This window comes from Hippocampus guttulatus, chromosome 19 (assembly GCF_054856545.1).
Source record: "Hippocampus guttulatus isolate MCC_2025c chromosome 19, RoL_Hgut_1.0, whole genome shotgun sequence".
In the NCBI taxonomy this organism is placed as follows: domain Eukaryota; kingdom Metazoa; phylum Chordata; class Actinopteri; order Syngnathiformes; family Syngnathidae; genus Hippocampus; species Hippocampus guttulatus.
In genome coordinates this window covers 9604286-9868843 of record NC_141279.1, presented here as the reverse complement: position 1 = coordinate 9868843, position 264558 = coordinate 9604286, and the positions used below count along the sequence as shown (strand labels likewise).

Sequence of the window (264558 nt, the reverse complement as noted above, 5' to 3'; positions counted from 1 at the left end):
TCGTTTGCCTCTAATCCTATCTACCATGTCAGTGAAATCGATAACGACTTCCTCACCTGGACCCCGGGGTAGCGGATACACCCCAGGTACCGTCCTGAGACTTTTCCTTACATTATGTCGATTACAGACCTCACACCCCAAAACTACCTCATTTACCATATCCAGAAGGCGAGGATGATACCAGGATCTTAATTTATCTGCCACATTCCTTTTTGCCAAATGAGCTGGACCGTGTGCCTCGTGAATTAGAGTCTTCAATTTATCTGCTGACGGAACTGGGCGTCCGTCTGTTTTGTGCCGATACAAACCAGTCTCATCCCTGGCCACCCTGTTTGTGGATAGCCAGTAGTTCTTCTCCTCGGGGGATGCCCTCTCTTGATCTGCAAGAAGGTGGTTAATGTCCAGATCATACATCTTCCCCGTTGTTGGTTCTACTACCATCACTGGCTGGCTCACCTTGTAGCCCGCTGTCTCTTTCGCTACCTTATCTGCCCTGTCATTTCCCACTTCTACATAGGAAGTCCCTCCAGTATGTGCCCTGCATTTAACAATGGCTACTTCTTTTGGTTTTAACAGAGCCTCTCCGAGTCTTTGGATTTCCACACTATGTTTAATTGATGTTCCGGCTGCTGTTCTGTACCCATTCCTTCGCCAGAGGGGCATCTCTGTAAAAATCGCCCCGACTACATATGCTGAATCCGTGTAGATGTTAACCCTTAACCCTTGCGCCCTCTCTAGTGCCCTTATAACTGCTACCAGCTCGGCTCTCTGGGCCGACTGTTTCCCTTCTATTCTGTCAGTTTCTTGTATCTTAAATTGTCTTGTTTGTTGGCCATCATCGATTATTACCGAATAGGCCGAGATCAGCCCTTCTGTTGGATGTCTAAAGCAACAGCCATCTGTGAACACGCTATAATCTGGTTCCGATATTGGTGCGGCATACAAACCTTCTCTGAGCTTTTCTTCATTCAGGGAAAGGTCGGCACAACAATGGGGTGCGCCTTCAACCATTCCATCTGCCGCATTGATTCCTTCTGATTTGTATGTCAGATTGGGTCTGTGTAAAATTCTGTCCAATTTGTCACTTCGTTTTGCTGACATCGTAAAATCTTTAGAACAGACAAATGCCGCCACTGCGTGAGAAGTAAGGACCGTAAGGGGATTGTTCAACACAATGTGATCCACTTTTTGCAAAAATTTGCCTAATGCTGCCGCATATCTGAAGCATGCTGTATGTTTTTGTTCAATTGGGTCCGATTGCATGCGGACGTATGTCAAAATTCATCAAAATTAGTCTTTTACTTCCCTGTTGTTCATGTTCCTGTCATCCACATTTCCCTCTCTTTTCTGAAAAAGAACTACAGAAACAAAGCCTTCTTTTTCGGAAATATCCAAGTAAATCAGCTAAATCAGGCCGCACAAGAGAAACCGGCATCGCTGTACCTTCTGATGTGTTCAATCTCCCCTAAAATTTAAAGGCAGAGCGAATTGTAATTTTTTCCATGCGATAGTTTGAAACTGCAAAAAGCCAAACGTCAAAGGAACCACCTTGCGGCATCCAAACAGCAAATCTTAGATGATGCATCGAGAAGAACATTACCATACCGAACAAGTACAACGCCATCCGTAGGTCGAAAAGCGTAGAGTAGCTGCTTAAGCACTTGAATAAAAATTCCAGAAGACAAAAGTGAATACGTGGGGCAAACGAGTGTAGCGTAATTTAACTCCAAGGTGAGAGAATGAGAAAAGTCCCTATACGATCCTGAAAGTGGTATATCGAACAACCTTATCTAAATCGATTACAGAAGAATGTGTACAAACGAGAATTATTGTATATTTGAGTAGACGGCAAAAACAGTACGTGCAGCGCGGCCATAGATACCAGTCAATGAGATGAGATCCTCTGACAGGTCCACTCTGGCTGCCACACCCTTCAGGACCTACAATAATTGAGGAGGAGGGAACATTAAATAAATTGCCTTGTGTTTCATCCAACCAGGCCATGCGATATATTTCATTCTCTAGTTTGTCAAAAGCATTGTGCAGTGGGAAGGACCGATCAGTGGATGGTAAGGTCATATGGAGGAAGTCTAAGGAGACCAAAGCCGATACTGTTGGAAGACAGAGTTCAGTGGTGGGTCATCGGCTGACTTTAGCAACAGTCAGCCTTGTATCAGCAGGCATTGGGAGCAAGTGTGGTCCAGCATGTTCAAGTTCATGACAGTCTTTCAGTGAGGCCAGCAGCGATCCCTATTGTTGGGGATTCGGTTACCCATGGAGCAGATGGGTATTGTCCATGTGGGGGTGCCGTATCCTGTCATTGTTGTTGGTTTTGTGGAGGAGGAGTCGGGGCTTGTTGATCATAGCCTGATTGATGAACAGGTGGGTGCCGGCGGTGCGGGCATTTCCTTGTCCAATGATTCACATCACCACAAATGAAACAGCCAGCTTGGCTCCCGTGACTTCCTCGTCCACGCCCACCTTCCCGTCTCGGACCTCCCCCCAGCCATGCGTCTCGGCCCTGCCTTGTGGGCAGGTCGTAATGTTGAGGTGGGGCTTGGAGCTGCGGTGGGGGTGTGATCAGCCGTGGTGGAGCCTGCTGAGAGACACTGATTGACATTTGATTAGATCTCCCAAGTTTCTCTTTTTTGCATGCATTACTGGTGGCTCTCTTAGCCTCTTCTACTCGTGGGTTCAAAGAGTTGTTCTGTAGCTTGGATGTTTTCTCAGTCTCTTCCTCGGCTCTCATTCGAGATTGTTGCACATAATATAGGAAATGAGTTTGCCAGTTCACGTCATCTGAAGTGGGGAGAGTGGGAGAGTTAGTCATCATTTTCTGCACATCAGACGGACAACCCCCCAGCACTGCTTGCCTGAACAAAGCTTGATTCAATGGATGACTATTGGGGTCCTTCCCAGTTGCAGTCACCCAAGCATCTATACAATTAACCAAATAAGTCATTGGGTGTACCTCAGATAACAATTCAAACGCCAATTGTTGTAGAGGACCCAATGTTGTTGGATAAAGGGAACTCAGCGCGTCTGATTTTCTATTATTCAACCTAGTCAATTTGCAAGAGGCTATTCCCTCTAAAAGGTCCATAATCTCTTTGGGTAAATACTTACTCTTAAGCCAGTCTGTTGCCCACGACTGTACGTCATAGTCAATTTTAGGCAAATCCAGCAACATTTGCCTCATCAATTCAGTCTCCCTGGTTATAAAAGTGGTTGCATCCCAAACACTCATGCTCTCATTATCCTGTTTAATTTGCATACATTTTTCTAATTTTACCAATTGTTTATGAACCACCCTGGGCAGATCAGGGGGAAGCTTGGCACACAATGGGGTCCAGTAAAATGGCTAGTATGTGTTATCCCCCTTTCCTCGCCTATGTTCATATGGCCGCTCGGCACTTGTAGTGGGGTCATAAATTTAGCGCTCCTCACCCCATGCGGTGGAGGAGGCATCATCGCTGCCTTGTTTATCATAACTTTGTCGGAGTTACTTTGTTTGTTCATTTTTTTCTTTTTCCGATGTCGAAGGCAGTGGTCAAACCGCCCATGAAATGCAATATATATAAAAACCTCTACTTGTCAACTTGACTCTCTCTTTTCCCCTCACATATCAACCACATCACTCGTTCTGCACATTATCATCATAGAAACATCCGCCGGCTCCGCTCTTCTCTCACTCCTCACATTCAAAGCCATCCATAACCTAGCCCCTCCATACCTATCTGACCTCAAAACACATCTGTTTGGACAAGCCTATTCACTCGGACCATAAAGCCATTATTCTTTTTGTTGTATTTTTCCTTATTTTATTTGATGTTGTTTTCACATCGTATTCGTGATTTTAACTGCTTGTTGTAAGGTGTCCTTGAGTTCCTCGAAAGGCGTCCACGAATAAAATGTATTATTAGTAATATTATTATTATTATTAGTATAGCTCGAATTGAATTTCACTTAGCTTTTTCTTTTTATATTTCAAACTATTGTCTTATTCTTACAATTTATTCTTAAAACCTTGTTTTCTCGCTTTACTTACCCCTCTGTGCAGTGCATTCGCCCTTTTCTCTCTCTGCGCAATGCATTCACCTTCCTTTCTTTCCTACTTACCACCAGACGGTATTTCAACCGTTTTCTTGCCATCAGGCCTTCCGTCCATCTTACAGTTCACCATGTTTTTATCATACTCACCGTCCAATATACTCCCTTATGGACCGTGTGACGTCACGTAATTCTCCAATTGTAACAATGGAGCTGTCCCTAACTTGCCCTAAAAATACAGCTGTTTACTCAGGCCCCGATCTCCAGTCGGCAGTCCTGCATTTTGACAGCATCCAGAATAATAAAAATTACCTGGACCTGCTCCAGCAATTAACCACTAATTTTTTAATTGCCTACTAACTCAGTTTGGTCTTTGCTCGTCAGCTACTAGCCAAACCTACGTCTCAACGGTTCTACCTAATTTAAACCGCCTACGTGGTGACTCAATAACTGTGCCAATTCAGTTATCTACTACTCAGTGGCAAAGTTTGGACGGTATATTGTTTTGAATATACCTCACACCTATCCTTTAATTCCTTTTTCCTGTACAGTACTTCATTTTTCCATAGTCACATATCTCTTAAAACTCATTATCAATTCACATATCTCTTAAAACTCATTATCAATTTGTTATTTGCCACCTACAAGATCCAATCACTATACTTGGTTCAACACGTTCAGGATCAGAGCAGTTTGATTTGATCGGTCCTGATTGGACATAAGCCGAATCTTGACACTTCGCCCGTAATAACAGGAACAGGTGTGTCTTACCTTATTTAGCGGGGCCCCTGGTTACTGCCTGATCTTGGAGGTCTTGGAACCGGTGTCTGTCTTTTTCCAGAGGGATCCTGTTCGTGACGCCATTTGTTGAGGAGAGTCAGCTTTTCGTTTGCTTCTTGCTCTCCTTGGACACAAGTCCTTTTATACCTCTGTAAGGTGGAATAAAGACCAAACACCACGTCGTACTTTTTCAGTTTATCACAGCACAGCACAAATCGATTTGGGCTCCGAGAGTTTCAGATTTCTTTCGGAAGCCCCAAAGAAACACATTCATGAGATTATATAGAGACAATATGATAATGAGAGGCGGGGAGGTACGCCTCTCATGCAAATCCCTGAAACAAAGAAAGTAACATGTCATCTAACCCGGCGTGGCTGGAAGAAGTTGGGAGCGGTGGGGTTCGAGGGCACTAAAGGTGATTGTAAACACAGCGAGCAGAAAATACCTTTAACAGCATTCTACATTGTTTCTCTCAAGTGCCTGAACAAACACAACTAGCAGAGAGGAACAACACCATAACCATTAAACCTACCTAAGCAAAAAACTAGAGACAAAGAAGGTCAAGCAAAGTTCGACCTTGAAATGATGACGAAGTATAGACCACTGCTGTTGGTCACAGATCTTGAGATTAGGGTTCCTCTTTGAGGGCACTTGACAGCCTTCAGGGATTTATATGAGGTGGTGGAGGCAGGAAAACCCTCGGGGGGCTGTTAATTAACCAAGTGAAAATAGGACCTAAACTTCACACTACATTCTTTGTTTTAAGTACTTCAGCAGATGTTCAGGACAGAGACTAGTGTCAATAGTTCTCATAGCAAGATGAAATTCCTTAACAATGTTCTACTACTACTTCTAGCGGAATATTTCCTTAACAACAGCAAAGGACAAAAAAGGTGTTTACAAGGCAGGAGGAAGTGAATGTTAATTTCTGTGATGAGAAAACAAATAACACTTATTCAAGATGAACACCCTCATGACGGATAGCTCAGTGAGTTAAAAAAGAACAATGCAGTGAGGGTAACAAATGACTGTCTGATGTGGTGGTGTTTAATGAGCGCATGCGGGGAGAGACGGCAAACAGCAAGAATCCTCGCAGGCCATGAATCATCCCTCTCTATTCTTTGGCTGAAATTGCTGAGCATGATGGAGCACATGAGCTTTGTGACATGAATGCGAAAGTCCGCTGCTTGGAAGTGGTCTATACATACTTACTAAACACCCAACAAGTCGCACATTTATAAAGCTAAATATTTTAGATCAATTTCAACAAGTGAATTTGTCACCCGAAGCCCGCAAAAAACGGTTGTGAATACATTATGCTGTACGATTTTAAACAGTGCATACCTACACGTAGTGACTGCTCTGGCAAGATTCTGCACAAATTGAAGATTAATGCTATACTGTGTTTCAATAATAGGAAAATAAAAAAAGTTTATATCACTGTACCAGTATGCGGAGTTTTAACATTTATTTCATTCAGGTAGCACTAGAGGGAGTCTACGGAGCCCCTAAGGAGTCTGTGTACCAGTAATATTATTATTTAAGCAATGAGACGCTAATACGAATAATGTTATGAAATATAGTCATTTTAAAAAGTTTTTTCAGTTTTTAGGAATGTCTTTTTTTCAAAAAAAAAATTCAAAGATACAGCAAACAAAATTATTCCGAAAAAGAGTTTTTTAAATTAAAATAAGCAAACGAAAAATTGAAACGGAAAATTTATCATTTTAATACAATATGCTTCCCTAAATATATAACTTTTTTCGTGGGGGGGTTGTTTCAAAATGGGGGGATTAATTTCAGGATTATTAGCATAGGTATGATTAGTATAAAGTTCTTTGGTAGAAGTTGTTCTCTGTAAGAGCTCTTTGCACACCAAACGTTTTAACCGAGGTTTTCAAAGTGGTCATGTATTTCCAGGGGTAAAAAAAAAACTCCCCTCCATCCCAACAGTAACGTCTTACGTTCCAGATTCCCACGTGCTCTCTGATTCGTGGTGTTGTGGTGTGTTCACCGGTGTGTTATGCTAACATGTTCCAGGTAAGTCAATTATTTGAAATAAAACAGAACAAAACAAAGTAAACAAACAAGATAACTGCTTGTATAAACGTATTGTTATGGGTTTTAACAACATTGCTGGTAACACAATAGGTTTATGCTAAAATGCCTAATGCTACTTTACCTGCCAGATAACAGTAGGTTTTAGCCTAGGCTAGCCTAGCTGAGCGCATGTGCTTCTGCCAGCCATTTTCAAATCAACCACTTCATAAAAATGTTATGTTACTCTTCCTCAAAACTACGCACCCACATTCATTGTCCTTATTTTGCCTTTTTTTTCTTATAACAGGAGAGGGATCGGTACATGAAGGAAACCAAGGCAGGAGAAGGTGAGAACAAAATGTGTGTGTAATAGACCCACAGAATAAGTAGAACCATTAAAAGAGAAAAGCCACTCATGCTCTTCTGGAGGGTCACTACGTAGATGTTCTGCTGCCCTTTAGAGGTTGCATATTGCAGGTTTCATGCACGCACAAGTGTACTTTGGGGCCAGTTAATGTATTTTCTGCAGCTTCCCCTTCCCTCTCTCCTCGTCCTTCTCACTTTGATAAGCTCTAAAAGCAAGCGTTAAGTAATCATAAGGGTGGCTTTCATACGGCTTCTGAAAACTATGGCTGGCTGATAATGGCCTTGAAACAAAATCAGGACACCCCCCTAGACACACAATGATTTTAATCTGTTTTTCCACTTCACAGAGGGAAAAAAAGCAAATGATGGCAACATTTTTCAAAACAGGTTTACTCATTTTCCTCCCTATATGAAATTACGCTGACTTAATGCTCTAACCTTTTTTTTTATTATTATATGACCAAGCAAATGGTTCTCAAACGTTTTGCCACCATCGTGACTAACATTAAAATACAGCAATGTAGTAGGCCTAAGTGCTCACAAAAAACAAGACTTACTGTAGGTTTTATTTCTCAGAAAAAAAGGAAAATCAATATTGCAAGCTGCTATAACATAATGCAGTTTGAATATTAACACTGCATATTCATTAAATGTGTGAGCCTTGCCTGTGATTTTTCACATACAACTGCCATTGCGGTTAGGCCCAGATGAAGTTTGCTGGCTCCCTTGAAGAGCAACATCACATCTGCTAACTGTAATTTGAATATGCTCCTGAAAAAAATTATAAAAAACAACAAAAATGGCATGCGGTTTTCCTAAAATCATATCTATGTGTTGACGGTACCATAATAAAAAATAAATAAATCATAGAAAATCACACCGTATGATGGTGTGTGTGTGAGACGGAGATAATGAGCAAAATAATGGGAGTTAGATGGTGGTGCATCAGTACAGAGAGAAAGAGAACGCCAGCCAGCACTATACTGGGCCACTGAAGAGGTGAAAGTGTGTGTGTGCGCGCGTGAATGTGAGTGTGCGTGTGTGAGAGAGAGTGAAAGCGAGACAGACCGCACACTACAGTTGCTCAGGCTGCTTCACGTTGATGCACATTTACGAACCGGAAGGCTTGGAATGGGGGGGGGGGGGTGCTGTCTAAAATGAGCATGCTTTCCCTAAACTAATCAAGTGGATATTTTATTTTTTTAAACAAAATGATTAATTAATCAATTTTTTGCTGTCTTTGTGGTTTGCAAGGCAATGTTTGCGGATGCGACCTGAACTACAACACAGGCAAAGTAAAAGGTATGTATTTTCTTCTCACTTACAGTATGTTCTAAAGTGATTTGAAATGTGTTGAATTGTGACTTTCCGATAATGCGTGAAAAGATGCCTCCTTGTGTGTTTAAACCGCAAATATAAAAATAAAAAATAGCAGAAGCACTTTTTTTCTTTTCTTTTTTTTTTGGGTGGGGGGCTGCAAGGTGTTCTGAGAGTCTAACTCTATTGTCAGAATATGTGACTGAGCAGGAGGGAGAATGAGTCCTCTGGGGGCTGTTTCACATGTTTTATGTAGGTGGGCACCGGGACTAAAGTGGGACAGAGACTTTAAATTTCCACAAAGAAAAGTCGTTATTTGCACGCTGCTCGCACCAAGACAGATGCATGCAGTCTTCGTTGCTTGTTGTTTTTCATTCACAGTATTCCCTGACCTGCAGTCGAGGGAAGTCGTAGTGAACAGGTTCATCCATCTAAATGACATTCAGTTTTTTGGGGCCATAATTATACCCTGTGGGACTAATTTACATGTAACTCATCACTCTTTTTAAAAAAAAAAAGAATTACAATTGCATACATTTGATTGTTTAACACAAAGCAGGTTAAACAATGATTAGAATACGTCGTGTATTAGTTTTTTTTGGACATTTGAATCAATCTTTGTTCCGCAACAAAGACTGACTCAAATGTAGGGGTTGAACCACATAAGACTACAATCGATGACATCATTGACACGACAGCGGTTCCCAATATTTTTTGCACCGCTTTGTCCACATATCTCAACTTTTTTTTCCCCTGAAAACTCAACATCAAGTGGAACTTGGAAAGTCCCTCAACAGTCATCGCAACGCAGGTACTCGTGCCGCTTCTGTAAAACCACCAGGTTTTTCTCGTACGATTCTGACTTTGCGTTTGGTAGCAGTTGCTCGGCTCAATGAACAGGTGAGACCCTTTCCTGACGTGTGCGTCGCGTTATGTGCTCCTCGACATCATCAGACGCCGTGAAATCAAAGTCCAAATGTTTCAAGATCATGACAGCATAGAGTAAGAAGTGAGCTAATCTGAGATTCAAGACCTCACTCGGTCGGTCATATGATGTCAACCTTTCTACGACGTGCCTGCTCATTAACGTTGCGATTGTACAACTTTATACTTTGGTTTTCCCAGCGTGGGCCCACTCCTGAACAGATAGAAAAAACATGCACACACAGGCAGAAAAGTGCGTAACATCTTTGCATTGTGCAACTAATTGACTTTGCAAAGCCTCCTAAGACCACACGCTGTAATGCACAGCAAGCAAAATTGGCTTCAAAAGCATTCTTATTTTTCTTTTTGCAGAAGCGCTTCTCTGGGGATTTATTTGGAGAGAAAAGAAAAATAAACAAGCGGGGGAATTTAGTGTGCATTGTGCCCACCAAGATTAATGGCCTCTTCAAACGCGCACAACAATTGACCAAAATAGAAGGGGACTACTTTATCAATGGCTGAGAAAGGAAGCTGAGTGATTATGTGCAACATTTGTGCGACAAAAGACAATGAGATTGGGACACAATTGTGTGAAGGTTAAAAAGGTGGAGTTAAAAAAAAAAGATGCAGAAGAGGGATGTCTTACTGAGCACCTTGGAGCATTTATTCAATATCCTCGATTGCCAACTGGATGTTCATGTACTAGTATAGGAAAGCGTTTTTTGAAAACCATTTCAACGCTCCAGTTTGACAGTTTCCGGTTTGGTTCGAATGCATTCGCATCTCTGTTTTTCCTCATTTAGAATGAATATCAAGGGTATCTAGCACACGTTCAAGCGTCTGTCCATCAGCCGGGGTCAATAAACTGTTCTGACAGCGCAGCATATGTGGAATGGCGATGGTGCGGATGGACACGGCCAGAAAATATTTCCAGTGACAGCTAACTGCCGTGGAAGAGTCCAACTCTGCTCTTATTAGCAGCAACCTGCAGCCCTGTCAAGCAGAAATGCAAAAAAAAAAAAATCACACCAAGATGCTCCCACACTCGCTCGCTCTCACGGGGGGATTAAAGTGGGCTTCAGCTACTAAGAAGCGCGATCAAAGCAAAACACCCATTCATGCACTTTGTGACTAGGTTCACAATTTAAGGCAAGGATTATCCTCCAATATGATTTTTAATGAACTTATGAGCGCCTCGTTGTTGCGCTCATTAACACCAAAGGAGAGGCTTGCTGTTTCTGCCTCTTCCATCACATACGGGTTGAGTCCCCCTGGGGAGAGCTGTCAGCCATTTGAAAACGGCAAACTGCACATCCACCATTAAATTGAGGCAAACAAGCTTCAGATTTAGTTTTTACTGACACTATTTGGACTGTAAAAAAAAAAAAAAAAAAGCCTGCTAGTACATTTCTCAAGGGGTTCTTATTTCAGGTGCAAACACCAGAAAAGGAAATCATTTTTCAAGATTAAAATGAATTAAAATGCCATTATTCTGTTCTAGCCTACTCAGGAGCTGGAATCGGGTCGCTTGCTGTTTCTGCTCCCTGAATGTCTTTATGCGAGTTGTGGTTTATAGCAGGTTGATATAAAATAACCATATCATACATTCCAAATATTTTTTTCAATTGCATTTCTTTAATGCTTTACAATGAAGAAGGCGACCCTGGGTTGCCGTGGCAATAAGAGAGACACTATACGCTTCACGCTGCAAGTAGCATTAAAGCTTTTCTATATATTTGGTGAAACGATAATACATTCAAACTCTATGGTAGCATGATTTTGATGAATGTGAGCGTAATGAACAAGCTGTCCACATAACAGTTCGCTATCTGCCTTGCTTTCATGTTAGCTTCACCCTGTGTTACCATGGCGACGTGCCTCCACAACGTGTAGAGGAGCTGTAAGTCGTAGCGTAGCGACCGCCCCCCTTCTCTCGATTCACTTGAACAGAAACTTTGAGGTGCGGAAAATGCAAGTGTTTGTTTGCCGAATGCTGCTGTGTATATAACACCACTCGGTCAATGCTTTGCGCCCGGCAGATGTGCAGGCACCGTGGCGCCGTTTCGGTCTGGCGGCCGTGTCTAACAGCTTTTATGAGCATCGTGCTGACTCTTGTCACTTGTTGTTACTGTTTTGTGAGTGGGCATGCCAGGTAAGTGAATCTGTCACTGCAACACTTTATATGTGGCCATTTAGAAAGACTGCTCCCATGTATCTTATCAGCTTGTCTGTGACCGCTATTGAGGCTTTAAGTGATATTCATGGCTACGGGTCACTGTTAAGCGTCTTTGTGGTTCGTTGTTGGCGGAACCCATCCTCTTTCAAGTTTTGTGCTCAGACCAAAGCCTGGTCTAATATCACAATATTGCTTTGGCGCCATCTTGTGGCATCATGATGTGGTGGGCAGTCGCTCTCCGCGTTCAAATTTGGATGACACACACAAAAAAGAAATCAAGCGGTGGAAGATTGGCAGTAGTTAGCAAGTAAAGCGTAAACAGGCTCGTGCGGTAACCCTCCATTGTGGTCTACATTGAGGTCTCTCCAGCCCTTTCAGCCAAGTTTAGCCCAAATGAGGCCCTCGGCACCCCATCCAACTGACCCAATTATATCCAGTCTGAAGGGAAAGATAGCCCACTTTTATCAACACGAGACGTCCACCCAAGCTCGGGCTGACTGTCCTGCCGTAGGGCTTCCATAATACCCCCCGGCCCCCATTTTTATTTTTTATTTTTATTTTTCTGACAAGACAGATGTGTATGAGGTTCTGTCTCTTGTGTGTGTGTGTGTGTGTGTGTGTGTGTGTGTGTGTGTGTGTGTGTGTGTGTGTGTGTGTGTGTGTGTGTGTGTGTGTGTGGCTAGCTGAGTATCACTTGGCAGGTGAGCCTTTTTACTAAAAATAACCGTCCTTGGTGAGGTGAGGATGTGGAAGACTGACTGAGCCGGAAGTCAGCTCAGAGATGCAGCATGCTTATTTTGATCAGGACATCCAGGGGTAACAAATGCAATCATCCATGTAATTACTGAGAAGCAAGATTAGCGTGGTTTTGTTAGATATTAAATAGATAAAACACAAATATGTCTGTTGGTGCGGCGTATAAAGAGGCGCTGCCTTGCTGAGAGCTATTCCATCTTTGGGTGGAGAGAATTAAAAACTGCCTTCTAGGATGCTAGTCATCTTATGATTCTTCCTGATGTTTAAATCTTTTTTTTAATAGCAATATTGTGTTTACCTGGCTATAGCATGGGAAACGATGCAGTATATTGCATATTTTTTTACCCATCATGGCTGTTTATTTCCATTCCTAGTTGAAGTTCACTAGAAACCTAAACATAAAACTCAGAATTGCGCATTATATTTTTGACCAAACACCACCTAACTTTGCTCCTAGCTTAATGCTAACACACAATGCGGAACACCATAGCCTATCACCCTTCAAGCAATGAACAATATTAATAGGCATATTCCTTATCCTCTGTGAAGATCAACTCATACTACTGCATCTTTACTGAGCAGGTGTGACCGTTTTTCTTTGCCTATAAATGCATTATAGTGCCCTCTACTGGCCAAGGCGCATACCCCAGAAGTAGCCACACATTGACGGCATGAAAGTCTTTTTCTTACGTATGTCTCTCTTCACCTCCTAATTGTTTGACAAGCTTTGAATGAATGACGAAGGGTCCGTTTACTCGCGGTGTCACCGGAAATCACTCGAGCACCTGTGACATCACCGTCTGTCAAACAAACAATGGGCCCGCTCCCGGCACTTGAGTGACTCACCGCGTCCGAGCGGTGATTGAGCCCGGCCGGAGTGGTCTTGATTGCTCCTCATCACTGACGGCGCGAGGGGAAGCTGAAGGCTAAGGAGCCTGAGAAAGAGAGCAATATAGAGGACACAACTTGGCCGCTCTACTTTTGCGACTCAGAGAAGTGGGACAATCTGTTCCTTGGTTGATCTCCAATTCTACTTTCCGGGGACTGACACACCGAAAATATATCTATACACTTGCGATGGCCTACATAAGCAAGAAGAAAATTGGCAAAACAAGGAAATATGAGCTGGATTCCCTATCGATTGATCCTTTTTGCGGCGTCTTGTGCCGCACTGAATATTCTCTTTAGAGCAGGTGCAGGAGCAGAAAACTCCCCACACATACTTCATTCTTGTCATGCCCTCGCACGTGTTAGTAGTAACCAGTGCATGATGTCATCGCTTCTGCTTCTAAACTTAAATCATCCCTCTCATCTTTTCTCTCTTTTAGAATGCGACAATCACAAGCTGGTTGAGATCGCTCATGCTCACGAGTGTCCCGATGTTTCGATACATGGTGATCTCATCTGAAAGAGACCCAACGCTGCCATCTGCTGCCCGTAGGTTTTTATTTGATTAAAAAAAAAATAGAAATCTTTTCCCAGCTTAAACCAGAATTGGCCAAGACGGGAGTTGATGTCAGCGGCGTTCAAAGAGTTAAGAGAGGCATCAAATTTTTCAAAACGTGCAATTTGCTTTCATTGATTGAAATGGAATGATTTTCACTCCATTTCCTACTTGTGTATCATAACTCCAAACCTAAATTGACTCCCAAACCTTACGAGCAAGTGCCTAATATTAAATCATAGAAGTCTTTATACAATCTTAATGCAAATGCAATATATATTTTTTCTACTTTTAAATTAATTTTCCAGGCCCAATGCAACCCCTTAGTGAGTCCAGTTCGGCCCACAACCCTTACGTTTGAGCTATAGGCTGAAACCAAGAAAAAAAATGACGAATGATCAACAAAGTCCTTATGGCCTTTTTTGGGTGTGGGGGCAGGGGCATCCTTGCAGAATTCATAAAGTGCATGGCAAAGATTGATTCGGAGGCCAAATGTCAGCGCACCTTCCCTGCACAGTTGTCACCCATCCATCCATCTTTGCTTGCAATGTTCTGAGCAAGCGCATCCGTCTCTGTCGTCGTTCTCGTGATGAATCGCTTCCTGATCTCAATTTTCTTTTAACGTGGATCTTCTGGTTCTGTGCTCTCCACATCCTGGCAAACCAAAGTCCTCCGTAGTGAGGTGTCTAAATCTTGTTTTTGCTCCTCATTCATCTTGCATCTCCGTTGTTCTCTCGCTTGTCTTTCTGTACCCAAATCGGATTCGTCAGCTTTCTGCAAATTACAGCTCTCTGTCTCTCCTTTCACTTTTACATGCCAATTTGTTCTCTCCTGCCTATTTTCTCAGCGCTCCCCCCGTCTTTATATCTTGCCGAGTGCAAGTCTCTGTCCATGTAGCTCAATATTGGATGAGATTTTATTCATAAATCAAATCCCGCCGCACCCCCCCCCCCAACCCTGAGCGCGCTGACAAGCGTCTTAATGGCACCTTGTGATTAAAGAGTCATTCAGCTTGAGATAAAATAGAGATTGAAAAATGAGCCAACACTTGAGATTTGATTTCTTTGAAGCACACACTTTGTTTGGGGTTCGTTTCTTCACACTTCCTTGAATGTTTTTGTCTTTGTTTACATGGTGATTACATTTCAGATTTTTGCAAGTGTCCTGTTGTGTGTTTATTTTTTTTTTACAGGGTCTCCCGAAAAGTCACTGCACTCTTTTAATTTTTTTTTTTTTTAACGGTATTAATTCAGACGGATGGGAGGGCCATTATTGTTTTAGGCATTCCAGTTTTGTAAGCACATCATTCCCTTGCCCATGGCTCACCAACTCACATTAGAGCTGCATTGCAAAAATAGGTTTTTCTGTTCAGCACCTGTTTGAGAAGCTTTCAGGTCGTCACACTGAGCGTAGTACAATATACGCTGTCTGGTGAGTTTCTTAAAACGAGATCCGTTTTTTGACAAAACGCAACCCCCTCCTCGTGTTCTACAATAGGATTGCAAATTTGGCACAAGAGTGCTTTTCTTGGCATTGATGACATCACAACACGATTGTGGGCCTGTGCCCCATTTGGAGTTGTGTCTCCCAAACCCCATTGTGTCATGAGATATTTTATCGAGCTCCATCTGTCCGATGTCACACTCCTCACTCAGTCAATGAGTGTTGCCCTGCTCCGAATGGCCGCCTTCGAGCATCTGTTGGCTGCGATTGCAAAGCGCCTAAAGCCATGCGGGAAAACCCGCATGTGGCATATGGAGGAGGCGCTGTGAAATCCCTTCAAGGAAACACTTGCAAGGAGAAAGAAAAGGGCACGCAGGATTCTCTTCCCCCTGTTTGACTGCACTATTGCACACTTTATATTTACGTGTAGATGTAAACGCAACCGTCTGATCTAAAGTCACACGTTTGATCCACTGGGCCACTCCTTCAATAAACAAAGGTCATCAATGTAACCCGCAGGTTATTGTATGGAGCATGGGGTTAGAAGAACATTTCACGATCCTGCGTACGTTCAGGCAGCCTCACTTATTTGAAAACAAGACCATTAAAAAGAGCGATGCAGCCGGCGTGGCTATTTCCCTCATTACCATTTGAGCTGTTGGCACTGAGTGGTGCTTCAAACATGACTCGGCTTCATTATCTCCACCGACTCTGAAGAACTTGACCTCATGTGAAGCTACATTGCATATCAAATTACGTACGGAACTCATTCTCGCCTGCGAAAGATCATCCTGCGATGCCAGTTCACCGTTTATGTTTAGCGAGCCTGCCTTTCATCAGCCTGCCGTTTCGCAAGCTTCCCCACCGGCTAAATGGAATATGCGCACCACCAGCTCGGTGCTCATTGAGGGCGGCAGTTTGTTGTTGCGTTGACTTGTTGTTGTGATCTAACGTGGCACGCGTTGTTAAGCTGCATCGTCAAATGAGTATCGGGGCCACACCGCAAAGAAGTCGCGCTGTCATTTTACGCAATTATGCTTATGTGGGGAATTTCTCTTCAGTGTGGGTCTGAATACTTGTTCGTTGCATTCCGGCGTTTCCCAACCTTTACTGAGCCGAGGCACGGACGCTAACATTTCCGGATGAACCGAAATAACCTTCGCAGATGAACCTAATTTGACATTCTCTAAATTCTTGGCAGACGTGAACGAACAAATGCCCATTACATCATTACTTAGTGATCCCTCAGATCGCATCCGTGTGCCGTGGCGCCGTGGTTGGGAACCGCTTCTGTTCCATACCGTTCGCTTTGCCGGGTTCACATTATCATTAACTTGGCACGACTAAAATCTGACTCACTTCTTTGCCTTTCTCCCACAGCATGTTTCGAAGGAATGACCCCCGTCTCTCGGGATAGCCGTGTTTTATCTTCACGACAGCTATGTCACTCAGCCTTCTCCGCAGTGACCCCTGCGCCACCAACCATGCTGGGAAATAACGAGCACTTTTATCCCGGTCAGGATGACAAAGACGACGGGGAGGATGAGGAGGAGGATGAGGATCAGGGCAGAGAAACCCGCAAAAGGGAAAGTGGACGCCACATCGAGAACGGAGGGTTAGACGTTCCGGGTGAGAAGGAGATGATGACGGGAGGAAGACAATCCTGGGAAGGCAAAGTCGGCGACGGGGCCAAACCGGCAGCCATCGTTGTCGGTAGGCAGACAGCAGACCGGGCCGGCAGGTCAGGCAACCCGGGAAACCGGGGGATCACTTATACGTCCAGTCAAGCCACCCTCCATCACCAAACAGCCAATAAGACGCAGCATCGCGGCGTGGGGGCCAATCAGCATCGCGCAGGCTTGAATGCGGCTCACAAGAGAAGAGCTCTGATGGAGCGCAGCATGACCACCATGGCGCCGACGGAGGATACCTTCCTGACAATGATGGTGTTCCGCATCGGGATTCCGGACATCAAGCAAACAGTAGGTGCCGAGTGTCGCCACCAACACAATGGCAGGCCATGACAGCAAGTTGCATGCTACAAACTACACAGGTCAAAGAGCCAATGGCCGAATACAAGGGCGCCGTACTTTGGCACTAATTCTATGGTATACCACTCGAGGGACCCCACAATTTACGAATCAAACTTGAGTTGCGGACCCGGTGAGGTCTATGAGGTACCCGGACTTGGTAAGCGGACCATTTTTCCACACTTTGTTGAAACCGCATCTCGTTTGACAGTGTTGTCAGTCTGGCGAGTGATGACTCCCAGAAGCAAGTGAGAGAAAATAATGAGCTTGACTTCACCCGCCTGTGACGGCAGACATTGTAAGCATGTGCCCAAGGGTCAATAACTAAACAACCCAACATGGCTGGCTCCAATTCACACTCAAAGCAGTTCTCGCTTGTGCAGAGGCGTCAGGTGAGAATTGACAAGCCCACACATCGCACAACTCGGTGAAAAACGGTGCCCCTGTGTAAATTCCCCCCTCCTCCCCGCTAGCTCCTTTACATGCTGGCTGTTCTACATGTCAGCTAATCTGCCCTCAATGTAGCAGTAATTGCTAATCATCTAATTGGATTTTAATGAGTTTGGGGAGGGATGGGACGCAAGGATACGGATATGGAATACGCTGTACAGTACCCACCTAAACCTCTGGAACATTGCTGAAGTGATGAGAGAAAGATGGCGAACACAACGCAAATAACTTGCCTGCCTTGGGAATACAAACTTCCATATTGCAATATATGGCAGAGGTGACAAAAGTATGCGCAAGCTGTAATTAGGTCGAAGGTACAGATAATACCAAAAAAAAAAAAAGTAAAGGTAGAAGTCACCGATTCATTTAAAGAATGCAAAGAGACGTCTTAAGTACATGAAACAGGGTTGAAGACGATCACCAAAAACGTCCAAAGCCCGAGAGCTAAGTCACGCTGAATTCTGGAAGCACAGCATTTTCAACAATTCAAACACGTTTTTTTTTGTTTGTTTTTTTACTGATCAAACTGGACAGAATAAATTGCAATCATCCCCCCTCAGTCGGGTAACTGCGTACTTTGCTGCTTCCGACCACTGCTTCTCTCTGCGATATAACCTTCCCTTTCTCATCAACATCAACATCAATGTTCTACTCCCCCAGCCTTCGTGGACGATCCTTCCTTCCCACCTGTGACATGATGATGATGATCAGCACTCGGTCTTATCTCCAGTCTGTTGCATAACGCGCACCACACGACAAACCGATAAGAGCACACATATGCCTTTATAATGTCATCTTATACGTCCTGTGCTGTGGCTGGCCCCTTGCGGCGGCAGAGATATCGCTACGGCAACGGGGGCCTGCCTCCTGTAATGAAGTGGTTGCCATGCCAATAGAGTTGGTTGGGCCCTATGAGTAGCGGACAGTGCAATGTATAAGGGGTGGATGCTCACAGGTGAGTGTGGGGGGGAGTCGAACTGTGCTGAGCTGTGGCAGTTTTTACTCACTGTTCCCCGAAATGGAACACGATGCATGGATGAATCTGGCTTAGACCTCTATGACCTCTGTTGTTAGAACCTGCTCATCCCCACCGTGCGACTCAAGACTTGATAAAATGCTGTCAGGATGTACTGTGATGCAATGGTGTTAGGAAAAAGCCCACGCGCCAGTGACCGTAAACTCCAAAAATGCATTCATGCGCATATTTCCAAGATTTTTTTGGGGGGGGGGGCAATGAGTCTCAGGTGGGTGTCAAACGCTCATGCGGTAATTTGTTCTTCCTCTGCTGGATTCTTGCACAAATTCACCACATGGGAGATACTTTGCCCCTTATCCGTCTATGGTCTTATTTCTCTGAGTTTACTCAAGCAGAGGATGAATTATTGAAAGTTGAGCAATTCGTATGACTTATAGCCCTCATTTGGCTCGACGGCATAGTGTCGGTTCATAATCATAAACTGCTGTTTGCGCCAAAAGAACCGTTTGCGAGTGAATTAATATGATGCAGCGCTGTGTTTTATTTGATGTTGCAGCAGAACCAGTATAGGAGACACTTTGTCTTGCGTGTCTTCAGAGGTGTGTCCAGTTTGACCAGGACTGCACGGTGTGGAACGCAAAGCAGCAGATCATCGGCTCCCTCACCGAGACCTTGTGGGACGTCTACAACTATGGCCTCTTCCAGCCGGCGGGGGAAGGCCGGGATGCCAAATTCTTGGAGGAGGAAAGGACCTTGCAGGAATACTCGCAGTCCTTTGAGAAAGGGGTGCCTTATCTGGAGGTAGGAAACAAATGTCTCCGCCCTGGAATAAATTGTCCAATGAGTTCCTTTGGAGCATTTCTATTTACGGCACACTTCTAGTTGACAATCTTCCAAACTCTCCCTCGTGTAAATTGCAGACTTCGTTTCCAAGATGCATTTTACTTTTGAGTTAACAGTAAACGCAATATTCAAATATTAAATGTGAAAGGAATAAAAAGCCAAAAAATAAATAAAAAGAATCTCACTGTGATCTTGGTGCGATATGGTGATCTTCCAACGCCCTCTGCTGGTGAAATCTTCAAATCAACATTCAACATTATTGGCTGGTTTTATTTATTGTGCTTCCAACCCTTTATTTATTGTGCTCAATGTATTTCTCATAGCATTTTGATCGAGGCTGTATTTGATTTTCGATTTTTTTGGGGGGGGAGGATTATGCAGCGGGCCAGTAACATGTGACTGATTAAAACACCTTTTTGCCTGCTCCTCAGTTTCGATACAAAACCAGAGTATATAAGCAGACAAATCTGGACGAAAAGGCACTTTCCAAGCTTTGCGCAAAGGTAAGTCAATTATTGAGTGACTGAAAACATTGTTGTTCACCACCGCATTCTCGTGAATCTCTCCTTCAATCACCATTTGCACGCTATCCTCTAATTGATCTATTAATGCCATCATTTTATGATGATGTTTGCAATATCTTCATATTTTCTTTCTCTTTGTGTAATGCTTTTCCCATTTTACGTAAAGCACTTTGACTTGTCTTGTACAGGCCAGTCTGAAGAAGTTCATGGATTACGTTCAGACTGGAGCACTAGAGAAAATGCTTAAAGTCCTCGAGAAGGGTCTCGATCCAAATTTTCACGACCCAGAGAGCGGAGGTGAGTTTTCAAATCGGCGGCTGCCCATTGTTCAGGTGGCGTTTCCCCACACTCCTTCATTTTCTCTCCACCTGCGAGCTAGAGACCCCCCTGACTGTGGCGGCGCAGTCGGGACTGGCGGTGGAGGGCATCAGGGCTCTGGTTCAGGGTGGAGCTCATTTGGACTTTAGAAGCAGAGATGGCCTGACTGCGATGCACAAAGCAGTCAGGGTCCACAACCATACTGGGCTGCTGGTAAGGACTCCAAGGTGACATCAATATGTATGGAAAGCCACTTCGGCACTCATTCTATGTCCTTGACATCCAACTTCAGTTCTTTGTACGAGTAAGCACCTTCTCCTCACTAGTAGGATTTTTCAATTTAGCGTACCAAACTACAATGCGAAGTGCCAGAGTTGTCTTATGAAAGAGGACAAAGTGTCTTCTAGTACAGGGACCTTAAGATGGCTGTCAAGGATATTGAAATAAATGCTCAAGTGGCTTTCTACATATTTTGTTAACAAGTGACTACCGGTTCTCTGGTTGTTTTTGCTTGCTCGCCAGGCCCTCTTGTCGTTGGGAAGCTCACCGAACTACAAAGACCGCTGTGGGCTGACCCCGCTGTACCACGCCGTCCTCACAGGGGGCGACACCTCCTGCTGTGAGACTCTGCTTTATTACCGGGCCAAGTTGGGGACCAGAGATGAGAACGGTTGGGAGGAGTCCCATCAGGTACTCTTAGACAGCTTCCCCCGAATGCTTTAACAACGGGAATAAGTTGTCTCTTGATATTTAGCCTGCATGTTCATGTGGTTTCCGGTCATATTTTGACATTCTTGAGCCACTGTCTTTTCTCACACTATGTATGTCCATTCATTTCAACGGGGAAAGAAAACCTGCAATACAAGTATTTTGAGCGTGGCCACGGAACGGACCATACTCGTATCTCAAGGCGCAACTGCATATTGTACTCCGTTACTCCCCACCACTGCTTCTCTCTGTGTTCGAGCCTCACCTTTGCGCCGCCTCGACATCAACATTCTACCCTGCTGGCCTTTGTGCACTCATCTTTCCACTATCTCTCCTTCCTCTCAATAGCACAGGGATGAAGAGGAGTTTGGAATGGAAGAAACACACAAGGTACCTTTCACGGCATCTGATCATCACTCACAGGAGCCAATCAAGCAAGGCTCACAGTGTACCTAATATGTGGACATTTTCGCACTTGTTTGCTGTTGAAAACATGACTCATCCCGTGCTAATTGCCGCTAATGCGTAGCAGTGATCTGTGTGTGCGTGTACGAGTGCGCGCGGACGCTCAGACGCAGGGCCAGTGCTGCCTTCCATCATGCCTCCGTGTTACTCTGATGAATGTGTGCTGCAAGCTCGTTGTCATGGTATTTTATTTTGGTTTGCTCTGCTTCGTGCTTTTTTTTTTCTTTTTTTTCCCCCTTTTACTCTGCACGTCACATAATTATTTTAGCCTTTGCAGGAAAATATGAGGAAACCTCTCTGGCTGCTGTCATCTGATTTCTATCTCATGATATTTTGCCTGTGTCAATTCAAAAACACGTTTGAGGTTCTTCTCTTTTTGAATTTCTACCCTGCTGTTTTTCCACTCTTATTTCCTTCTCACGTACACCGTTTGCCTACTTTAACACTGTCCCCCTGTTTTGACTTTGAAAGGCTTGCCAGAACGGCTTTGCCCAACACTTGGAGCATCTGCTGTTTTATGGGGCTGACGCCTCCTCTCAGAATGCCTCAGGGAATACCCCACTTCACATTTCGGCCCTGTACAACAAAGCAAGTAGAACTAATCCCCCTCGTATAAAAGCCACTGCCAATAGAGCGCATTATTAATGCTGATGGTGATTCCCTCTACCAGGAGAGCTGCGTCCGGGTTCTTTTGTACAGGGGAGCAAATAGGGAGGCAAGGAACAAACATGGTCAGACCCCTTTTCAGGTAAGCTGCCAATTTCAGCGGCACCTCAAACAGATTGCATTCGACTTTAGAGGTGTCACTGGGTTGGTTATTTAACTTGGTCGCTTTGAAATGGGCTGTCCACATTGTTTTCTGTTTCCAGCTGGCTGTCATGTCTGGTCACTTTGAACTCGGGGAAATCATCAAAAACCACAAAGATTCAGACATCGGTGGGTTTTCTTGCCCAGTCTTTCTTCCTTGCTCTTGTCCTCACTTCACACACTTCTCCTTATTCTTTCCAGTTCCCTTTTTGGAGTCACCAAAATATGTCCCCAAGCGAAAAGAAAGTGCCCATACATTGCCTCTGCCCTCACTCCAGCCCCACCCCTTACTGCGAGCTAACAGCGACAACACCATGACGCATTCTGATCCCGTGGTTATTCCCAACAAGGCCGCAACCGCTCCCAACCCATCTCAGGTAAATGAAGTTGTACTGCTATGCGGAGGTAACAGCACTTTAATTCATTTAAATAGGGAAACTTGATTTAACATGGCCAGACCAAACAAATCTGCTCCACCAAGATGCCACCAGATGGGGCCAATGCAGTATTTTTATATTAGACATGGCTCGAGCCTGAGCACCAAGTGCTGCAAATGACAGATGATCGGTTCTCCCTAAAAATCTGCAAATAGACAAATTCGCAAACTCCGGAGTTCTTGAGTTACAATCTTTGTAACCGACCGAATCAGACATAAGTCAAGGTACCCCCGCACTGTCTTGTTTTACACAATCTGCATCGACGTGTTTCTGCAGGGCCACCGCAGGGCTTCCATCGGCTTGCGAAGTACGAGCAGCCCCAGAAATCGCGCCCGCTCGCCATCACGAGGAAGAGGAGGCCAGAGTGACACAGAGGAGAGGCACCGGCAGCCGCGAGGCAGGCAGGGGTAAGGCGCCCGTGGAGACCGATGGCTTCTCCATCTAATCAGGTCCTTTTGGTTCCATTTATAAACTGTGCTGATCTTGAGTTGTCCCACTTACATTTTCCGACTAATTATTGCCACAAGAGTGTCACATTGTCGCATTGAGAGTGAGCAGCGAGTGAAGTTTTATTAATAGAAATGGAGCGACCAATTGCCGTTGCTTTGACCTCTGTCCACAGAGTGACCCCTGCAGCCGGTGGAGGAGGTCAAATGAAGCGACTGTACAGCGCAGTGCCAGGGCGAATCTACGTAGCTACTCGAGCGCACTCTGCTAGTGGAGAGAGACAGCTGTCGCTCAAAAAAGGGGACAAAGTTAAAGGTGGGATGAGCTCAACTCTAAAAAGTGGAAGACGCTTCATCTTAAAACTATCATCGCAAACTCTCTGAGCTTCGTTAACGTGTTCCTTGGCAGTGATAAGTGTCGGCGAGGGGGGATACTGGGAAGGAACGGCCAAGGGCCGCACTGGGTGGTTCCCCTCAGACTGTGTGGAGGAAGTGGCACCTGTCAACAAGGACAATCGACCAGGTCAGATGTAAAAACTGAAAGAACTTTGTACTGGCACAGAGCTGCTCGGAAACCGAGAAAAAAAATTTGATCGGATAATTTCGCCCAAAGGCAGTTAGGCACCGCGAAGGCACAGCAGGGGGACTGTAAGTGACAGATTTTCTTCAGCAATTGACCGCAGTACAACATTTGATTGGAACACAGGGCTGCTAACGTGATTACCACTACAAATGTGAGTAATTGATGCCCCCCAGCCCTGGAAAAAAAAATTGCACGAAAGCTTCATGCATTGTCAATGTATTTGTCATTCTGGTGAATTGCATCAGCCGCCTTCTGCGGGTGCTAGATCACATTGGCATGCTTAGATTCTATGCTTTGCTGATATCGGTGATACGGTGGAATTATCCTTGAAGTAATGATGGCCAGATGTTAGATTCACATGTACAGGGCCTACGCATTCAGGAAAGGAGCCATGAAAAAGTGTCGGACACAAAGCGATGAAATCAAAAAGGTGGCATACTTGTTTCTGAATGTGGTTGCCTTGCAGAGACGCGGAGCGGGAAAGCCAAGAGGAAGCTTTTCCGTAACGTGACGGTCGGCGCCTACGACGGCACCGACGGGCCCAGGTAAGATTCCACCCGACTAGAAAGCCCATCATGTCAACCGACCCTAATTCCTGGCCTCGCTCCGTCGCCCGTGCTCACATCCGACACACGATTACTACAGTACATACAGTCATGACGCCACTTTACACTCTCTTTTATGATACCCTTGAAAAAAAAAGTTTGAGAAGCGCTGATGTCAAGATTTGTTTCTGCCGGCATCACGTGACAACCTTGAAGTGATTGTCAGTGAAGATTCTGCAGAACATGGTGTCTGTGGATGTGGGAAGCAAGTGATCTGTCAGTTCGGTGGAATTTGCAGCGAGGAAGGAAACGCAATGTGTTTGTGGAAGCCCACTTGTTTCACCCGCTGTGCTGTTATGTCTGCCCTTGTGCTACATCCCGAATCGGCGCGTTCTCTTAATTCTTTTTTTTCCCTTTTTTCGGAGGGTGTTGTTGCAGTGAACTCAGCCATGTATGTCATTTTCAGCTCCTTCCAGCTACTTTTTTTTTTTGGACATAAGGCTGTACATGTTTTGCTTGGGCGTCGCTGTGCGTCCGACCGAATATGTCTTTGTGAGTAAATACATCATGTTACTGATGATGAGTCATGAGCAGGATGAGCGTTGGTTGCATCCCTGGGCTAGTGAAGGGAGCTTACCCTGAGCTTTTACAGCCGCTTGCACACTGGGACTGACGTGGCCCTTTTCAAATCGTTTTTGTCTGTATTAGGGCTGGAGATTTAATGAAATTCAAAATTGCAACGGCTGGCCATTTCTAGGAAGGGGGTGGGCATGCTCCATTTCATTTGTTCGGTAGGCTTAGTTTTATTTGTATCGTGTCTTGGTAAGTTCCTTGCTTCAGAAGTGCAGTCCACATATTCGTGGAAGAGGACCTTGGAAAAAAAAGAATTGCATATTAAATCGCAATATTAAGATTATTCATCCCTAACTTGTGTATATATATATATATATATATATTTTTTTTTTGTATTGTGTCTCTGTTAATGTCGCGGAGTGCTGCTTTGTACCGTGTCACCTTGTTCCCTCTCTGAGAGAATGTCAAATATGATTCCACATAGCAACTAAGAGAAGTGTTTGTGATAAAAAGCCCCACGATGCTGAAGTCGGCAAGTGTGCGCGTGCCTGTGTCTCAGTCTAGGGTGGGAATCAGCTGTTAGCCAATCTGTGATTCACCAACGCTGAGAGAGCGTACATTTGCACATCCTTATCTCGTTATCGTCACCCATCCCCTTCGATCCCCTGCTCTCACACTCGCTCACAAATATAATCCTCGAAATCTCATGTTGTCAAACTCCTCCATTGTCTCCACTATGCGGGGTTTTTGAGCATTGCTTCGAGATGCTCCATGTACTAGTATGCTCTTTGTTCAATTCAGGGCACCGACGAGCGGCACAAGGTGGCACAGTGCAACTTTTTGCCACATCGGTGACATGCAATTGCCCTTCCTGCTACGGAGCTCAGCACTTTAGACTACGAGCAAAGCGCGAGATAAAAACAGGTTGTAATTTTGTCTTTTTGTTTTGCCCGTGACACAGTCATCGAGTGCACTGTTTTGCCTCGCAAGCAACACGTAGCTTTGGCATTCTACTCGTCATTTGTCATTCTATCGTAAGGCATATCTGTTATTAGTGCGCAGGTATGTCATCCAGTGGTGGATAAAAAAATGTCACGAGTAAGACATTGTCATTCTACTCCTGCACGGAATTGTCTCACTAGTAGTGACAAAGAGCATACATGGGCAATTGTAATCAAAGCTCAAACGGCGTCTCATACAAGGTTCAGACCTGCGCACTCCTCCTCTTCATCCTCTCTCTCTCTCTCTCTCTCCCCTCCACTCTGGTTGCATGAGCTCCCGTTGGATGGATGGATGGAGGGGGGAGGAGGAGGAAGAAGAGGAGGAGGAGGAGTGCGACGCGCAAGGGAGGGGAGGAGGAGTGGGGGTGACATGGCAATGGGGGGAAGCGGTGAGAGAGATTGCTCTCTCTCCCTCTCTTCTCCGTGGCCATCAGTGGGGCCCAGAAACAGGAGCGTGTGGTTCATTTACAGGTAGCGGCTGTTTCCTCGTTCATTGGCTGGCTATGGATGTGAGGAGAGGACAATGGAGAGAGGGGAGAGGTAGACCAATGCCACTGACAGACCGTGTCCTTTATTTTTTATTTTTTTTACCAAACGGCGAATTCATGCGCCCCGCGTGCGCGTTTCCGTGTGTGTCATCGTTCCGTTTTGTGTCGGAGCGTGCGTAGCTCTGACGTTTCCCACGAAATGTGAAGTGGCGTTAGATCGTAGACGCTGCAGCATGCCAATTTGTGCGTCTCTAAACTCTGTGCTCGTGTGTGTGCGGCGAGAACACACATTAATGCATTTTAGTCGGACAATGTGGGTGTATCGCATTCTCTTTGGCTCACAATTACCTTGAAGCAGATTCTCATTCATAGGGGCCTGGCTATTTATGCCTGTCTCTTTAAAGACACATTGTATAATTAATGATGTGTGTTCCTGTGCAAAAGGATTACTTTCATGCCTATATGTGTGTGTTAATGTGCATGCGCCTTTTAGCATTGAGGGAAAACGTGGTTCTGCCGTAGCACATCGGATCCTGTGGGTATGCCGCTGATGTGCCTCCACTGACTATTTGATACGTCTCCATCCTGTGCGTGTGCGTGCCACGGACATCCATCAAGTCACACTTGTGTGTGTGTATTGTGCCCACACGTCCACTCCATACTCAGCAGTTGGTCAGAAACTAATTTTAAAAAAAAACTCAGGAAGGTTTGCTTTTCTGGTAGACCGACGTCACGAGGCCGTGTTACCCCCTCATACAAGTGGATGCGCAAAGAGCTCAATGTTATCGGTCCACCCACTCCGTGTTACTTTGATCTTCAGAGAGGGAACGCGTGATGGAGGACAGGGTGGGAGAAAAAGGAATGAGGTGTGAGGAGCAGATGGCTGGAAGGCGGCAAAGCGTTGGCGAATGCGCGCAAGGGATGGACCTCCGCGAGGGAAAGTGGCGATCGTCTTCAGTTCGACGCTCAAGTTATGTCTCACTGTGTGGATCTTTGGTCATCTCCTTTCTTTGGGGCTCATGAGAAAGCTTTTTTTTTTCCTTCTGATTTTGGACCTCATCACCCTGCAGTAACACTTAAACCCTTTTGTCGACCTTTTTACCATGATATCACACGTACAGACGTACGGTGGCAGTGTCTCCTGTGGCGCCACTGTTGAACTCCATTCAATTTTATTGAATTGTGCACTTAGAAAGAACGAAGCAATAACAAAGTTGAGAACAAATGAGAGACACTGAGACCATGGCAGAGTCTCAAGATGTGTTGAAAGTAAGACAGAAAAGGTGGGGTGGGACCCTTTAGAGTTTTAAAGACAAAGAGCAGAATCTTAAGTGCACAGGCAGCGCACTGCAGGGAGGGCTGGATTAGAATTTTCAGCTATGTGCTCCCTCTTACGTGTTCCAGTTAAGGGATGAGCGGCATCTGGGAACCTTTGATGCAGGACTGGCCCACTCGATCACACACAGATCGTTTCCTGTCAATTGGCCAAGGCAGAGCAATGGAGAAAACGGGCTTGAATGATGGTTTTTAGCCACCTTCCGTTACGTGCGGTTAATTGCTTATGAGGGACATTGATTTGAAACTAGTCATTCAATGAAATACAGCCAGAAAACTGAAGCTGGTGGTCAGACAAAGAACAAATGGAAACTAGCTGGATTTCTTTCGTGAATCCTGCAGTGGTGAAAACTCTTTGGCTTAAAGTCCCAGCCAGACATGCTAATAGAATCAAAAAGACGCTTGCTGGGCCGCAGTTTCCCAAGCGCCAACAATAATACGGCGATTACGTCAGCGTAACCTCTTTGGCCAATCTTGCTTGTAGCCTTCGAGCAGGAAGAATTGCTTGTGGAGGACGATTAGAGGCCTGTCCAAGCTCCACTTGGACATAATCTAAAGTGTCATGTATGTATGACTGATCGCGGTGCTGTGCAGCCGCCGAGGCCGCATCCTTGCAAAAGCTGCCAGGGGCTGTGAAAGCTCATGCGGCCGTTTAGCTGCATTTGCAAGTCAGCGCTAGCACTGAAGTGTATGCACACCTTTATTTCATTGTCATCTTTAACGCGAGTCAACTGAGGCTGGATCAGTATGGAATGCCATCCCAAAGTGCTTTCCTCCCATGATTTCGCTTGCTCTCCTCGTGGACCACTGCTGTTTATTTTGACGCTGACGTGTTTTGTTTTGCCGCAGCGTGGTTTCAAAATGGTGATGCATTTCAACTTTTTTTTTCCTCTCAAATTGACAAAAGTCAAATGACTCCACTATGTTGTTGTTTTTTCTCCATTTCTTCTCATAGTGACTACATCATTAAGGAGAAGACAGCTGTCCTACAGAAGAAAGACAATGAGGGATTCGGTTTCGTCCTTAGGGGAGCTAAAGGTGAGTGTCTCATCACTCGTTAATTTCATGTCCATTCATCTTTTCTGCATAATCCACAACAGCTCAGACTCCTATAGAGGAATTCACTCCGACGCCAGCGTTCCCAGCGCTGCAGTACCTGGAATCCGTCGATGAGGGAGGCGTGGCGTGGAGGGCCGGCCTTAGGATGGGGGATTTCCTCATCGAGGTGTGTATGACTTGGAATTTGTCATTTTTATCAGTCACGCGAGCAATACATGGATAGTGAATTGACCCTTGCAGAGCTGGCAAAAATACTCACACTCTATTCAGAAACCCCTGGTTGCAGATTTGGGTTCTTCCTGGGTAAAAAAAAAACAATAAAATAAAATGACAGACTAAAATGTATTTCAAAGTACAACATTAAAAAATATGTATATATTAGCATTAGATTAGTTGCCATCTGCAAATGATCCCAAATGTTGATCTTTTTAGGTGAATGGCCAGAATGTGGTGAAGGTAGGACACCGGCAGGTTGTCAACATGATCCGACAGGGCGGCAACATTCTAATGGTGAAAGTTGTCATGGTTGCTAGAAACCCCGAGCTGGAGGATACTGCTCGAAAGAAAGGTTAGCACCACTTTTCCATTGCGTGTTCATGATGCGACGATAACACAGATTGCACGTTTAGCTCGGCGCATGATCACAGTGGTTGCTTGTGATGACTCGGTGCGTGTGTGTACTGTACAAGAAAAGTAAACATCCAGCCTGCATTTGGCCGGCTTCCCTATGCAGCCCCGCAGCAGACGAAAAGGCTGACCCCTCCCGCCATTGCCCTGCGCTCCAAGTCAATGACATCGGAGCTGGAAGACATGGGTGAGATGACCAACACGAGGCGCAAAAAAAAAAAAAAAAAAAAACAATTCCAGGGTACGAGCTATTGTTTGGCTCGTGACGGGCTGATGAATAGCATTGGTGTCGCGGTGTTATGTCCCTTTTCATATTACTGTCGGTTACTGAGGAGTTGTGACCATCTCTCTGCACAGCATATCTGCATCATAGTGCCGCTTTCATTTTTACAGCGATGTAGTTCATGAATTACGTGTGAGGACGAACAGTGACAAGAAATATGAACACAGTTCATGATTGTTTGTTTGTTTGTTTGACGCCAGTTACCAAATCTGTTTGTCCCCTTTCCCCCCCGCCCCCCTGCCAAATGTGCCGCTCCGAAGTGGAGAAAGGTGGGAGAATCACAAAATCGTGTGCTCTCATTGTCATTTGCGCTCCTATCACCATCCCTCCTGTGCATTCACACCATCTTGTGTCTGAGTATGTACTCCATTCCTTCATCTGCCATATGAACCCAACGACACGGCACTTGGATTCACGCCTAATTTATATTTCCCAATTATGTATGCTTCAGCCGCCTCTCCGTGGAAAAAGAAAGCAGGTGAACATCAGGCTTTATCATTTGCTCAATCAGCCCCTAGTCCTTAATTAAGAGCTGTTTGATGCGAGCTTTTCCGCTCTCGTTTTTTTTTTCTCCCCCCTTCCTCTCACAGACTACGATTCCTCTCAGGGTCCTGATAAGAAGAGGACAGTCTATCAGATGGCACTGAGTAAGAAAAAGACTTTGGTCACAGTGTTTTTACACCTTCGGGGATCAAGAAACACTCCTTTTCATGTGTCTTTTTTGTTTGTTGTTGTTTTGGAAGATAAACTGGATGAAATCTTGGCTGCTGCCCAGCACACGATTGCATCAGACAACCAAGGCCAGAGAGGTCACGGAGGCAAGAGGGACCGGAGCAAGAGTATCGTTCCCAATGTTTCCAATGAGGTATTTTCCTCCAGTTCTCTCATGATGCTAAAATTTTGCATGATTTATTTTGGACGTACTCCTATTCCTTCCAAGGTGTCAGCTGTAGACTTCATTCTCACTCCTGCAGAGCGAGTTTCTGCTCTGCTCCGGGCAACCGCACAGATTTAATCATGCGGCCTTTCTTTGTCTTGTATCTGTGGGGATGCTCTGCTGCCCTCGCAGCACTTGAAAATGATTGGCAATGAGCTACCCACACATTTGCTTAAGTCTGAGTCAGGTTGTGTCCATTCATCTACTCTGTTGTTTGGTGCACCACCAATACTGAAGGTGGATTTTTTAAAAATATTGTAATGTGTTAAAATAAGCCAGTCAGAGTTTTTATTTGATGATGTGTTCATAAATGTCTGACCTTCCAGCATTCCAATTATGTTAAAATGTTCTTTTCCTCTTTTAATGATCTTTGAAACCTGAAGCCAACGTTCGAGCTGCAGTCCACGGCAAATCCCAGACCAGGTTTTACTTACAACCATGCCCACTTTCAACCAGCGCAGCATGCAGTCATGATGCGTCAGAAATCCATTGGTAAGACGACATATCAAATAAAGATTGATATTTTTCCCTGGCAGCCAATACCTGCGTAACGCGATTAGCAGGCTCTTTCATTCAACCTTGTTTGTAACGGCCTTTGTTGTTGTACTCAGGTATAACTGAAGAGGAGAGGCAGTACCTTCATCCACCGGCGATGAAGTTGGCTCGTAGCTTGTCAGTGCCAGGACCGGAAGAAATCCCCCCTCCCCCGAATACATCGGCACCTGAGCCGCCATTATCTGCCGGCCCTCACCCTGGGAGGGGTCCTGCCATGCCCATCCCTCCTGTCTCTGAAGCCCACTTCCAGCCGCAGTCCCAACCAGGCCATCCTAATCAGTCAGGCTGGGAAAGAGGAGGCGGGCTGAACCAGCAGGTTATGGTCACCACGCTCCGCAGACAATCAGAAGGGCTGTGCGCCAGGGAGCAAGAGGCACCCAGGCGAGGTGGCGGCAAGATGGGGGGCTTGAGAAGAGGCTACAGTAGCGCGACACCACCAACAAGCGCGAAACCTAAAACCCAACAAAATGTTCCACATCATTCACACGGAGCCGCTAAGGAGCAAAGCGGCGGGACCGGCAGGGGTGCGGCACGCAGGGGGGGTCGGGGCGCTCTGACGAAACAGTCGAAAGTTGAGGAGGGACCACGACAGCACCGTGGGAAAGGCGGCGCAGCCAAAGAGAAGACGTCCATCCCCATCCCAACCATCATTATCAAAGCGCCCTCCACCAGCAGCAGCGGTCGAAGCAGCCAGGGTAGCAGCATGGAAGCCGAAGTCTCGCAGGATGCAGAGGAGCACGCCTCCCCTCAACCGTCTCTGGATAGCCCCAATTGCACTCTGCCGTCACCTCTCACCTCTACGCCACCTCAGCCGCCGACGTCCACCTCCTTGCCTCAATCGACCGTCACTGCTCCCCTTTCTTTGAAGCAAAACCCGGAGAACATAGACTACTCGTCAGCGTCCGGTACGACTTATGGAGGCGGAGGCGCGCGCAGGGAGAGGGAACGTTTCCGTGACATGAGAAGAAAAAGTGCTTCTTTCTTCCTCTCGTCTGAGGAGGACATGCAGGGGGAGGTGGGAGGCGGTGTTGGCGAAGGCGGGGAACCACTAAATGCAAGGATTCAGCCATTACAGAGCTCACACATGGAAGTACCAACTCCTCGCCTGCGGCCCTCCAAGTCCATTGATGAGGGCGTGTTTTCTGGAGACAATTATGTCCACTACTCCAGCAGCATGCCTCCAGCCTTTGGCCTGCCTGAGTATTCTTCTCCCGTCCTCAATCAGGATGGACAACCAAGGTCAGCGCCGTCCACGTATGGCAGCCAGTCAGCCACCACTTTCATCCACCCGCTCACCGGCAAGGTTCTGGATCCTTCATCGCCACTCGGACTCGCGCTCGCCGCGAGGGAAAGGGCCCTCAAGGATGACCGCAGGACTCGCCGAGAGGAGAGACACTTTGGTCGACAGCTGTCCACAGTGGGAGCGTTTACCGCCCCCGCTCAGACTCCAACACCCTCCCTTTTTGCAACCCCCACGCAGTCGACTTACACGTCCCCCGTTTCCCTTCACTTGACCTCCCCCACCAATACCGCCAGCACCTCGCCCGCTTCCCAAAGTCGGCCTCAGTCGCCCAGGATCTTACGCGTAGGGGGAGGAGGAGAGAAGATGGAGCGAGAAAAGGACCCGGGCCATCGAGAGGGCCTGAGAGTTCGCTTCTCAGAGGACAGAAACAGCCAATACTCCGGCCAGTATTACTCCCCAAACAGCAGGGAGAGAGAAAAAGAGGCCCCCGATAGCAGACCCGCTCCACCCGTGCAGCCTCCGCCACCCCCGTCTCAGCCCGCCCCGCGCAGGCCATCCTTCCTGCAGATGGAAAACAGTCCGAACACCAACTACATCCCTCAGTACGCGGTCCCTACAGCACCCCATGCGATGGCAGAGACCAAAGGGGAACATCTGGGAATGATGCATCTGCCCCCCCCGGCTCCCTCAATAGATGTCGATGAGGAGTTTGTCTTTGCAGACCCTTTGCCACCTCCGTTACAGTTCGCCAATGGCAAGAACGGAAGAGTGAAGGACTACTACCCGAACGTGAGTCAACGAGCCGCCGCTCCGCCGCCGCCTCCTCTCCCGCCTCCCAAGACCCCGAGCGTTCCTCAAACCTCTTCGCAGGGCGGGGACTCCGCCACCTCCAGCCTTACCTCCTACGACAGTGAGGTGGCCACCCTGACGCAGGCCGCTCTCTCGCCGTCTTTACCTTCCCCCGCTCTGCCTGCCACCAACCTACACCGACCCCACCCCGTGTCCCTTTCTCATTCGTATTACAGTGGCTCCAACGAGCCGTCGGCGGGGCGTGACGCCACAGCTCACGACAGAGGCGCGGCCGCCCTCACCACGACCATGACGTACGCCACTACGACCATGACGGCCAGCGCGGCCGCCACGACCTCGACGGTCTCCGACTACGGCGTGCCTGCGGGAGGAACCAAGGCCGGCTTCGGCCCAGGGGGCAGGGCTGCGAACCATATTCACCACCATGCTAGTGTCCCCGACGGTGGAGGATGGCAGGATGCGGTGGTGGATTCTGGGATCGAAGAGCTGGACAGCCACAGCAGCAGTGACCACCATATCGAAATGTTGGGATTGACTGGGCTCAGAGGAGACAGGGGTGGCATCGGAGGAGATGTCGCAGGCGGCGAGGGTCGAAAAAGGGCCGTGCTGCAGGACCCTTCTCCAGCTTACCCTGGCGGACAAACCTTTGAGGTACAGAACAGCAAATTGGCGAACACGACTCATTATAGGGAGGGAACGGGGAAGGTCCTGCCTGTTGCACTACGCCGGCAAAACAGCACCAACCCCGCTCCTCTGCAACTGCAGAGACAAAACATCCCAGGCAATATCCGACTCGATGGGGCCCTACCCGACCAAAGAAAACTTTTGCAGTCTCGGCCCAAAACGGAGGATGACTTCAGCGCGACGTTGGCGGCCTGCTTGGACAGGCCTATTGACGCTCGCTCGGCTGGCTGGGGCGAGGTCGGAGAACACGAGCAGCTCCGGAGATCCGGCGTGGCGTTGGACGCGCGCAGGCTCCATTCGCCTCTCTCGGGTGTCAAGGCCAGCATCATCAATGAGCTCAGCTCCAAACTTCACCAAATGAGTAGCATGAGGAGCATGGACGACTGGAGCCAAACCCCCAAATCTCCCACCATGCACAGGTTGGTTCTTTTTCATGTTGGAGATTCATTATCATTCATTCTTTACGTTCCATGTAATCACATTATTCCTCTTTTTACGAAGTACAATGTTGCAGAGGGCAATTTTTTTTTTGTTGGACAAAACGGAACGCCACCGGTTTCTACTGAAGGTGGCACTCAAGGACCCGACGGTTATGAATCACCGGTTCATAACTTGATGCTTGGTTTTTGTCCTTCAGGTATTCAGCAGATTTCAGCGATGCGTTTCACAGCCCGCCTATCGGCCGCTCCACCTCCCCCTTGCCCGCTTGCTCGCCTCAACACCATCCGGTACTCCCGCCCAATCTGTCAGCCACCCCCTCCGTATCCCCTTCCCCGCAGGTAACGGGGCAACGCACCTGGACCCGTTCCCCTTCTCCGCAGATGCCCACCTCCCCGGTTCACTCGCACGCTCCCCATTCGCCGACCTACTGCCCGTACCCGACGTCGCCCAAGCATCGGTCCAAAATGCGGCGGCAGACTTTCGATTTCCAGTGCAGTCCCACGAAGGAGATGCGATCTGCCGTTTCTCGACGCCGCGCCCCGAGTCCTCTGATCTATAACGCCGAACAGGCCAACTCCGCCCCTCCTCGGCCGTCCTCCCTGCCCATCCTTCCCAGTACTCCCGTCTACAGCAACCCCTTTGAATTCCCGGGCCCCCTCACCCCTCCTTCCCCCGGCCTCCCTCTCGGTGACACCTACGCGGCCTCAACACCGCCGCTTTTCTCCCCATCAGGCGCGCCGAGTCCGAACCCATTGCTGGTCTCCCACTCTCTCTCCCCTACGCATTACCTCTCCGGAGCCTCCTCCCCGTTGCACTTGCCCCCGAGCCCGTCCTGCCTCAACTTCCCCCACCTCACCCCGCCCCCGCCGACCAAACCCTTTGCTCTCAAACCGCTGCCCTACTGGACCAAGTACGACGTGGCCGACTGGTTGGCTTACCTAAACCTGGGCGAACACATAGAGCGGTTTATTGATAACGAGATCGACGGATCTCATTTGCCTTCGCTTACCAAGGATGATTTCTTGGACTTGGGCGTGACACGCGTGGGCCATCGAATGAACATCGAGAGGGCGCTGAAGAAACTCGCTGACAGGTGAGGGAGGACTGAAACGCAGCAGGGTCGTAGATCACAAAGGAAGGTGAGCGTCCTTCCGGAAAAAGCCGCGTCCTCATTTTTCTTGATCAAATGCATCTGGTTTGTCATTTAAAGTGATCCTTCCTCAACCCTTCGCCCATCGCAGATGACTTGAGTTTCCCTTTGCCGTTGATTTGCCCTCCTTCTCTCCCCAGGCCTTTGCATGTCGCTATTTCCCCCAGAGACACAGACTGAGAGTGGTGGGGTGATTGTGAGGTGACAAAAAAAATGTGTGACAAGCGTATGACTTGGCAAGGGAACGTTAACAGAAGATGTGGAAGAGGAGAACAGTGGACTTGGACACGCTTTGTCAGGCTGGTTCTGGTTGCACTGTATCGGATTGGCACGTGAGCGCAATGATTGCTGGTTCAAAACACGGTGCTGAAATGAAGTATAGAGTGAACCCCCGTTTATCGTAGCACTTAAGCATCCGCACCTAGTGCACTGCTTTTCGTTTGACGGTCGTGGCTTTTGACGGGATGCGTTATGCCGCATTTCCCACATCGCTCTGTCTCCCCTTCTTGCCGTGAATTGCGCTGCGTTTCTTCCAGTAGAGCTCAGCTCTGCCATGCACGTGGCACAATCTGATTCTACACTGGAGGTGCCCCACGCTTAAATTCGGACTTGGCTGTGTGCTGTATAAACAAAACAAAAATTTAAAAAATATATATGATTAAAAATCAGCAAGGTAGCGGGGGATCACTGTATACCACATTATGCTCACGTTAATTGGCAGGAGACCGCGCGCGCACACATGCAAGGATTGCCAAACCATCTGCTGAGTAAATGCCAGTCTGACTTTATAAAGATGCCTAAAGGGTAAACACCAACCAAACGTTGCCAGAAACGCATCGTGACGCCACTTTGTTGCATGACAAGGCCAAAGTCTGAAGACAAGAGAGGAGGATTTTTTTTTTTATAGATGATGAAGAAAGCCTTAAGAATAATAGTTTTCATTTATAGCCACGTTCCCCCAAAATTCTTTCCAACAATAAGTTTATATATGTGTCACTTGCGAGCACTAAATAATATATATGACATGTTTTACAGGAGTAGCCGTTATAAGGTTTGTACTAGCAGCAAACTCATTCGCGATCGCTCACTTTGAGTAGTTGTGCTGAGAGAGCACACTTGGGGGAGACGCTTTGATTTTAGTAGCAGCAGCGAGTTTAGAGGGCCATGCCGTGGAGGCAAAACAAAAAAAAATTGGCTTGTTCACGAGAAAAATGTCAGACTTGTGGCAAGTAGATGTGAAAATGACCATACGAGCGTAAACACAACAGAAGTTTGCCAATTTTCTGCCATATTTTTAATGGCTAATGTCATTTATGTTCATAGCAGTGCGACTTTTGTCCTGTAATATTTCGACTGCTTTATTGCAATGTTAGTTTTTTTGGGGGGGTCTCATTTCTACTTTATTATTGAGACATTTCAATATTTTTCTGGTAATAATTTGGCCTTTTCTCTTAAAATTTAGATTATTTTTTTCCCCTCAGTATTATGACTCTTCTCCAATGAATGCCAATTTTGTAATATTTTGGCTTATTATATGAAGTAATATAGCGTGAAAAGGAAATATTACAAATATTTGTAATATTCAGTCTTTTCATCCTCACACGATTCAAATGGCAGTATTTTTATTTCTTTTTTTTTTTTACAGTGCAGTCCAAATACTTCATAAATTTGAGCCATGATTCTGTTATTTTCATTTGAAATCTATTCTATTTGTTTACTTCTTTTCATGAGCGCCGTAGCAGAAGTGGAGGAGGAGAGGGCACACACTCTCACTGTCGGCGCCATGTTCACACAGGGCTTTTTACTGCTTCACCTCTTGAAACTTCAGCCCCTTTTCAGCCGGCACGTTTGCTTCTGTACGCGTCGGCGGCCGCGTTTGAATTCCTGTTCAAAAATGCGGGGCTTTTGCTCTTGCTGCTACACGTTGACCATCCCGTTTCACGCAATCTGGCCCTGACATCACTCCAGGTCACGAGAGAAACCTGAAAAATGACGTACGTCAAGCCGCTCTTAAGCTGGCTATGACTTTTTATCCTGACAAAATTCATCTTTGTTACTGTAGAGATGACCACTTTAAATACAACTTTATTCTGGATTTAGACCGATATGTTTTGTTTTTTTTCCCGCCGATACCGCTACGCAATTTTAGTAGTCAGATAACCGATACTTGTCATAAATATTGGCATGCAAATTTTGAATAGGACAAACTCCTAACAATTCATCGAAATGCCTTTGAAGCCCTTGTTTGTTGCAAAGCCAAAAAAGCCAATCGCTCTTTTGGCTTTGCAACATTTTCAAAGTCTGACAACTCCTGACACGTTACTTGCTCAACCTGATATTTCAAGTCTGTGTCAGCATTTTGAAAATATGTCTTCCAAATCGCGTGCTCGTGTGTTGTTTTGTTTGGAGCTCTGTGTCAATGCTTTCTATTCTACCGCTCGACCCCGGGGAAGCCGACACCTGTTATTGAACGCATATTCTTGCCATGTGAGGAACAAAAACACGGCTCGAGTATTCTTTCACGCCGAGTCGCCTCGATGTGAAAAAGGACTTGAGCTGTAGTGTAGGAAGCACTACATACCACAAAATAATTTATACAACTATTTTAGGTCTAGTGAAATGTATCATGAATATGACCACATACAGTATGAGTGTCCGTATGCAGAGTTTAACAAAGTATATATGAATATAAAGTTACGTTTTAAATGCGATAGAAGTACAACTGTGTCGAAATAAATGCTTAAAATGATCATGTTTTTATTCTGTTGTTCCTTGAAATGTACCCTCCTTTTAATAGTAATCCTATTGAAAGGCCTGGGTTGAGTTAGACTCATTTGGCAACCCTGAAGACAAACAAATGTTTTTCACGTCCAGGATTATTTTCCCATCAGGCCTTCCCAGCTAATAGCAACAAAAGGATGCCGCTCGCTAGGAGGCATTAAACCCATTGGCTTAATTCAAAGCAAGCAGGGGCCGCAGTCACGCAGCAAACCAAAAAAGGCGCCCATGAGCTATTCATAAGAGCTTGGAAAAGGATGAAGGCTTTTTTTTTTTAATGTAATTTTTTGGGAGATGTTTTTCCAGTCCAGTGGTTAGGTTCACATTTACTGTGAACTTTGTGGGTTTGATATGTGAGGTCTCGCAGAATAAATTCACAACGTTAAGAAGGTTAGTCTTGAGAGAACCACTTCCTTTTCGAGAGGATGTATTAAGAAAAACACATTGGAGTTTCTTTACTGTACCGCTACTGCCTGTGATCTTTTGTTTTCGGAACTCAGTCTTGCATTAATATTTTCTATTTATCCAAAAGAACCCATGGGGGGACGGTGACCACTTTTGTATCTGATCTATGTTTCCCCATGTGTTTCCATTTAAAATGAGGCGTGTCAACCACACAGCTAAAGCCTTTAAGGCTACTAACACCTTATTGTGTCTACTAGTGCCGTACTGATGAGCTGAGAGGACTTGCAACGTTCCAGAGAATAGCATATTTGTAATATGCTGGCCCCAAGTGGCCAGCGTGAGCACACACAATTGGTGCTGTGCGACATTTTATTTTATTCTGTTTAATGATGTACACATCAGTACTTTTACTTTTACCAGAGTGTTTTTTTTAATATATATAAGTATCAGTTCTTCTACGTATGCACAGTGTTGAGTACCTCTGAACGGGACGAAATGTCACCCACTGTCTAATAAGCTCACATGACATCCCACCAGTTGACGCAAGTCAAAATGACAGCGGAGCATCCCATTTGCACCATATAGAGAGTGACAGAAGGAGGGGCAAGTGTGGCTCTGGAGGGGGCTTGGCGTTGTAGGGGGGCTATCCCTTGAGACTGGAGAAGTGATACTCAGAGGAGTGAGGGGATGCCAGGGATGGACTTCAAGTGAGGGGGAACGAGAGGAAAAGAAATCAAGCTTAAAGGTAAGACTGCTTTGACTCTTCACAAGATGTGTGCGTGTCTAACTTGAAGTGAGGCAAAATGGGGTCAGGGTGGGTGGGGGGGGGGCATGCTGAAAAGGCGAGCCTCCAGTAACAAGTGCTGCTCACTTGAGTAATCGCTGGTGATTCACAAACAACATGTAGGTGCCCACGGCTGTGACTGAGTGCGCTGCTGCCACCTTGGCTTTGTTTTTGGCTTTGTTTTTGGCTTGGGTTGGATAACGCGGACTGTTTGTATCACGGCATTTGTGTGTCCTGTTTCTCTCCTTTTTTTTTTTCTTTTTGGGAAGCCTCCGCCGATGACGACTTGACATAAAAATAGATGTGAACAGGTCTCTTTGTGATGTTCGCACACTCAGGGCCAACAACGGGGCACTCTTAAGTGGCCATGCCACCCCGAAGCGCCTGTCCGCATGCTGCCAGTCTAGACAGAGTTAAAATAAAATAAAAATCCCCCTCCTCACTCTTCAGTCTTTCTCAGCATGACATGCGTGAACTAGTGGCTGACGATGCGACGCTCTAAAGCGGCCATGCCGGTGCACTGTAAGCACTGCAATGTGCAAGGTGCGTTTTTAAGGTGTACTTGAGGTACTTAAGTCTTGTGAATGCTTTGGCTCCCTCTGTTCTTGTCTGCCTCTGCTTTGTCGCAAACGAAAAGGATCAGGATGTTGTCAGAAAAACAAGTTTGCCAGAAAAACCCGCAGTCTGGAACTAAATACGAGGACGAGCTCGCTGCATGACAGATAAGTAGGTGCAGTCATGTCTCGTGCTGGTGGTGGTGAGGCGTGGCTAGTCTTTTTCACATTACTCACACACACACGACAAACACACACGACAGAATGCGCTGGTGTCTTTCTCAACAGACCCACTTTTGCCACAGTTTCCTTTGATTTGCTGCAGTAGCCGCTTCAAAGCAGCAAGGGTGGCTCTGGACGTTGTTGGCTTTATGCATTCTTCGGAGCAAAAGGGAAAGATGACCTTTTCACTGCTGTTTATTTTTGGGGAAGAATGCAAGAGCAGCTGTTCTATTCCTGCGACTGCAGTCCTCAACCCCCACCGCCCCGCACCCTCCTTGTGAATTCCCGTCTGCCACTGGGAGAGCTACGCATGTATCCGACCTGGGAATGCTATAAATAACAAGTTGTTCAAGTTTTTGGCAGGAAGAGCAGCGGCATTGTTGTTTTTACGTGATTATATTTTCTAAGGTAGTCATTCAAAATGTTTCATGAGACCGTCAGGTGTGCCGAGAGGTATGAGGTATCTTTCACCCCCTCCGAAAATTTACCGCCAATTTGTGTTTGTTCATCTCTCTACACTCACGACGAATAGTGTCGAACATTGAAATGCTCTCCCACTAGATGGCAGAAGGTACATTGAACCGGCACGCACGCTCACCATCTCCCTTTCCTGCAACTGAATAACAGCTTTGTGCTCAACTCAAAAGTTTCTCAGTTTTGTTCTGCCTCTCCAGTCTGCAGAACGGCTCTGTTCACAACAGACTCGTCTCTAATGACAGTCGAGGCGTCCAACCAGTTGCATGATAATCGCTGGCGTGGCTCAGCCAACAAAAACTGCCTTCCCTTGATTGAAATGTGCGTTAAACGGCCTAGCAACTCGCTCTTGCCTAACAGCAACAGCTCGACAAGCCACCGCCATGGCGAGCCTCCCCCAAGAACCGACTCAAGACCTCGCCAAACGCAGCTTCTGGATGGTAAGCGTTGCGCCCGGCATGAAAACTCCCATCCGGAGGCTTCGACACGCGCGTGTTGGCTAGCATACAACTCACGATTGCTGTGTGCTGTTCTTCCAGCCTGGGAATTATGTACCCACGGTGCACAGAACCCAGCAGTCCTACCGGGCGTGCAACGACCTCGTGGCCTGCTTCACGGAGAGGGCCGGTGTCGAAAGGCAGTACGCCCAGCAGCTCAGCCAATGGAGCAGCAAGTGGAAGGCCATCATGGATTCTCGTGAGTAAGCCAGGCTCCCAATGGGAAATTCATTTTGGATATCTAGCCTAATGTCCTTGCACTCGTACAAGTGGACATTGTGCTGCTCCTACCTGATCACGTGGGAGCCATTCTAATACAGACAAAGATGAAGGAAGGGATCGCAGTTCCTCAGTAAGCTACAGTAATAATTTGTTGTTCTCTGCAGAGGATAAAGAATACGTTGAGCTTTTCATCGTCTTACTAGCGAGAACAAAGAGAATTGTAGTCCATGGCCCTTTGTAGCTGGATGACAAGGATTTTCACTCAATGCCCGACCAGTGTTTCCTACTCACGGTTATGTCAAAACATTGCGAACATGCAGAGCCTGAGTAATTTCGAAACAATCTCTTAATGGATTTTAAATGAGCCCATGTGCTTTAGAGTGGAAAGATGGAGATCATTGCTTCTTTATTGGTTCCGTGACTCACCTCCGAGGCGGGCGATGTTTCTTCCCTCCATTTGTCATGTTCCCCAGGGCCGCTCTACGGCTCGCTGATGACGGCCTGGCAAAGCTTCTTCACCTCCACCGAGCGCCTGTCCTCCCTCCACTCGTCCATCTCGCAGTCTCTCGTGGCAGAGGAAGGCCTCCGGGTCAAGACCTGGCAGAGGGAGACCTTTCCCAAGAAACTCTTCTGCGGCTTCCGGGAAAGCTACGACAACAACGCCAGTTTTTCACGTGTGCAGAAACCATGGAACAAGAAGCTGACCAAGGTCTCTAACATAATTTTTTTTTTTTTTTTTAGGAATGTCTGTTTGAGTTTGAGCTTGTCTCAAGAGTGGTTAGCCTGTTAACAGCTGACCAAAAGAAAACTCTGCTAGTTTCCTTTGCACTCGAAAATAAATGACAGTATGTGTTTTTTTTTTTTGTTTGTGTCAAACATGCAGTGAAAACAGAGCACTTATTTTGCACGCATGGATGTATTTTGTCCAGATTTAAAATAGTATTTTGTGAGGCCTTGTGCCAGTGTTGTTGCACTGATAAATCAAAAATCAAGTACTGAGTCCACTGTTGGCCCACTGTAATCCTCAGTGACTCAACTCAACCAGGTGTTGTCTTGCGAGAGGCCGCTTCCTTTGTTTTTTCCGTGACTTGCTCTTGTCGCAAGAGGGCTCTCGCGAGACCACTTGCCCAGTGCGGACTATCTTGCATGTGGATCTGATAAGTGTCGACTTAGCTCAGGATTTCCAATACAAAGCAGATGTTTCTCCTCCGTGCAGAAGTCATGTCTCGACAATGATTGACATCAATGCCAGTGGCTGCATGCAACTCCCGCCGTTCAGATGTTTACACGAGGACTCAATTTCCCGTTCTGGCGCTCGAGTCACATCGACGTATTGCGGAAAAAGTGGTACAAATCGCTTGGGCTGGCGAGCGAGCAAGTACGATCAAAGCGCTTTTGGAACCGCAGCGAAAACTCTCGTTTATACTGTACAATGGATTATTTGGACCGGCAAATTGTTGTGCGCGTTTGCACTGCCAAAGATGACAACAAAAACTTGCAGACCACTCCCATTTCCAGTCGTCTTGACTGGTTCACTTGGATTATTTCGTTTCATTTGTGTGTTTATAAGCACGTGTGTGTTTGTGTTCAACAGCTGGAGAAGGCCCGGGCCACGTACAACAAGTGCTGCCAGAAGGAGCAGAGTGCCATGGACAAAGAGAAACAAGCTAATGACGCTGAAAATTGGAGTCCAGAGAAAAAGCAGAAGGTGACGGAGGCCAGAGAATTGGCCACAGATGCTAAAGAAAAGGTGATCGTCTCAAAAAAGCCTTCAAGTCCTTCAAGAAATGCCAATGACTATTTTAACATCATCTACCCAAATGATTTTTTGGAAGGTTTTAGAGCCGCGAGCTATGCAATAAATACAAAGATGAGCTGACTAAGCCGTTCAGCAGGCGCAAATGATTCTGCGCTGACCTTCGTGACTGACTTTTCTATATCCAATCCATTTTTCACTCAGTTTTCTTTCAAAAAAACAAAAACATCTGGTATTGTCTTATTTACACTTAATTCGTTATTTAATAATATTAATGACGGAAAAATCAATAGCTACATTGAATTAATCAATTTTAATGCCTGTGTTATTTGCTCACAAATCCTGAGTGAGATTTGTTGTACTCCAAGGAAGTTTTGCTGTCCCGGTGCACGTGCTTGTGTTTATTCAGTCTTGCTGCTTTCTTATCCAAACAGTGTCCTTTTAACCTTGAATCTTTCCTCCGTGCGCTGCCCATATTCGGACATGCCTTGTCGTTGGACTGCTGTGTGTTTATGAAGCCCAGGATGGGAGCAGTGACAAGCACCACATCGTGTTGAGCAAAAAGGGAGCATTTTTAATGTTTGTCATACCACCAAAGATGACAAAGTAGTCGCACTCTGGACCTAACTGGAAATGCAGATACTTATATGGGGCAGTATAATCCAGACATATTGAGATACATATTCATGATTCAACTCACGTACTTAACAGAGAAGAGTATGTGCGGCGGTTCTTTGTGAGTCACTGCAAAAACGCATCTCCGCAGGCTCGGGAGCGATACGAGAAACTCCTGGAGGACGTCACGAGCTACACGCCGCGCTACATGGAGGAGATGGAGGTCATTTTTGAGCAGTCGCAGGAGGAGGAGAGGAAACGCATCAGCTTCTTGAAGCAGGCCTTCCTGTCCATCCACAGACACCTCGATGTCACCAACAACGACAGGTGCCGAGACGACCATCTTCCGGACTTTTATTTGTTGCGTTTTACAAACGTGTATGTGTGTGTGTTTTTTTTACATCAGTGTAAAGGAAGTTTACAATGAACTCCATCAAACTCTGATGGCCATCAACGAGGAGGAGGACCTCAAATGGTGGAAGAACAATCATGGGCCCGGCATGCTCACCAACTGGCCGAAGATCCAGGTACAGAATCCATACAATATCGAGCCCTGATAGGATCGAGGAAAATCCGCAAATCCGAAAGCGGTTTGTCATTTTATACGGATGCCGCAAGATGGAGGCGAAGCACTTAAAACGGAGATGATCGTAAAGCATCAACGCCGTGCGACTTTGTGAGTCAAGTCTTACAATTGGGCACTAAAATGCCTGTCGAACGTCTTTGTTCAGGAGTGGGTCCCACCGGTAAAAAAGCTGAAAAGAAAGAAGAGAGAGCAGAAAGGCAAAGAAGGCCGACCGTAAGTCAACTCGGTCCCCAAAGTGGAATTTTGATGCCTTCTGTTTCTTACGACTCTTTCTAATTAGAGTGATGATCGGAGGCGTGAAGGTTCGAGCTCTGTATGACTACACGGGGGAGGAGGGCGATGAGCTCTCCTTTAAAGCAGGTGAAACACTGACCAATATTGTGTGTCATACTGTATCTTTGTATATAAAAGGGACTTTTCATGGCATGCAATTATTTCTCTCATCATGCGACCGTGTTATTTTTTTCAATCACGACCTGAGCGAGATCAACAGTCACCTCAATTATCTTTCAACATCGAAACAAATGGAAATGCCTTCTTGTGTCGACGCATTTTGGCCAAGTAATACAATTACGGACGCACGCGAAGAAAGAGTTCAGGAAGCTGCATGAATGTTTGTCGTTCTTTGCGGTGGATGAAGAATATATGCCCGCGAGTGGCTATTGATGCGATGCTCGTTGTGATGCCAGGTGAGGAGTTCCTGAAGGTCGAGGAAGAGGACGACCAGGGCTGGTGCCGGGGGGTCCTGAGCGGAGGGAAGGAGGGCTTCTACCCGGCCAATTATGTCGAACTCGTCCAGTGACGTCACTCTTCCTGAACTATTGTGTCCTGAAAGTCTTGTCGCGCGCGCACACGCTCAAATAGCTTCGGTTTCAAATGAACAGAGAGAACTTGGAACCCTTTCGGCGAATAAATTAATCAAAAACGCAGCGCATGCGTGTGTCCGTGGCGGGACTTAGGATCACGTGGTAAAAACTTGTCCCTGGCACAGCCTGTGTTCACGAGGTTGATGTTTACAGCAGAACAGGGTTTCCAAAAAACTGGCGTAAAACAAGCCAAACTGATCATCGGGCAGGCTGGCCATTTTCTTGGCAACCTGACTTTGGATGCAGGTTTTTATTTTTTTCTGATTAGGAAATGTACAGTTCACATCAATCCTATGATACTTCCAGATGCATATGTTCGGGTCCCGCGAGGGAAGGGAAGTTTGGCTGTTGAGGTGATCGCGTTTGGGGACCCATGACCTTTTCCCAAATAAAAACGTGTCTTTCCATCAACTCCTGCTTCTTGATGCAAGGCAATTGAATGCATGGAAAAATGTGACTGGGGGAGGCGGAACATCTTGTTATCTTCTAATGAGCCACATCGTGTGGTTGAAGTCTGCGTGTGTGTGTGTGTGTGTGTGTGTGTGTGTGTGTGTGTGTGTGTGTGTGTGCGTGTGTGTGTGTGTGCGTGTGTGTGTGTATAAAGGAGAGGAGAGCGAGATCACAAATGCACAATTAGACAAAATGAAATATAATGATCGGACAGAGAAATGTGTGTGCTTTGGCCTAACTGGCAGAGTTCCTGGTTGAATTGTTCTGGACAGAATGTGGTAATATTGTATCATAGTTATCTTTCGAATGGTTATTTTATTATTGCTTGTTCTACTTTTCAGATTTTTGACTCATGCCGCAACTTTTCAGATCTTGACTTCTCCGTTGCACGTTTGCATTTCGATTCCCCAAATCATTTGAATTGGTTGGGCCTCGCGCGATCGATCACGTGCGATCGCGAGGCCCCCCCGCGCGCAGTGTTGCAGAAACCTCCGAGCGCTGACGTTGACGACTCCGCCAGCCGCCCAACCGGTCCGATGAGATGTCTGAAAATTACGTGACGGATAAACCGATGCCACCCGCCGCTACAACACTTGGAAGGCTTTTGTAAGCGCCCATGTCTGCCATCGCTTGCCATTGCTTGCTTCTCCCTCCATGAGTAAGTACACGGCACAGTCAGCTTTGATTGCAGATTCTACTGAGCCGTTGTCATTTCACCGCCCAGGCCTGCACGATCGCGATGGAATTTGCCTGCGGTTTTGTCTACGTGCCTCCGCCAAAGGACAGCCAGCAAGCCTTCAAACGCTCAGGTGGGATGTGAAATTGGTGATTCTTATGCTCAGGGACGTACAAGCGGGGGATCGGCGGGGGTGACGAGACACCTGTACCCGAGGTTGCATTCAGTGTATCGTTCATTAAGAGAGAGTGTCCTATAGTGGTGCAGCGTTCAGGCGTTTATCTTTTTTTTTGATCTTTCAAAATTGTCCTTGGAATATGAGCACAATTTATTCACACGCATGTGAAGATTCTCGTTGAATTGATTTCAAGATGATGCACTGAACCCTACGCGGCCCTCAAAGTTTCATGCTTTTGTGTACATTTTCCTGCGTGCGCTTCCCAGTGCGTCAAATGATGTCATTCCAGTTCTTGAAATGAGCCCTGTAATTGGCCGGGGTCTGCCCCGCCTCTCGGCAAAAGTCGACTGGGATAGGCTCCAGCTCTCCCGTGACGCCAAATGAGCAAAACGGATGAGTCATTTCATTTCTATTGATTACTTGCCAGTTTCATAAACGGCTTCAATCATTTTCTTGTTCATGGAAATGATCGTCACACTTTGACGCCACGCGCACATTACGGCATAGGCAAGAATACATCTTGGTCATCCTAAGAATGTATTTCCGTGATACCAGCACGAAATCTTTGGATATTTTCCCAGCCAAGTATTTATTCAAATATTGACCCACCACATCCTTGGTTTAAGATACATGCATACAAGAACAACATCTGAGGTTTCCGTGCATTCTTGGTGTATTCGTATGTTGAATTGAAACAGTAGTTGATGATTTTGCATCATCCATTTCATGGTCATCCAGTCACACCCCCCCCCCCCCCCCCGCTCCAAAAAAAAAAAATAACAGCAGAAGATTTGTTGAATACTTGAGATTTTCGATATGCAATTTACTCCCACCTGTGCGAAGGCCACATTTCTTTGTCCGTGAAGTATTATGAAACAGCCCTGCGAAACAACCTTTTCTGTCATCCTTTCATAACAAATGTTTTCTTGGAGATAAGCTCGCTAAAAGCCTTCCATGTGAGTCATGCGGGCTTGACGGCTTGAAAGGAACACAAAGGCGCAATCTCTGGTATTTGCATTCCTCGCAGCGCTTCTACCTCCCGTCAGCTGGGTCCGTCCTGTCAGAGCGCCCCCTCCTCCGCCCCTCGACATCAAAGAGGTCGGCCAGCAGCCGCACAAGAGCAAGCGGCAGGGGCGGCCGGCTTCGACGTCCACCTTCTACGACAATGTCGACCTTGAGAGCAATTCTCCCAAGCAGCTGACGCCCACCCGAAAGACGGGTACAGTGATTTTGAATCGGACTAGCGAGTTGGTGCCGTTGTTCAATCCGGCTTCTTTCATCTCAAGCAGCCGGCTAAAGTAAAGGCTCTCCTCTCTCAAGAGCACTTTGAAACGGTCCTTCATGCCTTCGTCACATCCCGGCTGGATGACTATAATGCACTTTACTGTGGTGTCATCCAATCCTCCATTCGGTGTCTCCAGTTGGTCCAGATTGCTGCTGCTCCCCTCTTGACTAGTCCTCGGAAGAGGGAGCAGTCTTGTATCACTGGAAAACAAACACGTTCAGGTTTTGGCTATTTGGGGAGAAATGTGTCTGTGTACGGCTTCCCCACAGCTTTGCTTCCTCCCCACCTGAGACCGGCGGCAAGCAGCCACTCGCCTTCTTCCGGCCAGCCGATCTCTTATGACAACAGCGTAGAGTCGCCGTCGTCGTGGTCCGCAAACAGTGCGGCAGTTTTACCGGAAGGCGCCAGGCCCAGTGGAAATGCACCTGGCCAGGTGACACGTAAGCAAACTAAGCTGAATATGCCAGATATTTAGTTTGGGTTTTGTTTTCATTTTTCTGATCCTTTTCGAAATGAATCAGAGTTATCATGTTATCATGAATCATGTTAGAGTTGGTCAAACGACAGAAGGTTTTGTTTCCCGGCGGTACAAATCGAAGATGGAGAAGGACGTAAGGTCTCCAGACACTATGACGAGGCCTAATTTGAGACTTCTGATATCCGGCAGCCTCAGCCCCTCCCCTTCCTCCTCCTCGTCCTTCCTTAATGAAGTACATGCCGGAGTATGTGGTGATTCTGCCCACATCTTCCACCACAGAAAAAACGCTCCTGACCCCGCCTCCAGCCATGCCACCTCCAGGTATACACATCGCTATCGCTTTATCACCTGTTGTCACAAGGCTGCAAATGTCACATATCGTAAGTTGATTTTTTTAGGTACCCAGACTGAAAGTGAGTATTCATCTTTCTGATGATGATCTACTCTTATCGCGTATATTTAAAAAAATATATATATAGTTGTACTTTCTAGTCCTTCCTCTGTCAAAATATGACACGACAACATATCCGCACTTCTACTCAAGCCCAGCCGGTGAGTACTTTTCCCATCTGTGCTCCTCCGCAGCCACAGAAGATAAAAGGCCGCTGCCGGGAAACCCCAACGTGATCCTTGTCAGTTTGGGAAAGCTGCTCTCGGAGAAAGGTCAGTCAACTGTTCTGCTCGTTGTTTTCAGTCTTCCGTTGTCTTGGCTGATAATGACGACGCTTGTGGTTTTTCCAGTGCAGCACACGCAGGGAAAACCTCCTTCCTGCTCCCAGTGTGGCTCCGTGCTGGACTACACCTACGACAACCTGGTAGGAAAAGCTTCTGTCGTCGTTGCCCTGCACGTAATGGCATCGCTGCACGAGCAATGATAGAGTAGCAAAGTGGACTGTCGAGTACACCACAGCAGATCAATCCATCAGGAGTGCTCCAACGCTTTACACAAGCGTCGTTTGAACATCAACATGACCTCAAAATCCAGTCTTCCGCATCAAATGGATGTCACGTGACCGCCGGGGTCATCTTCTTTAGCTGCAGGCTGAGGGCTGTTACTTCTGTGAGCCACCTGAGCGGAGCAGCGCCCCAAGTGCCGGTTTGCAGCACGGCCTGTTCGTGCTCAGCCCGTCCGAAAACCTCACGAGGGCCTCGCAGCCCCTGCTCATCTTTTGCATCGACATCTCGGCCTCCATGAGCATCACCTCTCAGGTGCACGGCACACTCGGAGGACGAACTGTTACCTGTTAGCCCACGGCACAGATTATGATCGCGTTGTTGTCTTGCGAAGGTGTTGACGGGGCAGGAGTCTATCCACAGATCGCGGCTGGAGGTAAGAGGCTGTGCAAATTTGCAACGACTAATCCATCAAGCAATTTAAAATATTTTGATCTTCTGAAAAAAATGCTCTATCAAAGCTTTCTGCAAAAGCTTGACAAAGCAAATTTCCTTTTTTTTTCCCCCTGTAATGGCTTGTACAAATGTTATTTTTACTTCATGCCGCGGGCCACTAAAAAATGGCCGCAAAAGGCCCGTGCGCCAAGTTGAGACTCCGGTGTTGTAGAATCTGTCCAGTGCAATACCATTTCAACAGCACATTGGTTTGTGGAATATTAACCGATTGTGTTCATTCCAGTTTGTCCAGGAAGCGGTCTTACTATGTGTTGAAAAGCTGAGCAAACAACAGCCTGACACACCCGTTGGGCTCATCACCTTCAACTATGAGGTACAACCAAATACAATTTTCTCACACGTGGACAGAAAAAAAATCTCGAAATACCCATTTTGGTGATTCTCAGTCTGGTATGTGGGCTCCCTCTTGTGGAACGTGAAAGAATGACTGAGTACAGTTCACTTGTATTTAACTTTTAAAATCAGTATTTGCATTCTTTTTTTTTTTTTTTTTTTTTTTAATCAACCGTTTTTTGACGACCGCTACTTTCACTGAATTTGCATTGGTAAAGCGACTCCACCACCAAGCAAAACTGTGTTGTTCCGCCACTCTATGATAGGTGACAGTACACGGATGCGGAGATTTCCCGTCACGTGCCCTGAGTGGAGACGAACTGACGGACAGTGAAAATCTGAAAGCGGCCGCGTCCGTTTTCACCACTCCGGCGCCGCTGTCGTACACGAAACAATTCCTGCAGGAGCAAGTCAGCGGGTACGACGAGCACCATTTACAATCAGCCCCGTTGTCTCCGCGTGCGAACGCTGACGAGCCGGTCACTCGGAAGGCGATTTCTTGATCTCAATTTGACGTTACCGTGGCGCTCTTGCGTTTTTCTCCGAAGCTTGTCTGCAGTGGGCATCACAGCGCTGGGCCCAGCAGCTCTCGTCGCCATCACCATGGCCTCCAGGCACCCGGGCTCCAAGGTATCCCATCATGCGCGCACCCCAATGACATTTTTCACCAAATCAAACCAGTCACGGGAACTTCATCTCTGAAAAGGTGATCATCTGCACCGACGGGAAGGCCAACACGTCGTTAGGGAATCTGGAGGCGGAGGACAATGGCGCACGCACGCTCCTCTCGTCCACAATCTTCTACCAGGAATTGGGGGAAGATGCTGCCAATCAGGGGTCATTTCCAAATGCTTGAAATTCAAATTCTTCGGAGTTAGCCGCATGATGAACTATCAGTGTCCACTTTGATTTTTTTGAATTCATGGAACGGTGCTGCCTCGAGATAGAATGATTGACAGTGAACTGTGCCCCTTTCACTAGTGTGACCGTCTCGGTGCTCTCTATTGAGGGAACGGACTGCAGGCTGGATGAGCTGGGAAGGCTCGCTGATCGCACAGGAGGAAAAGTAATAGATTCTCATCGGATTCGTTTTCGATCCAGTTTTTTTTTTCCACAGCGTGTGTGTGTGGTGTCATTGTCCATCAGGTGGTGGTCGTGAATCCCGGGATGCTACAGTCCGAGTTTGAGCAGATCATTGAGAACAACACCATAGCCACCAAGTGCACCGTCACATTGATTGTGCCCAACTCACTGTAAGATGCCGAGGCGTCTTGCACTCTTTCCGCTATCGGGCTGTTGAATTTTTTTTTTATGGTCGAATCATATCTTAGCTTTGGCGTGTTGCCATTCCAAGGGCAGGAGCTTAGTCTAGGTTTTTTTTTTTTCCTCCTCCCTCTCCCTTATGTTTGTATGACAATAACGCTCTTCTGATTCTGATGCCAGTCTAATCTGCCTTTGTTATTAAAAAAAAAAGTGATACTAATAATAATTCATGGGTTTCACTGATGTTCAACAGGAGAATGAGAGGAGAGAAAGAGGCGGGACACAAAGCGGTGAGAAAGGTGGGAAATGTGCACCTTGGAAAGGAGATCACCTTCCAGTTTGTGTCGAACGAGAGCGACGGTAAGCGAAACTGATTGCGTCACTGGTTAAGTAACGCTTAGTTTGCAATTCTTGTTTGGAGCGATAGGAAATTTTAACTTCGTGCCAGATCAAAAAGGCCAAGAACAAAGTGAAGGGGAGTCAAGGTGATGACGAAGAAAAACAAATCAGCACCGTGAGTTATACTTGGAGTGGCAAAACCGGTTTATGTTGCCAAGAAAAGTGTTGATGATGGCAGCTGTCAGGGTAACCAAATATACATGAGAATAAATGAGCCAATTATTCAACGGTGTAAAATTCGTTGTTTCAATGAAATGTAGAAAATGTCTTCCTTTCGATAATAAATTGTACTCTGTGCTCATTTCTTAAATGTTTTCTAAAAAAATTTACTTATTCCTGATAAATTTTTCATTTCACGAAACATGCACAATGTATATGTCAAAAAATATTTGACCAATGTTTCCATCATTGCACCATTTACAACAAATCAATCAATATTAACATCTTCATCTGTATCCCAGTGTCGCCGCCGTCCGGGGGCACCGTGTCCATCCAGCTGCAGCTCCGATACATGCCGAAGAACGGACAGATGATGCTGCGCGTGTTCACCGTAACCCGAAACGTCACTCATGAAAGGTGAAGTCGTCACGCATTTGATTTGACCGCCACAGCGCATCCGGAAAGTCTCCAGCGTGGCGACCTGATTCCAAAATCGAATGCGGCCTTCTCTCCCCCTTTCCTCCTCCTCCTCCTTAGCTTGGTGGCGCTGACCTCCCTGTCGCTGCCCATCATTCAGCTCAACTCGTCACAGGCCAGCGCCGCTCTGGCCGTCCGGGGCCGCTTCCTGGATGCCCGGCGGGAGAGCGAGCAGCAGATGAAGCTCATCGAGAGAGTGATGTGAGTACGGCGGGCTTGGACGAGAGCCAGCTGGTTTTCCTCAAGTCACGATGCTTCTCGTGTGTCGTCAGAGAACACAACCGCAGCGCCGAGGACAGACAGACGTACAAGGAATGGGTCATCACCATGGAGCCCATTTACAACAATATCTTTAACTTCACAAGGGTCTGTTCTTTTCTTTGTCCACGTGTTTAGTATGTGGCTTTGCTTCTGGTTTAATGTCATCTCTTTCTTGTTTTCATCTTTTCCAGGCTAAATCTGTCGTCTCCGACTCACAGGTAAATGACATCAAAACATCTGGGACGAGTGTGTCCGCACATTTTCCATTTGAGGCCCGCACTTTTAGAATCCTTCAGCTTTTTGAAACACGCTAAAGTCAGTCATAAAGCAGTTCTCGATTGTTTGTATTGTCTCGTTAATTTCATCAGCTTTCTGTGAAAGGGGTAAAGGCAAACAGTTTTTGGGGGCGGCCAACAGCCGTCCGTCTATCTCGCAGAGTCGATCCAGCTCTGCACTCAACAGCAGCCGAATCTCCACATTCACGACCCACAAAAGAACATACTGTACTCGGGTGACCATTTTTCAAACAGTTACTTGTGAGAATCATTCGTGTGATGTCTTCACAAATCGGCCATTGAGCACAGAGTGGAAGAAGCCATTTTTGCCTCGATAATGGAATGATCTTTAATGGCACCTGTTTTTCTGACACCCTCCCTTCTCACTCTGCCCACTTTCACCTTTTTTTAACTCAACTTGCGGCCCATGTCAAATGTCATTTTTAGTTTGTTTTTTTTATTGTTTTGGGTCATGTCGCGGGCCGCTGACAAATGGATGACGGGCCGCAAATGGGCCTGTAGTTTGGAAAGCAGAATGCTTCCTGTTGAAACTACTCGCTCCGTCTGCTGTCATTTCTCCAACAATACTTCCAAAGGCACGCCAGGCTTCCTGCTAGCATACTTTTCGTGTGGAATTCTTCAAGCGTGCAGCAGTGTCGAAACTAGAGTACTTCCAGCTATTGTTGCGTGGTGCTAGAATACTTCCTGCTGGAATGACTCCCTAACTAACCCCCCACGCCTCCCGTGTCCTCCCACCAGTCTCTGACAGATGCCGGCGCAGCGTTGCTGTACACCATGAAGCAGAGCAACAGGAAGACCATCATGATAAAGAATCACCAGAACCTTCACTTTTCCCCCCATTGGAAGCATTCCAAATCCTGAAAAGCACAACGCGCACAAAGTGCTGATAAGCCACAATTCCTTTGGTGAGTCCACTGTATGAATTGCTTGGGGGGGCTCCAAACTTTTTGAGCTATACGGTATGTGTGTCATGCCAACAATGCCATACCCACAGTGGTTGCTATTTAGCGGAAATATGAACAGATTTGAAGTGACTACGCCATTCGTTCATCATGAATGCCGACTCGTGGACACCATAGATGCCATACTATTGCTAATTTATTATATTTATTCTACAAATATATTGCTAATGCTATAATTGACAGTATATTGAACTGTGTATAGTTCTTTTCTGAAACATTTATTTTGTGCAATGAAACACTTTGTCCCCCCCGCCCCTCCCAATTTTGCTGCTGTAGACTGCAAATTTCCCCAGTGTGAGACGAATAAAGGTTATGTTATCTTAAGTCACCTTGTCGGGTGTGGCTGACCACGTCCGTTACTGCAGCAAAATCCCCCCCCCCCCCCTCCCCGAGTAGCCAGTTGATTTAAATGTGTATTTTTCGAGCCCACTTTATAAAATTAAAAGGCAATCTTGATCAGTCCAAGCGTGCTTGTTCCTAAGACGCATTACAGCACCGTATAGATCACGGGTGGGAAAATACGGCCGTTTATTAAAAAAATTAGCTCCACGGTTGTTTACGCTGTAGTTTTGAGTCTTGGGGCAGGTTTTCGGCAATTCCACTGAATCCCATACGCGGTGCGCACCACACACGCAAATGACAACATGAGTACTCCCGTATGTGTGAAATGCAATTTTTATTCCTCTTGGAATGACAAGTTGTGTTTTCTTGAGGTGATGCCAGTACACAGTCAATCGCCTCCGCGTCAGCAATACTAAACAAAGCAAATATTCTTTGGACAAGCTGTCAAGGAAAACAATTGTGCAGCGTTTGACCTTCTTTTCATGGAAGTTCGAGTGTGATGGACACGCTTGAAACTTTCGCAGAAGCCAAAATATTTCTGCCCAAAAATGTAGGCATGGATACAAAAAAGGTTAAGTGCTGTATGTAGCCGAACACCTTTTGGAAATGTGATCGTTGCTTTGCTTTCAAGTTATTTTCCGTGCGTGACTTTTTGTGAGGAAAAACGACAAAATTCTGTCGAGAAGGTGCACTGTACTGTCTAGCCACCCATTTCCAAAAAATGCAATGGTGAAGGTTCAGTGATGCCCTTGCATGTAGGCAAGGAGAGCCATCTATTTTGCATGGATGTCTGCTTACGGCAAAACAAAATACTTCAGCTTGAACAGAATACTTTTCCTTAAAAATGACTCTCGATTCCCAGTAACTTCCCACATGGAATTTTTATAATTTTTTTTAATTTGCGCAAATCCACCGTAAATGTCGCACCCCTTCGGCTCGGTCCCAAGAACTGGAACTCAGTTGACGGCCACTAGTGGAATACGTTATTTAAAGTTGTTCTTCCTTGATCAGGTACTCTGGCAGAGTGTGAAAAGCGGCGGCAGACACACTGACGGGAACGGTCAAGGAGGTGCCGCTGGCCTCCGTGGCCGTGGGCGGCGGGTCGCCGGGGGGCGGCGGGGGCGAGGGCAGCGGGTCGGTGTGGATGATGTTCAGGTCGGACCGCGAGGCGTCCGCGTGCGTCCGTAAGTGCTTGCGGAGGTAGGCGGGGAACAGGAAGGCTTTTCCGCACTGGGAGCAGCTGTGAGGTTTACTGCTGGAGTGGATCTTCTGGTGCTTGCGCAGGCCGGCTCGGTTGAGAAAACCTTTGCCGCAGCTGGCGCACACGTGAGGCCTGGGCTTGGCATGCTGCTTCTCGTGCTCCTGCAGCTCCGCCGCCTCGGAGAACTCCGCCCGGCAGGCCGAGCAGGTGTGCGAGCCCGCCGTCTTGCCTCGCTGGACGTGGAGGTTCTCGTGCACCTGGACTTCACCCCAGGTGCCGAAGGTGGCGTCGCAGTGAGCGCAGGAGAACTGCGGCAGAGTGGCGCGGTGGCCGGCCAAGCCGGCCGCCTCGTCCTGGTCCTCCGGTCGCGTCGGCGGGCGCGCCTGCGCCTGCTCGGCTAAGTGAGTCCTCTCATGTTTGCGCAGGCTGGAGGACACGACGAATGATTTCAAGCACTCGCCGCATTTGAACGGCCGCTCTCCCGAGTGCACGCGCCGGTGCTTGTTGAGGCTGGAGCGCTCGGCGAAGGACTTGTCGCACTCGCTGCACGAGAAGGGCCGCAGACCCGTGTGCACCAGCAAATGCCGACGCAGGTCCCAGGATGCCACGAAGGCCTTGTCGCAGCTCTGACATTTGTAAGGTCGCTCCCCGGAGTGGACCCGCTCGTGCACGGCCAGGTCGGCCGGCTGTCGGAATCTTTTGGAGCATTTGTCGCACGGGTAGGGCTTGAATCCCAGGTGGGCTCGCTGGTGCCGGCGGAAACTGGACGGGTCGGAGAACATCTTGCCGCACTGTGGGCACAGGAAGGGCTTCTCGCCGGAGTGCGTGCGCAGATGAGACTGGTAGGAGGACAGCTGCGTGAAGCCTTTTCCGCACTGCTCGCACTGATAGGGCTTCTTCTGGGAGTGGATGCGTAGGTGGCATACCAACGAGGACGAGCGGGAAAAGGCCTTGCCGCAGTCGGAGCACAGGAAGGGCTTCTCGCCGGTATGGGAGCGCTCGTGGTTCTTCAGGTCCTTCAGCTCCGTGTAGGTTTTGCCGCACTCGTTGCAGGCGTACGGCCGGTGGCCCTGGTGGTTGCGTCGGTGCTTCCGGAACACGGAGGGGTCGGCGAAACTCTTGCCGCACTCGCCGCAAAAGTACGGCTTCTCGCCGGTGTGAGAGCGCATGTGCACCTTGAGTTTGGACAAGGTGGGGTAGCTTTTGGAGCACTGGCGGCAGGAGTAGGGCCGCTCGCCGTTGTGCTGCGTCATGTGGATCCGCAGGCAGATGGCCTGCATGAAGGCCTTGCCGCACTCGGTGCACACAAACGGTTTCTCGCCCGTGTGCGAGCGACTGTGGTTGCGCAGCTCGGTGGGCGTCTTGTACGCCTTGTGGCAGTCGGGACACTGAAAAGGCCGCTGGGCCAAGTGCGTGCTCTCGTGCTTGGAGAGATGGGCCTTGCTGGAGAAGATCTTTTGGCACTGCGGACATGCGTGGGGATGTTGCGGAGGCTCTTTGCCGTGCGCCGAGAGCTTGTGGTCGCGCAGCGCCGGCACGCTCCGGAAGGACTCGCCGCAGGACGAGCACTTGAAGGACAGTTTGGATTTCGGGGGACGGCCCCTGCCTCGTTTTTTCACGGGCACGTCACTCTCCGCCGCCTCCCCTTGTTGGCGATCCTCATCTTGCGCTAGAGGGGTGCGTTGCTCTGTAGGAGGCGTGTTGCCAGCCTGCGGGGAAGCCATCTTTCTGTTTGAAGATCGATTCCACCAGGGTTTCCTAACCTTGACGGAGCCGAGGCACATCATATTAGAACAAGATCAGTAAAAGTATACCCCTGTCCGATGAAATAAAGACGATCACATCAAAAAAATGGGGAAAATGTGGAATTCCAAAGCAAGAGCAAATGTTTTCTTTTGATTCAACACACAGATATTTAGTCTGTGGACAACAGAAATCTGAGAATATTTACTGTTGAGAAGTTGAAACGCTTTTTATACTGTAGTACAGCTATTACTACAAGCAACAGGTAAATGTTCCTTCTGCCACCTAGTGAAAGAGCATTTAATTGTTCTGCCTGTCACTATACATCGCTGGTTTAGAAAGCTGAACAGCATCATCTTATTTGTCGTATGTACATGATCGTTTTTTGACCAATTAATTGAAACCTGATCATTTCCCACAGCACACGGAGAATTGATGGTAAAAGAATCACTGGCTCAGGACAATTTATTTGTATTTAACTTTTTTAGTGCAATGCATTGTAATTCAAGCATAATAATTATGGTACAGTAGCTTCCAGAAACATTTCAAATACACGTCTCCTTTTTTTGAGGCCTACAATACCACAATGGCGGTATGTTGATGTGTCGGTCATGATGGGGGTACTGGAACTCAAATATTTTATTTTATTTTTTGAGGTGAACATTTGTAGAAGCACTGATCTCAAGCATTCGTGTTCTGCCTGTCAATATATGTCGCTGGCACAGATAAAGACACATAAGCACAATTGGGAATCACTGAATTATGCAGCACAATCAGAAGCAGAATCCGAATCTGAATCAGTCACTGCCTCATGATGAGCAGAATTCACGGGATGATTTATTTGACAGCAAGCAGGCTAAAGTGTACGTTCAGGACAACAAAAGCCGGGGACTGTGTTGCACCACCTACTCCGTATTCCTCACGTGGAACTACGAGCTGTGCATGAACAAATATTACAAAATGGATGGCATTAGGACCTTAGGGACAATAAGCTAACCGCCTCGGTGACAGAGGAAGTCGGCGATGTCAAGACACAAATGCTAATATTCATTTATTTGACCAACACGACCACACGCGGTTTTAAGATTCAGTGGTGAGGGGTGAACGTATTAACCGTGTCATCATTCTTGGCATTGCGTGCGCGTCGCGCCCTCGTTAGCTCGCTTGCTATTTTAATTCAACTCAAAATGGCTGGCTTTAGGACCGCCTGCGTCTATTTTGCTCGACGGCGGCATCAGCTTTTCTCTGTTTATTTTTATTTTTAAAATTGTATTTAACGAACGAGTGACAGCCTCACCTGGAGCAGGGCATTAATAGTGGGTTGATAGTGCTTGGAAGAAAGAAAGAAAAAAATGACTCCGCACGCGACTGCATTTGTTGTCGGACTCGGTATTACGTTTTGACTGGCTGACTTGACGAGTGGAACGGCGCTAGGACCATGCTGACGACATAATACAAGAGTGAAGCAAGTTGTGTTTACAATACGCAGTCTCATCATTTTTGTGTAATTATTTTAAAATACACGAATGTACGACTAAATATACTCTGTGTGGCATTTTAAATGTCTGGAAATTTTGATTTCTGTACACCAGTGCTTCCAGGTCCTAAAAAGTACAACTACTAGCATTGTAACATTCTGCACAGTTTGAACAATACCACTGAAAAATATTATAATGATTTCTTTAAAAAGTATTAGCACATAAATTATAGATATACAATAAGGTTTTGCTAACAATCGTGTTAATGATGATTATGATTCTGAAAGTGGTCCCTAAAGTGATTTCCCCGTGGGGAAATATTTAGCGGACGCACATTTCCTGTTCCCTAGCAACAAGAGCAGTGTGGAACTGGGGATGGAAGAAGAATGAGACAATTGAAAGAAGAGATTCCCTGCAGACAGCTCTCCATCGCAAAATAAGATATTTAATTAGCTAATGAGGAGCCGCACGTCCCCTGTAATTTGCGTCGAGTCGACATTGTAGGTATTTGGTTTCCCACACTTGCTGACGTTGCGCTTCCTGCCTCTTTTGCTGCAATGTTTGTTTTGCTAGCTAAGAGACTGCTAGCATATCGCGCCGCTAACGTTGCGAATAATTCGCGCAACAAATTCACCTGCGCTTGTTTCCACACCCATCGGCAATTGTACAGTTACTTGGAAACGTTTTCTGCGTTTCTTTAGTGGTGGTGTTGAAAAAGAAAGGGGGGAAAAAGGCGTTGGATCTAATTAGCCTCCTAGTGCAAAGTGTCACTGCATGCATTCCCTAAACACCATTTAGTTTTGTTGTTGATGTTTTCAAAGTAAATAAACAGTAAACTGTGCAGTTAGCGAAAAAGTCCACCGAAACCCCTTTATATAGATTAGGGAGTTGGGAATGAGTAGATTTGCTATAAAGTCGACGATATAGTTCCTTAATTAGTCAAATGGAAAAAAGTGTAGAAAATACTACAACAGCTTTTAAGATGATTCACTGCTGTGGCATGATGTAAACGTGCCGCCTCACTGCCACCCGGTATCGAATCGAACAAATAAATACACTGGAAGGATAACTTGTTCCAATGCTAAAAATGTTGAGGGGAGAATCCATGATTAGGATTTATTTGGGATATCGGAATGGAATTCGATAATATTTCGTACCTCGGTGCTTTTGTGTGATGTTTTGTTAATTTGGTTTGCAATACACTGTGACTATGTTTTTTGTTTTTGTCATGGCTGGTGAGTATCTTAGTGGTGATGTAATGAATTGAAATTTATATTAAGGGGTCATACATGCATGTTTTGTTTCCTCCCCTCCCTCATAGGCTGGATTCGTCCTCTGCTCTATGGCCTCTTTGGACACCCTTCGGACCTAAACAACCGTTCTCCGTTGTGTATTAGCAAGAAAGGCATCTAATGTATTACCCTCCTGCAAACACTTTATATCCAGCGGGTGTATTTCGGTCCTCATCGTCATGGCGACGCATGATTTGGCACGGACCGCAGGTTTCCCGTGCAAACAGTGCGGGCTGATGTGTCCTGACATGGCCGCGCTCGTCGAGCACACGGACTGTCACCTGACGCAAGAGGAGGAGCGCAAATACAAATGTGACGAATGCGGACGTGGCTACAGGCATGCCGGCAGCCTCGCCAATCACAAAAAGGCTCACGACGTGGGATCATTTGAGTGCCACGTGTGCGGCAAAGAGAACTCCAACGCTTTGGCTTTGAAAAGTCACATGCGGAGTCACACGGCGCGCAAAAAGTACACGTGCTCGCAATGCGGCAAGGCTTTCCGCCTGGCAACGCAACTCGCGACGCATGAGCGGGTTCACCGTACCTCGCAAGCAAAGAAGCCGGAAGTGGAGTTGGAAGCCCCGCATGAAATCGCCGAGAATCATTGGAACGACCGGTCGCCTGTGGGGATTCAAACTGAAAACGGACCCGCGGACGACCAAATGGAGGGTTATCATCCGGCGTGTGACGTGCCAGATGACTGCCGACCGTTCAAATGCGACCTGTGTGACAAGACGTACATTCACCTCCGAAGCTTGAACAACCACAAGAAGACCCATCAGGTGGGAATGTTTGAGTGCACCGTGTGTTTCAAACTCTTCAACAACATGGCGGGGCTCTACAGCCACCAGAGGACCCACAAGGTCAGAAGCGGCGGCGGAGGTAGTGGCTCAGCATTTGGCTTCTACTCCAACTCCACACTGGAGCGGTTTTCCCCTCGGAGCCCAGACGGCCCTGTCAACTTCTGCCATTTGTGTCAGGTTGTGTTCCCAAGTGATGAGGACTTCCAGGAGCACATCCACATGCATAACTCTTCGTCGGCGTCCTTTGGCCTGCAGGACACCATAGCGGAGAGCCACGGTATGACGTACAACAGCGTTACCTCGCCTAAAAGTGACTTTTATGCGGCTCACGTCAACCCGATTCCTTCTTTGGCGTCGGTCAATCATCGGCAAGGTTTTGATCAGACACAGGGAACCGCGAGCGCCAATGGTCACATGTATTCCAACTGCTCGGTGAACCAAACGCCATCTTCGAGCTGCTCTCAGGGACAACCCCCACTCATGGATCCCAGAATTCTCAGTCAGGCTCTGAACGCATCCGAAATGGACGACGCTCCCGTCGCCGATTCCGACGAGCGTCCCTTCAGGTGTCAGATTTGTGGCAAGAGCTACCGCCACTCCGGGAGCCTCATCAACCATAAACGCTCGCATCAGGTGGGGATTTACCAGTGCTCCATCTGCAGGAAGAAGTATCCTCACCTGGCTGCGCTCAAGAGTCACCTCCGCCTACACAAAGGTCACAAATCCTCGTTCAACCCCGACGAAGATGGGGACTGGCTCACCTCGGAGCGGTTTTGTGCAGTCAACCAGCAGGGGTTCTTCTCCTCGCGACGGGATGAGGAGGCGGACGGCGGTGCTCATCTCACGCTCGGCATGGATCAGGAGAACGGCGCCGTGTACCGCGATCATCCGGACTTCGCTCCCGACACCAGCGCGCCGCTACCTCACGCCGAGCACTTGATGCAGAGGCACATGTGCGCCGACTGCGGGGACACTTTTGCAGACATTGCCGGTATCATGGCGCACACGTGCCATCTGCTCGGACAGCAGCACACGGCTGGGGGCCGCGACGCCAACGGGAGTTTTGCCGGCACCGTCCCGCAGTTTGATGAACCGGAAGATGTGGATCAGCAGAATTTCTTTGAGCGCAGCTTCCAAGAAGATGTGAGCAGCGAGCAGTTGAACGGCGACCCCGAAGAAGATGACGGCGATCTTTTTCAGTGTTCCGTTTGTGGGAACAGCTACAGCAGCATGCAAGCCCTCAGGAGCCATCTCCGAGGACACGCGCAGTCCCACTGCGCGGCTGCCAGCTCGGGACCCTCGTCCATGTCTTCTCAGGAGGAGGCCGGGGACGATGAGCCGGCCGAAATGATGATCTGCAGTACCTGCGGGGAAAGCTTTGTCAGCAGGCAGGACTTGGTCACCCATCAGCTCGCGCATGTCAAGCGTCAAGAAGAAGACGGCGTCTGCGACGGCGAGGGGCCAGGAGGCGAGAGGGAGACGCAAAGTATCATTTGCGGGCGCTGCGGAACCTTCTGCGCCGGCTACCGTCATCTGGAGAGCCACGGCTGCATCGCAGAGAAGACGGAAGAAGCAGCAGCAGCAACAGCAGACGGCGAGGAAGTGGAAGTGGAAGTCAAAGCAAACGACTTGCAGCACAAAGGCCAGAGTGACGTCAGGGACCACTTGGAGGACCGTCGGCACAGGTGTGACCAGTGCGGCCGCTCGTACAGACACTCCGGTTCCCTCCTCAACCACAAGAAGTCTCACAAAACAGGAGTGTTCAAGTGCGGCGTGTGCCAGAAACGATTTTACAACTTGTTGGCTCTTAAAAACCACCAGAGGTCCCACTTTGACGTGAAAAGGTAATGTACTCGCACACTCCCAAGTGTGTTTGACGTTTCGGAGAAAGTTGAGGCGATGTCGTTATTGTACAGCGCTTTCGCGAGCTATATGAGCGTTAAAAGGCGTGAGAGTTCATTGAATAAAATGAAGCGGCCGCCGGGGAGGCTTTTCCGTTGGGGCGAATTAGGGAAGTGGCAGCGAAACGGGCCCAAATTCAAATGTGAGGGTGCAGGCTGAGAGACTGGTTTCACACTCGGTGCAGTAACTCAATAAGTCTTCAATTGAGATGTATTTTTGCAGAGCTAGTTGCTTTCAATTTTTGACATTCCCGAGTACCGGATCCCGAGGAGAGAGCACGCTCGACGAGCCGTTGACCATATTCCTCATCTCTCCCTTCCAGGCATTCTTGCCCCGAGTGCGGGAAAGCCTTCAAAATCCAGAAGCAGCTTTTGATCCACCTCAGGAGGCACAAGGAGAACAGAGCCAAGATCCAAGAGCTGAACAACCAGATCCAAGCCCTCATGCAGATGAACAAGTCTGAAGCTGAGGACGCCGGAGGAGCCGCGATCAAATCGGAACGCGCGGGTGACGGCCGACCCTTTGCCTGCGAGCAGTGCGGGCGTACGTATCGCCACGCCGGCAGTCTGGTGAACCACAAAAAGTCCCACAAAACCGGCCAGTATTACTGTTCTCTTTGCAGCAAAGCTTACGCCAATCAGCTGGCCTTGAAGAATCACCTACGCACACATTTTGCCAGTCGGAAGCATTCTTGCCAAAAGTGCGGAAAAGGCTTCAGGGGGAAACGCCAGCTGTCGGCTCACGTTTGCGCAGACTCCCGGAAGGGCGGCGGGAGGAGCAAACGGTGTAAACGGACGTTTCCTTCTGGTGAGCAACCGGCGGCCCGCGCCTGCGCCGGCTCCACGGGAAGCGCCTGCGCCGGCACCAAAGAGGAGCGGATGTTCTCCTGCAACGTTTGCCAGCGCAGCTATCGGCACGCCGGCAGCCTCCTCAACCACAAGAACACGCACAAGACGGGGCACTTCTCCTGCACCTTCTGCGCCAAGGCCTTCACCAACCCCATGGCGCTGCGCAACCACACGCGCATCCACACGCAGAAGAAGAAATACGTGTGCCTCACGTGCGGGAAGGCCTTCCGCCTCGCCAGCATCTTGCGCAACCATCAGAAGGTCCACAGCCGCGCGGGCGGACACTTCAGCTGTTCGGCGTGCGAGAAGAGCTTCCAAGGGAGGTCCGGACTCAAGAGGCACCGCTGCCGCCGAGGTCGGGGAGAGGACGGGATTCCGCCGGGAGAAAGCCCCGACAAGTGCTTCACGTGAGTTGTTACGTTTTTGACCGCCAACTCGTCCCGTGTTACTCTGTTTTGTTGACAACTTACCCATGAGCAGATGCTAACGCAAAGAGCTACCAGTTTGATACACGCTGCTGAAAAACGGCTCGTTGACGTCGACGGCCGTCCGCGTGATGACGGATCAGGTTAATTATTTCTCAAAAACATTGTCAACAAGGATTATTCGAAAGGGTAGGAAAAAATCAGCTTGCAACACCGTCGGCTACTTTTGGAGCTGCTATAGTGGCCATGCCTCAGATATGTGTTTGTAAAATTTTCGCTACCCGGGTACTTCCAGGTGGCAAAAAATTGTGTGCTGACCAATGACAAAAACTTCTTAACCTTCAGATATAACACCCCCCCCCCCCCTCCTCAAGGGTTTACTCAAGTGTTCACTTTACTTGAAAATAAAAAAACTCAAACCAGGACAGTTGTCAAATAGTTGTCCAGAGGAGCCTTTGGAGCTTTTGCCACCTGGAAGTTCGTGCGGCATCGTGATGAAAAGGTCTGTGGAAAAAAAGCCGGCCGCTTGCGGGAAGGAAGCTGGGGGAAGATGTGAGCGTGACACCGACCTGTTGCCGCAGGTGCGACCTGTGCGGGCGCTCGTACCGCCACGCCGGCTCCCTCCTCAACCACAAGAAGACTCACTCGGAAAACCTCCACCACTGCGGCCTTTGTCTGCAGACCTTCCCGGACCCCCTGACGCTCCAGATCCACTCCCAGATGAGGCGCCACTGCTGCCCGGAATGCGGCAAGACCTTCTGTCTCATCGCGCACCTGCAGAGCCACATGGAGGTGCACTCCAAGGATCGCCGTCAGGACCCCTACCGAGGCGGCTCGGATGAGCCCGAGGCCAGCGACCTTAGCTGGACCGAACCTTTGTCCCAGCGTCCCGAGAGCGCGGGCGAGCAGGCGGAGAAGAGCCACGTGTGCGAGCACTGCGGCCGCACCTACCGCCACGCCGGCTCCCTCCTAAACCACAAGAACAGCCACAAGACGGGCTCCTTCTCCTGCGGCGCTTGCCACAAGGAGTTCTCCAACCTGATGGCCCTCAAGAACCACCGCCGCATCCACACGGAGCCCAAGCGCTACCAGTGCTTGGAGTGCGGCAAGGCCTTCCGCGTCTCCACGCAGCTCATATGTCACCGCAGGATCCACAGCAAGGAGAAGCCCTTCGCCTGCCCGGTGTGCGGCAGGAGCTTCTCCAGCAAGTCCAACCTGAGGCACCACGACAAGTTGCACCGGGACCAGCGCGCTCGCGACGACTCCCGCTCTTTTGGCTTGGACGCTCACCACTTCATGGATTTGGACATGGGCTCTTTCCTCTGAAGTCTCCTCCGCCTTCCTTCCAACTTTGCCACGGCTTCCGAATGTTGTCCTCAAGTCACGCGCGGCATCTCTTCGCATCCCTTGCGGACAACCGAGCAAAGTGAGTTGAGAAGCCCGCTTTCCCTGCAACTGTTCAGTGCCTGTGCCAGGAAACGGCAACTATCTACTCTTCTGCTCCCAAAAAGTTGGGGATGCTGGGCTCTGAACCTTTACAGGTGGTCCGAATTTTGACCTTTGGAGGCTTGCATTTTGGTGACCGACTTGGATCTTCCCTGGTACGCCGAATAGAAATGTTTGTTGTGAAACGGCGCCGCATTTCTGAGGTCTCCGCAGGGTTCACGCGCCCGTTGTGAATTTGGCCATGAGAACAAATCGTTGGATGCACGATTTCAAAAAGTTTGGAGGTCAAATGCGTTTCTCCTTGTAAAGGTTACAGACAGAAAACAACAACAACGAGAAAAAAAAACCCCGTCAAAATACCTCATCGAGTTTGCGTGAAGCTCGCTCAAAGTGATGGACTTGAATCTCGTAAATAGCTCTTCTACTTCCTAATAAAATAATTTGAATTCAAGTGACATTGGATGCTAAAAGCGACAGATTTTGACTAGGGAGATTTTTTATTGTGTGTGTTGAATGTTGTTAAAAATGTTTAGTTTTAACCGTGAAGGAGCTTTTTGCGGCAGGAAATCATCACGATTCCACGCTGATTTGCCGACCCATCTTTAACTTGACGTAAAAAACTCAACCACCGTTAGATGGTCGCCATCGCAAAATGGCTTTGCTGACTTTTTGTAAACTTTCAATTTGTTTCCCAAAAATCTCATCTGTGATTGTGTGTCGATGCATTTTCGACTCTCATCGATCTTCACTTTTGTCTGCTTGGACCGACCGTCCTCTGAGGTTCTTCTGTCTTGAAAGCGCTTCTCTTCTCTAGCATTCTTTTGTCTGACAGGCTTCTGTCCTGACGCACTCGTGTTTTGAGTCTCTTCTTTTTGGGACTCTTCTCGCTCGATTGATGACTCGTCTTGACTCAACTCAACTGTATTTCTGGAGCACTTTCAAACAGCCGTCGCTGCATACAAAGTGCTGTACGTGGAGCAATTTAACATGTAATACAAATCAGACTCCCTGTTCTTTCGTGAATCTCTCTTACTCATCCGTCTTGAATATATATTTTTTTTCTGAGTAGCTTTACTTTCATTGTTGATCTTGAATCGTGTCTCGAGCCTTCTCCATGAGGACCCTTTGGTGTCGCGATTGTTCAACTCTGACTTTGTTCCATGTTGATTCTTGTCCGTCGTGACTCTGTCTTGTGTCGGACAGCACAACGATCTCAAATCTGTCCTCCTCTTTTGTCTGGAGTCTCTTCTATCGTTTGCATCTTAACTTCACTTTCACTATCGGGGGCGGGCAAATGTGTTGTAAATAATCAAAGTATTAGTTGAACACGCAACGCAGCCCGCCTCAAGCGCAGTTTCTCTCATCCTTTGACTCGTCCTTGTCTTCTCGTGTCTTTGTCTCTCGTGCCTGGTCCGCACATTTCCGACGGGATTTTCTTTGCCTTATTTCCAGAGGTTGGGCACCACACGAGTTTGAAATACCTCGTCCGAGTCGGCCGACTGCCCGCCTCGTGGCGTTAACGCAACAAGCGCGGTCCTCGATTTAGGGGCGAAACGTTTGCGGCCTTGATTGTATTTGCACGCGCGGGCCGGCAACAAAATGCTTCCTGGTGCGGCCCGCGCGGCCGTTTTGTTTCTACTTCAAGCATTCACTTTCCGTGGTGAACTAGCAAGAAAGTGTTGGGGTCGCACTGGAAAGGGGGTGTGGGGGGGGGGGGTTCGTGCATTCACTTGTTCAGTTTTTTTTTCCCACTAGTTCATCATCATCACTTGAATGTAAGTATGAAATTTATTCTGTCTCCAGTGCGATCCCACACACAGCACATGCCACGTTTCTAGCATTTATTTCCCCGTTGGTAGTATTCCTGACCTGGAACCTCGATTTGTCGCGGTAGCCGACATGCAAGGCAGCAACTAATATTTAGTTATGGGTTGTTTGATGTTTTCGCCTTCTCGTCTCTTGTGGTGCTTCCTCATCTTCCTCCTCGCTCAACGTTGTAACTCGTAGAATAATCAACTGACCACTGGATCTTTGTACAGCTTTCTTCTGTAGGAGAACTGGAAGTGCTAGATTAGTTATTGTGTAATACAATACCCGAGGGAGGGGCGGTAAAGTGCTCAGTATTTAAGTCCTATTTATATAGAACTATTTTGTCACGGAAGTGTCGATTTCCACTTCGTTGTTTAGAAGCTCATTTAGGATGGAAGCAAAGTCGTGATTAAAAGACTGGCCAAACGACCGTGTGGCTCTCGTTTTCGATTCCAAGTCACGGCAAGCATCACTCTTCCAAGTTCAACGTTTTATTGTGAAAATACATTTTGGTTCTCAAAAGCTATTCAGACGACTGCAATCGGGTCAAAAGAAGCCAGTGCATGTATACAACATTGATCTCGATTCGTGGGGTGGGGGGGGGGGGGGGCATTGAACTCATTAGGAGGATGTTAGTTCAAATCACAGCTGGCCTGGTAGAACTTTTGACAAATCCAAAAATCTTAAGAAAATGTGCTTGTAATTTACCAAAAAAATAAAAAAAAGCATTACGTTGAATGCTAACCATACACTCCCTAAAATATATTCGTGTGTAATCTCTGTCGGGGACAAAAAAGTGATCTTGAAAAGCAACGAGGAAAACATCTCGCATATGAACATTGGGTGTGTCGACTTTTTTCTAGCTTCAGTCCCGCAATCGGAATTTTGCGCACCTTGTAGTGACAGAGGAAAAAAGATTTGAAGGCTTTCAACTAAGGACTATCTGGGCCGCACTGCAAACAAGACAGAAAAATGGCACTTTTTAAACGAATAACCTGTACATGAAAAAAAGCCGACTAGAACAGCTGAGTGGGAGCCTTTTTTCATACTCTGTTGACAAACCGTTCCCGCTTTCCAGTCAGTGTGGCCCAAATAGATCTTTAGAAGGAAGGAAAACAAACAAACAAAAAGTCGTTAGTATTTCCACATAAGTGTCGTTGGTGATAGCTTGCCTCCGCCGATAGAATCACGATTTGATTTGATTGGAGTTGACACAGATGGAAAAACTAGTGTAAAAGTAGTGTGTGTGGTTCGGTCGGCGTCGGCGGGCGCCGCAGTAACAGTGCACGATTGTCTCGAGAGAGGACGCTTCACCTAAACGTTAGCTACATTCAAACAGACCCCGACAGTGTGAAGCCCGACCTTTGACCTCTTCAAACTTACATTCATTCTGTTACGTAACATAACAGCCCACTTGTGAGGGTCCAAGTGTTCATTCTACCTGGGGGTGGGGGAGCATGGTTCAAAGGCGCCCGAGCGTGATGTCGCCGTTTCTGCAGTTAAATAAGGGTCCTTTAAAAAAAAGTATTCGTTGTCATGGGAAAGCCTGTGGTCGCTCAGTCAGTCAGAGCACACAGTAGGCGGTCCGGAAGGTCCTTAGGTCAGGTCAGGCCTCGTGGGGGCGGAAGGGGGAAGGGGCGGTCACTGCTTGCTTCTGTCGGTTACATGGTTTTGTTTCCAGAGGAAGACGAGGCTGCCGATGACAAATGGCGACCGTTCAGTTAGCGCTCACGTGCGTGCATGCGTCAAAGTGGGCAACATTTTTTACTTTTTATTTTTTTCACTCACTGAAATGTTTAAGCTTGATAAAGTGGCCCTGCGGTTTCTTCAATCGGTTCTGTAGAAAACAAACAAACAAAAAAAAAAAAGGAGTCGGGTCAAGGTTCACTCCAGCGAAAGGATGCATGCTCATATTGACGAGCGTTTGCGAACAAGTCATGCTTAGCCTTCGGTGTCACTCAAATCACGTTCGTTCGACCCACGTGCCGTCGCAACGTCGCCGCCTTAGATAGGCGCACAAAGATGCATTGTACACCCTTAAAACTGCTGGGCTCAAAATAACCCAGTCTGAGCTCAGAGTAATCCTAATCCTGTCAGATTTGGGAGACACCAAAAAAGAAAAAGAAACATTGTACCTCGTAGAGGCAGTTTGTGCGACTTGCGCCGATGCACCATGACCCCGATGATGAGCGCGGCGCCCACCAGGACCACGGCCAGCACCGAGAAGCTACTGATGGCTGCCAGCTTCCAAACGTCCGACGTCTCCTCCACCAGTTTGCCTGCGGCCGAAAAACCACTGCAACTTCAAAGCTGGAAATCAACGGTAATTAACCAGAAATTCACAAAATCCAAGATCAACTCTCATTGTACGATTTATATTTTAGAATAATCCTGACTTGGTGGTTCACAGGCTAGCGCAATGCAAACTAAATTCAGTTCAATTGCAGTTCATTCTTTAAGAACAGTTTGTTTATTTAGTAGCCGAGATGGCTCGAGCCATCCTAAAAGTCGACATTTTATTTGTCCCACGCAGTGCCGTAAAAGTGAGAGGTGGCCCCAAAGGAAGATCGTGAAGTGATGCCTCACATGTGTTGCACGACGGCGTCTTGGGGTACTGCTTGCAGGATGCGCACGGCACACACGCGTCCAGGTCGGAATTCCAGAATTCCGAGAGGCCGCACTTAGCTGCGCACAGGAAAGCGTCACATCAACTTCCCGGTTTGGAACAATTTCCCACAACACAAAAACATGGCGCAGCAATGAGGTGAGCTAGTCAAAACGTTGCATTTGGTGCTATCGCATGTCTACTTTTCTACCTTCACCATTGGGGGGAATTGGAGGAGTTTCAACGCCTTAAAATAATGTCGGCGTATGTAAAATATTGTCCAAACACTGTTAGAAAGCCGTCTTGTCAGCCGACAAAGCAGGATTGAAGAGAATAGGACATCCCGCCATTTCAAGCATTAGTTGAGGCTGAGCCCCTTTTTCACTCTTCTTTCCAATTTCCACTGCGTTCAACAAAATGGAGTTATAATCGGACGCAAAAAGCCACAGCGTACTTGTAAAGTGGTCGAAAAACTGCCCCCACAAAGGCTTGTCGTTTTTCACAAACCCGTAAACAGAGCCACTTGGTAAGTCAAGGCACCGGTGGGGTGGACGAGCTCTGTTTTGTTTGGTGGAATGCCACTCATGTCATTTTCTTGGCCAAGTAGTCTGCCCGAGGCTTCGGCGCCTCGACTCGCACGCAGTTGAAGCGGGCCCCTCCGTCGTCAAAAGAGTTGCCGAGAACCCCGCGAGCGACTCTTGTGTGCGAGGAAGCCTTTGCAGCGGCGCCGCTGACGCACGAGATGCCGAGCGAGCGGGTAACTTTGCGAGCGTGCGCGTGTTTGTACAAAGTGCTTCCTTGGGATTGTTTGTGTGTCTTCCACAGAACGTCACCCAGATGAAAACAAGATGCCGCTTGAGGGAATAGCTTCCTTCCCGCCTGCCCGCCCGCCCACTGTGGACACAATGGAAGGCTTCATTTGTTTGCCTGACAGCCAGACAGATGAGTGGTTCAATGTGTGCCCCACCGCCCTCCTTTCTCAGCCCTCACCCCAACTTTGTTACTTTCAACTCAACTTGTTTGCATTACGCCGCTGCACGTAATATCGTCCATCCATTCTCACCACTGTTTATCCTGAACAGGGTCGCCGGAGGGGGGGCGGTTGTTGGAGCCGAACTCGACTGACTTGGGACTGAAGGCGGACTACGCCCTGAACTGGTCGCGGGTACCGGTACATATTGACACGAACAACCATTCGCCCCCGACGTCCACAACGTCACCGAGTGGAAACCGACCGGCCCCACGCGGCCCGCACGCAAGTCAGGCGAGTGTTACAAGTTCACATTTACACAGTACATAAGTTGTCCTCCTCGTCTGTCGATGTCAGTTCCAATTTTTGGACAATTAAAGTGGCTATAGCGGCCCATCAAGATCACCAAGTCGCTCTCCAGTCGAAAGGGTTCCGAAGGATATTTCAAACCCAATCGATTCCAAATTTTGCCAATTTGATTTTTCAAAACTGTTCTAATTTGAAAGCTGGCAAGGTGTTTTGTGTTAAACGAGTTAGAAACCAGACGTTATTTTGTTTTTTGTGGGAATGGGAGAAAGTTAAAAAGTCTTGTTTTTTTGAACAGTAGACACACAAGAAAGCCGTCTTCCATGGTGCACAACCTTGGAAAATAGTGCCAGCTACAGGCGAGAAAGGCCAATTGCTGTCTTTTCACCCGCCCCCCCTGCAAAAAAACAAAAATAAATGCTACAGTCGTAGTGCAGCAGAATGAGCTTGGAATGCGTAGTCGTCAACCAAAAGTGGCACCAGCAGAGGAAGAACTCTGGGAATGCCCAAGGTCACCGGGAAGCAGCGTCGGCGTTGACCGTCAGCTGACCCCGTGTCCGACAAACCACATCCGCACCGCAATGTGTCGCAAGGCAGCTGACGTCCTCGCTCGCCTGCCGTCACGTGCGCGTGCGCTCTCGCTCGCTCGGGGAGTTTTCTCACCGCTCCGCTCATGTGCAATCTGGCGCCGGCTTTCGCATTCCTGACGTTGGGGAGTCTCGTCGTTTTGGGTGTGGGGATGTTGCATTTTGTCCTAAAGCGGACGGGGGCGGGCGGAGCAACAGCTGATATCCAGATGTGCGAGATGGCCTCTCGCCGCTGCGAGACTCGGCTTCGCGTTTGCAGTGGCGGCGGACGCGCGCGCACGCGCGCTCAACAGCGGCGCTTGAAAGCATCAGGAAATGATCTGAAGGCGAGCGCTGTTTTCGTATGAACTCAGCCTGCTGTCCTCCGTCGGGATTCCACAACAACGCTTAACAAAACAACTGCGCCGAACTCTTTGGATGAAGTCGGTTTACAGCACATGGCTGAAGGACCGATGATATGTAGAATATTTTTGACACTCGGAAGTTGGATTAATTTCGCGTGGTATCCTGATACGGACACGGGTTATCATACTCTGGGATTCCAAAAATCTTTTCGTGTTACTTTTACATAACAGAGTATTTTATCAGGGACAGGACAGAAAAACAAAAGTCACGATAAGTGTGATGTAATAAACCACAGTCTTTCTTCTTCTGTACACTAATACTGAAACAAGTGCATTTGAAAATCAACACCCAAAACTCAATATGTTATTAAACGAAAACAACGGTCAAATGAAGATTTTTCCTGTTAACTTGCAAAAAAAAGATTCACGCTTTTTAATGCCGCAGGTGCCAGCTGAAGTTTTCTCTCAAACAAAACAGAAAACAACAACAACATGCCCCTGCTAGCTTAATGTGAACGTATAGGCGTATATTATTTATCCTCTGGAAAGACAACCACTATTATTCCACTTGTTAGAGTCACTGACACTGACGGCGATTCTTCGTTTGTCTCGATAGGACTGTATTATTCTGCCACACGGTGGCCAAGTCGGACACACCAGACGGAGGGGCACAATGAAACGAATTGACGCATCAGATCATGTTTCACAAACTGCTCAATTCTTTCCTGTCGATTGATTTGCATTACTGCACAATACGAAACAGTGCCATTTTCTTTATAGAAGATAAAACGTTGCGGTTATTGGATGCCTTGTGCCTTATCCCGTCTTTGACTGTTTCCCGATCACTCCCCACACCCCCTCGCATGAATCCCCAAAGGCCAACAGGTGCATGTTTCTGTGGGAAACTGCGAAAATGTGCACTTGTCAACTGGTTACATGCTAGTTTATATTGTAATGAACACTCCAGATCATTCCGTTCATGGCATTCAGTTATGTTGGTATATCTTGGAAACAAATCATGATTGAGGTGATTAGTTTCTTCACTTCAGCACGCGGATCGTTGGCTGAATATACGACAGACAAACGATAGAGTGAGTAATGAAAGCGCTGGTTTCAGACGGGGGCAGCAGGCAACATCTGGCCCCAAATTATCTTTAATTAATTCTTGCATTCACTGAGTTTGGCTTGTCAGATTAAAAAGAAAATAGACAGACGCAGTGAGGAAAGTCCTCATTTCAGACAATCCCTGAAGGCCACCTGACATCTACCCTATTATTGTGGCCTTCAGTGTCAGTCTGAAATCAGACAGCCATCCATCGATGTACATAAAGTGCGCTGCCTTCAGGGTGAGCTCGAAATCAGAGCGAGAGCATCCCTCTCCTGAGACAGATCGTCAGGCACCTCAGCAACGTGAGGAAAGGACTGAATTCTGACTGTCATCGAAGGCAACACTAGACATAATGACGAATTACAGTAACTTGAAATGTGGTGTTGCCTTCAGTGGCGGTCTGAAATCAGACTCGTGTCTAGTTTGAGAGACAGACATGTTTGACCTGTTATAGAATAATATGCACTCGTTTCTGTTGTCACCATCGTTTGACGACTTTTTGAACCTTGCTTTCGTTCCCAAAACGAGGTGTGTTACTTCGGTCTGAAACTTGCGGGTCGATGAATGCAGCGCCTGAAATCAGGCCGTCGGAATGCGGAACCGGTCAACTACGTAAGCCGGTAACGGAACCGCTTTGCGCACACTTGACGGACACACGCACACACACACACACACACACACACACAAAAAAAGTCACAATGAAGCAAACCCCAACTTACTTTTCTGTGCGCACGTGCCAGGGAGAGCGCTCAGCAACGCCACGAAAAATCCACAAATGGTGCATAAAAGGTGGGAGTCCATCGTTCGACGGTGTGCGTCTGCGCGCTTGACACGCACACCTACCACAATAATAATAATAATAATTTAAAAACAACTGGGAAAAAAGTTCACGCGAAGAGCGACGAGCTCGCAGTGGTCGTCAGCATGGAAAAACGAACATCACGGAGTGACTCACCGGGACCACTGGGCTCCGTGTTTTTAACACGCTGCACACTGGAGCACACACCCACGCTCGCTTGCTCACTAACACTCTCTCTCTCTCTCCCTCTCTCTCTCTCACTCACGCACTCACACACACACACACACACACACACACAAGCGAGCGCGCACACACCATGAGTCATTTCCTATCCAGTCCACACTGCTCCACTGCACTCAGGAAACTCCACCAGTGGACTTTTTTCTCGTCTTTTCCCACACACTGTCCATGCACACAAACAGTTAGTGGACACGCGCGCGCGCAAAATGTTTCAACTCGTAACTTTTTTGGATTCGCTCAGATATTTTACACATGGTGGGAGAGAGAGAGAGAGAGAAAGAAAGACGACTTGTCGTCTGGATTCAATCGTGTTCTCATTGTTATTACCACGCCTGACGACGTCATCCCGCTGTCTGCCAACACGCGCGCGCGCATGCACACGAAGCCTGATGACATCCAATGGAGCAACGCGCTTTGTTTTGGGGAAAACTTCAATAATAAGCTTATGGAGCATCCTGGAATAACAGGACACACCACAGGGGTGACGGCGTGTACGAGGGGTTAGCGCGTCCACCTCACCCTTGTGAAGTTCGGGGTTTGAAACGGAGCTCTTCCTCCCACTTTCCCCAAAACAGCCAAGTTAGGTCAATCGGTGTGGGTGGACCTTTTTAAGTTTCTGATCATCTCCAAAAAGAAGGCACAGTATTTGATGTTGCGCTTTCCTCAAAATAAACAATTTCCCCTTGCCACAAGACAACAATTTGGGTTTTTATTTTTGCTGACTCATGTGACGGCGAAGAGCGGCCCCGAAAACAAGGTTCTGAGCAAACCGTGACTTTTTCGTATGGACCGCCTTTGCTGTCAGAAAAAAAAAAATCATAAATTGACTTCAAAGAAAAGGAAGACCTCAATCATGTGACCTTCTCACTTTGGAAGATGTGAGTGTCCCTGACGCAGAGCGGTGGGGTTATTAGCGTCTGGGGGTAGGGTGGGGCCTCCCGCAGCCGTGCAAATTTGCAATAACAATGCAGTCAAGCCATAGCTGCTCTGCGCCAAACATCTGGAGGTACGCGACACCACCCGACTGATTCGTGCCTGTTTCAAAGTCAGCAGTCAGGTCCAAGCATCGACCTTCATGCGAAGCTTTCTTCGCACAAACCACTGTCTTTGCTCAGGCTTTGATGACAAAAAATGACCCCAGAAGCCTTTTTTTTTTTTTTTTTTTTATAAAAAGACCATTTAGAGAAAAAAAATGGCAAAAAACACCCGTACTATACTGTACATGTACATCTTTTTAAAAAACACCTTACTATATATACATAGTCGGGTTTTTTCGGCCAAAAACACCTTACTATATACATAGTCGTTTTTTCGGTTAAAAACGCCTTACTATACATAGTCGTTTTTTTCGGCTAAAAACGCTTTACTATATACATAGTCGTTGTTTTTTCGGTTAAAAACGCCTTACAATACATAGTCGTTTTTTTCGGCTAAAAATTGAATGCCCTTCCGGGTTGGCGACGTAACCCAAATCATGTTACTTATGCTGGAGCGAGTATTGAAATAATAATTATGGTGGATAATTATAATAAGGGCGCATCGGAGACATGAAACAATGAAATAAAAACAGTTAATACGACGGTCACTGCACGTCCTGGTGCCACGTGACCATTGAGGCGATGTCACTTCATTCATTGTGCGCCGTTTGGAACCTCGCGACGTAAGTCGAGACCCTCGTAAAAACGACGACAGTCCAGTACTGTGCAGTATTTCAGCCAACTGAGGGGGAAAAACTGACCACTTTGGTAGAGTTGAGTGTGATGGACTGTAAATGCCTCGTATGACCCTGATCGCTCGACCTTGTAAAGCTCCGCTGATAACTTCGGATTTGCACAAGTGCAGGGTTGCAAATGACGTTTTAATGTTTGTTTTTGGTTCATGTTTTGACTTGCCACTATCGCTTTTATTTTGAAGGGTGGAGGAAAATAATTGTCGCACAATTCCGATGGACAGAGAAGAAAGGTGCTCGAGGGTAAAAACTGGCAAAACTGAAGGCGGTAGGTACCGTAAAACTGTGAATGATTCCTTTGCGCCTGGTTGAGCTGGGAACGACGTTCGCGTGTAATGTTTGGTTGTGTCATGAATTTCGCTTTATTTCACTTTGTTTTGTGATTTGTTGCTTTGTAAAGCTGTTTGGCTTTTATCCACCAGAGGGTGCTAATGCACCTTGATAAATCCGTAGCAATGCAAGAGCACAAGGTTCAGTATTGTTTGCGATCATTCTGTATTTTCTGAATGGTTCATGTTATTTCATGGGATACACAAAGGCAAAGAGCAAGGTTGAAAGGATGCCCGAAACATACCGCCGGAGCTAGTAATCGTATTTCATGTTTAGTTTGTCTTGTAGCTCTTACGGCGTGTTCACACAGGCCGCTTAATCAAGTGTTGCAGACCATCAGTGAGAGAGAGCCCCCCCCCGATTCAACCGGAGATGCGACAGGCGCACGTGGGTTTTTATTTTTTAGATGACCCGCGGCAGCATTTGGATGATGAGGTGGGGAGACTGGGAAGAAGCGCAACAGCAGATGCTCGATCTGAGGTCCAGCGGTACCTGGCAGAGGGGAATACTATTGGAGGAACCAACACACTACTTTTCCAAACCTCTCCCAGCTCTCAAAGGAGTTCCTCTGGACGGCGGCATCATCAGTACCACGTGAGCGTGTGTTCTCCACAGTAGGGGAAATAGCATACAAGGAAAGCAACAGACTCAAATTCCAAACACTGGAGCAACGTATTTTTCTGAATAAAGATTTTTGAAGACAAAGTCATTGATGTCAATTCTATGGGATACACTGTCATCAAATCAGTCAGTTCAGTCTGTCACGTGGCTTGTCTGCAGGGACGTTGAAAGTCCAGCAGGAGTCAGGATCCACACGGTGCATCATTGGGTCAACACGCTTCATGCCGCCCCATGGACCCATCACGAGAAAAAGGCACGTTGTTTGCGTTTTCCATGATCTTGGGGGCAGGCGTGCGGCGCAGCGGGTGGACGAGGACGAGCGGAGGCTGTCGAAGGTGAGAAACAAGTGGTATTTTACGCCATGTTAATCACTTTGGGGCCGAAAGTCGAGCAATTTCCGGGGTAAGCCAAAGCAGTCACCCTGGCGGGTCAACGGGTGACGCTCGTGTGCAAAACACCGTGGAACAAGCAGCGGTAGAAGAAGGTTGGCTCGGATTGGCCGGCGTGACGTCAGGCTAGCAAATGAATTGGAGTCAGGTGTGCGGGAGGAAATTAAATGAGCGCGGTGCACAGCTCCGGCAAGATGGCGGCCGACCACGCGGGCTTTCATTCGGCGAGTGAGCACACGGGCAAATGTTTGTCGCTTGTCGTCCTTCCTCACAATGTCCTTTTGCTTGTTGCCCGATTTGCAGCGTTGGAGCGCAGGACGCCACGACTCATTCGCCTTTTCCTTGATTTAGTGCATTGTGCTCTTCGTTTCTCTTGCCACGTTTTCAACTTTTTGGGGGTTTGTTTTAAAGCTGGCCAGCTCTTTTACTCTTTTCGTTTGTTTGTTTGTTTTAAATTGTTGCAAATTACAAAACCGACGTCTTTGTGCTTGGGAATTGAACAATGAAAGGTTTTGTTTGACCAAATGTTTGAACATGGCGTTTTCTCTCGGGTGGTACGCATTTATTTCTCCGATGCATACGTCTGGTTTGATGAAGTTTACTGTCTTGGTCAAAAATGTTTGGCCCCCCTCAGCCAATGTGAGGAAGCTCAATTGCATGTCTAACCCCCCACCCTCCCTTTGCAGGTTATTCGCCAATGTCCTTCGCTGTTCTATAAACGTGAATATTATTGTGGAAGCCTGAATCGTTTCACGAATGCACATTTTCAGCCCTTTCTGCTCCAAACGCAGCCCAAAGTACATCTTTATTCGTCCACTTGCGGGCTGCGAGAGCCAACAAGATCCATGAGGCGAGAGTAAGTCGCGAAACCTGTTTTTCGTTTTTCTTGCAGTGTGAAGTCGCTATTTGGGACAGGAATGCGCCAGCGAATTAGAGCAGCATGAAGACGAGAACCGGACGGAAGCACTCTGCGTGCTTCGGAGGGTGGAAGAGTGTGCGGAGGTGACAAAACGCATGGCAATTGAATAACGAGGGGCACCTGCAAAAATGTTTGACTTTTTGGGTTGCAGGGCTCACATGGAGCTGAATGGGATGAGAACAAGGAGCAGTTCCACAAACTAAGCGAAGCGAGCGGCGCACCGATGATCATCCGTCCACGGGCTCCCTGGAAATGCTGAACAGGAGGGGCCAGAGTTGCAAATTACTTTGCTTTGTGCCTCGTGGTCGGTGTGGGTTGTCAATATCTGATGGGAGCGGCGGGCGGCGCGTTTGGAGCCGGCGGTGGGACCCGTGTCTTTGTGGGGACTCGAGTGCTCTTTGGCAAGGCGTGTTGGAGATGGTCAGCTAGTTGTTTGGCTTGTCTGGATCCAGAGCAACTTTGTGGCGGTTGTCAGTTGGGAAGCTGCTTTGTGGGGCGACAGTGTAGGCAGGGCTGCAGGAAGGACTCTGTCATACCGTCAAGGAAAAACATTCTGTCTGTGTTTCAGGGTCGCGCAGGCACCGGACCGCATGAGGGGGGTCGCAAGAGGATCTCGGCCCAGGGTAAGGAGTACGTCGCAAATGAGGTGACGGGCACGCCGCTAACATGAGTTTTCTTTTTCCAGTTGCGCGCGGTGGACAAAGTGCCAAACTGTCAAGTATGCGAAGCCGACAAACGTCATTTGCTGAATTGAGTTTTTTTTTTTTTTTTTTTTATATATACAGTATAAAGCGAAACAGCGGAGCCATCCAACTCGCCGCCTTCCTGTCCAGTTGAATCCCGGGTAATCAAAACCAAAACACTCACGCGGCGAAGAGATCAACAGGCGGCGCCGGTCTGACGATGGTCATCTTTGCAGGGCTCGGACATGGATGTGGTGAGGGGGGGGGCGACCGGCGGTGTCGCGATTGAGGCCAGTGCAACTTGAGTCTGCATTAAAAAAATAAATAAAATAGATGATAAGTCATGTTCAGAGGACTCTCTTTTCCCAGACGCGGAGGCCGAGGCGCCGGGAGAGCAAAGTGGCAAACCCGCAAGGGAGAGTAAGTACGTCTTGGCCGCTCGCTGGCTGTGCTCTCTGACTAACGCCGACTGCGTGATGGGGCTTTTGGACCCAGGCCGTCATTTTCAGCTCCTCATCCATGTGCCAAGCCTTGCCGACCTCGATTCTCCAGCACGCCTCGGCAGATGACGACCGGCCCGCAAATACCTTTGGGGTGGATTTTTGGAAGTCCGCTTGTTGGAGGCGACGGGAAAGAAGAGCGGCGGCCGGAGCCTTCTCGAGGCAACGATGCTTCCATTGTGTACTGTGAAGTATTTTCAGATGTTTATTTTTGAGGGGGCCGCGGGGGAAGCCGTGAGCCGTTTCTCTTGGTGTTTTTGTCCTTGAATAAAAATGTGAAGTGACTTCAAGTGGTCGACCTTACGCGTTGGGGAGGAAGTACATGTACACATGCGGGTTTTTGTTTTGTCTTTTGGCAGTGCGAAATGGCAATGAAGCAGAGCAGGATGGTCAGACCCGGACTAAAGCCGTCTGTGGGCGAATCGGAAGAGCGTGCAGAGGTAACGAAACGCACGGCCATTTCATCGTCAAGGGGCACCTGCAGAAAAGTTGTTTATTTTTGGGATTGCAGGCCTCCGATGGAGCCGACTGGGGGTGAGAAGAAGGAGCAGTTCCGCAAGCGGCGCACCGATGAGGATCATCCGTCCGCGGGCTGCCAGAGAATGCTGAACGGGAGAGGCCAGGGCATTGAGCTTTGCGGCGTGCCTCGGTTGAGCGTCGTCACTGCAGGTTGTTCTGATGGTAACGGTGGCAGTGGCGGGCGACGCGTTTGGAGCCGGCGGTGGAACCCGTGTCTTTGTGGGGACTCGAGTGCTCTTTGGCAAGGCGTGTTGGAGATGGTCAGCTAGTTGTTTGGCTTGTCTGGATCCGGAGCAACTTTGTGGCGGTTGTCAGTTGGGATGCTGTTTTGTGGGCGACAGTGTAGGCAGGCTTGTTTTGCTGGATGAAAGAAGGGTCGAAATGCCATGAAACACACGGCCAAGAAAGTGTGGCGTCAGGCTGACAATGTTTCTTTCTTTCAGGGCTCCGACATGAATGTGATCTGGAAGAAGGGCCACTTGCTCTCGTCGAAGGGGCTCCAAGGTGAACGCGGCTCCTGAGGCGACTTGCGTCTGCACGAAAAATGACACGGCGTGTGACCATTTATTCCCCCCCCCCCCTTCCCAAACGAGAGACGCGGAGGCCAAGGCGCCGGGAGAGCGAAATGCTAAACCTACAAGGGAGAGTATGTCGACGACGTACCGCTCGGGTGTTTCTCGCCGCCGCTCTCACCAACTCACTGGGTGTGCACTCACTAACGCGAATGCATGATGGGGACGTTGTCAGCCCCTCAACGACCAATTCAATAAAATATGTTTCAGTATCTTTGGTATTGTTGTCAATGACATGCACAAAACTATCAACAAGTTGCGCAAATCTCAGTCGGTCGTCGGCGCAGCACTCGAACAGCAGTTGCAGCTTCCGTTCGGGCCGACGGCGGCGGCGGCAGGCTTGTTGGAGGCGACGGCGAGGAGGACGGCAGCCGGGCCCTTCTCAAGGCAGCAACGCGTCGGTTCGACATGGGATTTTTTTGGAGGGGGCAACCTGTCGGCTATTTCCGTTTGTCTTTGTTCTTGAACCAAAGTGAGAAGGGTGGTCAAATTGTCTACTTTAAGCATTGAGGAGGGTGTACGCATAACGTGTTTTGTTGTCGGGGGGTTGTAAAATAATGACAATGTAGAATGAATTTGAGAAAATGCCATGACTCGAATAAACGTATTGGGGGGGGGGGGGCTGGTGACGTTTCTGCCTGGGGCAGTTGGGCTCTTGTGCATTTCATTTTATTTGCTGTGAATACAGTACTGTCCTTCCCCCGTTGTCGGTCACGCTTCACGGTTTTAGTCGGACGTTGAGTAAAAGTTTGATGGTCGCATTTGCATGTTACTTTTATGATAGAAACGTGTTGCCTCCTGGTCCAATTGGCTGTATCTGCCAAAAAAAGTGAGAGAAACGAAGAGCACAATGCACTAAATCAAGGAAAAGGCGAATGAGTCGTGGCGTCCTGCGCTCCAACGCTGCAAATCGGGCAACAAGCAAAAGGACATTGTGAGGAAGGACGACAAGCGACAAACATTTGCCCGTGTGCTCACTCGCCGAATGAAAGCCCGCGTGGTCGGCCGCCATCTTGCCGGAGCTGTGCACCGCGCTCATTTAATTTCCTCCCGCACACCTGACTCCAATTCATTTGCTAGCCTGACGTCACGCCGGCCAATCCGAGCCAACCTTCTTCTACCGCTGCTTGTTCCACGGTGTTTTGCACACGAGCGTCACCCGTTGACCCGCCAGGGTGACTGCTTTGGCTTACCCCGGAAATTGCTCGACTTTCGGCCCCAAAGTGATTAACATGGCGTAAAATACAATCGGAAGATGGAAAGACTGATCGGGAGAGCTCGTGAAAACTCGACGATAATGTACCTGACCCCCCCTAAAATTTTCTCAACGAATTTAGACGTTTCACAAAAATGATCAATTTAAGGAATAAAACGGCGGATTTTCGCGTATTCGTGGAAAATTGCCATCCCTGAAACGTTTGACTCAGTTGAACAGGTGTTTACCAGGTGGCCTCCGGTGAGATTATGACAAATTAGCAGGTGTCGAATCCAGGTCCAGTAAATCAAAACCCTCCCACCCTTTGACCTGAGCCTTTTCTGAAGGCCAATGTTTGTTGGAACCAAATCTCTCTTAACATACAAGTCACCATCTGATGATGCAAGCGCCACCCAGGACTGCCGGAGCCAGATTTGAACCCTGCACCTCTGCATACACCGGGTGGCCTCATAGTGCAGAGGCACAGGGTTCGGTTCCGGCTTTCCTGTGAGCCAATTGCATGTTGACCCTGGGCGGGTTTTCTCCAGGTACTCTGGTGTTCTCCCACATTTCCCAAAACAGGCATAGCAGGTTAATGGAACACTCAAAATTGTTCCTGGGTGTGACTGTTTCACAGCCTTTTTTTTTCTTTCCTCCGACATTCCAACAAAATCTTCTGGAGCGTTGATGTAACTGTTCCCAAAAGCTCAAATAACACCCCCCCCCCCCACCTTCTCTGTGGAGTCTGGAAGCATTCCTACACAACATGGTGTGAACTGCTTTTCCCACAAGTTCTAACGTCAAACAGACGCGAGCCAACCTCGCAACTAACGCTCACATCGGCCGACGAGCGGGAGGAGGGAGAGAGGAGGCTCCATCGCTTGAGTGACGCCTGAAGAATGTCCCCGCGCAGATGTTTTTCTACTCGACCTTTAGGACGACCTGGAGCTGCGCAACGGCCGCCCATATGTGCTGACTTTCCACTGTGGTGATTTCATACTGTAACGAGCCACTATAAGCTGCAGATGTTGTGTCAAGCTCAGCGAGGGGTGCCATGACAACGGGAGAGAAACACACAAAATAGGAACAAACGAAACACACACAGCAAAGCCAATCGTGAAAACAAAACGCACGCAACGCAGACACACATTCAAAGAAGACGCAGGAAAAGAGACGACGCAAAACAGTCACACAAAGAAAGCAAGCTTCGCACTCAAAAGCCACTCGCGAAGCAAAAGCGCAACACAGACACACATGAAACGCACACGCAAACCACAGACGGAAAAAAACAAAAAACATGTGCACGCTTTCGCGCAAAAACAGTCAGGAAACAGACAAACGAAATAGCTGTGAAAGTAGCAGGCATGCGACAACAAAACGCGCACACGAGACAACACAAACGCACAACAAAAAACATCTACACACTTTCTCACAACACAAACACACGCGAAAAAAAAAAATTACTAAACACACCCACACACTCAAGGTGATGTCAAGAGTGTCGTATGCGCTGACTGCGTGCCAAACTGGCCGGCGTTTCTGCAGGCTTATTATCCACGGTGGTGATGTCACGCATTCCGTGCGTCGGGCTCTATAAATTACAAAGACGCGCGCGCGTCACACAAGCGGGCCTCCTCTGCGCAAAGTAAGAGCGTTAATCCGGCCGCTTTCATTTCCCCAATGCCAAGAACCGCTTCAAGATGTGCCGGGCATTCCTCCGAGCAGATGTTGGACGCGAAACGAGAGCAGCTGGACACGGACGGACGCATACGACCACGCCAAGTCTTTGAACAGCTGTTTATTATTTACCTACAAACTCCACTCGGTCACTCTCCGTTTGGTGCCCAGCTGACATCGATGCCTTTAAGGAAACGTCCCAAGGGAAACAAAAGCCGGGAATGCTCTTGTCCGTTTTTTTTAGGTGATGTAGATGCGATGGAAGTCGTTGGCCCCGAAGGCGCAGTTGCACTTGGGGCATTTGCGCTGGCGCGTGTCGTAGCGCATCTTCAGGCAATCGTAGCAGAAAACGTGGAAACATTTGGTGAGCACTGTGTCTTTGTCGCGCGTGTTGCAGCACGGGCAGCGCAGCTTGGCCTGAACACACAAACCAACAACACAGCACACGCGCTAGATATGCTCCATCACTGTGCAGACGCAACGCCGGGCTCCGGAAAAACGTGAAAGTGATATTCGCGGGGAAGCCGACAGTCGGGGTAGTTTTTGGTTACGTTTCCTGTTGCTGGGGATTTGTTTGTTTCTTTTTTTTCCCCTTTTCTAAACAAGCCCACCTCATCAAATTTCTCGCACCTTGTACTGGTTGATTTCCTCCTGCAGGATCTCGTCGGCGTCAGAGTACACCTCCACCTTCTTCTGTTTCTCCAGCTTCCGCCTCAGCCTGGACAGGTCCTCCTGGGACGACGCATGAGGAAAGGCAACAGTTGGACTCATTTCAATTCAGCGCACGTCTTCCATTCAAAAATAACACCGAGTGGTCCAAAGAAAATGAAGCCATGTTACCTATCGTGTATGTGACACTATTTTCCAAGGTGAGGAGATGTGTTTTGACGGAAAAAAAAAGAAAACAAAAGTGACCTGCGCTCGCTTGAGATTGCTGCTCTCCCTCTCGCGGGCCGTGCGGTTCTCGGCCACGGCGACTTGGATCTCTTTCAGCTTTGCCTGCGTGTGCTCCAGCTGCACCTTCTGGTCCTCCGCCAGCTGTGCAGCTTCCACCGCCTGGAGCAGGAAACAAAACAAAGCAACGGCGCTCTGTAACAGCCCTTCGCAAACAACTTTTTCAAACATTCTACGAGCAGGGAGAGGACCCGCGTCATCAGAAATGAATTTCAATCCAAGTGCAGGACAGAAGCCTGAACTTTATTTGCGGCTCATCGGAGGCACTCGAAGGAGGCATGCTGACTCTCGTTGAACATTAATTTGAATGCGATCGGGCCATTCTGCAAATAGTTGAGAAGAGGCTCTCAACTGTATTTGTAGAGCAGTTTAAAGCAACCGCCGCTGTATACAAAGTGCTGTACATGGAGCAACTATCATTTCTACAACATGAATAACAAAGACAGTAGAAAGCACAAAACAGCCAAACTAAGATCAAGTCTGAGTCATGCAAGCGCATGATCTCCCTCGCTGACTTTGACTTTCCACCCGCAAATCGGTCTTTACTTCAATTGAGTTGTAAAGGCGAGGGGTCTACGTGAATATCGGAAGAAGTTGTGAAATGATTTTCCAAAAACCTGGCATTCGAGCCAGGGGGCGTGCGTAGACTTTCTCTCGCCACTCTCAGCCCAATGACGCAGCCCGGTTCTTATACGATGAGGACTCTCAACGAACAATGGAATGTTTGGCGAGCATAGCAACCATTGAAGCCGTGCTTCCGACAGGCGCCGCGAAACGCGCCGGTGTCAGCAATTATTCAAGTTGCTCGCTCCGTCTGGCCGCAGTGGAAGCGCGCGCTCATTAGTGAGTGACGAGTGCCAAGCAGCTCAGCGGGCCTCACCTTCCGCTTGTTGAGCTCCAAGGCTTGAGTCCTGAGCGACAGCTCTTTCTCCAGCGTGGCCAGCGTGCTCTGAAGGACGCCCTCCTTTTCCTCCAGCTTTTGCACCACCAGCAGCTGAGCATCCACCTGGCAGCAAGACCACACGAAGGACACTCAGTGTTGACGGGAAAACTCACACTTGCTGCTTTCGTACTCAGGCCAAGGCAATAAAAGTGTAGCGAATGCTTTGGCTTCACCTGGTGGCGTCTTGGTGGAAGTGTGCTCTGATTCGAAACGATGTTGTGCCACAGGCAATTTTAACCTTTTTTTTTTTGTTTGTGCGGCATGAATAAAATCATGCTCACTCATGGCGTCGTCATAGCGGCCTCGGCGTGAAAATATCTTCAAGCACGCCTGTCCATGGAGCTGGAGGACGCGAAACTAACTGGCACCTTCAGCAACAAGTCACGGCTGGCAACCTAGCGCGGCTAATGGCGGCGAATAAGCCACCAAGTAGCGTTTTATCACTGGAGGAGAGAGGACGAGCTCATTACGCGACACCAAGAGAACGAGAGAGGCCATGCTAGCTGTGAAGCTAACCTGACAGACTTTCAACGGCTTTGACAGTTTGAGCTCCCACCTGCGTCTTGAAGGCGAGGACCTGGTCGGCCAGCTCCTCCTTCTCCTCCTTGAGCAGCTTGTAGATCTGGTTGGATTTGATGCGCTCGCTCATCAGCTTAAAGTTGGCGTCGTCCTTCTCGCGCAGTTGCTGCAACAGCCGGCTGTTCTGCTCCTGCATGTCCTCGAAGGCCTGGCCCGTCACGTCCATCTCGCTCAGCAGCGCTTCCTCCTCCTCCGGAAACGCAAAATCGTTTTGGTCAGCGGCTGCTTCCGACCAGAGCAATAAAGGGAGCACGGCACGAGATGCCAGGAAGCGGGCCTCGTATCCGTGCCCTCGGACCGAAACCGCAAAAGCTGCGTTTGATTGCTTCGGATTTACGCTCCTCACGGGCAAGCCCGGAGAGACAACTCAAGCGGCTTCTATATTAGATCTTTTGGTCTTGAACAAGCGGAATCCGACGGGAAGCCATTAGGCCAAGCAAATCTAAAACATCCCGAGTTAGTGTGCTTCACACAGGGCCTGAGGCGCTCAACAAATCAGCATGAATCTGGACGGCGTTAGATGGACTGGACCTTCCAAGCAGAAGGTGCCGCAGGCTACCTCAACGCAAACGTTTCTCGTTGAGCTCATCAGATCTGCACCGGACCGTTTCAAGCAGCAAGTTCTTCAAACATTTTCGCTCCCGGGAGGCAGAACTCAACAAAACTACAGAGTGCACCGCGAAAGGCAATTTCGAACATTTTATTTCAAAGATCCTTTTTCCAAAACGACGGTACCATTTTGCATTGAAATTGCATAGGCCGTTAACAGCCGGCCGCTAACGCTACACTCTCATTTCCTGACTCTCACGTCACTTACGGGGCCAGACAGGCCCCACATTTTCAAGCCACACACTGACAGATGTTAAATAGTGTGGAAGATGAGGATGGCCACAATAATACCGGGACTTTACATGTACATTTGAAGAATTAAAAAAAAGATGATCCAATTAATCAAATGGGATCATCAGAGTCTCAAAATACTTGAGAGCTCGAATTGCAGCATGCATACAGTGTGACAGATTTCTGTGATGCTGTCATTTGAATTAGCCCAAAGCTGAGGTTGGGAGGAGTGATTTGTTTCATATTTCTTCTCTTATCGCAACATATTTTTCATGAATTTCGTACGTGTGGCCCTCCCAGGACTTAAGTGGGGGTGGGGGGAAGTTCCCCAGTGCCGCAGTAAAAATTCAAGACACCCCAGGTCAAAGGTTCTCATATCAAGAGTAGGACATGAGTTAACGAGGTCGTGTCCACGGTCCCGGTGGCTCAGGTTTAACAATGACAACATTGCTGAAGCGACACTCGACCTCTGAGAAATCTCAATTTGGCCGATTGCACATCTCACGACAGACGGCCTTCCACATGCGTCGCGTCATTCCCTGACGTGAGAGACTTGGACCAAGTTGCGCCAAAGAGGCACACCCAAACAGACCCCCCCACCCCCACCCCAAAAGCTGTTTTTCTGAATTCAGAGGCGTCGAGGTCATTCTACGACTCCTTCTCTTCCGATTGCATCAGGTTTAACTCGGTCCGCGCGCTGCGTCGAGAAGCGGCAAAAACCTGCTTGGTGGCGCCCAGCTTCTTCTGCAAATGCTCGATGGTGTCTTCGGCCACTCGGATCTTCCTGAGGGCGTCTTCGTCAGCCAGCTTCTTGCTCTCCTTCTTCTCGCGCTCCTCCAGCTCACGCACTCGTATCCGCAACTCGTCCACCTGCACGTGGACGTCATAGAGGTTGGCTGAAAGGCGCGTATGCAAAGTCCGCGCTCAAGTCAAAGGGGATATTTCTGACGAGACAAAAAGAGACTATCGTCAAACTGCGGTGTACGACAACCTGTACAACTCACTAGTTTTTTTTCTTTTTGGTTGATGAGCACTACCCTTTGGAATTATGCTCATAAAGTTCAAATTAGTTTTTTCAATATTTATATCAGCACTTGGAATCACTCAAATCAGGGTTGAACATTTTGCCCATACGGTGGGGAAAGAAAAGGAAAAGAAATCCTGTTTCGCACATCATGAAGCAAATGTGAGGAAATAAAATTAAAATTTGGAAATCTGATTGATATTGAGATTTTATTTGAGCCCAACTTGCAATGAGTCACACTTAAAGGAGAAAAAAAGAAAAAAAAGAGAGAGAGACCTCTGCTTTGGATTTGCGTTCAGCTGCCATGAGCTGCACTTTGTCCCTCTGCTCCTTGGGAGCCGATTTGTACATGTCCAACAGGAGCTTCATCTCCTTCTGGGACTCCTGAGCTTTCCTAGAGGGCGGCAAAGCCAGAAGGCGTTACACAAGGCCCGGCTCAACAAAAGCACTCGAACAAGCGGGGTCGCAACGGGGACGTACTTGAGCTCGACTCGGAGCATCTTCAAGGTGTCCGAGTCTTTCCTCTTGAGCTCGTCGCTGCGCTGCCTCTCGCGCTCGCGCTCCCGCTCGCGTTCCCGCTCGGCCTCCCGCTCCCTTTCGCGGGCTCGCTGCCTCTCCAGCTCCTTCCTCCTCTCCTCCTCCTCCTGTTCTTGGTCCTCATCTTCGTCTTTCTTCACGTCGACGGCGTCGCCGCTCGACTCCTCCAGGACGAGAACGCCGGCGTCGCTGTTCAGGCAGCGCAGCTTCCACCAAAACAAAATGAGTTGAGACCCTCTGTCGCCGCCTTTGGCCCAGTCAACTTCAAGCTGGGATTTGGCAAACAGTTGAAAAGCAGACCGCCTCAACCCAAATCGTCTACCTTGTTGATTTCAATCTGGGTTTCGCGCAGCTTCCTCTTAAAGCGCTGCACGTCCCCTTTCAGCTGCAGGTTGTGGTTCTGAAGGCTGCTGATTAAGTGTCGCATCTCCCTGTTGATTGGTCCTGGGGAGGATGGCAGACAGATAGAAGGGCAAAATTGTCGACGACACAAACAAAAGAACGCGTTCTAAGTCAGGCGGGGGGGGGGGGGGGGGGTGAATGCACAAAAATGACAGCACTCTATTATGCGAAGTCAGGATAATACGCTTTGTCGCTGTGGCGTATACGCTACCCGCTTGCTCGTTGGCGGCAAGATTTTGCTCAAACTCAATGCGCAACATCTCGTATTCTTTGCGCACTTGGGCTAGCGTGTCCTCCAGCTGGATGACTTCGGTGCGCAGCTTCTTCTGGAGGGACAGCTCGTCGCTCTGCGTGGTCAGACGCACGCAAGCGGCGTCAGCAATGTTGCGGCGCCAGGACGACTCGATACGGCACGGACAAGCGATGGTGGCGGCGAAGAAAAGGGAATTCATTTGAAGTGTACCTCCATGTGCTCAATCTGTCTGAGGTGGGCGTTCTTGGCTGTGAGCAGGAGGGCCCGAGCCTCGTCCAGCTGGGTTTTCACTCCCAGGGACTCGTTGTAGAGCAGCGAAAACTGAGACTGCAGACACTTGTACTCTACTGTCTCCTTCACGACCTCCTCCGGAATATTACGCAAATCCATCTGGAACAAGGAGGAAGAAGCGGCAGCGGTAAAGGCGCGGGCCTCGCTCGTTTGGAATCACCAAATGCAGCGGACATATCAAAAGTATACACGCCCCTGTTCAAATGCCAATTTTCTTTTTTTGTGATACAAAAAATAAATGAGACCAAGACAAATCATCTCAAAACTTTTTACAGCATTAACGTGCACTTAATTGGAACAAAATTACCTTTTTTTTTTAAATTCATAGAGAAGTCAAAAGAAACAACTATAAAGATGGATTCGGGTCACAAACACACTCCGTTCCAACAGCCAATTTTCTCACACCTGCTTTGTTTAGTTAAATGAAATCTAACTTGAGCTGCGGTTTGTCTGGTGGCTCATCAACACGGCCGTCCCCGTTGGGAGCAAAACAAACACGCCGAGAACTTGTTGAAAAGGCGGGAGCCGCTCCAGTTGATGTAATGCACAGTGCATTCCAGCAGAGCTTAATTGCTCCCCTCGTGGGTATTATGAGAACACGCAAACTGTGGCAGCTCCTTAGTACGAGGACCCAAACATCCCCGGCCTGCAACGGCGCATGCCAGCTATCAAACGTGGCCGTCACCTTGAGCTTCTCACTCTCCCTCACGGCCTCTTGGAGCTCCACCTGCAGCTTCTCCAACTCTGCCATGCGGCTATTGGCCAACTCCTGGTTGTGCTCCAGCTCCGTGTTAAGACTCTCAAACTGGGAAGGAAGCCCCCCCCCCCCCAAAAAAAGAAAAAAGTTGTGAATGGAAGAGGCCCAAAATGGGCGTGCGTGTCATTTTTACAAGCGCTCACCTTTTGAATGGTTAATGTGATTTGGCCGCCAGCGAGCCCACCAGAGCTGCCGGTGCTGCTGTAGCCAGATTTTAGCTGCAAACCACAAACAATTGGAGAGAAGTCATTCATCATTTAGAAATTAAGAGTAGGCTACAGATTGGATTTGCAATTTCTCTTTCTAGTTTGAACTAGCAATCCATCCATTTTTCTCTTCTGCCACGCCCCCAAAATACTTAAGTGCTCCATGGATGAAACGCACCCCGGCTATGGAAGAGCGTTTCACCCGTACGGGATCCAACTCGTTTATTCAACCAGTTAAGGAAGAGCGGGTCTAAGTTTTGTTTATTTGGATTTCTTCCTTCCTGTCACGAGGATTTCATAAAAATGATGGAAATGCATTTTTCCAATGATGCTCCCATAACATTTTGGTGAGGAAAAACATGCCGCTTCGGTGGCGCTTGTCGTCATTCGGGTCACGGGTGAGCTGGAGTTTATCCCACATGACTGTGGGTGAGAGGTGGGGTACGTGGCAGGGCATAATCAGACAAACAACTGCTTCCACACCAACTTGTGATTTATGATTTTGAGATATGGGAGGAAAAAATACACATGGAGGAGATGGTTTTGAAAAGTCAAGTTTTCAATAACAGCTAACATTGGCTGTTACGGGCGAGGGGACTTCTAAGCAGGGCAAAATCTGACTTTAAGTTACCCGCCTCTTTGAAGTTAATTGCCCCCAATTAACTTTTTCCCCCCTCCTCCATGAGCAGAAAGGGGAGAGGGGAGCAGTTATGCTTGAAGGTCATTTTAGCGTGTAGATTAATACTAATAGGCCAAGGTGCTTTTTTTTTTGTGGGTATATTATAATGCTTTAAATCCTAAAAATTGATTTTTTTTGTTTGTTGCTTTAGTATCCTAAAATTTATCAAATAATAATTCCCAAATTCACATAGTGGAAATAATAAAACTGCACCTGCTCCATGGCCTCTGCCAAGTGCTTGTTGAGCTTTTGTTCCCTGTTTCGGAGTTTCTCAATGTCCCACTGCAGGTCCTCCACAGTGGTTTCCATTTCTGACACCTTAGTCTCCGCACTGGTCACCTTGTCCACCCATTCGTTGTACTGCCAGGGGAGGGTAAAAAGGCTTGTTTAATTGTGACACGCGTAGGCAGGCGCGAACTGAGCGTGTCCGAGGCATCTCACCGCCATGGATGTTTTGTGATGTCGGCCCTGCAGCAGAGTGGCCTGGTCTCGCAGTCTGCGGTTCTCGTCCAGCAGAGTGCGGTTCACAGAGCCCACGCTGGCCAGGCTCTCGTCCTCGCACCCTGCAGTGAAAGAATGGGCACGGCTGAGTTGGGCAGCCTGACAGATGACCGTGAACTTCCCAGGGAGAATGTGATTCGCCCTCGCTGTCAGGTTTGCAACGTTGAAAAGAGGCAGAATTTTGCGACCATCATCAGGACACATTTGTCATACCCGCCGCTTGGATCTGTTTGCACATGTCGTCAATGCAGCTGTGCAGTCTGTCAAAGACGCACACGAGGCAGGCGATGGCATCCTTGCTAAACAGCATGCGGTGCTGGAGATGCAGTGAGACCTCCTCTTCGCTGCTGTGCTCCAGCGTGGCCAAGAAACCTTTGGCGCTGCCGCTCAGGGGGGGAGGCGGTGGCGGCAATGATTCTGCGTAGAAGAATAAATGATGATATAAAAGATTGGATTAGAAATATTGAAAAAGCACATAATAGCAATTAACCTGCGGTTGGTTGCCGTGGGGGCTCTGTGGGTGTTAACTGCTCCGATCCATCAGGTGGTGGAGGCTGCTGAGGAGTCTCTTGTTGCCCTTCTTTCGTGACTTCATCTTGCTGTTGATGCTCTGGTTGTTTTCGGTCATTCTGTGCCTCAGGGAGTGGAGGTGGAGGCACACCGCAGGTTGGCGACGCGATATTGACAGCGTCTGTCTCCATGGGCACAGGATCAGGAAGTGGAGCAGGTGGGGGAATTGGTGTTGATGCTACTGGGGCCGCTGGTTCGATGTATTTGCGCAGAATATGGACCTTTTCTTCCAGCTGGAATAAAAACGTTTTCTGAAATTATGTTGCGTTTAAGACAACAAGGTCATACAATTGTTCCATGTACTCGTACCTCAGACCAGTAGCGGTTTACAATCAGCAGGGTGGTGTCATCAGTCGCTTGCCTCTTTTCAAGCTTCTCTATTTTCTCTCGTAACTCGTCCTCCATCGCCTGCCGCTGCTCCAAGCGCTCACTCAGCTTCTTATTCTTAAACTGGATCACTTTCATGTCCATTTCCTCCTACACATCAAATCAGGGAGGCTTGACCATGCTGAATTCAAATGCAGGGAGATTTACAGATGTAGTTGGGCTCACCGTAGACGAGACTCCTCCTATGCGAATGGGCTCAATGAGAGTGGTGGTGGTCTTCTCCTCCTTTTTGCTTTTCTTCTCAGGTGGGCCGGGGGGGCTGTCCCCACCGGAGGGACGCTTTCCTCCCCCTGCACCTGACATCTTGACTTCCCCTGCATGGAAGCCAACATGAAGTAACATTTAGACTTGTTCTGAAGGAACAATAGCATAAGCATACTCATTGATTCGTATCGACAGTTAACAACGAATTTAGTCTCGTTTGAACAACAAGCGCCCTAACTACACGGTTGCAAACGAATTAATGAGCAAATGTATCTTTGATTTGTTAATCCGGGTGACGAGTGGCTAGCCAAACCGAAAAAAGATTTGATTAGCGCATGCGGCTACGGTAAGGTAGGCTAACGCGAACACCAACTCCGCCAAAGCACACAAAATTCCTAGACAATGGGAACACAATTTTTTTACACCCACAATAAACACATTTCTAGATTAAAGTTTACGTGTGAAGCAGCTTCTGGTTTTCTATCAATAATACAAACCTTCCCAGGAGCGACTTGATGAAACACTTCAAGACATCGGAGCAGCTAGCGGATGTAGCGAACGCACTTCCGCTCACAAGAGACGCTGGCTGGCAAAATATCGAAGAATAATTTTCGTTTCTACTACTATAAAAGAAAATGGTTCAACTATTGCTGCAACCGGAGCTTCCCTATTAATTCTAATAAAATATACTAATTTAAAAAAAAGGGGGGGGGGAACACTACAACGCACTCCGGCCACGCGAGGGCGATACTGACGGCACAAAAAAATCCAAACCGAATCAGTTACGAGGAATGCAGGCAAAATGTCATCATTTTGCAAATACTGTACTGTCTTGTTTTGGCGGAGTCTCTTGGAATACGATCGCCACTGACGCGGATACAGTGATGGCTTCACATTAGCTTTGTCGCATCACCGTGCACCCTTTAGATCGCTCCCGCAGTGGCTGTTGTGAGCGTTTCTCTGACATACATGGTGAGTACGGAATAGCTTTGCACGGTCAGTGAACTGCGGCGTGCGAGGCCATAACGGACACTTGAATATTACTCATAGCATATTTTAGAAACAACGCGAGAAAGATGTGGAAAAGACGCATCTCAACAATGTGGAATAATAGCAAGCAGAAAACACGTACACACCTATGTACAACACACACACACTTCCCTGTACGTACTGCAGTTCCTGTTATTGAGTATTGCCTTGAAGTTGAACTCTGACTACTTTTTGTTGTTGTCTAAAGAGTCCCATTCCGTAAGCATGACAAAAGACATAGTGCTTGGAGATGATCTGCCTGACTGGGTGGGCGCAAAGGAGTTTTACCAGAAGTATGACCCCAAAGAGGTGATTGGCCGGTGAGTCCATTTCAGGAACAAAAATAAGAGCAGATCCACGTGGAGCACCACGGAGTATCCTTTTCCATATTCAATACTTCTTTGTGGACGAGTAAGAAGGCTGTTCTGTTCATTTTGTATGTTGTTGTCAGGGGCGTGAGCAGCGTGGTGCGCAGGTGCGTGCACAGACACACGGGGCAGGAGCTGGCCGTCAAGATCATCGAGATCACCGCAGAGAAGATGACCATCCAGCAACTGGAGGAGGTGAGGACATCCACGCTCAAGGAGATCCAAGTCCTCAACATGGTCAAAGGCCACTCGTCAATCAGTAGGTCCAAAATGCACTCATGCCACACTTTGGAACGGCAGCCTGTTTGTTAACGGCCCTTGATTTTTTTCCCACCTAGTTACTCTCGTTGATTCCTATGAGTCCACTACCTTCATCTTCCTGGTGTTTGACCTGTGAGTAGAATGGCATATATTGCTGATACATATCGTAATACCTCTACAGCAGTCGAGGCTTAGTATTCAAATGTTGTTAAAAGCAAACCGGTCATGCTGATATCACGATTCCCGATATCAAAATGTAATCTGTGTGACCAGAGTGGTTCAATTTGTTTTTCTTGACAGAATGAGGCGGGGGGAGCTGTTTGACTACCTCACAGAAAAAGTTACCCTGAGTGAGAAAGAAACAAGGTGAGTTTGCGCCATTGATGCTTTTCCTTAAATCTTTTCATGGAATCGCCATCTTGGATTCCGCACGTCACTGCAGGAGCATGATGCGAGCTCTGCTGGAAGCGGTGCGCTACCTCCACTCCCGGCACATCGTCCACCGCGACCTGAAACCTGAAAACGTTCTGCTGGACGACCAGGGACACATTAAACTGTCCGACTTTGGCTTCTCGGTGCAGCTGCAGCCCGGGGAGAAGCTGAGAGGTACTCGAGTGAGAATCACAAAGTGTTCAGTGAGTTGCTGCGAGACACGAGACGCTTTTTAAAAGCGTCGTTCTTTGTCTGTTGTTGTAATTAGAGCTTTGTGGAACACCCGGCTACTTGGCTCCCGAAATACTGAAATGCTCCATGGATGAAATGCATCCGGGCTACGGAAAAGAGGTTGACCTGTAAGTCCAGACCAGATGCGCGTCATTTATCACATCCGTCAAGGAAGTGTGGTATTACATTTGCTTATTTTGTTTCTTGTCTCCATCTTATGATGGTTGTGTAGTTTTCCACACATACTCTGGGGTGCATTTTCTCCAGCTGGATGTCGAGCCTTTAAAAAGTTCCTCCAGGCTTTTGCTACGAGAACATCCGGAATTTAATAGCGGGTGTGCATACTTGTGCAACCACATTGTTGCTGATATTTTTACTTCTCCTCTCAAAAATAGGAAAAAAATATTCTCTGCGAGTCCCACGAGATCAACATACGTCCGTGACGCGTCCAATTTGAAGTTATTGGATGAGCTCCGTTTAGGCAAAAGTAGTCCTTTGCCATCTTGTGGCTTCATGGGGCCAACTATTTGGAATTTGTGGCAGGGCTTGGTCCACTGAGGAGAGGTTTGCATTTCCTAATTTGCCTCTTAGCCGGGACTTTGGCGGCCTCTTCTGGTACATCTAAAAAGTACCCAAACCGCATTCTGCACCCTTGCATATTTCCCTGCAGCCTCCTGCTAGTTACCGTTAATACAACATTGCGAGCATGACATCTAAAAGTTGGTGCCGTGACTCGGATCCACCCCTGCGCCAAGGAGGCCTAATCGAACTAGTCTCTGTGTGTGCTGCCACAGCTGGGCATGCGGCGTGATCCTCTTCACCTTACTGGCCGGCTCGCCGCCCTTCTGGCACCGCAAACAGATGCTGATGCTCAGGATGATCATGGAGGGCCGCTACAAGTTCGGCTCGCCCGAGTGGGATGACCGCTCGGACACTGTCAAGGATCTGGTCAGCTCAAATTTAACTGCCTCACACTTGACCCGGGAATAGCAAATAGCAATTTTCATGATTTCGACTTGGAAGCTTCCGCCGTATTTGCCGGTCCTGTGAGAAGTTTCACACTTACCTTGGTGTTTGGCCGCCGCCGTTCAGATCTCCAGGCTGCTGGTGGTGGATGCTGCCGCGCGTCTGACGGCCGAGCAGGCCTTAGCTCATCCTTTCTTCAGGCAGTACCAGAAGGAAGACGTGCGATGCTTCAGCCCCAGAAGGTCGTTCAGGGTGAGTGCTTTTGCAAATCTGCCTACGGAGAGAAGTAATGTAAGTACTTGTGCCATTTCTCAGGAATCTCTCTTATTGTTCCAAATACATTTCAGAATCTGTACTTTTTGACTTTTAACAAGTAAAATTAGTCATTTTTTCTACTTTTACAGCCCCCCCAAATTCTGTATTTACCTTTACCTAAATAAACCGAAGTTCACGTCCTTCTATCTATGTGCAGCCTGTGAGTACGTTTTTCCCCTCACCTCTGAAATCGTCCGATGCGATCCGCCGCCGTCTTTTGCTCAGGTGCTGATCGTGACCGTGCTGGCGTGCATCCGGATGTACGGCCGCTACCGCAGGGCCCGCCCGCTGACCCGCGAGGTGCTGGCCCGGGATCCTTACTCGCTGCGGGGCGTGCGCAAGCTCATCGACGGCTGCGCCTTCCGCATCTACGGCCACTGGGTGAAGAAAGGCGAGCAGCAGAACCGGGCCGCCCTCTTCCAGAACACCGCCAAGGTCATGCTGCTCGAGCTGGAGGACTTTGAAACATAAACCTCATCTTTAGTCTTATTTTTCCACTGGCGCTGTTGCGTGTGTCAAGGTGCTGTTTCATTTTAAGAGGAGGGACTCTGGAATTTATGCCTTGCCGCATGCTGTCTCAAGCACGCACATAGTTTAACAAAAATAAGAATCCTGCTAAGCATTTTGGGGGGGGGGGGGGGGGGGTGAAGAGGGTTGTTTTAAATTGCCTCAAGTCACATTTTTTGCAGTGCGCTTTGCGCTAAAGGGCGTTTATGCACATGCTCATTCGTGTTTGGGAAAAAACTGTGATTAGCTATTTAACATGAAACTACTCGCAAGAGGTTTGCTTTCGTCGGGTTTCAGTTGAACCTTTGGGATGAATCTAAAATGTACAAGTGGAGAAATGTGCGTTTCACAGTTCCGAGAAGGTCAAATCCAGTTCTGGAAAGGATCTGGTGCATTTTAGGTTCATCCTCAAATGTCAACCAAACATTTCATGAGTCGTCTATTACGCGTACAGCTCGATGGTGTCTCATATTTACAGATCTTCTAAGACAAATGTGAAATATTTACAGCGTGTACTGTACTTGGCATGTTTTTGGTTTCCAAAAAACAAAAATCTCCACGTTTCTTCAAGAAGAAACCGTTTGTGACTGTATTTCCTGTGAAAAACTCATTCCACTGCACCATGACCGTTGAAAGTGACGAAATAAAAAACTATTTAATATTTGCTCCACAACTTCCTGTCATTTTTTTCCCGCTCCCACCTCTGACTCTCTGTGCCTAACGTTACAGTGCAACCCAGTAATACAAAATGGACATGAAAGACAAAAAAAAAATAAAATCAAAAGTTGAAGAACACCTAACCAAAAATGTGACGCCCTTTCCGCATCGCTGCAGCGTGGCAGTGTCCATGGCAACCGGGTACCTCACTCCCACGGAATCTATTAAGTCGAGAGGTGCGTTTGCTCGTCTCGCTTTGATGTTTCGGGAACCTGTTTCGGCCACTTCACCAGAGCTGCTGATTTGAAAACACGTCCATCTGCCTCTTGCCAGGATGACGTTTTTTTCTTCATTTTGGAGCTATTTGCAGAGAGTTCAAAAAAAGAAAAATGATGCAATTATCCTGTCGGTTTTAGGAGTCTGTTGTCGCGGGACTGTAAAGAAGCCTTTGTGGCCTGCGCCTTTCCTTGGTTAGTCATCCACGCCGGCTGAGCCGTCGCTCTGTTTAAGAACATTATCCCCCCTGTAATCCACTTTGCCTTCTGTTCCGTGCAGGTGAGCAGACAGTCAGATGGAGCCGGGGGCCGCCACTGTCGCACGCCCGCTTCCTCTTTTAATTGCTTCAAGTGTTTTCTTTCCAGCCCGCCGTCGCACTCTGTTCAGTTTTCAAGCGACTTGCCGCCGCCGCTCATCAGGATGGAGGATCCGGACCTACGGCAGCAGAAACTGGACAATCAGGTCAATAAACAACAACAACAATACATATTCGACTGCTCGGTGTAAAAACGAAGGCCGGCTGTGCTACTTTTGTGTTTTCTGTGGAGAGTTTTGAACAATTAATATGGCGTATTCTGTTTCCAGGCTTACTTTTCATCATATCTGACTTTGCATTTGTCAAACTCACCTGCTATCGAGCTCGAGGCAACGTGAGCGTTACAAAGTCAAAAGGCAAAGGCGCCAATGCGTCGTTTTTCCCCGAGAGCAGGTTCATTATCTTGGCTTGACGTGCTACGAAAAGAGCACAAACACATCTAATTCCGATTCGGTTACGGGGTTGGTCGGTCAAATGTCAGAACGTAAGCGACAATGTCACTCATTGTTGACCGAAGTCAAAAGTCGGTCTGTGAAAATGACATATTTGCTTCATGGGGTGTGACAAAGATGCGCCTATATGATCGAAATAATCATCAATTCATTTGCTCATCCATCAAGTTGTTGTCGCATTTGTAAACTGACGAAACTGAAAAACAAATCGGAGTGCAACAGCTGTTCAAGTGCGTAGTAGAACGGCTCATCAAGGAGATAACAGGAGGTTCTGATCGTGCCCCAGCGATCCATTTTGATGAAGAAGCAACAAAAGAAACGGGCCGATTGTCAAATGGTGGTGGCCAACCGGGACTCGCGCCAAAAGAACCGCAGACAAAAAGGCCGCTCGGACGAGACGCCGCTGCTGATCAGCCAGTCCTTGAGCAACATCTCCCTGAGCGGTTGGTCGAAAAAAATAATCACCCGGTGTGCCTTCACAACCGTTGAAAGAAATCATTCCTGTCCCATTTCCCGTGAAGAACAAGTGGAGCACGCGCATGACAACCCGATGGACGTCATCACACTGGCGGAGTGCGACGGCGACGCGAAGGCCGCCGGCGTCTTAGGTGAGGTGCCGGCGGAGAAGCCGCTCAGTCCCGAAAAGATCAACTTCGCCGTCGAGCACGAGGAGGATGAAGCAGAGGACAGCGATGCGCACGCGGGAGGCAAGAAGACCAAGAAGCAAGAGAAAGTCAAAGGCAAGGGAGCAAAACGTCTCGCCACGTCGCAGATTTTCAGCGACTATCGGGGTGTCTGGAGCAGATCCGCCGCCGTAAACATTGTACCCGTGTGCAACATCCATCAATCGCAGCTGCAGCGGACAATGACGGGCAGGAGAAGGCCAAGGAGAAACCAGAGAGAAAAACCAAAAGGCAGGACAAAGCCAAAGACCGCAACGATGGACAAAAGACAAACAAAACGACCAAACAAGAACGCACAAGTAAGCAGGACCTTCGTTGTCCAGATTATTTGGACTTCATGGAAGCTTGTGACTATGCGTGTCATTTCTATTTTGTGCAGAGAAGCACTCGCGCGACGCGTCGCCATCGGCCCTGGAGCGGATGAAAAACGGGCACGGCGAAAGCGCCGATGATGAGCAAGACGAGTGCCCCGCCCACGACTCCCCTGGGAGTAAAAAACATCTGGACACGTGTAGGAGTCCGTGTGCGGCCGCCATCTAGGTGGGGTTAAAAATTTGAAATAATCTGCTGTGACTCTTCCCCACAGCCAGGTGCCAAATCAGCGACGACAGCAAGGACGAGGACCTTCGGCTAGAAGGGAAAGAAAGGAGGAAGAAGAGAGCGGAGAAAAACACACCGAGTGTAGCATCTCTCAACTCCAACTACAAGGAGAGCTCGTCTTCAGGCAGCGAATCCACCAACGGGGTGAGTCGTCACAAATTGAACCATGTTTGGGCCAACCGTAAAACTCTCAAACACACGTCTGCTAATCAAGATGGATGACTTGTGTGGCAATTTTTTTTGTCGCTGCAGACGGCTTCTCGCATATCGTTGGAGGACCTGGAGGAGTTCGCCTTTCGTCCCGCCCCCAGAGACCTGACCATCCAGTGTCGGGTCACCCGGGACAGGAGAGGCATGGAGAAGGGCATGTACCCGACGTACTATCTTCATATGGAGAAAGACGACGGAAAGAGGGTGGGTTCTCATCTTGGGCTCAGTGAAAGGACTTCTGCCACCTCTGTTGTGTCACTCGTCAAGGCCAGTTGTACTCCAAAGACTGAGATGGACTCTGTGTCGGTTTCTCTGTACCGTGCGTGACCATGAAGGTGTTTCTAATGGCGGGCCGCAAAAGGAAGAGGAGCAAAACATCCAACTATCTCATCTCAACGGATCCCACCAACCTGTCCCGAGACACCAGTTGCTACATCGGAAAGCTACGGTTGATTTTCTATTTCGCGAAAAGCAGTTGAACACTTTGGATGGTCGCGTTTGCAGAAAGACTGATAACGTATGTTCCAGGTCCAACGTTCTGGGAACAAAGTTCGTCGTATATGATGGCGGCGAGAACCCAGAGAAAAAGCCTTTCATTAAAGAGTGTGAATCTGTGCGACAAGAGCTGGCGGCCATTTGTTACGTGGGTTTTATCATCATCTAATTCTGCACTCACTCTCGAGCTGCCGCTCCACCAACTAAAGAAGCCTTTGAATTCCTATTGCAGGAGACTAACGTGCTTGGATTCCGGGGTCCCCGCAAAATGACAGTCATCATCCCGGGAATGCTGGACAATGACGACAGGGTGTCCATTCGGCCCAAAAATGTCAGGTTACGATCCGGGCCTTGGTATGATGTGATGGTGGAAATGCTTAACCAGAGCGCCGGCGACGCTTTCAGGAAGAGGAAACCCTGCTGGCGCGCCATGCCAACAACAACACGGACAAGCTGGTGACCCTGGTCAACAAATGTCCCAGCTGGAACGAGCAGACGCAGTCGTACGTGCTCAACTTCCACGGCCGCGTCACGCAAGCCTCTGTGAAAAACTTCCAGATCATCCACCCGGAGAATGGTGAATCCAAAACTGCGCCAAGTTTTATTACCACAAAGGGATGGTTCGATTTGGAACCACTGACGAGGCCCAACACGTGGCATGGTAGCATATAGCAACCGAGCATCCTGAGTTCAGATGACACAAAGGCAGATCGAAAAGGATTTTATCTTGTGCCCCAGGACATGACTTCACGGGGGAATAGTCGGTATGCTCACATGTTGCCGAGTGGCGAAAGTGAGGTACAGCCAGATGAATGTTAGTTTTCTCTGTGCTTGCATACTATTTCCAATAAGAACCCGACAATTTTATAGGAGATCAGCTCAAATGCTCAAGGTTAGCATACGCCATGGCGCTCTGAGTACAAGCGGCGCTCAAGCGGATTGAGAAGCATTTGACACTGTGGCTCGTGGTCAGGAATCATCTCAAAAGGAGATTGGTTCAAATGCTAACGCAAGATGGCTATTTTTTATTTTTTCTTCCCCACAACTCGCCGTGTTCTAACAACACACGTCTGACTTACGTGGTGGGTCTGTCTTCCAGGCGACTACATCGTGATGCAGTTCGGCCGCGTTTCCGAGGACGTCTTCTCCATGGATTACAGCTTCCCCATGTGTGCCCTTCAGGCCTTCGCCATCACGCTGTCGTCTTTCGATGGAAAACTGGCCTGCGAGTGACCCTCAAGTGCTCCGCTGGCTCTTGGATCGGAACTACACGTATAGGGAAGCTAATGCAAAAGGATTTAGCGTTAGAAATTGTGCACAATTCTGGGCCATTTTTATATTCATCCAATTTCTTGTCTTTATACATTGGTGCAATTTCAAAGCAATCACTGGAATAATAAAATAACCAACATTAAAATAATTAAAGCTCTCAGAAGGGTATTTTCTTATATTGATAGTTCACACCCTTTCCTCATGCATTCATGACCTTGCTTAACGTGTGTCGGTGGACCGAATATTTGTGGCCAGCAAGGTGATTTCATATCTATTATTTGGGGATTTCAGTGCACCGATAGTTGTTAGAAGCACGTTCGGAGGCAGAGGCAGAGTCATCGACTTGGCGTGTTCAGCGTAAACTTTAAGGTCTCTTATCACCAGTGAGGAAAGGGATTTTTCTCAGTGGTGCAAAGAAAAATACTTTAGTATCACATTGAAGACATGGCGCACATCTTATCGCGATTACTCTTGCGCCACAATCGACACGTTTCCAATTCGCAAGAGCAGAAGCTCCTTTGCACCACTTTAGACAGGAAGGAAGGATAAATAAAAATTCTTGACACAACTTAATTTCTTAGCAGTAAGCGTTTCGGTAGTGTGCATGAGAACATTTTCAAACATAATGAATATCGGGCCACTCACGTTTTACAGGCAACTTCTGATCTTTTACACAATCAGCACACGAGGCGTTTCAGGTTGTGCAACTTCATGCGGTTCAAGACATGATGAGATTGGTCAAAGCTGCCCTAGAAAACACAAACACACACACGAGTTTGGTTCGCATGCAAAGATTGCGAGACACCTAAAAAAAATGCGAGGGAACTTTTTAAGGTGCGTTTATATACTTGCGGGTTATCTTTCAGGTAAATGAAAGCAACAAAAATAGAGCGTTTTCAATCGTGGGCGAGTTCAATCGCATTTTACTTTGAAATTGACTTGAAATATAAAGACATAAAATTAGTTCTCAAGTTTAAGCATAAATAAGCGAAATACGACTGAAGCGTACGATCGTCTCTCAAACAGCCGCGCGAAAGAGGCTGCGGTAGCCAACCTGACCCAAAAGTATCTCAAAGCGCATTTTATAAAAGCAAAGAAAAAAATAACTGCGTTATCTTGCATTCTTTGTGAGGTCACGCAAAACTTTGGGAGGGAACGGAAAGTTATTATTTTTGTTCCATGTCATTTTAAGAGTTCCGTAAAAATGTAATGTGCAGCGTGCGATTAAATCTTTAAGCGCACATGCGCCTACTAGCCTTCTCCTTGTCAGAGATAAGAGTGCGCGAGCCTCCCTCCTCCGCAGCTCGTCCTTCAAATAGAACTTTGCGGCCAAACGCGCCCGAGAGCCCCGCTGCAAATGCCGAGGGGATGGAGAAGCTCAAAGCGATGCTGCTTTTACTACACACGGCACTTTCTGTCGCAGGTGATGTCCTTTATCGCAAGACATTCCTTTGATACGATGACAAATGGTCGGAATTGATGTGAGGGAGATGACGGTGTGAAGTCTGGAAAGAATTCATGAAAGTGATGTGTTTCTTTGATTTTGCTCTTGTATGTACCGTATGTGTTGTGGAAAATGAGCGTACTTTTTTTCCTCTTAATTTTTTTTAGTTCAGGACAACAGCTGAACCAGGACTTGGATGGACTTTTACCACTTTATATTTAATAAAGTAAAAATAGCGATCCTCGCTATTTCGCGGTTCGTTTATCACGGCTTCAGTGCATCGCGGATTTTTTCAAACATATTCATGAAAAAAAAAAACCAAATATTCATATACATGGAGTACAGTACTGTATATGTCGCTCTATGTGACTCGCTGTTGTTTCGCTGACTTTCGCAGCTTCTCGCGGACCGTTTGAGGACTTAATTTTTTTTTTTAAATGTTAATTGGTTGCGACTTGGCGGATTTTCGTTTATCGCGGGTGGTTTTGGCCCCCCATGAACCGCGATAAACGAGGGATTACTGTACCTCTACTTCAGAGCAGGGTATTTGTGCCACCTCTGATAAGTTTGTGTGATTTTTAGACACGAGGGAGAGTTTTCAGTGCGACAACGATTACATGCTCACCATCAGTTGCTCCCTCAACCTCACATCAGGCCGCGGGACCCCCCACTGGTTGACTTTCGCCAAACTGTATACGAGGTAAGTCTCCTCCGCTGCAACTTAATTTGCGACTGCAAACGCCGACTAAAGGCGCTGATCTTCATTTCTCTGCAGCGAAAAATACAATTGCAATTTGTCAAACGCCGGCGGAGACCGCCACGCGTGTTTCATCGAGGTGAAGAAGTCTTGCGACTTTATGGATTTCGACGCGTTCAAGATCTCGCTGTGCGGAAAAACAAAAGATGGAGGGCAGTGGTGCCAGCTGATGGATGAACAATACAAGCCAAAGGATCATAGTAGGGGGCAGTCATCATAAGCCCCCCCCCCCCATATACTGTATAAAAAATAGCATATAACATTAAAAAAAAGCAGAAAATGCACTTTTGACACATTTTCAGTTGAAAATGTTTCCTGCATCCCTAAAATATATCTAAAACCATAACCGAGGACTCCTCTGCTTCCCCAGTTAAACCGCATGCACCGTGCTGCCTGGCAGTCAGCCACAACTCCAGTCAGCACCGCTTCACGTGGAAAAACACCTACGAGAAATGTCGATTCGTCACCCTGAAGGACAACCTGGATTATCAACTTTGTTTCTACAATCGACAGGACAAAAACAGCGTAAGGAGGCCGCTTTCAAACAGGTCGAAGGTGACAAAATGAGATTGTCAAGATCCTTCCTCTCCCCCAGACCAGAGTCCACTACACAGACGGTACGGACTATTCTGTGAATGACGGCGACCTTGAGACGGACACGGAGTACAGTACCAAAGTGAGGTCTAAGCCCAGCGCGACTCACTTTCATGGCCAGTGGAGTGACTGGTCGCAAGAGGTCCACTGGAGGACCGTCTCAGCCAACGGTGAGGTCAAAGCTCTGGCGCTTATGAAGCATGCTCAAAACAAATGCTCGACAACAAATGCTGCCACGAGTAGCGACGGTCATTGTCGGCGGCTCAAAACTTTTGTAATGACTTCAAAACGGCCAATAAAATAATCTGTCGGATCCGAGAAGCTACCGCCTGCAATACTGTTTGGTTACACTGCAGCTCTGCTTACCTATTGGCTTTGACATGATTTTTCATGCACAGGGTTGACCCAATGACATCATGAACCTTTTCCACTTTTGTGGGACCTTCTCATTGTTCCTCTTCTCAGATTCCGGAGTCGATGGTTTCTTTTCGATACATGGCATAACTGTCTTCTTGGCCTCAGCTGTGACGGCCACACTTGTCTTGTTTTTATGCTGCGCTTTTCTAAAAAAGTAAGGTGCTCCTCCATTTGCAAACATTCCAAACAAGTGCACATTTCATTGGTCAGGATTTGCTCACATGCAGGTGGAGGCAAAGTGCGTTCGTTCCCACTCCGGCGCCATACTTCCAGAGCCTCTACACCAATTGTCATGGGGATTTTAAGGTAAGTCGTGTCAGGCGTGTGAACCGTTCAAAATAGTAGTCAGTTGCTTCTGCTGAAAAGCTAACAAAATGTTACCGGGCTGTTTTCCTTCAGCTTTCACCTGTCTTCCTTTAGCCTAGACGAGACAAAGCGGAGGGAATTATGAACAGTTCAAAAGGCCAGTCAGTCTTAACACAAAATGTTCAGCTTTCTGCTCAGAAGGAAAAATATCAACAAGGGTTGTCCCCCCCCCCCCACACACATTTTTTTTAAATCTTCACTGTATACCGGTACCTTAGTATCGGTCCTTCTACTTAATTCCAGATTGTGACGACTTTTGCCAATGTAATCACAGAGCTGGATGGACACGCAAGCAAACGTGACCTTCACAGTCAAGCCAGAGGACACGCTCCGAGTCGACGGCCTTGTGGAGGAGCGTCCAACACAGGTTGATGAGATGGTGTATGAAAACCTCAAAAGCCATCCAGCAAGTTTGCCGCCGGATGAGGGGAAGTCGGCATGCAGGTCCGGCCGCGTTCCTCTCATCCAAGGGCAACCTGTCCGCTCCTGCCCCGAATACTGCACAATCAGCGACTTGCAGCAATGTGCGCAAGTCACGGGAAATGTTACGAAGTCTGAGATCAAGCACACCGGAAAGTCAGCGAATGATTACTGTAATGACGCCGAAGCGAGAATGACGCTTTCCGGACATTAATTTGCAATTGCGGGAGGTGCAATGTCCTTTGGTGAATGTGTCGAGATGATTACAATGGGTTGAGGAAAAAGATATCAAGTTTCATTTTAAATACCATTGAATGTATTCCTGTTTACGGCACACAGCTTAGCACGACCGTTTTTGGTTTTTTTAAAGTCAATAAAATACTCACCGGAGATTATGACTTCATGTGTGCTGATCGCAAAGTTGGCCGCAAGTAGTAACTTTTGCTCCACCTGCCAATCGGAAGACAGAGAAATGCCTGGATGAAATCCAAACCAACCACATCAATGGCAGCAGCCCAAGCAAACGCCAAAACTGGAGAGAATACCGTTGTTAAGGAATACAAATTCATGGGGAAAAAATTCAGGTTGAGGAAGGAGCTCGACAGCGCCCTGCTGCACGCGACGAAGCCAAGAAACCTTTTGTAGAAAGTTTTATTTACGGCAACACATACATGAACAAAGCACCGTTTCACCTTAAAGTCTGATACAATGGTATGCCTACCTGCCTCGGTCGTTTGCAGCCTTTTTACTCCTCCAAAGAACCAAACACCCGGAATTAACAAAAAGACAGCCAAGGCAGTAGATTCTATCATATGTTACAGCATGCTGAATAGAAAAACCCAGGAAAGAATTAGACCATCTAGAGACACTAAGTGAAATACAACAGTATAAAAGTGCCATTCATCAGACAGCAGTTGAAATACTGACAATGAAATAAGCAGACATGTACATTAAATGTGTGGAAAAGAAGAGAGAGGGAGGGTGAGATAGCGATGAAAAAAATTCACAAAACAAAAAACGTTCTTCCATGGACACGGATGACGGCCAGCTTGCATGGACTCGATGAAACTGGACTGGAGTCGCATTCCTCGCACCAAATAAGACAAAGTTTTAAAATAAATGACCAGGGTGCTGAAGCACCGATCCCCTCTCAGCGTGACCCCCCGACCGGCCATTTAGAGCAAAACGAACGGCGCCAAAACAAAACAAAACAAAAAAGACAGGTCATAAGGGGTGGGTGTGGATGGCACAGAATGTGGAGAGTTTAAATAGAAGTCTTTAAGCAAGTCCCGATGTGAGGGGAGCACATTCATTGTGACTGAGCGGGGAGGTGATTCCTTCTGCCACAGCAAGACAACCCGTCCTTGCCTTTACGAGGGAGAGAACTTTTTGGCTTGTGATCGCACTCTCTTTTCGTACTCTACTCTGTTTTGGCTGGAAAAGAGGAGGGAGGGGGGAAAAAAGACAACATCAGGATGCTGAAAAGCCATTTTGTCGCAAAACATAAATTTGGGGAGTACAGCAGCAGAGACTCTCCAGACTTTGCTTTTCATTGGCCACAGCTACATCGGGAGTCGCCTACTCTGACCCCCTCTCCCCCACAAATAGCATCGTCACAGACTCTCCATCTCTCCAACGGGCATTTGTCATGAGAATCTAACGTGAGTGGAGTGCGGAAATTAAGTGACTGCTCATCTCTTCATCTTTCGGAGCAACATGTGACTTTGTTGCCTTCGACAGACCGAAAGACAGCGCGTATCTTACCAGTAGATTGTGTAAGCCTCTGCTTGGGCCGGATCCTGGATATTGGGCTCGTTTAGAAGTTCCTGAATACCTAATAGGATCTGCGGGAGAAATGACCGAAATGAGACCAAATGAAACATCCTTTGGGAGGAAAAAAAAAAAAAGATTTCGGCATAGTTTTCCCCATGTCATTCGATGAATCACGTAAGACCAAACGGGTGGCAGTTTACGCAGTGCAAACCTGTTTTATTGTAATGGCCGGTCTCCAGTCCTTGTCCTCCTCTAGGATAGAAAGGCATACTGTGCCCGATGGATACACATTGGGATGAAAGAGAGGAGGCTCAAATTTACCTGAACACACAAACAAGAAAAAGCCATCGGTATGACATCATAGAGTGGGACCAAAAAAATTAAAAAAGAAATCAATAAAAAAAATTTTAAAAACAAACAAATCCACACACACTAGAGCAACCCAGTTGGCAGCTTCCAAGGCAATTTGACCACCTACCGAGTCTCTGACTAGTAACAAAGTAAACAGATGAGGAAAGGAGAGTGCAACTCACATTTTGGAGGTGATGAAGGATAGTCATCCTTGAACAACATGCGCAGTTTGAAAAGGCCTCCCTCCCACGGAGTCTGGTGACATGCAATTATGTGATCAGCTTTGCAAATACGCAATGTCCAAGCACGGCTCAACGTTTGGTTTTGAAGTTAAAGTGAGGGGCGAGCAGTACTATGATCCACAAACTCTGGACAGTGCAACTCATTTCAAATGAATTTTGTTGAATTAGAATGATAACGGAACATTACCCCCTTTTTGCCAGGGATAGCGCACTCCCAGTTCATGAGGTTCATGGTGCCGTCCGGGTTTTTGGTTGGTACAGCAACAAATCCCTGAAGAGACATTCAAGAAACTCTAACTTAACAGCAATAAAACTCAAGTGTACAGTAGACTATAAGGCTGTATAAGAATGTATTTTAAACAATAAACTAAAGTGAGTGTGGTAATCCTCTGGCTGATTCCCAATTACCAATTTTACCCTACTTCAGATTTTTGTCCTGTTGAACATTAAAACTATTCAGTGCCTTTACACATCTCGCGGTGGATTTTTTTTTTCTTCTGTAAAACCTCTGGTAGCACAGATGCACTTTCAGCGCAATGTCAGCAGATAAGCAGGTTGGTTTATATTGAGGATTTAAGCTATTCAAATTCACCAGTGATCATCAAAGTGCGGTACAAAGAAGAATCTTCTTTTTTATAGGACATTGGTGACATACAGTTCATTTGTATTTAACTTTGAAGGAAGAATGTGCTTTATGACGGTTTTGAAACATTTATTACAGTCCGCCCCCCATATGGGCCCCGTGACACAACTGTAATTTCAAGTTCGTCATGAAGGAGGTGCTCGGAGAACTCTGTATTTTTGTAGGTGTTGTTTGGGGTAGAACATTTGAGGTCCACTAATATGGCAATTTTAAATATGTTTGTTTTTTGGGTGGGAGCATTTTTTCACAAATGTCTGCTATTAGTGAGGTTTCACTGTAGACTTACAAAAGGATGATCCTTCCGCCATGCTTTGCGTTCCTGGGCAAGCCGGCTCAATGCGATGCCAGACATGATTTATGGACTCCTGCAATGAAGAGGAAGAATTGATATCCAAACTAAAACATGGACCAGGGGTGCCAAACTCATGTTTGTCCCGGGCCGCAATGTAGTTACGGTTTCCCTCAGAGGGCCATTATGACTGAAAACCCATCGAATAATGTAGGACTGCTTCATATTATTGCACATAGAGCGCAATTTGATGGATAAATACTGTAGTGTTGAAAACAAACATTTGCTTTCGCGCGCCACATCATATAACGCGGCAGTCTGGAGAAGACTAAAACATAAAAACATGCACAGCTTCTCGTGCAGTTATTTTTCTGAGCCATAATGGGTTTAAAAAAACATCCACACTGAACAAATTAAGCTCTGATAGTCACTTCTGACTCAATTAGCCCGGTGGCACAGCTCAATCTTCTGGTTACAATCAGGGCTGGACAAGCTCTTTCATTGTGGGGCAATCACTCTTAACCAGCGTGCCTAACACTGACAGATCGTCAGGTATACCGAGGGAAGTTTGTGCAACTTTACTTAACTGGTCTGAAAATTGACAAATTTACAGTGAAAATAATTTACTTCAAATAACCTGCATATTTGACCACCTTTCAATGCCAGCGGTATATTGTGACATCTCCAGGAGTAAAATGCTCATTGACAAGTTTTTTTTCTCCTTAAAAGGTTTAAGATAAAAGGCTGCATTTCTGGCAAACGCTTTAGGAACCGTTTAGGGACGAGCCAAGTCGTTCAAAAACACGAACATAGCAAGTAGTCTCCATGCCACTTGGCTACTGAGCTGCTTCATCCATGGGGTCCATTGGTTGGTGAACCGGCATGAAAACAGACTTTTGGGCTCGAAAGTGACAGTTTGGACCCGTTAGTCTTTCGATGTAAGAGGCTAACAGTTAGCCCCCACCTTGGTTAGCATGTTCATTATTTCCGAGCTTTAAACTCTAACTTGTGAGATTTCTTCCCTCGCATTCTAAATGGACCGAATCTAATGTGGCTCTTAGCTCTTTTGACTTGACATTTTTGTGTCAGACGGGAGTCAAAAGTCCTGAAGCAAAGTGATTAGCCAGCTAGCGGGTTAGCTCGCGAGGCTAACTCATGTGCGCCAGAACCAAGAGGCGCAGTTAGCGACTGTCACGGCCTGATGCAGCACAAAAATGGCGCAAATGTACTTGATTCGAACACATTCCACCAACAAGGAGCAGAACCACAGAATAACTCGTAGCCCTTCGATAGCTCTCCGCGAGGGATTCGATATGCCGTCAAAAGAAAGCAAGCGAGAACCTTTCGGATTAGGACAAAGAACATCGGCGCCGGGACGCACATTACATTAGTGCCATTATCAAACTAGCGAAAATGGCGCAAAAGGAAGCGGGTAAAAAGCTTTGTAGACGACAAAACTCTCGCTTTCCGTCGCGGTGGTGCGCTCCTACCTTTCAATATGGTTGCTTTGGCTCGGGGGACAAATCTATGGCAATTAAACGTGTTCAAATCGCGTTAAACCTGGTAAAGTTTCCCTCCTGAAAAAAAACACCCGCTCCGACTCAAGCCAGACTCAGAGAGGATCGAACGGAATGTCATCCGTTGCGTACTTCCCCCTTCGCTTAAATAGAAACGTGTCATTTTGGGATGTTTTAGTTGCAGGGATTTTTTTACGTCAGTGATTCTCACATTAATACCTGTTGAATTGCATATTTGTTTCCATCGAGTTAAGCAGTTTCTTTTGACAAACCATGAACATTTCAATCGTTCGTTATCAACTTTAACAGGTGCGAATTCCCCCACATGCGTAACATATCTGAACCATCGTGGAAATATCTGGGAAATGTACGCGGGGACTTTTTTTTGTTGAATGTTATGTTTGTTTTACCATGATACATGCATCCACTTTCCACGAGCAAGCGGGTACGCTTGACTATTTCTATCTTGTCTTTTTGTAAAATCTTTGATTAGGGTGGGCGAATTTTACGCTTGACACATTAAAACAATGTATGACAATTTTTACAAGACGGACAAATACCTTGCCGTTGTACGACATCATTTTATGCTTTATCAAAAAATATTCATGTAAACAAACGAGTTAAGTGTATTTCTACACTGGCAATATTTACGGCAGCTATGCTACAGGCATCGCGGATTAAAAGAAACGACAGAAGAGGTCGCTATTTGTGTTATACAATAAGACTATATTTCAAAGTGGTCACAAGCAGCAGTTAAGCAGTGAACAACTCTCAAAACATTTCATGCTGTTAACTTCCAGAGTCACAGTTGAAGTCTAAACATAAAAGAGAATTGCACAGTTTATTCAAAACAACATAGCCTTTAGGATGCTCCTCCCAGCTCAATGCTAAAACATAATGCAAAACCCCGTTGACAGGCTAACAGTAGCATCAATAGTTGCGACAACTCTTTTAGCAACGGATATTTGAACACAGCAAACAGTGGAGCAACGCATGCTTCCGTGCGCTGGCGTAGATAGTCTTCATACCTGTACTCACGTCTCTATAAATTATTTACCCTCTGTGCAGAAGAGAACAAATATTGTAGCTGACCAAATATCAGGATAACGGTGACTCACTCGAGTGACCATTATACTGCCCCCTTGGTGGTCATGCACACTTTTTAATTAGGTTTAAGATACTGTAGCACATTTGAAACTACTCTAATTTTAAATAAAACCACACAGACATGAATGACAACTTTTTTTATTGGCTTCACCTTTCTCAAGACCACAATAGATTTATCCCCTTTATCTAATTCATAGTTTATACACATTGCATAAGATCATATAGAAGTGATGTACTTAATGATATGAAAACAATCATCGACGTAAGTGTCAGATCGAATGTGGAGGGTGGGGGTGGGGAGTTGACATTGCATTCTTTCACAAACATAAAATGTTATCTTGAATCATGCATCTCGGTGGTTTGTGGCTTATGACTTTAAATGCAAAAACAAACAGGGCACTTAAGAGTAGTAGGCTACAGCTTTGACATGATTTCCCATCAAACATAATTATTATATTACACATGCCACAAGATGGCGATGGTCCCCAAGAATCATCCTGAGGCGTCGGAAGGCCTCCTCAGAACACCTTCACTGAGATTACACAACCACACAGGAAAATTAGAAAATCTCACTGCAAAGGTACGCTCCCACCTAAAAACAAAAACACTGTTCAAAATCCATAGAGGTCAATTTCATCAATGCCAACAGGAGGGCGGCAATCAAGATTGTCTGCAACGCTCGAGTGGGCAGATGGCAGGGATGGCGCTACTCTGGTGTTCTGGGGGCCCTATAAACCCATCAGAAACCCGTGTAACCGCACTTTAGCCTCTCCAGCATTCCATTTGATAGTCTAAAATATATGTATAATTTTTTTTTTTTAAGCCCCAAGGAGAGGAGGGAAAAAAATCCTGGAGCCCTGGCGGATGGAGTGTCACAACATCAGTCAGCATCTTTGTGTGGTCACATCACGCGGAGTGCTTGTTACCGTGCGGTCTCACACACCTTTGACATGCATCAGGGAGCGCAACACAGAAAACATGTTGGAAGGATTTAGAATACTCGAGCAAATGTAAACACGGCCTAGCACTTGCAGAATATCCAGTCTACTCCGAGAGACCCCTTTTGCTAATCTTTTTTTACTTAAAAAGCCCTTGTGTGAGGGGAAATGTGTATCTATATATATTTTAAAAAACATGCATCCATACTTAGAAAACAGTTTAAGTCAAGTGTTTGTGTGAATACATGGAAGTGTTGTTAACGAGTCCATATGTACAAAGTGTGCCGGCAATAATAAAAACTTTGCTCTTCCCTGACACTAAAGATCAATGTGTGCAATTCACGTAAGACATTAGATTTTGGTCATTTGGGGAGTGGAAAACAAGGCAACACCAAATGATTAATTGTGAGTGAAATATTTCAACCTATCAAAACTGCACATCAAACCCAAAAATAACGGTTAAAAAAAAAGTTTTGAAATTTCAGCATATACAAATAACATTACAGGCTGTTCGCAATGTGCACAGTGTCGTTTTTTTTCCTCCAACTGTAGTGCATGTAATGCTGTGTATTAACTACACATTTAAAAAATGTTGAGTAGAATCTATCGCACGGCAGGAGAAGAAGAAAAAAAAATCATGTAACAGTCAACTTCAAAGCCAAGTTTGGCTTTGTTATTAATAAAACATGTAGAGGCATGTTCTCAGTGAAGACACCTTGTTCAATCTCAAATCTCTTCAATCCTGTACAAACTATGCAAAAACGGAAGGTCTTTTGTTGTTGGAAAAAAAAAGGATCCAGAATAACAACTTCCATTTGAAGTCATGTTTTTCTATACAGTGTACAAAACGTGCATTATTTTTTTTCTTTCAAATAGTTAAATATCAATATTGTTTTTTTAAAATTATTTACACTAAAACTAAATTCTCTGGATATGAACAGAGATTTTGTTCATTGTCCTCAAAAAAAAAATAATAATTCCAGTCCACAATCCTCCTACGCCCCCCCCAAATACTTCTAGGCCCTGATATAAAAAGAGATGCTCCCTCAAACAAAAACAATAGAACCAATAAGTCAATCTGGCAGAAAAGAAAAAGGATGTTCCTGACACTGGACAACATAAGTGTTAAACAGAACTACATCATATGAAGCAGTTCACTTCCAACGTATGAACATGATGTCTCCAATTCAATGACTTAAAACCGTGATATTTTTTTTTTTAAATGAGCTGCAGCAATCTCGAGTCTGAAACGTCCTATCTAAGTGCAGAGAAAAGGTTCGGAACTATTCTTACCACGTGCATCTGCCGAGTGAAGAGGCCTTGTTGGAAGACAGTGCATGGCGCTACACAATGATACAGTTGGTACCATGACCACTAACGGCGGTGAAGCTGCCTTAAAAAAAAAAAAAAATCAACATCAAAAAGTGATTTGACTTCAGGTCGTTGTCTTTTTCTTAAAAGAAATGCAAATTCCCTTCTTGCCATCTCCAAATAATGGGGACGCTTTTGAAACACAAAGAGCGCCCGGATCCCTTGCAAGATCAAGTTGGAGGATATCATTAAGTCAAGATCGATGGATAGATGACCCTGAGAGAATCACTGGCCGATATGATGACAGCCATTTTTTTTTCAATTAGTTAAAAAAAAGGGGGAAGAAGAGAGAGGAAAAAAAAAGAGACCTGCCTCAAATTAATAAGTTCCAGTTCAAATGTACAGGCACCAATTGTCAGTTAAGCAGTCATATTTACATCAAAAACAAACCAAAAATAAAAACAAAGATGGAGGGAAACAGAAAATAAATGCACAACCTCCTCCTCCCCTTTCTCTCCCCTCCCTGCTTGAATCTCCTCTTGTGCCAAATCGTTTTCCACAAGAATGATATGTTTGCATCATAACACCTGGAGCTCCTAATACTCAGTCGTCCTCACATACGGGAACCCCTTTCCTGAAGAATCTGTCACAGCAAAACAAAACAAAAAAAGAGGAGACGTTATTTCGGTGACAAAAAACAACGACACCACCGCCACATTTTTCTTCATTTATAGCGGGACTAGCAGACATGTAGTCAGCAAGCCTGATGGAGAGGTGAAGCGTGAACTATGGAAGGTTCCTGGAAAATTTTGGGGCACACCAGTCCACCCGGTGGATCTTTGGGCAGCCTCACGGTCTCATTTTTATTTTGTCTTCCCCTCTCGAAAAGCTGCTCTCTTCTTTCTTTCCCCCCAGTTGAGTGACACGGGTTCTAACAAGCAAATGCAATTCCGGGTATCTCCTGTAAGCACGTCCGAAACCTCTCGGGACAGGAGCAGAGCGTCACCGAGGAGATAAGGGAAAAGGTGAAAGACTAGGTCGGAAGGGGAGGGGCTGGACTAGGGCCAGTTGAGCGCTCACCAGTGGGTCCTAAGTGCTCAACCCTAATCGGAATCATTCATTTCATAATCCGTGTCTTCATCGTCGCTCTGAGCAACATGCGGCAGGCACAGAAGACAAGAGAGACACGTTTTTAGAAACAATGGTATTGAATGGGAGGCTTGATGTGGGGGTTGGGGGGGGGGGGTCGTCACCAAAAGGGCAAAACATAACATCATGCAAGTGAACTCCAAAAAGCAGAAAGACAGGCTTATCCTTTGACACCGCGCATGCGAAACACGTTCCGCTACTCGACATGGCGCAAAGGACATACGGTGACCCCAACTTTGCCTACATTTCGCCCACGCGCAGACGGGACGGACGGGAGCGCAACATACCTTGGCCTTCTCGCTGGGCTCGCTGTTTGTCCCGTAGGATTGATTGTGCAGCTCCTTGGAGACAACACACAGGAACTCAGCTTGGTCTTCGTTGCCGTAGTTGTAAGAGGAGCCGATGCTGACAAGCTAGGGAGACGCGACAACAAAGATGAGCAGTTCAAAAAAAGAAAAGGATATGCAACAGAATAATCCATTGGGACCGTTGGCGAGATTCTCGGGCGCAACAGTTCCTCAAATCCACGTTACTCTTCAAATGACAAGAAATTCACTTACTTACAGAGGTGCAATCATTTATCGGCAACTAATGGATGACCAAATTAATCGTTGTTATGTTTTGATCATCAATGATTCATTTAGGGACCTGACTTAGCTTAAAATTGACCAAACGGTCAACCGCATGAAGTAAACATGCCACTTCACAAGTCAGTGGGGAACGTGAACGGGTCAGCACGAGCTTGTTGTGGTGAAAAAAAAAAAAAAATCAAGTGAAGAAACTGAGGTGGGGGTCTCTTTCAGCGACTCACAAAGGCAAGCTTCAAAGTATCAGGGGGGGGGGGGGGGTTGACACATTCAAGTCAACTTCAACTCCTTCTGATCTCACGGGGCCTACAAGTGATCACTCAAGGTCAGAATCGTTTTTTTAGATATCTTGCAAACTGTATCTTTGCTAGAAATAAAAGAGGGACAAAGGACGCAAGGCGACAGATAAAATGTCGAGCGCTGAATGAACAAACTGTGTACACCTTGAAAGAATTAGGGGGGGAGAAGGAAAGGGGGGGGGGGGCAACTCCAGGTCCAAAAAGACCATCTGGCCTCATTTTGACTGCACAGCGAGACTCGACTGGCTAGCTGTAAACATTTTGTCCCTTGTGTACATGTTCAAACAGGCAGGCATTACACACTGCTGCTGGAGTCACGTTGCTATCCGGGGGGCATAACCAGAAAAGAAGAACCCCAATCGCAACAAGCACAGGATCAAACACAAACCTGAACATCACGTTTGGTCAATTTCGTTTGCACAACTAGAAAGAGAAGATGAGCGCGTACAGTATAGCAGCGCTCGCGACGTCAGCCCATGGAGCTTGCCCACCAATAGGAAATGGGAATTGGTGACCGCAGAGCAGAACAGGCATCGGCATGTCTACCATTGCCGACACAGCCAAGCGTGCTGATCTCGGCCTCCGCGAGGAGCGTGTCGTACAGCCCCCCCCCGACTCGCTGCCGCCCTTGTCACTCACTGGGTTTGAAAGCCGGAGATAATGCAGCTTTTGTCGTTCAAAACTCAACTCAATGTCCTCAAACTATAATCATCGTGACAATAGGATAAATGGTTCAAATAAAATACTGCACAATCAATCTTGGTCCTATTATGCGACTATCCGATGGGATACAAAGTGGAATGGGCATCCGGGCATCACATCGACGGTCGGAGTAGCTCCTGTTACAACAAGCCAGAGCGGCGGATGACAAGCTCGTCAAAAAGGTGAGTGTGCTACAACTTAAAGTAAATAAACACACAAATAGACGGGTGCCAGGTGTTCTTGTTGGTCTCACAGATGATTTGAAGACGCAAGATGAAGCGGGTCAACTCAAAGAAGGAACCAACATCCAAGTGTGCGGATTTGGGACCGACGCTGGCCAACAAGGGTGACAAGGGGGGGTGGGGCGGGGGGGGGGGGCATGCAGTGACCAGCCCGTGGACAGAAACACGTGGGACACACCTCGCCGCTGTTGTTTGGCAAAGCAGACTCCTCTCCCTTCACCTCCCTTGACACAATGAGTAGAAACTCCGACCGCTGGGCCCGCCCGTAACCTATACTGACAAGCTGCAACGACCAATCAGAGCACAGACGGGATGCCCGGATGACGTGCGCGAACAATCAGGGAGAAGCCATTCGCCGTTTTTTTTTTGGGGGGTGGGGGGTGGCACGCCTCGCTGTCACATCCCGACACGGAGCATCGGACGAGGTGAGCATCGGGGGGTGGGCGGAGCACATGAAAACAGGACTGCGGATGTTCCCCCATCGTGCCCGTCCCGAGAAGACGCGTTACCTGTTCAAACTTCCAGCCGTCCGACATGGTCGACACCATCTGGGTCAGTTCCTCCTCCTGGCACTGAAGCACTCGGTACACGTGCTTCACTGGCACCTGAAACCCAAAAAGGTTCAAGACCCCATCACGTGAATTTTTGAAAATGACATGACAGATGCGTGAAGATCATTTGGAGTCAAATCGTCTCTGCGGCGTGCCACATGCACAAGACATTTTTATTTTCACTTCGCCGAGACGACAAGGCAAAAGAGCCGCAACATGCCTGCGATGTCTTGCAGTCCCGTTCCCTGATCTTGTCCTTGATGAGCTTTATTAACGATGTGATGTTGTAAAATTCGGCTTCTTCCAGGACGCCTGCAACGGCATTTTTAAAAGTCAGTCTTGAGCTGGCATCGGCATTTATGCACCGACATATTTGTTGAGCAAGTGTTTAAAAAAAAACAGAGGCAGCAATGCATCAAGAATTGGGGAAACTGCCGACAGCTCATACGTGGCAGGCAGGCCGCGATATGTCTTAGTTACCTTCCTCTGCCAAGTCCCTGTTGAGCACCAGCTTGCCGTGCCTCAAGTAGTTGAGCACCGGCCCAAAGTAAGTTGGGTCTCTGTCAATGAGATAGGCACCGGTTTCATCCTGAAAGGAAGAGCAGGAATACCAGCGCCACCATTATTCCCTCCACTTTGAAGGCTGCGCATTTCACAAGCATCCTCATGCGACTCAAAACAAAAGGGGATTTGCTGAGGCCGGCCTTCATAATCTCCCGAGCTTTGGAACACCACTTGACTATTCCCACAGGATTTGGATTTGACCCGGATTGCTTGACAACCGCCGGGCATTCCCCTAGTTCAGTCAGTCCTGCGATTAGGCTGGCTGGGGGGGGGGGGGGGGGGGGGGGGGCTTTCTCTTTCAGACTTGCGCCTGCCAGCACACAAACATTTACGGCTCCAGTTGAGTCGCAGGACTTAGGACCTCTTTTCACCGAGTGCGAGAAGTCTACAGCACAGACCCAAAAATCACGCGAGCATTCACGCGGAGCCTCATGTCACCCGTCCAATTATGGGAAAAGGGCCCGACGCATGTTCTTTTAGAATGAAAACCCTAATGGCAGGTTGACCTTCTTTCCAGAGTCAAAAATATCCCACCAGAGCCCAATGGACTTCTATTCTGGCTCCGTGCTCACTTTTGCCATTTGGGATCTCTCGTCACTTTAGTTGGAGCTGACCCGCACGTCTGTTTGTCGATTCAAATTTTTTCCCTCTGTACGGGTGCCGCGCAGAAGCCACTGTTGCGTGCAGTCACTGGAAACCCCTCGGCACACTACAAGCGGCTCCTCCGGGGTGCCGTCAGTGGTCCCCGCAGTTTCGGGGGGGCTCTGAAGCAGACATGGCGACGCCGCGTCGCCATGGATGCGACACTGGCACGGCTTTTGAGCTAAAACCAGATATGGCAGATTATTATGAAAACGTATCAACACCCAAGGAGGAGAATTGGGTCGGTTTAGTGCGGGTCAGCAAGGTAATGTGGTTGATTTTTGCAATTGGGCCTCGGGGGGGGGCAAGACCGCACCCCATGGCACACATGCGGCCCACGCGTGGCGAGCACATGATGTTGAGAAGAGCCATCTGGAGACAACCCTCAATTCACATGTCGCCGTGTCACGTTGCGCACACAATTAACACTATTAAAAGGAAGCCCTTTACACGCCGCCGCCGCCCCGGGAACAGACAGAAATAACGCCTCGACGCTCATTGCAGGAGAAGAGAAAACGGCACCAGGAGCAAGCGTTTAAAGACGTTGCAGCGGAGCGCTGAGTCACATGACTGCAGTTACTTAGCCAAGTGGAAGTCGAAGCCTTGTAGTGTGTGTGTGTGTGTGTGTGGGGGGGGGGGGGGGGGGCGAATCCCCCCTGGAGTAGAAGCGGTAATGGCATCGTCAAATAGGCCTTCATCCTTTAAATAATACAGGCATCGCACCGAGGCGGCTTTAGAAGAAACGCTCTCAGACTTTGCAAAATATTAAAAGAGCACTTTGAGTGCAAGGCTGCTGAGGCCCATTTTCACAGGCGCGGGTTCTATCAAGGAACATTTCCCTCCTGAAGCCCTCGACAAACTGCAGTCATGATGACCTGGAAGAAATTGGATTCCCGTTTTGGATCTCTTCTTGATACAAAGTTAGTTTGACCGCCATGCAGACTGCAGGGTTCTTCCCGCAGTTTGCATGAGAAGCCAACCATCGGTCACAAGCTAATACGCGTTACAATAAACATTTCCTTTGTGCCCGCGGCTATAAAGCAAATGGTGGGGAGACTCCGTTTCGGAAATGCACGAAGCGCCGTCAATGCTGGGGGCGAGCATGACTGTATTTACACTCCGCTTTATTGCTTGCCCATTTCCTGCCTTTGTATCATAATACCGCGATGAATATTTACGCCGCCGCACGTACTGTGCTCGGGCACGACGCGCAACCAGAATTCAGCATTCGAAGCGGACGGTTTTGACCTGGCACGTGATAGCACTTTCTCCCCGGGTCCAACCCCACGTGCAAAACAGACTCCAGTCAACAACATGAATAATGCAGTTTTAAGAGTACAGCGGAAGCGTGTCAGCATGCATGAGTGAGAAATGAAGCTCTCCTCTCCTTAGCTGAAACACAAACACAATGCCGCTTTTACTTGAGATTGGGGGAGGCTGGATCCAATGTCACGCGGCTCCACTTCTTTGTCACGTCCACGGCACAGCGCTTTGTAAAAATATTCGCCGGCAACAACAATAAAGTCCCAGTAAGGTCAAAATAAATAGAAAGTCACTTTCTACCACCTGCAAAGATGGATGCTATTTCTTGTAGCATATTACTTACAATTTTCTTGACATTGCTACAGTCCACGCGCAGTTTGGTGGCGCATATTGCTCCGGACTAACGTTAGCCGCTGGTTGACCGGCGAGTTAAAAAAAAAAACGTGTCATTGCTTGCTGAGAACAAATACTTGTGCAACGACAAAACCGGAGCATGGCTATCTTGCTTAAGGCAAACTTTTCAATCAGGCTCTTGTGTCTTGTACCTAAATTTGTAGCTTGCGCACACGTGTATTTCCCAACCAATCTCCGTGTTTAATTTGACGTTTATATTTTAAGAAAAAAGCCGCAAAAGATCAAGCATCCGCCGATAACCTTTCGCATAACCGGCGCTCTCCGAAATAAAGCGGCACTCACGTGAGCGGGACGGTAATGGCTCGAGGGTCCTCTGTCACGCACTTAAGGCACGAAATTGACGTGAGCCGCTCACTGAAGGATAAACAGACCAAAAAGCAAGCCGATTATTGAGAGATTAAAATATTGGCATTAAAATGCAAGATGAGTCGCGGCCTCCGTTGGGCGCAAAGTAGGGCAGATTATAAAAGTCGATGAACACAAACCATCAGAGAGGTGTTGAAGCAGCAGCAAGGTCTACAAAAGTGTGTCGCGCAGTGTATGTGGACACTAATTCATTGTGTTTGACGGTTGCTCGGCGGGCTTGAGAGCCCACAGGCGGCTTGCTGTTCAAAACCGGCAGATGCACAAACATACTCCCCTCCTCCTCCTTCTGCTGCTCGTGGAGCATGTGGAGGCCATTCAGGGGGAGAGGAGTGACTTCATCCCCAGCAGCACCTCACCCCACTTGGCAACGACTTCTTACTCATGCTGGGCGCCTTGCCACCCTGGCTGCTTGCTGTGGGGCCAATGGGACACCCCTTATAGCGGGGCTGACGTATGGCCCGCAGGACACACAAGGCTGCTCTGTTCTTTAATGCATCCCAACAAGCATGACAAGTCCTGTAAAAAAATGTTGTATGGAGTCGTGTCTTTTTTCCCTCCCTTAAAATGAGTTTAACTTTTGAAAAGTACAGAAAACAGCACACGTGACTTGGTTAACCAATCACCTGATAACCTAGTTGGCAAAGAATGCAGTACGCCATCGACTGCCCACCCCCCAAAAAAGCATAACATGAAATCAGTTCAAGTGTGTGGCTATTTGTGGATGACTTACAGTCTCCAAAAAGTTCCAGGACTGGTGTCACAAAAAATAGATGATTTTAAATCCAAACTACAACCGTTTTCCATCAAAGTGATCCCACTGGAGTCTAACATGCTTTTGACAGCTTTCTCACCCACATTCATAGCTCACTTGAAGGATTCTTCCTGGATCGTTGTCGTCGTCAGGGGCCACCATGATGCTGTCCGTTTCTTTCAAATGGGTTCCTTTGTGGACCTCTTTCATCTTGGTAAAAGGAATTGAATAATAATTTGGAGGGGGGAAAAACTCACACTGAGCTAGTTCGACTGAATTCTTTGTGGCCTGACACAATTGGATGCTCAGGCCACAACTCTCACCTTTTTTTCACACGCAGAATTACCAAAAGATGCAAAGACTCTTACTATTGGATCTTTTTGTGACACCAGTCCTGAAACTTTTCTGACACCCTTCGAAAGTTGAAGAGAGAAAATGAGAGGGCGAAATTCGAATAAACGTCAAGCAAAAATCAGACGGCACGCTTAAGACAAACCATATGAAAGAGTGCACAACGATGGCAAAAATCTCCCTATCGTTTTCAGGAAATAATTTGCTATTTTGGTTGAGAAAATGTTCCAATTAGGTCGACGGGGGCAACGCAATGCAACGGCCTCGACGGGACAAAGTTTGCAGCTCGACATGATCACAATATACAAATGAAACGAAAAGGCTTTTCAAACGACACGGGTTGGGCGACATTTAGAGATGACACTCAGACCCTACATGTAATTAACTTATATATGTTAAAATAGACGCCAATAGAATATACAACATCATGTGGGTGACTGTTGGAATCTAGCCTGTGAGCTAATGCAAGCTAGCTGGAGGGGGGGGGGGGGTTACGTTACGATCGTTATTTGAAATAATATATAATCGAGTTAAACTATGAGATTGGCGACGTCAAAAAACGTCTTTGTTCAATATCTGCATTTTTTTTCATCGAAAAGTAAAAACCCACACAGCCAAGTGCAGTGCCAAGTGCTACTTAGCTTAGCATTTACCTTGTCGGAATCGAGCTCCGGGTCCGCTTGGCTCAGCCTGTAAAGAAACGATTTGGGATCTCGACACAAGGTCTGCCTGGTTGTTAAAAAATAGGTCCCGCCGACGTTTAGCCGAATCCACTTAGACGAGCCCGCGCCGGGCGGGGGGCTTCTCTCCGCCGAACAATGACTCAAACACCGGCGGTGAACGGAGCCGCTGCTTTCCGAGTTGTTCTCCGCCATCCCTCGCCCTCTCGTCGTCTCAGCAGCCCTCGCCTTCGCCTTCGCCTCCGCTGTTTTTGCCCAGAGGCTGACGGGAAATCTCACGAGCTGCCTGCAGCCGCTTGGCTCGCTTCCTCACGTCACGCGAAGTCCCGGCCACTCCCACCACTCACCCCACGCCCGTCTTCCTCACTCCACCCCACGCTCACACCCGAATGCACGCATGCATGAGTCCACGCGAGACGCTCCGCTGGAAACGTTCGAGGTGATGTCTGGAGAAATGACAAGTATTTTCTCCCCCCGTTCCCTCAGGGTCCAATGTGTTATATGGAAACGCCTTCCTCTGAATTTTGCTGCATCTTTTTTTCGTAATTTACGTCATTTCTTCATATTCAGCACCCATATCGCATATCCCATGTTTTTTTCCAGCAGCCCAAGTTGCCATCCAGCTAAAGATTCATGAACCAGTACCCGCTTTGTCACGACTAAAATTTTCGCTAAGTCTTCAAACATATCCCACTAGTATCCTTAATTATGAATGATGCCGAGAGCATCTTCCATGTACAACTTTGTCTTGACTAGTAAGACAAAGTAGCATAACAAAAGTATTCAGACAATTTACTTTATTAGAGTTAGTTAATAAACTGCCTTTCATTTCTTTCTTGTTTGTTCAAAAAATACACGGACATAATAATCACATTTTAAATTTCTCCATTGTGAGACAAATAAATGTTTTCTTTTCTTAAATCACGATTATACAAATGAGTTGTCAATTTGTGCAGGTCTGCTGTCCCGCAAGGGAGGACAGCGCGTCCTCGTACATGCTGGATATCGAATTAACGCCCAAACGCCCTGCCACGGCGTCACACACAATTGCATTAAACCAAGAGTAGCCTGTAGTCTAATTTGCACAAGAGCAAAAACCAAACAAAACATAACAACACACAGATGGTGGGCTGATACTTTATTTACATGCTGCAGGATGTGAGAAGCCACGGCCAGTAAAACGCTGCATCTTTCCCCGTGCAGGGACTGCGACTTAACAGAAGACAAGACACATGGCTTTCTTCGTATGCCAAAATTCCCTACATGCTTCGATTACTGGACTACCAATCATTAAGTGGAAAAGTCGCCATTCAACAGCTACTGACCTAGCGCACAAATAAATCAGCGAGAGAATGAACAGATTCATTAAATTATCATCGGAATATGATTAAATCACCGAGCAAATAGAAAATGTATGATATAGTAAGAAAAAAGCTGTAAAATATTATAGTTTACAATAATTATTCACATTCAAAGGCTTTACATCTCAAAACATACACAACATGGCCCCTGAACATGACTTCAATCCAAATATGATTCATATATTAGAATTTAAATAACACAGAATGAACTAGAGGCTGAACAATAGCCCTCTAATAACCTTATACAAGAATAAAAATACAAAAAACTGTTTCCTAATGTCATTGCATTACTTGCTTCAGATTTTAATAATACAATATCTGTACATCACAGTTCTCGTCAGTTACAAGCCAGGTAGAGTGTTTTCCATACACCATGTAACCGACCGCCATTGATTTGATTCTGACAAATTCTCCGCGTGGAGGAGGCCAACACTTCTGGAGTGTTTCCTCCACTTTTTTGTGTGTTTTTTTTTAATAGACAGATACAGCAATTTTATCGCTTATTTGGATCAGATATAGATATCCTCGCACACCCAGCCCCTGGGCCCCCAGGGGTCCTTTGCACCTATATTCCAGTCACACACTGCACTCAGACTCAGCCAAAATGAGGAGGGCCTTTAAGAGGGGTGAGGGGTAGGAGGGGGGGGGGGGGGCTGAAGGTAATCTGTCAAAAATTAAAAGCATTATGATCACACAAAAAAAAAGAGGATCTTAACTCAATTTAAGTTCTACTGGAGCTGAATGTGAGTGAGTGAGTGTGTGTGTGTGTGTGTGTCCAGCGATCTGGAGAAACCTGCGATTGCTTCAAAGAGCGATAGTTTCATGTATAATCTCTGTTGGATGAGGATTTTCTGGTCAGCACGTAGGATTTTTCGTATTTCAACAGGATGCACTGAAGACGCGCAAACAATCCCACAAAAAAAAAAAAAGAAATAAGGAATTCACATCACAAAGAAATCGCAAAGTGAACAGAACAGCCAAATCATCCAGTAACATTTGCTATGGTTGCCAATGCAGTCAAAAAAATAGAATAAAATAAAATAAAATACCCACCTTTTTAAAAACTTGAATAAACTACTGTAGTATCATCAGTGCCCTTAGGAGAGAGGAACAAGGCTGCGCTACACAACTGGCCATGCAGGAAAAGGGAAGCGAGTTTATGATTAGCAAGTACAAGCTAGTGGCATGTTTACCCGCCTCCTCCGTCACTCACGGCTATGAAAGGCTCATGCTTCGACCTGCTCGGAATCTGATTGGACCACCATGCGCAAGTACCACTGGGTTTGAAGAAAACAACTCAAATACTGTGGAAATACACGGGCTCTTACAAAAATACATTTTGAGTTTGGTAAATGCGCCAGACTGAATGGAGCGTACGTGAGCCGGTACAGCTATGGGACTAAATGCATTCGACAAAAAAAAAAGAGGGGGGGGGGCTGGCTGTCTACAGCTTGCACGTAGGACGCAGGTTTAGGATATGGTTGGATGAGACTCTGGGATTCACATGAATCAGTATTTACGGTATATCAGGAAACCAGTCCTCTGATTTGGGGAAGGGGAGGGGAAAAGAGAGCGCCCCTCGTGGCCCCCCCGCTTTGCCTTTTTCACGTTGCGTTGAGAATGTACCAAAAAACAAACAAACAAAAAAAGCAGATGTGCTTGGCAGGACTTGATGATAACAGAAGCCTCACACCGAGCACAAAGAACAAGCAAAGCAACCCTGAATCCAAAGTTGTCGCCCCCCCCCCCCAAATGATTCTACTCCGTAAAACAAACAAGGTTTCGATGCCAGCGTCTGTAAAGAGTTTGTTTACACTGCGGTGATGAAGGGCACTAAAGAGGGTGTTACTCTGCTCAGTGATTGGCCCCCCGAGCTCAAGCGGGTCGGCCACGGGAGGAAGTGGGGGCGCTCCTATAGACTGGGATTTTGGTGTCTTTGATAGATCTTTCGCCACACTTCCTGGATCTTCTTGCACCATCTGTCGGCATTTCCGCTAGGGTCCATCAAATAGTATGTCCGGTTAGGCTGGAATGACAGCGAGGAACAGAAACACTCGTCATTAGAAATCGTGATGCATCGTTGGGAGAAAGATTCCCCCCCAATACCATCTGTAGCGATTCCACTGTGCCAGCCTGACGAAAAAAATCTTGCGCTAAGAGCCATGTTGGCCCCGCGTGTGTCGTGATACTTAAAGAACACGGATGACAATGCTGCAAAACGGATGAGGAAATCCCGGGGACCGATTTTGCTCGGCGTTGCTTCGCGTGCGCAGTGTGGCGAGTCCGGGATCAAAAAACAAAACAAGCTATGTCATGCGCTAAACTGCGCTGTTCCTGTTTTTCTAAGACACGGTTGTCCTGTGAGCCTACTGTGCTGTTTTCATGAGTGTAAACACAGAAAATTAATTCAGGACCAGTTTTTGGGGGCTGAATTTGTGTTTTTAATAAAAATCATGATTATTGTAGATAAAGTGATCTTGCCGTGGAATATCCAAAGTTGTATATTCCAATTTTATACTTTCGTCATTCGGTCGTAGTCGTGCGTACCGTGTGAACAAAGAAGGTTTTGAAGTTCTTGGCCTCGGGGCGTAATTCTAGTGACCAAGGGATTTCTCCTTTCAGGACCTTGTTGACGGGATCCACATAGTACAGGTGTGGTCCTTCGGTGAGGAGCAGCTGTCTCCGTCGGGCAAACAGACCCTGTAACGGAAAGCGGTTTCGGTTGAGCGCTACTATTAAAAAAAAAGAAGAAAAAAGTGAACTTGCTGCCCCGAGTGACAAACGCTAAAGTGCATTGTCACACAACACCAGCAAAGCAAATATGCTCACCTTTCGTTTGTCCACTGGACCCATTTTTAAAATCAGGTTGTTTTCCACAAACTGGTGCCTGGGTGACATTAGAATAAAAACAAACGTTCGTTCACTGGTACGGACAGCAAAACCTGCAGACGGGACAACCCGCAAAGCCAATTTTGCAACTAACACGGCAGTCTGCTCGTATGCCGGAGTCTTTCCGAGGACCGCGCGCGTATTTCCAAGACTGGACGCGGCCATGACTTACCACGGATTCCCAGAGGTTTGTTTGTCCAGCAGCAGGAGCTTCTCCTCGTCGGTGAACTGCAGGTCGAGCTCAAAGGAGTTGTTGTCCAGGTCGTGGATGTATTGCTCGATGTTGCTACTCGAGCGCTGCGGCGGCGTCGACTCGTGCGGCGACAGGGAGTGCGACGAGCTGGACTGGGCCACCTGCATGTTGCTGAACTGGCTCAGGAGGTCATCGTACTACGCGGACAAAATGACATTGCCGTTGTTTTATTATTATGATTATTATTTTTTTAACTGGGGACTTGATTCCGAGCACGCCGATGGACAACAGTCGTACGTTTCCGTAGCAGTCCTCATCGTCCTCAGACATGGCGGGCAGGTATGGGGTGAGTTTGGGGGGCGTCTGCATGTGCAGGTCACTCCAGGAGATGTTGTCAAAGAAGGGGTGTTGTTTCAAAGGGTCATAGCCACCCATCTCTTCACAGCCAATCCGATTTGACGGGTCCAGTGACTATTTCAGGGGGGGGGGGGGGGGGGGGTTAACATATTTTACTGCTCCTACAATCTATTACAAGTGATCTGTAAGGACTTACCAAAAGCTGTTTGACAAGATCCTTGGCTCTGGGGAAGAATTTCTCAGGGAATTCATATTCCAGCTTTATTATCTTCTGGAATATCAAGTACTCATTTCTATGAGGGGTAAAATAGATGACATTTTAATTCTCTTGCCCGTTTTATTTTTTTTATTATTAGAATTTTTTTGTCATGACAGTAATGATAATAGGGGGTTGGGGGCGGGTCACTTACCCAGCTCTGAACGGTGGTAAACCAGCCACCAGCTGATATATTATACATCCCAATGCCCAGAGGTCAGAGCTTTAAAAATAAAAAATAAAAGTTTTATATATAAATAAAAATACTGTTATGCAACTCGAAAACAAAAAAAAGATGTTCCTGTCAGTCAATTACCTTTTGCAGGCTGATTTCTCTGTTAGCAGCTCCGGAGAAACATACTGTGCTGTTCCGACAAAGGAGTTGGCTCTCGCTGCAAAACAAGCGCGAGAACATTTAAAACACACCCAGTGCATTATACTGAGACGGCCTGACGGACGGAAATGTACCTTGCTTGCTGTCCGACGACAACTGTTTTGCTGTCCCAAAATCTGTTATCTGGATATGCATCTCTTCGCTCAAAAGAATATTCTCCGGTTTCAGATCTCTGGAGGGAAGCACAGCTGTCAGAACCGCGGTGGAGAGAAAGGCAAAGAAACGAGCGAAGGCTTCAACACGTACCTGTGGATAATTCCCACATTGTGCAAATATTCCAGCGCGCTAACGATTTCCGCCGAATAGAATCTAGTGCAGGTCTCATCGAATGAGCCAATTTTACGAATGTATTTTAGGAGCTCGCCGTTCTTTGCGTAGCTGAGACCGAAATCTGAGAAATCCGAGTTAAGGAAAAAAAGTCAAGCATAAAACTCTGCCATTAAAAAGCACGCAAATAATGATGTGCTTGCTTCCATTTACAATGTGTAATTCTCTTTATTTTGTGTCAGTTTTTCTTGAAACTTCAACTGGGGCTGTTGGTAAACAACTTGAAGGAAGAACGCTCTTTCTGAGGAACAAACGACACGCCACACACTCGGGGAAGACAGAATAGCGGCGTGTGGTAAAGTGGTATTGGGGGGTCGTAGCATCGGAGCATTCTCATGAGTACAAGTCCAGGCGTACAGGATCTCTGATCAGGATCCCCAACAATGAATACTGAAGTGAAAAGGATACATAACTTATCGTCGTCTTGAAATGTGAAGAAGAGTTTGACAAAGAAGGGGTGGTCGAGATTTGACATCAAATCCCGTTCTCTTTTCACATACTGGGCTTTGTTCTGCTTCATGATGTGCCGCTTCTCCAAGATCTTAACTTCAACGCAGACAGAGCACAAGAATAAATGCACACACAGCGACTTGGGAGTCATCTGCAATATAGTCATACTTACTTGCATATTCTTTGCCAGTTACCTGCTCTCTTGCTAGGACAACCTTCAAAAGGGAAAGGGAAAAAAAAAAACTCTAATTCAAGAGGATGACTCATCCAAGAGCATTAATCAGAGGAATGCTAGCATGTAGCAACAGTTACCCAAGTCGAATTAAAAAAAATAAAAAGGAATGCGCGATATAAATCCGTCTATTCATACGTACCGTTGAGAAGGAGCCCTCTCCCAGTATCTTGCCAAACTTGAAGTCCTCCGGTTTCTTCTTGCGAGGCTGCGGCACCTGAGCCACCTTCTGCGCACGGAGGCCGGAGCCCTGGCCGCTGGCAGACGCTCCGACAGCACGGGCCTCCGAGGGCGAGCCCTCCATGCCGGGACAGTGGCTGCTGCTTAAGTCGGGGTGGTTCCTTACCATTGATGGATGCGAGCGGGAACAAATGACAACGCTGGGCTGGATAGGCACGACATCATACTGGGAGAAGAAAGAAAACGTGAGTCAGCGGTGTGATGGAGTGGAATCAGAAAGTACACAGTGGGACCCTTGACTTCAGACTGGAATTGCTCCAGTGACCGAGCTCGTAACACAATTTAATGGTGCAGCCACATAATTGTTTTGCTCTATTTGGCTAGGCTAAAATAAAAGCACACAACCCGTGAGTACATCAAGGATGGATTATTTATCTACTTCAGGTAAATCTGCTCACCTCCACTCGGACTTGCAGTCTTTGAAGTGTTCGTAACAAATTCCCAAAATTCCACCGAACAAGCGTGCCGTTAACGTAAATCATGAGTGATCAATGTATTGCTAGAAAACTCGATTTCCTACCCCCCTCAAAACCATTCAGCCCTGTATTCCGAGGGTGGTCATGGTGGTGGCATTTGGAGAGACAAGTATTTTAGAGATGGTAAAAGTTTGACAACCTTTTCCACTTGGACGAAACCCAGCCATCGTCATCACTTCACACCCCAAGCAAACAAAACAGTGCGAGGTTGTAAATTCCGGAGTCTTTTGGAGCCAACAATAACACGCACAACACGTTTACAACTCCCTCAACGTTTGTTGCTTCCCTCGGCCTTGCTTTTATCTTATTCACAACCAAGGTGTGGCTATTCATCCGCTTTTTATCCCCTCACCCGGCTCACACTGAGCAACTACGCCCTGACTCATTCTCCGTAAGTCCACCGCGTCATGTTTGCTAGTTAAAGCCAGATCCCAATAACACACCGACGTGATCAATCCGGCTGCACCGGGGCCTAAAGTGAACTTTCTCGGGCAACCTTGTCAAGCCGCACTGGCTGACAGTGAGTTACAAACTTGCGGTAACAGCCAGCAAATTAGCTCAAGGTGTTGCAACTACATAAAATCAAAAATAAAAAAAAATCACCCCACCGCCTTCTCATATTTTCATCATGTTGCTTGTCAGACAGAATGAGAGTTAACGTGTTGTCGGTGACTTGTGCACCACATTGAATTGACAGCCAGAGTTAACATTGAAAGCGCGAAGCTGCTTAGCTTAGCATTAGCCGACTGATACAGACGGGCACAGATAACAGCTTCGTGTCGTTTATAATTTAACACAAACCCGACTCGTGCACAGCACCCACGCGGGTCAAACCGGGGTCTCAACGAAGCCAAATAACTTTGGCCAATGTCGCTGTCGTTCGCCTGAATTAGCCGGCGTAGCGGCGCTATGAGGTCTTAACGTTCGAACGAGCTCTGCGGCTAGGCTAGCGCTCTTCCAGCGAAGGCCCGACCTAACTAGTTGTTGTCAAACAGCCGCCACACGCCACGTTTGGGCCGCCGGCTTCGTAGTGTGCTCCGTGTCGAAGCGGCGACACTCACCAGCTGACTTGTTGCTCTTGCCATGGGAGTTTTCCTCGAGTATTTATTTGGAATAAAATAATTAGAGAAGCTCCGGTAATGGCTGCCTCTGCGCCTTCATTTTCGAGCTGTGACGTCGTTCCACAACAATGTTACCGCAGGACAGCAGAGTCCTGCTGTGTCCGCCCCCCTCGCCACATTTACAGTACAACACTCAACTTCACATTACTGGAAAGACTCCGTCAGACGCCAGAAAACGACATGCAATTTATTTTTAGATAAAACTAATTTGCACGCTGCGTATAAAAGCCAGTCTTGCTCATGACGCTGCCAGATAGCAGATAATAGTAGCAAAATGCTGCATTTACTGACCGCGGTTTCCGTTAAAAACTATCAGGTGAAGCGGTAGGAAAAATTGGATTTCCCCTCCTTTAAGTGTAAAAATACCCCAAAGCGGCAGAGGTTGCAACTGTTTTCATTTTGTACTTTGGGTGAAAAAAATACAACAACAAATTCTGTAAAAAGACTCAGGTAAACGTAGACAGATTGATTCCACAAAATTGAGATGTACCCGAATACAAAAGTCATTCAATGCATTTTACTGTCAATTATAAACAATACTCGTTTGGCTAACTCGGCGCAATGAAAACAATTATCTTTTATAAATAAGTGACTATAACTGGCACAGGGTATGAAGCTAACAAACAACGTGTTCCCGTAGCTTTGCTAATTACAGTGGACTCGGTATTCGCATATAGAAAATCCGCGAATAAGCGATCCTCCTTCCAAATCGTGCAGAAAAAAATGGGAGAAAAAATACTGGAGGATAAAAATAATTCACCAATACCAAATCAACGAATGCCGAACCGCAAAAATGGTGCAGTCCACACTGTATTGTTGTTGTTGCAACTTTTGGCTTTTCCCATCACTCGCCGCAGTGAGTCACTCTGACGAACAAAAATGCTAAATAGGCTTATCATAACTGAAAAACATAAGTCTCAGCAGTACGTTTTTAATAATAATAATAATAATGCATTTTATTTAAAAGCGCCTTTCATGCCACCCAAGGACACTGTACAGACAATAAGAAAATACAATGTAAAAATTAGTAAACGAGATATTATATAAAAACAGGACATAAAATCATAAAAACATAGGAAATGGAAGAGCTATGTGTTGTAGGCAATCCTGAACAGGTGTGTTTTTAGACGGGACTTGAAAGTGGAAAGAGGTGTGCAGTTTTGGAGGTCCGGAGGTAGGTTGTTCCAGAGCTTTGGAGCAGCGTGACTGAAGGCTCTGGCTCCCATGGTGCTCAGTCGGGCAGGGGGCACTGACAGGCGGAGGGAGGACGAGGATCTGAGGGAGCGAGAGGGGATATGCACCTGGAGAAGGTCGGATAGGTAAGGAGGGGCCAGGTTGTGGATGGCCATATATGTATATAGAAGCAGTTTGTAATTGATGCGATGTTGAACAGGGAGCCAGTGAAGCTGTTGGAGAACGGGGGTGATGTGCTGCTGAGAAGATGTTTTTGTGATGATGCGAGCAGAGGCGTTTTGGACCAGCTGGATTTTATGAAGGGACTTTTGAGGTAGGCCGAAGAGGAGAGCGTTGCAGTAATCAAGGCGGGATGTGACAAGACTGTGGACAAGAATAGCAGTGGTGCGGGGGGTGAGGGAAGGGCGAAGTCTGGTAATATTGCGGAGGTGGAAATAAGCAGTGCGGGTGATGGTGTTGATATGCGAGTGGAAGGTGAGCATGCTATCCAGGATGACACCCAGACTCTTAACCTGGGGGGAGGGGGACACTAGGGAGCTGTCAATGTTGAAGGAAAAACTGTTTACTTTGGATAAAGTGGATTTGGTGCCAAGAAGGAGGACTTCAGTTTTATTAGTATTTAATTTAAGAAAGTTTGTTGTGAACCATGTTTTGAGTTCGGAGAGGCAAGAGGTGAGGGAGGGGGGTGGGAGTATGGAGTTTGGCTTGCAGGAGAGGTAGAGCTGGGTGTCATCAGCAAAGCAGTGAAAGTGGATATTAAATTTGCGGAGGATATGGCCAAGAGGCAGGAGGTAGATGATGAAGAGAAGGGGACCTAGGACAGATCCCTGTGGTACACCTGTGGTGACTGGGGAGGGCTTTGAGGTGAAGGATTTGAGCTGGACAAACTGAGTGCGGCCAGTGAGGTAGGAGTGGAACCAACTGAGGGGAGTGTGGGAGAGACAAATGGAGGAGAGTCTATTGAGGAGGATAGGGTGAGAGATTGTGTCAAAGGCAGCGCTCAAGTCTAAGAGGATGAGGATGGATACTAAACCGGAATCAGATGCTATGAGGAGATCATTCACAATACGGATTAGGGCAAAATACGGATTTTTATCAGATTGTAGTGAGAAAATGTTGAAGAGAGAAGCTGGTGGATTTTCGGTTAGCACAAACAACACATTTTCCACAAATTATTCTTCCAGGTGACAGAATAAAGTTCCCCGTTTTTTTAATTCATTTTTTTTAACAGTGTCAAAGGTGACTAAGGTCGAGAAAGCCCAATAGTAGTTTCTCATGCCGGGAGTAAAAGGAAAACATCAGACAAATAAATTCTCAAGTACAGATACTTTCTATTTACGTACAATAACAGCGTTGTTATTGTACACACAACAACAGTAAAGATCATTTACAAAGGACATACAAACTAGCCAAAATGTACTTTTTATCATGTTAAACATTTATGAGCGTTTGAGGCTTCCATAATGGGTCATCAGTCCTGACAATAATGAAGTTTATATCTGTTTTATTGTGATGACTTTGCTGCTGCCCCTTCATCTCTGTGTGAGACGTTTTCTGACTCATCATTCTTTTTTTCCATCTCCCGCTTCATCATCGTTGTTGTCGTCATCATCATCATCGTCGTCATCATCAACATCATCATCATCATCATCCTCTGATGTGTCAGTGCCCTCGCTAAAATCCTCATCGGGTTCCCTAAAGATAGAAAAATAAAAAAATAAAATGCAAAGCAGAGAGCACAAAACTGTTCCTGTATACTCTAAACTGTAGCAGTGATTCCTAACCATCAGTGTGCGAGAACTGATACTCCTACTTCTCTGGTTTGAAAATTACTGAATTCACTACAGACAATGCACTTCATTCATCCATCTAGGCCGGCGATGTACGGACAGGCAAAACATTGAAATGATCTTCCACTCGATGGCAGAAGGTACAATTGACCTGTACGCATTATTATTGAAGTACTTCCACGTTTGGTGACATTTTTCTGTTGGTTGGTGTGCCGTAAGATTTTTTATTTTTATTTTTTTTAATGGGTGCCTGCGTTTCATAATTGTTGCGTGTCACTGTACCAAAGGATCATGTTCATTCATGAGCAAATGGCATCATTTTAAAATTGGATTAAGAGTCTTGGCCTCTAATGAGAGCATTTATCAACGTAAATATAATTAAAAGATGCCCCCAAATGAAATACAAGAGGCTCACCAGTGACGTCTGTTGAGATTCATACATTCCACTCCTGAGTTGACATCAAACGGATCTGCAAACAAGAGGCTGAATTTAAAACCAAGGTTCCCACAATAACAAAAGCGTGGATGTGAAAAGCAGCTTTGTTGATAAATATGTCATGTTCTTTTGGTGTTGTTTGAATGAAAAAAAAAAGACTAGATTAATCTCAACTGTAATTCTCTTTGGGTTATGTTTAATTTGACTGTAAACTTCAAAAGGGAGAGGCAGTAAACAGCTTGAAGCCAGTTTTTTGAAGCAATTTTTCACCATCCGCCAAACTGCTGCCTGTCGTGAAAATTCAACCAGGGTGCACTGAAAATTCTAAGGCGAGCAAATGATTACAAAGACATCAAACCCCACACATAAATAAAGCCCACATTGCAAATTCAATCCCCTGCCACTTTTTTTTTTTTATACCAATTTCCTCCTCCTCTGGTTTCGTGGTGAGAAAGTCCTTTTCGACAGTGAGCAGCTCTTCCTCTGACTGGCAGGCAGCATAGCGCTTCAGCAGAACTTTATTGAGCTCCAGGAACACAGTCCCCCATTTGAATTTCTTCAACAAGAGCGCGGCCAGTTCCTCGAAACCTGGCGACATTAAAACGGGATGTGTCGATTTTGAGTCACTCTGAAAATGCGACACAAAGGTTGCACACAAGCCTTACCCACGATACAAAAAGTGGCAGCAAAAGCCTCAACACAAGATAATTTGCAAGGCTTGCCGTAGTTGACCGGATTGGCAGCGACGAGGTAAGGCAGCAGGCGCGGATGACTTCCGACCATCTTATTGAAGGGCGTCTCTTCCAGCTTGGCCCAAGAGCAATCAATCACCGCCAGCCCATTCTGGGCCACGATCTCCCTGTGAATGAAAAGAAACATTTGATTCATTTCATAATTCAAAACAAAGTATACTCTAGTGCGCTGTGAACAATGCCAGGACGACACATGGCATACCTGTCAGCTGGTGTCACATACTTTGTACCCATGGGACTCAAAATGAGTCCGTTAAACCTCTGATTGAGGCGCAGGTTGCGTACAAACCCCTTGCGGACCAGCTTTCGGCCTGTGCAACGTTTGGGGTCACAATGGCCCAGCTCCCACATGGCAAGAGGACAAGGTAGCTTCACTTGAGGGCTCTCTGCTCCTTCCTCCTCTCTGTGAAGACTTGCTGTTAGAGAAAAAACAGAATATAATGGAAGATTATTGACAGATATCGTTAGTTAAGATATTCTATTCTTATGCAACTAGAAGCCCGCCCCCCTTCAAAAAATGTAATGCACACAATGTAAAACGGTTTGTCATGTATGTTTACCTTCAACTGCAGAGTGCATTTCTTCTGTAAAAGCCTCTAAAGTTTTCCCTTTCACTTTGTGTCGTTTGTCTTTTCCCTTGTTGTCAGGGCGCACAAACTTGCTCTGTTTCTTCCGTCCCATTTTACTCACAAGACATATATTCTAACCCCGTGTCATTTGCTCTAGCAGTTGCTGTTATAGTCGATAACAAAATCTGTCAAACCCACACAAGCTTCCTGTTAGCTAGAAACCATTAGCATTAGCCCGGACACATTCGTTACACGTGAACGTTAACCCCAGAATGTTCACATTTGCAAGTAAGTAAAATACATCAAAAAAAACTCTGATCTTCACAACTTTTTAAGCATATCGCAAACTGGAACGTAGTTGTTTTTCTTTTTGTCTCCTCTAAATAAAACGCGACGTGCGTGTCCCAAGTAAACTGCGCATGCGCATATTCTGTTATTGTCACGTGACGATCTCACCAGGAAACCCTTCTCATGTCATCAGACGTGAGAGATGCCGAAGAAAACATATTACAATTAAAATTCGAAATGTATTGCTTGTTAAGTGTAACATATCACTTATTACTCGCCTTTACTGTGGACCTGTCCCTCTTGGGTGAGTAATTGGAGTGTAATTTAATTTGATTATCGCTACAATGACATCGACAGAGACAATGCACATCATTCAGCCATGGGGAAGATGAACGTTTCTGTCTTTTGATTTCGCTTTCCACAGCAACCTATGGAATCGCCGGTAAAATGAAGATAGTCGAGGCGCCGAATACCTTTGGGTTCGTCAAAAACAAAAAATAATTGTTTTTTTCCCCCACTGCTTCCCATCCGGTGTTCTGAAAACAACTGGAATGCCATCATTCCATTCCAGCTCCCCTAAAACCATGTTTGCTAGTTTTTTGTTTGTTTGTTAGCACAACCCATTAATTGGCCATTTTAATACACGTTAACATAGCACGGTAGGTTAATTGGACCTCCTGCCACGGAGGAAAACATTTGCATGTAACGCCTCCACACTATACATCACTGGCATAGACAGATGAACATCCATCAATCCATTTTTTTTACACCCCATCCTTGAGCTAATTAGTGAATGTTTCCCTCCTAAGGGTGAACAACAATTTTCTGTCTCAAGGAAGCAGACTGCAGGCTAAAGTGCTTCCATCGCCAGTGTCTGGTAACTTCAATGTCATTTTATGCGACATTTCATTCCATCTTGAATGTTGGTCCAAAAAAATGTTTTGTTGAACATCGTATCTCCACAAGGACCTTCACACCTTTTTCATTTGGCTGGAAGATGTTTCAGTCTCACACAATCAGTGTAAGTACTGTACAGTACTACCCAGAATCTTTGTCACAACCAAAAGAACACTTGGCGGATTCGCGTACATCTTCTTGCAACTGTATATCATCCTCTCAGGTATAGATACGAGCTGTGTCCATTTCATAACATCACCCAACATGAACAGTCATTCCGATGGAACGCTTACAGCGGGATCCTGGGGTAAGACGCCTCCAGCTACCATTTGTGGTCGTTCAGCAGTGAGCGCAAGGGATGATATGTTCTCCTTCCAGGATCTGGCACGAGTGGGAGATGGCAAACAACACTTTTACAGGCATGTGGATGAGAGACGGCGACACTTGTGGCACCAGAAACAGAGAAGCAAAGGTGAGCGGGGTCAAAATTACTCCTCAAAGGTTTCGGGATGAACCGAAAGTGCACTAGATCTTTTACACCGGGAGCCTAATTGGACCTCTCAACTTTTTCTCTGAAGGTGCTTCTTGCCTGCAGCAGCCAAACCAAACTTGCTCAAGTCTCAGAGCCGAGCACTTGCGTGTACTCGCTAATTTTTGAGACGCCACTTGTTTGCCACCCGCATTCTCTTTTAGGTAAGACCAGTTGACGTTGTCATTCGACTTTAATATATAAGCGGAATTAATTCTTTAATTGGATGATAAGTGAAAGGAAGAAAAAGATTTTTGCTGTGTTTTAAGTGTACCCAACACTAAATGAGAAGCTGCAGAAGGAATGGGATGAAGCCGAACAGGCTCGCTATGAAGGCCTTGTCACTGAGCAAGTAAGTTACGGAATTTATAAAAAAAAAAGTCACGAATCGCATAGGAAAGCTACAGAATTGTTCCTTGATGATGCAAATCTGAACGCTTCTTTTGTCCCTTGCAGGGATACAACAATCTGGTGAGGGATGTGTTTGAGGATGCCGGCCTTTTAAAAAGTCAAAATGCGGCCAGGAAGCCGCCCCGGGTCGAAGCTGAAGTGGAAACGCACAACTCTTTACAGAAATGTAATGAGGTATGGAAATGGCCAAGACAACAGGAAGCGAGACTTGGCGACGTCTCCTCATCCTTGACCGCTCAGCACGGATGAGAAGAGGGGCCTTTTACCTTTTGCAGGACTTCCACAAGCAGCGAGAAGAGATTGCGAGACTGCGAGCCCTGCTCACTCATCACAATATCGCCTTCGATGCACAACCAGGTTAGACGTGCCCCCAAAAACAGTTTGCGAGTGTACAAAACGTGCATTTCATGTGTCGCTTGGCGTGACAGATGAGACAAAAGGTGCCAAGACGACGGCGGAGGCACAGCAGTTGCGTGGCGACGTTGGCCTTTTGGAGCTCGCTAAGCAGGACGCGGCGTGAGAAACGGGACGGATTGGCGTGCATGCCATCCGCATGAACGTAAGATGGGGGCGGCGACGTGCTTAAACGGGACTCTGCGGAGATGACGCCGACCTGAAATGGGAGACTGAAAACTTTTAAATGGGAGTTGTTTTTCTTTTTAATGTCTTATTGTTACGGAAAAATACTTCCCAAGATGTCCTGGATGAATACGTTGAAATGGTTTGAATCACTTTAGAAATGTGCAAGGAGGACTTTTAGAAATAGCTTGGTGGGAATGACAAAATGGAATATTTAATCGTGTCAGATGCTGTTCGCCATTCACGCCGAGTGCAGCATCTTGCTTTTTGGAAATAAAATACTGGAAAAACAACAACGGAGTCCGCACATTTCACAAACAAATATCCTGAGAAACTTTTGAGAATTGTTGCCTAAAAATGGGGCTACTTTCATATTAAAAAAAAAAAAAAAAAAGTACTCCTGTAGTTTTCTAAATGAGGTCAAATGCCATCATGGAATTGTAAGGTCTTGACAGAGTCCCTCCTTCTGGACGTCATGATCATAAAATGAAAAGAAGTCCAAGCCTGAGATCAGGAAAGCATCTGGATGACTTCTTTGGCTCTGTGCGCCCTCTTCTGGACATTTCCGTCATCAGGCGCTTGCCCCGATTCTTGGACCAGGACGAGGGCCTTCTGAACTGTGATGTCTCTCGACCCCCCGCGGAGGCCCTCCAGGTACTGCAGCAGCACAGAGAACTTCTCATCTTGAATCTGTCGGCAAATTGTCACAAGATTGACCGACTGAACAAACAAAGGAAAGCAACATTTCCCTTGTTGCATTTTCGTTCGACTGATTGCAAAATAAATGCAACGCAAAGTAGCAAAAACTCTCTTCATCCGCGAACAACCCAGGTTAAACTTAGCAGATCTTCAGATTTCTTTTCATTTTTTTTTTTTTTTTTTTTAAAGTAGTAACATGTTCAAACCAAATTCGGGTGCAGTCATGCGAGAACACGTGTGTCGCGCTTACCTGTTCGGAATCAAACATGTTTTGCAGTAACCACTTCTGCCGCGTCTTCTGAAACTTCCACGCCGCGCGATTGTCAGCCCAGCTGAAAAGGCAAAACCGCCGTTACAAACTGAACAAAATCTGTTTCTATCCACTACACTGTATTATTATTTTTTTTTTTAGGTTCCAGTGTGCACCAATAACACAAATGGATGACGCCAATGTTACTCTTGCCCAGCCTGAGCTTTGGGCCAACTACAAGATTTGATATTCTCAACACACGATCTGAAGCGCTTTCTCCTCACCAAGTGAGGTAATCCAAGGCCAGCCGGGACGCGGTGGGCCCGGACTCTTTGTTTCGGGGTGGGATGATCCCCTCGGCTTTCATCTTCTTCTTCAGGATCTTTTTCATCTTCCTCTCCCGGACCCGCCTTTCCTCCGGGCTCAAGTCCTCCTCCCCCGCGGGAGCCTCGGCAGGATCTGAAATCTGTCGCGCCGAAGCACAACAAGGGAGGATTCGTAAATAGGACCAGGAGAGCCAATGCGGTGCGGCATTGACGCTAACATTCAAATGTTTGGGGGTAACCTGCATGCAATTTCATATTTTCCGTGAAAACATGAGGGGGTAGACTTTTCATATCAACAGAATCGAATGTATACATTCACTTCAAACTTTTCTTTCAAAAAGGACAATTGCAAGTGACCCCAAACGTTTGAATGGCATTGTATACAAAATGACAAAACGTCAATCCTGCCAATATTCTGCATGGCTGGCAGTTTCCTGAATTGTAATTCTACAAAGTGCAACGTGTTGAGCCACATAGAAGCTAAGTTTTAGAGCAAACAAAACAAAACCCCAAAACCTTCCTGTTGCAGGTTGACGGGGGCTTCCTGTATTTCCGGCAGCGCAGACATTTTGAAGTGTGCCATCTATATTTGTGCTAAATGTTTTTTTTAGATGACAGTTGAGTCTCATTTTTCAATTTTGTGTGAAAAAAAAAATGGAGCAGCAAAAAATAAAAAATTACACTCACACGTCACCACAGCCTTCTCAAAAAAACTCAAATTTATTCTCAGGGGAGGCGAAACAAGGGAGCCACTATGCGCTCTGACTTAACGGTTCTCAGTCTGCAAGGTGGAGGAGGAGAAGGAAAAAAGAAAACGGGGAGGGGCGGAAAATGTTCTGATCACATGGCCACGAAGTCACTCCGAAAGTATGCTGGCGAGATGTTGCCCGCAAGAATAGAACAATCTTTCCTCGTGAGCGCTTGTGTCCCCGCGAGGAGCATCATCATCATCTTTTTTTTTTTTGGTGAGTCCACCTGGCTCACACTCAAGCGGCAGCAGCGGGCCAGCCGGGAGACACAAACGGGAGACGAGTGAGTGACGACACCACCACCACCCCAAAAAAAAATGGTAAGTGGAAACATGTGTTGCAGCTGAACAGACTGTTTCTCGACGCAGGGCAAAGCGACAGATGCGACGAAATAAAAAGCAGAGCTTTTTATTTTCTTGACCGCTGTTGCTGCGGCGACGCGCTGTTTGCACCCCAATGACAGAGTTTGTCTCAACATTCATGAAAACATTGCACTCACATCATCCATTTATTAGTCCCAGTGTGGGACTAATAAAGGATATCTTATCTTATCCATCCATTTGTTTTTGTAACCCGCATATGGAGCAGTTCAAGACTTGGGGGCGGGGGTGCATATGCTAAACCTAACAGGAAGTTTTGACTTCCTCTCAAAATGAGCCTAATTTCCAACCTTGTACAGAGACCAAATTTTTTTGACATCGGCAAACACATTTAATCTGATGTAGTTCAATCTACGGGTGGTTCATCTGAAGATGCTGAGAGGAAATTCATCGAAAGTATTTCATTTCACCAAACGCTGCTGTTAATAAAAGAAAAAATAAATAAAGTTTCCCTTTTGAACTTAGTTATGCCGAGAAGAAAAAAAACTGGCCATTTTTAAAGGATGTAAAATAGTCAAATATTCTGCCTTCTTGCTCTTGTCTTTATGATTTTAAGCATGAAGGCCTCACAAAAAAGTCATTATTTTTTGATTTTTTTCCCTTGTAATTCATTGGTCGATTAATTAGCTATTGGCATATTTTCATTCCGCCCAATATGGGAATCGGCCGATAAAAAAATCAAATAGTAATTAATTAAGACCTAATTTGAATGTTTAGTAATGATGGTGGTTTTTGGACAGGATTTTATTTTTTAGGTTGTAATCGAGCACCGGCTCTACTCTTTTCCAGTCCAGTGAGGGCACGACGCAAATGCTTCCCAACAGCTCGGCTGCGCTCGTCAACGCCTCAACGCCCCCGCCGACCGCCACGGCGGAGCAGATTGCGGCCGCCGACCTCATCTCCTCGGCCAACCGTGTTTACTCCTTGTTGGCCGCCGCGGCCTTGGCGGCCGGCTGCTTCCTGTTCTACGCCTTTGCGCGCAGCTACCGGGCGCATCGCCGCCTGGCCTGGCTGGACCGCCTGCTCTGGGCCTTCTGCGGCCTTCAGCTGCTGCTCCTCCTCTTCTCCTTCTACAACGTGGCGCACCGTCCCCGCAGCCTGAGGACGGCGGCGTTGGGCTGCGCCGCGCTTTCCTTCGCCATCAACGCCGCGTCTCTCGGCGGCCTGCTGGTCTTAGCGCTGATGGCTTACGTCCTGACCTTCGACCCGTCGTCCGACTATCTCATGAAGAGGCCCGGCGTCTGCGCGGCACTGGTGGCCCTCACGTCGGCTTTCGTTTCTCTTCTATTAGCCGGCGTCCGAGGACCGGGGGAGGCTCTCTACCGGGAGACGGACTGTTCCGTGGATCCGATCGACGCTGGAGTTTCGTACGCCGTCGCAAAGCTGTGCCTGACTTTCCTGATCCCTTACGCGCTCCAACTGACGCTAGTCATATGCGGCTGCGTGCGGCAACGCAAATCCAATTGGAGGTTTGTCTCGAGCTCGGACAAGGGTCCGGCGTTCTTGGCGGTGAGCGCGACGCTGCTGTTCTGTCACCTCCTTTACACGACGGTGCTGGTGAGGGCGGCGCGGCTGCGGGCGCGGGGCGAGCTGAGCCACCGAGAGCGGGCGTTGGCGAGCGTGGCCGAGCTGGTTTTCTTCGCGGGGAGCGGGACCAGCCTGGTGCTCGTGCCCCTCACGCACCGGCCCAGTCGAGAGAGGCTTTGCGGGCTGTTCGGGCGGCTGGCCGACTGCTGCCCGCGCGTGGCGCACCCTCAGCCCAACAGAAACATCATCACGCCACACATCGAGATCGCAGACACCCTGCAGGACATCGAGTCGTAGCGCTCCGAAACACGGTCGTCCGTGATGCCGAATGCGCCCACGACTCTTTTTTTTGTCTCCCCGCCCCCAGTTGCTGAATGGCACAAAACAAATACCGGTATGTATTCAATCCGTGATCGGCTTGTGCTCACAAGGTTCGCGGGCGTGCTGGAGTTTATGCCGGCTGTCTTCGGGCAGAAGGCGGGGTACACCCTGAACTAGTTGCCAACCAATCGCAGGGCACGCGTAGACAAATATTAAACATGTCAAACCTGAATCTCCATTGTCGTCTCTGTTTGCTCTTTTGTTCGTTTCTTTTTGTGCTTCTTGACTTTGGTCTTTTTTCCTTCCTCCACCGCGAGGTCAGCGTCTGGGATTTGGACTGGAGCCTCCTGGACAAAGAACAAAAAGAATGAATATAAGTAGGGCAGGGCGGTGTGTAGTAAAATTAACATTGCTGATTGTTTTTTGTTATTTTTTTAGAAGTCGACCGCTTACCTCAATTTTTAACTTCTTCCTCTTGCTTTCTTTGGTTTGCTCCACACAAACCTCATCGCCAATTGGATGCAGCTTCTTCCTCTTTTGAGGCTTCTGTTGTGATTTGTCTTTGGCCATTAAACTTCCGAAATCCTGCAACAAACACAACACTTTGTATTTATTTTAGTTCGTGACTGTATAACAGTTTTTCCAAAAAACACACGGCACCGGACTGAAAATAAGGACCTCAGAGGACAATACTGTAGATATAGTAACCGAATAAACGCCATTTCTGTTCATGTATTCTGATAAAATGTTCTTTACTTACGCAGTAAAACGCGATCCAAGTCAGACCAGCACACGCTGACTAGCATGCAGCACACGCTGACTAGCATGCAGCACAACGCGGATGTGACGTCACGTTGCACTGCAGAAACATGAATGAATGAAATTACGGTCCTGTGATTGGGCGATATTTGCGAGACGTTCAAGTACTACACAAGACTATGTGAGAATGCAAATCCCGTTCGGATACCGTGCTTCTCTGAAATATTTTGTAATAAAACACACATATTTCACGTCATACTTTCCAAGCGACACATCCATAAGAACAACATCTCGAATATTATGACGATTGTTTCCCCAAAGATGGTATAAAAACAGAGGCTAAAGCGCACCATACAAAATGAAGAAAAATCGAATGTTTTCAACCCATAGGGGGTTTTACAATTAGAAGAAAAATAAAAGGAAAATTCCTGCGTTTATGTACCATTGTATGATTCAAAACAATAAAAGCTTTAAAATAAAACAACAGAGGAGTGTTCCGGATCCGTGGTAGGAGGAAACCATTGTGAGGCGATGCGTTGTTCTGTGTCGGAATGATATCTCGGTCGCACAACTTTGTTACATGAACTCTGTTGTAAGGATACGCAAACAGTTCGCTTTTATCGACCTCTGCGTCCTAAAATGATCATTTGCACACACCGTATGCTACAATGGCTCACGTTTTCACTGTTTTGAAAAGCAGAACTTTCAGTCGTGGGACGTCAACGTTAGGTCGTCACATTAATGCGAGCATGAGGTGAGTGCTTCATAATATTTGATGAAGTCTTTTGAACAGCTGGATGTTATCGTGTATTTTAGAATAACCCCACAATGTACTGTGTTCTTACACCTAAGAGATTATGCAAGGAGATAGTGTCTTTCAGCCCATCAGAAACTGCTATTTGTCCTCAACAACCCTGACCTCAAGTCTAGGACAGCTATAGTGGTCGTGCGTGTGTAAGAAAGGGGATATATAGCCAAAAAGAATGCTGACATTTTCACAAATAATCCTCGTTTGGCAAAAAACTCGTTGTTCAAGGATGGTCATTTCTATGGTTTTTCCATGTAGACATTTATCATCAAATCACGTTTTTGTCAGCAGTGTGCGGCCTCTTACCGTGAGCCATCATTTGCTCACCAAACCGAATAAACCTGGACAAGATGTCCAGGAGGAGACGACTACTGAGCCCATCCGCTTCTCCACTAGCAAGGCCAGTCACAGGGCATGGAAGGTGGAGCGCTCCATGGGGAGCCAGCACCAACGCCCCTTGTGGAAAGTGGTCCCCCTCAGTGTGATCACCGTGGCCTTCCTGCTGTGGTGCGCCTTGAGGGACGAGACGGACATTGATGAGCGGTTGGACAAAGAACTTTACCAGCATTTACCCGGATTGCTCTCCAATCAAGAAAACGAGAAAAATAAATGACATTTGGAATGCGTGTACACTGCCTTACAATAGCAACCGGGACAAATGGCCACCACCTATGTGGACTTAAAACAAAAAAACATGGATTGAGCAATTCAAATGTTCTGAACAAATCCATGTTCCATTTATGTCAACCTTTTCGGGGAAGTGACTTCATATGAGGAAAAAAAAAAAATCAGATTGACAGTCTTCAGCATGAATGCTTGTCGCATTGCTACTATTGTATTGCCAGTACGGATCAGTATACGACTATTGATAAAGGTAAAATAATTTCCAAGCTTTGCAATTTCAAAATGTATACTTCAAATTAAAGGTCAGCGTTGCCAAAATGCAGTGTGTGCTCAATTGATCAACCAGATGCACTTCTCTTCTGTATTGACTTTGCCCAGACCCAATCTGCTCAGACTCCAGCTCATTGCCTTGACTGGATGTAAAATTGTGACTTGATTACCACATATGTATAGATAGCTTAAAATGGCTTGTTGAGCCAAGTCACATCCTTCTCGCTTGACAGGACCAAAGCCGTCCCAAACTGAAGCACCTCCAGCACGATATAAACATTTACTTTGAAGACTACAATTTGCACCCACTTTTAAATGCTCCAAGAACATAATCCAAAGACTCCAGTTGAGATAGTGGAGTTTATTTACAGGAAGAAAACCCTATGGCATGCACACACAGGATTACCAAGAAAAAAAGAAAAACGCGGAGAAATGAGTTTACAGAGTAGGATTCCAAAGTATCTCATGAGTATGAAGCACTACTATTGTGAATGACAGAGTGAAAGTTAAAAAAAACATGACACATTGGGAGCTGCACAGTCTGATAACAGTTCACAATTTACAAAACCAGTCCCCCTCCCCCAACTATTTAAAAAATATATTAGGCACGCTCCCCCCTGATTCGCCTGGCCAGTTGGATGTCCTTGGGCATGATAGTCACCCTCTTGGCGTGGATGGCGCACAGGTTGGTGTCTTCAAACAGACCGACCAAGTAAGCCTCGCTGGCCTCCTGAAATGAGAAATAAAAACTGTCAGGACTGAACTGCCCCCGCCTTCCAAAATCTGGTGGATAATTTTAAAAAACTAACCTGCAGGGCTCCAATGGCCGCGCTCTGGAATCGCAAGTCGGTCTTGAAATCCTGTGCAATCTCCCTGACCAGACGCTGGAAAGGAAGCTTCCTGATGAGCAGCTCGGTGGACTTCTGGTACCGACGGATCTCACGCAGGGCAACAGTGCCAGGCCTTGGAAAGAAGAATACTATAAGTTAAAAAAAAAACTACAGGAAATTGCTCACAATTGGGCTAAACAAACATGCACATCACAATCAAAATTATACTTTCCTCTTGGACTCTATTACAATAGGACTATTACATTTTAGATCAACACCTACAGTCAAATCCAGACTATATGGAAGCAGGAGGAGGCATTTAATAAAGGGCAACTTAATAGTAAATCACATACCCATTTTATAATAATTCTTAACCGCAAAAGAGCTTCCATAGTCACCCTTGATTGTATTTGATAAAAAGAGGGGGCTTCCTACCTATATCTGTGGGGCTTTTTGACTCCACCGGTGGATGGCGCGCTCTTCCTGGCGGCCTTTGTGGCCAGCTGCTTCCTGGGAGCCTTTCCTCCGGTGGATTTACGAGCGGTCTGCTTGGTACGAGCCATTAGTCACTGGGTTGACTTGAACAAAATGAAGGCAATAAAACAATCTAGTTAGACCATAATGATTTCAGATTAAGAATAAAGGCGCCAACTAAGTCACCGTGTTCACTCTACCCAAAATAACCGCGAAAACAGGGTTCGTAAATACGCAACATTCACGAGCCCATAAAAGGCAATCAAAAGTAAATGTGGGTTAAGCTCGTAAATGCAGAGGCGCCATTACGATAGACAGTCACGCACGTTCCTTCCACGGCAAAGGCTAACGTTTCGTTTTCAAGTGAGCAAAATGGCGCCATGCAGCGTTGTGCGGGTTAAGTGTGCTTTTATTCAAAAGTTCACTCCTTCCTCATACGCAATTTCAGTCTAAAACGAAGCTTCTAGTCTTCGAGAGGAAAAAGTAAGTGCACGATCGTTTTAATTTGCTTTTAAAAAGGTAGCGTTAGCTTCCTTGCTACTTGCTATGGCGCGCACCATGGTGTTGACAATGGACACACACACACACACACCGTATTAGTTTAGGACACTAACTTGAAAAACAGACAATTAAATCGTGTCTCACTTTAACAAAGCATTACAAATGATAGCGCAATATTTTTTTCAACAAAAAAAGCAGTCTGCATGATAACTTACGTTTGACTTCCTTCCGCGAAACGGAATACCTTTGCAATCGCTGACTTTGGTTGACTGCCGCATCGCGACGACCACGACAGAATTTATAGCATCATAATACCCGCCTTTAAACCTCAGCGATTGGCTCAAAGGCAACAGTAGTCGAATTACGATTGGCTGAAATGATGAACCAGCTTGCCATCAAAACGTCTCCTTTGATTTCATGTGAACGTGTTTTTATTACAATATTCTTAAAACGATACAATTTCATGCACTAAGTGAAAACTCCTAAAAAAATGTGCACGTTCTTATCAAAACTCGATCGGCAGATCCCATTCTTTCTTGATTAATTTCTGTCATTTTAAATTAAATTCACGCCAACCTGTATTCAAATCCCAATTTACGTCTCCTTTGATTTAATGTGAACGTGTTTTTATTACAATATTCTTAAAACGATACAATTTCATGCACTAAGTGAAAACTCATAAAAAATGTGCACGTTCTTATCAAAACTCAATCGGCAGATCCCATTCTTTCTTGATTAATTTCTGTCATTTTAAATTAAATTCACGCCAACCTGTATTCAAATCTCAACTATTTATGGAAAAAATGCACACTAAGAAGTAGGTAGACGCGCGAGTTTGATGACTGTTCCAAAATCTTCAGATTGGTGGCCGCAACATTCATTTGTGTCACCTAAAGATGATCCAGGCGGAACACTTTTTACGTTGCATCAATGTTCCTTTACGGACGTTGTTTGGCGTGACGCCCGTGGTAAGTTACGGCCTGAATGAAAAAATATGAACGTTTTAAAATAGCAATTATGTGTGTGTGATTGAATTTTAGTCAACATTTCCCTGTCGGTACTTGCAGTCACATCCGAGATGCGTGCCTTTGAGGTGGTTTTCGGTCATGTAATGTAATAGAAATGTGTAATTTTGTTTTGTGCAAGTACCGAAGATAAATGCATGTACAGTATGTGTTTACATTAAACAGATGCTGAAAATTGTCACTTCTGAACTCACAGTTACAACTTAACCTAAAAAGAAAAAACACCTTCATTCGTAAATACTGGAACTCGATGAAACCTCAACCCTGACGTATGTGGAGACATGGCAGCAGAGACCCCAGGAGTTGTTGGCTGCATCCAAGATGACAGTTCTTCCACTGTGCCAGAGGTCAGCTCGCCACTTGAACCCGCCCAATCAAAAACAAAGAAAAAAAAGAAATCTGCAAAGCAAAAAGCAACCCAGGCGCCCAGGGAAACAAGTGAAAACGAAGGGAGTCAAGTGGGCGAGAAGACAGAGCTGGTTCGTGTTTGTTGAACGTTTTCACATTGCTTTTAGTCACCAATCATTTGATTACGTTGACTTGATGTGGCTCTGTGTTTCAGAGTGCAGAAGAGCAATTTAAAAGGCAATTGGACTGGTGTATTGAGCAGCTGGAGCTGGGATTGAAGTCGCAGAAGGCCACTCCAAAGCAGAGTTCGTATTGGATATATTTCGCCGTTTCACACAATGGCTCTTTATGTGTGAGCTAAAAAAAAACATGTATGATGTTCACCTGCAGTGCGTTTGAACATTTTCTGCACTCTAAAGTTGAAAAAACATGTATGATGTTTACCTGCAGTGCGTTTGAGCATTTTCTGCACTCTAAATTTGAAATAACATCCCATTTTTCAATTTTATTTATTTTTTCCCCCCAATCTGATTCATCTGCTTACGGTTGGAGTTATTCACATCACTCATGGCTCGAGCATCTTTGAGGAAGCTTTTGGGAAGATGTTGTCCTACCATTTCAATCAATGACAAACACGAGCATGTGACAATCATTTCGTGTTTATTTTCCCTGCAGGAGAGGACGCGTCTCATGCACTCAAAACACTCCACAGCTCCAAAGCTCCTCTGGTTAAGAAGCGGCAGGTGATGCGGGCCATGGCGGGAGACTACAGAAGGAAAATGGAAGAAGAGAAGAGCAAACAGTTCAAACTCATCCAGAATGGTGGGCGTTAGTTCTATCGGGAGATCTTTGTGTGTCACGACATAATTATTCCCCACCCTCTTTCTTTACAGAAGTTACATCTGCTCAGATCAAAGTAAAGTCAGAGTCACCTAAAAAATCGTTTTTCCATCGGAGAGCTCAAGCCAAAGGGAAGAACCGGACGCCAACTGGAGCTCACAATGCAAACGCGCAGACTGGTCCAGAAACATCTGCCTTTACGTGCGCTGCATCAAATGAGTTTCGCTTCAACTTTTTGTAATTTTGGATTGGTGACAAAATGTTGGATTAATAAGTGGAAAAAAACATACATTTGAATGTATTTGTGTTTTTACACATATGTGAAAGGTTTTCATAAAACACCAGAAACGAATGATTTTTAGGCTGGCACAATATCTTGTTTCTTTGAATCCGTTGCGTCATTGTTTTGAACGCTCCTTCCCAACATTTCGACGTGGTTACTTCCGGTAAGAAAACCGGAAAAGGCGGGGTTTCGGTACGCGCATCAACACGACTTTAAACGATGAGGAAAAAAATCTATTGCCGCGAGAAACAAAATCAACTAATATAAATGTGTATATTCATATTTTGGTCATTACTTTGACGACATGGCACAGTCTAAAGTTGGACCCCAGAATAGCTAATTCGTTAGCGATTAGGTGACCAACTGTCTGTTTTCAAAGTTGAAGTTGAAGCTAGCCCGAGGAGCTAACTTGCCGTCCAACACTCTTGACTCTCGCGGTGAATTTCAAAATACTCGTTTTTGGGGGAAAAAAGTGACGAAAAGGAAGAGGACGACAATGTCGGAGCTCAGCGACGAGGCCAGCGAATCCGAGCAGCTCGGCGTAAGTCTGTCCCTGTGGCTGGGAGAGTCCCCAGTGAGCGCCGAGGAGCTGGACGTCCCCCTGGACCTGCACACCGCCTGCTCCATTGGGCAGTACGACGTGGTGGCAGAGTGCATCCAAAGGTGCACACCATCGCCTCTGCTCCTTGATCTTTTTTGTCGCCCAGGGCATCTCAAACTTTGTGGATGCTAAAAGGGGGGGGGGGGGGGGATTTTCCAAGGACCCCCGCAGCACCCCCGTGATCCGAAAGCCAACCAAATATAAGCATCGGTTGTGTTTCCCCAGGCGTGAGGTGGACCTGAACGGGAAGAACGCGGGAGGATGGACGCCCCTGATGTACGCTTCGTACATTGGCCACGACAACATCGCCAACCTCCTTCTGGAGGTTGGCGTGAACGTCAACGCCACCACCGCCAAAGGACAGACCCCCCTGATGCTGGCCGCCAGCTGCGGGAACGAAAGCATCGCCTACTTTCTGCTCCACGTACGACGACGACGACAATTCCGTTGAAAAATGCCTTGAATGTGTTTCTTTTTAGCTGCGAGTCAAAACGTGTTCCTTTCGGTTCCAAAAGCAAGGCGCTGAGTTGGAGGTGAAAGACCGTCGGGGCTGGACGGCTTTGTTCCATTGTACCAGCGCAGGACACCAGCAGATGGTGAAGTTTTTGCTGGATAACAATGCCAATGCCAACGTGAGGTAAAAAAAAATATATATATATATATAATTTTGTGGGATGTTTTGTGAAATGACCCTACCGCAATGACGCGGTTGTTGGTTCACGCCACCGCAGGGAGCCCGGGTCCGGATTTACTCCCCTGATGGAGGCTGCCGCTTCCGGACACGAAATCATCGTTCAGTACCTGCTGGATCACGTGAGGACCTTGTGTAGTCGAACTGCGCGCTCGTCCCGCTGGGATTCTCGTTGGCCTCTTTTTTTCTTTGGATTCACAGCTGAAATGTAGATTACATTATGAGCAAGAAAAAAAAAGTTCTGTTCCAAGTATTGAGAAGCAGAGGATGAGCATGACTACGTCTACACAAAAAAAAAGTTAACCTTAAAAAGGACTGTCGTGTTTAGAAAGCTTGTTTTATCGGCGCACACAGGTCTGCACATTTTTTAAAATTTTGTGGATCCTCAAGCGACTTTTATGTGGGGCTCAACGATTTGGAAAAAGACGATTGCGTTCTACGACAGGGCAATGGCGATTAAATCCCGATAAATTGTTCTCATGTTTGTTGACGGCTCGGACAGAAGGTGAAAGCAGACGAGCGCAACGCCAAAGGCGAGACGGCCCGAGGCCTGGCCATGTCGTACGGCTACACCAAAATAGCCGGCCTCATCGACTCGCGCTGTCCGAGGAACAAAGCGGGTACGTCCGGCGTGTTCCATCCGATCCGAGATGCCACCGATGCCGCTTTCAAGCCGGTGACTGAACGCAACAAAGCTCGCGAGTTGACGTTTGCCCGCCGGCGCTCGGCAGGACTTTTCCAAGACCTCAGCTCCTCCGAGGATTCGGACAGCGCCCCGCCCAGGCCGCGGGCCGGCCGCAGCGGCCGAGCGAAAGGCGCCAGCATCCACGACGGGCCCCAGGCCATCGCCAAGTTCAGAGTCGGCGCGCCAAGCGGTAAATGCCGCACCTCTGAGCACGACGCTCTCTGCCCCCTGCACGCTGCCATTGTGTTTTCCGATGCCAGAGCCTCGCGCCGCGACCTTCGGCGGTGTGGACGAACGGAGCGACGGCATCCGCCACCGTGACGTGACCTCGCCCATCAACGAGCTGGACGGGCAGAGCAACAGCAGCCGAGGTCAACGAACGACCTTGCGTCTGTAATCTCGCCGTAATCCGAGTGCTTGCGAGAAAACAAGAAAGCCACCGTGTCTGCAGACGACAGTCCGTTCTTTGACCACGACATGCCCACCATGAGAAGCAGCGGCGGCAGCAGCGAAGGTTTGCCTCACCTGATGGGCTGGGAAGGCTCCGTGGAGAGCAACGAGGTGAGCCAACGCAAAAAGAAGCCATCGGCGGCCGGCGTCACGTCCTCTTTCTCTCACTCGCGCCGCCAGGACTCGGACCAGGGCCAAAAGAGTAGCTCGCGCCGAGTCACGAAGACGCATCACGCCAAAGGGAAAAGTCGCCACGCCGGCGCAGCTCCAGGCGCCGATGTCGCCGCGTCCTACAGCGGTCCAAAGGCACGTCTGCCTCGTATTTTGTGTTCTGCTTCACAGTCGCTGCGTAAGGTGAAAAAAAATGTCAGACTTTGTAGGATTTGGCAGAGTTCTTGGAACAACTGGGCTTCTCAAAGTACCTGCCTCTACTTGAGGAGCAAGACATCGATCTACGCATTTTTCTCACCCTGACGGAGAACGACCTGAAGGAAATCGGCATCACGTAAGGGCCTGCTCATTTTTAACAAGAAGCCATTTATTCCAGGCAAATGTTTTGGTTTTCAAGGTTGGACTTAAGGGCAACAATGAAAACCAGTTTTTGATAAAGAAAGCCTTTTGGGACTTTCCAGGCTGTTTGGACCAAAGCGCAAGATGACCTCAGCTATCGCGAGATGGCACAGCAGCGCCCGACCGCCCAGCGACGCACTGGAGCAGTCGTACGCCGACCAGCTGGAGGCCGAGATGCAGGAGATGGCCATTCAGCTGCACAAAGTAACGCGCGGCGCACATTACTGTACATTGAAGGGGGGGGGGGGGGGAAATTAAAATAAAATCCAATCCACATCAATCCTACGGCACAAGCGCTCAAGAATCTTTTCGACTCGGTCCACTCACCCCGTCCGTCCTTGCTTGTGGTCCGCGTCAGCGCTGCGAGGAAGTGGAGGCCCTGCAGAGTCAGGTGTCGCAAGAGAAGGAGCTGCGCGCCGTGATGGAGGGATGCCTGATGGAGGACAAAACGGCCTGGAGGAGGGTGCACGGCCAGCTGGCGGAGAACCACCGGCTGACCCAGGACATGAGCGCCACCTTGGCCCGGGCCCGAGCGTGTCGCTCGCAACTGCTCGCTTTGTTGAACGGCACCAAAAGTCAGCCAGCTTACGGAAACATGAGTACAAGACATCGTTTGACATTAATGTCGTTCGTTTTTGGAATTTTACCAGCCTGATGAGCTTTTTATCTTGTAGCCGCCGGCTTTGCGACAAACTCCGGCGCATCCGAGCTTGTGAAGAAACTCGACGACTACGAAGAGGAACTGGGTAAGTCGCTCGGCAAACGAGCGACGCCAACGCGTCGGCGTCTGATGCCACTTGTTTCCTTCCGACAGCCGAGACTTTACAAACCGTGCTTCAGAGTCTGAGGCGGCTGAGCGCTCCGGAAAAAGTGGCGGACAGCTGGGAAAGGCCTTAATCTTTGCAGGTCGGTACAGGCACAAAGAAAGTCTCGAAAACACAGCGCTCGCCGTGGTCATTAAACACTTTGTCCGTCGCAGTGGCTTCTGCAGTCATGACGGCGGGTGAGACGACCACCCCGAACGATGTCAACGGAGACCAGGCCAGACGCAGAGCCCACCCCAATGGATCGGAGCTCGCCAGACGCTGTCCGATGCCCGAGGGGCTCCAAGACAAGCGGGGGGGGGGGGGGGGGGGGGGGGGCATACGCGTGACCCTCACACGCCCGTGTTGGTCGGCGTGCTTCTCCACGGTGGGCCGCGTGCACAAATGCTGTGAAATAGTTTCTTCAGCGGCACCGGCCCAACTCTGGTCTCTATTCCCGCCTGCCGAGGATTTACTTCATTGAGCGAGTGCATTCATTTCACCATTTTCGCTCTCTTGCTTTTTTGGGGGGGGAGTGGGGGTTAATTATGAATAAAATATTCAAAATCAAGTTATCATGTAAAAAAAAAAATGTTTTGGGTTAATTTTATGGATTGTCCTTTTCTTTCACGTGTTTCGTACTTAAAATAGAAAATAGAGAAGCATTTTACAGTTTTCATTTGATCAAATACTGTAGATTCATGATCGACAACATTTTAAAAACAAGCAAATTAGAATAAGGTTACCTAAAATGTGAATAGAATAAGCCATATCAAAATTCTTTTGACTAAATAATTGGCTAATAATTTCAATAAATACATTTTCGTAAAATGCAAATATCTGTGTGTACCGGTATAAACAGTATATTTTAAAAATGCAGTATATTCAATCAGCATGAATTACTGACACACACACCTCATCTACGAGCAAGTCTTCCAATCTGTCCATTTTGAAAATCTCTGAATCCAAATCAAAAGACGACAAATTCCAGTTTTCCATTCAACGTATATTGCTTAGTTGCATAGAAAGACGCAATTTCCAAACGGCATCGTGTGTTGATTGTGCTCTGCCCACACACAAAGGGACTTTGAGAACAAAAAAATGGATGTCAAATGTACGGTTGTCTGGAAAAAAGGCTTCTTCAATCACATCGGTTTTCGATACAAATCCGCACATTCAAGTACACGTGTGATTCCGTTTTGATTGTTGCTTCAGTCTTTAGGTGAAAGGCAGCCGGCGCCGCCAAGCGAGGAAAGCCTCAAGTCGAGGAAGGGTGAGGTCGTAGTCGTTTGTGCGCGCGTGATCGCCGGCCCCCCCGTCTGCGGCGAGCTCAGGTGTACTCACACAAATGTCCGCATCCCGCGGGGCAGTGCGGGCTGCTCTTGAGCCAGTTGATGATGTGCTCCAGGTGGCCGCCGTGACTGCAGCCCTGACACCACACGAAGAGACCCTTGACCACGTGGTGGCACACCGCGCACACGCTGGCACACTGGCGGCACCTACGCAACACAGATCGACACGCTCCTGTCGCAAAAGCCACCCGGTGTGTGTATGTGTTTGTTCCCGGCGGTCGTACCTGTCGCAAATCCAGCCCCTGTTGTTCATGGGCCGTTTGCAGTTGCTGCAGTTGATGTGCAGAGTGGTGGAGGTCTGATTCAGGCAGGTGATGGCGCCGCACGTGCTCAGCTTGATCACCTCGTTGGACACGTTCCACAACTCGAAGCGCTGCAGCAGGTCGATGTAGGACGTGTACCAGTGCTCCTAAACGCCAAAGTGGATTCAAAGCCATCGGCGCGCCGTTTTGCCGCCGCCGGCGGCACAAAGCCGGAACGCATTCCGTTACCTGCGTCAGGTCGTCGATCTCTTTGCGGATGCGCTCCCCCAAGACGATGAGCACGGACACGGCCATCTGCACGTCGCCCTTCTCGGCGTAGTAGCTGAGCATCTCGCGCACGATGGGGCAGAAGAAGCTGGCGGGCAGGTCGGGCGTGAAGAGCGGCTGCGAGATGGAGATGAGCGAGAAGGACTCGATGGGCGTCAGGCACGTGACTTCGGCCTCGTTGCCGCTGACGTGCGGCGAGTCGGCCTTGTCCTGCTGAAGGTGCTCGGGGGCCGACGGGTTGTCCAGGATGTCGTGGCGCAGCTGGAAGGCCTCCTGCGGGAGCGTGCACTCCTGCTCCTCTGCGGGGATCCGACGGACCGAGTTGAGGGCGTCGGAGGAGGACTGGGCTCGGGCATCCCGATTTCAAGCTTCTCAACTTGGTGACCAAGGCGAAAAGTTTGACCGACCTGTTGGATTGTCGTGTTCCATCGAATAAAGATCGTCGTCATCCAGCTCGGCGTCACCAAACATGTACTCGGCCTGGCCCTCGCTGCCCTCCGTCTCCTCGTTTTCTGAAGGCAAATCCCGCACAATTTGGTCACTGTATTGATGGAAAAAAAAAAAATCTGCTCTTCTGAAATGCGGGCGAATGCCCTCACCTTCATTGTTATTACTGATGTTTTCAGGTTCCAAGTGGATGTTGTCCTGTCTGGTGTCGCCTTTGTTGCGCTCCAGCCTGCTCTCATTCCCCATGCCGGATCCAATCTCCTTCAGATTGAAGCTGAACACACCCGGCCGGGATGGGGGGTTGTTGCCTCGATGAGTTAATATGAGCAGAATTATTTTGAACGGAGAAATACTGTACCTGTTCATGAGCGGTAAGGTGCCGAGTTTACCGAGGTGGTTGGGACCAGGCGTGGTGATGTTTGCCGGGTCGGAGAACATGATTCTCAGCATGGTCCAGGTCGTGGATACCTGCCAACGCGCGCAAAAATCAGCGCGGACGATCGGAATGACTTTCAGCCCTGGTCGGAGCGCGGACGGCGTGGCCGTACCTGAGGCCTCTTGAGCTCGCGGGCCACCTCGGCGTTGTGATCGCACAGCTCGGCGAAGGGCTTGCCGCCGAGGAGGTAGAGTTGCGCCGTCCGAACGAACCAGTCCATGCGATTGCTGTCCAAATCGGTCTCAAAGACGCTGAGGGCGCTGGACACGTGCGCAAACCGTTCGGTGGGGTCGGGCTTCTTGAAGAAGAAGATGGGGTAGCGGCGGTCGCCGCCGGGGTAAGGCTTCCTGTTGGCGTCGCCGCTGATCAGACTCTCCTTGGCGGCGAAGGCCAGGTCGCCGAAGAGGCCGAAGCACAGGCCCTCGGGGTTGGCCTTGTCCACGGGCCGCGTGGCGTCCTTGAACATGTGCTGGTAAAGCGTGCTGTCCTTGGAGCCCGACAGCAGGAAGTGAGGCTCGTGCTGGTGGCGCCACACGATGCCCGTGGTCACGTCCTTGTGCTCCTCGAAGGTGGCGAAGGGGATGAACGGCCGGCGCACGTCCCACACGTAAATGTTGTGATCCACCATCATGGAGCAGGTGGCCAGGTGGAACTTGCGCTCCGGACGCCACTTGACTCGCGCCACCGAGGCGATGGTTTGCACGCAGTAGATCTCTTTGGCACGGTTTGTGGTCATGTCCCACACCTTCACCATTTTGTCCCTGCCCCCTGTGGCCAACCAGCCCCTGAAAGGGAAGTCCATCAAAACTGAGATGGCGCTGGGATTTCCGATTGGGACCTTACATTTCTCTTGCCATGCATTTAAAAAAAACACACACACACAAAGGTAAGCACCTGTCGTCGGGATGCCAGTCGCAGCAGAAGACGGGGCCCGTGTGGGCGGTGAACATTCGCTCGTAGCGGTCGGGCCGTCGGATGTCCCACAGCTGGACGTTGCCGTTCTCAAAAGAAGCAGCGAAGGTGAAATAATCCTTCATGCTGAACTGGACGTCCCGCACGCTCTCCGACTGACCTTCAGGACAAAAAGTTACGTTCATAGAGTCCGGTGAACCCACCGGGGGGAAAAAATTGGGGAAAAAAAAAATCAGCTTTTAGCTGTCATGCTGCACGCAAAGGCTGCCTCGCCTCGCCTTTTGTCTAACCCAGCAGTGACCGGTGTCCACGTTAGCTTGATTGCGACTTACCTGAGAACGTACTAACCGACTCCTTCTTGCGCAGGTCAAAGCACTTCATGAAGCCGTCCTGGGAGCCGCTCAGCAGCATGTAAACCTCGGTGGGGTGGAAGCACACCTTGTTGACCGTCCGCTTGTGCTCGGTAAACAGCTGGTCCTGCTTGTTGCGAGACGGCTTGCCCAGGTTCCACGTCACCACGGCGCCGTTGGTGGCGGCGGTGGCCAGCAGGTTCTCCTCCATCTGGTGCCACATGACGTCGGCGCAGCTGAGGTTGAGCGACGGCTTGCGGCCCACGCGCAGGTTCAGCTTCTCCACAAACTGCTCCTCCTCCAGCGCGTAGATCTTGAAGATGTTGCGGCCGGCCACCACCACCTGCGTGGCGTCGCGGCACACGCTGATGGCGTTGGCGGGGGCGTCCAAGTGGCAGAACATGGTTCGACCGCTGATGGCGCTGCTGCTCAGGGCCGTGGTGACCCGGGACATCTTCTCCATGTTCCTAGCCAAACCACAAGTCAATCTTTTGTCAAAGAAATCCGAGATTGTTTTACTTTTTTTTTAACATCCATACCACCCAGCCTTATGAAGCGGTGCAAAAATATGTGCCTCGATATCTCTATTGAAACAGTCCATAATGGTACGCGTACCAACTTGGTGAAGAACCTCTGACCCCTTCAACTTTTGCAGCAGCTCAGAATCCACTTCATGCTCTCCCATGAGAGGCAACTTGCTGGAGGCTCTATCGCAACAAACAAAGCAAAACAATGTTCTGTATGGAACAAACTTGCAACCTATGCACGGACACCCGATCTTGGCAACGTTGAGCACGATTAATACACTGATTGCCTTCCACTAGGCTGCTTTCATTTCATTTGCACCTAAGAGGTTGACAACCCCCGGGTGGTCTGTGTTGTTTATTCGGGACTATTCGGTGCATTGTGCAATTAGTATCTCCGTTAAAGCACTGACCCACACTTACCTTCATGTTTGGAGGTTGAGGTCCAGTGTCTGGAAATAGCTCAAGGCTTTGCATTGCCATAAAGATGGCTGGAACGGGATGCTAATGCTGGCTAGCTAAACCGAGCAAACGCATGCGACCTGACTCGGTCTCACAAACACTGCAAAAAATAACGGAACTGTGAAATTGTTCAATTATCCTCGGTGCATGAGAGCAAAGAACGAGAGACAAAAAGAAAAAATAGCACGCTGAAACCTCAGCAAACACGCTCAGCAATCAGTTGCTCACATTGCCGGAAATAATAGCAGAACGAAACTCTCGCGAGAGTTTGGTCCGAGTCATGCGGAAACGTTATCCAAATATTTTCACTAAGTTTGTGAGTTCGGTGGGAAAAATCTCCCGCTGATAAATCCGGACTGTTTTTATCCCATCATAACATTTTGTTGGGATGACTCCCCAATATTCGTGTCCGAAACCACTCTCGAGAAATACATTCAACTGTGATGATATGTAGTGACACCAGGCGATGCTCCGAGCCGCTGTGTAGCCATTCTTATTTTTCCTGACTGATACATAAGGTGGCGGTGTTGTTATTAAATGCCGTTGAGATGGGGAAGGAAGGAGGAGGAGTTCTGTAATGGCAACCAGAACAAATCTTACGAACTAGTGTTGTGCTGTTTATAGTAAATACAGTAATTGTCTAAAAACTCCGCCCTTGTTATTTTACTTCCGGACACCACAGCCATGAGTGGGCTTTTTGAGTGCGAGCATCCGGCCACATGGAGGAGAGTTGAAGGTAAATATTGGGACGTGGTGGAGGCCAAGAGCACGAGCAAAAAACCTGGGAAGCTTCTCCACCTTGACAAGTGGTAAGAAGTGAACGCTACTGCTATGCGTGTGTGTGTGTGTGTGTGTGTGTGAGTGTGTGTGTGTAACGGTGATGCGAGGGTTTGTGCACTCAGGTACCAAGAGGAGCTGCCCGCCGTCATCTCAAGTCGATGCGAGAAACATGTCAGACTGGCAGAGGTGGTCAAGCTGATGGAGTGGAAGCTCACTGTAAATTGCGAAACACACACACACACGAAAATATATATGCACACAGTGCTTCAGCTACCTCCTTTTCGGCAGAGGGGGAAGTTCAGGCCCCGCCTGCAGCAGCTGGTGTCTTCCAACAGTGAGGATGCAGTGGACAAATGTTCCCGAAAGGCCTTCAGCCTCCTGCCCGACGTGGCGGCGGCCATCGCGGAGCTCAGCTCGCTCAAAGGAGTCGGCCCGGCCACTGCGTCAGGTCGGCAACGCCGCATCGCACCTGTCACCAACAAATCAGAGCTTTGCTAAATTTGAACAGGCTTTGCCAAACTTTTTTTCACCTCAAGACCCTGACTTAGATGTCCTTTTTTGTTTGTTTTGTAGCCGTGTTGGCTGCGGGGGCTCCCGATCAGGTGGCGTTCATGTCGGACGAAGCCTTGGAGAGCGTGCCAGGGCTCAAACCCATCCAGTATACAGCCAAACACTACACGCTCTACCTGGACAGGATGGTGGACGTGACACACAGACTGAACAAAGGTTCACCATTTGACTCATAAAATGTCTCTGATTAACCCCAAATATATTTCAGCATGTGTTCTAGTAGGCTTTTCCTGACATTTTTGCTTTTGAGCAGGAGCTCGAAGGGGTCGTGCTCTTTCGAACGGTTCACAAATCCCCCCCCCCCCCCCATTTTAACCTTTCATTTGAAGAATGATGCTTTGACATTTTTACATCCACTCTCCCTTTGCTTTTTTCACTAACATTCTGTTTTCCATGACCTTGTTTGCGGCTCCTTTTTTCTTCAGCGGACCCCCAGCCCGATTGGACACCCCAAAGGCTGGAGCGCTGTTTGTGGGCACTCACGGTCGCTAAACAACAGCAGCTCCCACTTCTTCAGGATCTCGACGTGAAGGGCGGCGGTGTGGCGGAAGAGCGCGTGGATTCTGATCACAGAGCAACTAAGAAACTTAAAACAAGATGAAAGAAATCACTGAACATTTTTTGTACTTGAGTAATAATAAAGGCTTTCGTGGAGAATTGTCATTGAACATTTTTTTCTTTTTCTTTCCCCCCTGAAATTGAACGATGATGGACAAAAAGATCTTCAATGTCATCACAGTATTGTTCTTTATTTATATTGTTTCCGAATGAAAGCAAAATACAATGACCAGTACAAATTAAACAAAATATATTCAGATATATACAATATAAAATGGTTCCGTTTTAGAACATTTAAAAAGTACATAGAATAGATAATGAAATAAATCATGAGGACTTTGATACAAATTTCCCACATGTAAATTTAGGCATTCTTCCACGTGACTTAAGAGAAAAATATCTTTTTTTTTCTTTTCTCGCCCTCCTTGTTTTTGTTGTAAACGCTGTTTTTGCGCAACCTCGTGTCCGCTTGTTGGCGAGATTGAACCTTGTCAGTTTGGCACCGTTTTATGGACGTAGGAGGCAGCTGTTGGATGCGCACGGCTACCTGAGTGGCTTACGCAGCGCTCAGGATTGGCCAACTTAAAAACAAAAACAGACAAAAGAACAAGATCTAATTTGGGGGGTGGGCAAAGCACTCATTTGCCACACAAACCTCGAATATTTGGCTCTCTGGGTTACTTTTGGGTGACAAAACAATCTCTGGGTTGCGGGGCTTTTCCACACCACAACAACGAGGCGCTCTAAATCGGCCACGTGACTGCCCATCCCCACTTCACACTCGTTAACAGTCACGCCTGATTTTTTTAATCTCGCTCTTTATGCGACATGCGTGCACAACCATGAAAAGCTCTATGCCGCATTTTTCGACGCGCCGGCCTCAACGATTTGAGCAGAACGAAAGCGTCATCGATGACGTTTCGGTTTCGGCGTGGTCATGCTGACCCGGACGAGCAAAAACATGAGCTGGGTGAGCAGACCTCATAGATTGCTCGTCTCCCGTCGCTCAGTGCCAACCCCTCTCCGTCATTATCGTCATGATTCAAGTGTTTCGGAAGAAAATTCGCAGAAATCCATATCATCGGTTCATTTGCCGGCGCCCGCGAGCACACGAACGCGATTTTGCGCGCATCCGCAAAACAATCCGTCAACTATAAACAACTTGTACAAGCGGCGGAAACCCCAAGAAATAAAAGTCAGCTACATGAGAAACTTTCACAGGCGTAAACTTGCACAGTTTTGTCTTCTTTGACTTGGAATATGAATCATCACCAAAATCTACGTGGCCACGTCTACCACGTTGACTTCGACCACCGCAAGGAGAGCAACGGCGCCGATAGTTTGGATTTTACCGACGTTAAATGCCTTCCTCTCCATCGGCGCTCACTGCGGAGGCTTAACGTGCAGAGAATCCAAAATAGTGCGACGATCGTTCTTGAAGTGGGCATAAGTAGCCATGTCCAGCGTCCGCATACATTTTGGTGACGCGCGAAGCTTGTTGCTGTCCCCATGTGCGGCTTTTATTTTTATTTTATTTTTTGTCCTCTCTTTGAAACCATCTCAGGCGAGTTCTTTCTATGGCTTGTTTTGTAAAGCACTAAAAGTTTGGATCAAGTCAAGTGAGGGACAACAATCATAGCCTGCTTTTGGCACCCTTTGAAACGCATCAATAGACAATGCACACATGCACACGTGTATCAAATAAGGGGGGAGAAAAAAAACAATCCAAAGTGTCATCATTTCCTGGCCCCCCTCCGCTCTATTGTTACATTCCTTTTGAAAAGTATACGGGCTGTAAGAAGGAGAGGCTGAGGTATCGACTAGAGAGAGGCCCGCCGCAGTGTTTGCGTGCACCTTCAACGCACGACACAGCAGAATATGAATGACATGATGTCTTCACTGGCGTCATCGCCCACGGTGGCTTCAATGCCCAATCAGCTCTCCGTACCCGATATCCACTTTGCCAAATCGATTTTTCGAGCCCCTCGTCGAGTGAAGCGACGGCCATCTTGATCGTATAAGTGAATCAATAAAAGGAATGTTTGAATGGTTCGGCAGGGGGAAGGGTTTTTCGTTTTCTCTTTTTGTGGCATCCCTCCTCGCTTGTTTCACCAGAGGCACGAAACCAATCACCCCGGCCGCTCGTGGCGAGTTCCAAAAAAAGACAACAAGCTCCTGGAAATGGACGCCAGGAACCGGTTCTGCCGCTACCTTCTCTTTAATGAAAGAGACGTACTTCTTCGTTTTGCAGCGCGTCCGCACGAACGGCAAACGATTCGCAGGTCAGCTGGGGCGGAAAAGGGATGATTTGAAAGAAAAACCTGTTTGGATGTCAAGACGCGGGCGGCGGGGGCCTTCATCAGGGGGCGGGCGGGATCTGCACGCCCAGCAGCTCGTAGGCAAAGATGTTCCAAAAGATGGCGAAGAGCAGGAAGGTGATGAAGGAGAAGACGATGACCCACCAGGAGCACTGCTTCTGCAGGCTCTCCTCATAGCTGCGCAGGATGAGCAGGCCCATGCTGATGCCCACCACGGCGCCCGACAGGTGGGCCATGAAGCTGGGCTGCGGCCCGGACGAGGGCAGCGGCGGCGAGAAGCGCAGCCACACCGCTCGGCCCACCTCCGAGCTCACTGGAGGAGAGGAAGCCGAGGTCACCATCGAGCGGCGGCTCGGCAGATTGGCCGCCGGGGTCTCGGGCAACTTACTGCAAACGAGCGCCAGGATCATGCGCAGCAGCTTGTACGGACACCTCATCCCGGCCCAGTTCTGCAAAACAAAGCCAGAGCGCATCGTGCGGCTTGATGGGCGGCTGGGCACAAAACATCCCGTTTGCTCTTTCGGAACATGCCGCCGTTCTCCGCATTCCGAGCCAGGGGCGCTTTTGTTAACTGGAGCGCCACTCATCAAACAGACGCAGGGGGCAATAAACAACCCTATTGGGAGAAAAGAACCAGGCCATCCTGACGTTGACTATCGGCTTTCACCCCCCCCCCCCCCATCCCCTCCCGTGGATGAAACAGGGAGCCGATCGCGTGGCCCCCCCGAAGAGCGTCGACTGTGAGGAATTGCAGCGAAAGGACCCAGGGCCACTTTTTCAGGCTCCTCGCCATCGAGCGCACGCATGCAAGATTCAAAACAGCGGATAAAAATAGTCGGTGATCAAGCCTTGTCGCGAGAAGAGGCCTTCAAAGTCACAATATTACAGCGGATAAATGATTCATATCGTGATGGGAGGAGGGCGCCGCGGTGGGAGGTCGGCTCAAGATGGAAACGAGATCTTCTCCATCAAACGTGCTGACATCCGACTTTGTCCCTCAGAAAAGTGTCAGCCAACGATTAGAGAAGTTGAAACACAAAAGAGAGGAAAGATTATCCGGCTGTGACGTCGCTGGTGCAGTGATTGTCAAAGCGCAGTGCGGTACTCGTAGGCGGGCTCCCTCCAGTGGTACGGTTAAAAAACAAAAACAAATATACAGCCCAATATGTGATCACATTGTTCAGAAAGTTACAGCAGCTCACAATGATATCAAATGTACAATTTCAACGCGCCACTTGTTGCGCAATGCGCACTTAGGCCTACTATGCTTCTGTTTTTTTTTAAAAAAATGTTCACGCGGGGCGCATTTGGAGATCATGTTTTATATTTGTATTTTTTTAAGCCAGCAAATAAGGTCTTTGTCCGCAGCCTGGCCACTCGGGCCACTTTGAGGCTCATCGCCGCTGGCATGAAGCTGAAGTGATTCATCACATTCTGCGGGGGGCGCTCGGCATTTCACAGGTAAAGTTTGACACCCAAATATTACGTGCTGTACGGGGACAACAAGAGGCCTAAAAAATTTTTTTAAAAAAACGGCGCCACCATCAAGGGAATTGACTGCTTACTTTGCAGGGGATCCAAACAAACACAACTTAATAATTCATGGGAGAGTCTGCTCGCGAGTGGATAAACTGACATGATAATGGGAGTTATTAGTTGGATGCTGACGGCTGTTTGGCCAACCATAATGCGCAGAAAAATGACAATCGATGATCGATTGATTGATTGATTGAGTGCACTGGTCGATAGCAATTTCGCACAGACATCTTCAGCACTGTTTTGTTTACCCTCGTCGCCAAATGATCTGCTTCAACAACCCAATGTGAGCCTCGGGTACAAACTTTGCCCTCCCCCGAGCACAGATGCCTCATTAAAAATACGAAAAACCTCCATTTGCCCGCCTCTGATATCAGCGCGCACGCACAGGAAGCTTGCGACGTTGAAATGGTCCAAAAAAAGAAAGAAGGAAAGAAACTCCCCCTGCGCCACAATGGAGGTGAGGACGACAACGGCAGTTACCATGACAACGTTGGCCAGATGTGCGGAGCAGAGAGCGTAGACCCCGCCGGAGCCCCCCACCACCGGAGCGCGCATGTCGGTGATGGACACCGTCAGTGAACCTACGGGAGAGACGTTAGACCCAATTAGAAAAAGAAAATGGATGGAGATGGACTGTTTTTGTTTTTGGTATTATCCTTTATATGACAAATGAAAAGACATTGGCAGATTTTTCAGAAAGATGCACCGTGAGAAGCGGCGGTCCTGTTCACAGAATGGGAATGTTTTGTTTTTTTAGAGCAGGGGAGAAAACAAAAGGGGGTCAGATTACTCATCATGCAGCCTCACACCAGTCACCTTCCTTTGGGCCTTTCGCAAAATAGGGCAAAAATCACCGGCCGGTTGGGGGGGAGAAGAGAATTTTGGCTTGCGAGCCAAAGCAAAAAAAAAATAATAATAATTTTAAAACAAGACGGTGACACAATTGCAATGCAAACCTTTCAAACGGAGGTTAAAAACGGAGCATCTGCTGCTGCAGTCAGCAAGTAAAAAAGTGCCATCCCTGAGTCGGTCGGAATTACGAGCGGAGGAATTGACGGTGTCAAGATGCCGGCGTCAGCCAACTGTTAATCATGCAAATGAGCTGATAAGGGAAGCGCAAAAGAGGGCTGATAAAACAAAAACAAGCCTCTTTTTCATTACGCTCGGAGGCCGAGATGTCAAATCTGTAAGGCGCGCAATTTCGGCGTGTGGGCACAAAAGAGTAAACAGCGTCTCAAAAGAAGACTTTGCGGGCCCCGAGGCGGGCGCATGCCGCAAAGACGGACGGCAATCGGAGCGGCGCCACAGAGTCATTCGTCTCTCCTCGCCGCCGCACCTGTGGGTGCTGCTTTTGTCAAGATTTATGGGCGCAGACGAAAGCCGATCCTACACAGCGGAGGAGACGGGCGGCCCGTTTTGGCCGCTCGGTGGGACAAAATGGCAATTTCACAGCGCGAGTGCTGAGGTTTCAATTCTCACATTTGCTCCATTAAATGATCGTGATTCACCGTTGACCGCTCCCGGTTAACGTTGGCTGTCAAACGAGTCAAAGTTGGCTGTCACAAGGTTCACTCTGATCAACCAATCGGAGGACGGAACAATGCTGACCTCATCGAGGGCCAGCAAACCGCGCCTGTGAGGATGAATTTAAGAAATGGTCCCATTACTCAGAGGGGAAGTCTACCAACAAGAGGGAGTCTTAAGGCCTTGGGCAGATTAGTTTGACATCGCAAAGCACAGAGGCTGAAATTGCAGTGCGGCCGATAAAAGTGTTGCCAAATGAAGAGACTGTTGAAAGTAAAGAAATACAATTCCAGGGAACAGATATTTCAAAGAAAAAAAACCCTTGCTCTTCCTTGGTGGGAACTTGCAAATATTATGTCGGGAATATTAAGCAGACCCGTCATGTGGCTTCTCCCGCTTAGCGAGGATTTAAGATTTAGGCGCCTCACACTCCTGCGGGAGCAGCAGCCGCGAGGTGCGCGATTAATTCCAAGGCGGACCTGACGCGCCGCATCTCGTGCGCGGATTATTTAGTGCCGCCACATTGGTGGTGGACGTCCATTTGATGACGGTAAAAGACGTCAGTCGGTGCGGGGCAGGGGTCAACGACACGACCGGTATCTCGGTCTAATCCTCAAGAGCCGAGCCGTTCTGTCAAACCCGACGACAAGACCAAACGCTGACTCTCCGCAGCCCCGCGGCTGCCTCCTCAAGTTTGTACGCCGAGCTTTCTCCGAGATGAAGCGCCGACACGAGGCGCTAAAGTGATCTGAGGCCAGAGTCTGACAGAGCCTGAGGCGTCGCCTCTCGGTCGCCGTCACTCTTGTGCAAACTGCAGCGCAGCCAGACTGCAATGGGGGGGACAATCCCGAAGCCTTTGTAGTATGTTTTTCTTTTTTTTTTTGAACACCCCAAATTTTGCAAGCGTCAACTGCTCGCTTGTGAGTGTCTGACCGTGAGCAGTAGACGGAGCAGAGACAAGATGAGGGAAAGGAGAAATAAAAAATGTCGACGTTTAGTCACGTCGACGGAAGAGGCGGAAAAAAGAAATTTTGGTGGGTTTTTTTAAGGCCGTACCAGGCAGCCCAAAGCAGATACGACGCTCAAAATGGAAGTCCCGTCGGGGCTGAGTGTTTTGCGCAATAAAAAAAAAAAACCCACAGGCTTTAAAAGAATCACTCACCCGCCAGCACTCCCGCCAAATAAAGCAGACTTATTCGTAAGACGCCGTGGACCATCTCCAAAGGGACTCCGATCATCAGCTGCAGTAAAGCGTTGAAGCCCAGCTGCTCCAAGCTGAGGGGACGCGCACACAGTCGACGGCGTGAGGCCACAACAAGTTTCAAGTGTCGACGAGGAGCTTGCGCTTACGTACCCGACGTGCATGAACATGTAGCTGAAGAAGCGCCACACTTGAGCGCGGTGGCCCGGGTGGTACACCAAGGGGCTCTTCATGAAGTCGGGCTGGTAGGTCTGCAGCACCCACTTGTTGAGCATGACGCCGTAGCACATGAACACGATGATCTGCCATCAGAGACGCGCAAATTGCAATAGTGTGCCTCATTTCGTTCGACCAATTCCTACTCTTGAAAAATGACTCATTGTCTGTGCGAACTGTTATTGCGTTGTCATCACAGACCATTCAGCATCGTTTGGCGCTCTTATTACAGCACCGGGGCTTTCGTTGCTCATAAATGCTGATGATTACGAAAGTCAAAAGTCGGATTTTTGTGGTGTTTGCTAGAAGTGGCCTCCACATGAGCCTAAGAGGTCATTTCAAAGCTGTTGCAGTGGCGCCGGTGCTTGATGACCTGCTTTAAATCAGACTGCGGGAGGAGGAAAAAAAAACTTACGAGTGAAGCTTTCAGCTCTTGACTCCGAAATGAGTTCAAAGAAGCGCACGTACAACTCAGTGGGGGAAAAAAATAAATCGCACAGTCAAAGACAGAAAATCTCTTCAGTGGGTCTGAAGCGTCTCACCGAGTGACCCGAACACTCGCCATTTCCAGCGGTGGGAAGGATACCCGAGTGTGTTTTCGGGTATCTGTACTTTACTCGAGTATTTATTCGACCAGTTTACTTTTACTCGCTCCATTTGAAAAGAGTATGTAGCGCGGCATGGCACGCCACATATCACACGCACTTTTGCCACCGATGGCCATTTCCAAGAATGCAAGCTGTCTTTCTGGTCACCTGGACGATGGTGATGACGGCGATAAAGACCGGCGGTGGGCACAGGCGGTTTTGGTGGAAGTACCAGCGCCGGTCCGTCTCGCAGGGCAGGATCTCGTAGGCCACGTAGCGGACAAAGCGCTTGTACAGACCCAGGCCCGTCTCGTCCAGCAAGATCTCTCGCTGCAGCGTGCGCCGGCCGTTGGCGATGGCCCGTCGGAAACTGCTGGAGCGCTTGCTGCTCATCTGGAATTGTCCAAAAAATTATAATAATAAAAAGTTCCCCGCTGGGGAGCAACTCCATCATAGTGTTACTGATTAAAAAGCAAAGTCTTTGTCCAAGATTTTGAAAGCTGATTTCCACTTTCACACGGCAGAGGTAAGATTCAGCCGAAAGTTCCGCCGAGCTCGCCATTGTCGCTAAAACAATGGTGCTCCCTGGAGGTAAAACTGCCAACCAAGCAATTATCTCCAAATCAAACTTCGTGTGCCGTGATAAGATCTGACACAAAGCAACTGCGGAGGAACAAGAAAGCGGCCTCTGACGTTCACCGCGGCAACGCGTCCGGTGACCGTGCGGCGAAGGATTTTTCAACCTCACGCTGAATGACGCCGGTGGGAAGTTAAAACAGCTCCAACTTTTCTTCCTCTCTAATCAGGTGCTTCTGCTTCTGGGCGCCTCGAGTGTGTGTAGGCGCAATTGCTGGATCAATACACTCTACATCCATAAATGCTCATGAGCTCAACTCACCGAGGACAAAGATTTCATTTTATTTTTTTGAAGACATCATAAACAAATTGCTGCACAAAAATAAAGCAGCTGTGCCTTTTCAATTGAGACATACTTCCTTGACACCAATTACTGGCGTGTGCTACTTTCCTGTTTGCACAGGGCTTTGGCCAGTTAAAATGTGTGTGTGTGTGTGTTACTATGGTGACACAGTGGACATTAACACGATTTTAAAGCGATTACATGCTACAATGAACATGGGAGCAGCCATGAATTGAATTAAACTGTTAGACACACTGAAAGAAAACACACACACACACACACACACCAGATCATATACAAAATGAACGCATATAGAACAGAACAAGGACCGCCTTCAGCAGCACGAGATGCGAGTTCGTCATAAAATTTGTGCAAGTGGAAATGAGCCGGTACAGAGCAATCGCTACTCTTGACTGACATGCTTTCTACGCGTGGTCCCCGTGATAAATAAACGGAAAAATAAATGTTCATTGAAAATGGACGGAATCTTGGAAAGTCCCTTTGGAAGGGAAGCTGAGGCTTTGGAAGCACAAAGATAGTAACAGCCTTCAGGGACGGCCGAATGGGCTAAATGGCGACCAGCAGGTGTGCGAGCGTGTGTGTGTGTGTTTGTGTGTTAAACAGCGAGGAGCCTTCCCCCCCCCCCCCCCCCCCCCTCACGGTAGCCGCATGTTGTCTATGGCACACGCTGCTATCAGCTACAGTCGATTGTCCTTGATGGATTAATTAGCCACAGTGCACCATCAATCCCTCCCAGCTCCATCCTAATTAGCAAGAACCATAACACACCCCAAAATATTTTCAAGGCCAACGGAAGCTTCCTATTTATTGCCCGCGCGGAGGCCAAGAAAATAAAAGCAACGAGGCCACAACCGTCAAGGCTCACCCGTCTTTTGGGTTTGGTCCCGTGACGTTCGCGGGCTGAGCCCTGAGGCACTGCGATGTCATATTCAGTCGCCGGCAAAATGGCAGCCCCCTTGAAGATGGATAAAAACGGGCGGATGCTTTATGCTTTGATTTATGGTGCATCTCTCAGTATAATGTTGCAACTCTGACGGTATTCGTGAGCTTGTCTGTGGTGTTTGGCGTTGCGCGCTAGCATTAAGCTGGCAAACTTACACATCGAGTTATGCGTTTGCTTCAAATCAGTGGCCCCCCAACCACCTGAGCAGAAAATGAAATACTCAAGGTCACAACAAGATACGTCGTTGCTTTGCACCACTACGAGTCGGTCAGGAGTCCCATGGAGAGTTGAAGCCATCCTCGCCAAGTGCTCGCTGATTGCACCCTGACCCAGATAGTCACGCTCTTTTTTTGGGCCCAAATGAGCCCCCCCTCACCCCTCCCCCCCAACTCGTGGTCACATTCGCCTTTCGTGCGCTTTCATCATTACAAAGCACAAAAGTGCAATATGTGCAGACCGTCGCCAAGTGCGGATTGCGATTAAAAAGTGTTGACGATGGCGTGAGAGGCGCTCTCCAAAAATTTGCCAGTGCACAAAATAGACCCAAAACGTATCAGAGGATAAACTGCTGCTTGTTTTGAGCGCTTCAATCGGTTCTGGGAACGCGACAAAAGGCTCGCTTGGTTGAAAGCAGAACATGTGAGCGCTAATGACTCAAGTGCTCCTCTGATTGGACCTCCTGAAGGGAGAAACTAAGTGCAACATTTAGAAACCACCATTACGTAAGCCCATCGGAAATCCTGCCTGTGAATGAGTGTGGCGGCGCATGGACACCGCGAGGTTCTTTGTTTTCATTTTTAAATCAGAAACACAAAAATGCTTTCCTACGTTTGAGCGGGCTCCGCTATTCATCCACAAGCGATTTCGATTTAGACCGCCACTGAGCAGAAGAAGGTATATTGTTGAAAAATGAAGCAGACACATCACCCGGACGCGAGCACGTGACTTTCAGCGATGCGCAACGCTCTCGCCTCAACGAGCCATCAGCAAAGACGGCGACTCGAATAAAAGAGCCTCATTTGTCACAAATTAGGGAGTGGTACTTGTAAAAGTGTCGGCAAAGTGACTGATGGGGGCAGAGAAGAGGAACGAGGCACGAATACGGGAAGGAAGGACGACGGGCAGAAGGCCGCAGAGACGGACGCCGTTGCTTGCTTGCTGATTACCTGCTTGAAAATGTCACGCGATTGTGACCTCGCACATCGGCTGCAATGTCAAGCCCGAGTCGCCGCGGCATTTCAATCTGCACGAAATAAGGTACGCCTTCACACAAAATGTTACTCTGCAACGAAAACAAAATTGCTCAATGCTAAAAGTCTACACGGCGCATGTTGTTTTGTGACCTCGACTTTAAAATTGGAATCATTCCGTGACCAAGCCTAATCATACAACAGCAACACAGACCCCCCAAAAAATAAATCAAATCAATGAAAAGCCAACATGTCGACTCACCAGCTCGATGAGCTCCTGGTAACAAACTTGTCCGTCCTCATTGCTCTGGACCAGCGCTAACAGCATGTCCAGTTTGGACGGGTCCAGCTGCAGCTCATGGTGCTCCACCAGGCTGGTGAAGTTCTCCACTGCGATGAAACCGGTGTTGTCTGGATCCAGCTGGAGGAAAAAAAAAAAACATCCAAATTCAACAGTCACCTTGAAACATTTCAACAAGCAGATTTTCATTTACCTCCAGGACGTACATCACGTTGCCCTCTGGCGGCCGAGACGCGCCCACCAGAGGGAGCCACACAATGTCCAAAAATGTGGCAAAATTGAATTATATACATTGCATTTAGTTGTCGTGACTGTACGTTTTTACACAGGAAAGGGTGCTATTTTTCTGATTAAGAAACAATTTTTGCCATTGTACACGGTTCACATCATATCTCATAAATACGCAAGCGAGAGCATGAGTATTTAGTTCGAGCGTTGCACACGCAACAGCTAGACTCACATGAAAACACGACAGCCGTTGCCTGGTAAACCCTTACACTCTTTCTTTTTCTTACTTTTTTTTTTTATAATATGCAGGCTTCATAATCTATTCATATTTTCCAGGAAGTGTTTATTCACCAGAGAGCCACACTAGTGTCGGCGAGTAATAGACTCGTCTAAAAGGCGGCTTCTCATGCAGCTGCGAGGGGTAATAAATTGATTTGTACGTGTAACATTAAACACACAACTAAAGTAACTCTGAAGCAGACAATAAACAGATACTGGATCCCCCCCCCCCCAACCTCCACCCCCCACACACACACTCCCTGTTCTCCCCTGGGCAGTGACTTATTTACTCCCACTGTCATGCGCACATGTTTCTGTGAAGATTGCGGGTACGAGGAGGACAACATCCAGACGGCGCTATTTCTCTCTCAACAGTTCCTACAGATATACAAGGCAAAAAAAAAAAGAAGAACCCCCCCCCCCACCCCAACAACCATAAAACAGGAAAGAAAGAAAGCGAGGAATGGAAAATGAGCCAAGAAGATAATCCCTTCAAGTGTGCATCCTCTGCACGTTTGTCGGAACACGGTTCCCTCCAGGCTACTTAGTCGGCCCCGCTGATGTTTGGGGCACCCACGTGGCACAAAAAGAATGGACAGCAAAAAGGTAAAAAGAAAGAAAAATGCACAGATTCGAACCCCAACACGCGCACGCAGGGGAGCGCCGGGCTGGGGAGCGAAAGGGGCGGAGGCTCGCAACCAATTAGCAATTAGCAAAGCGTCAATTAGCAAAATGAGCGACATGGAGACAAATTAGCAAGCGGTGCCTGACGGCTGACGCAGGAGAGACGAGACAAGCGCTAACCAACAGCGAGAATGGCGACGCTGACAAGCCGCACAAGTTGCCATGGTTACGAGTGTACGTGCCCCCCTTCCATCCATCTTGAAATATTGGCGTTTGAGAAGCAAATGAAAGACACAAAGGAGGGAAGACGTGACGCAAAGCATACAGATGGATGGAAAGACCCCGGCGACGACGAAGGCGAGGTTACGGATCGTAGCATGAGGGCATCTGTGACAAACTCGAGGTTTGGGGGGGGGGGGCACATTTGGCATGCTAGATATTTTTAGTGGTCCACGAAAGCCAATTAATTCAGACCTGAAAATACAATACAATACGCTATGGATCAAAATCCGGGCTTTAAAAAAATAGAATGAAGTGAGCAATATCTTCCTGAATTTAGGCAGAATCATTTGCCAATAGAACAGAAAAAAACCCGTTTACTTTTACAGAAAAAGAAAAAAAAATGGTCTTGCATTCTGCCATGATTGGCTCAGGAAGCAAAGAACTACAACACAAATCCAAAATGAGAACACTCACAAGGAGCTGCCGCAGGCCACAATTTTCGTTTACACGCAGACTGACCGACTGCAGCTTCTGACATCGCCCACCAAGCCCGAAAACTCACAAATACTTCAGCGCATACAGTGACGACGCTTTGGACAACCAATTTTCTTGAAATTGTCTTTGATCTTGGTTATAGGATATCCTTCTATTTCATGTGGGATGCATCGAATGCTGTTGGACGTCGACTTTGGAAAGTAAATTCAACTGGGCTTTGCGATCCGCAGCTCGAAGCTGCTCTCCGCGTGTGGCGTTTACGGACGCAAAGCACACTGGGAAGGCACCGGATAATGCATGTGAATGCCCCCCCCATCCCCGCTCCCTAACAGCGATAACTAAGAATGTGACTGTCTCTGCCAGTGCCGTCAATGCAAAGTGAAGGCTGCGAGCTCCTCGCCCATTCTTCCGCTCGACCAGAAGGGAGACCCGAGGAATCGTCTTTGATGCAAACAATCCGAGTCCATTTCCCGGCGCTTAAGCGGCGCGCAAACGGCCCGGGGGCGGCGTTCAAATGCAGCTCAATGCAAATTAGCGAGTCGGAGAATGATGAAAGGGGACAGCGTGGAAGAGCCTCGTTCTTTCTGCCCGACATAAATGTGTCAAAACAGTAGTCGCGGCGCTGGCGCCAGATAGTATAAATAACCTTCATAAAATAAGCACATGGCGGGCGGAGGTGATACCCACCGCGCACACTCTCACTTGGGGAAGCTGGCCGGGCGCCTTATCGGCTGCGGCGCAACAGAGAAGGTGCGACATACGCCGTGATGGTACTGTAAGCGTTTGTCGCTGGCGGCCGGGAAGAGCCGCGGCTCAGCGTTGCATTGCGACCTCCTGCAGACAAAGACTAATAAAGTCACTCATGTTGCCACTGTTTGCTTCCAACTCTCCAGCTCCCTCTTTGTCTCGCTCTCACTCTCTCTCTTTGCACCATTTTCACGGGGTTCAATGTGACAAGGCTGCAATATTTTTTTTACACCTGCAGTTCACCCCCACCCACCTCACCCCACCCCATAACACACACTTTAGAAAACCATCCAACACCCCAGACTGATTACCAGAAACTCAAGTCATCAACACGCAAACCTTAAAAAAAAGAAAGCCTTTTTGCTTCGATTTGACGGCCATTGTGCTGCTCCTCGTCGTAGGTGTGACTTGGTTTCAAATGCGCATAAAACGCCGCCAATGTACATTACTTTAGTCATTTTAATAAGCTACTTTTGCTCTCCGGGCTCAGCTTGTGTCTTCGGTTTGTTCATGGTCTTCAATGTTGTGCTTATTCGTAATTTATAGATGTGCGTCTACATTTGACTGATGGAGTGACAAAGTCATTTCATCATTGGGCATATTTGACGGAGCGCAATGGATAGAATGACGCCAAAGATGCAATTAAAGCTTCTGACCCCCAACCGCTGCAAAGGGCCCGATTACATTAATGCGACGGGGGAGGGAAAATAAGTATGAAGCAGAGGGCAACCCTCATGAATTGCGATGAGGGACGAATGTGCGTGTGTGTGTGTGTGCGAGCACCCAGGGTCGGAAATCAATGTTCCGATATGGAGTCAAACGCGTTTTTCAATTGGATTTCTGAATTAAACAGCGCCGTACAAAGTCCCGAAGGTGGAAAATGCTTGTCGTCAGTCCCTTTTTGATCGATTCGGTTTGGACTTGCGCATAATGGCGACTGTGGGGTGTTCGAGTGTGACCTTACATACGGTAGAGCGTATGGACACGTTGACGCCAAGCACACAAACAATCAATAGCATCGATCACAAGTCTGAGGTGCTTCGTTGGAAAGTCGCTCCACGAGACGGCGTCTGAATACATTGAAGAGAAGCTCGCTTTAAGGCAAAATTATAAAAACTGAGAGGAAGTAGCGGCAGTTTGTTTTGTTTTGAGGTTGGGGGGGGCAACCTTTTTTTGTAGAAAACACAAATTGAAGGTTATCCCCTTTTTATTATATGCAGATTTTTTTTCCTATTTGCCGACGGGCCCAGTCCCTTGGCCCGATCGCAAGATGGAAAAGTTCTGTAAGAAAGCTAGCTGCACAATATCTGGACTAGTCCCAAAGGTCAAAAGGTGACGCACTTAACTCACCCAATCGGAATGGATGACGAACCTTGCGTTGTGCAACCAAAGGTCATTCCCCAAACTGATTCGAAAAAAAAAAGAAAAAAGTTGGAAGCATCAATTGATCTGAAATGACTCCAATGAAAACGGAATCAAGTGACCAAAGACCACACAAGACTTTTCCTCATTGACTTCTCACCAGTCTGTCGCCATTACTCAAGTGCTTCTCCGGCAAATGACTCAGAAGCGCGACCACGAGCATCCTCTTACTCAGCCCACATGGGCTTCCCCTGCTTGCTACAAACACACTTTCAAGGGAAAAAAAAAAAAAAAGATTGTTGTGTGCATGATGACACACACGCACGCACACACACACACACACACACACACACACACACACACACACACACACACACACACACACATACCTCTCCCTGAGATTCTTGATGCAGCTGATAAGGGTGTCGGTGATGCGCCAATCAACATTGACCCCCGCAAACCTGCGGCAGTAAATCGATTTCTCCATTTTGAAGGCAACGGCTGCACTCTTCCATCTGTCAATCAAGCCGGAGCCTGATTCCAAAGCAGCAGTTAAATTACGGGCCGGCCTTGAAATGAAATGTACACGCCTACCAGCATAGTCGGTTTCAGGGTTGGGATCTATCGGGGTAGAAGAAAGCTAATTGACAAGTGACAACCTGATTGGACAGCAAAAACAATGCAACCTGCAGGATTTTTATCCCCCCACTCCCCCTCCCGCCCCCTCCGAGGAGAAGTCACCCAGTCAATCAAGACACAAGCCCCTTCCATTCGAAAAAACAATCACATGCGTCAACGGGCATGACATGCTCACCATTGTCATGGTTTTGTCCACCAGCTCACACGCTTCTTGCCTGCAAGCCTTTCTCCCGCCGTCATGTTCGTCCCCGTTCGCTCCCCCCCACCACCACCTTCACGCTCTGACCTCACAACGTCGGGACCCACATGGCTCCATGATGCGGCGTGTTGTCTGACACTCATTCCGCAGACAGCCACCGCCCCCCCCCCCATCAATCGGACCGCAATTCCAACATTAGCCATCGTAATTGATCAAAGCCGCGCGTCTCCGTCCCTGGATAGGCGAGTGAGGTGTCAGCCTCTGGCAGCCCGTAACCATAGAAACCAGCACCGCCATCGCCACCGCCGCCGCTGCTTCTCGCTTACCTGCTCTTGTATGAGCTGAAAAAAGGAGCTTCTATCCATATACTGGCCAGGGTGGTGAGAGGAGCCGCCGAGGACAAGGGCATCAGGGGTGGAGGGGGTGGGGGGGAGCAGCGGCAAGAGGCAGCGGCGGCGTTGCTGAGGACGAGTAAAAATGATGCGGGGAGATTTTTGCTTGAGCCTGCGGACTGCGCCTCACTTGTAATTCCCGCTGTAGTTTTTCTTGCTGCGGGTTCCGCCTTTGGAGCGCGTGCAAACGTGGCTCGCTGTTGGCGGCGGAGGCTCAGGCCAGCTTCAGCAGGCACCCCGACGCAGCTCTCATTCACTCTCCTCCGCCTCTATCCCATCGCACCGACTGCTCCTGCCTCTCTCAACACACACACACACAGACACACACTTAAAACGCACACACACCGCATCACCACATGCATACAAATGAGCCAGGGGAGGGAGGTGGCCTCGCTCTTCCAATGGGAAAAGGCGAAGGAGTGGCACATTTGGAGTCTCGGGGAGGGAGCAGGGCATGGGCTCCACTGCGGCTTACTACTGACGGACGCCACATACAAGACGCGAGAATTTTTTTTCCACAGGCGCAAGCGCGCTTTTGGAAGAGACGAATCCTTCAAAGCGCGGTCCTTAACCTTGCAGATAGACGCCGCCGTGAACATCACAAAGATAATCTATGACACGGCGCTTTAGCATGAGTCCGCTCTGCAAGCGCTTGGCTAATTATCAACGGCGGACGACATCAACATACTAAATGCACCGTTGAGCATGTTCACGCCAAGCGTTTGCTTGTTTGGATGCTTCGCTGACCATTCAAGGCCCGCAGGGAAAAAGGATATCCTTGTTCATAACGACAATTTCAAAGTAGAGCGCAACTACGCCCCCCTCGACTGTCAATGAAATGCCACTGCTACCACTTGGAAAAATGGATATTTGTACTTTTGTGTAACCTGGCTCAGAGACATAAACGCAACCTTTGCCTGTTTGAGCATCAAAATTGTAGCACACTTTGGCTTCGTTATAATTTAGTGGTTGGACTCGACAGTCCTAAGTAGCCACCAAACATTTAGTGACTGCAAAAGCCCCTGGTCCAAAAATAAGAAGCGTCTGACATCTCAGCGCCACCTCTGCCATTAGACTGACTGAAATGAGCCTTACAGGAAGACGGCAAAGTGTCAACAACTGTGTGGTCTGCTTTGGATTTCACTTAAATCCTCGTCTGCCCCGCGATCAAACAAAACATCGGTTTAGCTGGTGCGTGGGAGGCTAACGAGGCCTTACAGGGAGACAGAGCGGCAGAACGCATTAATTAGACTGCCGGCGCTCACTTTTCCTCCCCTGCCGAAGGTCTTGCGCTTATAGGTGGGTGATGCTTTCAAACGGCACGCCGCATGGAAAGGATATTGCCGCTGTGATGACCAGCTAACCAGCCATTCATAGCGACACGCCAAAATCGTTTCTTCCCTTCAGATAGTGCCCTGGTGTGGCCAACTTAGAATGCCTCGTTGTTGGCACTCCGTGCACACACATCATGCATGGATGGACAAAAGAGCAAGGAAGGAGGAAAAGTCCGACTCGACGGCCAGTGTGTGGACAGGGGCTTTTGCACTCGAGCGCCTTGTTGTCACACCGTGCAAAAGCCCTTGGACTATATTGCAGCCACTGGAATCTTTATGCCGATACAATCTCACAGCTCAAACACGCGGCTATGTGGAGGCACAAGACAAGATGCGTTCACAATACCCTTCTCGGTGTTGTGTCAAACTTACGAGGCATTTATTTTCACTTTACAGGGACTTTAAAAGCACAGTCCTTAACCGGACTGTGATTTTTGGTGCAGGGTTACAGCCGTCACGATTAAACATTGATGTGGTTTATGACCGGCCCCCTCCGAGGGCAACCATAACGATAATATGTCCTAAATTTGGCATCTACAGCCTGATACAATCTGCACAAAACTAAATGCTCGGGAATGCACTTTTTGGCCAACGCACGACTCGGGGGTTGAGCTCCGCTCATTAGCTTTGTAGCTTCACCTGAAATGCAAGGGTGGGAGAGAGAGAGAGAGAGAAGCACGGAGGAAGGGAGGTGCTGGTTTGGTGCATTTGTGTTTGGAAACAATCTGGCCATCTATCAAGCTGACAGCAACCGAGACGGCTTGCCGCATTAACAATGTATTAAGTGAGCCGAGCGCAGAAGAGAAAAAGTCTGCCGCGCTGAAATAAGAAGAAAGAAATGGAAACCAAGATTTGATGAGACGGTAACAAGAGTCCCCTGAAAACAAATGACCGTCGCTTATATAACAATCCACTATTAGCATGTCGTCATTGGCCCTATTGTTTTCAGGGCTCGGTGCACTTTGGCCCTAACCTTTCTTGGCCATGCAAATACAAACGGCCACGTGATTGGCGGGGAGGGACGAAATTCATCAAGGTCAGCGAATGGCATCGTTTCCGTGTAAACTGCTCCACATAGAAATCCTCTTGGGGATCACTAAGCGGGAAAGCGAAGGAGGTTGACTTAAAAGTCAAGGGGAACATCAACAGGCTGTTGAGTGGAGTGATCATCCAATCCTCTGATGTGAGAATCGATTCCACTGACTGTTTGTTGGCAAACCTGTGCCACTTAGGTTGGCTCTGCCACATTCTGCAAGATTCAAGTCAGGAGCGACCTCTTGTGGCACAGCATGTTCACGCACGTTATTGTGCTGCAAGTTATAACTAGGTAATGGAGTGAAATACGGCAGACCAAATGTGGCAACTGCTGGGCGTAAAAGTTTATGGCGTCAATGTAGGGACTGGACATAAAAACAAGTGAGGAGTAAGTCCAGTGAGGCGTTCAAAAAGGCCAACGACTGCTTGAAGGAAGCCCAAATCTCATCTGTGTCGTAAACAGGAATGACATGAATAGGTTGATTTTTGGAGTTGTACTTTGCAGCCATGTGGAAGTGCAATGTTTTTTTCCCCTAATATTTTGGGCTGTCGTTCGAGTATGCAGGTGAGCGAAATGCGGCCGCAGGGGTCAAACCCCTCACGTTGTGGCACTCACTAAATCCTCAAGTATTAAAGGGGCAAGGGTTAAAGTTGGGATTAGAGCTACATGTAGCATTCTTCAAGAGCGATATGTCAAAGAGCCAAATCAAATGTGCTCTACGTCTAAGTACCGTTTAGGAAAAGACCCTAACGTCGCAGTGCATCATGGTTCATAATAGCTTCGATAGGCCCCTCTGCCGGTTTGCTAGTGGACTGAGAGCGCCAGCATGCTCTGGAAGATTGTGCGTGTGTCTGCATATGTGTCCAGGGTTGTCATGTAAAATTGAAATGACAGCTAAAGTTGCGCAAATAGTTAGCTGCGCTAACATAACCAGGGGCTCAATGACTGCGGGCCCGGCTGACGGTCCTTTGTTGGAGTGTCTGGAGCTGTCGACAGAGCATTTGGCCCCTGACACCTGTTCTTCATTCAGCGCATCGAACGGATGGGAACAAACTCGCACGACAAGCGCGGCGCTGACAGACGAGCGTCGTAATGCTCGGGGCGTGCGTGTCGACACCTTGTTCAGGCTTTGATCCGCCTGAGCTTGGCACTCGTGGCAGCTCAATGCACGACCGCCGAGGTGTTGATAACTGATCCAAATTGTGTCTTTAAAGACGGACCAGCACGCAAGAGAATGATAACGAAATATATAAAATTGCTTTTATTATATATATATATATATACACCGTATATATATATATTTATATACACACACCTGTACTGAATATAAAACAAATGCATTTCATCACCCCACCACATCCCAAATATATATATCAAACAAGTTGAAGAAATCTGCAAACTAAAAGGGTCGACCGTCCAACGTAGAGAGTGCAAGAAGTGTGGCCGGGGACAAGCGACTGCCTCTATCGGCCAGAACCGAGCTCAAAGAATCATACCGAGGGTCGGCTGCTGAAAAGCTAAATGCATTAGTAGAGCAATCGCTCTGTGGCGTGCACAAGACACGCTGCTCTAGGTACGCATGCAGCCATGGTGGGCTTATATGCTTTTTTTTTTACCATCATCATCACTACTAATGACCGCCCCCCCCCCCCCGCCCCTCTAATGATGGTGCACTTGTGCACAACTCTCTCAATGATGCCTCATACAGCCACACGTTTCCAACAAACACTGCAAGTGGACACTCGGCTGCTTTCAGGTGCATAGGCTCACCTTCCACCAAAAGAGCAGCCGGGTGTTTGCGTGATGTTGCCTCCGACAATTAAGACTTACTCATTTCAAGTGATGAGCGACTAATCGGTGTCAAATGACGCAAAAGTCACGTCTAGGAGGGAAGTGCACGACAACGGTGGCTGGGACAAAATGGCGCTACGAGGAGAGAGACTGGCTCGCACACACACACACACAGAAAATGACAATAAAAGAGGTGGAACGACGACATTTGCGGATTTGAATGCTGATCGTGTTCCCAAAGGATAGCAGAGTGTTTGAAATGTTGGACAAAAGCCCCACGCCCAAAGGCTGATTGACTGATGCGCCAGTTCCGAAACAAAAGAAGCACCGCGTCTCGAAGTCAAAGATTTTACTTTCGGGGCTGCAGCCCCCGTTTGCAACTGGATCCACATCTGCACAATCGCGTCCCTCCCACTTGAAATCAAGGGAGTATTTGTCGCACCCACAACCCAAACGTGTCACGCTGGGATGTGTTGGCAACTTTCCTGACAATGGCGACGGAGCGCCGAGTGCCGTATTGACAAATGTAAACAATTCGGTCCAAAAGCGGCGCTGAGGGCTCCCCAAATCACCGTGTCGCGACACAAATGAAGCCATGCTATCCCCACGAGAGGTACCCGAGTGTCGGACACGGTGACATGTCATTTATACGAGGTTTAACAGTAAATAATCTCGGGCACGTCACTTGAAGTCAGTGGCCGGACTGTGTTAGTTGGCAAAATGTAAGCATGCATTAAAAGCGAAAACGGAACCGTGGTTCGAGCCGATTGCGTGCAATCGATAGAGCACAGATTCATCTTTGAGATGCGCGACGAGATTTTCCCAGAGGTTCCGTCCGTTTGGGTCAATTTAAGGCGAATTGTGCAAAATTGTTGGCGGCGCGTGTGACTTCGAGCCGGTTTTCGCGGAATAAAAGTTGTTCTTCGATGGTGGCGAGACGCGGCGACCGTGTGCCGGGGAAGCCCAATGCCTCTGCTATCAGCCCGTACTGTTGCGTGGGTCGCAACCGGCGCGTAGTTGTTATATTTAAGGCGAATTGGACGGCGAAGAAACACAAACGGGACAGCGCCAGTTCCGCGGAGTCCGCTACATCAGCTGCTGGCAGTTGCTGCTCTCAATCACGTCCGCAGAGAGGCTACATAGTGCCGCCGGAGCGCCTGTGGAATTAGACACTTAAGACATTCTCTCTTCGTTAGCGTCTTTCTCCGTGGACAAGTCAGATATTGTTTTGAACAAGGAAAAGTGACGTATTTTGGACTTCTTTTTCCCCCAAAGCGAAGCTTTTTTATGTGCGCGCGTGCGTCGTTTCGTTGCCGAGCCACAAACGAGTTTTTCTGTGTTTGCGCTTGAACTTGGCCGCGAAAAAGAAAACTAAAAGAAAGAAGCATGGCAGAGACATCGGCATCTCCGGCCAAAGCCAAGAAAGCGCCCAAGCCCAAGAAGCCCGCTTCGCATCCCAAGTACTCGGACATGATCCAAGCGGCCATCGTGCACGACGCCAGCCGAAGCGGAGCGTCCCGTCAATCCATCCAGAAGTTCGTCCGCAAAAACTACAAGGTAGGCGACAACGCCGACGCCCAGATTAAGTTGGCCCTCAAGCGTTTGCTGGCGTCCGGGATGCTGCGCCACACCAAAGGCATCGGAGCGTCCGGGTCCTTCCGACTCAACAAGCCCGACGACGTCAAAAAGCCCACCAAGAAGCCGCCCGCGGCCAAACCCAAGAAGGCCACCAAAGCGTCAGCTAAACCGCCCAGGAAGGTGGCCAAGCCCAAGAAGGCGAACAAGGCGCAGGAGAAGCCCAAGAAAGCGTCCCCCAAGAAGACCAAGGCGGTCAAGGCGAGCAAGAAGGCCACGCCGACCAAAGTGAAGAAAGCGGCCCCCACGCAGAAAAAGACCAAGCCGGCGAAGGCGGCCAAGCCCAAAGCAAAAGCGGTCAAAAGGGCAGCCAAGCCCGCAAAGAAAGCCGCCAAAGCGGCCAAAAGAAAGTGACGGGACAATATCGGACCGGGCCGTGTAAATATTCCCGAAAGGACACCTTTTTCGTATGTCTTATTTTTCTAAGATTCCATGCAAACTTCTACTCGCTCTCCACCTGCACCACCAAATGGACGAAATTTATTGAGAGCACTGGAAATTATCATCTTGGCATTTAACATTGTGCTTGTGACACCGCTGATTCCTACAGTGACGTTCTCGAGGTTCTTGTGCTTGACTCGAACGGATCCGTTCATTCCATCCATCCTCTTGTGCAAATTACCCCCCCCCCCGACCTTTTCATTAACGTCGCTTCATCACGACACCCAATAAAACCGAAGAGAATGTGTTCGAAAAGTTCTTTGTCAAGCTCACACACTAGCTGGGAAGATTTAACGCACAAGTGCAGATATTTCCCATTGGACGAATAAAGCAACCGCAATGACATTTTCATTTGTAGTAGACGCGCCAGCACAGTATATTGTGGTTGTATCGAAAAGCATGAAGAATCAAGGCGGTGTAATGTGGCTACCGATTTGAAATAAAAGATGCACTTAATCTGTCCACACTATTACACTCGGCCTATTTGCATGGAAAAAAAACCCCTTAAGATTTGTAGGGAGATGCGGTTACATGGAAAACTTGTTTCAGCCCCTCATCTCGTTTTGTTAACATATGAGGAGGACATAATGACTTACTTTGTTGACTGCAGATCACTTGTGAAGACTCCACGCACGCGCCCCCGCCCCGGTGAGGACGCCCAACCTGTCAAAACGAAATCCACAATGCTCTCTTCTGGCGGTTTGGAGGAACTTTCACTGACAGTTGACAGAGTTGAGATATCAATAAGCGTTAATTAAGCATGTTGAAGACAGACGTCATCTTCTGCGAATGGAAGCACAACAAACCAAGGCATGCCTGCAGTGAGAGAGGGCTGCTCGCCCGCTGTGTTGTTCTTTTACTGAGCATGTTGAGAACAGTTCACTTTTATTTTGAAAAACCTAACATCTAATACATAAAAAAAAAAAAAAGAAGAAACAGCAGGGGATCCATCTTATTTGACTACTGGTACTTTTTCTTGCCATTCTTAAAAGCTGTCAGTTGTTTAAAGCAAGTCATTCTCACGGGCAGTAAAATGAACCAACATGCTCAATTCAGTTTCTTCTTTATCAGAGGCCCCGCTGCAACAATAAGAGCCAAGGCCAACGCCGCCTTCTCAGGGCAAAGTGCTTGTCGAAGGTGCATTGAATATGCGATCACTAGTTGCCGCTTAACAGTGAGGCAAACTTAAGGCGAAACCATCTCACACCTGTGATGAAAATTAAATTGCAGTCGGTGGTCTGCAGATATCTCTCGAACAGGCAGCCCAGTTTATTTGGCATTCACTTTCAATCCTGTTTTGGAAACGCTTGCATGTGCGATGAAAACATTTCAATCTCATTAACAGTCAATTGATAAAAGACGTCTCGAGTCCATTTTGACAGCACGCCCGTTGGGACTTCAATTATTGTTTGTGGAATCAATGCACCAAGCGGACATCACACTAGACAAAGGTAAGGCATAAAAACGTTGCATATGGCAGAAAAAAAAAAGCAACTGTCAGGATCACAACACTGCGTTGAGACACATCAGGACAGTCCCAACACACACCGGGGCAGATTACAACCGTATTGGGAATCTGGATCAGTACGGCTGGAGTGACAAACGCACAGAAAAGCCAGCTGGTCCCGGCTCATTTCAGTCTGACAGCCGTTCTGTAAAAAGCAAAACCCACAACCGCAAACACAGCCGAGCCCAACGCCACTCTCAGCCAAAACGACGTGTTGCTCATGTCTGAGCCATTCAGGTGTCTGCGGAGGAGAAACACAAAAAGAGGGCAGACTTAACAACAAAGGGGAACAAACTAACTGACTCGTTTTCCCTTAAGGCTGGATCTCGACTATCTTGAGTTTTCATTTCAGGTACGAGCAGTGGCGAGGAGCAATGTGCAACATACGGGTACACGGCAGCCCAGGCAAGTCTGGCGAAGACGTTCTTGGCGTCTGATTGGGGAAACGTGATTGAGAAGGGCAACGGTTGAGGCAGTCTGTGTTTGGAGCAGAACTCGGCCGGCGTCACTCCATGGAATTGCTTGACTTCGGGGAGGTCGTGCTTGGAGGCCACCAGCACACACGGGATGTCGCTCTCCATGTAGTGTTGCTGAATCCAAACAAATTGTAACAGAAAAAGTGATCACGGGAAGGTGCAGGGGACTAAACGACAGGGTTTCGTCAACATTTCACTGTTCAAACACTGGTTTTCATTCACTTTTGTTGTGTGTTGGATGATTACATCATTGGAATACCTTGTATATGCTGGCGCAGTAGTCGAAGGAATGTGGGTCACTGGCGTCGTACATGAGACAAGCCACGTCGCAGTGGGAGTCCGACGCCTTCAGGAAGTCCGCCTCCACGTCCACCTCGTTGAGCTGCGAAACACGACACGACGGTCAACACTCGGACGGCGTCATCCATTTGAAGGACGCGGCTACTTACGATGAGGGACTTCTCTTGATTGCTAACTTGAACCGTGTTTATGGCGAAGGGGGAAAAGGCACCGCCGCCGCCCGGGTTGCTCTAGTCAAGCAACGCAACACAACGGTGAGACCGCAGCTCGGCAGTTCACGGCATCAGATCTAACAGATGGCATCCTACCACGGAGCTGCGGCCGAGGAAGGCCCGCAGAAAAGTTGTTTTGCCCGTCCCCCGCTGTCCGATCACCTTGCATAGGAAGACCGAACGCTGCGTTTGGCGCTTCTCCAGGTCCTCCTCTCTCTCTCTCGTGACTGCGCTTGGACAACAGCAAAGATTGAACGTAACCAAAACATCAAGAGATGGGCTAATACTGCAATTGAACACTACACACGTGCTTTTTGAACAGGATAAAAAGGAGTAACACCGATAAGCACCGAAACACCACCAGAAGCACTGTCGTTCTATGGAATTGTATTCATTTATTCCCAACGGCCTATTCTGTTAATTTTGGATTGAACAGAGGCGAGGAACCACTCTTGAAAGTATTCTATTTTAACAAATGCGTCAACATTTGTAGATGGCGTCATACCTCAAGGTAGGTTGATCTGTTCGCCTACTCTGCATGGGATCCACACTAATAATCCTCTTACTGGGATTGTTGTTACACGTAGCATGTATCATGTTCTCAGTTACTGCCCTTCATTTTGCATTTCTGTCGTGGACATAAATCAGTACTCTAGGCAAAGAAAATCACAGGCACACCTGAGACCGCAGCAGTCTGTGACTCCTGCTCCGTGAGGACAGGGTAGCCGAGGTACCCGAGGTGCTCCAGGCAACGGTGGATGTCGAGATAAGCGCAAAGCCTGCAGGCGAACAAAGAAACCATAACAAGAAGCTCAAATGATCGAGTGGAGGCTGAAAACAAAAATCATCTCACAAAGTGAGCACGTACTTCCACTGACAGTGGTAGCCGTGATTAGAGATGTAACCCTCGGCAGTTGTCGGGACCGTCATGTGGACCTCAGCGCCCCACGGCATGTACGGACAAGCGCAGAACAGATTCTTCAGCTCTGCGGGTGACAGCGCAGAGTCTTTATCCTGAGAGGGGAAATGCATATTAAAGTAGTGAAAATAAATAAATAAATTAAAAAATAAAAGCCCAAAGCAATACTTCACATTCGTACAGTGAACCTTTGCATCCATTGCCATTTGCTGTCCAAGCTATCAAAGCGAAGCACTGATACGAATTAATATGACCATTGGATCCACTCCCAGTCCTGATATAACTATCAGTCGAGATCCTTACTCACTTCATCATACTTATCAAACAGCCGCTGGAGGAACTGGTGACCTAAATCATTGAGTTCAGTGGTACAGCTCGCAGGAACCCGGAGGCTGCCATGACAAAAACAAGCTTTAACAAAGCCGTGACGAGTGAATACAAACGCACCAGAAAAAAAACTGCAACAGAGCAGCAGAAACATCAGCTGACATACGCGGGATAAAGGTAATCGTCAGTCAGTTCCAGGTTGTCATCGTAACCAAACTTCCTGAGGATCGTCCATGTGGTTTCATGTCGGCCCCTCTGGATGAACAACGTGTTCAGGAACAGGAAACCTGGAAAATGAGAGTGCTTAGCAGTGAGTGACAATGTAAAAAAAAAAAAAAAAAAAAATGCAATTAATCTATGTTATTGTTTGTTTTCAAACATGTGAACAGTCTTTATCTTCTATAAAACGGCAAGATAAAATACAAAATGTACAAATATTCACCAATGCAACATTTGACAAACTTTCCAACCTATTTAGTCGTAGCAGTATTTAGTAGTGCGTGTGCATTCGAGCCATGCATGCGTGTATATGGATGTACATGACATCATTCCTACTATTTACCATTTAAGGTCAGGCCATTGTCCAGCACTCCATCGCTGGTGTTTTTCCAGACAACTGTCTTGACATCTTCTAAGGCTTGTGGCGCCAGTGGATTTCCAAAACAGGATTTCTAATGGAGGGTTCAAAAATAAATCAATAAAAATACATTCAATTGCCTTTGCTTCCAACTGGAACATGTAGCGGTGAAAGCTTGTGATGAGCACCTGAAAACAGTTGAGCTCAGCGTCACTGAGGATGCGGTCGTTGTCCTGGTCGGAGATGTAAAAGATTCGACTGAGCGCTCTGACGCACAGAGGTTTGAGCTGCCGGAGAGAAAATGAAGTCGCTAAATACCACTCATTGAAATGAAGGAAACTGGGAATTCATTCATTAAAAAAAACAGCCGACCTGTTTGTCCTCAGGGTCATACAGAGGGGCGGTGGGATGAAGGACTGCCTTCTGGGCATAGTAAAACAGCTCTGATATGTTTTTGAGATTCCGAGCAGAACACTTGAGGGGAAACAAAGCAAATAGGACAGCGCATGAACGGCTGAGGCACAGGTCAACATTTGAATGGAAGGTGCAGAAGGGCAGGTCAAGTTTACCTCGACACACGTCTCAATCTCAGAGAACTGGTTCATGATGGGGAGAATGGTTTCCATGGAGCTGCCCGAACGTAGATCGGACTTGTTTCCCACAAGGATGATTGGAACTCTGACGTGATTACAAAAACAAAACGAAATAAAAAAAGACAGGGCAAATGCAACAGCACCTCACAATGACCACTTCTTCCAAAGTTGCTAACATACTTGTTTCCTTTCTCTGCATTGCCATTGACTAAAGGTATCCATTTTGTCTTGATCTGGAAAACAAAAACATTATGGAACGTAAGTGGCATTTTCCGATGCACATGCAAGCAAATGAACATAAAGCACTCGTGAATGTAAACACTACCTTCTCGACTGAATCCTCGTTGGTGACATCGTAGACTACACACACCACATTGGCCTATGTGGGATGACATTATTTAATAATCCATGCTTATTACTTGGGTGATCTATTATATCGCCCTCCACATCCATCTATGTACTCACCTTGAGAATCTCTCCTCTTAGGGTCTCATCACTCTGCTCTTTTTCTGCCAAGGATATTGGACGATAACAACAAGCACATTTGTACAAAATTCCAAAAACACACTGAATACAATTATTATAATGTTGCAGATTGTGCCGCATGTCAAGGTACCCGAGTAGTCCACGATGTGTGTAGGCACTTTCTCTGGAGTGACATCAGCCGGGATGGTGATTTCTTCAGCTCGAGACGGAACCTGTGAGTCACCATAGATCGGCGTTTCCAAAAATGGGATACAAATGTTATATTAAAGTCACATCACACTGCACTCAGTGAGAGAGCAGATGAGAGGAGGATTGGGCAGATGCTGACCTCCTCTGGGAACTCCTCTCCAACCAAGGACATGATGAGGGAAGTCTTCCCCACCATGGCTGAGCGCGAGAATCGGAGGGAGGTGACAATGGGAATCAAATCGACATACATCACAATATATTAATGACACATGATCGTTGTTCTATTTCGTCATTTATAGCTAATGTATCCGTTAGTATTTAATGAAATACAAATACCCATGAAATAATCAAGTACACATTTAAACTATTGCACGAGACAAATGGGAATGTCTCCATTGTGAGACAAATAAAGGTTTTCTTATCTTAAACACTTGAAAAATAATTATAAATTAATAATTCAGTAAACCAACTTAATTCCATTCCTTATCGCAACAACAAATGCAGAAAACGTTTTAGCGTGAGATCGATATAAAACTATTCTAGAGTTAGGCTGCCAAGTTATCGACGTTGACATCAAAATCACATTTCCTACAACATTCCGCCTGCACCTGGGATCAAGAACCTTCAAGTTGACTAAGTTAGTTCGCCCCAGCCCAATGTTTGCTAATCGGCTAACCGTCATCAGAGCGCCAAACTGTACTTACGTTCCCCCAGCAAAAGTATCCTCACGTCCTGTTTCATGTTGCCCCCCTGTTCGAACAGACAGACCCGACGCGACGCTACGGGGACATTTGTCTTTCATTTGAATTTAAAAACTCTCGCGAAAACCGAACACGAATGTTCGCCTCCACTGCAAATTTTCCACACAAGGTGAACTCGTACATTTCCGGTTCAAAAGGATGAACGCGAAAACTCGCCCTCTGCGGGACACACGGAAAACTACACACGGTTCCGTTGTAATAGACCGAACAGTTAAAAATATTTTAATATTCGTTCTTGTATTAAATTGTTGTTTAATTATACACAAAACGACTACATTAAATGTGACAAACTCTGTTAAAACAATCTGGCAAACTGTATACAAATAAAATTTAAAAGCTAACGGTACCTCACTGTGGAGGGGGCAAACTGATTAATTTTCAAATCCTGTGTAAAAAAACAAAAGGAAAAAAAAGTATCAATCCAGTGACAGGGTGTGTCGACGGTGGGACATGCTGAAGGTTGCAACACTGAAAAAAAAACGACACAAATAAATCTGGATTCACTTACCCGTTCAGAGTCATTGTGTAGAAACTGAGCAGCACAGTGTTGCAAGTGGTTAGCACATCTGCCCCACAGGAGATTCAAGATTCTAATCTCATGTCCGCCTTCCTGTGTGGGGTTTGCATGTTCTCCAAGATAAGCTTTCCCTAGGTACTCCATCGTCCTTCCGACATGATTCCTAAATTGTCCATAGGTCTGAATGGTTGTTGGCTGGCAACCAGCCTGCCTCTTGCCCAAAAGTCAACTCGGATAGGCCTCAGTTTATTGCAATTAAGAACCACCGGACAAAAACGAAACAAAATAAAATGGCATCAAAATCACTTTGGTGATTATTTCTGTCCTTGACTTTTTGTTATGCATCAGGCTTCACTTTTTGAAAATGAGAGCTGACACGTGTTAACTCCAACATCAGCTTTTGATCATCTGAAATGTTTATATCAATGCGTCGAGAAAACAGTGGAGGAGGAGGCAGGCCTTGTTTCCAGCCAGCACTGTGGTATTGTTCCTTCATGGGAAAAGGGATTCTGGAACATGAAATATTTTTCACGTTCTTATATTTGAACTCTGAGGAGCAACAAAAAGGAGAATCCCCTGTTGGCTCATACATGCAATTAAAAAAAAAACTAAATGAAAGTGCCTGAACACTATTTACATATTAATGTACAACAAAATGACCTAAACTTGGGGCTATTTTCCCTCAAAATGTATCCTAAAAATACAAAAGACGAGAAGGCATATAGACACGTGGATGGGCACAAACCTGCGAGGTTTGAACTTGGGGGATCCAAAACAAAAAACCAAAGCGGCTTCTCAGAGGCCGTTCACCTCCCACAGCAGAATCTCATTATGAGCCACAGAGAAGAGGAGTGTCCCTGAGGGCGAGAAACGACACGTCTGCAACGAGTCGCTGTGCTGTGAGAAGTCTTGGAACTTGCCGCTGGTCCATTTGATCAGCTTCAACACGCGTTCTGGAAGGACGACCAAAGGTCAGGCAAGCGGTCAGATTGTCGTTGCAAACATCCTTGAACCTTGTGTGGCTTCTGGGCAACACTTTACCTTTTGACCCCAACGCTATGAGTTGACTCTTGGAAGAGAGGCTGAAGCACGTGGCCCAGTGAGGCAAAGCAATCTTTTTGATGATCTTGTACAAGGACATAAAAAAATATATGTAATGTTACTGATCAGCCAGTCAGCAACGGAGGCTCAGATAAGAAAGACAGGTACCCTTTTCTTCGAGAGGCTGTAGAAAATCAACTCTTTCTCTATTCCGTAACCAGTGTAGATGAGCAGGCTGGGGTCTGTCGGGCAGAAGGCAGCCAGGCTCGGGGGCGGGCTGTCATCCTGCAATACAGCACACGCGATTGGGGGTGAAGAATGCGATGCAGGACAATGAAACTGAGGTCTCGTTAGAAGTGGCCAAACATGAGCATTGAGCGCACATATGTGTCAATGGTGTCTCTCTGAAAAGGTTCCCTTGTGAGAAGCAAATGTCTCTATTAAAATTGGATTTAGCAGACAACTTTTAGGTTTCTGTCGGCTGACTTAAGGGGTTCAAGAATAAATAGATGGGACTCGACCGTGTGTCCTTTACGGTGTCGTGAATGGGTCCATGGGATGAAAAGAAATCAAATTCTTCCATTTTTTTATTTGTCTTGAATTGCATCAAAATGGACCATGGAAAACGGTGTAATTTTTATAATCCCATACATTTTGTTTCATCTATTACAATGATTATATGATGAAACGACATGTCCAAGATGGTAAATGGAATGACTAATTTTGCAAAGCTTACTTGAGAGCACATGACATTTTCAGTGGCATATTCTGTGCTTTGCCACGTACTGCGAGGTGAGGGAGTACCTGGCAATACGGCGGCGCAGCAAGTGTGAGCCAGTCGAGTAAAGCGCACTTGCACTTGAACCAATCGGCCGCCCAGACACTGACGCGCCTGTCAACGCTGGCAGCCAACCACAGCTCGTTCCCCACCAGTCCAAAGTCCTTACACTGGGGAGAAGACCAGCAAACAGCTCGGGAAAAAAAATGTCACAAAATGTCAAGAGAAGAATTCCAGCAAACGTTTTTCTCTCTCTCGTTGTTTACAAGTTCAAAACGTGTCACAAAAGATCCTGAACATTGTGTAACTCGGCTGCTGAGAGCAGAGAAAAGGAAATGCCAGGCAGTTCACCCCCACAGGGTGGCAGAAACCTTGACAACAGCACTGGCTGAAGAATCAAGTGCCACTTCACAAGAACATCCCAATTTCAACGGCGTTAATTAAAGAGTTGAAGAGATGCTCGTTAGATATGCGGCAGATTAAAAATCGAAGTGTTCTCCACGGCACTCCACGCCATTTATTGCTCTCATTTTTTTTTGCATTGTTCAGATATGATTGCGGAGTGTGGCGATACCATTAGCACATTTGATGGATCTGAAGTGCAATTTAACCGTGTGTATATCCCACCTGCTCACGAACACACTGGATGGTGGTGATGGCTGCTCCTTTGTGGTCCCTGAAAACTCGGATGGTTGACCCATCCAAGGCACGGCTGACAGCTATGAGCCCATTCTTCCCGCCAGAGAGGATAACGTCACCTGGTTAATTACAGCACACTTGATTAAAACACAAATGGTTTCTCGTCAAAGTCTTTGACAAGCGCCCACCGGACCCAACAGGAGAATAAATACCAGCATGGAAATAACTTAAGAGGTGTCAAGGGCCCGCCCGGCTCTCACCGTTGACAGAGTACTGGATGGCAGTGACGGCAACGCGATGGGGCTGCAGCTTCCTCTCCATTTCAGAGGTGGAGAGTCGAAAGACGCGCAGGGTGCCGTCGCCATATCCTGCCGCCAGGCGCGCGCGCTGCACGCTTGGAAAAGGGCCCCAGCACACACAGGTACATGACTGAAACGGAGCAGAGCACACACAAATGGACCCAACAATAAAAGCGATCGATCACAAATCGTGGCATCTTAAAATCCCGATCGCAATGCAGAGGAAAAATTCAGACGTTTACAAATCAATCACGCCTCACCTGGTTCAGCACCTGGAACTGCACCACCAGTTCATTGTTGGGGATCGACCAGACCCTCAGACTGCCGTCTTCACTGCAAGTGGCAAAGTGGCTTTCATCCGTCTGAAAGGCCAAATCATTCACCTGGACCGCAGAGCAGGTTCCAATCAAACGTCGATAAGAAATTCAGCAGGAAAATGTAACACCAAGTTTATTTGAATACAAAAGCAGGTATTCAGTCCAGAGACCCAATAATAACAGGCTTTCTGCTTTTCCTCTTTGATTTTTGGCTTCAATGGGTCCACCAGCAAGAGCCGTGAGCTGTTTTTTCAGCTACGCACGTGTGCAATCAGCATGCTCCGACGAAATCTTGAACCCCGCAGTAGGTCAGCGGTGAGGGGAGGCTGATGCGGGCGAGTCTTCAGGCACTCACAGCGGCGCAACATTTGTATTCACTTTTAACTTCCGTGTGGGAAAAGCAGCCCAGTAGTCCCCTGCATCGTTGCCGTTCACAAATCCCACCATTTATTTGCCATCGTTACCTTGTTCTTGTGGCCACTGACCAGCCGGATGCTGCTGGTGTCCAACCAGTCGATGTACCACAAGGTCCCCATGGTGGTGCCCACGATGCCTATGTCCATTGTGTGGTCAAAGGCAGCGCCGACAGTGGCTCCATCCAGCATGATCTCCCGCTTTAACACCACCGACGCGCTGCTGTGGCAGACAAAAGCCGAGGCGCTCGTTATGATGAGGACAAAATGCACGCAAGAACACAATGTTCTACTGTTTTCAAGGGCTCCTTTGTGAAACCAATGAAAATGAAAAGGTGCAAGTACTACCCGGTTACTGAGGTATGACGGAAACGGTTCGGAAATTATTCTGCAATGTTTTAATTTACCGCTTGGTGAAAAAAGTAAGTGTCACAGCCTTTTGCAATTGACAGGGTGGAGGGCAAAATATGATCATCAGTAACATCCAGATGTTTGGCTACTGTAAAATGTTGAAATGAATGATCAGCTTTCAATACAATGCCCTCTTGTTCAATGATACTAATGGCCATAACCGCCCTTTTATGAGTATTCTCCAACGCAACACTTCAGTCTGAATAATAATGTTTTGTTGCAGATATAAAAAAGCGCTACATTTGAACCCTTTTGAAATGTATTCATAGCAACAGCAATTCATTCATGGCAACGCGTTCCGTCCAAATTAAAACCTTAAATTGCTATGCATAAATACATTGTTGTTGTTTGTTGATATGTGAGGTGAGGCTACAAATAATTGGATATGAATAATGTGAATCCGATAAAGGCTTAGGTGGCGCAACAAACCCATCTTTTCTGGACACCTTCCCCAGAGGCTTCATACGCCGCACAGCTTCCACCTCCCACAGTCGCAGCCAGTGGGTGTTGCTGCCTGTCAATAGACTGCTCCCTCGACACAGCAGCACACCTTCAGAGGAGGGGGGAAGATCAAAAAACAAACAAACATGAAACACCGTGATGAAAAGCATCAGGATTTCCTGTCCGTGCAGGAAAGCTTAACAAATGCATCACCTTTGTCCAGAGGTGAGAGAAAAAGACTGCCTTTGCAGAAACAGCCAAAGCACCTATTTTTCATTTTATAACACTCCATCAAACTACAAACCCAATCCCCATATTTGTAGTACCAGGACATGCAATACGTGATCGTTTCTGAAAGCGCAGTAGTGGGGAATCACTACTAAACGAACGTAAAAAGCAACAACAAACGAACCGCGACTATTTACCAATCTCTCCCTCATCAGCCTCCCATGTCATGAAGCAGCTCTGCGTCTTGATGTCCCAAGCGCAAAGGTGTCCTCGGTTGGTGGCGGTGAACAGCAAGGAGTCGGAATGGTAGCACAGAGCTGTCAGCTCCACATCGCCCACCTCGACTGGTGCCCTCGCTCTCTCCAGCTGTGGCCATGGATGAAGTCAGGCGTTTTTTATTTTTTTATTTTTTATTTTTTAAAGGCCAAAAAGGATCTAACTGTGATGGGGTCAAAGCAGTGACCCCGCAAATTGCTTACGCTGAGATCACCATCTTGGCCATGGCTGTCGAAGAGGCCAAAGTAAACACCTTGGCTGCCTACGCAGGCCAGCTGGTGGGCCACAGATGGGCTGAAGGCTGCATCGTGGATGGGCCCCAACACGCTCTCACCGGCAAGCATCTGGAAGGTGCTGCTGCTCCACACAGCCACTGTTGGATCTGAGAAGTCTCCTAACATTGCGGTGAATAGAAGCGGGCTTTGTGAACACAGTTAAACACACGCACACAAATTGCAAATTTTACATGTATAGAAAATATTGTGCGTATTGTAGTGTCTGTGGAGATGCATGCTCCTTTCCCACATGCCAGCACATTACATTTAGTCAATTTACCTCAATTTACCATGTGTAGAAATATAAATTTGCGAATAAAAACGCAGATTTCCACACGCTAGCTGGGCTTTCAGCGATCAACGAGTATGGGTCGATGTTGCGCGAAGACAAAAAGAACAAAACATCCGCAATATTGATTTTTTCTTTTTTTTTTGTCCTCACTAACCAATGGAGAGCAAGAAGCGATCATCTTTGGAGAAAGCAAGACTCTGCACTGCCCCTCTGTGATAGGAAATGCTGCTCAGACAAGCGCCACTCGGGATGGCCCAGACACAAATGAGGCTCTTGTTGGCACTTTTGCCTGCAGCCGATGCAATCATCTGCAGAAACACGGGACAATAGAAAGCATTTTGGTCTGTGAAACAATCATTATTGCTGCCACCGCATTTTTGTTGACTTCATGTAATGTAAACATGGGAGATATAAAAGGCGTCATACTCATTTTCTGTGGCCCGCTCAAGCAAATAATATTGAATAATAGTTGGGAAAAAGTGTCGTCTTCTGATTTCTAAACCAGTTAGCCATCAATTTGTTACTGAATGTATTTTTCTTGTGTGTGAGTCAGTTTCTCCTGGCGAAAGTGAGTTAAAAATAGAAGGCCTCCTGTTCTAGAGGGACTTTTTCCTTGTTCACATAATTGGAGTCTGAGCGCGGTCTTGGGAGGCACCATTCGGTGATTAGACTTCAAGGTTTAAAAATAGAAAGAAGCTCCAAATTACAAGTTGCACTCTGCTGAGAAAGCTGGCAGGCGCCCCTTTGGCTCACTTTCTTTTCTGTGGTGGTACTTTCATGTGGAGCCGACCAATGTATCGTCACTGTCCTGTGAAAAACACGATGTCCATTTTGGCAATTTTTTTGAATTTTTGCATTCGCGGGATGTCCGAAACGCAGACACCTTATTAATGTCAACCTTTGCTTTTTTTTTTTTTTTTAATTTGACAAAATGGACAAATGGTTTTTTCACAGGTCAGTGACGATATTGTAAAGCTTGTATCAAATGGGCTTCAGTTTGACTAGAAGCCCCACAGTGGATTTTCTTTTTGTGTGTTTCTCGACTGCGGGCACTTTTCTCATATCTCTGTGGTACAGTTGGCCATTTTCCAGTAATATCTGACACTGACTTTCTGGTGTCTTCTTACCTGAGCATCGTTTGAAATAGCAAGGCAGGAGATCTCTTCCCTGTGGCCCTGCAAATGTCTCTGACGGCCCGAGTTGACATTCTCCACCACCACCACACCACCGCAGGAGTATGCAAATAAACCTGTGACAAACACACAAAAGAAAGAGAGAGAGAGAGAAAAAAAGGAGTTGCATGAACGCACAAAACAATCGCCGGGGTCTCCTGTGGGGAAAGGAGCTACAGGGCACATGCTCCTCACATTTCTTCTCAATTGCATTGAAGTGACACTAATGCCTTTTGTTATGACAGCATACATGATCGTTTGACTTTTGCTTCTTATGCAGTAAAAGAAAATAACCTTGGTCAGGGCTCCAAACCAAGTTGCCACGCCCATTGCCATTGTAACCAATTACTGCCTTGAGCGTCATGCCTGCTTCGCCCGGCTGAGGAGTCACAGCAGTCTTGACAAAAGAAAATATTTTGACGAGTCAAAAACAACAACAGCAAAAATAATAAAAATTGCACAAGACATTTCTGTATGTACGAGTGACGTTTTTACCTCATCAAAAGTGGAATTCTTAAATCGTGGGATGAAGTGTCGGTAACAATCTGGACGCAAGGGCTTCCTCCCAGTGAAATCTATAAAATGGCAAAAAATATCTGCTGTAAATGGACATCTATATATTGATTTGATTCTTAAACTTCCACCAAAGGTGGAGACTCACCACTGTTTTGAAGATGGCTACCCAGTTTGATGGTATCTCTCAGTTCTGTGATTTTCAAGAAGGACGTGGCTGGCCTAGGATGAGAACTAGGCTCTGAACCAGTGGCGGTGACTGCAACAAATGGACACGCCGTTATTAAAGTCTCAAAGACAAAATTCACAGTTCCAGCCACAAGAGCCAAATATAGTTGAGATGCAGGCAATGCCTGTGAGTCTGTTGCGAAGCAACAAGCTGCTTGATACACTTCAGCAAGGCTGCAAAGGCACCACTGTATCATTCAAGGGCTCAAATGGTCCGTACATTGGCAGTGATTTTGTACTTCTGGACTTAGAAATGATTTTGCTGATGAAAAAGGGGCGCTCCAAGGGCAATTATTGACAGATTGCTTCTAAGTGGCGTGCTGTCATTGAAAATGGATTCCAGTTTCACTTTCTCGAGAAAAAACACAAAGTGGGCTTGTTAGTGAACAACTGACCCTCTTGACCCGACAGTTCCGTCAATAATAAATAATTGAAGGTCATTTGAGCAACTTTATTATTTCCAAAGAGTGTATCATGGCCAGAGGTGTTCTAAAATATATATATATTTTTTATTATTACCGTTCAGCTCGACTTCATTGGAGTCCACGGCGCTCACATCAAGCGGGGGTGGCGGAGACAAGGGTAGGGGTGCCCTTTCCCGAGGCATCTCATCGGCAGCTTAATCCAAACGGTCAATCGGATCATTCGCGGCAGGAGTTGAATGCTGTCATTTTGTCATATACCACATTTACTCTACCTGAGGTGGTCGCAAACCGCGGTGGCAAACTGTGGGGAAAGACAAAGCGTCAAGGAAATGGGCAGAGGCGCGCATTTTCAATCAACAGACAAGCATTTAATGGCGAGTACTACCGTAAGGTTTGTAGCAAGTCAACTGGGTGGGCCAGAAAGTCCCAAAGGAAAATGGCGTCCCCCACAGAGACCACACCTTGCTGTCCAGGGGTGAAGCTCACCTGGTTGATGGGCTGACTATGACCGATAAACATCTGGGAAACAAAATTCGTGACAATGACATAGCAGAACGCGCATGGAATGTCAGCGCACCTTTCCATTGAACATAACTCACTAATGAGTAAAATGCAGCGGCAGTCAAAGCCAAACGATGTCAGTTTAGCCAAGAAGATCAACTGTAATCAGTCCAATCTGCAAAACGGCTTTGCTTTGTGTGTACCTGCGAGTTCAAACTAAGATGCATGTTATAATCCCACACTTTGACTGCGTTGTGTCCCGCCGTGACCAAAAATCGGCGGTCTTCGCTCACAGCCAGAGAGGAACACCAATGCTTGTGCACCTTGGACACCTGTCACAAAAAACAGCAGTCTGAAGTCAATCAATGCTTAATCGGGGGGAAAATGTTAGAGGGTGACCTTTTATGCTTAAATTTTTTTTTTAAATCATCTCCAATCCTCTACCTGCCGGAGTAGACTACCCGTCTTTGTGTTGACCCAGAGGATTTTGTTAGCGGATGTCGCTACCAACAAATGCTCTGGGGAGGCTGAGGAGAAGCAGACCTTCAGCGCAGAATCCAGAAAGGTGCTCTCCGAATCCAAAATACTCACGTCGAGACGGAGCAACTAAAGAAAGAAACAACATGTCCTTTAGCGTTGCCGGCACTGCTTCAATTCAACTATTTTTGTTTCGGATTCCTTAATCCAGTCATTCCTAACCACTGCATGGAGAAATTCCCCACTAATTGGTCAGAAAGGCTGACACGATGTCAAGACATGTGACTACCGTCGCAATCTATTTTTTTCAGTTTCAATTCAATGGACACCGAACTGCCCGTTCAAGTGGGCGCGCTTTGGCAGTTTGGTGTAGAAAATGGAAGACGCATGAATGTGTGTGTTTTCACCGCCTGGGCGGGAGGCAAAAGGGTACCTCTTCAAGCGATAGTGCATCGGCAATGATAATGGTATACTCCGAGGGCCCCACGAAAGCCAAACAGCGGCTGTTGCTGCTCACTGTAAGAGCATCTGGAGCACGCCCAGTGCCTCGGGCCACCACACCACCTAGTCACAGAGTCACGCCGTGAGCCGACTGCACCTGGGATTTCATATTTCAGTTGGCCATCGAGTCAAAATTCATCTTCGCCCACGAGGAGTTCACTTGACGCTTAATTTGTACACCGGCATGAGCGTGTACTACGCACAGACAACTCGGATCACGTGGCTGTCATTGTCGCAGGAGTTGTAGAGTGCGAGGGAGCCCTCGGAGGCAGCGCTGTACATGCAGTCTCCATCGGGAGAGAAGACAAGACCCACCACTTCACCTCGGTGATGACTGCTATGCGCGGATGGAGACAAAACACGCAGAGGGACGCTCACTTTTATTTGAAGGTCGTATCCGCCAACCCGGCGGGAACGGCGCAGACATACTTGTGCTCAGCCAAGAGCTTGCCGCAGGAGATATCGAAGACTCGGACGATGCCCGAGCTGAAGCCACAAGAGAAGATCTGCTCGCTTGGATGAAAGGCAACTGAACACGGCTTATCCTCTGACACAAAGTCATACAGCTGTGAACAACATGGATTAAAAAATAAATAAAAAATATATATTGGCGGCATTATAGAGTGAGCTTCTTCTTTGCAAGAGCCAGCTCACCGTGGGACTAAGCTCAGAATCAAAGTCAAAACATCTCAACAATGGCAGCACAGTTTTCATGGAAGGAAACAAATTCATGTATGTCGGTGGCCTGAAAATGTCACCGACCGACCTGATGCGAGGAGTCCATCGACCAAATGCGAACGGAGCCGTCAGCAGAGGCGGTCGTGAGATGCCGGCGAACCCCGTCCACACTGAAACCGAGCACGGTGCCCGTGTGCGACCTCATCAGCGTGCTGTAACCCCGGCTGCTGACGTCAAGGAATCCCAGGTTGCCGGTGAAGGTGGCGGTCAGGACGCGCATGCTGTCTGATGACACAGATACCAGGCTCACGGGACCCTCGTGTTCTGAGAAAACCAGCGGGTCGGAACGTTTCAATTCAGGCCAAGTTTGTCGCTTGGAAATGATGCACGAAAGGGGAATTGGCCAGGCGGCTGAACCTGAGCCTCAGGATAACATCGACGACAAATATACTTCAAATGCAACAGACAGGCTGAATTTGTCCACGTTTCATGAAAATGATTGATTTCCAGCTCACTGGTTGTGGAGAGCTGTGCAAGACGTTTGAGGTCTGGAGTGCATTCGAGCCTTCATGATTACATTATCAAATGGGGAATGGGCATGGCCTGGTTTCTCCAAGTAAAGGTTACACCGCCCCTGCATGGTCCCTACCGGCTTCCAGGAAGACGCCGGAAAAGTCCAGAGGCCACAGCCGCAAGAAGCCATCTTCGGAGCCTGTGGCACAGAAGGATGAGCACACGCTGAGGCTGTTGATGGCGATACCTGGATCTGGGGAAAGCACACATTTACATTAAAAAATTGATCTTGGTCTTACTGCTTTTGTACTTTCTACCGTCTTTGTTATTATTATTTTTTTTATTATTGTTGTATATATGATATTTGCTGCATGTACAGCAAATGTCAAACAAAACTACATCCACTCTGTTAGCAGCCATGTTGTAGGTGCAAGTGGTGCACTTCAGGGAGGGGCCAAACCCACCTTTGTCGAGGGTCCACTTCTCCTGCTGCTCCCGCTGCACCGGAAACAACCATCTGACATTCCGAATGACAAGTCTGGTGTAGTCAATTTCAAAGATGTGGCCGCTCTTGCAGCTAGCAAGCCTGCAAGCAAGAAAGCCAGAGAGCGCAAGACTCGTTGAAAGCGCACACGCTCCCGGACTGAAAGGGGAGCAGATCGCTCACTCACAGCAGTCTGTCATCAATATGCTGCTCGGGTGAGTCACCCTCCTGAAAGGACACGTCGGTGAAGTCCAATGGGCGATATTCCCCCAGGTTGATTGGGCACGAGCGCAGCGTGCCTTTGCGTACTCGCCACAGACGAATGCTATCATGGCCGCATGACACCAGCCTGGAACCAGAGCGCAGCACACAAAAATGTATGGAGAGAGCCACTATTTAGGGGGCGGAACGGTGAAAAATGAAGGAGAGCACATGGAACGCACAAAACACTTCAATTTACGGAATAGAACTTTCACAATCCAAGGTTACAACCATTCACACTCGCGTGAAGGACACTTTAGTGACGCTAACGTGTACCAACAGAGAAGAAGGGAGTGTACCTTGTCTCGTCAAAGTTTGCAATTTTGATTGTTTTGATATCCACATCCATTTTTGTCTTGGCAAACATGCTCACTTCCCCACCGCTGCCAACACCGGCCGTGTTCCATACGACCACCAGCTATTAAACATAATAAAAAAGATTGATTAGCTGCGACTGAGCTCGAAGAAAAGCAATCATGCCATTTTGTTTGAAATCAAAATAGGTGCCATACTGAGCTTTTGAAACACTGTCAAGTATACGGTGGGTCATTATGCACCCGGGGTACTTGCCGTTTTACCGCGGCTGTCTTTGCCCGCGCCGCACAGAATGCCGCCGCTGTATGAGAAGCTGTGAAAAGAAAAGTGCACAATTACCGCCGGCAAAGTGCTTGCCTCTACTGTGTTTAGCTTGGAATTACCTGAGCGTGGTGACCGAATGAGCATTCATTCTGAACATGGCCATGCAATTTCCTTTGAGGTAGTTCCATATTCGAATCACGCAGTAATTACCACTTTGGGCAGAGGCCAGCAATGTGGTGTTGCCATTGAAAGTCAGGGCAGACACCTGCCAGACAGACACACGCAAAGCTATCTTATTGATGTCAATACACCGCTTATCCTCACAAGTCAACGTCCGATTCGTCGGAGGAGGTGGCTTTACCTTGTCGGTGTGGCCGATGAAGAATCTCTGCTCGTTGGAGTCGATTTTCATAGAGACAACAATAGCGTGACACGGGTAGACCACAGAATCGCCCGACATGGTCCATAAGGCCTAAAAGAGAAGTGCACGCGCATGACGACCCAGGATGATGCATGCTTCTCTGATTCTGTCACAATGAGTGGAGGATGGGGGGGGGGGGGGGGGGACTGTTTAAATCTGAAGTGTGGACTAAAGAAAACAGAGGACAGAATGTATACATTTATAACAAAAAATGTGGTGCTGAAAATGCCCTACACATTTGGTGGTGGCTCCTCCAAAACCAATAATTCTCCTGAGCCGGAGAATCGGGTCTGGCAACAGCTTCTGCGACAAGAGAAGAAAGGCAAAAGTGCAAAGAGCTCTGCTTTGACCGCATTTACTGTCATGTTATCTTACCTGCACCTCTTCAGGACTGTCAGCAACCTGACAGGACGAAACGCTTTCAACTGCGGGCCATTGTAACAATGACATTTCTCACTTTTGACAAAGCTTCACCTCATCTTCGGGTTCCTCCGGGAGTTGACTGAGCTCATCTTCCTCATTCACAACCGGAAGTGGAGTGGAGGGTTGATTGGAGTGGCGACTGGAGGGTGGGGATTCCTGCTCAGGCTGCGGGTCATCCGCCACCTCGTAGATGATTTCGGGCATCTCGGGTATGACCACCTAACGCCAAAGCGGCCATTTTGGAATGGAAAAGACTGAACGCTCTGCACAAACAGCAGACTTTTATTTTTGTTGAGAATCATTCTTACTAATTCTGGGTCGGGGGGTTGGGCTTCTTCTTCTATAAGGGTGGGCTTGTTTGCTGGAAAACAGCCGAAAGTGATCGCCAGTGCAGGTTCCGTTGCAAAAGAAATGCATGCATTTATACAAGTGCCATTAGCTACTCACGCGGCTCCACCTTTAAGGGGCCTTTTCGTATGATACCGCAGTTTAGATCTCCTTCGACTGGAAACCTGGTCGGAGACACGTAAGACAATCATGCGCCTTTTGTTCATCGCTCTTTCATTGCCAGCGACGTGTAGTGAGAGGAGGAACAATGAAATCTTCTTCCACGAGATGACAGAAAGTCCAATAGCCCCGTGTCATCCATTCAGGCAACACTTTGCATTCAACTAAACAGGCACAGGTTTTACAAGAACTTAATTTGTCAGGATTTTTTTTTTCTGTGAATATACTTTTGGTGACATTTTGCTTAAGTGGCATTCTGTGAGACTGGTTACCAACTTTCGCTTGGGACATTAGCCAGCCACTCCCTGTCGCATTCAAATCGCTATTAAAGCTGCTTGCTTGATTGTGGATAAAGTCAGTCTTTCACAAAATGCTTCCCCCCCTAAGGATATGTCACCTGATGTAATCGTAGCAACTTTGCCAGGTGCGTCCCTTGGGCGTAGGAAACATCATGTCTCGGGGCATGGGTCCAGTGCCATCAGAAGTGGGCAGACCCCTGAGCTTTGCTTTATGGTAGGAAACCTCTGTCGCAAGAGCAGAGAGGTGACATCAAGCATTGTGTTCCAATGTGAGCCCCCGCCCCCGCCCCAAAGTAGCACTGATGAAAAACTGCAGCCCGCCCCAGCCTTTAAACTGCCCTTCCCTGCTATTAATCATTCATTTGAACTTAATTCATCGTTTAATTTCTGTGATGAGGACGCTGGGAGTCTCACCAGGATTAAGCTGCAGGTCACTGGTAAACAAACTTTTAACAGACATCCAAGCGCACAGCTTGACGTTCTTAAGGTGACTGTAGTAGCGTTGGTTGAGGTAGGTGGCAAGCGTACATTGCAGATCCATCATCAGACAGGTCCAATGGACCTGAGGTTGATCTGGAGGTCTGTTATCTATCCACAGGAACACAAGCTCTCAAAGCACTGTCGAAGACGACAACGTTGCTGGATGGCGGTGGTGTTTTACGTTGTTGTGCCAACGTGGCTGTCTTTTCAGTGATCTGGTCAAATTCAGATCCGCACTGGAACGGGAAGAGAAGCGATGTGGTTGTAGATTTGAACTCTTTGAACATGTTGGAGATGGAGATGCGGACCACGCAGCCATCCTGTGTGCCACAACAGATAGAGAGGGAGGGACTTAGCTGACAGTTCCTCAAGTAACTTTAGCTAACGTCAGTCTCATCACCATCGTAAGTGTCTGGTGAGATCAACGTGCGGTGACAGTACCTGTGCTGTGACATCCAGAACAATCAAAAATGTTTTTCCTGGGCTGGGCTTGAAGAGGACGTAGAGATATCGCCCCGTCAAACCCAGAGACTGGTGTGTGTTTTTAGGAAGCCGGATGCAACTGCCAGCCCCCCTGATCCGAAATACGATACTGTTGAGGGTCTTGTCCTAAGGTGGTTTCACGGGAAATACAGACAGGTAGGAGTTAGTTGTTGGAAATTGGGAGAACATAATTGCCGTAGCGACGCGATATTTCAAAAAATAACAGTTGAAAAGCTATTCATTTGTTCATTTTTCTAAAGACCTGTTCAACAAGACGTCACACGATACATACTTGAAGTTTGAACAATGACACCATTGCAAAAACCCATCACAGTAGTTTACCGTGTAGGTTGACACATCTCCTTCTTTGGATGCCTTTTGCCACTCTGAAAGCCGGAACTCTTTGAATATGTTGACGAATGGATGCTGCCAATCATCTAGAAACACAAACTGGCGTCAATCGATTTAGACAGACATCAAGGTAACCCTTCAGACATTGCTCCATTGTGTCACTGCCAAGCAAGTAAACGGCTGCCATTCAAAGGAGATTCGCCCGGGGCCATTCAACGCTTAAGGAATCAAAGGATCAGAGTGTGGGGCTGTCATGACAGATGGCATATTCTCGGAAGTTCATTTCATAAGCAAATTTCCTACCTTTGGCGGCCATGGACGGGGAACAATTCCAAACCACACGTGGACTGAATGGTGGGGACTCGATGAGCCAAAGTCAGGGCAACTCGCCCAATTGCCGTCATGTACGTTTACGTTTATATTTACCCACATACGGTCCAGACAGGAGTGTAAAACACAACAAAATGATTTTTTCTCCTTTCCACTATATAAACTTCAAAGCGCTACACAGGAAACAGTCCAAACTTTTAAGAATAGAAAGCAAATTGACAAAAATGAACGAACAACTGTCGAAGAAACTCTGTCCTTCCCGCTCCGTTTGCCGCCGTTGCCAACGAATGCGCGAACGTCATTACGCGCCGAAGGTCGATTTGGTCCGAGCACTTATGGGTAACGTAGTTCCCAGAAAACATTTCCTCCCATTGGTTTCCGTTGGTAGGAAACAAAACTACAGCAAAACATTTCACTGTTCTAAATGTTATTTATGCGATATATCTTTGGTCCAAAAAAACCCTATAGAATAATTGTACAATAATAACAGTCAAATCATCACATTTAATAATGGCTGTGCAACAATAGCTATTTTTTAAAATTACTCATCCCATCTAAAATACATGTGATGCATCCAAAATTGTAACTCCTTCCACCAGCACACATTAAAATATAACCAAATACAATGTTGACTTTAACTGACACAACAATTGAGAACTTGAGAAATACATTATCGCAAGAATTCATACCCAGAGACAACAAGACATTTTAAATAACAATGACAGTTTTAAACACCCCCCCCCCCCCAAAAAAAAAGATATCACACTGTACCTGTAATTTCAAATGAACAATAAATCCTGTGTTCAGTCCGACTCAATATCAACAACATGTGGAAGTAACTCCATGGCGTCTTGAAAATGAATTTGGAATGACACATGCATCCCTGCTGATGACATCACCAGAGTGTCGTCACCATCTGCACGCTGCAGGGTGGCGTTGCCCGTTATCGCTGCCGGAAACTGGAGCGGTGAGGCCTCGTCACACTGGTCAGCTCCCTGAATCTGACGTTGAAAAAGCAGAGAACTGTCGGGGGTGGGCGAGGCATCAGCCATCGCCCTCCCTGTGATGTCCGAGGACCTGTTCTGCTCTGGCACTGTGGCAATTGAAAAAGTGTGGGTGTCACCACCGGCTAGTCACTGTCCGCAGCACACAAGGCGCATTTCTGTCGTCCAGCTGCGCAGTTTCCTCTTCAACTCTGTTCTCACCTGTTCACAAAAGTCAAAGAAAGTGGAGCTGCTCGTCACGGAAATATATATTTTTTGCGAACAAACCAATTCACAAAACACTTGAACTGTCTGAGAAGCGCCATGAAACATCGCCTCTTCCCTCACTCTTCAGGAGCCGGGCCGCATTAAGTCGCCGCAAGATGGAAAGTCTGGATGTTTTTTAGACAATAACAAGTACAAACAAGTCTCATTTGAAATACTGGAATGTGACTGCTACGCACGGGATAAAAAATATATATATTTATGAAATAAATGAGCAGTAATGAAAAAAACCAACCTCTTTGTTTGCATAGCAGTAGAGAACCGCCACCAGAAAACCCTGCAAAATGACCGCTAATTAAGAAATGCACTGTTTGACGCTAACACTGTGAAGCATATGAGGACCGCTATATATATCAAGTAACAAGCAGCCGCGGTGATCGTGTTCAGCCCACCTGAAAGGAATTTAGAAACAGCGAGAAGAAAACTTTCAGGTAGCGCAGAGCCCCTGAGGTTTGCTCATCCGTCACAAAGATGAAGATAACCTCGTGAATGCCAAAGAGGGGGATCAGCGTCAGCGTCGCCTTGGCCAGCCTAGCGAAACCAACAGCAGCACAATTCGAACTCAGCATGAGGTTCATTTTCCGTGTTATCTTCAGTTTACGCGAATTGAATGCGTGGCCACTTGCCGACATTTGTAACCGGAATAGTCACTCTGGTTGTTGGCCCGTAGTTTGGCTAGAATCACCTTCAGAATCTTGACGAATATCAGAAAGTTGATCTGGAGTTGGTGCGCAAAAGAAAAAACACCACTTGGAGTTTTGCGCGACACGAGGGTCGGTGTGTCCCAAATGTCATACTTACGAGCGAAGCAAAAAGAATGGGCGATCGAATGATCCACCAGTAGTTCATGTTCTCATTGACAGCCCAACATCTGGGAGGAAAGAAGGATTATTCCCATCCGCTCTCTTTGGGATCACGAGGCTTCAAAGCGGCCTAGCGGACACACTCACTCTTTGTTTTCTTTCAGGATCTTCATCACTACCCAGGGAATCACAAAGAGAAGAGGCGTTCCTAAGACAACGACAGCATGCGGAAGGATCTGAAGCACGGCACTTCAAGACGGAATGAACGCACGAGCAATGAATGTGGTCATTGCATTGCCGGGGCCTTCATTTGCTAGTCTCTGATTAAATCATTTTATCGTCGACAAAGTAATCAGCCTCTCTAAAGCTTACCCCAGCCGAGACAAATGTACAGCAAGTATTTGTGACTGTCGATCAACACCGACGCAATCAGCACAGAGTACAAATAAATGGCCTCTCCAAAGAACCAGTAGTGGTTGGCGAGCACACAGTACTGCATCAGAACCTGTGCTATCCTGCAGCCAATAGCAGCCTGGGGACACAGAAAGCCACATATCACGGAACATTCCGGTCCAAAGTCATACTCATTTTCCAGGATGCGCCGGGAAATTCTTGAAACGCGGTGGGCGGGCAGACAATTCTCAGTGCTGTTTCAACACACTCCCAAAATAAAATACACACAATCACGGCGTGGACGGTTTCAGTTCAAGCCGCCCGCCGTTTTCTGCCATTCGACACAGCGAATCCGAAGCCCCATTCAAACGCGACCCTTACGGCCACGACGAGACGCCAAACGCACCTGATGGCTGAGCATCTCGCTCACGTCGGCCGGTTTCATGATCTCGCGTCCCCAGTGGCGCTCCAGCATGGTGTCCTTAACAATGACGGACGCGGCTCGCAGGATGAAGGACAGGAAAAGGTTGGCATGGATGTAGTTCCGTGTGCAATGCAGTTTCCTTTCCAAGAACAAACAAAGCCCATTTTTCGCAGTCATCCGCCATCATCTACAAAATAATCGATCCGGCGACGATGACGTGCAATGTTGTCCAATTTTAGGCAGAGAATGGGTAACCATTAGGCCTGAAAACAACTCAGGCTATTATTATGACGCGCTGCTCTCAATGCTCATCGGTCTTAAGTGGCGGCCGTATCGAAGATGTTCAAGTTTCGGAGAATACAAAGCAATCTCCTGCCGCGATCAGAGAAGGACTCCGAAGTCTACTCGCTGTAAAGTAGTCTCCATACACTATCCATAAATAAAGAGCAAACATAAGGCCGTGTCTTGAAATGCGTTTGGTGGTTTACCTCAAGCTCAGCAGAATGACGAGAGCGGTAACGAGAGTGAGGAGGGACAGCGAATATCCCGCCGTGTACAACGTCCTGAAGCTCACCATCATCTTTTTCAGCCACATCTGAAAGACATGCGCACAAATGCGAGTGAGCAGAGCGCCAAAATGACGTAGCCCCAATAACAATTTGGAGACACGCGCCATTGCAGGTTGTGGCTTTGCCGTGTTGCTATTTTGATGATGTTTTTTTTCTTGCCTGCACAGATAATAACTCTATTTTGGTCCGCGGAAGACTCGATTTCAGGTACGTGAGAGCCACTGCAGCGGCACGGCGTACGCACACACTCTGTCATATGACTTATTGACTGCCATCATTATCTTGTCATCCGCCGACACAAACTACAGCTCTGACATCACGGGAGCTGCAGCTGCTGCAATTTCATTGTATCTGCTCATTCAATGACAAAAAGGATTTGCTATTCAGAACCCTTCTTCTCAACTGCCTTGACCTGCCACTTGGATTCAACGTTGCCTCTAATTTTCCCATGAATCAAATCAGCCCTGGTTTGTTCTTTTCATTTTAGCATACAGGTGATTTCAAGTACAATTAATTCAGTCTAGGTGTGAGTGTGAGCCCTGCGATTGACTGGCAACCAGTTCAAGGCGTCCCCCGCCGACCGCCTGATGACATCTGGGATAGGCTCCAGCACGCCCACTCTAAATTTTGTTCTCTCAGTTCATGGCCTACTCGAACCCCCCACGTACTATACCCTGGAGATACGAATGTTTCGAGAGCCTCAGCTGGGCGATCGAGGCTCATTTGGGCATCCTACCTCCTGATATGTGACCTCTTCTTCCTCTTCACACTGGGACTTATCCCTCCACACGTGGCCGCTCTCGTCGCGACCCCAAAGGCCGTCGGTGCCGCAGCGCCGGAGCACCACGCCGTGTGACACTGGATGAAACACAAAGAGAGAAAGGCTGAGTTTGCTTCCTGACACTTATTGTCGATTCACTGCATGTTGTTAACGAGCAGCGGCCGAGCATATTTCACTCCAGGTTAGTGCCACGCCGCGCAAAGGGAGGGAGGCCAGGGCTGACGGGAGTGCATCTACTCCCTCTTATAATCGGTAATTACTGCCCAGAGAACATTTTGTTCTGAAGCATGTTTGCATGAGTATCGTGATTATGGTACTCATGCATACATGGTTCTCGGGAAGGGGGAAAAAAAATGTCATGAAATGCCCATTGCGCATCATCTCAGATATCGATGCTCAGCGTTTCTCCAGTTGTGGTGCCATTTAAAAATAAATACCAGGACATGACCCGATCGACGAATTATTTCAGCCTTTGCACAAACAAATATTTCAGACTGGTTTACCTTGATCATACCAGGGCAGGTAGAAAGGACAGGAGATGTTGACAAGAACGCCAGCAGGAGTATCTGGCCAGCAGGCGTACCTATCAAACGTTCGGTTGCAAAACAAGCCATCTGCAAAAGGCAAAAGGGTGAGAGAGAAGCTTCATTTGCGCTCTATTTAGGGTTCTTTTCTTTTTCGCGCGTGCGTGTGTGTGTGTTTGAATCGCAGCGAGTGACATTTGCCTCGCTCAATATGGTCTCTGATTGCAAGATACGCCAGAGGTTTCCGTACCTTGAGGCGGCGGCTCATTTTCAATCATCCTGATACAGTCGTCCTTATACTGCACCCACTTGTGAAACGTTTCCTCCAACACCTTCCCGCTGGCCGTGTCAATCTGTAATTATAACAAACAGCCCCGTCCGCCATCACCACCAACAGGAAGGACTCGCTGCACCTTGATTCCAACATTTCGTGCTTGACGCGTCATTCCGAGTGAGAGGAGACGGCGTGTCATGGAAAGCACTCTTAGCATTCTCAAGTATCTACTCTTCCGGTCTTCCAATCGCCTCCCAATCGACAATATTCATTTCAAAGATCTGCAATATGCAAATTATGGATATTGGCAAATAAATTGCACGGGTCTGTAACTCCAGTTTGAGATATTTCCAATTTGATTCTGACCACTTATTATTCCAATTTACACGAGGAACCAACCGATGAATTGGCCAGCCAATTAAATCTGCTATTATTAGCACTCATCCCAATTAAAAAAAAAATAAACACTCACTTTTTGACATTACACACACACACACACACACACACACACACAAAAGAGGGGAAACAAACTAACCATGGGCAGTTTGACAAGGAGCAGACCAATCAATGCCATCATGTCTCCTGTCGTAGCCATTGTGACTGAGAATGAGGAGAAAGCACAAATTTGAAGCATTTACTTCCAGGCGGGAACACGCCATTCAGTCGGTTTTCAAGCGGCAACTTCATGCTGATCATGCTAGCTCGCTATTTGATTTTGCCATTCCATCCAGTCTCCCTCTCTACACAGCCCTTTTCCATTTCCGAAAAGATTTGAAGTCTCCCAGCTCCAAATGACAAGTCGTGATTTTAAAAGGGAAGTATTTCACCACTTTACTTTGCTTTTTTTTCTTCTTCTTTAACTGCAGGATGACTGCGGTCACAAATCAGACCGTTTTTGCTTTCAATATGCTCCAAGAAACAACAAAAAGACATTCATTGCCGCTTTGGGTAGAGTGACGCTGCAGTTTGAGCCGCAAATGGAGCAAATGTCGTCTCCCACTGGATGATTAAACAAAGACGTTTGGACAAATCACTTAAAAGATGGCGTGTCAAAACAATTGTCAGCGAGTTCCAATGCAGTCAAGAAAATATTTCCAGAACCTCTTGAATTTGAAAGAACACCCATCAAACATTGAGGCATGCCTTGCGTCCCTTGGATACAAGCTCACTTGAAAGCAAATGTTAAGGTTAACAAGTGACTTTTTTCAGCCCGATTGCACACTTCTCATCTTTTTCCTTTTAAACCACTCTTGTGAAGACAAATTTAGTGCCAACCCCCCCCCCCCCCCCCCCACACACAAAACTGTGCATGAACAGAAGCCAAATCAGCCAAGCCATGCAGATGCACATTATATTTGGATTCCTCACATCAATCACATTATTGAACGCTCAAGTGCTGTTTTAGTGGGACACAATTTACGGAAACCTCCCTGGCAACATTTTAGAATTAGTCATTCACTTTCACCGGAGGTGATTCTATTCATAAAGCAACTACATGACCGCATGTTCTTCAATCTTGATTTGAGAAACTGTTCGTTCGACATGCACTGACACACTAAGAGCATCTCTCTTCCCGCATGGAAATCAGACTCGAGGTCATCACTGCAATTATGTGACCGCGGATGAAGCAAAGGAGCGTCTGTCTCCTCACCGAGTGACATTTTGTTTCAAGTTCAATCCCCAGTGGGCATCTGATGTCATTCAATGTGACATCAACATCAAATTGATGTCAGATCGATGTCACATGCCCGCGGGGAAAAAAAGAAAAGAAAAGAGCGCACTTACAGATATATGCAGCGGAGTGTAGCCTGGAAACTTTCCGTGCCGTGCTCATGGTCGTCACACTGTACCTGCGCGCGGAACTCACTCCTTACATTCCTTTGAGAAAAATGTGGCGGCAGTCATCCCCCCCCCCCCACCCCACCCTGTGAAAAGAGGCAAGCCACCTCCCTCTGATGTGTGTGTGTGTGTGTGTGTGTGTGTGTGAGCGAGAGAGAGGAGGATGAGTGCAGGCGTCTGGATGCCCCCATCTTTAATACGACGGATGACGATTGTCGTCATGGGGAATCATTTGAGTGATCCAGATTTTCGGTCACATCCATGTTTCGATTGATCAGATCAATTGAACCGGCGCAGAAGAGGAGCCGTCTTTCTTGCTCTGCTTTCTGTCACCAATTGCCAGACACGCTGGGAGTAGTGAAACGGGCGTGAGCTCAGCTTCCCTGAGGCTGTTTGTGGATTTTTTTTTTACCTGCAAGATTTCCACTCGGGTTGTGCTTGACCCGCATCCAGTTCAAATTTACATGGAAATGCACTTGCTGCGCTAATGTTGAGAATCACGTCGCGACTGGCCCGCACGTGGTTTCCAACTTCTCTCAACAATTTGCACTTTGTCGCCTTGTCCGCCCCGCTGCGAATGACAAGAAAATCAAGTGTAGTGAGGAAAGGATGTAACAGCAACCTATAGCAACAACTCACGCATGGCGATAAATAAAGAACCGATGGACAAAGTGAACATTTCAGATTCAGTAGTTGGTCCTGACTCATCCACTAGCCTTAATATGCTTCCCGCTTTCAAATGGGACTTTTAAAGGTTTGGACACAAGCATTCGAGTCTCTGCAGTGGCCGCCCGCCCATCGAGGATGAAATGAAACGAATAAATCTTAGCAGGCACCATGACACTTCATTTGGACGACATCCTCGAAGCCTATTTTCCGAGGGACGTATTTTACATTGGAAACATCTCCGAGCACGCCAGCAAGCAAACATGATGACCTCAAAAGTCCTCACCCAGTGTGAAACGTGGCCCACTCAAACCTGTATACCGGCAGGAACGATGAAAGGCACACATCATTTTTAGACCAATTAAGTGGAGTTGGATGCCCAACGGTGCCCACCTGATGATCTCCCGCTGGTTGGCAATCCCTGCTCAAAAGGTGGCGCGACCGTCACCTGCTGGCCACAAACTACTTGCAGACACCGCACTTTGCAAATCCTTCATTTATTCATGAAAATTATAAAGCATATCTGTAATTACACACACAGCGGACACAACCAGCTGCACTTTGATGACATTCCAAGGCAGGAGGAAAGCTGCAATCACAATTATGGTATGGATAGTCGCGACTCACATCATCACCGGTTGGCCTTTTTTTTTTTTTTTGTGCCACAAGATGCCACCAACTTATATACAGTATATATATATATATATATATATATATACACATACATATATATGAATAAAAAACGCACTCAAGTGAAAGTCGGGATGAAAATTTTCTAGTTGGGTTTCGCTGGCGTGGAGCGATCACGGAGAGAGTCGCTGGTAAGCCCAGCAGCTTTCACCACGCCGCTGATGCTCACCCAGCTCGGCGTCAGCGGCCACCTTGGTGAAGACGATGCGATCATGCAGCCTGTTGGTTTGGCCCTGCCAGAACTCGATCAGATGGGGCTTCACCACGTAGCCCCCCCTGGTGGACGACAGAAGAATACAGCTGTAAGAACGGCACCTTCAGGTTTTATCTTTTGAAATGTCAAGTCAAGCCAGGGGAAGGAAATGTCACGACAGAATGTCATTTCTATCGAAAGAAAGGAGGGAGGGGGGTAAAATTTCTCAATTTGGTCATTTCATTGTGAAAACACTCACCAGTAGTCTGGCATCGGCACTTGTGTGTCCTTATACTTCTCCTCAAGCTCCGCGTTTTTCTCCCTCAGGAACTAAAAAGATGCCAACAACAAGTGAACGTTTCAAAGAGAATCGGCCTGACATATTTAACTGTTAACATGCAACAAACTCTTTGTTTCAGGAAAGGCAATCCATACTGTCCCCTCCCCACCATGCAGGAATGGGTCCATCGTCTCTTCATCATTGTTAATTGATACAAAGTAAGAAATTGTGACAGCGCCAAGTAACTCTAGCCACATTGCTTCCCTGAGAAAAGTAAAATTCGTTGTTACTTGTAAAAAAAATGGATGTGTTTGAGCAACACGTTAGCGCCATCACTGTTCATATGTATCGGCAGGCTGCGGTTCTTCTTACCGCTCTATTGGGAACCGGCATGCTCTGCCTGCTCACCACCGCCCCGATCTGGCTGCTTTTTGGCCGCGAGTGGAAGTACTCGCAGGAACTCTGGTAGGGGATTCGCTCCACTTCGCCCTCGATGCGGATCTACCGGGACAGAAGGCGGAAGTCAGTCGAGACCCAAGAGAGAGAAGCGGGGGCGGATGTTGCCTCACCTGTCTGTTCAAAGGCTCCCAGTAGAAGACGAGGCAGGCGTGAGGGTTGCTCTCCTGTGGGTGGACCACAGCGTGACGGCAGTGATGTTGGCGGACACAAAGGTCAAGGGTCAGAGCTACTCACCAGCTCCCCTCCCTTGCGGCTCTCGTAGTTGGTGAAAAATCGGAAGCCGCTGTCATCGTAACCTTTGAGCAGGACCATGCGTGCCGACGGGCGGCCGTCTCTGACACGGAAGTGGGAAGTAACCAAGTACACATCATTTGTTAATGTACTCAAGAGCCCTTGAATGGAATCCGGGCATAGTAGTGGATTAAATTTATTCATGTCTGCTTTTGATGGCAGTTCTTTCAACTTTAGCCAAGTGAGGAGGACTTACTCGATGTCAGAGTTACATGTAATCATTTTTCGCCTTAAGTGTATTGTAGGCGGCTGGTATCGGCAGCCTCGGCAATTACCCGAAACCTTAAAGTAAGGCCGGTATCGGCCTATCGGTACTCGCCGATCCTTCGTCGTGAACAAAAATACAAATGGTTGCTGACTTGGTTGCCGTGGCGATGCACATGGCGTTGGCCTCGCCAATCTCCGGGCATTTGGTGGCTTCGTCGAACCAGGTTCCAAACTGCTTGATTGGGTCCAGAGAAGTCAGTTCGCTCTCCTCGAAACACTAAATGGAACACAATCGGACTCTAAGTGACATTCATTCGCTTCAATGCAGATATTCAACGCCTCAACCATCATGGCAGAGTGTGCATGTGCAAAGATGTGTGTATCAGGATATCACCAAATAGAACAACTTCAACCCCACGTTGACATTTTATCAGTGGCGAAAGTTGATTACACCGTTACGAAACGCCAATCTGTACTGAAACTGCAGCTCTGCTTACCTTCAGTCGCAGAGTCAAAGTGGTTCTTTTGCAATGGAACTTTGGTCAGCCGAGCTGCCAAGCCAGGAGCTGATAAATGCGATGTGGGAGCAGTAATTCTGTAAATTAGCCCCTATATTGTTGATGTAACTGTGCATAAGAGTGATTGTAGTTGCTTGTTATGGTAATGCTATGCTGTACTACCAGAGAGAAATTCCTTGTGTGCGCTACATAATTGGCCAATGAAGATCATTCTGATTGTCATTCTCATTCTGATGAACGTTGGAAGGGCCCGCAGGTACTCCACAGACCATTTGTCCACAAACAATAAAAAGTCGATTGCTTTTATACTACATTCAGTCACGACGTGAAGGATTGCATTTTGGAGCTACAAACAGATTTCCACAGAATGATTCCAGAGTCCAGCCTGATTGCAACGCTCACCTCCTCGTCTCCTTTGTATTTCTTCCTCATGTGACTGAGATCCATCCTGGAGCTGTCACGCGTCGACTGTCTGCGGAGAAAGCGTAGAAAGACGCTTCGTTTGCCTGCAGTCGGAGGCGAAAGGGATGCACGATTGGCAACAATTATTGATATTGTCTGCCAAAATGACAGTGTGCCTCTCATGCCTGTGTGCTAATGTTACGTCACGACGACTTCGCTTCACATTAAAACACGAGGCAAATTTTGTAACCAATGTTCATGCACAACCTTGTTTGTTTTCAAACAAACAACAATATCTTCCGTAAACATTGGTTATAATAAACGTTAAGTGCACGGAATAATTGGACATTAATAATGACATTGACGCAGGAATGTGCAGAACCAAGCACAGTGGTGCGTTCAGGGAATATCGTCCCGATGACTCTGCAACACGATAGAACGACCGCGGCAATTTAAAAATGTATATGAAGACAAAAATCTGATTTTCTCAGAATTAAATGTGCTTATTATCAGTCTTTGTCCGGTAATAATAAATTTTCTATTTTTACAAAATATTCCTAATTTGTCGCCAAGTTCTTGAATGTAGCATCATTACGTCCCTTCCGGAATTCCCTCGCAGACATGGCGGCGACCTTGTGTGGAAAATTATTTCCTCCAAAAGGTAATGCAGCTGTAACGATGTATTTTGTTATGTATATATAATGTACATGTTGACATTTCTTCCCAATATTTTCGGTGATCTTAGCGGAGTTACTGCTAAACTGCTGTACCCCAATGAGCGTTTAGTGAAGTGGTCGAACTGCTGCCGTGTTCGAAATAATTGACTGATTTCTCACTTCCTACTCACGACATAGGGTTTTATGTATGTGTGTGTGTGTGTGTATATATATGTGTATGTATATATATATATATATATATATATATATATACATACATACATACACACGCACACACCATTCGGGCGCTCCTTTAATACGTCATTGCTGTCGCTTAATTACAACGTGTCGCATATGCACCCTCTGTTTTAAATATCGATCAAATAAATTCTTAATAAATGTCGAACATCCAATAGATATATCCCGTAAGTAAAATATAAAAACATTGTTTCAAATTGAGTATTATTAGCAGAAATAATACAATGTGCTTGTTGTGATGTGTTGCTCTACTTTTATGAAAGATATTTTCCCGCAACAGTCCACACACCATTAACCATTTTGTGACCTGCAAATAAACACCACAAAAGAAGAAGACACTATACGTGACCGTGTCTTCCTTCCAGGATGGCTCCCCCGGACTCAGAGCATTCGCCACGGCTCCAAAGCTGTCACCCGCCACAGGAAACCGATGCACTTCCTTAAACAGAAGCTGCTGGCTGTGACAAAGTACATTCCCCCGAAACCGGCTGCCCCCCCGGGCGCGTATCCACGAGAAACACCTGTGGTCCAGGAGGAGGTAACAAAAGTCATTTGTGTTAGTCCACACGGCACAAGACAGCTTGTGCAAACCTTACAAAATTATTTAAATTCAATATTTGTGTAAGATAAATAAAGAAGTCATGTTTTGTTCTAAGCCCATATTTCCCAGCCCTAGATGTCCCGAATGTTGCGGTCACATCCATAATGAGCAGCGACTGCCCATCAGTCAAGAGGAAGTGTCAACTGAAAGTTCTCTGTGCTCAGGAGAGTCCCTTGATGAGACTGCTGACGCGAGACGTGGAGGGGGTCTTCCACGACTGCAAGATGGTCGCCGTGGCGCAGAACAGCGGCTCCACCTCTCATGACATGATAATGCTCAAAAACAGGTTCCACAAGCATGACATTCACGTCAGGCTCTTCCCCAACCAGGTAAACAAATGGAACGACCAGGAAGCGTTAACTCGGCTTCAGTTGTCATTTGCATCGTCGTCATAGAGTATGATTGATTGACTAATGTCCACGTGTGCTCCTGTGCAGGTGATGCGTTCCTTCCTCAGCAAGAGCATCTACAGCAACATGGCCCCTCTGTTCATTGGGCCCACCGTGCTGTTTGTCAGCAAAGAGCCCAAGGTGAAGGAAATGCTCTCCACGCTGCGGCTCAGCCCACAGATGAGTCTTCTAGGTACCTTTTATTTTGGAGTCACATGCTTTAGGATACAGCCAACCCCCGCCTTGCTGTCACAGGTGCCGGGTTCGTGGTCCTGCTGTTTTTTTTCGTACAATTGGAAACTATTTAGTTCTGCCTCCTGTTTGTTGTGTTTGATTTGTGGATAGTTGTTTTTAAAATATTTTTGTTGACCTTTTACCACAAAATAATGATTGCGATGTGTATTTTAAATCTCTAAGACATAAACGAATAAAAAACTAAAATGAATCATTTAAAAAAAGAAAAGAAAACTCCAAATGAAATGAAAATGTACCGTCATGAAAAATCCCGTATAACCCAGATACTCAGCTGGCCAAAGTTTGTCAGGTGAACCTAATTTGACCTCTTCTAAACTTTATAATTGATCAAGATTTCCGTCAGCGGCCATCACTCACTTCTCTGCACCTTCAGTTTACACCCATTATGGAATGATCTGTTTTACAGGAGCCTGCATAGACAACACGCTGTTGAGTGCGCAAGGCGTGGCGAGCTACGCCAAGCTGTCGTCAGTCGCCGTGGTCCAGGGCGAGCTGGTGAGCGGCCTGAGCGCGCTGGCCTCGCAAACGGGCACCTTGCTGCAGCGACACCCCACCCACCTGACGGCGCTGCTGCAGCAGTACACGGCGCAGCAGGCCCAAGCGGAGAAAGCCACGTGAAACGAGGACCGTCCTGGGACGTTCAGGACGCTTGCGCAGGCGATCGAGGAACGGGCATGCCGGTCTGCTGATTTCAGAAGGTCTTAATTATCTTTATTTACATTAAAGGTGTTTTGCGACTGTTTGGGGGTCGAATTGTTCATTTTGCTTTTTCAATGGCCACTTCATTAAGTACTAGGGCGGTGTGATAGGATCACATAGATTATGTATACAGTGGTCCCTTGAAGCAGTATAATAGAGAAAAATGGATTCTACGTGCTTGGAGACGGTTCATTCATTCTTCACAGAAGATAAAGACTATATCCCTGTGAATGTTAGGGTGTGTGCTATATTCTCCAATTTCATTTTGCAAGTCAAAGCCAAAAATAAATAAATGTACAAAGGTAGACTGGAAATAGAATTGTGAAAAATCAAGGCGCGACTGTATGACAAATTCTGCTTTTACGTAACAAAAGCGAACCTCTCAATATGATCACAACTCATTAAATCAATACGTACATTGATCCCCCAAAAATGTGTCCTGTAAAATTGACTTGTGATGACACCCTGTGGCCTGTAGGTGGCGTGGTCTAATAAACGCACAAGTGGCAACAACTCCTGGCCCTCTAATCCTCAGATTAGAGCGAGTTAATCTGAGGTGCACAAGAGTGCCCGCCCTTTACCCCCCCCCCCCTCCCCCACGTGCTCCCCAAAGGCCTGCCTCCCATAATTCCCACTAATGCGGATCACGTCCAGGACGTTCTGGTGCACTCATCCTGGTGAACGAGCATCCTGCAAAGTGAGTGACGTGCGTGTGGAAAGGGATGACAAGCGTACCGGACCTGAAGATTCTGGTACCGCTATAGTGGACCTCGTGGAGGCTCCTGACGGACAGACCATGACCCGCTCAATTGACATCCAGGTAGGAGTCATGTGTTGCTTGTAGATTTATATTGTTGTGCGATGAACTGAATCTCCCCAAAAAATAATTTTGCAGCAAAGGCAATCAAGGGTTAGAAGGTCAACGCAGCCCACTGCGTTTTTTAATCCGGCCCACCGAGCATTAACATGATCAAGAGTCCTGGAACATTTGTCGCATCCTGTATTTTTTTTCTCTTGAATTTATTTGTGCATTTTTAAAAATTAAATACACTGTCTAAAAGACTATATTTTTGAGGGTGCCTAAAACGGTTATTTAAATTGGTTAAAATATAATTTCTTGATATTTACGGTGATAATGTGAGTAAGCAAGTCGCTTCTTCCAAATCAATTTGTTGAGTCGTTCCACTGATCTTGAGGTTGGACTTCAAGACAAGGTTCCGCAAACTCTTCTTTCTTTGTTGGGAAACACAGGAGAGCCAATTTTCACGGAAGCGTGTAAAGTGCATCGAATGTGTTGGCAAACGATGCGGCGCGGGATGAAAAACATGACGTCACGCCCTCGAGATCGGACCATAAAAGCATCCATCATTTTGTCAGTTGCTGGGGTGTTTGCGCCGAGGGGGTGTCACCTGAAAGGCTTGAGATGAAATCCTCTGCCTGTCAGCCCGAGTGCTCAGAGTGGAGGTTATCTCCGGAATATTTGTGGGGTGTACGCAAGCGAGATGGTGCTGTGATAGCCCCGTATCGCCGCCGACCGCACGCTGACAAGAAAGCGCTGACATCCTCGAAAACGTTCAAGCGGTTCGTTTTGCCAGTGCGACGGGAAACGCTCTGACCTCCGTGTTTGGTTGAGATGAGGAGCTTCTTCTCGTTCGGAGGGCTTTAGGGGAGCGGACTAAAATGCAACTTCTTTTTTACAAAAATGCGATTGACAGTTTTAATTGATTGTCTCCTTGAGCCATTAAATGGGTTTGTTCAGCTGACACCAAACAAATGTTTTTATTTTATTTTATTTAAAATAATTTTAAATTAATTTAATTTTTTTTTTTTTTTTTGCCCATACCTCGGGTCAAAATGTTCCTACATGCTGAAAGGTCACTTCCTTAAATGACACCAACTTGGCACATTAACTAAAATAATCAGCAAAGTACTCTTATAGTTCAACAGACAAACGCTGCAAAAATAAATAAATAAATAAAGTACTTCTTGGGGCTCAAGCAGTCATTTAAATTCAGACAACTTTCAAAAATAAATTCTCGACGTTTATGGCAACAATGCTTTTGTAAACTAGCTCCTCTCTGTTGTTAGTGTTGGCAGCTCACATCAGTGGTGATGCACATCCAACAACATTCCGAAATTAAAAATAATCTTTCCAACAAGTAAATTCCAATAAATCCATAAAATCAACCAACTCCACATACCGAGTTGGAAAAAAAAAAGTCTTGTAGAGATTCGTGTGTAAGCGTGCTCGCCAACAAATCCTCTCATCCCGTTTCCTCCTCCTGCGAGGTCGCTTCCTCTCATCCCTCTTATGTAACACAGGATTCAAAAGTATTGGGACACCTGCAGGGAGTTGATTTGGGCTGTCAGATGTCACGGAAAGGAAAAGGAACTTTGCCCAAATGCACTCCAAAAATAAACAATTCACTACGAACTAGTGCATCCTCTGATTTATTGATCGCATTGGAGGAGCTGCGTCCCAATACGTGTACAGCTGAACAACTAAGCCATTTTTTGTTCATCTATGGATGGCAGAAGGTCCAATTAGATGTTGCCAATAATACGAGAGATCAATCGCCAAGCGTTCACATATTTGTGAGTAAATTGAGACGAGATCGTCATGAGTAGGGCTACTTTTCCCGTGAGATTTTTCTATTTGCGCGGCCAAGCGCATGCATTGCAGCATGTAGTTAGTCGTGTTGCTAAAAAGGTCCGCTTGGAAAACCAATTAGGACAAAGTTAGTAATCCTCCTGGCAGCCGCGCCGGGAAACGCCGCGACGTGCCGGGTGCCGCTAATAGCGCCACGTGGCCCGTCGTCTTGGGACACAAAGCAAGACGCAACTTGATCATGTTTTAAAATCACACCTAACAAGTACAGATTATGCAGCCACAAAGGAGTACCGGTAGTCCACCGCTCTTAGTCTTGCGTTGTTTTCAGCACTTCTCTTCAATCATGTACCATGTCTTTATTTCTCCGGATCCACTTCTCATGTCAAACGGGCGCGGCCCCTGCAGGCGGTTGGCGGGTTACTTGGCATCGGATGGTAACGGCTCCAAAATGACTTGCTATGGCTCGGCCCTCAATCGCAGCCAGTCGCTGGCGAGCGGCCTGGAGAAGTCGTCGCCCACGTGGTCCAAAGCTCCCCACTCCCGCAGCAGCAGCACGCTGTCGTCTCGACACTCGCGACAGGTGAGCGGCCTCGGAAAAATATCGGTCAAACGCGGGCGTCCGAATAACTTCTTTCTTTCAGCACGTCAAAGACTGGGAAGTTCTTGACGACGTTCAAGTGGACGCGAGCGCCGGGGGGGAACATCCTCAGGAGATGAGCGCTCCGGGCATCTGTGAAGGTTATCTTCTCAAGAGGAGAAAGTGGCCGCTTAAAGGCTGGCACAAGGTGACCAAAACAAAATCCTGCTTATGACCACTCCTCAAAATGCTCATCAAACTTTTTTCTTCTCTTCAGTATAATATTAATGTGGTTTTGTTTTTCCATACAGAGATACTTTGTACTGGAGGGAGGGGTCTTGAGATACTGTAAAAATCAACAAGATGTAAGTCCATCCCATGAAAAATACATCTTCCCTTCAGCACGTCATGCTAACTCATCTCGGGAATGCTACGTAACCAGATGTCAATGCTGCATCTTCTGCTTACACGTACTACCTAAACATCCAGTTTCCATGATCATATGTTCCATGTTAATAGACTGTACCTGTACATACATGATGCTCATGCAAAATGCGAACCGGTCACACTACCACAACCTACTTTAAGACGATGCAGTGATACGTAAGAATCTTACATTTGTACTTTGAACACACTACAAAGCACTACCTCAAACGCTAACGAGTCATGGTAACTCATTTTCCACACCATAACATCTGTAAGTTTAAACATTTGAACGCAAAGTGCGAACATGTCAAACAAACATCGCCTCGGTGCGCAAAAATTCCACTTTAGTGATTTGGGGTTTTTTTTCTTTTTAACACAAAATACTACACCCTAAGTGACATCGTATGCTAACGCCAAATGCTCACAGGTGTCGATAGGAAGAGTGCAGGGCTCTCTGGACATCAGCGGCGCTGTCATGTCCATCAACAAGAAGTCCAACCGGATTGACTTGGACGCAGGCGACATTCTGTATCACATGAAGGTGAACGACACGTTTCGAGACTTTAAATGTGTACATATGTATGAAATGTGTCTTTGATGTTGGAAAGAGACAGTAAATGTTTCCCGTGCAACTGAAGGCAAAGAGCCACGAGCTCTTCTACATTTGGGTGACCAAGATGCAGGCACATCGCTCATACAGGAAGAGCGAGGCGGCGGCAGCGACGGCGGCAGCGTGGCACGGCGTCGTCCACAACGGACACGTGCCCACGCTCACGCCCGATGCCGGCTTCCTTGGCGGGCAGCCAAAATGTTTCCCGCAGACCTCGGCCAAGGCCGCCGTCAACAACAAAGTGTCGGCGTGGCTGCAGCAGAGTCCCGCTCCCGACGCCTGTGCTCAAGGTCCGCACAATTGAACTTTTGCCTTCTGACAATGCCCTTTTAATACGCACTCATGAGTCCCATTCCTCACATCGATACGAAACGTGGAGCTGCCTCGTGTTTACAAACGCACAAGTGTTGATAACTTGGACGCGCCACATGCTGCTTCACAAAGCTCCTCCTTCCAGAACTGAACCGTTGCAATTTGGACCTTCACGAACTGACCCGGCTGATCCAGAGGCTGCAGCTGCTGCAGGCGGGTCAGACGTTCGCGAATGGCGAACTGCAGCGAATCATCAGCACGCAGGTGCCGTCGTGTGGCGTTGGCGTGATATTTTCCTTCAAAAAGATTTTTTTTTTTTTTTTAAATCGCAATCCTATGTTTTGCTATGTTTGAATTCAGAATCTTTCCCTGGAGAAGCCAAAGAAGCAAATGCCAGGAAGAGGGTGGGGTCACTCTCGCACCCTTTCCAGAGTGGAAGCGCTGGGAATGGTGAGTAGTCACATTTGGACAAAAGTATTGCGACGCAGGTCCATGAATCTTTTTTTTTTTTTTTGTAGATACATGATTTGGGGGGAGTGTCATACATAGGACAGGGAGTGTGCAAATTGTCGTGGTCTCAGAATGTAACCAGACACACACACACACAAAAAAAGGTCTTATTATCTTTCCATTCCTAAAAGCCTGTTCGCAGGATGACCAAATCGGTGAGTGCATAGTGGGCAGTTCGTGAGATGTGTTCCGTGTCCGCCAATCAACCCCGGGCACTGTCTAGCTCCGCCCCTCTTAGCGACCCAAGGCTGCCAAAAAAAGCGCTTCTTTTGAGAACGGCAGCGCATTGAGGCGCCGTACGACACCGCGGTGCAGTTCACGCGTTGAGCGCTGCGCTCTTTTGTTCAGTTGTCCTCCGGCCCTCTGAGCAGCTCCTCCCACTTCGGCGCCTCCGTTCCCTCCATCCCGGACTACGTCTACTCCCAGCTGCCCCCCCTCGAAACCGCCTCATCCGCAGAGGGCAAGAAGATCCAGCAGGACATCTGTGCCGTGTCGCTGCGAGGTAGCGCATACGTACTCTGCACACGCGTACGCCATCTTGTGACGTTCACGCATGACAAAGGAAATGTTTCTGCTCGGCTCACTTGCGGCATTCGAGAGGGTTCGCGTAAGAGTTAAGTCATCAAGGTGTGCGCGTTCTTCTTCTCTTCAGTCCTGGCTACGCTCCAAACGGTCCACCAGTCCTTGTGCCAAGAGAGGCAGAAACTGCAAGAAGTTTGGGAAAACCACACAGAAGAGCTGGCGGCAGGGAGGCGTTCATCCCACAGGCCTCCCTCGGCGGCCGACTCCACGGCCGAGTATTTCGACGCCAGCGATGACTTCCTCCTCGGGAGCTCCTCCGACGTGTCGGACGAGTCGGGACTGAGCGACGGAAGCACGTCCAACTCGGAGCCCGAAGAAGGACATTGTGAGTCTGCTGCAAATGTCATTGATTCTGTCAAGCAGGCCTCCCGTCTATGCGATCCCTCGAATGTCACTTTCCACTTCCTGTTCTCGACAGTATCCGCCACCCGAAAGTACCGCGCCAGCATTTCCAGGACTCCTCACAGTGTCGCTCCCAAGAGCAGCGGCCGGCGAACGTCGCTTCCCGCGCCGTGTCCGGACAACAGTCACGTGGGCCTCATGGCCATCCTCTACAATAACATCGGTAGGTGGCGGGCACACTCAAAGCGAGAGCGCCCGCGAGAATGTAAACAAACGACTGCCGTTACCGGTATGCAACACGACCGTGGATATGGCGGCGCAGGCAAAGACTTGGCTCGCGTGTCCATGCCGGCCGCTCTCAACGAGCCCGTCAACCTGCTGCAGCGACTGTGCGAGGAGCTGGAGTACAGCCATCTGCTGGACACCGCCGGTGCCACCGCAGACCCTTACCAGAGGATGGTACGCAAGCACACGCTGTTAGCCCAGTAGTAGACAAGAGACGGCGCTCGTTGAGAATAACGAGAGCGTCTGTCTATGTTGTGTCAGGTCTACATCGCCGCCTTCGCCATCTCGGGCTACTCCACCGCCACCTTCCGAAACCGCTACAAGCCCTTCAACCCCGTCTTGGGGGAGACCTACGAGTGTGTGCGGGACGACCGCGGTTTTCGCTTCATCGGCGAGCAGGTCAATCACGTAAAAAAAAAAAAAAGCAACGTTGATGAAAAATAAATTCATAAAGCAGAGTAGGTAAAAAAAAGAGTTGAAATTAAATATTGAATGAATTACCGAAATGAGTCCAACAATTTTTGGAGGACTCCTGATCATTTTTGGCTGGCCTAATTAATCAACAGTCCATATTTTGCTCTCCTTACGAATCGGACCACCCGTGAGTCGGTGATCTTACCGTTGGGATGTATTTTGTTTTGAATCAGGTGTGCCACCATCCTCCCATCTCCGCCTGCCACGCAGAATCCGAGACCTTCTCCTTCTGGCAAGGTGACGATCGTAGAAGCAGAAGCGCAAGGTGGTGCGAGGCCCTCCGCTCAACTTTGCTCCTCATTGTCTCTCAAAACAGACCAGAGGTGGAAGAACAAGTTTTGGGGCAAGTCGCTGGAGATCGTGCCGTCCGGGATGGTGAACGTGACCATTCCCAGGTAAGCAAGGCTCCGTGGCGTCAGCAGAAAGCCCCGCGGAGGCTTGCGAGGTGGACTCGCTATTTTTCTGGCGTCGTGCTCAGGTATGGAGATCACTACGAGTGGAACAAAGTGGTGACGTGCATCCACAACGTGCTGAGTCAGCAGCGCTACCTCGAACATTACGGCGAAGTCACCATCCGCAACCTGAAGAGCAACGCGTGCACCTGCAAGATCACTTTTGTCAAGGTGAGCAGGTGGCAAAAGTTGTCGCCCTCTGAACGCAAACGTACACTTATTCCCCCCCCACCACAGTCTCGCTACTGGGGCTCGGACGCCAACAAGAACGAGGTCCAGGGCTCCGTACTGGACCAAAGCGGTAGCGTCATCCACCGCTTTGGAGGTCTGTGGCACGAGGGAATCTTCTGTGACACGCTGCCAACCCCCAAGTGCGTCTGGAAGCCAAGTGAGTTGAAAAATATCGAGCTCCTTCTTTTTAGCACTGCGTCCTTTCTTCACTTCCTCACCCGAGAAGCTTGTCTCTCCTCGCAGATCCTCCACCCAAAGACCACCTGATCTACTACGGCTTCTCCGCCTTCGCCATGGAGATCAATCAGCTCACGGCCGACCTCAAACCTCTGCTGCCCCCTACTGACAGTCGCCTGCGCCCCGACCAGAGGTCAGAAAAGCAAATTCAAAGAGGCAGCAGCGGGGAGACAACCCAAATATTGCCAGAGTATCGGTACTTTACAATAATATCATTCAAGTTTTACTTGTATTCAGTGAAAAAAACTACTCAAGTACTGAGTAGGTAAATGTACTGCGTTACTATCCACCTTTGCAAACAAGAAGTCATCAACACAAGCAGGAAGTTTGAAACACAAACAGGAAGTTTGAAGAACTAGCAGGAAGTGAGAAGCACAAACAGGAAGTTAAAAACGCAACCGGAAAGGTTGAAGCACAAACAGAACGTTACGGACACAAACAGGAAGTTAGAAACACAAACAGGAAGTTGTAAAGCACAAACGGGACATGAGTAACAGAGACAGGAAGTAGAAAACCCAACGAACAGGAAGTGGCAATGTTGTTGACGAGCCGCTCGGCGTCTCTCGGGCAGGATGTTGGAGGAGGGCCGAGTGGAAGAGACGGACAGAAAGAAAGACGAGATCGAGGAGCTGCAGAGGGAGAGGAGGAAGGAGCTCGCCAAGAAAGGAGAGGAGCACGTGCCAGCTTTCTTCAAGTCAGTCCTCCTTCCTCGAATAGACAATCAAACAAACATTTTTCCAAACCCGAGACGCACCCTAAACATTAAGTATTACTTTGGTGCCCTCTTGTGGCATTTTGGGGCCAAGCAACGATGTTAAAGTGAGTTGAGGAGTTTGATTTGGTCAAAAATAGTCTCTTCATTAATTAAATGTGATGAATGTGTCCCTCACGCCCCTGATTTAATCCACACGTGTGTGTGTGTGTGTGTGTGTGTGTGTGTGTGTGTGTGTGTGTGTGTGTGTGTTGTCATTTCAGAAAAGCCAAGGACAGTTGCGGGCGCGATGTGTGGCTGACAAACGGGACTTACTGGAAACTCCGAGAGGATCCCGGCTTTGCAAAGCTCCCGTGTGTCACGCTGTGGTGACGTTAGCGGCGCGCAAAAAACAAACAAACAAAAAAAACCAAGAATAATCATCACATGTGATCGTAGATTGACATGGTTACAGAGATGTTGAAATATGATTGGACAAAAAAACAAAACAAATCGAACATTCTCAGGCGCGTGTTGGAAGCTTTGCAGCCAAATGAAAGTATGCGACAGACTTTTCTTGTTCAGACCCATGCAAACTGTGTGTGGTGAAAAAGTGCAGACTATGTCTCCTTTAAAACTTTATTTGATTCGAAAAAAAACCCAACAGTACTGTACACGGATACTCAATTGTGCCACCTTGAATAAGTAACACTTGTCCCTTTTAGAAAACTCCCCACATAAATTGCGATTGACGGGAAGATTATTGCTCATTTCATCTTTCAAATATGCGAAGCAGCTCTTTTTTTAAAAATGATATTATTGTAGATTTTTTTTATTTTTAATATGCGTGATGCTGCTGTGACCTCAGAATGTGATTGCAATCGCGCTAACGTGAAATGTGGATTAACGTGCTCTCATGTTAATTTCGAGTCCCCACCGAAGCGAACAAAAGAGAGATAGATGGCAAAAGTTTTGGGAACCCCTGGTGTATGGCAAGGCGGGCCAGAACTAAGATTTTAGAAATGCTGAGGGTCCATCCCTCTTACCCACTTGAGCAGATTAAAAAAAAAAACAAACAAAACCCAAACATGATGAAATAGTAACATGATGTTGAAGATGCTCGGTTTTGACTCCGACTCAGTCAAATAGGTGCCGTAAGCAACTGCCGCTGCCATCTGCAGTTTCTAACGCTTTTTCACAGACAGACAGGGCCCCCCAAAAACCCACGCCACCCTGGAGGTGAAGGGGGGGGGGGGGGCGTCATGGTGTCTCTGTGGTCACTTCCCACTTCCTGTTTGCAGCGGTGACAAGTGTCTGTTTGGCTTCTGGTGTGTGAGCGACCCACTTTTTTTGGACCACAGAAGAAGAAGAAGGGACCGCAGCCACTGGCTTTCCCACTGCTTCAAACGCACCGGGAGCGATGGCGATAACCCCCCTCCCCTCCCCCGGCCCATCCTCTCTGCCCCTCCTGTTACTACGGTAACTGTCGCCAACCATCGATTCACCTCTATGTTCTGTCACCTCCGACGAATGTTCAGATTTGGGGTTTTTTCCCCCTTCGGGGTGGGGAGACAATTTTGCGCGGGCGCGACCATTTTGTCACATTTTGAATGTACAGGGTGTCCACCGTCTCGTGCCAATTTAAAAAACGGGCGAGATATCTTAGTCAGATTTGTACTAGCTTGGGCCTGCTACCTGTAGAAATGTAGGGAGGAAAAAAATGAAAAGACCACGGTGAAATCATCAGTTTTTTGTTTTGTACTATAAACAGCCAAATTCAAAAATCCCAAAATGACTTTGCTCCCAAAAAGTACCAAAGTCGTTCTACCAGAGCTCTTGCGACTTGTCTAATGAGTGAGGGCAAAGAGTGTAGTCGTACGTGGCGCTGAAGCTGGATATCACGCCAGTGGGGTGGGCGTCCCAAGTGCTGTGGCTCAGTGGGCATAATAGCCAAAGTAATTGGCCTCTTTGTCACACAGCTGTGCCCCGTGATTGGGCGGCGGCGAGTTCTCAGTACTGGACGTGTAGGGCGACACCCTCCTCTTCTTGGCGTCGCCCGCGGCGCCCTCAAATGGGGCCGAGTCCACCGAGTCGGGCGATTTCAACGAGGGCGGCTCCAGCCAGTGCTGCTCGCCCTCCGCCGCGTCTTTGCCCTTGTCGGCCAGCGGGAGGGGCTCCAGCGGGGCGGGGTGCAGGGGGCCGGCGTGCAGCCGGGCGTTACCGGGCAATGCGGGCGAGGAAGACAACGGGCGGAACCAGGCCAGGCTGGGGGCCGGCTTACTGGCCAGGTACTGAGGCGGGGCCCGGGTGCCGGTCCACGCCGCCGTGGCGGACACGCTGCCGGAGGCGAACGGGCGCTCGGGGTAGTAGGTGAGGGCCGGGTGCGGGGGGTTCTGTAAGGGGAAGGGCTTGTAGAGGGCGTTCCCGGAGAAGTCGCCCTCGAAGGATGACGCCAAGTCCAGGCGGTTGGGGGCGGCGGCCTGCTGGGACGGCACGTACCAGTGGGGCCCCGGGCCAGAGGGGCCGTCCTTGTGCTGCTGGCCGGCTGCCGCCGCTTCCCGGCCGTAGAAGCGGCCCTGGGGCAGGGGGTTGACGTACGGCTCCGACAGGTAGCTCGCCGGGTAGCAGCCCCCGGCCAGGAGCGGCTGGCTCTCCGTCGGGGAGGGGGTGAGGCGCTCGGGGTCGGGCGCTGCGTACAAGCTTGGTGGGCGACGGTGGGGAGGAGGAAGCGGAAGCGGAGAGGTTAGAAAACTTGTTCCATCCTGCCCCAAAACCTCAAACATCTATCTAGTATCTCCACAAAGTACACTTCAGTGCACTCTGTCTTGAGCGATGTAAATAGCTATCGACAAGAGTGCACAAATTTACACAAATGTGCTTTGTTTGCCTGAATTTAAATTGGGATCTGTTGTCTTATGTTTATCAGTCTTTGCACTCATTTCCAATTTATGTACTCTGTTACTAAAATTACTATAAAAAAAACAACAACAACCCTGTTAGATCATTTGTTAAATTTGCAGTTTGTTTGGTTTTTTAAAACCCCCCCCAAAAAAAAAAGAATTGGAACATGACTGGGCACCATCAATTCTTTGTTGTGTTATCGTGTTTCTCTCACGTGTTGTCTGTTTGACCACAATGAAAACAAGAATCTTATCTCAGACTTCATCTTGTCCTTTTTTTTTTTCATCTCTGCTTATCTTCTCTAAGCACCAATTGCTCGCTTCGTAGCACAGAGTTAAAAAAAAAAACAGGACAATTATCCATAGAAAAGTCTACACACCCCCGAAAAATGTCAGGAGAGCCTACCAGAACATCTGAACATGATTTGGGGTTCATCAGAGGCACTTGAAATGTTGGCAGATGTCACCCGACTCATTTGGAAAGTTTTGAAATGCTCTTGATCTCAAAAGCTGTCATTTGAACAGGGGTGTGTGTGAACTTTTAATATCCACCGGAAGCAAATGTTACTGCACTGACTTGTCGTAGCTGTCGCGGAAGCCTTTGGCGAAGGGGTTGTGGTCGATCTTTAACTGCGTGATCTGTAAGGCGAGGGGACAACGAGAGAAAAAGAATCGTCAGGTGAACATCGTGCCGCTTCATCGAAAACTTTGGACCCACGTCGGCGTTCTGGTAGGCGGTGACGGCGATGAACTGCGTCTCGGGAAAGACGAAGGTTTGCGCTTTGGACACGTGGAAGGCGTCCTCGCTGCCGTCCTCCTTCACCTCCACCACGTGCAGACGCGGCTGATACTTGTGCAGGGACTGCAGCACGATCATCTGAGTGGGGGGAGCACGTTTCAAATTACTCAGCAAGTCTCGGACGGAAAACAAAGACAAAAATTCCGATCCATCGCCTCACTTTTGAAATCAATCAATTAAAATCTGAGTCCATGCATTTGTCCATTTGACGTTGCGCTAAGACTATTGAATTAAAACGACGTAAAAAATAAATCATCTCTACTGCTAATAAAATTTAAATGAATTCATTTTTGATACCACTTGAATATATTTACATCACCAAAAAATGACGGGCTGCGACTGATACCATTGAGGAGTCAAAGAGTGAATACTCGTCCTGGTATCGGTCCGGGAAAAAAATGGTATCGAACCTCTCGAATAAAATCCAAATGATAAGGACAAGTCAGGGTTTGTACCTGTGCCACGTTGTTACTTCCGCCCTTGTTATTGGTGAGCTTGAGCTTACTGAAGGACACTTCCTGCCTCATCCAGTGGGCGCCCGTGTTGGGAGAGTCGGGGTGCACGTACATCCTGTTTCCTGCGCCAATCACCACATGACTCAGTCGTCGGAAAAAAAAAAAAAAAAAGACGCCTTTCAGGCCCGTATGTGATCTTGCCATCGTACCTGGCATGTTGCCCTCCGCTTTGCCACACTGCACCCACTTGCCACCCTGGTAGCGCCAGTGGTGCTGGTCGGCCAGAACCACGTCCACGTACACGTTGTAGTGGGCCGACGGGTCCAGCGAGCTGATGTTGAAGCTCAGAAACGGGAACATCCTCCTGGCAAAAAACAAAATACACACGCGACACTTGGTGACAAGGTCTTTTGGTTGTTGTTGTTTTTTTGTTTTTTTTTGCTCTGCTTGCAGGTTCACCTGCTGCCTTTATCCCCTCCCTTCTCCCCGATGACAGCCAATCAGACTCATTCTCAGCCCACCTGCGTCTTACGGTCTGTTCCTCGTTGACGACCTCAAACTTGGTGCCAAGTCTGGTTTCGTCCTCATCAAAGCCATCTACCATGCCTTTGGACTATCTGGATGTTTTTTTTTTTGTTGTTGTTGGTTTTTTTTTTTTAAGCTTTGCTTAGATTGGAATGGAAGGTCTTTTGTGGTCCCGCTGCAGCTCCAACCGAGTAAGTCCAACAAAACGCTTCTCCTTTGACTTTTTTTGGTTCAATGAACACAGACACCAATCAGACCACAGAAGATAGTTCTATCAAAGCTACAGGCCAACTTAGCTGATTAGAAAGGCGAAAGAGGAAAATACATCTGGCCTGCACACGCAAAAAAAAAGTTTCCCATCCAAGTAAAACCAACAGGTGGTAGATTGTTAGAAGAGATGGTGTGTTTGGTACTGTTCATGCTTAGCTTTGCTTTATTTAATGCCAGGTGCAGGCAAATTCCATTTTTAAAACAAACAGCTGGCAAGCTTGTATTACTTAAATACAGTAAAAGGAAAAACTCTCATTGTTTTCAACACACTTGTTCGCCACGAGTGACGCTAATTGCATTCGTGTGACTCTCCTGCATGTTGACAGCGCTGCTTAGCTCAATGTGAAACGTGCTTATGCAAATGAATGTAATTGTTCCTTCGGGCGCTTTGGCGGCGTCAAAACAAGTGAGCTGTGTAAAGGCAGGAAAGCGTTTGTCGCCGGTTGCCCGGGCACCTGGGGGGGCGGCCATTTTCGAGTCCTGTTGTTCTCGCGTTCCGTTGTGGCAAAATAACCAATTTCACTGGAGTTGGCACTGTGCTGTTCATCAGTCAGATTAGATGATGCTAGGCTAGACACTTTGTTTCAATCCGGCAATGCTTGTCCAGCAGACCAGGTTTCGAGACTGCAACTCGTTGAATTTTAGTTTAGATTGGCTGCGATTTCCCTGCCCACGACTGAATGGCACCGGCCACTGCGTTTGACAGTCAATTTGAAAGAAGGGTGAAAAGAGGACGGACCTGTATTTCAAGTTCAGCTTCGTTTCGGTCCTCTCAAATCCTGCTTTTTATGCCGACATAAAATAAAATAAACTACTGTGGGTTCATGTTAAATCTCTTTGGGCATGATTTTTGTGGCGTAGATGCTATCAGAGCATGCCTATCGGTGGGATTAAAATCGGGTATTTCGATATCATTGACTCACTTTGCTATTCCGGGTCACAAATGTAACTGCGATCCTGACTGGAGCATCTTGGAAGCTCCGCGAATCAAATCTGGGAATCTTCCGCCGAACTGACGCTTGACGCTTACGCCAAACGACGGTTCGTCCGTCACCACGGACGCTCGCCAGTCTTCCGAAGTGCGATGAATCGCTCCGGGGAAATACGGCGGAACTACGCCGCTGACGTTTAGGAACAATCCGGCTGGTACGGCAGAGGGCGGAATGGATGGGAGGGGAAGTGGACGGCGGGCGAGGGTAGGGGGGGGGGGGGAATCTTCCGGACCGGCGCACCCGCTGATGTGTGTGGACAGGAGCTCAGGTCGGCTTCTTGTCACCGCGTACGTTGGCCTGATCGCCTGTGACCGCGACGTGCCAGTCTGCAGCTGCTGCCACTCGCCAACACGGAACGCTATTTATAGTTCCGGGGTTCGCAAAGCTTTTGGGTCCAGGGAGTCGCCCCCCCCCCCCCCACACACACACAACTTTGTTTTTAATGTAATTCCACTGTCGGCCACTAGATTGCACACTTTTTTACACTGTGTAAATTTCAGTAAAGCGTGAAAACAGAAATTAGGCCTATTTTCAACATCAGGCTCATTTTTTGCAATCGTTTATTTGATGTTAAACCCTCCGTAATCCTGCCTCCTACAGAAAGCGACAGCTGTTGTTTCATTTTCCAATTTGTATATTGATTTATATTCTGAGATGATAACTGTTGGTTTGAGAAAAATTTTAAATTTAATTGTGTTTGGATTATTTTAAAAGGATAAAGACCCCTAAGAAAATAGATGTTTCAAATGTTATAAAAACGTGCCTAGGGTGCATTTAAATACATTATTTCTATATCAGTGTCCTTTCTGTACCATTTGTGTGTTCCATGTGGGCCCCATCTTATGAAAATAATACAAAATAACTTAAAATTGGAGCAAGGCTTAGGGGAGGGGTCAATATGGGCGAGTGTGAGACTTGCTGACTTGAGAAAGCATTTGTTTTGCTGTCCGACGAGGCGCTCGCCTGCTCGCTCGCTCGCCTGTTTGCGCGCTCGCCGTTTCTGCGAAGACTAAGTGTGAACAGGAAGTCACACTTCTGCTTTTTTTTTTTGGGGGGGGGGAAGATGAAGACTTCCTAATATTCAAATTAAATATTTTCATGATGACTGACATGTTGATTATCATCAATGAGGACTTGAAATAGAAAAGGCGCCCACTCGAGTTTCCCCACTTTGAATGTGAAACTCCTGTGGGAAGACACCTTCAAAAAAATGTTGTTTTTTTTTTTTTTTTTTTGCTTCATATTTCAGAGTTTTATCTTCAACTTTTCTCTCGAGGGGATCAGTATTTTCATCACGGGCCACATCGTAATCGTGGTTTCCCCAAAGGGAGATGATATGTCAGAGAGAAAAAAAAAAAAAAGAGTTCAATGCATAGTCACCTCACCAGAAAATAATGAAAAGACCTCGTTTTTCAGTTCAACAGTTAGCCAGCCTTGACCGCATCTCTGCTCTCTGCTCACCATGCATACCACCACCCTCACGCTCCATTCCGGCAGTTTTGTTGACCTCGCGTCCGCACCACTTTTGGTCCATCTTGGTCTCCGTTTTGATGCAAGTATATTTATTTGCTTTTGGATTGTTTCGTTTTGATAAAGGTTCAACACATCAAGACATTATTTTTGCCGGCCTGCCATATAAATCACAAAGATTTTATTGGAGCCATAAAACCTGAAAAATGGCTCAAATGAAGTTAGACCACTCTTGTTGTCAGTGGCCCCAAAAATGTCATGACTAGATTTGGTGGGAATTGTATACATGGCCGACAGACATTTTGCTCCTGAAATGTCAGACAGTGCAAATAAAATGTTCCTCTCCTCTCATCTGTATGTCCAGTAAATTTGCAGATTTTTGTTGTTGATGTTGAATTGACAAATTTTGAATGTTTTTTTTTTTTAGTTGCTGACAAACCTTTGCTCCACAAGTCAGCCCATTGATCAGTGATAGATAGTGAAACTGAGCCGAGTGAATATTGACTTGGCAAGTTGACTTAGAGGCTGTGCCCCTAAATTTTCGACTCGTGTTGGGCCCCTAAAATTTCAAATTCGGTGTCACCGTGTTCTTCGAAAAAAATAATTACATTAAAAAAATAAGTAAAATGTCTCTTCTCCTTTTGGTTTCCTGAAAATTGATGGTTTTGGAGATATGAAAATTTTACCCGATGTCAGTAAAATGTTAAAAATAGGGCTGCCGATGAACTATTAAAAAAATAATAAAATTGTGGTTTATTTAAGGTACGCATCCCATGTTTTTATTTGAAACAAAACAATAGATTGTTTTATTTTTTTTACCAAATTGCAGCCTTTGCCATTTTCAAAATTTCATTCTACTAAATTGCGATTTCAAGTTGATTCATCGTTCAAAAAGTGAAGACATATTAGCATTGTTTTTTTTTTTTTTAATTTTCATACTTAATGGTGCTGGGAAAAAAAAAGGAGTTTGAAGTCCTTCCTTGAAAATGTGATGTCAGTGTCAGCCAAGAACATTGTGGTCCTTTTGCATGTTGGGACGGCTCGTGGTGGACTCCCAAATGATTTTTTTTTCTCATTTTTTGACTCCTTAAAAATGTCTGTGCAGTTGCCGAGGAGCTGCAAAGCCTCAAAGCAGCTTCAAAGGTACTTCACCTTGTGAAGGGCTGTGAACTTTCACCGTCTCTGGAGCTTTGTTCAACTCTTCCCTCCACGTCTGAATCCGTAGCTGCCATCCTCTCATATGATTCAAGTAAGTCAAAGGAAAAGAAAAGCAAAAAAAGGAAAATCCCCCAGCCCCAAAAAAGTCACTTTTTGTTTCTTCAAAGTCTCGCAGGTGTCTCAGAATTATTTTGTCATATTTTTCCATTGTTAGATTTTTTGCTGAGAACATTTTTCTACTGCACGCTTGAGACATTTTGAGGTTTGCGGTTTCTTTTTTTTTCTACGTCATCATATTTAATTTGTCATCATATGGGGCATTTTTTTGAGTTGCTATTAAATAAGAGCCTTTGAAAATATGACCAACTCCATAAAAGCAGGGCCTTGCCTTGTGAACATTCAGACTGAAAGTGTTGTTGAACAAGTCAAATCTCCCCCGTGAACTGAAATGTTGCATGCACCCTCAAAAACATTTTGGAAAGAAAAAAAAATCTCTATTATTAAAATTGAATGATCAATTGGACACAACTGTACACAATTATGATCTTGAAATGGGACGTCAAGTGAACGTTGATATTTTCGAACGCACAATATGACCATGAAATATTTCTGATATGCATAACAAGTGTCGGAATATTTTCATCATCATCATCATCATTATATAATTTTAAACACTGACACAACAACTTTTAGTCACCTTTATGACGAGGAATATCAACTATTTCTGTGGCGAATGTTGAACTGGAAGCTTCTCCCAAACAGGCGCGCCCGTAGTATTATTTTAGTGTCATTAGCATTTCAATCATCAACTCTATTTGAACATGAAAATTTTTGAATTGGATAATGTTGGCGAGTGTATTTTAACAATGTAAAAGTGTTGGAAAATTAAAAAATGTCTACGGTACTTTAAATGTTCACTTTCACAGTTGTCATTAAAACACCGGAGCATCTTAATATCATAAATATTTCTGTCAAATGCAAGAATGTGCACCTCAACGACAACATTACACTGTATGAGAAGAATAATAAGAAGAATATATAATAATAAGAATAAGAATAATAATTTTTTTGGAACAAATAAAAAATAAAAAGTGCTGGCTTGAAATGTTTCTCATAATGATAGTCCTGACCTTTTTTAACGCGGGAGCAACTTGATGTCGTCTCTTTCGCATTTGGGAATATGATCAGGAAGATCAAATATTTGCCAAACACACGCGGGCCTCAATATTCATCATGATAATAATTTGTCTTTTCCAACAGTGACTATGCTGAAGATTATCCCGAATGGAAGCTAATGTCTCAAACTCATTAGATTGTAATTAGCGTTGAGTTTGCACAAAGTCCACAGGGCGAGCGCTTCGGATGAAGGATGCACGTGATGAAATCAACAAAGTTTGCTGACTGATCAGGCGTGTTTCGATCGTGGCGTGGAACTCGATGGCCCGCTCACCTGCCGTGCTTGGTGATGATCATCTCGGTGTGGAACTTGTGGAACTTGGCCCACAGCGGATAATTGTTGAGCAGCGCCTGCGTCTTGCCGCACAGCTGCAAGCCGGGCAGCGGGTACAGGGCGGCCCGCTGGTAGCCCACCGCCGCCGCTCCGAAGCTGTCCGGCGACGACGGGAACCCGTCCCCGTAGCCCAGCCGGGCGGCGCCCCTGTGCGGCGACTCCGAACCGGCGCCCGCGTAGGCGCACCCGCCGAGCGTCTGCGCGTAAAAGCGCACCGGCTGCGCGGGGCCGAAGCCGCCGAGCGCCTGCTCCGGGTGGTACTGCAGCGCCAGGGCGTCCTGGCCGCCCGCGAGGGTGTCCGGGTAGTAGAAGCGCGCGTCCTGGATGGCCGTCTTGAGCTCGGCCGGGTCCTTGCCCCCGCCGCGGTGCGGGTGTCCGTTCACCTCGGGGCTCTTGGCCAGGCTGTGCGCCTCGGTGGCGCCGCTCAACATGCCGAGGTAGAGGTTGCCACCCGTGCCGCCCATTTGCAGCCCGCGCTAAAGTCATAAGGCTCGCGTCGGCATCCGAACGCTCCCGCTGCAGGGGCTCCTTTTGCCCGACGCCCGACGCGGGACTCGCGCGCACTGACTTCGCCGCCGACCGACCGACCGACTGCAAGCTGCACTCTCTCGTGCAAACTCAAGTGTGTGATGTGTACGTTGAGTGCGCGCGCCCTTATTGCCGAGACGTGTCCACCCGCGCGCTGCACGTGCGCGCGCGTCACGCCGGGTCGTCACTTGTGGTGATGCTGAGAGCTCGAGTGTGTTGCGCGCATTCGCCAAACTCCGGCGCTTCCTCGACCGAATGAAGAGATGCTTCCCGTTTGAATATTCAAACCGCGACTTCAGGAAATATTTCGTTCATTCAAGACACAATGAGATCAATTTAACACCTATTTAACCCCCCCCCCCCCCCTTTGTTTTGCAAAGTACACTGGTCGAAAAAAAAATTGGTCAATATACAGTAATATATATAATAATCATAATAATAAAGGCCAAATTTAAAAAGTAAAGACATTTCTGAAAGATACCTTCAGGGGCCACAGAAAGCCATCCCTGATTCAATTTTGCTGTTGACCAGTCAGTGTCATTCGAGTTGTTTAGATTATTGGCCTGATTCAAACTAATCCAACCTCAAAAACGATAATTCATGACAAACGCACTTTGACATCGCCATCAAAGCGTAAAATGTCCACATCAAAAGAGATTTCACTTCAGAACCACGTCCTTCCACATTTCCCGACCGCTTCAAGGCGCTCTTGCAAATGCTCTAATTCAGCTCCGCCCTCCCTGCCATCAATATCCACGTCTTGACATGGTGCCTATGTGGGTGGGCACACCACTCCTGACATAAAGTCCGTAAATCAAAGTCACTCTGTCCGGCGTCGGTTTCACTGGAAGACCACTCGGAGTGCTCAGCGCGCCACTGATGACAAATTATTCGTCGTGTAACACTCCCATCGATCAATTCGGCAACCAATCGCACGGACTGGCACTTGGATCGTAATAGTTGAAAATTTGTAGTCAATCATTTACAAGTTAACGTTTGCCTGAAAAGACAGGCAGCAAAAAAAGAAATAAATAGATGAACCGATAAAACCGATGTTGGGTGCACTGAATTAACCTACTGGTTCACCAAAGAAAAAAATAATGGGCGCAACAGCGCGACAGGTGCAGAAAGTTCATGGAGAGCCCTCCGTCTGTTACATGCTAAGTTAGCATGCTCCGCTTTGTTAGTTTAGCGAGTGCTAAGATTTATGTCCATATCTTACTCTGTCCAACTTTAAGTTGTCTGACGACGTGTCCGCTTAACGTAATTCATCAAGTAATTTGTAATCCAATGCAGTTATCTAATCAGTAATGTAACTAAGTTATTTTTTTTTGAAGGAGCAGATTGCTGTTTCACGTCACAAATAAAGGTTGTGTTGGGAAATCCTGATGTAGGGAGAGCGTGCAATATCATCACCCTTCTGGTGTTTGGGCCTCCTCAAAAGTCCATCGGTGTGTGAGCAGGTGTCGCGCGAGCGAGGAGGTGCCTCCTCCTCCTCCTCCGCCTCCTCCTCATCAGCAGCCGTGTAAATGTCCCTCGTTAGAAGGATCCGGAATGCCTGTCGCAGTGGCGGCCTGGCACGGGTTCATCATTAACGCGGCATATGTTCGTAGCGATCTGCAGGTCGGGTGTGAAGAGGGCTTGGGGAGGCTGTGAAAAGCGAGGGAGGAGGAGGAGAAGGTGTAACGACATAGCAGATATGTTCGCAAACGAAGAGGAAAAAAAATGGAACACTTAGCAGAGTTCACAGTCAGTGCGTTTGTGCGCGAGTGTGTCTTGGTCAAGTGTAAATGTCGTGTAGTCCTCAGCAACCAACAAGCGGCTATTATTAGCTGCTAATCAATGCCGCATGCTACATACAGTGGGTCACTGTGGACCTCGCCTTCAGCTCACATTTATAAACCGCCGCAACTGGAATGCGTTAAGTGTCCTTTGGAAAAAAAGAAGGGAAATGGACCATAAGGGCTTAGTTTACGTTTCAACATGTCTTTACGCAAATCACCTTTTTTGAATTGAAAGTTATTTAAGGCATGCTACACATGTCATTAAATAGTTAGCATGTTAACAGTGGCTGACATTTTATTAGCGTCCATCGGCAATTGAGACTTTCATTGTCGTCCAGGTCCTGAAGAAAAGAGGCAACCCCAGAGCTTCACATTTTGACCGTTAGGAGGAAAAATCTTTTGATTCATCAACGAGTGTCGGCTTTTCTCCAGCCTTGTTGGTTTTGGAGTGTGACCAAATAAATCACCTGTCCAGAGAATTGACTTCCGGAAGGCTATAACAGCCAGCTTTCTTATTTCTCTAGGCCCTGATTTAGGAAAGGTTTGCGTGAGCAAAAAAGGCCGCAATCATGATGAACCAACACAAGTGTCATCATAGCTGCAGTATATTTGTTTTTCTTCCTCCGGATGTTCTGGACTTGGACAGACAACAACAGGAGGGTTGAAGAGCACAGTTGAGTGATGACACATTATGGTGGTCGGGCCTTTTCTCTCCATGTAGTTTGGCCCGTCTCTGATCCATCGCCAAACAACCTGAAAGCTCACCTCTTATCCACCTGCCAAAATGCTACGATGGACATCCCCCTCATTGATACCTAATTGACTTGAATCACTTGAGTGTCCCGAGTGAAGGTTTGTGCAGTTTAACTTGTCCCAGAGCAGAAAAATCACAAATTAATTGAATAATCCAGACCAGTTCAAAGCTGCGGGCCGGGATGTTCTAATCACTGTAATGACGCTTGCATCGAATGATTGATTGACCGACAGCCGCGCACATGTCACCGGTGACCTCAGCACACACACACACACACACTTAACATGGTGATGTTCTGGGACTGTGTGTGGGCGGATGCCGGTTCGGTTCTAATGATCGTTAAGCAGGCGGTGTCCGCACGTGGGTGCTGGTCCAAATGCGTTTAGGCGGGCCAGTCGCTGCAAGCGCCATTTGGGTTGCCAACAAGTTGCCAACCTGAGGTCTCGCCGGTCAGCAGCCTTCTGATTCACGCAGCTATCAGTCGACTGCGATCTGAATCAATCGGGAGGAATGAATTATTTTTAGCGCAAATGTGGCCTCCTGCCCTGCTCGCTGCCCTCTGGCCCCCCGCGCATGAGCCTCAGAGCCCCTCACTAATGAGTGTCAACACGGAGGGCTGTGGCACTTTGACTGCAGACACCTCGCCTGACAAACGCAGGGCTTCAGTCAACGCGGATCACGCCGACGGACGCCGGCCAAAGTGACAAGTCGGTCGCTGCCTCATTTGCTCGACAGCTTTCCCTCTGCCCGTTTCTTCGTCCCAAAAAAAAAAAAAAAAAAAGATGTTGGCTTTCACGCCGTCTTCGCGCCGGCCGGCTCTTGTTGAGAGTCGCAGAGTGGCTGCTGCCCACCGACGCTTGTTAGCTCTGTCGGTGGCCTCGTTCTCCCTGATACCAGGGACCGACTGAAGGCCTTTCAACAACTTGGCTTTCCTCGCCAGAAATCCAAAACATTTCTAATCCGTTCCCAAGCAAAAGAGTGGGGGGGGGGGGGGGGGGGGGGTTCAGGTGATTTGACAATTTCCCTCGGTCAGTCCCCGATTCCCTATTTCACACATGCGCGTTACTTGGTCATTTTCTAGTAACTGTAACGACGTCCCCGTTCTATTCTGAACGTTCACCCCGATAGCCAGTTCCGCAAACGATGCGACGGAATGTGGGAATGTCGGAGCGGAGTAACCGCTGAGCTTGGCGGAGGAAGCGGAGATGGCGGCTCTCCCGTTTCAGTGGCACGTCGTCCGGGCAGTGGGGCGCGTGGGGTCCGAGGCATTTTGATTTGGTGCCAGTGGAGCTGGCTCGCTGGCGGACGGCATTCCGAGAGATCAAGGCTGCGGGTTTTTCCTTTCACCTCCAACCTACTTCCCCCAAGCAAACTTTATTGAATCGCAAACAACAAAGCAATCTGTTTTCATTCCGGCACCAAGCTCGCAGCTCACTTGACGATATCAAATCAAGTTTTCCGATTGAGATGAATTGAAATGCAATTAATCCGTTTCAGCCCCCCACCCCAAAATGATGATTCTAATTTCATAGATTTGGTGTCTAATTGTCGGCTAAGTTTTTTTTAATGTACACTATGACTTACTACGTACTCGCTGTATTGCAGATTCTTCTGTGGAAATACGCTGGCAAAGTAATATGTAGACAATATGGACCCAAAAAGTTCCAGAAGCCCTGGCTTTAAATGTCGTTATCATAGCGCACAGCTATTTCCATGACTCGCTGCATTGGTTTGCGCGCGTTCGTCCACTCGGCCCGTCTGTCAACTCGGGTTAACCTGATGCCGAGAGGCCGCACCCCTGGGGGGCGCTCAGGCCCTCCCGGCGGCCTCGCGCTCATCAGCGGCATTAGGCCGGCTGCGTGTGATGGCTGCCGACCGCCGGCGCCGCAGCGGCCGCCGTCGCCGCCGTCGCCATGATGCCAGCTTCCAACTTCCTGCCAGGAGCGGCGCTCACTCTCCTGCTGCGAAATAGTAAGCGGCGCCGGCAAAGATAGCGCTAATTTGTGCCGGGCCTCATCAAAGGACGGCTCGCTAAGACACCCCGCCACTCTGAGTCATACGCCAGTCGCCAGATGGACACCAGGAAGGCAGCGGGCAAAAGTATTCCAACTTTTAAGACCCCGGCACACACCGAGCTCGGCGGCGAGCGTGACTTTCTGTGGAGTTCTCAAACTGCATTCGCAATTTAAATGGCAGGCGAAGAGCGCCGCCGCGTCGCAGATCCAACTAAAACCGTGCCAAAAACTTTACCTTTCACCGCTGTTGATTCGGCTTGCGATGGCAACCCGCGAAAGTCCTAACTTAAGTGCAACAAATTTTATAGGGCATGTAAATGTTGAAAGTTTTGGTGTTTTGGGGTTCCCCCCCCCCCCCTCCCCGCCTCCGACCACACGAACAACAATGGAAACGCCTCGAGAATGTGAAGGGACAAAGACTGCCCTTTGTGCGTCAATTGACATGGCAGCGGGCTGACACGGCGCACCCTCTAGGGGCTGATCTTCCAGTTGGGATCAAATGCCCAAACTGGGTCAGGGGGCGGAGACACACGGTGGAGGTGGAGGTGGCTTGAGAGGGTGCGGTGCGGAATATTGAGAAAAACGTGGCACGCTATTGACAAACTTGGCAGTGGATGCTCATGCAAAAATTTTGCATGAGCAAATGAGCCAAACGTCTGAATGACGAGGTTGTTTCACCGACAAAACAAGAACAACAAACACTGCAACAGCTGGGACACTGAGGAGGAAGGTTCTGGCTGGTCCAAGCAACCCCACCCGCTCCCTCCCCCTTTGGCCCTAGTTCATCACAAGATGACCCTTGCATTTAATTAATTAAAATTAGCATCTGTCCCCTTGGCATTGACTTGTCACGTCAGACAGAATCAGCCTTGGTGTCCTCGGACCCCTTGGGGGGGGGGGGGACCCTAACGAGGCCCCAGATCTTAATTAGATGATGAGAGGAGGAGGAGGTGATTGGAGGAAGCCCGCGTGAAGGATCAGGACAAGGAGCACAGGGAGGGGAGATATGGGGGGCGTACTGGGGTCTTGCTGGATTGAGTTGAGCCCCTGGGCTCCGGGAAGGGGAGTGTGGTGGTGGGGGTGGTATTTATACACGGCAAACTGAAATGTGATGGAGGGGTCGAGAAGCTTTGTGTTGTTGAGCCTTCAACTTGAACATGCTCTCATCCACGTAAACAGCGTTCATTCAGCTTTGGCTTCAGTCAAAACAATACAGTCAGACGAAAGCAGGCTAAAAGACGTGCTTACGTGGCGGCCATGTTGGTAGGGGCATTGTTTCATAGAGCGAGCTCTCATCAAGTTGTCTCTTGAACATGCTTTTTTGGTACCATATCGATATTAATTTTTTTATTTGGACGCTAATTTAATGGACGCTCGGCTCCAACAAACTCGATACTCCGTTCCTAGTGCAGACTTCCTTGTTCTTGGACTCACAACGCGTTGTTATGAACAAACGAATGAATAAATGTTGATTTGAGCAATAACAAAAAAACGACAACAAACAAGCAACCCGGCCGCTAAGCCTTGTGGGAGGAGCCTGCAACAGGAAGAGTCTCTGAGTCCCCGCGGGTCACGATTTGCTGGTGTCTCGACGTGGGCTGCCGGTGTCGGGTCCTAACGTGCTTCCTGTCCGGGCGAGGCGGAGACGCACGGCGGCCCATGACGAGCGACCAGTCAATACGAGTGGACAGGATGTGGGCAGAGACTCGCTCGCGCGAATGTCACGGCAACGACGGGCGACATGGGCAGACGTGTGTGTGTGTGTGTGTGTGTGTGTGTGTGTGAGATGTTGAAGCCTTGTGAAAGTCCTGCGAGGAGCAGAAGGCGCGTTAGAGCCTGAAACGCACTCAAGCCTCAAATGTGTTTAAGCTTGACACAGACGCATGCGTATGTATTGGGGGACATCATTCCTATTTACCTGTCACACGCCACTGTAACGCTCACACTCACATTCATGCCGAGTGATTCACTCACACAATCTAAGGAACCGCTGTCACAATCACGACTGAAACACTCTCACACTCATTAAGTGACGGGCGAGAGCCGATACCAGGTATCGGTGTTGGGTCGATATCGGCCTTCTTTTAACCTATTGGTTATGTTGGAGGCTGCCGATACTAGCCACGGATACTAAAAGGAAAAAAAAGGCCATCGTTGGTGCTGTCCTGTGACAATTTGTATTGGTGACTAGACGAGTCAAAAAGTGAATACTCGTACTGGTATTGGTCTGAAAAAAATTGGCATCGAAAAAAAAAATTGTGGGTATTGTGTCATATCTTTTGCATATTATCCAAGCCAAGATGAAAGTGAGCAGTGCCTCGCGTTCCTTCAACCACCCAAAAGTGTGTGTGGTGTCTGCACGCGTGTACGTGTGAGTGTGTTGATTTATTTTTTTTCCCCGCCCTCTGCGCACGATTGTGTGTTCTCACATGCAACCGCGTGTGTCTGCTCGCTGTGAGGAAGTCCTTAAGCCAGTGTTTGTCAGCTGGTGAGCGTTCTCAATATAAGCACTCTAATTGCTCAGAAAATTACAAGTTACGCTGATTGCTCCTGACACCATCTGACATGACGGTGGCGTGGCCCCAGCTACTGAGGTCCACCCCACCAGCCCTGCCCCCCCCCTTGCCCAACACCATCAACACCAACACCCCCTCACCGCCATCCTCACCTCCCCTCTCCATCCTCCTCGGGATGTTGTCGAGGCCCCCGTTGACCGCCGCCTTGCCCCCCAGTGACCGCCGCGTGCCCTCCGCTGCTCGGAGTGACGTCAATCTGCTTGGGCATCGCTTTCTGACACTTTTCATCCGTCACAGGGACCAAAATGTTCTCGCTTGTGGTGCTCGTGCAAGACGGAAAATGTCTTTTTTTTTCGTGCTATTCTCTCCGCTGGTAATTCCCAATCACTGCCACGGGAAATTGTCGATTGGACGTCAAATAAAATATCTTTGTTTCTCTACAAACATTGTACCAGCACGGTTCCCCTTGGGTGGAGTGCCCCAAGGCTTAATCCTAAAGCCTCTCATCTTCCCCCTCTTCTGTGTCCACGAGTATGGCATTTTTGTTTTTCAATTTCTTCCAGATTGTAACCTCTCCACTGTGTTAGACTTTGAACATCACGCTTTATCGTATATCTGAAAAAAAATCTCTCGCAAGACAGTAACACGGTTACTTTTGTTACTTCCCACCACTGCTCGTTTCTAATAATAATAACAACGGTGCAGGTGTGAGTAGAATTCGGCGTGTGATGGCGCGTGGACGTTTGCGGCGGGGCCCCCGAAGGCCGGCACGTGTCACCTCTCGGTCTCGTCAGTGTTAATGCGCGCATGGTCACTCGACCGTGGAGCCGCGACAGATCAAATGAAGCCCGAGCCCACCCTCCAAGCCCCCGCGCCTCGGCCCACCTCCCCTCGCCCCGTTTCATCTTTGCGTCGACCTCGCTTGCCTGCACAGTGACGACGTATCCATGACTGTCCGGGCGGCACCTCTGGCGTGAAGACTTTTTGTTGAATTTCAGGTCAGAACCCGCCCCGCTGCCGCCTCGCGCCCGGCGGGCGGCGTTGTGGCGATGGCACAGAGGATCAGCGCTGATGGCCGCCGAGCACCGAGAGCCACGGTGTCATTGTGGCTCCGGGCTCGGACCTTTGGACCTTTCAGACAGCGGCGCGTGAACATGACCTTTTGTGCTCGGCACCGGCCTTTGTGGCGTTGGTGGCCGTGCGTTTGAATGCAAAGCTCCCAAGAAAAACGACACATTTTGCATTCTTAAGAGCGAAAGATCATTTTTCTGCATTCTTATTGGCTGGCAAACACGACACATTTGGTTATTCTTGTCGGAAGCTGACCAAGTTTGAATGTAAACAAAGAACTGCAGTTTTCTAGCAATGGTTCAAATCCCCTGTTCCAGTTCGTCGAAACAATGCTCTCATATAAACCACCGAAACAATTGTATCCATCCTCTGTCTGTACTGCTTAATTCTCACTAGAGTGTCGCCCATCACATATGCGAATAAAACGGTCTCACACGCACCCTTTCCGTCCTAACCAAGCCTCGCAAGAGAATATCAAGCATTTCGGATCGTATTTCTCGGGTTATTGCCGCCGATTTCCACTAAAAGCTAGCGTATGTCAGCAGACTTGACGTCTGCCCTCACTTCCTGTCGGTCAAATCCAGAACGCTTGGGCTTTCCGAGCATCCACGTCAAAGTTTGGAATGGAAACCTTTGGGCTGCCGCCGTCACTGGTGACGGAACGGCGGGCGGGGACGCGTGATGTGTTGTGACAGCGGCAGCCGGGGCTGGCGGGCGGTCACCATGCGGCACCATATTGCAGGGCTCCCCGGGGACGAGAGATCAGCGTGCCAGCCTAGCCAAGAAGTGCTAATAGGCGCAACACGTCTTGCTTTCACACATTAAGGCGGGCGCGGGGTGACAGATCGGAGCTGTGATACCGCCGCCTGCGAGGAAGAATCGAGAAGGCCCCGGCGCCCGCTGCCAGGCGGCTAATGATGACGGGTCGGGCGGCCCCGGAACTCGCTGCGCGTAGACCCGCGGCCGTCGCTCAGCTGCGTTTGGGTTCGGTCCGTGGATAAACAAGCGGGAGTTTTGCGGGTCGCGACGCCTTCTTCACAAAACCAGTGGACGAGGGGAGGGTCTGTCTGTGTCTTTTTAATCAATAAAAAAAATAAAGAATAGGTGCCCCCGTGAATTGTTATATTGTCTACATGTGTGGTCTACAGTACCATATCAAAGACCCATTGCTTTGCGGGTTATAACACCACAACCCCCAATGCTAATGCCCGTCAATGGCGTTTTGCATTCTTTTGTTAGCATTAAGCTAACCTTACAGAGCCTGAGAGTGACATGAAAGCATGTGAAGCTTTTTTTTTGGACGCATTGTTCACCGTCTGGCAAACCGCTTCATTTTGTAAAGCGCTTTGAATTGACTTCACGTTCCATACAGCGCTTGTATCTTGGGTTTTTGCGCGCAAGTCAAAGCAATAATAATAATAATAATAATAAATCTGCAGAGCAACGCCTTGCAACTCCAAATATTTGGAAAAAAAACGAGTCGACTCGTCTCTTTGACCCCAATATGTATGTAGTCGAATTCCAATGTTTTTTTTGTCACTCCGTGGCTAACTCAAAGACGAAACATCCCCTCAAACTCATCTGTCAGATGCCACTACCCCCCCCCTCCCCCCCGGGGTGACCCACCCCCCAAGGCCATGCGATGCCGGCTGCAGCGAGCGAACGAGCGAGTGCGCTGCCAGTCATCAATACGAGTTCCTTCCGTAGGTCACGGGTTGAAATACAGTTCACCGCCTGAGCCTGGCCGCGGCAAAGCAAACCCCGCCGCCCGCCGCCCACCGCGTATCAGGACTCGCAAGCGGTGTGGTATGATGCCACTATTCCAGACTATTGTTGTTTTTGTTTGCGTTGCGTGTTTCCCTGACGCGGCCTCCTCTCACCGGCCTTTCGATCGCGCTTCCGGGCCTTGTGCCAGCTCGCCAGAACGAACACGTCGCGAATGTATCGGCGGAAAATGTCACGCTCGGTTCACTTCTGGTGACGTCCAGTCAAAATGTTTGATCGCTGAGCACGTTTGCTTCTCTGCTTTGAGGTTGGGAGTTTGAATCTTCCTGTGTGAAGGTTGCTTGTCCTCCCGTAATTGCTTCATTGATTTATTGTCAATAATACAACACAAAGTAGAGTGCATGTGCGGTACATTGAGCGAGTTTATTGTACGCAGCGACCGTCATTCATTCTGAAGAGTCCATTTCAAAAAAGAGTTGTTTTATTTATCTCTGAAAGAATGAAAATGTTCCTTCCAGGTTCCTCATTCTTGTCATGACTATTATCTGGCACAGGCGCTCACAGTCAAGCAGAGTGGCTGTGTTGTGACGTGTGCTCAGTGCGGTTGATGTGGTTTATGTGGCCACCTAGTGGGCGGAGGAACACTTTCGACATGCCACCCCAAAAGCTTTTGGATCGACTGGACTGATATCAAATGATCACGCAGCAACCGCATGGTTTTGTCATGCACAGAGAACGAAAGCAAAAGTGAAACTTTTATGCTCGGCTGCGGGATTCGTCACGCCGCCTGTCAGCTTCTGGGAAAGCCTGAAGACACCCGCTCGTGCGTGCTCTTGAATCTATTTGGAATAACTCAATCGATTGTCAATAACATTGAAAACGTTGGAATCAACGTCAGCCTTCAGCTGATGGAACATTTCCGTGCTTGCAGGTTCGTGTGGTTTTGTGGCCCGGATGGGCGGTGAACTTTATCACTTTTTCCTCTTCCTGAGGTTAGCGGCCTGCTTCTGAAAATGTACAAGCCAAATTTAGTAAGGGTGTGGGGGGCATCAAATGTCATTGAACACACACAGAAAATGTGCACCAAAAACAAACAACCCCATTGCATATTTTCAAAAGTGGCCACCGGTGAACTTGATGGGTGTGCACGCTGAAGCCACCGCAGTTTCTTTGCTGTTTTTTACTGTGAATAGCACAAAAAGTCTTTTTCTCATTTTTAAAATGTGTCTTTGGTGACGTTAGGGGAATTTAGGAACAGTGCCAACTAGGACGTAGTCTGAGCACAAAACCATCAGGCTGCTGCTAGAAAGCAAAAAAAAAAAAAAAAACATGGCAAGAAAAGCCTACTAGAGCATGTGAACTTTATTTGAGGTTATTCATCGGCGCTTCAAATCATGGCAGTTGTGTGCTTAATCCCATTTGACACAAAAGCCTTTTTATCTCGCGCATGTAAAAATTATTTTTCTTGGTCTTATTTTTGGGGGGTCACAAAAACCTGGCCTTTGAACAGGGGTGTGTAGACTTTTTATATCCACTGTATACACAACAATATTGGAGTGTAAAGTTCATGGGCTGTAGAGTCCCAAGTGACTTATAAATGTGTGTAAATATCAAATGGAAACCAGTGAAGGTTTTTAATTGAAATTGAACTGAGCCCGGAAGGCGAGTTTCAGTGCAAGTTTATTGGTTGGACGATTTACAGAAACAAAACGGAAAGAAAAAAAAAAAGGGACATCGAGATGTCCCATTACGTCTCCGGTGGCAGCATTGTGTCCTTTTGCCTCACAATCTGGTAAAAGCTGTTTTGGTCTCCTGAGTGGGGGAAACGTCGTGGAAAAACGTGATTTGTTCCTCTGCTTGGGTTTCTTTTTGAGTTCTCCTGAGTCAACGTAGAAAGAAAAGAAAAGAAAAGAAAAGAAAGCAAGAGGTGGAGGTGTGCACACAACCAGGGCATGTTTTTCATGTAGGCGGCACAGAAGATCATTCACTGATAATTCTATTAGTTTCGGAGAAAAGTTCAAGTCTGATTCATGACAAGTGAAGTCAACACTTGACAATGGGTGTCAATTATCGGTGCATTTTACACAAGCTTGCCCCCCCCCCCCACCCCACCCCTATCATTTCAATTGCCCATGGCTGAGCTGAATTTGCTTTTGCTCAATCAGGGGGAAAATCTGGTGACGGCTATTCGAATTTTCTGAGGGATGTTTGCATCATCAGTTGTGATGTCATCATTCTGCGACATGCATGGCAGCAAAATAGCCCTTAAAAATTTCAGAAAGGAGGGGAAGGTGTAGGAATGTTGATTTGTTCCTCGGATCTTCACGACACGAAACGTTACTTAACCCCCACGATCACTTTTATTTTATTTTATTGTATTTATTTATTTTGCCGACGCAGTGTTATAATGACGGGCAAAAAAGACAAAAAAAAGAAAGAAAAAAAGACGGCATCTCTAATCGGCCGGAAGTGCTCGTGTGACTGATAAAACCTCAGATGAGCTGACATCAATGTTCTTAAGGTTCACCAGCAGAATCAAGATCAATTCTCCTCAAGACGATTTGCATTTTTTTTTCTTTTTTGTTGTTGTGTAATATTGAAACGGGCGGTCGGGCCGACATCGTATTGTGTGGGTACACTAGATGGACAAAAGTATTGGGAAACCTCCAGGAAGAAAAAAATGTGGATTTTAACATACACCAGGTTACATACTTTGCATACATTTCAGGTTTTTTTTTTTTATTTTAAAAAGACCATATTAAAAATGAAATTAGTTTGCCCATCCCTGGATAACAGACCCACTACTTTTGCCCATAGTGTTTGTTTGTTTTTGTTTTTTTCTTCTTTTTTAGGAAGACTCCCAGTGCACCTTGTCTGCGTTTTCCTGGACATTACATTTCTGTCACTAGCCTCAAACGTGCTGCAAAAATATAAAATATTTTTTTTTTGCTTTGACAGATTTACAATATGAATAATATCACAATGTAAATAAAGGGGTGGGGTGAGACAGACACACAGCAGAGACTAAAAATTAGCATAAAGTGCTGAGATACTTTTTTTTCTTTTTCTTTTTCTTTTTTTTTTTAAACAGACCGCAAGCGTAAAATGTATAACGTGAGTACAAATGTTCGTGTTTCATGCTGGACGCATCGCTGTTAAAGCTTGGACGGTGAGGGTGACACCAACATGCAGAGCCACTGGACCGCCATGATTAGTCAAAAAGCACAGGACAGGACTCACAAATCCAAAAGATGGAGCCGTGCACTGGGGGGGGTGGCCATCTTGGTCTTAATCTCACAAAATTCCGGGAGCTGAAAACTTTCCATGGGAATGAACAGGAATTGATCAGAATCAACCAGAAATTTACGAAATTAAAGGCTGGCTCTTGACTCTGGAATTTAAAAAACTTATGTTTAAATAACTGATGAAATTGCTCAAAATAGAAAACTGTTTCACAATTTTTGAAATAATTTTAAAATGTCTATTTAAAAAAACAAACAAAAAAAAGCTCCCGGTAACAGGGTGTGCATGCCAAAAAAGTTTTTCGGAGGGGGGCTGTTTTGAGCCAAAATTTGAGGTCCTGGTGAGCTTAGAGATGTCATTGAAAGTTTCTAATTTGGAAAATTCCCCAAATTCCCCAGTTTAATTTCCCATGGGAATTTATCAGCAACTTTCCCCCAAAAAATTACAACCCCACTACGTCGTTGAAATTTAAAAAAATAATCAAAAGAAAATAACAATAAATTCCTGCAAGACTCTGACGTTGGTCGTCCGGTCGCCATGGCGATCAGATCTTGCTGTTCTCCAGGTGGGAGTCAATGTGCTTGATGAGGGCGTCGTCAGGGTAACCGACGGGGAACATCAGCTGGCACAACGGGCAGCTCCGCACGTCGCTCTCCTCCGTCTCCATCCAGAGCTGCCGAGCGACACAGGTGGCCGGTTAGACGCCGCCGTGGTCGCTGCGGCCGCCTTTACGCATCTCGCCTGGTCTCGTATGAGTCACCGCGACTGCTCGAGCGCGCGCGTCATGCGGAATCAAGACCCGACTTGTCGATCATGACTCACTCACGCTCTGTCCGAGCCCACGCTCGCACCCTTAAGCAAAAACATCAACGCCAGAGGTAATGTTAGCGTCAGCCGACGTGTCTACATAGCCTGTCGTTTGCACTGAGACCGGGAGGGACGAAAAAGGCCTGAAGCAAACATTGAACTCTTATTTGAACAACTGTGGAATTTGTTTCAAGTGTGTTCAATGGGTCTGGAACATGTCCGCTGGGATAAAATGAAAGTTTAAAAAAAAAATGGAAGTACTTAACACTCGGGTAAAGGTTGGTAATCGTTGATAAATTAGCAATATTGTGATTAGCGATAGCTGTAAGCGCGCTGGCAAGGCTGGCATGCGGAAATGCGTAGAGGATCAACACTCACATTGATGGAGGGCCACGACTGAGCGTGATCGGCCGATACGTAGCCGGGCTGGGGGTGGCAGCCCAGGGCGTTGGGGCACTGCGGGGCGGGGAAGGTCGAGCAGGACGCCGGACCCCTCATGGTGCCCGCGGGCACGGCGGCCGAGAGTGCGCCCAGCGTCCTGGGCGGGCTGATGGGATGCTGGCAGGTCCACTCCTCCTCGTCTTCGGAGGACTGCGGGGGCGGCGGCGGGGCCTGCGCCGAGGGGGGCGGCGGCGGCTCAAAGCGCAGCGGGAAGGGCGTCTCCCAGGTGTGGCGCACGGCGCTCTCGTCTCCTCCGCCGCCGCCGCCCTGGTGGGGCGACGACGCCACTCTGTGCTGCAAGCCGCCGTGAGGCGAGTGCTGGGCTGTCTGTTTGGCGTAGCCCTCCACGAAGGGGCGGGGCTTAGGCAGCGTGGACATCGGGTCCAGGGAGAAGCGCGGCGGGCACTGGTACGCCGACGGGTCGGTCACTTCCGAATAGCTGCGGCGGCCCTGGAAGCTGGCGCGGAGGTGCTGGCTGGGCGGCCGGCACGAGTACGAGGCCGGGCCCGCCTCGCTGACGTCCAGCAGGGGCGAGCGGCGGTGCGTGTCGGGCGAGAGGCGCTGCAGCACGGGCGAGCGCCGCTGCGGGATGGGCGAGTGGTGCGCGGGCGGCTGCGGCGCCACCGGGGAGTGGCGCTGAGAGATGGGCGAGTGGCGCTGCGACCCGGGCGAGTGGCGCTGGTGGTGGATGGGAGAGTGCCGCTGGACTGCAACCACACGGTTCACAGCCGTCACGCATCGGTTCGCGTGAAAATGGGCTCGTCGTGTGATAAATATCATTCCAAATCATTTCACGTCTTTACATTCGGCCTTTCAGCCTTCACTGACAATTCCTCCGCAAAGCGCGTTCCCCACTTGACTGCCATCGTTTGGAATTTGGAGCACTATGACGGTGTTTTGCACGTGAACGCGCCGAGCGCTGCTCTTCCCACATCTGACCCCGTGCGTCTTTGCAGATGGCTCACCCGGACTGTGCTGCTCTTGCGAGGCTTTCCTCAGGATCTCCGTCTGCTTGGAGCTCAGCGCTCGCAGGCGGCTCAGCTCCTCCGTCAGCTCCGTGTAGGCCAGCGCCAGGTTGACCCTGGCGAAGAAGGCAAGGTGCACGTATGGACGCCTTCTCATTCTGGACCATCGCCGAACTGCACTCTGACTTGGTAAGTACAGTCGGTCGAATCAATGGCGATTTGTGGCAAACGTGAAGACTCTCCATAACAACCCAGGCTAAACTTAGCTCGTCCCAAATCGAAAAAGATGTTCGTCTCTCAGTAAAAATGTATCACTTGACGCAAATGACTACTTTTGTTCCTAAAAATGCTGAAATATCTTCTCAGTCTCTACTCAAGAGTTGTGCCGTTTACACGAAATGCTCCAAACTACAAGAAGGGTTCATGAGGGGGTAGTGGGGGCGGCCCTCAGTGGGAGGATGTGAAAGCAGTGAGTAAAACCAAGAGATGGCAGCGGTCTGGAAAGAAAGAGTGTACCCCCTCCTCCACCCCACATGCGCACACACTCATTCTTGACTTTCATGCTTCTCCCCTTAAACTTCTTGTTGGCTTTTGCTGAGTGGGAGCTCTCACTCAAGCCACTGTGGTCTTTTTTTTTTCATGCTTTTGCTTTCCCAGTTTCATTTTCGTTTTGGGCTGCGTTTTCTTATTTCCAGTCAATCAATGAAATTTTTTTGGGGGAAGGCGGGGGCGCTAACAAATGTTGCAGGACACTGCGCTTGCTTTGGCCCGAGCGTGCTTTACATCTGTCTGCATCCTCGCGTGTCCCCCCTCCCTCACTTACTGCTCGTCTCCCACCTTCTTGATCCACTCCACGTCGCACTGCTTGCACGGCGACGACATCTCCTGCCAAAGTAGGGCGTGAAATCAGCTTAGGATGCGCGCGGCGGAGGCAAATAAGTGAGTTAGCAAATTTTGATCTTCGTGTATTTATTTTGGGGCGGGGGGGCGGGGGGCTGCTAAGCATAAAACATACAGCGAATACCCACTAGACCCAAGCACCTGTGTTGAATTGAGGGGAGGAGCTTCATTCAGTCAGCACATAGCTTTGTCTAATTGAAAAAAAGTGATTTGACGCCCTCTTGTGTTTATAATGAGGAAGGGGCAAAAAAAAAAAACCAAAATCAAATAAATAAGGAACTAGCTTCCTGCCACTCACCCTGTCCCGCTGGCTGCCGTGCAGCTGCCTCACGTCCTCCTTGAGACGTTCGCACTGCGCCTTCAGCTCCTCCTCCCGCTGACACGCCCCCTGGGCCTCGTGCCGCGCCCCCTCCAGCTCGGCCTCCAGCCGCTGCACCTTCAGGTCGGACAATGCGTCCAGGCTGCGCGAGCTCTGCAGCGTCAAGGCGGGACAGTCCAACACTGGATGGGCACGACGGACCCAAAATGAGCAAAAGTGTTGCCCGCAACAGCAAGGGAAGCAAACGCGACGTTTGGACAAACGTGTCGGGACGGCTAAGGGAAGTGTCTGACCACAAGTATCGAGACGCCGCCCCGTACGGCGGGCGTAGGTTGGCGTGCGCTCGCACTCACTGTGCGCGTCGGGCCCCGCGTGCAGCTGCAGGTACTGCATGTCCTTGCTGTGCAGCTGCGCGTTGAGCTTGTGCAGAGAATTGTCCCGTTGCCGCAGCACCGCCTCCAGGCCCAGGATGCGCTCCACGTGCTTCTCCACCAGGCCCGTCTGGAAGCGCATATCGGTCACATGGTCAACAAGAATGGGCTGAGCAGCGGGCCCGGACGAGCGGACAGAGACCATCTTGTCCAGGTCCCTCTGGAGGTTGCCCTTCTCCATGTGGATCTTCTCGTAGGCCTGGATCACGTCTTCCAGCTGCTCCTCGCGCTCCTTCCTCTTCTGCAGCTGAGGGAGCAGAAGACGCGGCAGACTTTTACTCCACTTGGTGCAACTACTCCCGCAAGAAGAAGAAAAAGGGAAAAAGTGAGGCAACCGGAAAGAGGCCGGTAATGCGGCGAGGGAGATGTTGCGTAAGAGGAGGAGGTCCTTTTAGGACACGCGGCGGCTCCGATAGCTTCATCGGATTCAACACTTGACGCGTCCCAGGACGCTTTGCCTTGTTTGCGGCGCGCCCTCATTAGAAGACGTACCCGGCGTGAGCCAGTCACAAGCCCAACACGCGCCGAGTCCTTTCCAGTTTCCTCTTCTACTTCAAAACTCGAGCGACAGGAAAATAAAAAAAAAACCTGCAGTCAAGTCAACCGATCTTGTTCACTCACAGCCAAAGCAGGCGGCCCCGTTAGGCAATCAAGGCGATTTTAACACACACACACACACACACACAAAAAAGAATAGGATAAAAGAAAATGTGCCAAAGAACATTAATTGTACTGCGTCAGATTTGGATGGAGCACAGTGTGCTGTTCATTCACCTCAATCAACACGGTGTGCTCACAAGCAGAAAAAAAAACAAAGCCATCAATCGTACGAAACCATAAATTGCCAATGAAGAGCTTTGCCATGCAAAATCTCATTTTATTGGGACTGATTTTGAAGTCAGAAAATGCCCACCTCGTGCGTCAGGATGTTGACCCTCTGCTGCAGGTTGTCGTTCTCCGAGTGCAGCAGCGCCGTCTCTTTGCTCTCGAAGGAGCAGTAAGAGTTGGCGTCCTCGCCGAACTCGCTGATCATGGGGAACTGAAAAGGCACGCACACACCGGGAGATTTGTCTGCGCCTGCCATGATGCGCTTCAGCAACCAGTCGAACCCCCAAAAAAATGAAATAAAAATCAAGCAAATCTGCTCTCAACTAAATTTGAAAAACAAAGGTCAAAATGACATCAAAACTCACTAGAATGTAAAATGCAAACTAACTCTGGTGCATGGGCTTGTACAAAAATGTGCACAAAACTCATCCAGTGACTTGATGACTCTTCCATTTAAAAAAAAAATATTAGTATTATTTCTTTAGGATTTTCCGTCAGAGCAAAAATAGACTGGCCTTTTTTTTTCTTTTTTGGGAACTACTTCCACACATGGGGGTGTAGTGAGGATTTGTTGTGTGTGTGTGTGTGTGTGTGTGTGTGTGTGTGTGTGTGTGTGTGTGTGTGTGTGTGTGTGTGTGTGTGTGTGTGTGTGTGTGTGTGTGCGCACGCTCTGCATATAGCTCAAGTGTGAGTTCACACGCCATGACTGCGCGGTCCATTGATGGAGCTCTGTGGTGAAAAGCAACACGTGTTACACGTGTTGCTACTGTAAATTTCCTTTTTACCAATTGGAAGCCAAACATCAACACAAGGACAACAACATAAACTGCCACTGTGCTGCCCCTCATTTAATATCGCTTTATTCCCCAGTTGGTACTTTTACAATCACTAGTAGCAAAAGTTTCATAAAACTTTGAGATACAAATGAGCCAACTTTTTTTGTTTTTGTTGTCCAGATGGTACGGCAACACATATGAAAAGGTGATCCTCACGGACATATATTTTTTATCCTCTGCAAGGAATGCAGCTTGTGAAACGCTTCCTCATTTGTGTCGGAGTGATTATATTTTACTGCCCCCTGGTGGCCAAGTCACGCAGACCGGAAGGCGCCGGAATGAAAGAATCATTATGCACAAATTTTCCAACTTTTTAAAAATATCTATTCAACCTGTTTGTCTCAATCCTGTTCCATTTTTTTCTCTCAAAATTTCAGAATAAAAGCCCAAAGTTAACTCAACCATGCATGGACAGTAAAGCCGAACGTGGGCCGGTAGTCTCATGGATGAGTGCTGCGAACGACGTGTACGTGAGCGCAATAGGCGAATTCAAGTGGACTCGTTCCTGACATGAGAGACGTGTTATGTAAGCAACATAAACGAGCACATTTGCATTTAGAATGCCTTCCGTCAGCTTCGGGCATTTTATTTCTTCATTTATTTATCCCCCTCTTCCCTTTCCGCGCCGACTGCGTGAGGACGGGCTTTAACTACCTTTTTCCATTTAGCCAAACTGCTTCCTTTCCCGTCTTTGCTCAGTGAAACAGCGAAAGGCACTGAGGGCCCCCAGAGACCAAGCCCTACCAGAATGCTCCACTCCAACAAAAAGAAAGTACAACAGAGCAGTTTGAGCACGAAAGATGTAATTTTTCCCCCACCCCCTCCAAAAAAAAAAAATAGAAAAAAGAGACTGATCTGTCTCTGTGGGCTCTGAGCACACTTGCTAACAGGATTATGTGTGGTGCTCTTGTCGAGGGAGTAAATAAAAAAGAAAATCCTCTTAGTCCCAGTCGGTGGATTATTATTTATTATTTGGGTTGTATCTTGAGGAAAATGTCGTGTCAATCTATTCGTTTGCTTCCTACAGCGCTTCTTGCGAGCCTATCCCAGCTGAATTTGGGCCAGAGGCGGAGGACCCCCATGGACAGGTAGTCAGTCAATCGTAGTTCTTGCTAGCAGCAATTCCAGGGGGGGGGGGGGTCGAGAGTGAGTGTAGGGAATGGCGTGGGAGTGAGAGAAGAAAGCGGGCAGAACGCTCAAAGAAAAGAGGGAGGCCCCTTTTCTGTTTGCAGTGTGGGAATGGATGAACAAAGACATTCCAAAAAATCTGCTCTTGTTCTTCAGGAAGGACATTTTCATTTCTGAGGGCATCTTAGGCCACGTCGACGATGACTAAGTGCACGCAAAGCTCGCTGTGATCAATTGAGACGGCAACCGATTGGGGAGGGTGAAAGTGGAGCCCGTGCAGAGCCATTGCTCTGTCCAGGGTGCTGAAGCTGCAACATTTCCATTGAATTCAATTGAAACAAATTGGAAAAGCGGAAGTGGAAAAAGTAACCAGCGACCTCATTGGAGGAGGAACTTGGAAGTACCCCAAAGCAAACACAAAGCGTCTGGCAAACGTGAAGCGCCGCGTTCACCTTGATCTCGTAGAGCTTGAGCTTCCTCTTGATGCTGCTGTTCTCGCGCTCCAGGCCGCCCAGCCGGCTCTTGATGTCCTGGTAGGCGGCGATCAGGGCCAAGTGCGACGGCGAGTAGACGTCGGCGGCGGGGAGGGGCGGCGAACGCCACCCAACTCCGCCGCAGACGTCCTCCTTCAGCCCACCGCCGCCCTCGCCGGCCCCGCCCAGCAGGCCCAGCTCGCCACCGCCGAACAGAGACTGCATGGCCTCAAACTGATCTCACACACACACACACACACACACACACACACACACTCATTAAATATGAACCGATTTGCTTTCAAAGGAGACGCGAGCACATCTGAGGGGCACTAAATTCGGCAGGACAGACTCGATAGACTTTTGACCTTTATAATCCCCCGCTATTCGAATATATATTTCAATTTCTTGAATACTTTCAAAGTGTGTTAGAAGGGCTCCCTCTGGTGGTACACAAAAGAATCACTAAATTAATTCCTCAAACTTTTCAAAATTAAGAGCTGATGATTTTATTTTATTTTTTCATTCAATACAGCATATTTCTTCTGTTGTATTTAACGAGTACAAAACATTTAAGAAGCGTCTTTGATTGGCTGGAAGCCCCTGTGATGTCATCACTGAAGGTGGCTGAGCCAGCTGACTGGTCACACGGTGCCAGCGACTTCCCGCCTTTCCAGCCACTCAGCGGCGTGAGTCAGCTGCCGCCCCCGGAGCTATTTTCATCTGCTGCTTCCTCCACGCCGGTGCAGCATCAGACCATCTGCGCCCCCCTGCCCCACACGCCCCCTTCGGGCCCGCCTAGCGGTGAACACACGGCGGCAGATGTGGCTAAATCCGTAGACATGGTATTTACGTCCGAGCACGCCTTGAGCGCTGAATCGTACGCACACGCCGTCAGGCTCCTGAACAATTGACATCACAGTCTGTCAAGCCACACTGCAATTTTTGTAATCCTGTTCATTTCAGCATTTACACTTTGAAGTAATCGGCATCTTTACACATCATAGTTTTTTCTTTTCGCACTCACTAGTTGTTACTTATTCTGCCAAAATCATATACCCTGCCTCTTGAAAAAAAAAAAGTTTCCCAATGTGTCTGTGTGTGTGCGCGCATGTGTGTTTAACACGGAGGCTCCAGTATCGATGCACGAATCCAATCCAGCGGATCCATACGCAGCGCCTCTCTGACCTTATTAAGTGAATCCGTCAAATGTTGTTTCGCAGCCGGCGGGCACACAAATGAAACGAACGCCATCCGTTCGCTTTGGATGGCACTTTTTCCTCACTGTTTTGATTGTCCTGTGCCAGAAACAAAAGTCAACTCCAATTCTCAAACGGTTGTTTGAACTTCCTTTACAAATGTACAGCAATACCAACATCATTTTGTTTTTTTTAATGAACCCCAAAAGCTCATTTATACTATTCGACAAAGAAGAAAACAAAGGGGATTTTTGCTGTAATGATGCTGATGAATTATATAAAGTTTGTTATTTTTTAAAGGCATTTTTCATTCAATATTTTGTTTTTGTCAACCGTCGGTGCAGAACAACGCAGCTTCCAATGAATGCTGTGCTTTGCTGCAGCACCTTGATTCATTGCTTCCACCGACAGCCTGTGTGTATGCGCACACGTGCAAACGTGTGTTTTGACAACAACAACAAAAAAAAAACTCTCACGCCAGTAAAGTTAACACCTTATTCAGCAAAAACCAAACCAAAAGTCCACACAGGATAAACAAAAACCCCAAATCCTCACGCTCACTCCCCTCTTGTATATTCCGTCTGACACAGGCATCACCTCCGACACAATTGAGCACATGCACGCTTATACTTGCCCAAACTTTACACACGCCTATAGTGTACTGGAGCGCACACACACACGCCCAACTGCACACATGTACATGCAACTGCATTTTTGCACGCACCCGCATCTATTCGCCCGTAAGCATCCGCCCACGCACCCGCTTTATGTATGTGCTTCATGCATTAAGCATCGAGGTGAGCAGCTGCAGTCGTCACGCATGCACATGACTGATGTTCGGTTGAAGGAAGCGACGCGCCTTCGCACAAAGAGTGCAAATTGGCCGCGTGTGTGATTGCGCATGCGCCTTTGTGGCACAGTGTTTGTGATGACTCTCGGCGTCCTTGTCCAAGGGCGCACTTTGGTTCTCACTCTCTGCTGCACACACTGAGATGGATGTGTGTGTGTGTGTGTGTGTGTGTGTGTGTGTGTGTGTGTGTGTGTGTGTGTGTGTGTGTGTGTGTATGTGTGTGTGTGTGTGGTTGGAGGAGTCTGACCCTAGAGTAGGAGTCTGACCGTTCTAACTCCGAAATGTACTTAAAAGCAAACGTACAGGGGAATTTTTGACTGTCAATTCTGACCACTTGCAATGCATGTGAATCTGCTTGGTGTCAGTTGCTCTTATTGTGGTAACCATGGCGACATGTCATCCTTCTTCTCTTCCCTCGGCCCGTCGTGTCTTTATCGGGGGGGGGCAGTGTGAGCGCCGAGAACAATAATGACGTGACGGGGAAGTGCTTGAATGAACGGCGACAACGGCGCGCTCTTATCGCCATCTCGTCAAGAGGTCCTCGATTTACCGCGTTGCATTTCAGATATTAGACGGTGTCATCAGCAGCTATTGTCTGCACCTGCTGACTGGATTTCATCCCACAAGTTAGACTAAACCTTCAGTCCGGTCAGCTCCGCTTCGTTGCCGTATTTCATTCTTGTCTCCTTCTATGATCAAATCTATCCTCAGCACGCTCTTGTCTCAATCTATGTACTGGATTGCGATCCAGATATTAGAGGGTCTCATCAGAATGCACTCATTTGTTTGCAGATCGAATTTCATGGCAGGTATTAGACTGTAACAGCTGCTTTTGTTTCCATTTATTGACCTTGAGTCCTTTACGGCAAAGGCCAACCGCTATCTTATTATTATTATTTTTTTCATATCACCAACAGCGTAAGAAAACGTTGCTGGGCCCTACTGGGAAGCGCGAGTGGATATTTTTAGGTGCTCCGCCGGGAATGCGGGCCGTCCAGCAACTGGCAAGTGGGTAACCTGCTTTTTTTTTTTTTTTTCCTCGAATGGATCCCTGCTGAGCATGGACGTTTTATCTGGTCGTGCAGTACTTTAGGGTAGACTGCGGAAACCAACAGGGGAGGATCATCAGGAGGAATGGGCCCAAGATATTTTGGTTGCTTCAAAAGTCGTCCCAAAAAGAACACTTTGTGGCCCCCTACATTTCATATAGCAAGTGTGGCTGTCAAAGAAAAAGCAAACACGGAAAGGATTGTCCAGGCCACTTGTCCCAACGAAGGGGCCTTTTTCCAAACCCCAAACCCCTGGTACATGCAGATTGAGTTTCACATTCCCGTCACGCATTTCTTCTTTTTTTTTTTTTCCGTCAGTCAGTCTAACCACCTCGCGACTTCAAAAGGAACGTCTCGTTCGGCCTTCGGGAGGTCCTTTGCCGCGTGAGTGATGGCGTTGCCTCCTCTGGCTTTTCTTTGTCTCGCCTCCTCCTTCCTCCCGCCCCGCATGTTTCCCCGCCTGCTCGGGTGCCTACTTTGTCCTCTTTCCAGGTCGCCATGGTGACGGGAGGTTGCGCCGCCCGGCGACGGCTGGCGCGCCCGAGCACCTCCGCTCGGTCGTAACTCACCGAGGTGTCAGCGGCGGCGCTGGAAACTCGCTCTCGGAAGACCGTTGAGGAGGCAAACGAGGGAATGGGATTCGGTGAGATCAGCTAACATTTAGAGCGGGGCATGGAAAAATGGACCGGTCGCCAATCAACGGCTGGGAAATCTATCCAGCCATCCAATTTGACTCGCAGATAAAAGCAAGTGGCTTGTCATGCTCAAATTCAAGCCGCAAATCCAATTTCGGAGACGGCAGCCCGGCAAACGAGGCAGCCGTGCTAACTAGTCCTCGACATCGAATAAGGCCAAATATGCACGCGAGCGTCTTCCCACTCAAAGCTGGTCACGGTGGAGGTGTTGTTTTCCACAAATCATCAAAGAGTCGCTTTTGGCACAGGAGCAGCTGAGAGACGCGCGCGTCAGCATTTTTCTTCGCACAACGCGAGCTGCCAGACTGCCGCTGTCTGGCTGGATGTCACGTGCGCGCTCAAAGAGACGCTCGGACTCGAGCCGGGGAGCCCAGGAATCAACGACCATCGCGAACGTGATCGAGTGAGAAACATCTGGAAAATGTGGCAGGGTTTGAAAGCGATGGCAAATGACCCTTTGGGCCTGCCTGCCCGGCGGTCCGTTTCTGGAAACGTGGCCGTGAGCGAGCCGTTCGGCGTGGCGGGATCTCAGTTGCGCTCGAGAGAGTTTCACTGGTGCACGTCAGATGATTTCTGTAGTGTGTGAGGCTATTTCTGTTGCGTTTGTGTGCTTGAGTGAATCCTTTTTTTGCTTGCATGTCTGACAGGATTTCCATTATCCGTACGAGAACGTTTCAATAGCATGTCCTCGATGGCAACCAAGATATTTTTTTTTATTTTCCATCGGCATGGCGATCTATCTCTCCTTTTTCATCTTGTGGAGTTTGTCAGGGCGTCTTACGTAAAGCTCTTTCTTGTACTTCCTCACACGTTGTACTATGGGAGCCGAGTGGTAGGCGGGCGGGCGACATACTGCGTGAGAGTTGAACACAATAGAGGAAAAAGAAACGATGGGAGCGTTACTTCCTCCGCTCGCGCGCACGCGTGTGTGTAGTACGCGTGAGAGTGTGTGCGGTGTGCCCTGCCCAGCGGTGCTGTTGCGGCTGCAGAGTAAGATAAATGATCTCATATGTGGTGTCCAAGCTCCGCCCCTCCCCGAGCGCCCAGCCGCTCAAAAAGGCACTCGGTCAATTACGCGGCTAGCTAGCTAGCGCAGTGCTACATTATTAGCGAGAGCTTTATCAGCGCTTTTGTCAGTCATGAGTAACTTGATGACTTTTGGAGGCTGACTCCATTATTTTTTTTTTTGCTTCATATTTAACTGTGCGAGCACTTTTTGAAACAACTGTTTGCTGCGTGACGTAGACCAAATGGGATTGGATTGGGTGAGCGCTGCTTATGAGAACTGCGCCGACACATCTGCTGCTTAGGTGGCAATTTTCTCACCCTGATTGCGTCACTACCACACACACACACACACACACACACACACTAATGTCCAGGTGGCATCAAGTGGCTCAAAATTGAAGAAGACAAATCTTCCGCGACAACAGCACAGAATCCCCACCCAAAAAAAAGCAATCAATTACAATGCATGGGCAGCATCATGCTACGCTAACTCATCACCTAGAACACGTTGCGCAAAAAGTCAAAGGTGGCTAACACAGCAAAATGTAACACAACATGAAGCAGCGCAAAAGTACTCACATTCTGTACTAAAAATACAAATACTGCTCAATGATGCAACTCAAGTAAATGTAAAAAAAAGTACACTCTTCGAAACAGTAGAAATGTTGTGTTTATGGTCAATTGTTTTTACCGAGAGCAGAAGGGGTATGGCGTTACTATTTGATACAAGTGACAAATATAAATCGATTCAAATATCATAATTATGATCAAATTCTCCACGAGATGGCGTGTTTGGCCACGGCAGTACTGAGGGCTTTTTCTATGATCTGTTAGGATGCCTCCACAAATAGTTGAGTCCTCTCTTTCCAGTCCTTTTGTCAGCATTCATGCCCGCAAAGTTCATATTTGTCATCAACTTTGTCACGTTCGATTTGGGCTGCTGAAAAGGTTTCGGGCTCCTTTCGTCTCCTCGCTATAACTACTTCGGTGCCAAACGTGGGCTACTTTTGCAGAGTCCTCCTCATCCTCCCCAACATCATCCTGTCTGCGTGTCCTACTGACGTTGCAGTCGTGTACTAAAAGCGCACAAAAAATTGGAACGTTTTATGCGGTGACATGACGCTGTGTGTGCGCGTATCCACGAGAGTGTGTGTGTGTGTGTGTGTGTGTGTTGCAACATCACGCCAACATGGCTGCGCGTCCACGAGCGACGTGGAGGTGCAAAGAGGAAATTTGAACTTACGCTCTGCTGCCGTGCTGAACCGTTCCGCCGTGGGGGCCATGGCCGGGTGCAGCTTGCGGCGAGCGGGCACGTCGGCGCAAGAAAAGGCGCTGCTCCTCCTCCTCCTCCTCGCGTTCGCTCTCTGGAGCAGCAGAATGGAAGCAAGCGGGAGAGGCGAGCACAAGCACGCCGCCGGTAGTCGCTCGTCTGCGGCGGGGGCTCAGCGTCACATCGCGCTCTGTGGATGATGATGAGGAGGAGGAGGAAGAGGAGGAGGAGGATGCTGATGATGCTGATGATGTCGCGCGAATAGCAGCGTCAGTCTGTCGCGCTCTCGCCGGTGATGACGCCTCGTTCATTAAGAATGACGAAGGAAATATTTCATATTTTGCATATGATAGCAGTGCCCATAAAATTAGTGATGTCAACTCAGATGACCTGCCGTGTATTTTGGGGCATGGAGATTAGAGACTTTTTTTTTTGTGAGTCTACTCGTGATTATCATGCCTACCACGTATTGTGAAGTGAAACTGACCTCAGGGGCTGGATTTTCAAAAACATTGAAAGGACCACGGGAAATGACCACATTTGAACCTAGAAAGGCAGCGTCAAACCAAAATGGCTTTCCAGGCATGGGTTGTTGAGACTTTTTTGTGGGTCGACTGACAATGAAATTTCATGTTGGATTTTGGATGCTATGCATTTTCAAAACATTCCTAATTGACCCTAAAATTGCCACTTCAAACCAAAAGGGCTGAATATTTTCAGACATGGCTCTTTGTGGGTCTTTTTTTTAAGATTGATGCATGCCAAATTTAAGAATAACAAGGAAATGGAGAGTTCATAATGAAAGTTGTTTCCTCAAGTCACGTGACCCGTTCTGCTTCTCACACCCATCATTCAATTTATCATGACGACATAATAACCTCTGATGAAGCTTGCACCACTTTGCCACCACCACAGCGTAACCACACACACACACACACACACACACACACCATCATTAAATCTGCCATGCCCGCTAATAACGTCCATAGTGGAACCTAACACACTCACACACACTCGCCCGGGAATTGTCTGCGGAGGAAATGAGTTGCAAAAAAAAAAAGGCTTCCTCATGTGGACAGAAATTGTACTGCAAGTCTAGTGACTATACGTTGAGCCCCGGATGAACCTAAAATGGAAGTGGCCAAATTGAACTGATGAACCAAATTTTCAGACTTTCTCTGTCATTTTGGGCATGGGTGCTTGAGACTTTTTTTGTGGGTCTACTTGTGACAGACATCCCTACCATATTTAATGTTGCTATGAAACTGGCTTTGAGGATGGAATTTTCAAATCACTCGAAGAACCAAATTGACCTTAATTGGCCGTTTCATACCAAAATAGCAGACCTCTTTTCTTGACTAATTTTTGCGGATCTGCTTATCGGAGTCCGGAGAGTGCGGTCAGCTCCTCCTTTTCGACTCTTTTGTTTTATTTTGGGGGCAAAGCAAACAGGCAAGGCAGCCGGCAGCAGCGTGCACAATAAATAACACGCTGGTGGGTGTTTCTTATGTAAGCGCCTCTATATAACCTGCTTGCTTGTGATGTTGCTCATCCTTTTTTCTTCACTGATTCATTCCGGGGTCCTGCGGCCAAGGAAAGATCATTTTACACGCAGAAGGCGTTCATTGGTGCAGTCATCCACCACAACTGTGACTATCCCGGGAGAACAAAAGTGTACTTGTGTCAGGTATCGAGTGAAAGATCAGCACCAAGCTACCTCTTTGTGTGTTCATTATTCCCACGTGGTGGGCTACGAAACATTTTGCATTTAAATATCTGAATCCTCATGCTAAACTTCACCTGCCGTTCTTGCGTGGGTGATTCCCCCACCCTAGATCTGTGTGTGTGTGTGTGTGTGTGTGTGTGTGTGTGTGTGTGTGTGTGTGTGTGTGTGTGAGGTACCAGCCTTACCCCTGGTACCTCCAGCCGTACCCCTGGTACCTCCGCCATTGAGAATGAATGGGGAATATTTCCAACGGCCTTTTGCCTACCACAC

At 47.6% G+C, this 264558-nt stretch overlaps 34 protein-coding genes and 1 long non-coding RNA gene across 68 annotated transcripts; 17 read left to right on the top strand and 18 right to left on the bottom strand.

Annotated features, from left to right (window-relative positions):
* Positions 1-8393: 8393 nt before the first annotated feature.
* Positions 8394-38364, top strand: LOC147190221 (SH3 and multiple ankyrin repeat domains protein 1-like). The gene is made up of 27 exons (XM_086138173.1): positions 8394-8539; positions 16678-17279; positions 19351-19554; positions 20028-20099; positions 20309-20417; positions 20500-20651; positions 20961-21128; positions 21495-21536; positions 22083-22199; positions 22282-22359; positions 22481-22547; positions 22620-22795; positions 23132-23262; positions 23478-23617; positions 23711-23824; positions 24351-24429; positions 28782-28864; positions 28927-29051; positions 29318-29453; positions 29619-29699; positions 30056-30064; positions 30247-30273; positions 30386-30442; positions 30539-30660; positions 31116-31224; positions 31344-34443; positions 34662-38364. The coding sequence occupies exons 2-27, from the start codon at positions 16692-16694 to the stop codon at positions 35560-35562; spliced, it is 6987 nt and encodes a 2328-aa protein (XP_085994299.1). The 5' UTR covers positions 8394-8539; positions 16678-16691; the 3' UTR covers positions 35563-38364.
* LOC147190220 (protein kinase C and casein kinase II substrate protein 3-like) lies at positions 35564-45785 on the top strand. Of its 2 annotated transcripts, none has more exons than XM_086138168.1 (10): positions 35564-35604; positions 41193-41272; positions 41372-41528; positions 42025-42260; positions 43146-43301; positions 44074-44249; positions 44329-44449; positions 44654-44721; positions 44789-44868; positions 45198-45785. In XM_086138168.1, exons 2-10 carry the CDS (start codon positions 41216-41218, stop codon positions 45308-45310), a joined length of 1164 nt encoding a protein of 387 aa, XP_085994294.1. In that variant the 5' UTR covers positions 35564-35604; positions 41193-41215; the 3' UTR covers positions 45311-45785. The 2 variants fall into 2 exon arrangements, with proteins under 2 accessions (XP_085994294.1, XP_085994293.1); XM_086138167.1 differs by lacking the exon at positions 35564-35604 and adding an exon at positions 38527-39543.
* Positions 45786-46391: 606 nt separating this feature from the next.
* Positions 46392-54466, top strand: LOC147190219 (circularly permutated Ras protein 1). 2 transcript variants are annotated; one of them, XM_086138164.1, is made up of 21 exons: positions 46392-46482; positions 46549-46633; positions 47706-47897; positions 48233-48403; positions 48721-48762; positions 49027-49104; positions 49183-49256; positions 49477-49650; positions 49730-49771; positions 50075-50164; positions 50451-50602; positions 50733-50814; positions 50891-51021; positions 51166-51250; positions 51331-51437; positions 51701-51807; positions 52308-52422; positions 52543-52683; positions 52755-52848; positions 52935-52961; positions 53778-54466. In XM_086138164.1, the coding sequence occupies exons 2-21, from the start codon at positions 46564-46566 to the stop codon at positions 53898-53900; spliced, it is 2097 nt and encodes a 698-aa protein (XP_085994290.1). In that variant the 5' UTR covers positions 46392-46482; positions 46549-46563; the 3' UTR covers positions 53901-54466. The 2 variants fall into 2 exon arrangements, with proteins under 2 accessions (XP_085994290.1, XP_085994289.1); XM_086138163.1 differs by having other exon boundaries at positions 48631-48762.
* Positions 54467-54658: 192 nt separating this feature from the next.
* Positions 54659-57307, bottom strand: znf668 (zinc finger protein 668). Its single transcript, XM_086138166.1, has one exon. It carries the CDS (start codon positions 57266-57268, stop codon positions 55331-55333), a length of 1938 nt encoding a protein of 645 aa, XP_085994292.1. The 5' UTR covers positions 57269-57307; the 3' UTR covers positions 54659-55330.
* On the top strand, positions 57299-69582 carry znf646 (zinc finger protein 646). Of its 5 annotated transcripts, XR_015103969.1 has the most exons (5): positions 59036-59265; positions 60087-62704; positions 63085-64017; positions 64617-65461; positions 69433-69582. XR_015103969.1 is itself a non-coding variant. In XM_086138160.1 (4 exons), exons 2-4 carry the CDS (start codon positions 60237-60239, stop codon positions 65359-65361), a joined length of 4146 nt encoding a protein of 1381 aa, XP_085994286.1. In that variant the 5' UTR covers positions 57299-58791; positions 60087-60236; the 3' UTR covers positions 65362-67720. The 5 variants fall into 5 exon arrangements, 4 of the variants coding, with proteins under 4 accessions (XP_085994286.1, XP_085994288.1, XP_085994287.1 ...); XM_086138160.1 differs by lacking the exons at positions 59036-59265; positions 69433-69582 and adding an exon at positions 57299-58791 and having other exon boundaries at positions 64617-67720; XM_086138162.1 differs by lacking the exon at positions 69433-69582 and having other exon boundaries at positions 59033-59265; positions 64717-64875.
* Positions 67766-74239, bottom strand: LOC147190216 (tumor necrosis factor receptor superfamily member 12A). Of its 2 annotated transcripts, XM_086138170.1 has the most exons (6): positions 74166-74239; positions 73930-74049; positions 69877-69975; positions 69426-69569; positions 69079-69127; positions 67766-68983 (listed from the first exon to the last, which is right to left on the bottom strand). In XM_086138170.1, exons 2-5 carry the CDS (start codon positions 74009-74011, stop codon positions 69087-69089), a joined length of 366 nt encoding a protein of 121 aa, XP_085994296.1. In that variant the 5' UTR covers positions 74012-74049; positions 74166-74239; the 3' UTR covers positions 67766-68983; positions 69079-69086. The 2 variants fall into 2 exon arrangements, with proteins under 2 accessions (XP_085994296.1, XP_085994295.1); XM_086138169.1 differs by lacking the exons at positions 73930-74049; positions 74166-74239 and adding an exon at positions 71835-73010.
* LOC147190215 (uncharacterized) lies at positions 69893-80723 on the top strand. 3 transcript variants are annotated; one of them, XM_086138172.1, is made up of 13 exons: positions 69893-70851; positions 70978-71159; positions 76164-76246; positions 76715-76902; positions 77089-77264; positions 78211-78320; positions 78389-78860; positions 79023-79081; positions 79157-79174; positions 79290-79340; positions 79416-79601; positions 79780-79860; positions 79932-80723. In XM_086138172.1, the coding sequence occupies exons 9-13, from the start codon at positions 79166-79168 to the stop codon at positions 79956-79958; spliced, it is 354 nt and encodes a 117-aa protein (XP_085994298.1). In that variant the 5' UTR covers positions 69893-70851; positions 70978-71159; positions 76164-76246; positions 76715-76902; positions 77089-77264; positions 78211-78320; positions 78389-78860; positions 79023-79081; positions 79157-79165; the 3' UTR covers positions 79959-80723. The 3 variants fall into 3 exon arrangements, 2 of the variants coding, with proteins under 2 accessions (XP_085994298.1, XP_085994297.1); XM_086138171.1 differs by having other exon boundaries at positions 79023-79174; XR_015103970.1 differs by lacking the exons at positions 69893-70851; positions 70978-71159 and adding an exon at positions 75895-75909 and having other exon boundaries at positions 79023-79174.
* Positions 80724-83488: 2765 nt separating this feature from the next.
* Positions 83489-96043, bottom strand: rnf40 (ring finger protein 40). Of its 3 annotated transcripts, none has more exons than XM_086099524.1 (20): positions 95898-96043; positions 92472-92620; positions 92229-92396; positions 91840-92152; positions 91563-91766; positions 91290-91411; positions 91062-91208; positions 90107-90181; positions 89892-90011; positions 89126-89305; positions 88874-89009; positions 88583-88704; positions 88204-88466; positions 88000-88117; positions 87420-87569; positions 85837-86049; positions 85218-85343; positions 84299-84439; positions 84014-84115; positions 83489-83800 (listed from the first exon to the last, which is right to left on the bottom strand). In XM_086099524.1, the coding sequence occupies exons 2-20, from the start codon at positions 92607-92609 to the stop codon at positions 83624-83626; spliced, it is 3015 nt and encodes a 1004-aa protein (XP_085955650.1). In that variant the 5' UTR covers positions 92610-92620; positions 95898-96043; the 3' UTR covers positions 83489-83623. The 3 variants fall into 3 exon arrangements, with proteins under 3 accessions (XP_085955650.1, XP_085955648.1, XP_085955651.1); XM_086099522.1 differs by lacking the exon at positions 95898-96043 and adding an exon at positions 93008-93121; XM_086099525.1 differs by lacking the exon at positions 95898-96043 and adding an exon at positions 93008-93121 and having other exon boundaries at positions 85837-86046.
* On the top strand, positions 93278-97284 carry phkg2 (phosphorylase kinase, gamma 2 (testis)). The gene is made up of 10 exons (XM_086099530.1): positions 93278-93482; positions 93748-93859; positions 93991-94166; positions 94246-94300; positions 94469-94534; positions 94611-94774; positions 94869-94959; positions 95626-95779; positions 95924-96049; positions 96338-97284. The coding sequence occupies exons 2-10, from the start codon at positions 93765-93767 to the stop codon at positions 96581-96583; spliced, it is 1173 nt and encodes a 390-aa protein (XP_085955656.1). The 5' UTR covers positions 93278-93482; positions 93748-93764; the 3' UTR covers positions 96584-97284.
* Positions 97285-97497: 213 nt separating this feature from the next.
* LOC147190212 (tubby protein) lies at positions 97498-101737 on the top strand. 3 transcript variants are annotated; one of them, XM_086099528.1, is made up of 13 exons: positions 97500-97746; positions 97832-98014; positions 98607-98763; positions 98842-99060; positions 99174-99302; positions 99383-99514; positions 99590-99747; positions 99856-100017; positions 100149-100261; positions 100342-100456; positions 100541-100639; positions 100714-100885; positions 101408-101737. In XM_086099528.1, exons 2-13 carry the CDS (start codon positions 97973-97975, stop codon positions 101539-101541), a joined length of 1632 nt encoding a protein of 543 aa, XP_085955654.1. In that variant the 5' UTR covers positions 97500-97746; positions 97832-97972; the 3' UTR covers positions 101542-101737. The 3 variants fall into 3 exon arrangements, with proteins under 3 accessions (XP_085955653.1, XP_085955652.1, XP_085955654.1); XM_086099527.1 differs by having other exon boundaries at positions 97498-97746; positions 97918-98014; positions 98607-99060; XM_086099526.1 differs by having other exon boundaries at positions 97498-97746; positions 98607-99060.
* A 1165-nt stretch (positions 101738-102902) lies between these two features.
* LOC147190211 (interleukin-21 receptor) lies at positions 102903-106108 on the top strand. Its single transcript, XM_086099529.1, has 8 exons — positions 102903-103003; positions 103607-103724; positions 103800-103981; positions 104152-104306; positions 104377-104545; positions 104841-104946; positions 105020-105098; positions 105433-106108. Exons 1-8 carry the CDS (start codon positions 102949-102951, stop codon positions 105790-105792), a joined length of 1224 nt encoding a protein of 407 aa, XP_085955655.1. The 5' UTR covers positions 102903-102948; the 3' UTR covers positions 105793-106108.
* Positions 106109-106211: 103 nt separating this feature from the next.
* On the bottom strand, positions 106212-110506 carry ube2ib (ubiquitin-conjugating enzyme E2Ib). The gene is made up of 7 exons (XM_086099531.1): positions 110367-110506; positions 108874-108952; positions 108132-108215; positions 107885-107957; positions 107563-107672; positions 107343-107422; positions 106212-107012 (listed from the first exon to the last, which is right to left on the bottom strand). The coding sequence occupies exons 2-7, from the start codon at positions 108937-108939 to the stop codon at positions 106949-106951; spliced, it is 477 nt and encodes a 158-aa protein (XP_085955657.1). The 5' UTR covers positions 108940-108952; positions 110367-110506; the 3' UTR covers positions 106212-106948.
* A 1116-nt stretch (positions 110507-111622) lies between these two features.
* On the bottom strand, positions 111623-122636 carry kctd5b (potassium channel tetramerization domain containing 5b). Of its 2 annotated transcripts, XM_086138849.1 has the most exons (7): positions 122284-122636; positions 117760-117868; positions 117500-117591; positions 117238-117333; positions 116907-117011; positions 115186-115311; positions 111623-114392 (listed from the first exon to the last, which is right to left on the bottom strand). In XM_086138849.1, exons 1-7 carry the CDS (start codon positions 122503-122505, stop codon positions 114363-114365), a joined length of 780 nt encoding a protein of 259 aa, XP_085994975.1. In that variant the 5' UTR covers positions 122506-122636; the 3' UTR covers positions 111623-114362. The 2 variants fall into 2 exon arrangements, with proteins under 2 accessions (XP_085994975.1, XP_085994974.1); XM_086138848.1 differs by lacking the exon at positions 116907-117011.
* Positions 122637-123433: 797 nt separating this feature from the next.
* Positions 123434-130822, bottom strand: pdpk1b (3-phosphoinositide dependent protein kinase 1b). The gene is made up of 14 exons (XM_086099227.1): positions 130547-130822; positions 128912-129175; positions 128710-128752; positions 128496-128633; positions 128007-128151; positions 127835-127932; positions 127683-127758; positions 127521-127589; positions 127307-127403; positions 127051-127224; positions 126733-126950; positions 126501-126558; positions 126219-126371; positions 123434-125697 (listed from the first exon to the last, which is right to left on the bottom strand). The coding sequence occupies exons 1-14, from the start codon at positions 130568-130570 to the stop codon at positions 125584-125586; spliced, it is 1671 nt and encodes a 556-aa protein (XP_085955353.1). The 5' UTR covers positions 130571-130822; the 3' UTR covers positions 123434-125583.
* Positions 130823-132993: 2171 nt separating this feature from the next.
* Positions 132994-135793, bottom strand: tsr3 (TSR3 ribosome maturation factor). Of its 3 annotated transcripts, XM_086138598.1 has the most exons (7): positions 135339-135793; positions 134981-135194; positions 134692-134885; positions 134447-134614; positions 134006-134060; positions 133411-133495; positions 132994-133373 (listed from the first exon to the last, which is right to left on the bottom strand). In XM_086138598.1, the coding sequence occupies exons 1-7, from the start codon at positions 135457-135459 to the stop codon at positions 133305-133307; spliced, it is 906 nt and encodes a 301-aa protein (XP_085994724.1). In that variant the 5' UTR covers positions 135460-135793; the 3' UTR covers positions 132994-133304. The 3 variants fall into 3 exon arrangements, with proteins under 3 accessions (XP_085994724.1, XP_085994723.1, XP_085994722.1); XM_086138597.1 differs by having other exon boundaries at positions 132994-133495; positions 134749-134885; positions 135339-135790; XM_086138596.1 differs by having other exon boundaries at positions 132994-133495; positions 135339-135789.
* gnptg (N-acetylglucosamine-1-phosphate transferase subunit gamma) lies at positions 135784-138147 on the top strand. The gene is made up of 11 exons (XM_086138594.1): positions 135784-135939; positions 136060-136114; positions 136445-136512; positions 136602-136656; positions 136756-136839; positions 136911-137004; positions 137111-137225; positions 137331-137413; positions 137518-137646; positions 137748-137829; positions 137901-138147. Exons 1-11 carry the CDS (start codon positions 135819-135821, stop codon positions 137990-137992), a joined length of 978 nt encoding a protein of 325 aa, XP_085994720.1. The 5' UTR covers positions 135784-135818; the 3' UTR covers positions 137993-138147.
* A 92-nt stretch (positions 138148-138239) lies between these two features.
* On the bottom strand, positions 138240-143201 carry chlsn (cholesin). The gene is made up of 6 exons (XM_086138599.1): positions 143064-143201; positions 142757-142888; positions 142531-142650; positions 139285-139466; positions 139001-139082; positions 138240-138741 (listed from the first exon to the last, which is right to left on the bottom strand). Exons 2-6 carry the CDS (start codon positions 142871-142873, stop codon positions 138562-138564), a joined length of 681 nt encoding a protein of 226 aa, XP_085994725.1. The 5' UTR covers positions 142874-142888; positions 143064-143201; the 3' UTR covers positions 138240-138561.
* Positions 140188-142535, top strand: LOC147190205 (uncharacterized). 2 transcript variants are annotated; one of them, XM_086138592.1, is made up of 2 exons: positions 140188-140395; positions 141245-142535. In XM_086138592.1, exons 1-2 carry the CDS (start codon positions 140393-140395, stop codon positions 142277-142279), a joined length of 1038 nt encoding a protein of 345 aa, XP_085994718.1. In that variant the 5' UTR covers positions 140188-140392; the 3' UTR covers positions 142280-142535. The 2 variants fall into 2 exon arrangements, with proteins under 2 accessions (XP_085994718.1, XP_085994719.1); XM_086138593.1 differs by having other exon boundaries at positions 141196-142535.
* Positions 143202-143614: 413 nt separating the features above from the next.
* Positions 143615-144812, top strand: uqcc4 (ubiquinol-cytochrome c reductase complex assembly factor 4). 2 transcript variants are annotated; one of them, XM_086139196.1, is made up of 2 exons: positions 143615-143816; positions 144162-144812. In XM_086139196.1, the coding sequence occupies exons 1-2, from the start codon at positions 143731-143733 to the stop codon at positions 144481-144483; spliced, it is 408 nt and encodes a 135-aa protein (XP_085995322.1). In that variant the 5' UTR covers positions 143615-143730; the 3' UTR covers positions 144484-144812. The 2 variants fall into 2 exon arrangements, with proteins under 2 accessions (XP_085995322.1, XP_085995321.1); XM_086139195.1 differs by having other exon boundaries at positions 144159-144812.
* A 298-nt stretch (positions 144813-145110) lies between these two features.
* Positions 145111-146865, bottom strand: h3f3d (H3 histone, family 3D). Its single transcript, XM_086139194.1, has 4 exons — positions 146785-146865; positions 146030-146172; positions 145574-145727; positions 145111-145494 (listed from the first exon to the last, which is right to left on the bottom strand). Exons 2-4 carry the CDS (start codon positions 146155-146157, stop codon positions 145366-145368), a joined length of 411 nt encoding a protein of 136 aa, XP_085995320.1. The 5' UTR covers positions 146158-146172; positions 146785-146865; the 3' UTR covers positions 145111-145365.
* A 630-nt stretch (positions 146866-147495) lies between these two features.
* c19h8orf33 (chromosome 19 C8orf33 homolog) lies at positions 147496-149134 on the top strand. Its single transcript, XM_086138071.1, has 5 exons — positions 147496-147537; positions 147791-148073; positions 148157-148247; positions 148618-148764; positions 148836-149134. Exons 2-5 carry the CDS (start codon positions 147876-147878, stop codon positions 149021-149023), a joined length of 624 nt encoding a protein of 207 aa, XP_085994197.1. The 5' UTR covers positions 147496-147537; positions 147791-147875; the 3' UTR covers positions 149024-149134.
* Positions 148586-151715, bottom strand: LOC147190200 (uncharacterized). Its single transcript, XR_015103913.1, has 3 exons — positions 151568-151715; positions 150363-150558; positions 148586-148708 (listed from the first exon to the last, which is right to left on the bottom strand). It is a non-coding gene; the product is annotated as an uncharacterized LOC147190200 (long non-coding RNA).
* Positions 149240-153436, top strand: anks3 (ankyrin repeat and sterile alpha motif domain containing 3). 4 transcript variants are annotated; one of them, XM_086138065.1, is made up of 15 exons: positions 149240-149728; positions 149892-150090; positions 150182-150303; positions 150398-150479; positions 150860-150977; positions 151089-151232; positions 151303-151413; positions 151494-151603; positions 151673-151798; positions 151873-151997; positions 152125-152266; positions 152421-152637; positions 152737-152808; positions 152877-152968; positions 153042-153436. In XM_086138065.1, the coding sequence occupies exons 1-14, from the start codon at positions 149562-149564 to the stop codon at positions 152957-152959; spliced, it is 1818 nt and encodes a 605-aa protein (XP_085994191.1). In that variant the 5' UTR covers positions 149240-149561; the 3' UTR covers positions 152960-152968; positions 153042-153436. The 4 variants fall into 4 exon arrangements, with proteins under 4 accessions (XP_085994191.1, XP_085994190.1, XP_085994189.1 ...); XM_086138064.1 differs by having other exon boundaries at positions 152421-152661; XM_086138063.1 differs by having other exon boundaries at positions 151494-151798.
* A 414-nt stretch (positions 153437-153850) lies between these two features.
* On the bottom strand, positions 153851-158143 carry wdr24 (WD repeat domain 24). The gene is made up of 11 exons (XM_086138060.1): positions 157840-158143; positions 157508-157599; positions 156875-157359; positions 156525-156702; positions 155743-156415; positions 155553-155662; positions 155347-155468; positions 155155-155259; positions 154709-155046; positions 154442-154626; positions 153851-154364 (listed from the first exon to the last, which is right to left on the bottom strand). Exons 3-11 carry the CDS (start codon positions 157353-157355, stop codon positions 154196-154198), a joined length of 2361 nt encoding a protein of 786 aa, XP_085994186.1. The 5' UTR covers positions 157356-157359; positions 157508-157599; positions 157840-158143; the 3' UTR covers positions 153851-154195.
* A 50-nt stretch (positions 158144-158193) lies between these two features.
* LOC147190197 (uncharacterized) lies at positions 158194-159885 on the top strand. Of its 2 annotated transcripts, none has more exons than XM_086138070.1 (5): positions 158194-158614; positions 158741-158874; positions 158947-159106; positions 159232-159384; positions 159654-159885. In XM_086138070.1, the coding sequence occupies exons 1-5, from the start codon at positions 158563-158565 to the stop codon at positions 159827-159829; spliced, it is 675 nt and encodes a 224-aa protein (XP_085994196.1). In that variant the 5' UTR covers positions 158194-158562; the 3' UTR covers positions 159830-159885. The 2 variants fall into 2 exon arrangements, with proteins under 2 accessions (XP_085994196.1, XP_085994195.1); XM_086138069.1 differs by having other exon boundaries at positions 158197-158687; positions 158781-158874.
* A 66-nt stretch (positions 159886-159951) lies between these two features.
* rhbdl1 (rhomboid, veinlet-like 1 (Drosophila)) lies at positions 159952-176137 on the bottom strand. Of its 3 annotated transcripts, none has more exons than XM_086138066.1 (8): positions 175667-176137; positions 170507-170665; positions 167340-167564; positions 166522-166670; positions 166330-166442; positions 164124-164224; positions 162493-162553; positions 159952-162417 (listed from the first exon to the last, which is right to left on the bottom strand). In XM_086138066.1, exons 1-8 carry the CDS (start codon positions 175703-175705, stop codon positions 162146-162148), a joined length of 1119 nt encoding a protein of 372 aa, XP_085994192.1. In that variant the 5' UTR covers positions 175706-176137; the 3' UTR covers positions 159952-162145. The 3 variants fall into 3 exon arrangements, with proteins under 3 accessions (XP_085994192.1, XP_085994193.1, XP_085994194.1); XM_086138067.1 differs by having other exon boundaries at positions 175863-176118; XM_086138068.1 differs by lacking the exon at positions 175667-176137 and adding an exon at positions 173081-173152.
* A 4913-nt stretch (positions 176138-181050) lies between these two features.
* Positions 181051-182438, top strand: h1-0 (H1.0 linker histone). The gene has a single exon (XM_086137988.1). It carries the CDS (start codon positions 181280-181282, stop codon positions 181880-181882), a length of 603 nt encoding a protein of 200 aa, XP_085994114.1. The 5' UTR covers positions 181051-181279; the 3' UTR covers positions 181883-182438.
* A 776-nt stretch (positions 182439-183214) lies between these two features.
* Positions 183215-188442, bottom strand: rhot2 (ras homolog family member T2). Of its 2 annotated transcripts, XM_086137985.1 has the most exons (19): positions 188260-188442; positions 187695-187753; positions 187497-187578; positions 187346-187389; positions 187206-187259; positions 187061-187113; positions 186857-186965; positions 186660-186761; positions 186476-186574; positions 186273-186381; positions 185877-185997; positions 185691-185775; positions 185333-185478; positions 185143-185243; positions 184561-184691; positions 184402-184482; positions 184212-184334; positions 183864-184066; positions 183215-183717 (listed from the first exon to the last, which is right to left on the bottom strand). In XM_086137985.1, exons 1-19 carry the CDS (start codon positions 188294-188296, stop codon positions 183600-183602), a joined length of 1857 nt encoding a protein of 618 aa, XP_085994111.1. In that variant the 5' UTR covers positions 188297-188442; the 3' UTR covers positions 183215-183599. The 2 variants fall into 2 exon arrangements, with proteins under 2 accessions (XP_085994111.1, XP_085994110.1); XM_086137984.1 differs by having other exon boundaries at positions 187695-188374.
* Positions 188443-188522: 80 nt separating this feature from the next.
* wdr90 (WD repeat domain 90) lies at positions 188523-204232 on the bottom strand. 3 transcript variants are annotated; one of them, XR_015103910.1, is made up of 44 exons: positions 203843-204232; positions 203531-203625; positions 203147-203314; positions 202887-203025; positions 202640-202813; positions 202324-202450; positions 201867-201931; positions 201728-201780; positions 201471-201638; positions 201372-201398; positions 201231-201299; positions 200937-201047; positions 200695-200840; positions 200567-200624; positions 200296-200414; positions 199923-200084; positions 199716-199837; positions 199388-199504; positions 198827-199062; positions 198490-198626; positions 198264-198397; positions 197993-198123; positions 197527-197688; positions 197286-197414; positions 196967-197100; positions 196854-196882; positions 196676-196774; positions 196077-196187; positions 195911-195990; positions 195710-195812; positions 195371-195492; positions 194398-194551; positions 193880-194070; positions 193598-193766; positions 193161-193281; positions 192372-192543; positions 191851-191973; positions 191552-191720; positions 191280-191410; positions 190679-190822; positions 190043-190159; positions 189875-189959; positions 189579-189786; positions 188523-188784 (listed from the first exon to the last, which is right to left on the bottom strand). XR_015103910.1 is itself a non-coding variant. In XM_086137982.1 (43 exons), the coding sequence occupies exons 1-43, from the start codon at positions 203853-203855 to the stop codon at positions 189629-189631; spliced, it is 5274 nt and encodes a 1757-aa protein (XP_085994108.1). In that variant the 5' UTR covers positions 203856-204232; the 3' UTR covers positions 188523-189628. The 3 variants fall into 3 exon arrangements, 2 of the variants coding, with proteins under 2 accessions (XP_085994108.1, XP_085994109.1); XM_086137982.1 differs by having other exon boundaries at positions 188523-189786; XM_086137983.1 differs by having other exon boundaries at positions 188523-189786; positions 198264-198394.
* Positions 204233-204353: 121 nt separating this feature from the next.
* LOC147190192 (glucagon receptor-like) lies at positions 204354-210807 on the bottom strand. Its single transcript, XM_086137987.1, has 14 exons — positions 210691-210807; positions 209441-209505; positions 208882-208984; positions 208611-208721; positions 208063-208184; positions 207246-207352; positions 206740-206896; positions 206313-206472; positions 206088-206148; positions 205939-206008; positions 205764-205855; positions 205530-205668; positions 205373-205414; positions 204354-205074 (listed from the first exon to the last, which is right to left on the bottom strand). The coding sequence occupies exons 1-14, from the start codon at positions 210737-210739 to the stop codon at positions 205003-205005; spliced, it is 1350 nt and encodes a 449-aa protein (XP_085994113.1). The 5' UTR covers positions 210740-210807; the 3' UTR covers positions 204354-205002.
* A 1083-nt stretch (positions 210808-211890) lies between these two features.
* pnpo (pyridoxamine 5'-phosphate oxidase) lies at positions 211891-215792 on the bottom strand. 4 transcript variants are annotated; one of them, XM_086138057.1, is made up of 8 exons: positions 215714-215792; positions 214451-214520; positions 213683-213807; positions 213267-213366; positions 213143-213196; positions 212946-213074; positions 212553-212623; positions 211891-212376 (listed from the first exon to the last, which is right to left on the bottom strand). In XM_086138057.1, exons 2-8 carry the CDS (start codon positions 214493-214495, stop codon positions 212214-212216), a joined length of 687 nt encoding a protein of 228 aa, XP_085994183.1. In that variant the 5' UTR covers positions 214496-214520; positions 215714-215792; the 3' UTR covers positions 211891-212213. The 4 variants fall into 4 exon arrangements, with proteins under 4 accessions (XP_085994183.1, XP_085994182.1, XP_085994184.1 ...); XM_086138056.1 differs by having other exon boundaries at positions 214451-214554; positions 215714-215787; XM_086138058.1 differs by having other exon boundaries at positions 215709-215750.
* On the top strand, positions 215052-217351 carry mrpl10 (mitochondrial ribosomal protein L10). Its single transcript, XM_086138059.1, has 5 exons — positions 215052-215111; positions 215730-215902; positions 216130-216294; positions 216403-216547; positions 217016-217351. Exons 1-5 carry the CDS (start codon positions 215072-215074, stop codon positions 217225-217227), a joined length of 735 nt encoding a protein of 244 aa, XP_085994185.1. The 5' UTR covers positions 215052-215071; the 3' UTR covers positions 217228-217351.
* A 570-nt stretch (positions 217352-217921) lies between these two features.
* Positions 217922-228813, top strand: osbpl7 (oxysterol binding protein-like 7). 3 transcript variants are annotated; one of them, XM_086138050.1, is made up of 21 exons: positions 217924-218128; positions 220325-220499; positions 220561-220704; positions 220808-220861; positions 221350-221463; positions 221561-221822; positions 221990-222108; positions 222205-222294; positions 222486-222509; positions 222703-222856; positions 223007-223261; positions 223355-223501; positions 223601-223737; positions 223825-223962; positions 224211-224274; positions 224354-224432; positions 224516-224660; positions 224727-224877; positions 224964-225090; positions 225529-225651; positions 225933-228813. In XM_086138050.1, exons 2-21 carry the CDS (start codon positions 220368-220370, stop codon positions 226039-226041), a joined length of 2568 nt encoding a protein of 855 aa, XP_085994176.1. In that variant the 5' UTR covers positions 217924-218128; positions 220325-220367; the 3' UTR covers positions 226042-228813. The 3 variants fall into 3 exon arrangements, with proteins under 3 accessions (XP_085994177.1, XP_085994176.1, XP_085994178.1); XM_086138051.1 differs by lacking the exon at positions 222486-222509 and having other exon boundaries at positions 217922-218128; positions 225529-225776; positions 225933-226406; XM_086138052.1 differs by lacking the exon at positions 222486-222509.
* On the bottom strand, positions 226274-236336 carry tbx21 (T-box transcription factor 21). Its single transcript, XM_086138054.1, has 6 exons — positions 235668-236336; positions 230012-230166; positions 229803-229924; positions 229267-229425; positions 229126-229187; positions 226274-228348 (listed from the first exon to the last, which is right to left on the bottom strand). Exons 1-6 carry the CDS (start codon positions 236189-236191, stop codon positions 227583-227585), a joined length of 1788 nt encoding a protein of 595 aa, XP_085994180.1. The 5' UTR covers positions 236192-236336; the 3' UTR covers positions 226274-227582.
* Positions 236337-247782: 11446 nt separating this feature from the next.
* Positions 247783-262755, bottom strand: tbkbp1 (TBK1 binding protein 1). 2 transcript variants are annotated; one of them, XM_086099331.1, is made up of 10 exons: positions 262536-262755; positions 256471-256725; positions 254140-254265; positions 253369-253473; positions 253089-253296; positions 252775-252977; positions 252400-252461; positions 251577-251692; positions 250549-251318; positions 247783-250036 (listed from the first exon to the last, which is right to left on the bottom strand). In XM_086099331.1, exons 2-10 carry the CDS (start codon positions 256714-256716, stop codon positions 249908-249910), a joined length of 1965 nt encoding a protein of 654 aa, XP_085955457.1. In that variant the 5' UTR covers positions 256717-256725; positions 262536-262755; the 3' UTR covers positions 247783-249907. The 2 variants fall into 2 exon arrangements, with proteins under 2 accessions (XP_085955457.1, XP_085955458.1); XM_086099332.1 differs by having other exon boundaries at positions 253149-253296.
* Between the last annotated feature and the right edge of the window lie 1803 nt (positions 262756-264558).

Coding starts and splice junctions, on each gene's coding strand:
- LOC147190220 (XM_086138168.1), top strand. CDS start 41,216: ATGGCGAGCCTCCCCCAAGAACCGACTCAAGACCTCGCCAAACGCAGC. Junction 41,529..42,024: donor GAAGGCCATCATGGATTCTC/GTGAGTAAGCCA, acceptor CATGTTCCCCAG/GGCCGCTCTACGGCTCGCTG. Junction 44,722..44,788: donor AAAGGCAAAGAAGGCCGACC/GTAAGTCAACTC, acceptor CTTTCTAATTAG/AGTGATGATCGGAGGCGTGA.
- pnpo (XM_086138055.1), bottom strand. CDS start 214,633: ATGAGAGGCACACTGTCATTTTGGCAGACAATATCAATAATTGTTGCC. Junction 213,808..214,450: donor AATACAAAGGAGACGAGGAG/GTGAGCGTTGCA, acceptor TGTTCCATTTAG/TGTTTCGAGGAGAGCGAACT. Junction 213,075..213,142: donor GGGAGCCTTTGAACAGACAG/GTGAGGCAACAT, acceptor CTGTCCCGGTAG/ATCCGCATCGAGGGCGAAGT.
- anks3 (XM_086138061.1), top strand. CDS start 149,562: ATGTCGGAGCTCAGCGACGAGGCCAGCGAATCCGAGCAGCTCGGCGTA. Junction 151,233..151,302: donor CAGAGTCGGCGCGCCAAGCG/GTAAATGCCGCA, acceptor TTCCGATGCCAG/AGCCTCGCGCCGCGACCTTC. Junction 152,809..152,876: donor CGACTACGAAGAGGAACTGG/GTAAGTCGCTCG, acceptor TCCTTCCGACAG/CCGAGACTTTACAAACCGTG.
- wdr90 (XM_086137982.1), bottom strand. Junction 200,625..200,694: donor CATTCGGTCACCACGCTCAG/GTAATTCCAAGC, acceptor TTCTTTTCACAG/CTTCTCATACAGCGGCGGCA. Junction 189,960..190,042: donor ACAGCCTCTCGAAGAAAAGG/GTACCTGTCTTT, acceptor TCCTTGTACAAG/ATCATCAAAAAGATTGCTTT.
- gnptg (XM_086138594.1), top strand. CDS start 135,819: ATGTCATCAGACGTGAGAGATGCCGAAGAAAACATATTACAATTAAAA. Junction 136,513..136,601: donor GCTTCCATCGCCAGTGTCTG/GTAACTTCAATG, acceptor TATCTCCACAAG/GACCTTCACACCTTTTTCAT. Junction 137,830..137,900: donor CGCCTTCGATGCACAACCAG/GTTAGACGTGCC, acceptor TTGGCGTGACAG/ATGAGACAAAAGGTGCCAAG.
- tsr3 (XM_086138598.1), bottom strand. CDS start 135,459: ATGGGACGGAAGAAACAGAGCAAGTTTGTGCGCCCTGACAACAAGGGA. Junction 134,886..134,980: donor TATGTGACACCAGCTGACAG/GTATGCCATGTG, acceptor TTTCATTCACAG/GGAGATCGTGGCCCAGAATG. Junction 134,061..134,446: donor ACCAGAGGAGGAGGAAATTG/GTATAAAAAAAA, acceptor TCTTGTTTGCAG/ATCCGTTTGATGTCAACTCA.
- znf668 (XM_086138166.1), bottom strand. CDS start 57,268: ATGGCTTCCCCGCAGGCTGGCAACACGCCTCCTACAGAGCAACGCACC.
- c19h8orf33 (XM_086138071.1), top strand. CDS start 147,876: ATGGCAGCAGAGACCCCAGGAGTTGTTGGCTGCATCCAAGATGACAGT. Junction 148,074..148,156: donor TGGGCGAGAAGACAGAGCTG/GTTCGTGTTTGT, acceptor TCTGTGTTTCAG/AGTGCAGAAGAGCAATTTAA. Junction 148,248..148,617: donor GAAGGCCACTCCAAAGCAGA/GTTCGTATTGGA, acceptor TTTTCCCTGCAG/GAGAGGACGCGTCTCATGCA.
- rhot2 (XM_086137984.1), bottom strand. CDS start 187,805: ATGTATGTCGATTTGATTCCCATTGTCACCTCCCTCCGATTCTCGCGC. Junction 186,382..186,475: donor CTGAGCTCAACTGTTTTCAG/GTGCTCATCACA, acceptor ACCCTCCATTAG/AAATCCTGTTTTGGAAATCC. Junction 184,692..185,142: donor ACAGACTGCTGCGGTCTCAG/GTGTGCCTGTGA, acceptor GTCCAAGCGCAG/TCACGAGAGAGAGAGAGGAG.
- znf646 (XM_086138160.1), top strand. CDS start 60,237: ATGGCGACGCATGATTTGGCACGGACCGCAGGTTTCCCGTGCAAACAG. Junction 62,705..63,084: donor TCCCACTTTGACGTGAAAAG/GTAATGTACTCG, acceptor TCTCCCTTCCAG/GCATTCTTGCCCCGAGTGCG. Junction 64,018..64,616: donor AGCCCCGACAAGTGCTTCAC/GTGAGTTGTTAC, acceptor CTGTTGCCGCAG/GTGCGACCTGTGCGGGCGCT.
- wdr24 (XM_086138060.1), bottom strand. CDS start 157,355: ATGGAGAAGATGTCCCGGGTCACCACGGCCCTGAGCAGCAGCGCCATC. Junction 155,663..155,742: donor GCGAGCTCAAGAGGCCTCAG/GTACGGCCACGC, acceptor GCGCGTTGGCAG/GTATCCACGACCTGGACCAT. Junction 155,260..155,346: donor CATCAGTAATAACAATGAAG/GTGAGGGCATTC, acceptor ATTTGCCTTCAG/AAAACGAGGAGACGGAGGGC.
- ube2ib (XM_086099531.1), bottom strand. CDS start 108,939: ATGTCTGGCATCGCATTGAGCCGGCTTGCCCAGGAACGCAAAGCATGG. Junction 108,216..108,873: donor GGCGGAAGGATCATCCTTTT/GTAAGTCTACAG, acceptor ATGTCTCTTCAG/GGATTTGTTGCTGTACCAAC. Junction 107,013..107,342: donor GAGGCTTACACAATCTACTG/GTAAGATACGCG, acceptor CCTCTTTTCCAG/CCAAAACAGAGTAGAGTACG.
- mrpl10 (XM_086138059.1), top strand. CDS start 215,072: ATGGCGGCGACCTTGTGTGGAAAATTATTTCCTCCAAAAG. Junction 215,903..216,129: donor CACCTGTGGTCCAGGAGGAG/GTAACAAAAGTC, acceptor CTCTGTGCTCAG/GAGAGTCCCTTGATGAGACT. Junction 216,548..217,015: donor CCCACAGATGAGTCTTCTAG/GTACCTTTTATT, acceptor TCTGTTTTACAG/GAGCCTGCATAGACAACACG.
- LOC147190215 (XM_086138172.1), top strand. Junction 79,602..79,779: donor GGCAACGATGCTTCCATTGT/GTACTGTGAAGT, acceptor GTCTTTTGGCAG/TGCGAAATGGCAATGAAGCA. Junction 79,861..79,931: donor AATCGGAAGAGCGTGCAGAG/GTAACGAAACGC, acceptor TTGGGATTGCAG/GCCTCCGATGGAGCCGACTG.
- pdpk1b (XM_086099227.1), bottom strand. CDS start 130,570: ATGGCAAGAGCAACAAGTCAGCTG. Junction 127,759..127,834: donor GTCGTCGGACAGCAAGCAAG/GTACATTTCCGT, acceptor CTTGTTTTGCAG/CGAGAGCCAACTCCTTTGTC. Junction 127,225..127,306: donor ATCTTGTCAAACAGCTTTTG/GTAAGTCCTTAC, acceptor CCCCTGAAATAG/TCACTGGACCCGTCAAATCG.
- LOC147190219 (XM_086138163.1), top strand. CDS start 46,564: ATGGAATTTGCCTGCGGTTTTGTCTACGTGCCTCCGCCAAAGGACAGC. Junction 48,763..49,026: donor TCCAGCCATGCCACCTCCAG/GTATACACATCG, acceptor GCTCCTCCGCAG/CCACAGAAGATAAAAGGCCG. Junction 50,815..50,890: donor CCAGGCACCCGGGCTCCAAG/GTATCCCATCAT, acceptor ATCTCTGAAAAG/GTGATCATCTGCACCGACGG.
- LOC147190192 (XM_086137987.1), bottom strand. CDS start 210,739: ATGAGCACGGCACGGAAAGTTTCCAGGCTACACTCCGCTGCATATATC. Junction 208,722..208,881: donor AAATGAGCCGCCGCCTCAAG/GTACGGAAACCT, acceptor TGCCTTTTGCAG/ATGGCTTGTTTTGCAACCGA. Junction 206,149..206,312: donor GTACATTTGTCTCGGCTGGG/GTAAGCTTTAGA, acceptor TCGTTGTCTTAG/GAACGCCTCTTCTCTTTGTG.
- phkg2 (XM_086099530.1), top strand. CDS start 93,765: ATGACAAAAGACATAGTGCTTGGAGATGATCTGCCTGACTGGGTGGGC. Junction 94,775..94,868: donor GCCCGGGGAGAAGCTGAGAG/GTACTCGAGTGA, acceptor TGTTGTAATTAG/AGCTTTGTGGAACACCCGGC. Junction 95,780..95,923: donor CGGACACTGTCAAGGATCTG/GTCAGCTCAAAT, acceptor GCCGCCGTTCAG/ATCTCCAGGCTGCTGGTGGT.
- LOC147190216 (XM_086138169.1), bottom strand. CDS start 71,919: ATGCAACATCCCCACACCCAAAACGACGAGACTCCCCAACGTCAGGAA. Junction 69,570..69,876: donor GACGCCGTCGTGCAACACAT/GTGAGGCATCAC, acceptor TTTCGGCCGCAG/GCAAACTGGTGGAGGAGACG. Junction 69,128..69,425: donor GCACAAACTGCCTCTACGAG/GTACAATGTTTC, acceptor TGTTTTCTACAG/AACCGATTGAAGAAACCGCA.
- LOC147190211 (XM_086099529.1), top strand. CDS start 102,949: ATGGAGAAGCTCAAAGCGATGCTGCTTTTACTACACACGGCACTTTCT. Junction 103,982..104,151: donor ATACAAGCCAAAGGATCATA/GTAGGGGGCAGT, acceptor CTGCTTCCCCAG/TTAAACCGCATGCACCGTGC. Junction 105,099..105,432: donor ATTGTCATGGGGATTTTAAG/GTAAGTCGTGTC, acceptor ATGTAATCACAG/AGCTGGATGGACACGCAAGC.
- LOC147190221 (XM_086138173.1), top strand. CDS start 16,692: ATGACCCCCGTCTCTCGGGATAGCCGTGTTTTATCTTCACGACAGCTA. Junction 24,430..28,781: donor GACGGCACCGACGGGCCCAG/GTAAGATTCCAC, acceptor TTCTTCTCATAG/TGACTACATCATTAAGGAGA. Junction 30,443..30,538: donor AGTCTATCAGATGGCACTGA/GTAAGAAAAAGA, acceptor TTGTTTTGGAAG/ATAAACTGGATGAAATCTTG.
- rhbdl1 (XM_086138068.1), bottom strand. CDS start 173,152: ATGTCGCACCTTCTCTGTTGCGCCGCAGCCGATAAGGCGCCCGGCCAG. Junction 170,666..173,080: donor CCCAAGTGAGAGTGTGCGCG/GTGGGTATCACC, acceptor TTTTTCCTCCAG/CTGGATCCAGACAACACCGG. Junction 166,443..166,521: donor TACATGTTCATGCACGTCGG/GTACGTAAGCGC, acceptor GCGTCCCCTCAG/CTTGGAGCAGCTGGGCTTCA.
- kctd5b (XM_086138849.1), bottom strand. CDS start 122,505: ATGGCGGAGAACAACTCGGAAAGCAGCGGCTCCGTTCACCGCCGGTGT. Junction 117,869..122,283: donor CGGAGCTCGATTCCGACAAG/GTAAATGCTAAG, acceptor TCTTCCTTTCAG/GATGAAACCGGTGCCTATCT. Junction 117,334..117,499: donor GGGACTGCAAGACATCGCAG/GCATGTTGCGGC, acceptor TTTGGGTTTCAG/GTGCCAGTGAAGCACGTGTA.
- LOC147190197 (XM_086138069.1), top strand. CDS start 158,563: ATGAGTGGGCTTTTTGAGTGCGAGCATCCGGCCACATGGAGGAGAGTT. Junction 158,875..158,946: donor TGATGGAGTGGAAGCTCACT/GTAAATTGCGAA, acceptor CCTTTTCGGCAG/AGGGGGAAGTTCAGGCCCCG. Junction 159,107..159,231: donor CGGCCCGGCCACTGCGTCAG/GTCGGCAACGCC, acceptor TTTGTTTTGTAG/CCGTGTTGGCTGCGGGGGCT.
- h1-0 (XM_086137988.1), top strand. CDS start 181,280: ATGGCAGAGACATCGGCATCTCCGGCCAAAGCCAAGAAAGCGCCCAAG.
- chlsn (XM_086138599.1), bottom strand. CDS start 142,873: ATGGCCAAAGACAAATCACAACAGAAGCCTCAAAAGAGGAAGAAGCTG. Junction 139,467..142,530: donor AGACGACAATGGAGATTCAG/GTTTGACATGTT, acceptor TCGGCGCGACAG/ATTTCAGATCCTGCCGAGGC. Junction 139,083..139,284: donor GCCTTGGATTACCTCACTTG/GTGAGGAGAAAG, acceptor TTGCCTTTTCAG/CTGGGCTGACAATCGCGCGG.
- h3f3d (XM_086139194.1), bottom strand. CDS start 146,157: ATGGCTCGTACCAAGCAGACCGCTCGTAAATCCACCGGAGGAAAGGCT. Junction 145,728..146,029: donor AAAAAGCCCCACAGATATAG/GTAGGAAGCCCC, acceptor CTTCTTTCCAAG/GCCTGGCACTGTTGCCCTGC. Junction 145,495..145,573: donor CGGCCATTGGAGCCCTGCAG/GTTAGTTTTTTA, acceptor TTCTCATTTCAG/GAGGCCAGCGAGGCTTACTT.
- LOC147190212 (XM_086099527.1), top strand. CDS start 97,973: ATGGAGGATCCGGACCTACGGCAGCAGAAACTGGACAATCAG. Junction 99,061..99,173: donor GAAGCAAGAGAAAGTCAAAG/GCAAGGGAGCAA, acceptor CATCAATCGCAG/CTGCAGCGGACAATGACGGG. Junction 99,303..99,382: donor GACCAAACAAGAACGCACAA/GTAAGCAGGACC, acceptor TATTTTGTGCAG/AGAAGCACTCGCGCGACGCG.
- rnf40 (XM_086099524.1), bottom strand. CDS start 92,609: ATGTCAGGTGCAGGGGGAGGAAAGCGTCCCTCCGGTGGGGACAGCCCC. Junction 89,306..89,891: donor GGGAGAGTGAGAAGCTCAAG/GTGACGGCCACG, acceptor TCCTTGTTCCAG/ATGGATTTGCGTAATATTCC. Junction 83,801..84,013: donor AGGAAATCAACCAGTACAAG/GTGCGAGAAATT, acceptor TTGTGTGTTCAG/GCCAAGCTGCGCTGCCCGTG.
- uqcc4 (XM_086139195.1), top strand. CDS start 143,731: ATGGCTCACGTTTTCACTGTTTTGAAAAGCAGAACTTTCAGTCGTGGG. Junction 143,817..144,158: donor CACATTAATGCGAGCATGAG/GTGAGTGCTTCA, acceptor CGTTTTTGTCAG/CAGTGTGCGGCCTCTTACCG.
- tbx21 (XM_086138054.1), bottom strand. CDS start 236,191: ATGGGCGGCACGGGTGGCAACCTCTACCTCGGCATGTTGAGCGGCGCC. Junction 230,167..235,667: donor ATCATCACCAAGCACGGCAG/GTGAGCGGGCCA, acceptor GTTTTTTGCCAG/GAGGATGTTCCCGTTTCTGA. Junction 229,925..230,011: donor AGCGGAGGGCAACATGCCAG/GTACGATGGCAA, acceptor TGATTGGCGCAG/GAAACAGGATGTACGTGCAC.
- osbpl7 (XM_086138050.1), top strand. CDS start 220,368: ATGACTTGCTATGGCTCGGCCCTCAATCGCAGCCAGTCGCTGGCGAGC. Junction 220,500..220,560: donor CGTCTCGACACTCGCGACAG/GTGAGCGGCCTC, acceptor TCTTTCTTTCAG/CACGTCAAAGACTGGGAAGT. Junction 220,862..221,349: donor ACTGTAAAAATCAACAAGAT/GTAAGTCCATCC, acceptor AAATGCTCACAG/GTGTCGATAGGAAGAGTGCA.
- tbkbp1 (XM_086099331.1), bottom strand. CDS start 256,716: ATGCAGTCTCTGTTCGGCGGTGGCGAGCTGGGCCTGCTGGGCGGGGCC. Junction 252,978..253,088: donor GCGGCGTCTCGATACTTGTG/GTCAGACACTTC, acceptor GTGCCCATCCAG/TGTTGGACTGTCCCGCCTTG. Junction 250,037..250,548: donor AGTCGTGGCCCTCCATCAAT/GTGAGTGTTGAT, acceptor GTCGCTCGGCAG/CTCTGGATGGAGACGGAGGA.